The 274,744-nt window shown below is 57.8% G+C and overlaps 9 protein-coding genes and 2 long non-coding RNA genes across 27 annotated transcripts; 7 read left to right on the forward strand and 4 right to left on the reverse strand.

Annotated features, from left to right (window-relative positions):
* Nucleotides 1-3,938: 3,938 nt before the first annotated feature.
* NTSR1 (neurotensin receptor 1) lies at nt 3,939-38,067 on the forward strand. The gene is made up of 4 exons (XM_036901774.2): nt 3,939-5,102; nt 32,992-33,193; nt 34,586-34,676; nt 35,919-38,067. The coding sequence occupies exons 1-4, from the start codon at nt 4,389-4,391 to the stop codon at nt 36,166-36,168; spliced, it is 1,257 nt and encodes a 418-aa protein (XP_036757669.2). The 5' UTR covers nt 3,939-4,388; the 3' UTR covers nt 36,169-38,067.
* Nucleotides 38,068-54,404: 16,337 nt separating this feature from the next.
* Nucleotides 54,405-58,922, forward strand: MRGBP (MRG domain binding protein). Its single transcript, XM_036901773.2, has 5 exons — nt 54,405-54,792; nt 55,118-55,239; nt 57,194-57,275; nt 57,498-57,572; nt 58,180-58,922. Exons 1-5 carry the CDS (start codon nt 54,645-54,647, stop codon nt 58,365-58,367), a joined length of 615 nt encoding a protein of 204 aa, XP_036757668.2. The 5' UTR covers nt 54,405-54,644; the 3' UTR covers nt 58,368-58,922.
* A 908-nt stretch (nt 58,923-59,830) lies between these two features.
* On the reverse strand, nt 59,831-63,838 carry LOC118920604 (uncharacterized). The gene is made up of 4 exons (XR_005027989.2): nt 63,548-63,838; nt 62,050-62,116; nt 61,237-61,365; nt 59,831-59,927 (listed from the first exon to the last, which is right to left on the reverse strand). It is a non-coding gene; the product is annotated as an uncharacterized LOC118920604 (long non-coding RNA).
* OGFR (opioid growth factor receptor) lies at nt 62,801-70,154 on the forward strand. 2 transcript variants are annotated; one of them, XM_057503144.1, is made up of 7 exons: nt 62,801-63,159; nt 65,534-65,597; nt 66,146-66,224; nt 66,925-67,003; nt 67,780-67,846; nt 68,294-68,442; nt 68,928-70,154. In XM_057503144.1, exons 1-7 carry the CDS (start codon nt 62,816-62,818, stop codon nt 69,904-69,906), a joined length of 1,761 nt encoding a protein of 586 aa, XP_057359127.1. In that variant the 5' UTR covers nt 62,801-62,815; the 3' UTR covers nt 69,907-70,154. The 2 variants fall into 2 exon arrangements, with proteins under 2 accessions (XP_057359127.1, XP_036757663.2); XM_036901768.2 differs by having other exon boundaries at nt 62,995-63,159; nt 65,529-65,597.
* Nucleotides 70,155-70,412: 258 nt separating this feature from the next.
* Nucleotides 70,413-72,805, forward strand: LOC130683920 (uncharacterized). The gene is made up of 3 exons (XR_008998055.1): nt 70,413-70,875; nt 71,151-71,224; nt 71,672-72,805. It is a non-coding gene; the product is annotated as an uncharacterized LOC130683920 (long non-coding RNA).
* Nucleotides 72,806-72,876: 71 nt separating this feature from the next.
* COL9A3 (collagen type IX alpha 3 chain) lies at nt 72,877-93,976 on the forward strand. 3 transcript variants are annotated; one of them, XM_036901766.2, is made up of 32 exons: nt 72,877-72,949; nt 73,496-73,564; nt 74,828-74,863; nt 75,467-75,538; nt 76,202-76,255; nt 77,266-77,301; nt 77,572-77,595; nt 77,753-77,806; nt 78,146-78,199; nt 78,593-78,634; nt 79,782-79,838; nt 80,209-80,262; nt 80,816-80,869; nt 81,090-81,143; nt 81,513-81,566; nt 81,939-81,992; nt 82,633-82,686; nt 83,374-83,427; nt 83,522-83,575; nt 83,707-83,751; nt 83,846-83,899; nt 83,978-84,031; nt 84,447-84,500; nt 84,607-84,678; nt 84,861-84,896; nt 85,407-85,451; nt 86,540-86,572; nt 86,740-86,886; nt 87,009-87,063; nt 90,165-90,347; nt 92,291-92,368; nt 93,260-93,976. In XM_036901766.2, the coding sequence occupies exons 1-32, from the start codon at nt 72,878-72,880 to the stop codon at nt 93,448-93,450; spliced, it is 2,049 nt and encodes a 682-aa protein (XP_036757661.2). In that variant the 5' UTR covers nt 72,877; the 3' UTR covers nt 93,451-93,976. The 3 variants fall into 3 exon arrangements, with proteins under 3 accessions (XP_036757661.2, XP_057359130.1, XP_057359131.1); XM_057503147.1 differs by having other exon boundaries at nt 86,740-86,851; nt 93,260-93,416; XM_057503148.1 differs by lacking the exons at nt 86,740-86,886; nt 87,009-87,063; nt 90,165-90,347; nt 92,291-92,368; nt 93,260-93,976 and having other exon boundaries at nt 85,652-86,566.
* A 95-nt stretch (nt 93,977-94,071) lies between these two features.
* Nucleotides 94,072-110,126, reverse strand: TCFL5 (transcription factor like 5). 6 transcript variants are annotated; one of them, XM_036901770.2, is made up of 6 exons: nt 109,408-110,125; nt 108,304-108,484; nt 107,854-108,016; nt 106,228-106,471; nt 104,300-104,441; nt 94,072-94,829 (listed from the first exon to the last, which is right to left on the reverse strand). In XM_036901770.2, the coding sequence occupies exons 1-6, from the start codon at nt 110,037-110,039 to the stop codon at nt 94,707-94,709; spliced, it is 1,485 nt and encodes a 494-aa protein (XP_036757665.1). In that variant the 5' UTR covers nt 110,040-110,125; the 3' UTR covers nt 94,072-94,706. The 6 variants fall into 6 exon arrangements, with proteins under 6 accessions (XP_036757665.1, XP_036757664.1, XP_057359129.1 ...); XM_036901769.2 differs by having other exon boundaries at nt 106,228-106,474; nt 109,408-110,124; XM_057503146.1 differs by lacking the exon at nt 94,072-94,829 and adding an exon at nt 97,527-97,910 and having other exon boundaries at nt 109,408-110,126.
* Nucleotides 110,127-115,844: 5,718 nt separating this feature from the next.
* DIDO1 (death inducer-obliterator 1) lies at nt 115,845-165,428 on the reverse strand. 4 transcript variants are annotated; one of them, XM_036901756.2, is made up of 17 exons: nt 165,288-165,428; nt 147,239-147,408; nt 146,613-146,723; nt 144,868-145,698; nt 144,005-144,326; nt 142,271-142,483; nt 141,229-141,439; nt 132,321-132,786; nt 132,054-132,213; nt 131,116-131,232; nt 130,901-131,005; nt 130,538-130,670; nt 129,774-130,302; nt 129,187-129,340; nt 128,503-128,592; nt 127,532-127,727; nt 115,845-120,313 (listed from the first exon to the last, which is right to left on the reverse strand). In XM_036901756.2, the coding sequence occupies exons 4-17, from the start codon at nt 145,695-145,697 to the stop codon at nt 117,216-117,218; spliced, it is 6,624 nt and encodes a 2,207-aa protein (XP_036757651.2). In that variant the 5' UTR covers nt 145,698; nt 146,613-146,723; nt 147,239-147,408; nt 165,288-165,428; the 3' UTR covers nt 115,845-117,215. The 4 variants fall into 4 exon arrangements, with proteins under 4 accessions (XP_036757651.2, XP_036757653.2, XP_036757650.2 ...); XM_036901758.2 differs by lacking the exon at nt 165,288-165,428 and adding an exon at nt 157,655-157,769 and having other exon boundaries at nt 144,868-145,775; XM_036901755.2 differs by lacking the exon at nt 165,288-165,428 and adding an exon at nt 157,655-157,766.
* Nucleotides 165,429-165,576: 148 nt separating this feature from the next.
* GID8 (GID complex subunit 8 homolog) lies at nt 165,577-172,748 on the forward strand. Its single transcript, XM_036901760.2, has 5 exons — nt 165,577-165,746; nt 168,413-168,541; nt 169,559-169,755; nt 170,149-170,346; nt 171,103-172,748. Exons 2-5 carry the CDS (start codon nt 168,424-168,426, stop codon nt 171,274-171,276), a joined length of 687 nt encoding a protein of 228 aa, XP_036757655.1. The 5' UTR covers nt 165,577-165,746; nt 168,413-168,423; the 3' UTR covers nt 171,277-172,748.
* Nucleotides 172,749-178,775: 6,027 nt separating this feature from the next.
* SLC17A9 (solute carrier family 17 member 9) lies at nt 178,776-193,687 on the forward strand. 6 transcript variants are annotated; one of them, XM_057503150.1, is made up of 13 exons: nt 178,776-178,971; nt 184,523-184,720; nt 185,088-185,227; nt 187,085-187,184; nt 188,412-188,542; nt 188,875-188,971; nt 189,243-189,339; nt 189,995-190,082; nt 190,721-190,755; nt 191,139-191,254; nt 191,869-191,924; nt 192,072-192,101; nt 192,564-193,687. In XM_057503150.1, the coding sequence occupies exons 1-13, from the start codon at nt 178,913-178,915 to the stop codon at nt 192,797-192,799; spliced, it is 1,383 nt and encodes a 460-aa protein (XP_057359133.1). In that variant the 5' UTR covers nt 178,776-178,912; the 3' UTR covers nt 192,800-193,687. The 6 variants fall into 6 exon arrangements, with proteins under 6 accessions (XP_057359133.1, XP_036757648.2, XP_057359132.1 ...); XM_036901753.2 differs by having other exon boundaries at nt 192,636-193,687; XM_057503149.1 differs by having other exon boundaries at nt 188,412-188,522; nt 189,172-189,339.
* A 24,531-nt stretch (nt 193,688-218,218) lies between these two features.
* BHLHE23 (basic helix-loop-helix family member e23) lies at nt 218,219-218,992 on the reverse strand. Its single transcript, XM_057503239.1, has one exon. It carries the CDS (start codon nt 218,893-218,895, stop codon nt 218,224-218,226), a length of 672 nt encoding a protein of 223 aa, XP_057359222.1. The 5' UTR covers nt 218,896-218,992; the 3' UTR covers nt 218,219-218,223.
* Between the last annotated feature and the right edge of the window lie 55,752 nt (nt 218,993-274,744).

A 274,744-nucleotide genomic window follows, 5' to 3' on the forward strand; every position in this document is an offset into this window, starting at 1 on the left:
GGTGCAGCTCAAAGGAAATCCCAATGAGGGCCATTTGTGTTGTGCAGCCTGGCCTGAATGCCACAGCAAAACAACTTTTAGGGAACTGGACTGCAGTGAGCTAGAGATGATCTAACAGGGCTGTTTCCCCAGAAATACCAGCTTTCGTTCCGTGCCTCTTTGCTGAGGTCAATGACCCTAATGGGGTTCGCATTTGCTCAGCCCCACCCCCCCAAGCATAGCCCGCCCTTTCTGCCAGGAGTGCCAGGAGCTGTCATCTGTGGTGTGGTTCTGCTCAACAAATCTGGAACCGTGCCCAGCGAGACTGCTGGGGTTGGTTAGGGAAGGGGCCATGCTTCCATGGGGGGAAATGCCAACTGTGGCAGTGGCAGCCCGTGGTCTGTCCCCTCCGCTGGCCACCCCCTCCTGTCATCCTCAGAAGGTGGGGATTAATGTGGGCCTTAGGTACCAAGGGATCACTCTCGATGGAGTGGTGTTGCTGTTTGAACCAGAAGATTCTTGGTGTTTAAGCCAGCCAGGGGAGGTAAAGGGACCCTCTGCTGATCTGGGATTTGGAAAGAGAGGTAAGAAGTGGTTGCGTAGGGGGCTTGGCAGGACCAGGGACAGAAAAGTCCCCACTCTGGAGAGGGCAGAGGGCATGCCCCCACGCCATGCCACCCTCTTCTTCACCTAGGCCCTCCAGCTCACAGGATGAGCCACACACGGAAGCTGGTGTTGACCGAGCAGTGTCCTGCCCTCGGTGGGGGTCTGCACACCTGAGACATGGGGCTCACAGCAACCTGATGACATAGGGGCACGTCGCCTGCATTCCACAGACCAGGAAATGGAGGTGCAGCCGGCTTGTTTACCTTGCCCCTGAGCCCCCAGTCAGGGCACAGTGGGTCTAGAACACCCAGCCCAAACCCTCCCTGCCCTCCACCCAGCCGCCCTGCCCCTCTCTGGGCCCTCCTCATGAACTCAGCTCACACGCCTGGAGAGCTGGCCAAGGGCCAAGGGGCGGCGAGGACAATGAGGGGCAAGCACGTGATGAGCCCCACAGGCCCCAGCCAGGCCTCCGGAAGCCACCACAGCCCGGACACGCCATGTGCCCAGGCTGCAGGGAGGCATGGCCTGCCCCTCTGACTCTCACACGCGGCTGTGCTTATGTGGCCCGTGTGTTGCTCAGTATGTAACATCCACCTCAGAATGCTGTACATTCTGGAACGAGCAATTCCCACGCTGTGGTGGGAAAGTCTATAGCTCAACTCCCCAGGTCATGCATGCCACGTGCGCTCCCAACCCCAGACGAACACGCACCCACTCGCCTTGCAGGCAACCTCCTCTTCACCGTATTTGCTGTCTGAACCACTTCATTGGAGTATTTGTTATGCAGCAGTGCATTAACAGGTAACTGATACAGGCATTGTGATGAATTTATTCCTCAAAATTTCAGAAGGAGCCTTCTTACCAGCAGGGGGCCCAGTGGTGGCCTTGGGACCAGAGGAAGAAAAGGGTCTCCTAGGGACCCTGCAGCACCATCACCGTGAAGACTGAATTCTTGTCCCCAAAATAGGAAAGAGCCTTCTTCCCCTGGCTCCCCCTTCCCCTGGCCAGCCGTCCTCTTCCTGGGACGTTGACCCCTGCTCCTCCTTTGTCTGGGGCAGCACGGGAGGCCAGCCCAGAGAGGTCTACCACAGGCTTCTCGGTGACACCCTCTGCTTTGGGAGCCAGGAAACGACAGTGGGGTCATTACACAATCCCATCTCTTCCCGTCGTCTTCTCTCTCCCAGTTCCTCTGAGCACAAGCTATGCACCAGGTGGCCTTGAAAGACTTGGGACAAGTTAACAGACCAAAAAGGACCTCAGCCATGGCAGTGTCATTCAGGCATCTTCCCTCTGGCAACTCCATGGACAGGCCATTCACCCAGGGTGCAGGCAATTGGCTCGCAGGCTCCAGGGATTCAAAGGCAACTGGAGCCACCCTACAGGTTTGCTGCCCAAGAAGGGCAGGCCCCACGCTCGTGAAGCTCGGAGACGGGCGGACAGCTGCTCTCTGACATGCAGCATTTGGGGTCGGTCCGGGCAGCCAGGCCTGAGCCCCCCAGCTGACCCAGAGCAGCTCACACTGCAGAGCTCTGCTCCCCCCAGGCGGCAAAGTGCCAGGCTCTGCGTGTCGCTGAGGAGTGAGTGCCTTGCCAACACTTTCCCCAAAGGGGCCCGGCCGGGAGGGAGGCGTTCGCCTGGGGAGATCAGAAGGGAAAGGTGTAAACGTGGAGTTGGGAGGCCGGCTGCTGCCCTGCCTGGGTCCCCAGGGCAGAACCGGAAGCAGGCTATGGACAGGGCCTTCGAGTGACATTTCCTCGGTGGTTTTAAGCAAATGCCTTGTCATAATATTTGTGCTAAGTTGCCTTTTATGATTTTTTAAGCTCCTAGGCTGGCTCAAAAAGAAATCTCTGAAAAGGCAAGCTTAGCTGAAAGGTCAGGGCTTTGGAGACCAAACAGCAGGCTTGAGCGGCCGGGCAAGACATGTTTCCGCTGGTGGTGGCAGCCTGCCTGGCCGGCAAAGGGACAGGCCCCCTGGCCACTGGCTGCTGCCTCCCCTTGGGGCCCCCGACAGAGGCGGCCTGCGGTCTTGTCGTGGCAGGAGCCCAGTTACCATGTGCCCAGAGAGCGGTGAGCCCTGTGCAGCCACCACCGTTCAGCACCATCACGTCCTTCTGTGCCTCACTGATCCATGACCCGTTTGTGTGACCAGTGGACATACCTTCCAGAGAGCCAACCTGGTCTGCTCTGGTGGGGTCTTCAAGCGGTTTGTCAGCCTGGGCCCCTCGCTCTCATGCCCTCTGAAGTCACCATGCCACCTGCTCAACAGCGTCCATGCGCAGGCATTCTCAAAGCGCTCATGGGGGCCAGCGCTGGCAGCAGTGGCGGCAGCCCTGGCCCCGAGGGGCGGCCGTGCAGCTGCTAGCCCCACGTCGCAGGTGATGTGATCACCTGCTTAAATACGAAGCCGGGCCGGCTTTAAGCCCACCTGTTGACTCCAAGCCTGCTCTCTGGCTTCCAGCAAAGGGATGTCCGTGTTGCCTTTGAAGGCTAAATTTTTAAGCACAGATTTTCTGGGCTGGGACCTCTGATGAGAATATCAGGTGGGGCGGAACAGGCAGGACAAAGCCAGCAGAGAGCAGAGGAAGACGCGAACCCTTCAGCTCAGGAGCGTCAGCTTGGGGTGGCCGGGTCTGGGCAGGACTCCCTCAGCCTTACCCACCTCCCTCTAGCCTCCTGGCTCCCCTCTGCCCATGCTTCCGACTCCCAGCACACAGAGCCAGCCAGCCCGGAGCATGCAGGGGTGGGCTGGGCCCTGAGGCTGTGACCCCAGGGCCACCCCTCGCAAACCCTGCGGTGTATGGGTCGATGTGGCTTTCACACCGCAGCTGCACAAGCCTCCCGGGTGCCAGTGCAGGAGCCCAGCCTGCCTTGTTCTTATTGCCTCTCATTCACGCCCCCTTAGTTGTGCTAGAGCCCCAGACACCCAGCTCCCGGCACCCCACAGGCTCCCCACAGAAAGGCGAATGCCAGCTGCGCAGCAGCTCAGCCATCCCGGCGGGAAGCCTCCTCCCGGGACCGCCCCCCCATTTCCCCCACCCCCGAGAGCGAGCTGGCGTGAAGAAGGGCATCTCCCTTCCTGTGGGTGTGAGCAGGTGGGAGACGCGGGCAGCAGGGCGCGCTGCCTGGCGGAGGGAGCTTGCAAAGCGCCGGTCTCCCCCACACGCCCCACCGGAGGCGCAGCGCCCTAGCGCGCCCGCCCGAGCCCGGACCGCCCCTGGGAGCGCGCGGGGAAGACCTGCGCTCTGGCGGGGCGGGGACAGCGGCCGGGCCACCTCCTCCCCCCGCCGCCCACCTCGGCTGGGCGCACGGCGCCGCCGGCAGCGCAGGGGAAGCGCGGAGCCCGGAAGAGCGCGGGCGCGGCGGCCGGTGTGCGGAGCGGGGGTGCGCCGAGAGCGCGAGCCGGGCAGTGAGCGCGCGGAGGGCCGTGCGTGCGCTCCGCCGGGGCCGGAGGAGCCGCAGGGTCTGGAGCCGCAGCCCAGACGGACAGGGGAGCCCGGCAGGGAGACCGGGAGCCGCGGAGGCTGGAGACCCGGAGGAAGCGGGGCAATCGCGGGGCCCGGGGCCAGCGCAGAGCCGGAACCTGGAGCAAGAGCGGAGCCTGGAGGGAACCGCAGCCCCGGGCGAGCGCGAGCCGCAGGCGCTCCGGGGTGACTCGGTCAGAGCCAGGCTCTTCCCGGCTGGACGGCGCGACCCTCGCCCTCTCCCGCCCTCCCCTCCGGCTCCCTCTGCTCATTCTGTCACTGCCTGAGACGAGCCCACCTCGCTCGGCCTTCCAGGAGTCGCCGGGCAGAGCCGCGCCCACCATGCGCCTCAACAGCTCTGCGCCAGGTCCCCGGGGCCAGCCTGGCGCCAACTCCTTCCCGCTGCCACCGAGGGGGCTGGAAGGGGCGCTCCTGGCCCTGGGCTTCAGGAACGGCTCTGGCAACGCGTCGGAGCACCTCCAAGAGGCACCCAGCAGCGACCTGGATGTGAACACCGACATCTACTCCAAGGTGCTGGTGACCACCGTGTACCTGGCGCTCTTCGTGGTGGGCACCGTGGGCAACTCGGTGACAGCATTCACGCTGGCCCGCAAGAAGTCGCTGCAGAGCCTGCAGAGTACCGTGCACTACCACCTGGGCAGCCTGGCGCTGTCCGACCTGCTCATCCTGGTCCTAGCCATGCCCGTGGAGCTATACAACTTCATCTGGGTGCACCACCCCTGGGCCTTCGGCGACGCTGTCTGCCGTGGCTACTACTTCCTGCGGGACGCCTGCACCTATGCCACGGCCCTCAACGTGGCCAGCCTGAGTGTGGAGCGCTACCTGGCCATCTGCCACCCCTTCAAGGCCAAGACCCTCATGTCCCGGGGCCGCACCAAGAAGTTCATCAGTGCCGTCTGGCTGGCCTCCGGCCTGCTGGCCGTCCCCATGCTCTTCACCATGGGGCAGCAGAACCGCAGCGCCGACGGCCAGCACCCTGGCGGCCTGGTGTGCACGCCCGTCGTGGGCACCGCCACGATCAAGGTCATCATCCAGGTGAGCAGCCTCTTCAGGGCAGAAGGGCAGAAAGAAATGGGCTCTCTCCTGGGTCAGTGGCCCCCCTCAGGGAAGCCTCAGGCCTCGCCCCCGTCCCCAGAGCACGTCCAGGCTGTGTTCCCTCTGGGTGCAGGGCTTCGAGGCCTGTCAACAGGAAATGTTACCCCAGGCAGCTGGGGGACGATGGGGGTACTGGGGGCCTGGGGGCATCCTGACGCCTCTTCCCACCTTTCACTCCAGAGCTGCCAGGGCAGATCTCGGCCCCGCCTTCTGCCAGAGGGGGCTGGAACCTGAGCAGTGACCTCCCTGAGGTCCGCAGATGGGCCTTAGCTGCCCCAAAGCCCCCGACGTGCAAGGCTGTGTGTGCTGGCAGCGGCCTCTTTCTGGAGAGGGTCCCTCTCATCAGCTTCTCAAAGGCTTTGTGTCCCCAAAAGGCTAGGTTCCCCTCTTCTGCAGCAGACCCCCGGATGCTCCCCCAGTGCTCCTGGGTCCCCCCCTTGCTCACACTTGAGATGGAGCTGAACCGACTGCTGTCCTAGGCTGGTTCCTCAGCTTAGCCTCAGTTTTTCCAGCTGAGAAGCAGGGACTCGGAGCCCAGACCTTAGCAGGTGGAGGATTCAAAGAGAGAAGGTGTGGGCAGGGCTTGTGCAGTTCCTGGTGCCCGAAAGTGCTCGGAGGCACTGCTGGTGGAGGTGATGATGCTTCTGCTGGGAAGATCCCAGGGTGTTTGGGTGTGGTGGCAGGTGGGGGGCCTGTGAGGCGGCCAGTGCTGGAACTGGGTCTGAGCAGAGGCCCTGACAACTTGGGTGAGGCCTCGTTTTCCATTTGCTCTGCCCTGGCCTGATCTCTTCCAGGCCACTTCAGGGTTCTGGTCTGGCCCCGAGGCTGTGGCTGAGGCATGGACCAGGCAGCCTGGCAGGATTGGGGGATTCCAGCCCTGAGGAGGAGACTGTCAGGCAGGGACAGCCCAGGCAGAAGCCCTGAGGGGGTGGAAGTCTGGGCGGAAAGGCCACTTGGGATGTCATGGTGGCCCTAGGACACAGTAGCCATGGAGGAGCAGGGTGCCAAAGGGAAGGCACCCTTCCTTTTGCTGCCCTTTCACACCTGAGCCATCAGCAACCTTCCAGCAGAACTGGTGTGACTGCCTCAGAGCCGAGCAGGACGGGCATGTGGGGTGGGGAGCTGTCATGTACGTCACTCCTGGGGCTGTGGCAGACCCTAGACAGGCCACTGCCAAGGTGCACCAAGTGGGCAGAATTAAGCTCCAGGTGCCCCTCACCTCCACTAAGAACAAGGAGCTACAGGTGTTCCCGGCAGGGAGGCGCCCCAGGCAGCCGCCTGCAAGGAAATGAGCCAAGCACTGCCTCTCGGCTGCCTCTCTGCCCTCCCTGTGCTACAGAGGTGCAGGGCGTGCATGGTGAACGGGAGGGAAATTACCTTCCTGCGGCTGTCAAGGGTTCATTTTCTTTCCCAAGCTCCTGTCTTTGATCAGCTGTGCCCAGGGGCCTCTCCAGCTGGCACTGGGGGTCAGGGGCATTAACCACACCACCTGCCTTTGAAGGTATGATGTGGTGGTTCAGGTCAGTGACTCAGGGTCTACAGGGCTCACTGCCCACCAGGAGATGCCCCCACCCAGACCCCCACCCCTGGCTCCTGAGGGCATGGTGAGTCAACAGTTTGCAATTGCTGTGAACAAATAGCAGAGCATAGGGCTCAGGGCCCCCCTAAAGTGTCCTCTCTCCAACTCCTACTGACTCTATCAGTCCCACAGAATCAGACCCCAAGTGACATCACATCCCATCCCAGAGGGCCATCCTCTGAGTCCTCAAGCTCAGACGCTAGGACGTGGGTATGGCCGGGGCATGTCACAGCCATGTGTCCAGCTGGCAGCGTCCACTGAGCAGGACCATGGACGCGCCCCGCATCTGCACCCGCAGAGGCAGTGCAGCCTATATATTTACTGAATGCCTGATGGCTTCCCGACACCAGAGAGCGGGTGGCCTTGGCCAGTGCCTTGGAGAGGCTGATGGGCTGGCCACCAGAGGTGCCCTCCCACCTCGTGCTGGCAGCCCCACGTCTCAGGACCTGCTCCACACGCCTTCCAGGAGAAGCATGGCTGTGGCCTTGCGCCTTCCCCTCCCCTCTGCACCGCCCTCTGCCACCTCAGGAGCAGTTTCAGGTGGGGGACCACACTCCCCACTCCCCACCTGGGCTTCTGGTTCACTTGGCAGATCCGAGCAAATGTCCGCTTGTTAGGCAGTGCCCTCTGGCCAGGAGGGCCGGGCGCCAGCACCCCTGTGTCTCCCCACTCATCCACCACGTTGGGCAGTGAGGAGGCTCGGCCACTGCAAATGGCCCCTCTTTCCAAAGCAGGAGTGACCCCACGAGGCTCTCCAGCCCTCCTCATCTGCCAGCCCACCCAGGCACCAGCAAGCAGAAGTCACGTTCAGAAACGAGGTGGTTTGGTCGTGAGAACTCTGAGCCAGTCTCAACAGTCAGCAGGGAATATACCGCGGGGCATTCTGTGCGTGGCCTGGGCTGGGGGCAGGCAGCAGGCTGCACAAAGATTATGGAGAGAGCAGGGCCGTCCCCAGGCCAGCAAACCGCCCCAAGTCCATAGGGGTGATGGGGAGTGTGCAGAGCCCACCACACTCCTTGTGGGGTCCCTTCTCAGACCCCAGGAGGGACGAGATGCAACCCTTGCTAACAGACATGTAGTCACAGTGAAGACTTCTGGGGGGGAAGACGCTGTGCAGGCCATCGGGTGGTCTTACTGTGAGCAAGCCCCTCCGCCCTGGCTCCTGGCCTCCTTGACATGACGCCATCCCACACGTGCCCTGCCTGCCCCAAGGATTGACTTTGAGCTGTGTTGGTGCCCCCGCAGGAAGTTCAGGCCCAGCTGAGCTCTGGCCTCAGGTGTGATGTGGGTCCTGCTGTCGCGGGCTTTGTGTCCCTGGCTCCAGGTGAGGCAGCGTCTGTGTCACTCACGCAGTGAACATGCTTTCAGCGCTCACCATACAGTAGGTGCGGGAAGAGCAGCGAGCCGAGGGGCTTGTCCAGCCTCACTTCACCCTGTGGCCCCCCAGCCCTCACCCAGGACTCAGCAGTGAATGTGCCACCTGCCCCAGGGCTGTTGCTAGTGTGGCCACCAGCTCTGAGCATCAGAGGGTGTCAAGCCTGGCCTGGACACGTGCTATCCCCACATGTGTTCCCGTTTTCCCAGTTACAGAAACAGTGGGAGATGGTATCCTCCAGACAGTGTCCTAAAGCCTGGGGGACTGTGTCCACACGCATATGCAAACACACACAGTTGCCCACACAGAGACACACACAGACAGGCACACATGACAGGGAGATGCCAGACACATGGGCATGCACACGCACCTACACAGGGGCACACACATAGTACGTGTGCACACTGCAGGCTGCCCTCCAGCTCGATTAACAGAAGGGGGCCTGGAAGGCCCCATCTTTTCCCTCAAAAGCATGGAGGTGCCCAGAGCACAGGATCCAAATGCGAGGCTTGCAGGTGGTGAGTGGGGAGGTGAATCCAGGCCTGGGGCCACGGGCCAGCTTCCTGTCAGGATCAGGGTCACCTCCAGCCCTCATGCTGGTGGCTGGGAGGGGCAGAGCGCCTGCCTCAGTGGTGCTGACACAGTGATGGATGATGCGTTGCAGAGTCCCCACAGATGTGGCATCATATTGGGGAACACAGAAGATGGAGACCCCAAAGTGAGCACCCCAAAGAAGGTGTGTCGTGCGCCTTCTGCTCTGTGCATGGAAGGCAGCACCCTGCCCCAAACGCAGACCCTCCCACCAATCCCTTAGCCCCCCAGGCTGAGGGACATCGTGAAACAGGGGCCTGTGCTGACAAGGTGCCCAGGCCGTGAGAGACGGGGACGGCTGGGGAGCTGTCCTATGTTAAAGGGGACTGAGGAGGCCGCAGCTGTGCGGCGCTGGCAGGGGGAGACTCCCCCGTAAAGGAAGCCGTCGGGACAACTGCCCAAGGGATGCAGTCTGTGTTCCAGAGCGGGCGCTGCTTCAGGGTCAGGTTGTTTTCTTGATTTTGATAACTGCACCGAGGTTCTGTAGGAGCACGTCCTTGTCCAAGGAGCAGTGTGTCCGTGGCTGAGCCTGTGGCTCAGGGAGCGCGGGCAGCAAGGGGGCGGCAGCCCCGGGAGCAGGCCTCCGAGTGACGCTCCTGAGGCGCTCTCACTGCGCCTGCTCTCTGGGCCCCTGGGCACCGGCAGGACGAGGACCGGCCTTCAACTCCCCCCCGCCCTCGCCCCCTGGGAAGGTGCTTCTGGTCATGCACGGGGGCTTGTACAGGGAAAAAAGGGATCTCAAGCTTTTCTCTCCTTTTTTCTGGTGTGATAAAATGTGTATCACGTAAAACTCGCCCTTGTAGCTGTCTCTCGGTGCAGCTGTCCCACCACACATCTCCTGGGTTTCCAGCACACCCACGGGCACGCTCTGCCCCCGCTAAGCACCACCTGCCTGCCTGCCTCGTGCCTGCTCCCACTGTCTGCCCCTGACCCTGTCCTGGGGGCTCTGAATGACATCCGGAAGACAGTAACGGGACAGAGCGGTGGCTGACGGGCTGGGGGCGCCGACCTGGGGCATAAACGCTCTGCCTCTGACAGCAGGTCACTGACAGCATTTATCAGCACTCACGGCGCCGGGCCAAAGGACCGACTCAGTTACGTCTCCGTGAATCTGCCGGAAATGAATGGGAAGCTTCCCCGGCCGGCCGAGTCCTGGAAGGGCTGCTGCCGGTGGCCAGGTCCTCTCGGGTGGCCCTTTGGGCAGCCCCCAGCAGTCCCTGCACTCTGCTCCAGGGGCTGCCCTCCACTCTGTCGCTGCTGGGAACTAGGCAGGGGCTCAGCACCTGGAGGTGAAGAGGGGAGGGAGGGTTCAATCCCTGCGTGTGAGGAGGCTGGTATCACTGACCTCACAGCTGTGGGCCCCAAGGCCCCTGCTCTTCCCCAGCCACGCCCTGGTGTTCCTCCCAGCCAGGCCCAGCACCAGCGCCCATGCCCGCTGCCACTCCCACGGGGCTGTGATGGAGCCACCCACCTGCAGCCATGCCTTCCCACTCCAGGGACTTCGCACACATGCCCGGGGCTGGCTGGAGACAGTCCGTGCTCCGCTCCTCTCAGGAATGGGTGGTCTGAGGCCCACTTCTTTGTCTTGTTCTGGCATCAGGATCAGGCTGGCCTCATTGAGTGAGCTGGGAACTGTTTTCTTCTCTTCTGTTTTCTGAAAGAGATTATGTGGAATTGGTATTATTTCTTTTTTAAAGTTTGGTAGACTTCTTCGGTCAAACCATCGGGGCCAGATGGTTGTTGGAAAGTTTCTGACTCCAAATTCAACTCCTTCCATAGACGCAGGGACATTCAGATCATGCATTTCCTCCTGAGGAAGTTTTGGCAATTTGTAACTTTCAAGGAGTTGGTCCATTTTATCTAAGTTGTCACATTGGGGGAAATAGAGTTATTTGCAGTATTCCTTTATCATCCTTATAATGTCTGTGGGGTCCTGAATGATAGCTTCTTTTCCATTCCTGATATTGGTAATCTGTGTCTTCTCTTTCTTTCTTGGTCAGTATGGCTAGAAGTTTATCAATATTATTATTTTCAGAGAACCAGCTTTTGGTTTCATTGATTTCCTCTATTATATTTCTGCTTTCAGTTTTATTTATCTCTGCTCCCATCTTCACTTCTTTTTTCTACTTGGTTTGAGTTTAATTTGTTCTTATTTTTCTAGATTGCTTAATGTGGAAGCTTAGCAGATTATTGATTCAAAAACTTTAATTTTTTTCTAATGTAAACATCTAATGCTGTAAACTTTCTTCTAAATACTGTTGGTGGCATCTCAAAAGCTCTGAAATGTACTCTAGTCCAATTCAAAATATTTACTTATTTCTCTTGAGCCTTCCTCTTTAATCTTTGAGCTGTTTAGAAGTATGTTGTTTTATTTTCAAATATTTGGGGATTTTCCAGATAACATTTTGTTATCGATTCCTAATTTAATTCCATATGTTCAGAGAACATACTTGCATGATTTCAATTCTTAAGGATGTTAATGTTTGTCTCATGGGCCAGGATAATGGCCTGTGTTGATGACTAATATACATGCATACTTACAGAATATATATTCTTCTGTTGTTGGGTATATTACTCTAAAAGGGTCAGTTTGGTTGATAATGTATTATTTAGTTCTAAAATTTCCACTGGTTGTTTTAATATAGTTTCTTTTTCTCTCTTAAGAAATTTTATCTTTCCATTCATTTCAAGAGGGTTATCTGTACCTTAAGAAGCATGGTTGTAACACCTGCTTAAAAGTCTTTGGTAATTCCATCATCTAAGTCTTCTCTGGGTGGCATATATTATCTTTTCCTTGAAAGTTAGTTGTATTTTCCTGGTTCTTTCAATGTCAAGTAATTTTGGATTACTTCCTGAACATTTTGAATATTGTTGTGGTATTTGGGGTCATGTTAAAATCATGTAGGGAATGCTGATGCTTTCAGTTGGTACCTTCCAATCAGCAGTCATCCCAGTTAGAACTGCTGGTCCCACCTTACTGTTTGGTGGTGGGTCCAATGTGGGTTCTGTTTTCCAATCCTTCCTGGGCTGTTCCTGTTTTTTCTGGTGTGTGCACCATCCAGGATTTGGTGTTAGGTCTTAGAGGTGATTTGTAACACAGTTCAGTTCTCAGACTCCTTACTCTGGTTCTTCAGGTGTGTTCTGTATGTATGCAGTTCAAGGGTAACCCCAGGATTTATGTCAATACATACACAGAATCAGGGGATCCCTTTTCTAGCTTGCCTTGCTGAGCCTTCCTCCCACACCCTCCAGTTTCCAGGGTTGCTTTTCTTGGTCCTCTGGCTAGAAATCCAGAGATTCCATTTGATTTCCTTTCCTGGCATTTTTAGATATACCTCTCTGTATTTGTTCTCATAATGGCTGCTCCAGGGCTGTCAACATGCATCCTCCAGTCATCAGAGTCTGATAGGCGTTCATACTGAACCCATTCACACCTGACATGTCCCACGTTTCACTGTTCACCTGGAGGTCTGTTTTAATTGGCTGCCTTTTTTCTTATCAATGGGCCAAATATTCCTATTTTTTTGCATATGTAGGAATTTTTCATTTCTAGTGGACACTGTAGATGACACGTTGAAGAGACTCATGTTCCCGTGGAGAGTTGGTGGCCGGCTGACCGTCTTGAGCTTGCACGGGCTCGGGCTCGCCGCTTCCATGCAGCTCCATGGCAAGCCCAAGCCCTCCTGGCTCTCGAGGACTCAGATCTCAGCTCGGCCTCCACTGTGGGTTTGTCGGTTTGTGTTAGGCGTGGTCAGGGTGAGCCTATATCAGGTTTCCTCTAGGGCACGGTCCTGACTCCTACAATGTGGGTTTGCTGGCATCTCAGCAAGACACTCAGCATGTGAGGCCTCTCCCCTCCGGCTCTGCCAGAACGCCAGCCACCCTCCCATAAGCCTTTCAAAGTCTCAGTCTGTACACCAAGCCCAGCCAAAGCAAGCCCACAGGAGAGCCCCTCACGGGTTTCTGGGGACCCCATCTTGCAGGGGCCCCTCTCCAGTGCCTCACTGTGCAGGTACAAGCCTCTCCTGCAGCCCACCTCTGACCTCTGCCTCCTCAGCCGGAGTAGCCCTGCTCTGCCTAGACCCCACCGCCCACTGCTGCAATTGGGAAAGGGCAGCAGTGGGCCCGCCTGGTGAATGTCCCTGCCCTGAGCAGCCGCGGGCTTGTGCTGCGGCATGTCCGGTGTCTGGAAGCAGCCACCCAATATACTGTGTACAGTTTTATAGTTGTTTATGACAGAAGAGCTAGTCCAGTGCCCCAAGTAGAATCATCTGTAGATTTTAAACACTGCCTACTTTCAAAAATATCTGAGGCAGCTTGTGATAAAAGACTAGTTCAAAGGAATTATTAAAACAATGTTGAAAAGAATACATAACAAAGAAGCACAGTTATCCTAGACACAGAATTTTGGAGATAGCCACTGTGAGTAAATCTTACTGAACTGCAGCTTAATGAAAAAGAGTGACAGTATTTGGACTTAAACATTTTTAGCTCATTATCTGTTGAAAGGTGAATGTATTGTAAATTTCTGTAAGTCTCCCTTGACATATTTAAAGGTTAAAGCATTCTCCAGTGATTCTTGTGTGCTCTTGTAACTCAAAAATGATTCCTGTATTTTAAAAACATACCACTTCCAGCCTCCTGGAGGTCAGAGTCCTGGGACTGTTTGGGAAGGGTCCCTGTTCAGGAATTATTAAGTTGTAAGGCGTTTGGCAGGACTGCAAGCCTCTGGCCCCAGAGAGTCGGGGGGAGGGAAAGTGCGTCTGGGTCACGTCACTGGGGGGCACCGTGTGTCAGGCTGCCCAAGACATGCCGGTCTGGAGCCAAGTCAGGGACTCACTCATTTGTAAGTCAGTCTTTGGACTTCGCGCCCAACAGGATGTGGACAGTTGGAAGTGGCTGTCGGGGGTATTTACTGCCAGGGTGAGGGAGAAGCCGTCGCATCTATCCTGACCGCACCTCCCGAGATCTCCCACTCTAGGCTCACCAGCCGCTCCCGTCCCACCGGTCCCCCTGGGAGCCCTGAAAGGGAAGGAGCTCCAAGTGGGGGGCATCCTTCCAGCCCAGGGATCCTCCAGACAGGCCTCTGGAAGACCCCCCACCCTGAACTGTCCTCAGTGTGAGGAGCCCCATGACGTTGCCCCTCGTTCTCCTTGTTCTAGTGATGTGCCGGGAGGCAGGGCCACACCACAGGGCACCACCTGGACTTCTTCGAAACAAGCCTCTGCTGAGCACATGCTCTCTGGGGGCCCCAGGTGACAGCAGGTCAGGAGCACAGGCACCAGCGTCCAGGGCAGGGGGCAAGAGGACAGTCCCCACAGGCCCTGCCCAGCCCCAAGGCCTGTTTTGCAGAGGTGGACTGTCCTCTTAGGGGACTCAAGCCCCCTGGGGTCATCTCCCTGGATGGAGTTTGAGATGGGGGCGGGTGAGGGTACTGGCCACCCCAGGCCTCGGGCTTGGAGGCATGCAGGCCCTGTGGGGGTCCCTGAGGACAGTGGGGCCCATCGTACCCCCAGAAGCTCAGAAAGTTAGGGAGAAGCACCAGCCAGCCACCCAAGCCACCACACCGACACCTGAGCAGTCATCTGGGGTTGGGAAGGGCACCCCAGCCTGGGGGAGCCCCTCTGGAGCAGCGAGGCCCTCCAAGCCCCCAGCCTGGTCCCCAAGCGGCCTGCAGACCAGACGTGCAGATTGCCGCAGGGCACTCAGACGAGGTCAACCCCGTGAAACTCCCTGCAATTCATTTTCCCGACAGCTTGTTTAACAGACGCCTCAGCAGTGTATTAAAATACCTGCATTTGTGTCAGATCTGGAGAGGAGCGAGATGGCGCTCAGAGAGCTTCCAGTTAAAACCCTTGTGGGCGGACTTGTGTTTTGGAAAAGCTCTGAACCCAAGTGCCCTCTATGCTCCTGTCAGGGGCCCCAGGGAGCCCCTTGGTCTCAGGGGTGCAGGGGGCCCTGGGGAGTCCCTCAGTCTCGAGGCACAGGTGGCCCTGGGAAGCCCCTGAGTCTCAGGGGCCCCGGGGAGCCCCTCGGTCTTGGGGGCACAGGGGGGCCCTGGGGAGCCCCTTGGTCTCGGGGTGCAGGATGCCCCGGGAAGCCCCTTGGTCTCAGGGATGGAGAGGGCCCCGGGGAGCCCCTGGGTCTCAGGGACACAGGGGGGGCCCCAGGGAGGCCCTCGGTCTCAGGGGGTACAGTGGGCCACAGGGAGCCCCTTGGTCTCGGGGGCGCAGGGGTCCTGGGGAGGCCCTTGGTCTCAGGGTCACAGGGGTCCCGGGGAGGCCCTCAGTCTCGGGGGTACACTGGGGCCCTGGAGCCACGTGAGATGACAGAAACCTCCTCTCACATAGGCCCGGAGGCCAGAGGCTGAGGTCAAGGTGCCCCAGGGCTATGCTCCCTCCGCAGGCTCCGGGAAGCTCCTTCCTGCCCCTTGCTGCACCTGGGGACCCCAGGCCTTCCAGGCATGTGGCCTTCACTGCGTCTCTGCCTCTGTCTTCATGCGGCTCGTCTCCTGTCTATCTCTGTTTTGGGCTGTTGTAAGGACCCCCGTTTATAAGGATGCTCAGATAAGGCCACCCCAAGCCAGGATGACCTCCTCCTGAGATCCTTAATTGTGTCCACAAGGACCCTTTTCTAAGTGAGGTCACGGTCACAGGTTCTGGGAGTCAGGGACTGGACGAATGAGCCCCAGTAGGGCCACACTTGAAGGCAGACACAGAAAGCCTGAGCAGGGCCGCCTCTGCCTGGCAGAGAGACGGGCAGCCTTGGGCCGGGGGTCAGAGGTTCAGGGCTGGCATGGTAAGGGGGCCCTGTGATGTCTGTGGCTCCGGGGTCTGTCCTTTCTGCCCCAACCCCAGAACAGCTGTGTGGCTGCTCAGGAAGGACGCTGGGCACAGAACAGGCCTGGGCCCAGTCCCGGGACCAAACACCCAAGATGGTCCTGCTGTGCGGGGTGGGCTGGAGGGACAGGCGCAGATGCTGGAACCCCATCTGGGAGGCTGCCCTGGCCTGAGGGCAAGCTGGGAAGGGGGCAGTGGGCAGCAGGGCAGGCCTGCGCACAGGGGGATTCTGGGTGGCCCTGCCTCAAGCCCTGAGATCCTTGCTCTGTCCACCACCTGGGTTGCAGTGGCTCCCCAAGGGCCGCCCTGTCCTAGCCCCAGGGCTCGAGCCAACAGGAGCCATCCACACGGCCTGGGGCTCAGCCTGCCCAGCAGTTCCGGGATGGGGTCCCTGGCAGCCTCACCTGCTGAAGGCACAGTGTCTGCAGTTGACATTTAAAGCATCTAGAACCAGTTTCAGCCTGTTCTGGGGGACGTCCTGCTGGGTCTTAATGGAGCTCTTCCCTGACCATTTTAACTACTTCACCAAACAGATGAGGCATCCCTGGGTGGGCCCCTCAATGCTCTCCCAGTGCAGCGACCACAGTTCAAACCCAGCGCCTCCAGGGTGCCAGGAGTCAGGGGCAGACAGATCTCCAGAGGCTGTGGGGTAAGCCATGATGCCAGGGAACTCCCACTTCTGTTGCCAATAAACGAAGCTCGTTTTCATCTTGCATGCCCTGAGCCCCAGGCCGTGTGGACGGCTCCTGTGACTGTGTGACTGCTGTGGGGACGTGGAGGCAGGAGGACCGGTGCCTCCACAGAGAGGGCGGGAGGCCACAGGTGCATGCACAGCTCGCCCTGTGCCTCACGTCCCCTGCCATCTGCATGCAGGTCTGGGACTAATGGGGCTAATGGGTCCAATGCCCCGTGCAGAGCAGACCTCGAGAATACAAGGGAGCACTTTCTTTGTCATTTTACTGATTTGGGGGTCAGGCGGTGCCATTCTCCACAAATAACGTGGCCGCGTACAGCACAAAGCCAGGATGCCTCTGGTCCCTCATACTGAACGCGGCCACGATGCTGAAGGCGCCGTGACCCACAGAGGCTGAGCAGGCACTGGAGGGTCCACAGCTAGATGCCATGTGTGTCTCTGTGCCTCTGAGTCCAGCCAGGACCTTGGCCACACTGACAGGGCCAGAGGGGGGCTCCAGTGCTTGTCAGGGGCACCTGGGGGCAGGGAGAGGGTGTCAGCCTCACCCTCGTGTGTCGGTCCCGCAGGCTCCGGGTGCTCCTAGAGCCTTGGAGAGGCCATCAGTCTGATCAGGAGCAGGCCTACCCTGGGGCCCATGGAGGCCTGTCTGGGCCCGGGGTCAGGTGTGGGGCCTCTGCCTGCTCCACAGCCCCAGAGACTTGTCACCCTGGGCAACTACTGTGTATTGTGGACCGTTCCTCTGTAGCTACCTCTGTGCTCTACCCCGGCCAGCGTGGCACCCGAGCCCGCCGGCGCCGTCCCCAGTCGGTGGAGACCACAGCCAGTCCAAGCCTGGAGTCTGTGGGGAACAGGTGGGTCCCAGTGTCAGAGCAGCGAGTGTGAACAGCTTGCCTCTGCCACCAAAAATAAACCAGGCTGTCAGCACCCAGAACTGCGGCTTTCTTCCCTGGGACGGGCCAATCCAGCAGGCAGGCCTGGAGCCGGCTTCATTCACGAGGCTGCTGGCACCCAGCAGGAGTGGCTCTGACAAGTGTCCCTGCAGATGGTCACTGGGCAGTGCCTCGGAGCCCCTGGCTGGCCACAGAGCGACTGCCTTGGGCAGCCGGGCATGGATTTCCATAAGGACAAGGGTCCAGGGTAGCTGGGGGGAGAATCTTGGGCCGAAGTAGTGGCCCTGGACCAGTCAGCATCTCCACCCCAAAAGCCTTTTACAGCAAATGGCCTCTGGGCCCTGGAATCCATGCAAGCAGCCCAGGGCAGGCAGCGTCCTGCCCAGACCTCTGCAGATGCTTCCCAAGGGCCCATGTGGAGTGAGAGGGGCTGGCCGAGGGTGGGTGGGCACAGGCACCCCAGGGGCCGCCCTGAGTGTCCTCACAAGGTGCCTGGGTGCTTCCTGAGGGTCATAGGAGAGGTCCTCTTGCACTGGTCAGGTCTGGCTCCTGGGTGAAGGCCAGCAAAGCAGCCCAAGGGACAGAGCCGCTGTGTCCTGCACCCTGGACACCCCGGTGCTGCGACTGACACAGACCTAACCTGGCACCCAACTCCCACATGGCCCACCCCCTGCCATTGCCAGCAGGTGGGGCCTGGCACAGCCCTGGGATTGCCCAAAGCCCTCAGCACCAAAATGGGGCCAGTCTGGCTCTCTGAGCCCTACCAGGGCTCCCTGTGAGGACTTGGAAGGGTTACACTGACCGAGGAGCTGTGTGGGCTGGAGTAGCAGGGAGGGCTTCCTGGAGGAGGGCCTGAGTGGCGTTCAAGTCTAGGGGAGGGGATGGGTTGCTGCGGCCCTGGTTCTCCCAGCATCCAAGCCCTGATCCGTCAGGGCAGAGGTCTGGGCCCCTTGGCACTGGTTCTCTCATGCCCCTACCCCCTGCTCAGATGGGCGCTGGGGTTGCCCCCTCCACGAAGCCCTCTATCCTTGTGCTTCACTCTCTTTAGGAGTAACAAGGGCAGATCCGGGCCAGGTGGCCCTGACCCCGGGGCTCTGCACAGGGTCAGCAAACTGCCAAAGCTCAGCGGGTGGGGGGAGAAATGGACAGCCCACCCTCTGGTGAGCAAAGCGTCCATCCGCTTCCAACACCAACTTCTCTCTCATGGATTTTTACTATTTGATTTCTAAAAATGGCAGAGAGGTCATTTCTCAGCATCCCCTTCTATCTCAGTAAAAACTGAATCCTTCTGTGGCTTCATGTGCCCACCCGTCCCCAGGCCACATGTCCATGTGGGGCCGGATGAGACGTGTGCCCGGTGGAGGCTTATTTCTGCGTGAGTCCCGCTCAGAAAGAGAAAGGAAGGAAGACAGTCAGGGAGGGCGCAGACGCTGCGGGCTGTGCTTTCTCTGCCGAGCATATTGCAAGGCGGTCTTTCCTGTCGGCCAGACACCTGCTCCTCATTCCAAATGCAGGGGAGCCACCAGGCCCACCTGGGCAGCCAGCCGGGGCTCGGGCTCAGCTCTGTCAGCTGCCCCGGGGCCCTGTGGGCAGGCTCAGGAAGGAGGTGCCAGCAGGGAAGGGTCTTGGGGTGGTTCCTGTTCTGAAGGAGCCCGCAGGTGGTGAGTTGGAGAGGACCTGAGGCCCTCCGCTGACCCCACCTCACCCCTCCTGAAAACAGTCAGAGCCTGCCGAGACGAACGTGCGACCCTCTGTCCACCCACGCTTGGGCAGCTCTTGGCTGAGATGCAATTGTGCCCAGACACGGACTTGACGCCCCTTCCGCTGCCTGCTGTCCATGGATTCGCCCAAGCCAGCTTCTCTGCTGTGCCTGCAGCCCTGGGGGACCATAGGCCAGGCCAGGGCCAAGGCTGGGGCCAGGCAGAGCAGCCCCCTGGAGCGACAGGGCCTGCTTGTCAGTGCGGGCCCTGTGGCTCCCAGGCCCTTGAAAGAGGTGACATGGGGGGAGAGAGCCTGGCTCTCCCTCTGCTCCTGGGGGCTGGCAGGGCTGGGCTGTGACCCTCACCTTGGGCAACACCTGCAGCGGATCACAGCGAGGGCTGTCTGGGCCAGCTGATGCCCTCCAGTCCCCATGGCGACTTGTGCTCTGCCTGGGCCTTGGACTTCTGTCTTGGTCTCGGCCAGTACAGACCAGGGGTCAGGCCCTTCCCAAGTGCAGCCCCCTGCAGGAGCTCTCAGTGGGTCTGTGACACTTCTGAGACCAGGGTGGGGCTCCGGTGGCGAGTCAGGAGCCGGGATGGCCATGCACCCAGGGTTGGGGGCGGATGGCGATGCATCGGGTGGAGGAGACAGCTATGCTGACGTGCGGAGGACCAGCAGAGCAGCTGGCGCCAGAGGACCTGTGCGCCCCAGTCTCCCCACCCACCCTGCCCTGGTCACATGAGCACAAGGACAGTTGTGACACCTGTACCCAGGCTGCTGTGAAATGTCCGGGAGCCTCAGCCTCAGCTGCAGACACCAGCCCTCGGCCTCAGCCGGCAGCTCAGGCCTCGTCCCTCTGGCCCTTGTGTGAGGCTGCCAGGCCCACAGGGAGGGAGGCTGTAGGATTTCCATAACCGCTTAACCGGTTTCCATAACGGCTGCACCAACTCACGTTCCCACCCCCGGTGACACGGGCTCTGCCTCCCCCACGTCCTCACCACTCTTGTCATCTGTCAAGTTGCTAAGCCATCCTCACGGTGTCGGCGGTATCTTGGCGCTCAGGTTAGCATTTCCGAGGACTAGCGGCGTGGAGCATCTTTTCACAGGCTTCTTGGCCAACTGTGTCTCTTGTCTAGAGAGCTGTCTATGCAGTCCTTTGCCCATTTTTGAACTGGGTTGTGTTTGTGGTGTTGCTCCGTTTCAGTTCTCCACTCTGGACTCTGATCGCTTATCATATGTACGACGTCAGAAGGCCTGTATCACATGTGTGCTCTGCGAGCACTTCCCCGCGGGGGCCATCTGATTCTCTTAACAGTTGTTGCAGAGCCCAAGTTTTAATTCTAACACAGCGTGTCAGTTCTTTCCCCTGCAGTCATGTCTTTGTTCTACCTAAAAGCCCACCACCAGACCCAGGGTCACCCAGATTTCCTCCCGTGTTGTGATCTAGAAGTTTTACAGTTTCACATTTGACATTTAGGTCTAAGATCCACTTTGAATTAATTTTTTAAAGGTATAAGGCCCATTTTTCTACACGTGGATGTCCAGTTGTTCTGGCGCCATGTATTGAAAGACTTCCCTTTCTCCACTGAACTCATTTGCTGCTTGTGTGGGTCTGTTTCTCTGTGCCTGTTCTCTAGCCAGTGCCATGTGAGCTGAGAGCTTTGCAGTAAGCCTCGGACTCAGGGGGTATGAGAGTGTGTTCTCCAGTATTGGGCTGGCTGTTCTGGCTCTTTGCCTCCTCTCCATACAAACTTCAGAATCAGCTCGCCAGTATCCACAAGATGACCTCCTGGAATTCTCATTGAGATTGCACTGAATCTGTGGATGCAGTTGGGAAGAGCTGACATCTTGACAAAATTGTTTTCCTGTCCATGAACATGAACTGCCTCTCCATTTACTTAGATTTTTGATCATTTTTCATCAGTTTTGTGGTTTTCCTTCTACAGGTCCTGTACATATTTTGTTAGATTTATATCTAAAGTATTTCATTTTGGTGGAGCTGGGGAGGCAGCCTGGACAGGCGTGTGTCCACAAGGCGCTGGCTAGTCCCTTTGCCTGGGTGCCCCATCTGGCTTGTGGTGAGGACTGAATGCGTTGGCATCTGTAGAGCACTGTGCGCCCCACCAGGCGTGAGTAAGCTCTGTGGCGGCCTTTGGGAATACAGGCCGCTAGCTCTCTGCTCTCCATGAGAATCTCCTGACTCCTTGCCCAGAGTCTGGCTCTAGCGGTTAAACAGTTTAAGCAGGAAGTTTGCCCTGGGCCCAGCCTAACCCCTCTTGTTTTGGTTCAAAAGGAATGGTTTTAATGGACTCCCAGGTTACTGGGCCTTTGAGACACTGGAAATGCATTTTTTACCCCACAAGCAAAGGGACCGGGCCTGTTGCAGGGTGGGTCAGCCGTGACAGAGGGCGTTTCCAGGCATGGATTCCAGACCCCCCACTGTCCAGTGCGTGCTCATGGCTGCTGGGGAGAGTGTTCGATGCTCCCTGCTCTGTGTCAGATGATGGCCAAGGAGCCAGATGTGGCTTGTGTATGAGCCTCGTCCCACGCCCAGCACTGGCCACAGCTGAGGCCAGGGGAGCCCCAACACAGCCACCTCTGGTTTAAGAACAGTGCATCCGGCAGACAAGTCGTGGCAGCAAGCCTCCCCTCCCCACACCCGCTCTTGCGTGCCCCAAACCAACATCTCTCCTCCCGCCCTCCCTCGGCTCTCTCCAGGCCTATTGGGGTCACAGCGGGGTGGCCCAAGCCTGAGGATACTGCTCACATCTGGGTGGAAGGGGCCTCTGGCAGCTGGCAGCTTTCTGGTTCTGGAACGTTCTCAGGTGTAATGCTACCAAGGGTGTCAGTCGGACCTGTCACATTACTGCAGAGAGGTGTGGGACCCCAGGCAGGCGGTGGCCTCGGAGCCCCAGGAAGTTGAACTGGGTAACGCACATCATGAATATTCATGTGTGCATTGGACTTGCAAATCCAACTAATTTAAATGTCATAAACAGTGTGATGGCTTTTTGGGGGATCAGTCAGAGAAAATGAATCTTGATTAACGGGAAACAGCCTCCTCAGTCCTCGGGCTGGGCCGCCTGGCGGCTCCTCTGCACAACCATCCTTCAAAGTCACAGCTCCCGGGGGGACGAAAGCCAGTGCTAAGGAGGGTGAAGGGAAGCTGTCGGTTCCCCTGCAGAGCAGTCAGCGGCCCCACACTCGGTGGGGACAGCGTCCCCTGAGCAGGGAGATGGCTGGGGGCCCCCACGTGGAGCCAGCCGCACACCCACCCCAGCTTTCTGTCAGGAAGACAAGTTCTGGAAAGCTTGGCTGCAGTGGACGCATGGCAGGGCAGGCGGCTCAGGGAGGGCATGGCGCGGTGGCCAGCTTGGGGGGCTGTGGGGGCCACCACCCTCTGGTGGCCACTGGACCTGGGGTCTCAGCTGCTGAGGAGTGAGGTCTTCCTGCCCACCCCCGCTCTTCTAGAGGGGCTGCATTTTTAGCACAGCTTTTTTCATGGGTCATTTTAAGTGAATAACATCCCTGACCTTGTGCAGATTCTGACACATCCTGCCTTTGGGGTGACCTGGGGGCCCAGGGGCTGCTCCTCCCTCCCCTCTGTGGCCCGGCGATGGGGCCAGGGGCGGGCAAGCGCTGATGCCCGCAGCCCAGTGCTGCTTGTAAGAACTCAGGAGCTGCCTGTCCAGCACGGAGGCCGGCCCGCCCCCGAGGAGCTTCCGGCGAGAAGCCGCGCGCATGACTCCCGGGAGCCAGCAGGGAAGGGCGCACGGCACCTCATGACGCCTTCATGCTGGCTGCACACTGAAATGATAATATTTTGAATATATCAAGTTAAATAAAATAGGTTGTTGCAATTATTTTTATTTAGCTGTTTCTACTTTTTTCCAGTGTAGCTGCTAGAAAATCTTGGTTGTCATTTATGGTTGAGACTCAAATTTCCACTGGGCTGGCTGTGCTTGGGGGAAAGAACTGTGCCTGTCTGGGCACATGGCAGGCATCCAGAGCCCACCCTGCCCTCCTCCCGGTGACAGTGCCCAGGATGGGATTAACAACCTTCTAAGAAAGGCCAGAGCCGTGGCCTCTCCAGCCCTGTGAGGACACCAAAATGTGGCCAGCCATGCGTGCTGGGGGCCTCCCCGGGACCCGGTCCTCTCAGCACCCTGGTCTCAGACTCCAGCCCAGAGCTGTCGTCGGGGGACCACTGGAGCTGTGGTCCATTGTCCCAGCAGCCATACGCTCATTTGTTCACTCACAAAGGAGGGACTTGAGGGACCTGGGGTGCCAGACTTTGTCCCTGGCAGCCAGCTCTGGGGGTGGGGTGGCACCAAGCCCGGTCCACCTCACACCCAGGCGCTCTGCCCCTCTGTGCCAGAGAGCTTGGCGGTCCCCACGTGGGCCTGTGCCCACCCTCCGCTCCGCATGGTCCTGGCGCCCAGGCCAGCCCCTTTCAGTTAAGCAAGTTGCCATCACTGGCTGGGCAGAAGTGGTGCCGAGGTGCCCACACCGGGAAGCCAGGCCCTGGCAGGGGGAGACTGAATGGCTCACTCGCTTCCCTCAGAGGCTGCGTCAGTTCAGCCGGAGTGCCACTATCTGTAACAAAAACCCCAGCGTTGCAGGCTTGAAGCACTCTGAGTCTGACAAACGAACCAATTATGTCTTTGTGACAAACACATTATAGGAGGGAGATTGAATTCCTCCTGTGGGTGGGGGAATGGTGCAGAGGAAGTGTCCCGGGAGAGATGCCAGCTCCGGGGAGCAGGCAGGGGACGGCGGCCACACTCCTGGGCCTCCCCACCTGGCGGCAGGTCGAGGCTGCTCCACGCTCCTGGCAGCTGGGCTGTCGGTCAGCTCTGGCCGCTCAGCGGGCCCCACCAACTGACCACCTGCATGGGGACCGCCCGCACCGATGTGCACCCTCTGGAGGCTGGAGGCTAGGGAGCCGCCGGAGAACTGGGGTCCGGCGATTCCTGTTTCTGGTTCAAAGTCTTCTTCAAAGGGGTCTAGTCTGAATACCAAATTTGGATTCCGCATTCACGCATTCTCTTCATTACAGAAACTAATTTTCAGAGCCTAGTGATTATGGTCTAAATCTGCTAATTTTCATTCATCAGCAAAAACCAGGGTGGTGATTATGAAAGCCCAGCTATCAGCAGAGGGGCAAGTTTGGAACCTGTCCCCTCAGTGGCAGCGTGTACTGGCAGGTATGGGATCTGCTCAGAGTCTGGGCACAGAAGGACACAGTGTCTGCAGCCTCCCAGTGGCCACCTGGTAGGAGCTCAGGGTCCCCAGGCACTTTCATGTCAAAGCAACTGCCTGGTTCTGCGTGAGCAACAGCAAAAGAGGAACGAACACCGAAGCTCAGCACAAACACGTGTTCTCACACAGCAAACGCACACAGGCACCAGGGCTATGCACACACACAGACACGTGCGCAGGCACCCGGCACATAGATGCAGCACGTGGGCAGTGCACCAACGGATGCAGGGCCGAGGTTTGCCAATTCAGGGCCTGGAGGAGGACACCGCTCAGACCATCAGGCCTAGAACTCTTGAAGGACCTGGCACGTCCGCCTTACCGGGGCTTGGCTGCCCAGGGCTCACGTGGTTTGATTTCACACTCAAGTCTGATGCAGCAGCAAAGGGCTGGCTCCCCTCTTGAAAGGATCAATTGCATACTGCTGGTTTATCAAGACGGCAGACCCGCGGGTCCGATTCTCTGATGAACCACTCTTCAGGGGAAACAAACGGAAAACTGTCCCCTCTCCTCCCTACCCAGCTCTGAGGCACAGCTGGTGGGGTGAGACGCCACAGGTTAGCAGTCGAGTTACCTTTATAAGGCCATTCCCCAAATTTTCAGTAGGGTAGCCCAGCCATGCAAAATGAGTACCTGCCTGTCACCCCCACAGCTCCCCCTCCTGCCTTCTTGGGCTTCTTGTCAGCGCCTGCAAGTGTTTCTCTCCAAAGAGAAAATGGACAGTGAGAGGGGTGGCCACACCACTAAAAACTGTGCGTGCAGGGCTGTGAGAAACCATCGGCAATGTTTGAGGCCCCTCTTCCACTGGCTGTTGGTGAGTTCATGGCCCAGCCTTGCCAAAAATTGCCATAGCGACTGTGCAGACGTAGGTTGTCAACGGAAATGTGCCCACCCTCAGACGACACCCCATAGCGCCAAGGCTCTCCATGATGATTAAAAGGCCCTCAGGCCCCAGGACACGTGATGGTTGCAGGATGCAGGACTGTCGCAGTGATGTCTGTGGGCAGTCACCATTTAGCGGCATGTGGTGGCTGGTCACGGCCAGTCCAGGGACAGGGCAGACGTATGGTGGGAACCACGCACAGGTCTCATGGGAAAACAGCCCTATTAATCAGATGTCTCCTGGCCCAGGGGGTGACCTCACAGTTGTTTTTCAATCATGAACCTGGTAAACAGAAGGGAGGGAGCAGCCAGGAAGTGCTGGAAGATTCCAGCAGGAGACAGCAGAGCCTGTCCCTGCAGAAGCCTGTGGGCCGCAGGCTGGGAAGGAGCCGCAGCCCCTTGGCCCACCTCCAGGTGATAGCCAGGATGACAGGCACACCTGAGCCCCACAGCCTTGTTCCTTTAAATCGCCTCAGCTGCTACTGAGCCCCTGTAAGAGAGAAGACGGGCTGACAGCCACATGTCTCCTCTCTCATTAGAGTGAGGCTTCCCTGGAGCCAATCAGCCCCCTTCTGACTCCTAAGGGCTCAAAGTCAGCAGCACCAGAAGCCCAAGGCCTCGTCATGACCTGGGCCAGGCGGGGGCCCTGCAGGCAAGCCTTCCTCCTGCCCTCTGGGCAGGAACCCAAGCAGGAGCCAGGCTCCCATCTGCCCCATCTCATGCAGCATCCCGCCAGGCTGCCCTTGTTCCCAAGGGCAGGGCCTCCAAGGGCCCAGCACACCCCTTCCTACCAGGCAGAGAACAGGTGGATATGCTCAGGGCACTTGGCAGGACCCTGGTCCTGACCTGCCTTGCTCTTTGCTCCAAGATCAGAGACACGTGTACGGAGCACCGAGCCTCACGTCCACTGGGCCGTTCATGACATGCAAAGCCAAGCCTCTCTAGTATTGCAGAAGTCCCTGTGGCTGTAAAGGCACAAGGCAGGGCAGAGCCCATGTTGTCCTGTGGCCATGCTGAGGCCTGCCAGTCTCCTGGGGTGGAGAGAAGAATGGCCTTTAATTGAAGTGTTCGCAGGGCAGCGTTCACTCGGCCCCCTGCGCACACCCCCCTCCCCCGGTCCCCTCTTCCTCTGACGAGCGGTTTCTGTCAGATGAGAGAGCTGCAGCCGGGCTCGCCTCCGAGCAGGCCCGAGTGGGGGCTGCAGCATGGGTGCCTGTCATTCTGAGACACCCTCGCTCCTAACCACAGCCGTTCAGGGTGGAAGCCCGGCAGGAGGCATGGCTGAGGGAGCGCTGAGTGTCACTTCCTGGGGGCGAGTCCCAGCCTGCAAGGTCCCTTCCAAGCCCAGGGGCTGGTCAACTTGGGAAGAGCCCAGAGCCAAAAGCTGGCCCTGTTGGGGTGAACCCCCGTCCCCCACGGGGCCTGAGGGGACATGGGAGCCGCTCCTGGCCCTCCTCCCTCACACCCACCATCAGCTCCGGGTCCACCGTGACCACGTTCACCGAGAGCAGGGGCAGAGCACTGATCCTATTAACAGAGCCGAGACGCGGGGATGCAGCCAGATGTCCATGGGCCGCGGTGACCGCTCTGCCAGTGCACAGAAATCCAGAACTGGGAAGGGACAGGATATTTGCTGAACTGCCCACACAATTACATGGCAAAGAAATAATGAAAATCGTAGGGTGGGACTGGAGATTCAGCAGCAGTGATGTCAGGACGGCGGAGACACGGACGTCCCGGCCAGAGGACAAGCCCCCCACCCTGAGCCCGGGCTCTGTGCTGCATGAGGGCACCACTTCTCCAAACGCAATTTCTGAAACGGGCCAGGCCGGCTTGGGCTCTGGCTCCAACCATGCAACATCCCCACGTTTTCCTGGCGTGGAGCAGGGACTCTGATGGCTTGACTTCTGCCACGGGGGCATGTGCAGCCCCCAGAGCACCACGTGTGAGGTGACTTGGCACCACTTGGAATCCGTCAGTCAAGCAGTGCCCCACATGTTAGAAAAATGCAAACGCAAGGTGTAGCACACCCGATCAAATCGAGTCGTGTCTGAACGGCGGGGCAGGCAACAGCCACTTCTTACCAACTCGGGGCCACCCCGCAAGGCAGACTGTGTCACAGAAAGAAAATTGTCATCGTCATTGTGTGAGGGGCACGTGGGGAGCCGGGGCACATCAGCATGGGTGACCGCCAAAGCGCCTTCCTCACAGATTCCGGTGGGCGCAGAGGCAGGGCCGTGCCCAGGAGTCAAACCCCACCCACCCTCTCGCTACTCCGCCATCTGTCCTTGTCAAGGATCTTTAAGACCTGGTTTGTAGCCACTTAGCAGATGCCCCACCGACTTGAACGTTCTCATGGGCTTTTTTGCCAACAGATACTTAAAACACAGGAAGCGTGCCTTCAGCCCAGCCCCCACGATGGCTCTCTGCGCCATGCAGATGGCTTCCATGCCGTTTTGAGAGGTACTGGCATGAAAAGTGACTTGTCGCCCCCACCATTGTGCCCAGCACATTAAGGAGCCACTCCTCCTGTGTGCTGCCAAGGGGTCCCATCCCACCCCTCCTCGAGAATACCTCCCCCAGCACCAGTGGGGGGGCAGACGTGTCAGGAAGGCCATTTCCCTAATCCAGTCAGGGGTCTCCTGGCGGCACCCAGTGGGTGCCAGCCCCGTAGCACAGCCTGAGCAGACAGGGTGCAGCTCCCAAGAGCCTTTGTTCACCAAGTTCACGGGCTCCAGCACTCTGGGAGGGAAGATGCCCCACACACGGGCTGTGGCTGCACATGGTGGGGAGCACCTTCTGCAGGGGCTGCAGATGCCCAGCTGCCCCCATCGAAGGACAAGGGTCTAGGATGGCGTGCAGTGTTCCTGATAGCCTCTGCTCCTAGCTGGCTTGGGGTCCACACCCCAGGCCCCCGGGTCCCTCTGCCCCGTGTTCCTCCTCCCCAGGACCCCCCACCTCAGGTCCCTCCCCAAGAACCTCTCACTAGCGCAGCACCTGCAAACTCGGCGGGCACTGTCCATGGTGCTGAACCCCAAGGCTCTGGCGAGCATTCTATCACCAGAGACCCGGGTCCACCCTCTCCCAGAAACCACAAAGAAGAGCTCAGACACTAGGGTGGAGCAGACGGGAAACCAGAGAAAGGAGAGAGAAATGTGCAGAGGTTCCCTGAGAGACGGCCAAGGAGCCAGGGCCTTTGGACTAGACGTTCTCAAAAATTTGCAGTTACCCAAAAAAGTGTCCCCTCTGGAAAGTGGGGGATGGGGTACACCCAGCAAAGCTTTGCTGATGAGGATGAGGCCCCCGCAGCCTGGTCTGCTCCCAGCCACGCTTGGTGGGTGCTCGTTCTGTGCATCTGCCCTCTGCTTGCAGAGCTGCCCATGGTGTGGGAAGCGAGCCGTTGGCCGCAGTGAGCCTGGGTCTGGACTCAGCCAGGTCTGGGTTGTGCCGTCTATCGTGTGAGGGTCCCAGTGGCTCCCACCTCATTGAGCTGAAGTGCATATTGAATGAAGTGGCATGCAGGGTGCGCAACGTGGGTGTCTGGCTCATGGAAAGCACCCATTAACAGCTAGCTAAAGGCTGTGTATCAGCTGAGAAGCGGAAGTTAGAGGCAGTCAGAATGTCCTTTTTTATACGGAGCCAAAATCTGTATTAGAGCTGTGTAAGGGGGATGGCCTGCACCACAGTGGGCCGAGACTTGTGGCCAGAAACAGGCAAGCTAAGCCCCAAGCTACACACAGTCCACTGATTCCCCCTCCCCTCGGTGGCCTTCCAGACACTAACGACGACCCACGAGCCCCTCCAGGTCTCCCCTCCCCTGGTCCTCCTTGTGTCAGCTCAGAAGTGCCCGCAGTTCCAGGGAGTGCCAGGTCTCTACATCAGAGGCTCGCCCTGGACCTCTCAGAAGCTTGGGCCTTGGGCAGTGCTGACCCTTCGTGTTTTCCAGACACTCACCCATTGGGTGTCCCTACTGGGTGGCAGATCTTTGCATTCAGATCTCAGCAGCATCCAGACATCAAGATGCCCCTTAGATGAGGGATGAGCAAGGGCAGAGTTGCCCTGCACAGTGGGAACTTCTGGGCTGGGTCACTTTGAAAGCCCCTTTCTGCGCTCTGGGTGGAGGCACCCCACCTCCGAAAGGAGGACAGACCCACTGAGATCTGGACCCTTCCACCTCCAGCACTTCCCCGGTTCCTGGGTGATAAGGTAGCGCACGTGCGTTTCATGTAGCCGTGAGCGGCAACCCCAAGCCCCTGTCACAGGACACAATGGGAGAGGAAGGCCGAAGGTTTCCATTTATTCCACTCGTGGGCTCTAAATCCAAGAGGGTGTGCCAGGAACCCCCTTCTCTCCAGCTCTCTCCCTGGAACAGCCTGCTGGCTATGTTCAGTCTCTCTCCAGAGAGCCATCCTGGCGTGCCAGTGCCAGGCATAAAGCATCTCCTCATGCCACAGACATGTTAGCTGCTCTGTGCTTCTCTTTTCACTAAACTGGGATCTTGGCACACCCTGGCAGCCTCATCCCCAGCCCCACAGAGCACCCAGTATAATGGATGCATCGTATTTATTAACGGCCCAAAGGAGGGCACTGAAGTGGTTCCTGGATTTTTTCTTTCCAAGCGAGGCTGTGCTGAGTGACCGTGACACACAGCAGCTCCAGAGTGAGATGCCGTTGCTGCTGGTCCGTGGTGACTGGACGGGAGGGTGAGTTGCTGGGAGTAGCCCAGGCATTTGCTCCGCTGTATTTGCTGGGTCTGAGGAGGTTCTATTCCGTCTGTAATCTGTTCCTGAGGTTAGGAGGTTTCCCCCTGTGAGCCTGACCTGCTGATGGGGCAGGTAGGGGTCCCCGCCAGGCCAGCCAAGGCGGTCTCAGCCATCTCTACATCGGAGTTTGGACAGGAAGCCGATTCTCTCCACAACTGTTTTATGAAGCCGCTGGGTTTTGCAAACATCCTGAGAGATTTTGCACCTTCCCACTCACACCAGGCTGGTTGCTGATCCTTGAAGGGTGTGCGAGTCCGGGGGCTGTCTCTTTAAACACAATGGGATTAATTAGAGGGAAACAGGCCCTTGCACAAAACATGCACTTGTTCTTCAGAAGATGGGTAGAACAGGGCCAAGTCCATCTAAGGAGGAAGGAGAGGGTTTGTCCGTGTAGGAATCCCCAGCTGGCCGGAGCGCCCGAGGCCGAGCCAGGCCGTCCGCTTCCTGGTGGGGCACCTGTTTGCAGACATGCCGTGTGCGTTCCCGCTGGCCCTGCGGGGCAGCCCTCCCTTCCAGGCAGAGCCCTTTCAACTGCCCCTAAACACACACTTCCTTTTGTTCAACTGTCTCAGCCCACGTCCCTCCCAAAGTTACCACTGCTGGAGGGCAGAGAGCAGGCCCTGAGCCTGAATACCCCAAAGCCCCACCCGACTTGTTCCTTTTGTCCCCTGCAGAATAATCCTGGGTACCCCTGAGTATAAACCATGCTCTCAGCACTGAGGTAACACCTTTATTGCCCCCCTTTTAGAAATGAGGCCATTCTGGCATTGCCCAAGGCCATGCTAGCCAGTGGACAAGCCAGGGACCCCATATGTCTGAAGCAAAGTCCATACCCCAATCCCCAGGTGCTGACCCGCCTGGCACACAACCTCCAGGCGCCCTGTGGCTTGCCCACCTCCCACCTCCCACCTCAGAGGAGTTCAGCTCAGGCCAGAGCTGCCGAGCCTGGGGGGTGCGGGGTGGGGAGGCATCTGAATGTGTGACCCGGCACTCAGAAGACCTGTCCTCCTCCAGCCAGCCTGCTGGTGTGGTCCGAGCTCGGCCAGCAGTCAGCCCGGCCCATGGTGGGAGGCCTCAGCCGTGTCTGGGGGCAGAAGACGGACTCAGATGGAAGTGCTGGGTCAGCCTGGGAGGCCCAGGCTCCCGCCTTCAGAGCCTACGGTCCGAGTGGGGAGGGTGGCAGGGGAGCCAGGCCTGTGGCTCAGTGAGTATTTGAGAGTGAGGCGGGGTGGGAGCTTCTCCTAGGGCGGAAAGAATCAGTATGTTTCCATCACTAAACTTTCTAGCAAGATTTTACAGCAGGACTCGAACTCCTTTCCTGTTTGAAATCCCAACAGTATAATATATACAGAAAAAGTAAAATTTCCATTTCTTCCAGTTGACATGTAGCTTTTATTTTTATGTTTTAAGCTTCGTACCCTCTGGATTTTTCCAGCGTGATATCTCTGTGAGTTTAGGTACAAGTTCCAGGGACTAATTCGGGTTGTCTTAAAGGGGAAAAAGAGATATTTGTTTTGCTTAAGAAAAACCGAAAGCTCAGATGGGATGGCTGCAGGCACAGCTGGGTCCAGGGGCGCGGAGATGCCGTCCACCTTCCTTTTGCCTGTGTTGGCTTCCTTCGTAGGCAGGGCCTCCCCACCAGGTGACCACCACCACCAGTGGCCACAAGCGCAGCTCCTGGCCCAGCAGGCTGCCCACTGAAGGCATGTGTCTCTCCTGAACTGAAGGCCCGGGGCTGGCCCTGACTGGACTGGTGTGGCTGTGAAGGGATGAACAAAAGGTCTGCGCCTGTCCAGTGAGGGCTCACCCAGGCCTTTTGGAATGTGCTGATTGGCCAGGACTGGGGAGGGGGTGGGCCATCGGTGGGAGGTCGAGGGAAGGGGCAGAGACAGCAGCCCCCGAAGGCACCTCCCCGCACCCCTCGCTTTGCCGCGTGGGGCACTGGTCCGGGTCTCTCCGCTCCAGTGCGCGCTCTCCGTCCTCTGTCGATGCCAAACTAGTCTCATTAGTCTCATTTCAGTGCGTCCCAGGAGTTGGTAAGGCTGATGGCTTCCCATCCCACCTTCCTTTCCAGAACTTCCCTGGCTATTCTTTGGGGTTTTTTTTTTCTGCCATTTGAGTTTTGGATTCAGCCTGTCTATTCCCAAGTCTGTCCTGTTTTGCCGGGACAGATGCCCAGACCAGGCCAGCCGACCCGCCGCTCACACCCATCCCCGGCGTCCCTGGCGGCCCCACCGCAGGCCTCCCTCGCTCCTGTGACGGCATTTCCAACAGCCCCCAGAGACCTTGCCCACGGCTTATCAGGTGGGTTCCTCTTAGCTCGTTGTAGGGGGCTGCTCCCGGGTTCCCAGAAGTGGGGTGAAAATGCAGCAAAGAGACCCCGTTCGGGCAGTGAGCCGTGGTAAGAGAAGGTGAAGTGGAGAGTCAGGCATGCCCCCCACCACCCCCAATCCAGGTTCAGTGTGGGGCTCCCGGCCAGAGGAGTGGGGGAGCCTCTGGTCAGGGTGGGCCTACAGGCCCAGGGCCTCCACTCCTGACCCTGGGATTTCAGGATCAAGGGCCTGGACTCCTTCCAACTGGAAGACCCACTGGGGGCCTCAGACAAGACCCCACAGCCCACCAAGCTGAGCCCTGGCCCCCTGCTTGCAGCCCTGCCCAGCCCCCAGAGGTAGCTATTTTTGCTGCTGGTGCTCATCAAGGTAAGGTATTTTAAATGTTTTGATATTTAAAATCTGTGTTGGATACATTTGTTCTGTTTAAATTATACCCGGCTGCAGTGACTCACAGGGAATTGGTTCGTCTCCTGGGCTGCGCCCCAGCCTCCAGCCCTGTGGGAGCCCCCGAAACCTTCCCAGAGCTGCCCCTTGGCCCTCACCAGCCCTCGTCATCTTTCGGAAGGTGGACTCCACACAGAATGCAGCGGAGCCTAAGGAGGGGGGACGTGGCCCCAGCTCTGGACCTGCCACCTGGGCTTGGCAGATGCAGGAGAAAAGGGTGCCCAGCAGATGCAGCCCTTGGGTATCCATGTGAGCAGGTGTGCTGGGGCTGCCAGGTGGAGAAAAGGCCCCCTCCCGGGGCACTGGGCGACCCCTCTCCATCGAGTTTGTCCTCTAGTTTAGCAGAGCCTTGTTTAAATGGAGCTGGAGGTAACCTCAGGCCAGCGCCTCTCGGAAGGCCTTGAGTCCTCCCTAGTGGGGCCTGAAGCCCCGTGGAGGTGGGCACGTGGGTCTGATGGCCCCTCTCCATGTCTCCGCAGATTCACACCTTCATGTCCTTCCTGTTCCCCATGGTTGTCATCTCCATCCTGAACACCATCATTGCCAACAAGCTGACCATCATGGTTCGCCAGGCAGCTGAGCAGGGCCAGGTGTGCACGGTTGGGGACCCGCATAGCTCTTTCAGCATGTCCATCGAGCCCAGCAGGATCCAGGCCCTGCGGCATGGCGTTCGGGTCTTACGTAAGTAACTGCAGGGCCCTCTGGGAGTGGGGGATGGCCAGGGGCCAGCAAAGCCGCAGTGCTGCACCGTCAGACAGGGCCAAGTTTAAAGACCCCGGATGGAGCACAGCGGTGGCGGGGGTAATGCTCCACTGAATGGCTAGACCTTGTTTGTTTATCCATTGATTCAGGGATGGACCCTTGAGTTGCCCCACCCTTTGGCTGCTGTGAATAATCTTGCTATGATGTACAAATATCTATTTGAGTCCCTTCATTCAGTTCTTTGGGGCATAAACCCAGGAGTGGGAATTGCTGGATCGTAAGGTAATTCTAGTTTCAATTTTTTGAAGAAGTGCCATATTATTTCCGAAAGTGGCTACACCATTTTACACCCCTAACGGCAGTGCACAAAGCTTCCAATTTCTCCATATCCCTGTCAAAAATTACTGTTTCCTGGTTTAGTTTTTTTAATAGTGGCCATTCAAATGGGTGCAAGTGGCATCTCTTGGCTTTGATTTGCATTTCCCTAATTATCAGTCATGGTGTGTTTATCGACCATTTGTAAATCTTTTTGGAGAAATGTCTGTTCGGTCCTTTGCTCATTTTTGAATTAGGTTGTTTTATTTTTGTTGTTGATTTTTAGTTCTCTGTATATCCTGGATATTATTTTATTGGATCACATGATACAGGTATTTCTTCCCATTCTGTGGGCTACCTTTTCTCTCTGTTGATTGTGTCCTTTGAGGTACAGGTTTTAATTCTGATGTAGCCCAAATTGCCTATTTTTCATTTTGCTGTCTGTGTGATATCACGTCCAAGAAATCATTGCCGGGGCCAATGCTGTGAAGTCTGGGCCCTGTTTTACTCTAAAAGCTTTATACTGTTAGCTGTAATGTTTAGGTCTTTGATCTATTGGAGCTAACATCTGGTGTGAGGTGTGTGGTGTGAGGTGAGGATCCAGCTCTGTTGCTTTGCTTTGGATGTCCGGTTTCCCGGCACATTTGTTGAAAAGACAGGCTTTCTCCCTCGAACAGCCATGACACCCTTGCAGGAAATCGTCTGACCACATGCATGAGGGTTTATCTCTGGGCTCCACTCGATTCCCTTGGTCTCTGTGTCTGTGCCTGTACCAGAGCCACTCTGTTCTGGTTGCTACAGGTTTATAGTGTTAACATCAGGACATGTGAGTCCTCCAACTTTGTTCTTCCTCAAGATTGTTTTGACTCTTTAGGGTCCCTTGTGGTTCCATATGAATTTTAGGATGGGTTTTTCTATTTCTGTGAAAAATGTTGTTGGGATGTTGACGGGAATTACGCTGCATCCATAGACCACTTTGAGTAGCGTTCCTAAGCCTTCCAGTCCGTGAGCGAAGGCGCCCCCGTCCTGCAGCTGAGGCCCACGTCTGTGCTGCAGGTGCCGTGGTCGCGGCCTTCGTGGTCTGCTGGCTGCCCTACCACGTGCGGCGCCTCATGTTCTGTTACATCGCAGATGATCAGTGGACTTCGTGAGTACCCGGGGGCTGGGGTGGAGGGAACAGGGCTGGGGCTGGGTGGGGTGCTCCCCAAAAAGGCGGCCGAAGGAGGTGGGGGCACTGAGTAGAGCAGCCTAGGCAGGGGTGCAGGTCATGTGACCCCAGAAGGTCCTGGGGTGCAGCTGTGGCTGAGCCAGGGTGAGGGAGAGACACCCACCCAGGAAGCTGCTCAGTTGAAGGGCTGGTCACCAACAGAAAAGGAAAGCAGATCCTTGGACAGTCAGTGCCCAGCCTGGTTTAGAGACAGCCGAGGAGAAACGGGAGGGGCTGGCTCCGCTGGGTGCGGGAGGAGGGTGGGGGAGGCTACTGTCAGATCCCCCGGACCACCCAGGCCAGGAGGGGTCCCCTCCCTAGGAGGATGCCCAGGATTTGAAGAGTTACAGCCACACTGTGACATCCCACAGAGAAAGGACACGCAGCAAAATCAGCAAACGGAAATCACGGGATGTCAGGAGACCAGGGGCAAGCTTCCAGAACCCCCTCCCCAGGATGGCCCCCCCAACCAGACCCCCTCCCTGGGCTGACGCCCACAAAGCTGTGGTAACCGGTGAAATGCTGTCTGTCCAGAAGCTCACCAGACCCAACACCCAGGGTATTTAGTGGGCCGGTCCCTTAGGCACCGCTGCCTGCAGGCACCCAAATTCCAGGCTCCCAGAAGGAAGCAGGTGCTCAGCACGAATCATGCTGTTTGCACACAGTTTAGGCCCAGGGAGCCCCCCACAGGCAGTGGGAACCCCAGGGATCCAAGTGCCTGGTGCCAGCAGCCTTCCTGTAATGCCTGTCAAGAAGGGCTGCTGGGCCTGAGGGTCACAGGTGCTTCAAAGTGATAAACTTTTGGGGAGGACAAATCTAGAACAGATGCAGAGAAGCTGCAGGGAGCAGAGCTCCAAAGAAAGGGTTTCCAAGACTCTGGGCTGCGCTGTGGTGGAGTGGACTGTGGGGAAGGGAGGGGGATCCTGTGGATGAGGGTGAACGAGTGGGTGAGGCACACAGTGGGGGGGCTGTTCGGGGCAGGCGGGGAGCAGCAGCGCCGGCAGTCCCGGGTGCTGGGACTCCACACACAGGAGGGCAGGTGTATTGAGCAGAGGGGCGTGACCTGGTGCAAGGTGAAGCCTAAGGAGGGCCACACCCCTGGTCACTGACCAGCACCCACTGCGGCCGTCTGCGGCCTGTGTCTGGACCCAGCCAGGCTCTGAGCACCCACTCCCTGCCCAGGTTCCTCTACGACTTCTACCACTACTTCTACATGCTGACCAACACCCTCTTCTACATCAGCTCTGCCATCAACCCCATCCTCTACAACCTGGTCTCCGCCAACTTCCGCCAGATCTTCCTGTCCACCCTGGCCTGCCTCTGCCCTCTGTGGGGGCGCAGGAGGCGGCGGCCCACCCTCCCCAGGAAGGCCAACAGCGTGTCCAGCAACCACACCTTCTCCAGCCACACCACCCGGGAGACGCTGTACTAGGACCGAGGTCGGCAGGGCAGGAGGGGTGCCTGTGTGGCTCTGCGCCTGCCACCCAGCAGCAGCCCCTGGGAGCTGGGGTGGTCAGGAGAGGCCCTGAGGCTGTGCCCTGTGCCCTGGCCCCAGGGCCCATTGCTCCTGGCTTCTCCCCTCTCCACCCACCTGCCCTTCCCCGGCTCCTCTTTGAGAGCTGGAAAGAGATCGTTCCTTCCCCGATCCAGGTAGGGCCTTAATGAGGAGAAATTCGTGCTCCTTGAAAGGCAGTCTTCTTTGTTCCCAGACTGATGGGTGTTTGCAAGGATCAGAAATAAAAGGAGCAGTTGTGGCTGCCGGCTAGCATGGGGAGGCGGCTGCCCGGAGTGGGCAGTCGTGGAGCTGGCTGGCAGGGCCGTCCTGGCACCCAGGAGAGCCGGGGGCCCTTCCGCCGCCTCTGGTACAGCAGGCACCCGGGGCGCCTGCCCCTTGAAAGGCGACTCCCAGGGGCTTTGGTGTGCCGGAGGGCAAGAGGGTCTGGCCTCCCTGCACCCACCCCAGCAGCCCAGCCAGGCCAGCGCTGTCCCTCTCCCTCTGACTCCCGCTGTGCGGGCACACACTGGTAGCCCAGCCCCAAGCTGCTTCAGGGTGGGCACCCCGAGGCTGAGGGCAGTTGGCTGGGCTTCCAAGAGGTGCTGGGCCTGTGAACTCGGTGCAGGCGAGGAGGAAGAGCCTCGGGTGCAGGCAGGCCCCACCTGCAGCCACGTTGAGGCCCACGCTCTCCCCCAGCAGGCGGCAGCCTCAGCCCCAGGTGCCCAGAAAGGAGGTGCCCCCTTAGTCTCTAGGAGCTGGTCTCCAGACAGGATGGCCCGGCCCCAGCCCTGGTCCCCTGAGCAAGTGGCAAAAGGGCCTGGAGAGTAAAATACAGGCCTTTTTAAAGTAGCTCCCCTAGGCTTAGGGGCACATGTGCCCTGAAGAGATGGCCAGGCCGGCAGGAGGCCTGCTTGGGCAGCATGGACTGAGGACTTGGTGGGGACCTGGTCCTGGTCCTGGGTCACCGGGACTCACTCACCCCATTATAAAAATGGTGAGCTGGCCGCCGCAGCACCCATGGCTCCTTCAGATGTGGGTGTTCTGCTCTGAGCTGGCGTGTTGCTCGGGCCCATGAAATCCCTCCCCACCCACAGAACCCTTCGGTTCTGGCACAGGGCCAGGGACTCAGGGCCAGGCAGCCCTCCCATAACCCAGTGGCCACCTACCCAGGGGACAAGGCCAGCCCAGAGCTCCCACGCAGGCGTCTACTCCCAGCAGGAGAGCAGGGGAGTTCGGACCAGCTGGGTGGACAAGTGGGCGTCAGAGTTTGGCAAAGACTCAGGCTGGGCCCGGGCACCAGGCTTCAGAACAAGGACTGGGATTCATTCTGAGAGCCCCTCAGACCCTGCATTCCTGGACCTCTGGCACAGGGCTGAGGTCCCCAGCTGAGAAACGGGTGTGGCATGCCACCCGCGGCTCTGCCAGCGCTGGATGGGACTGGTGGACCCAGCCCAGGACACACAGAAGGGATGATGAGGTCTGTAGCTGCCACCCCAAGCCCACTGCGCTGTCCTGGCATCTGTGTTCCTGCCTTCACACCTCACATGCATAGGGCACCTGTCTGCATACCGCCAGATGGCCCTCCTGCCCAGCCGCCACCCAGCGCTGTCAGCACCTTGTGAAGCCACAAGCTGGCCCCACATACTGTGCACGTGTCTCATCGAGGGCCCAGTGTCCTGGGTGATGGGCAGACTAGGATGGAACCCCCTAGTGCCCTCTCACACGTTGCTCAAGATGACCACCCCACCCCCCACGATGTACACCATTGACAAGAATAAACCCCCTTATGTCAATAAAGGAGGCTGTGGACCCCACCACTTGGCCTCTGCTGTGGAAGGGCTAGCCTGCATGCTTCCTTCACTCGCTTGTTCACTCCACAGACATCAATGGCAGCCCTCTGCTGGGGCCTTTTTACCAAAAACACGTGGACTTGAGCAAAACAATTGGGTTTCCTGAAGGCTGCAGGCTGGGGGCCAAGATGTTCCTGCTCAGGTCCTGCCCCCCAAGGAGCTTCAGGAAGAAGCAGAGGAGGGAAGGCTTGCACAGGAGAAGCCCCCCCTGTGAGCCACGGGGTCCCCACGAGGCAGCGTCGGGGAGCCCTGGGTGCATACCAGCTGTGTGGGCACCCTGCGCCACCCCAAGCCTCAGTTTCCTGCTCCCTGGGCTAGGCACAGTGGAAGCCAATGAAGGGGGCACGGGGTGCTGTGGCCATCTGACTCCTCTCCACAGCCCCTCCAGCCAGCCCAGGGAGCTGAGGGGACACAGTCGGCTTCTCCCTCGGGGTCCGCAGGTGGGGGAAGCCCAGGACAGGTGAGAGCTCACCTTGTGCTTTTACACAGCCACCCTGTCTGGAACTTCCTGCCCGTAGGCAGCTGGGAAGACCCCCAAAGGAGATGCCTTCTGCATGGGGCACCCCCTGTTCTTGGGCTCCACCTTCATCCTAGCAAACAGGCCCCCCAGCCCACCTGCCCCAAGCAGGCAGTGCTCCCAGTGGCCAGGGGACCCGCACCTGCTTGGTGTGTGCGGCAGAGTCCCGTGCCCACTGCAGTGCGAGAGCCACCCTGCACTCCTTCCCGCCTCCCATACACTCACTCATTTGTCCATCTGCCAGCTGCTCCTGGGGGCCTGACTTCTGCAGAGCTGACTCGCTGCCCTAACCTGATTGGCATGGGGCTGAGGCGAGAGACCCCAGGTGCTCTGGTCTCTGCACTTATGAGCTGCCCACCCCTACCTCAGCGGGGACATCCCAGACTCCCATTGGCTCTGAGGCATAAGGGACTCACTGGCAAGCCCCAGTAGGTACACTGACCTATTACAACACTATCCAAAGAAACAAAACTCTCATGGTAAAATTTCAAGCCGGTCATGGAAAGAGGAATTTGGGGACAGCAGGCAGGCCGTCCTGAACCCCAAGCACACCTCAGTGTCACTGTCCTATGGGCCCGAGCTCCGGACAAGCCCCTCCCCACCTCTTGCAGGTTTTCTGAGCTCAGGTCCCTGTTTCAGCACATGGACAGGGCGTCAGGAGGACACCTCTGGCTCCAAAGCCGTTACTAGGCAACAGGAGGAGGCTTGGGAGAGAATTCCATACATTTTTAAGTGCATTTGAAGGGGGAAAAGAAAAACAGCCAGCCGCAGCTCTAAGAAGCTGGGGACAGGAAAAGCCCCCTTCCTCCATCCCTCCTGTCAGCCCCCTCCCAGCCCCAGGCAGGAGCTGCTGCACACACAGGGCCAGGCCTCGCTCACCATGCCCGCCGCAGGCCCTCTGGCCAGCAGCTAGCTCTAGAGCTGGCCCCAAGCACCGCACTGCATGGAGTCCCCTCCTCGATCCCCCAAGCAGGGCCTCACCCCTGGCTCAGGCCAGTGTTGAACAGGAGGCAACGTATCCATCTTTTATGGTAAAATGAGAAAGAACCAGCCCTGGTGACTTTTTGAGGGCCAGCCAGCCAAATAGTCAGTCTCCTACTAAAATTTGCTTATGTTTGGCAACACAGAACCTGGCCTTTAATAGGCACTCAAAAAATCTAATGAACCAACCTACAAAGCCCTCCTCCTGCACCAGTTCTTGCCTGGTGGCAGGAATCAGGTGTCCCGAGGCAGGCGTCTGCTGGTGGCTCACTATTGCAATGCCCGTGGCACTTTGCAGACACAAGGCAAACCCGTACCTGCTGTGATGACCCCTGGAATGACACCTGTGCCTTCATATCTGTGGCCACCTGCACAGCTCAGCTCAGAGCAGAGGGGGAGGGGACAGCAGAGCCATCCGTCAGCTGGCAGGACCTGGAGCCACACAAACACGCACAAGACCTTCCAGCAAGCACCCCTGTGATGAAGCCATCCTGCCAGTTAGGATGCCCGGAGCCCAAGGGGGCAGTGGTGGGCTCTGGGATCCGCGCACGGAACCACAGTCCTCCGCCCTCCATGTCTCCTCCCAGAGCCACCCCCAGCAGGGGGCATGGCCCTACTTCATCTCCACTGCCACTGCTTAGGGGACCCTGCCAGCTGGAATGAAGGCCTGTCAGTGGCCAGGTCCTCACTCTCAGGAGGGCAGGCGCAGAACACACTCCTGTAGAAACGGTCTGTTTATGGTTGGGTACCAGCTGTCTGCCCTTCAGTTTAAAGAGTTAATATTCCACCTCTTGCCCCTGATATCCGCAGACCCTCTTTAGAATCACACTGGTGATTCTGGGCTCCGCCTACTGTCACGGAGCCAGGAGGGGAGCCCCCCAGGGCGGGGACGCCTCCCCTGGCACGGTCCTCCAGCAGCCCACAGGAGTTAGGTCGGTCCCCCAGCCCCCTCCCACCGCTGGAGGGGTGGGGAGCGCTGAGGAGCAGGTGCAGCCGACTCCACAGCACGCGGTACTAACCCCTCCTGCTACTGCCCCACTCACCTCCTGGGAGGTGTCCCCGGATCACCTCCCCAGTAAATGACTAGGACTCAAACCTTGTCTCAGGGTGGTCCTGGGAAGCAGCCCCTTGGTGGGATTCCGGGACTGGGTCACAAGGGCCCCACTGCTGATCATAAGTGGGGGTCAGAGTCGGGAGCAGAGGAGAGTGACCGGAACCTGCCCACCGTGCTGCTTGTCCATCAAGGCTGAACTTGCCTCCAAATCCACTTTTCAGAGTCCTCACTCATTCCTTTCCATATTCCACCCAGAGCTTTAAGTTTTTAGCAATTCACAGGAAAGTCAGCCGTGGGCTTATTCTTTCTCAGAATAACTTGCTTGTTATGGTTCTCAAATCTTAGAAAGTGTCCTGAGTCTGTGTGGTGAGAGGCGCGCGAGCAAGTGACGGGCCTTCAGGCTGTTTCCGCCCCCGCTTTCCCTGATGAGCCTGACGAGGCCTTGCGCGCCTGAACTGCTCTCGGCACCTGTGCTCTGCTCCTGCAATGGAACACTGGCATTTCTGGGTGGAACTCGGGGCGTAGGGGGGGATATGTTTCCAGCCCAGGGCAAATAACCTTTGAAGCCAAAATCAGTCAGAGGGAGAAATAAAGTGGGAGAAACTCGTCTATTGCTTACGAGCAGCCATCTGCTTTGGCTCACCTGCGCCTCTCACCACCGGATCCCACCGCACCTCTCCGGGCCCAGGGCACACTCGCTCCCCATCCACCTCGCAATCACCTATTGCTATGGAGATGGACTGCTTCTCTCCACCCCTTGGAAACACCTGTTGATATGCAAATGCACTAAGGCCAGGTGAGAGATTCTGGAGATACTGCAATTTTACCCACACGGGGTCTCCGGGTTTGGACGTCTGTAATTTTGTCACTACTGGCAAATGCCTCCTGCAGATTTGTGCCGGAGCACATCCCCACCAGTCCCAGTGTTTGCGATGAAACTCTCTGGGCCCCTTTTGAAGGTTCTGGCAGAACACTCCATGGTGTTCTCTCTCTGCCACATCAATCACCAAGAGCTCGGAGGAAAACGTCAGCCCCACTGCGCCTTCAGCACGAGCCCTCTCCTTCAGCCTGCGAGGTGGGCCTGGCCCTCAGACCCACCTTCTGGGTGTACCCACCTCCTTCCCTCAGGCCCCTGGGTGGCGTCAGCTTCCACACCTGCACGGCCCATCACACTGGGTGGAGTATGCATGGGGGCAGCTGTCTCAGCTGGCAGAACCACTTTGGGAACAAAACGCAGGGTCTGGGTTGTAAGCGTCCCTTACCTTCATGAGCAGGGGGAGCCGGCTCCAGCCCGTCCACTCCGATCACCCCGGAACGATGCTCGCCTTCCCCCCTTGCAGGTCATTTCCTGACTTGAGCCTACAGGCTCACCTGGAGTGTCGTGGGAGAGCACACACCACATACACACACCCTACGCGTACACATACCACACACACAGTCCTCCGAGAAGCCTGACAGACACATGGAAACCCCTTCAGAATCATCTGTGTCACCTTTGATGCCTCAGGAGGTGCAGGGAGGGGGTGCCCAATAAAGCATTGAATTCCCACCCCTGGCCTCCCAGAGTCTTCCAGGGCCTCCTGCCCAGACTGGGCGCCCCCCCCCCCCCCGGGGAACAGAGCCGGCAGCTCAGCAAGGAAGTGGAGCCCCCCACCAGCTAGGCCAGGCCGGGTCTCTGGTCTGGGCAGGCTGCCTGGAGGAGGCAGGGCTGGGGCGGCCTTGGAGCTCGCCCGGAGCCTACCGAGTGGGTGGAGCTCTCCACGGGCCCCCTCACTGAGCCCCTCACGGGCAGCAGACCCAGCTGCATGGGGGCCCTGTGGTGAGCGCGGCAGGCCCTGGGGCTCCAGCTGGGGGACAGGCAGGAGTCAGGGAAACAGGAGATGGGGCAGCAGGGCGTGCACCATGGAGAGAGCGGCTGGGAGCACAGCCCCCATGGGGCTGGGGTGGGTGCCCATGAGGCCAGAGCGGGCTGTGGGGGTGGGGGTGGGGGAGGGGCTGGGCAGCAGGGCCTGGCAGGATGGCACACTGGAGGCCTTATCCCAGGCCCTGAGGAACTGTGGGAAGGGGCTGGCATTACAGGCCCCCGAGAGCCGCGCCCACCCAGGCTCTTGCCAGACCTGTGACAGACCCTGGCGTCCAACAGAGCCAGCAGCCCCGGGCCCGCCTTGCTGGCTGCACACGGCCGTCACTTCTCTGGGCCGAAACTGCCCTTCATCACCGGCCCCCCTAAGCAGCCGTCATCCATCTGCATTAGGGGCCGTGCTGCTGGCGGGGCCTGGGAGAGGCGCCAGCGAGGCCGCAGACCGGCCCTGACTGCAGGCAGAGCGGAGCCACGTCGCCTGTCCCAGGGGCCTGGCCCCTCCTGCGTGTCCCTGGCCTACATGAGGTGACCCAGGCCTGAAGGAAGCGGGGTGGGTGCTCCCCTCCAGGCCTCTGGCACCCACATGCTCCCCCACACCTGATTCCAGCCTCAAGCCAGAAAGTGGGGACAGCCTGCGGCCACAGCCACAGGAAGGGACCCTGAGCCCAGCCGGGTGAGCAGGCACTGCTTCTGCCCTGAGCCTCCTGAGGGGAGCCTGACTGGCAATCCCTCGATGCCAGCAAGGGGGACCCCGAGCAGAGGGCGGCGGGCGCTCTGACCTAGGGGGCGTGCGGCGACAAACAGTTGCTGCATGAGGTCAGTACACGGGCGGTTTGCTGCCCAGCAGCGGGGAACCCGTACAGCACCCCACCGTGGGCTACAGCACCTCCCTAGCACCCTGCTCATGCAGACTAAGCCCTTCTCAGTCTTCCGCTGCTAAGAAAGCTCCCTGGTACCTGTCCCTGCCCGCCTTCTGTGTGCACGTGTGGAGGAGGAGAAACCTGCCCGTCAGCCCTGAGCTAGGGTCCTCCTGTGGCGACCGTAAGGGCTGCGTCTACCCACGGCCACCAACCTTCAGACAGGGGCTGGCTCAGACCACAGGCACCCCCCAGGCCCTCCCGCTGGGGCCATCTGGTCTGGGGGTTCTGCGGCTGTCACCTGCCTCCCCTCAGCAGGCTGCGTCCTGGATGTGAGTTGGGTCCGGCCCGGCAGGGGCCTCGGCTCCCTGTCCAATGAATGGCCCTGAGCCCCCAAGCCAGCAAACAGCAAGGCCCTGCCCTCCATGGTGTTTGGGGCACTGCTCCGGAGAAAGACAGAAAGACAGACGTGTGGCAGGGCTGGCCTAGCACAGCACGCTCAAGGGCAGGGGCAGAGGGCGGCGCCCTGGAGCCTGGCTAGGCCTCCGCTGGGACCCCGGCCTCACCGGCCCCTTCCTGCCACTGCTTCACGCCGTGGCTGCTGGCACTCAGCTGTTCGGGGGCCACCCCGCAGTGCCTCCAGCTTTCTCGGAGGGACCTTCATGATCCCCAGGGCCAGGCTGTGACACAGGCTCTGCCCTGTGGTCACTGGAAGGTTTGTACCTGGATAAACTGAACATTCTCAGTCCATTTCTCACTCGAGCCTGGGAGAAAGAGTTTTCCCTGCAGGAAAATGCTCCAGGCAACTTCTCAACAGCATGGAGACTTCTCTGGCAGACATGCCAGGCCCCTGGGGTCCCGGGATTGAGCAGGAGGCGTCAGAGGCACAGAGGACCCGGTGTGGACCAGTGTCCTGGCGTGACTGTGTCCACCGTGCTGTGATGTGGTGCTCCTTCCCTCTCTGGGCCAGGGTTTCCTGGACTCACCCCCGAAGGCTGCTGAGCTGCCCAGTTTGGCCATGGGTGGAGCTCAGGCCCCACAGAGGCAGCCATTCCCAGCCCCACAAGGAGGTGCAGGAGAGAGAAGGCTGTGGGGGGCTCGAGTGTGGGTCTTTATTGGAAGCATTTCCCAGTGGCCAAGAGCCAGGTGGTTGGGAAACGGGCACACAGAGAGCAGAATATTGGCATATCCCCTGTGACTCTGCCGTGGGATGGGCAAATGGGGTTGACCCGGATGGTACAGCCCTGAGGGAGAGAAACAGCTCTCAGGTGTGCAGAAAGATGAGCCGTGCAACAAACTGAGGAAGGGTGCTGTGAGCACTGTGCAGCCTCAGGGCTGGGGGCTTCTTCCCCACCATGGCAGACCCCACCCGCCTCAGCCCTGCTCTGCTTTTCTCACAGTGAATGTGTTGATTTGTTCTCTGATCACAAGTCTCCCTTCTCCCAACATGAGCAACTGTGCTGCGTTCACTCCTCTGTGCCTGGCACAGAGAGAGTGGGCACCCAGCAAATGTTTGTGGGATGGATGGATGGGTGGGTGGGGGGATGGATGGGTGGAAGGGTGGAAGGGTGGGGGGTGGATGGGGGGTGAAGGTACGCAGTACACTGCTCAAAGAAGTTAGTGTTCTTGTTGATCATTTTGTCACTCTAACCGCAGAGGCAAAATGAGGAAACTTCTTGCCTGTAAAACCACAAAGGCAGCTAATAACATGGCCAATGCCTGTCAAACTTTGTTGAGGAAATCTCCATTTGGAAATGAGAGTTCTGAGGGGTTTAGTGCTTCATCGCGGGCATGGACCGCACAGCTGTGCCCACGGAGAGGACTGGACACACAGCACACACAGCACACCTCGCAACAAGAGCCTCCTGCCAGTTGCTTGGGTGGGGGCAGGACAGCGACCAGGCCCACAGCATGGAAGGGTGGAGAATCAGCCATGGACCAAGTCTGGGCCCTGTGCAGTCCACCTGACAGGGAGCCCCAAATAGAACCGGCCCGGAAGCTGGAGATTCAGGCCCTCCACTGAGCCCATCTGCCTGCTGCTTCTAGATGGTTCCTCCACAGCCCAGGGGCTTGGAGTAGGAGGGGCCTCCCTCCCAGCAGCCATCCTGATGTGGGGAGCATGCACCCCTGGAGCCCATGACAAGGGCAAGGGAGGTGTATGGCCTCCTGGGACAGGCATGCATTCCTCGGTGCATCCGGTCACTCTCGTGCACGCAAACACCGACGCTGTGCTGCTGGTTCAGTCCCCTGCATCCCATTCCCGGACTCAAGCAACAAACTGCTCCTGAGTGTGGACACCGGGCTGGTCTGCCTCCTTGAAGTCCTCACCTTGGTCAGCCCAACCCCTGTCCTGTTCCCATCTCACTCTGGACAGAAGCCCAAGTCCAGACGGTGGTCTGCAGGGCCCCCTGCTCCAATCCCCAAATAGCTCTGGGCTCACCCCTCCCGCCACCTACCCCCAGGATCACTCAGTGGGCTCCGCTACTGCCAAGGGCCATGGAAGGTCTTCAGCTGCCCCATGAAAAGGCCAGTGGGTCCTTCCCTTCCTGTCTAAAGCCAAGGGGCAGGTGTCTCTCCATGAGTGCGTTTCCTCCAGCAGAAGCTAGAGTCTGTCTCCACACAAGGACCCAGGAACCCAGAGCAGCCCCCTGGCCCCATAACTTCCATCCCCCTTCTTTGGGACTATGACAGCATCTATATGGCCCTGGCAGAGACACCCTAATGCTCAAGAAAGACTATTGGTGACACATGAGATCTTTCTAAGGGCAGAGGGGTGGGGACCAGAAAGATGGGGCAGCCCTTCACGAAAGCCCTTAAGTCCCTGAACACACGCACACAGTGATCACCACCTGCCCCCATCAATGCTGTGGGCTTACAGGAAAACTGCTTTCATTTCAAGAAGCAGGTTTGGGACTCAGTTTAAGCAGAAATGCTTGCTCTGGAGTCCCAACAGAGGCTAGGATTTGCAAATCAATCACACAAACAGCAGGAGCTACTTTAAGAAAGCCCCTGCTGTGCTGGTGCAATATAATGAGTTATAAGAAATATTTATTTGGTCATTCAGATGACCAAAATGTATTTCTCAGTTATATTTGATCTTCATCCACAGTTCCCAAAAATGGTGCAGAGCCATAAAGATGAAATGGGTGTCTGGTTATGTTAATGAGACGTGTGGACCCACCCGAGGGCGGGGCTGGCTGCTGGGGGTCCAACCACGTGATTAGAGTGGGGGAACTCTCAGGCCCCAGTACCCAGCCCCAGGAGGGGAGAGGGCAGAGGGGCTGGAGACTGAATCAGCCAATGGCCAGTATTTAGTCAGTCATGACTATGCAGTGAATCCCTCACAAAACCCCTGGGAAGACCTTTCTGCTTTCATTTGCATCCTGTCCACTCTTGGGGAACCAGACGGCTTCCACGTGCCACCGAGCCAGGTCCCAAGCTCCCCAAGAATAGAAATTCCCATTATCTGGCACCTTGCCCTATGGATCTCCAGCTGGCTGCTGACTTGTATCCTTTGAAGTGTGTTTCCTGAGTTCTGTGAGCTACCCTAGCGAATTAACTGAACCCTAGGAAGGGGGTCCTTGGAACCTCCAATCTGCAGCCAGGGGGTCAGAAGCACAGGCATCTGCCTCGGGCTGGGGGCTGGGGCTGGAGTGGGGGTGGGGGGCAGGCCTGTAGGACGGAGCCCTGACCTGGGACTTCCGTGCTGTCTCTGCGCAGAGAGCTACAGAACTGAGTCGACTTGGTGTCGTGCGCAGGGACCCCTACACACACCCACACACACCCACACACACGTGCACACAAGCACGCATTGGAGGTGGGCCTGGGAACCCAAACAGAGGTAGGCTTCCTACTTACTCATAGCTTTTTTCCTTTCAAATCTTCAGGTGTTTAAAATTTTCGTTTTGATAATTTCAAACCGAACAAAAGAGTCGCATGGCTTCCTGGAGAGCATCCGCAGGGCCGCCCGACACCAACCGCCTGCATCTTGCCACACTGTGTCCCAGTCCCTCTCTCTCCAGATCCTTTTCTGGACCACTTGAGAAAAATCCCTTTGTGTGCTTATATTTTTTAAATAAAAGTAAAAGAGTCGATGGGGCAAGCTTAGGCAGTGAAGAGGGCAGAGTGGGGAGTCACGTGGCAACAGGCTGCGTGCCTGGCTCCGTCCTGAGCAGCGGATGCCCACAGCCGCGCAGGGACACTGGTGGGTGGGCCAGGTCCCTCCTCCGCCCCTCCCCGCCCCACTCCAGGGGCTCGGTCCCCGGGTTTCCTGCTAGCTCTTCCTGAGCTCTGTTCTGAGTGTTTGGGACCCCACAAAATCCGTATGTTGAAAACCGGATGCCCAGGTGGTGGCGTCAGGAGGCAGGGCCCTTGGGAGGTGATAAGGTCATGAGCGCGGAGCCCACACCATGGAATGAGAGCCCGGAGGAAGGCACCCCACAGAGCTCCCTCCGCCTGCCCCCTACGAGGACACAGTGAGAAACTGCCCTCTAACGGGGAGGGGGGACCGGCCAGCCGGCACCCTGACCTGCAGCCTCCGAGGCTGTGAGAAGCTGATGTCTGTTTGGGGAAGCCCCCCAGTCTGTGGTCCTTTGTTTCCGCAGCCCAAGCTAAGATGTGGGGGTTCCGGCAGGATGTTCTGCTGACATCTTACTTCCTGGTTTCCAGTGTGAACACCCTCTGAGAGAAGACAAGCTGGGGCCACTCACACTCCCTCCTAACTCCACCTCCACCCCCCAGTTTTCCTTAGTTATATATTATTTTTAATCTCCTAGAGCATACCTTTAGAACTTTAAACATACAGTGCTGTGAACCCCAAGCCCTGTGGTGGGGACACTGTGACACCTGCCCACCCTGACTTCTGTTGCCCCCTCCAGTGCCAGACCTGGGATGTTCCTTCTGCTCCACGTCATAGTCAAGGCCTCCTCTTGGTTGATAGGATGGTCCTAACCAGATAACGCTGATCGCCAGCATTGAAATGTGATGATGATACAAACTTGAGAAACCGAGTGCCATGTTTGGGCCCTGGGATGGGAAATGCAGTCCTGTCGCCAAGCCAGCTTCTGCGCCGCCTTTGGTTTTTTCATTCGGCTTTTGCATCCTGCGTGGCCTCTGGGGAGCTGGCGCACCTGGGCCACCTGATGTGGGCTGCCCCGGGGCCCTGGGTACAGCCCCATCCTCGTCAATGTCGCTGGTCCAGCTGGCTGCCACTCTGGCTCTGAGTCCTTTAGGGGCACCCCGTTTGTCTCCCGAAGCCCGAGCCTCACCCCTTATCCGGGGTTCTGGGGCACCTCCAGGAGGTGGGGCCTTGCGCTTCGATCCTGCTTGTACACAGGGAGCCCGGGTGATCACCTCTTTCCCCCTCCATTTTGCCCCAGTCAGGTGCTGCTGGTGGCCTCCCCGGGCATGAGCTAAGAGCTCTCAAAGCCCCACACCTTCCCCCTCTGTGCACAGAAACCACACCCGAGCCTGACTGGGCGGCAGGCAGAAGGAAGCATATTTCACAATGACTTTTCTTGCCTATAAAAAGAACTGTTCCCTTTTACCAAGAGAACATTAGTTATCTTGCATGTTGACCCAAAGAATCATTTCCTTATGTTGTATTTGCACAAGAAAGCAGAGCTGGCCTTTGGAAGCTGAATTAATGAGAAAAAAGTCCATCTTTTAAAGTAAATCCGGCTCCTCATTAGCCCCCTTGACACTGACCTGAGAGCTGACCAGCACAGCCTCGTCAGCGTTTCGCACCTGCACATCACGGTCTTGCTGTGTTTCTGAATTGTCCCAGGGCGCTGAGAGGCCCAAGGAGCTGGAATAGCATCGGGTGGTGATGCCTGAAACTCTCTATCAGATGTCTCAGTAACAGCCTTCATCTTAAAAAAATAGAGCGGGGCGGGCTCTGCGGGGCAGGAGCGCTGGCTCTGAGTCATCTGGGGAGAAGTGGTCTTCAAAGCCACCTCGATGAACTGGGGGCTGGAGATAAGGGCCACACAGCTCGCTCAGAAGCTGAAGATAAGTCCCCATGTCTGCAGAGGGGTGGGGCATGCTGTCTGTACCCTGGCTGGCTTCCTGGCTGCTGTACCCTGGCTCTCCGCTGCCCTCGGCAGTGACAGCCCTTGAGGAAGGGGTTTCCTGCACGCTGTCCACAGGCTCCTGGGGGGACCACCGCACGAGAGGGTAGAGAGGCCGACTGGTCAGCCGGCAGGGAAAGCAAGTGCTGCTTCATGGGGCCCTGACAGGGAAGATGAGAGGGTTGAACGTAGGCCGAGTGGCAAGCCTGGCCCACAACCTGGTATAGCAATGACCCAGCTCCTCTGCCTCAGTTTCCCCGCTCGCAAAGGAGTTGATGAGGGCCACTGGCAAGGAGCAGCCAAGGGATGATCCTGGCTCCCCAGCCTGCCCAGAGGCCTTGGCAGAGGGCCCTGGGTGTGCTTCCGGCGCACCCACGTGGTGGTGCGCCCCCGCAGTGGTGCCTGTGTGGTGGAGTCTGCATTTCTGACATGTCCCTGGGGGTGTGGAGCTAGTCCTGAGGGCTGCACCAAAAGAAAAGCAGGTCTATCAGAACTTGAAACCTTCTCGTCCTGGTCCAGCCCAGAGCCCCAAGGACGTGAGGGGCACACGCAGACAGGACTCCAGGTGGCTTGGAGTCCATAGCACAGATTCACAAAGAGTTGTCCGTCAGGGCAAGAGGCAGTAAAGCCGATTTCTGTGCCCTTTCCTGGGGGGTTGCTGCACCCAGAGCATCTGCCTGGAGCCGGGGGCCTCCCCAGCGGCATAGCCCAGTGGCTCCCTCCCGCTGTAAATGCTAAAGAGCGCCCCTTGGTGACAGGCCCGCACACCCACTTCCCGGAGAGGCACACGGACACTGTGGACCTGGAAGGCCCCACACTTGGGACAAATCAAGCTGCTGGCTGGAAGGTGATTTAGACAAAACGAGTAGGGTCATCAGATAAAACATGGGGTAGCCAGTTAAGGTGACCTGAAATAAATGATTTGGGGTGTAAGTATACCCCACAGTGTATTTGGGACACACTCATTCAACAGGATTTATTCATTGTCAAGTTCAAGTGCAACTGAGCATCCTTGCTTTCAGTGTGTTAAATCTGGAAACCCCCAAAGATGCCAAACCCTGTGTCCACCAGTCAGGAGCAACCAGCCGCTGAGCCCAGCACCCCAGGGCTCCCCACCTCCCTTGGGCCCTGCTTAGCTCCACAGGTAACCCTGGGGACCAACCACAATAGTTCAGGCAGGACCCTGTAAGGATCAATGGAGCTGACGGCAGCACTGTGCCCAGCGGGTGGGCCAAGCACCCCTGGGGTCATCACAGTCCTCGTATGCCCCTCAGGAAAAACTGAACTTTGTTTTAAAAATGCTGCCACTGGCACCTTCGGGGTAGGCCGGGTGTCAAGGAACCCGGAAACATCTTCACTTGGTTCCTGCCTGCAGGTTTCTGAGACTGGAGCCTTGGTTTGGGTCTAAACAGTGTGTAGGAAACGCCCCCTAGAGGTGTGATGTGTGGGCTGCAAGCACTGGATGGGAAATCACCACCAGCTGGTGGCCCCTCAGTACCCTGGCACCTCACCTTCGAGGCTGCTCAGCCCAGTGGCAGGGATAACATAGCTGACCTCAGTGGCCCCAGGATGGCACATGGCTAAGCAAGTGGACATGGGCAAGCTGGACCCACAGCTGGCCTTCCAATCCCAAAAGCCAAGCTTTGTCCAGAGTCCTCATGTTCCTCCAAGGTCTCAGGCATGAGCTTCAGTGTGTGAGACAAGTGGCCCACAGGGCAACAAATTCCACCTCCATCCTAGAGATCATCAGGGGAGAACAGTGTGCCCAAGGGCAGGTGGCATGCAAGGCCCAGGGTGTGTTCAACCAAAGTCTCTCAAAACATTCCTTTCACTGTAACAAGCTATCATGGCCAAGAACCAGGTTCCCCTTGGGTGTGGGGGACAAGCACCATCTGGTTAGCAGCAGTCCCCACCTTCCAGAAACAACTGCTCCCAGAACAAGAAACTCCACTTGGTCAGAATCCAGAGCTGGTCTGGGGAATGATTCACACCAGCCAAACTCATGAAGACCGATTTTGTGTTCACTGACGATGGGAGAGATCCCTTTCCAGGGAGAGCCTAGTCATTTCCCACTGGGGTTCAAGACCCCCATTTCTTGGGTTAAGATCCTTGGGGGCCAAGTGCATCTTTTGAAGGAGATTTGGGTGACACAGGCATGGGTTCATCAACAAACAGCCACTGCCCACCTGTGTCCCGGGCCCTGCCTGAAAGATCAAGGCTGCAAAACCAGGCCAGCTCCCCCCGCTGGAGCCGACTGATGGGCTGGCAGAGAAGGCAGACACTGAGAGGATTGCTGCCGGTGATTTGCAATGACAGCAGGCAGTGTGGAAGCCACAGATCACTTGCTGAGCAGCAGCACTGGGGGGGACGGAGTGGGACCCTCTTGTCTAGGGGTCAGGAGAGCACCCTGGGGTGACAGCCTTGGACCCGAGAGCAGAAGGCAGGGCAAGAGAGACAAGCAAAGGGGTAGAGGAAGAGGGACTTGTGGCCTGGAGGGCTAGAGGGTGACTCACAAGGGCGAGCCCAGGTGAGGGTTCTGGGGGACAAGATCAGACCAAGCTCAGCAGGCTGGGGAGGATGGGTCACAGGCAAGCGGCTTCTGAGGCCGATTCCTGGCCCGGTGCTCGGCACCAAGGTGAGCCGTGCAGTAGCTGCCTCAGCGAGGGGGCTTTGGGGGCAAGTGTTTGATCGATGACAACAGCCTTAGGTCTCTCTGTGGGCTTGGCACCGCTTAATCTGGCCCTGAGATCCCACTGTCAGATAAAGAGGAAAGATAATACCTTTTTTTTATTGGGTGAGCTGTCCATCCCGCACCCCACCCATGGCCATGGAAGTCTAGGTGGCCCAGAATGTCCAGGGAAGCCCTAGCCTGCCCCTGCCAGCAAGCGTCCAGGCCTTCAAGGTCCCAGAGTGTGTATGTTCCGTGATGTCTGAGCCATGCCTGGTGCTGGGTGGCAGGGTTGGGGGGCCTCTACATCAGCCTCCTGCTGCAGCTGTGGCTTCTCTCTGGGGTCCCGCCACCCTTGGAACTGTCCTCATCCCCAGGGAAGCTCCCTTTTGGTCTGCCCCCCCTCCACAAGGAGAACTCACATCTTCTGTAGAGGAGTCTGACCTTAAACTACGGGCTCCTTGAGGGAGGCCCCGTGTCCAGTCCCTCCTTTGCTCCAGCCAGGCATGCAGGAGATGCTCAGTGACAGCTGCTGAAGGACACCACGTGACCACCGCCTCCCAGTCAGTGAGCGTCAGTGCCTAGACAGCACGGCGCCTGCCTTGACGGTCAGGTGGGAGAGACTGCCCTAACAGCAGCCCAAGGGCGCTTCATCCGCCTAGAGCCATCTTCCCAGACTGGCAGGCACCAGGCCACACACAGCATCTCCACCCAGCCGCAGGAGCTCTCTAACGTGTTTCCCCACCTCATTTTGAAGCTGCTCTTCCTAAATAACCACGGATGGTCAGGTCACCCAGGCAGGATCACCGGAGCAGTCAAGGGCTGGGTATTGCTCTGAAGCCTGTTCAACTCACCAAAACCAGGGGGCTGAAAGGAGTTACAGTGGGGACCCAGCATGCCCGCCCCGAAAGCCCAGCCTCTTTGGAACCAGACTCCTGAATCCGCCCAAGTCTGGCTCCAGCTGTGCTCACAGCTGCATAGAGAGTGCAGTGAGCCAGATCACCAGGTATTAGGCAAAGTCCTGGTGGCTGAGCACAGGGTCCAGCTGCATGCTGGTGCGGGCATGCAGCCCAAGGTGGAGTTTGTTCCACTAGTGCCTGGGGGAGCACAGATGTGAAGCAGTTACTGGCAGCTTCAGGAAGAAACATGCATAAGACGGTTTCCTTGTGCCCAAGTCATCCAGCCTGCCTGTGTGCACGGAGGCGGATGGCCAGATATGCATTCCAGGGTCTGGATCTTTCCTCACAAAGAGAACAAGGTGTCATGGACCACAGCCACTGGCTAAACTCGGCCCTGCAAGCACACAGCCCAGCCTTCAAAGCCTCCAGTGCAGTGGCAAAAATCAACAGGCACAGTGACCCCCAGGAATGGCAGAGGCGGCTAAGTGTCATGACGGGGCAACAGAGGGCCTACCCAGGGAGGAGGCTTTCCAGGTGGAAGAGGCAGGATAAGGTGGAGGGGCGAGCGTCCAGGGAAGTCAGGAGATTGAATGATGGAGCCTCCACCTGTTGTGCGCTTCCTGGGACAGCCTGTGTTAGGTGGCCGTGGGGGTGCTCCATCCCCGCCTTGCAGGAACCCAGAGGCGTCTCTCTTGTGGGTCAGGGTGAGGAGCACAGGCCCAGCCAGAATCAGTGGCTCCACACGACAGCTGGTGGCCCTGGACCACGGCAGAACTCCCTCTGGGCCACATCTCCCCTGTGGCAATGAGGGAGAGCCTCGCCAGCAGCCCCCTTCACAGAGATGGGGAGACTCAGACCCCAGCCGGCGGACCGTGGGTGAGGCTGACCACAGCTTTCACCGGCCAAGGGGCAGCGCCCGCCAGTGTGGCTCCAGTTGTTTACTACGAAACCCGAGCGTTTGACCGGCCTTGGGCCAAGCCCAGGTCCTGGGCACCCGAGCAGACGGCCGGCAGGGCGACCAGCGCTCATCAGTACCCCTGGGAAAGGCGCCCACCGCACCGAGGAGGAAACTGAAGCCTAAACTGGCTCTGCGCCTTGCCCGTCACAAACAGCTGGCAGGCCGCAAAGGCGAAGGGGACCCGGAAACGGGACCCGAGAGTCGACACCCGCTGAGGCGCGGAGGGCGCTTTGAGCGGCGGGTCCTCCGCAAGGCACCGCGAAGGGCACGGCCTGCAGAAGGGGGCGGGGAGAAGCCTGCGGGGCGGGGCGGGGCAGTCCCGGCGGCCTTGATTGGTCAATGCTTCAGCGAGTCGGACCAAGCTCCGCCCCCGCCCTGCCTGGCCCCGCCCCGCGTCCCGGGAGCCCTCTGTGCCGCGCTCCGGTCAGGGGTCAGCCAGGGGCAGTCAAAGCCCTTGGGCGTCTGCGCGGGCAGGCCTCGCAGTGGCCTGTTTCTGCTCAACCCCGAGAAGCTCCGCCTTTCCCCCGGAGCCGCCAGGGGGCGCCGCGGGGCCCGCTGGGATCTACCCTCTGCGCCTGCGCCCTGCCGCGCGCGCCCCCGAGCGCCTGCCCGCCAAGCGCGCGCCTGCCGCGAGTGCGTCTGCGCGGAGCCGGTGGCCGCGCCCGCTCCCGCCGGGGGCTCGTCGCTGGGCGGCCGGGCCATGGGGGAGGCCGAGGTGGGCGGTGGCGGCGGGGCGGGCGACAAGGGGCCGGGGGAGGCGGCCACCAGCCCGGCCGAAGAGACGGTGGTGTGGAGCCCTGAGGTGGAGGTGTGCCTCTTCCACGCCATGCTGGGCCACAAGCCCGTCGGTGAGCCGAGCGCCGCCCGAGGCCGCGGACCCGCGTGGGGGTGGGGAGGGCCGGGGGCGCGGGCGGGTCCTCCCACGCCCACCCGCCGCGGCCACAGCCCAGCCCCTCCGCAGACCTCCTCCTACACCTGCCGCCCACCACCCGGCCACCGACCGCCGCCCCTCCTACACCGCCCACCCACCCCTGCTGACCCCCCTACACCATGCCCACCCCTGCCCCGATCTCTGCTCCCGTCCGTAGCCCTCCCCCGCTGCCGCCCGTCTCTCTTCTCCCACTTACCTCCTTGCCCACCCGTCCCCAACAAGCAGACCCCTTCCTCCCGCAGGTGTGAACCGGCACTTCCACATGATCTGTATCCGGGACAAGTTCAGCCAGAACATCGGTCGGCAGGTCCCATCCAAGGTCATCTGGGACCACCTGAGCACCATGTACGACATGCAGGCGCTGGTGAGCTGGGCCCGGTCCTCCCCTGTCCTCCCACAGCCAGAGCCCCTCCTTCCCCCAGGTGGAGCTGGCCACCGTGCGCCCTCTATGCCTCTCCCTGGGGTCTGTGCCCTGTCCTCAGGGAGCTTGACGCCCTGTGGACATCCCACGGGGAGCCAGTGTTAAGTAAGGTGGTTCTAAGTAGTAAACACAAACCTAGCAATAGCAGCTGGTTTCCTGTGTGGGACCTACTCTAGGCTGGGTGGTCAGTGAGGGCCCTGTAGGGAGATGACCCAGGAGCCAAGGCCTGTGGAGGGGCCCTCAGGCCATGGTCAGTCTTAGGGGAGGCCCCAGAGTACTCCGGATCTGAGCCATGTTAAGTTGAATGTGGTGGCTTCTGTGAAGACTAGGCGGGGTCCCGGTCCTTATGGGCCCCCCTGCTAGCTATGTCTGAGAGTGAGCCAGTTACCTAGGCAACCAGGATGGCCAGAAGAGACAGGTGTTCTAGGCAGAGGGTTGGCAGGTACCAGAGCCCTGTGGCAGCAGAGCTGGTGAGGACATGCACCTGGAGAGAGCAGGGGCAGGGGCGGGGGTGTCAGGACAGAGGGATGGGCACCTGTGCTGGGGTTAGGGCAGGCTCTGCATCCCCTGCTGGGCTGGGTCCGCGCCAGCCCTCCCCGCTGAGGCCTGGGGGGGTGCACCGCGGAGGCAAGAGCACGTGCCCTGGCCCTGGACGCAGACCCTGCACTCCCGCCGGCCTCCTGTTTGCCTCAGGCAGGTCATTTTCGTCTCCTGGTTGTGGCATAGAAAGGGGGAAAGGTGCCTGTCCTCGAGGGCTGACTGCCCGGTCCGTGGGGAGGGCCCCGGGAACTCAGCACTGTTTCTGTGGGAAGCCACATCGAGGGCACACTGCTGAACTGAAGGAGGTCCCCCGAGGAGCAGCCTTGCCCCCGGTGAATTCCCTCGCTTGGTGCTCCAGAGATGAGTGTGGCAGGGTCTCTGTCCTCGGGGATCCCCCTGGGGAGCAGCGGGGACACAGACGGACACTGGCTCAGAGGAGCCCGCGGCTGCAACGCCCGGCACGGGGCCCATATGACACTCGGTGCTGCAGGATGTCACCCAGGGCATAAGCCCGGGACAGGCGGCCATCTCCCCTCTCGTCCGTACCCCTTATCCCAGCCTAGCGCTCATGGGGGGGCTGGGCAGGACCTTGGGAGGCCATCTCCTTAGACCCCAGTTCTTCTGTGGGGCTGATGCCGGAGATGCCGGGGGCCTTACAAATGCAAGGCCCTGGACCGCCCACAGGGTGGCCTGCGGGCCCTGGAGTCTGCGGGTTTGAAGCGTCAGGAACTGCTGATCACACTTACAGGCTGGCCGCCTGGCTCACCCATCCGAGCTGCAGAGCAGCAGCCCCATTTGCGGAGCCTCCCGGTCTATACTCTTCCCGCCGGCTCACCTTTCCCTTGGCGCAGCTGTCCTGTGTCCCTGGGGTCTTTGTGCCTTCTGGCACGCGGGGCCTGCAGGACGGTCAGAACCCTGAGGAGGAGCCTTCCACGGGCCTTGCTCTGCTGTCCGCACCTGGTTTCCATGGCGGCAGCTTCCCAGCCAACCCCCGCCACGTCTGTCCACATGGACGGGAGCCAGAGGTGCTCTAGCCTTTCCTCAGGGCTGTCACTGCCTCTGGACGCGCCCTGGTGGTGAAGGGCCAGGCCAGGCCTGCAGGCAGGGCGTCCCCGGCGCCATCAGTCCCACCAGCAGCTGCACTGTGGCGTTGCTTTCTGCGGGTCTGTCTCAGAGCCCAGTCCCTGTAGACGGTGCAAGTGGGGAGAGCACCGTGGTCCTCACCCCCTTGGGCCCCACGCAGCCCTCTGAAGCAGCTGTGTGCATTCGCTGGTCACTCCTGAATTTTTAGTGATTTGCAAAAAGTCACGTTTTTGTCTTTGTTTCTTAAAAAATGAAATGTTTTCTTTGCCAACAGCATGAGTCTGAGATTCTCCCCTTCCCAAATCCAGAGAGGAACTTTGTCCTTCCAGAAGAAATCATCCAAGAAGTCCGAGAAGGTGAGACTCAGGCAAGGTCAGACTTGGAATTGGAAAAGGCATGTCCGAGGGTGATGGTGTCAGGGTAAAGGTCATGAGCCTCCGGGAGGAGTGTGGGTCACAGGCCTGCCTGGCCTGGGGAGGCCTGGGAGGGGTGTGCATAGGGCATCCTCCACTAGAGTTCCACAGCCCCCCGGCCAGGGCTGCCCCCGCCATGTGGGTGACCTCTGCTGTGTCCCTCAGGAAAAGTGGTCATTGAAGAAGAAATGAAAGAGGAGATGAAGGAGGACGTGGACCCCCACAACGGGGCTGACGATGGTAAGCACAGAGCGTGCCCTGCACCTGCCCTGGGCCTGGGGACATAGCACGCCTCCCGGGCAGGCCTCCCTGCAGGGACCCCATACACCCCAGCCCACAGTAAGTCTGCTAGAAGCCAGGGCTGCTCCGTCTGGCTCCTGAGAAGGCAGCTTCCATCTGCTCCAGCAGGAGCCTCGATGTGCGTGAAGTCATGCACGGGGCCGGCACCCTGAAGGAGCCACAGGCGGCCTGGCACCACTGTCCAGTCAGGCGGACTAGAGCGCACAGTGCAGGGGTTCTGCTTGGAGTAAAACCCGAGCCGGCCGTCTCAGTTCAGGATACAACCCGAGCAGCAAAGACGGCGTGGGGCCGAGCCACAGGTCCTCCTGGCAGGCCAGGTGCGTGGACGGTGTGGCGGGGCCTGCCACCCAAGCATGTGGTGCCGAGGCCAGCACAGTAGCCAGTCCTCAGGGGGACCGGGCACTCTTCAGGCCACATGGGCGCCCCCAGCTCAGGAGATGCCTTTTGGGTTCAGTGCCGTGTGTAGATACAGATTTTTATGACTGAGCAGGAAGATGAAATAAAATTCTGGATATTCTGTTTTCAGCCAAATGATTTTGTCTCCCAGTTTTTTCATCTTCAGGAAGCTTGGGGAAAGCAACAGAAAAGTCCAGCAAAGACAAAGACAAGAGCTCCTCGGACTTGGGGTCCAGAGAAGGGCTGGACAAGCGGAAGCGCGGCCGTGTCACCGACAAGGTCCTGACCGCCAACAGCAACCCCTCCAGCCCCAGCGCTGCCAAGCGGCGCCGAACGTAGGGGCCCCACAGCCGCGGCCGAGGAGTGTGGGCGGGGGGGCGCCGTGGCCACCGGGCAGTGCCCCTCAGAGCCTGGGAGCTCTGGGGGCCTGGGAGGCCACGGTCGGCACTCAGCCGGAGTCATGCATCCAGGCTCTGTCCTCTGGACACCCACGGTTCCCCTGCCGTCTGATCCGCCGCCCCTCCGGTGCTCCCTGGAAGCTGCAAGGGCCTGTGGATCTGGGCTGCATGGCACAGAGTGAGGGGCTCGGCCAGCAGCCCCACAGCAGCAATAAAGCGCTGCTCTTCCTCTGCCTCCGGGGGGCGCTCACCTTCCCGGTGACTTCCCCTCCGTCCACCCGTCTGTCTGTGAGCTGCTCTTCCTAAGCTGGCTGTGATCTCAGGAGAAAGTCGGGTCACACGTGGCGCCCCCACCCGAGAAACCGAGAACTGGATGCTGGGCCTTGTTTATTTGTACTGTAATGATGTATATAATTTAGTTGGTACTTCACTATTTAATTTTTAAGAAACCTATTTTACTAGTGTTTTATATGAAAAAAATACTGCAGAAGTTAAACCTGTGTTGCATTTTTTTCTGAGCTGTTTTGTTTTAAGGTAATGACCATTGAAATCCTTTCTGCTCAGTTTTTATATGCCAGATACAGAGAATTTGTAGCAGTTATTTTTGTATTACCAGTAACTTGCAAACAGACCAAATTAGTGAGTGGAGGGGACAAATGGCTGTGGGCTGACTGGAATATCCTTGCGTTTGCAGCATTAAAGCACAGAAAAGCATCCTGGGGTGTGTGGTTTTGATACCAAAATAAGTTACCCTTTCTACAATAGGAAGTTGTTACTTTTCCAAGATTTACTAACTGAAGCTTAGGTGGCTTATTAATTGTTCACTGGATACAATGTGTATACAAGTAACAGGTCCAGAGGAGTTACTTTGTTGAGTGTGACAAGCCCCTCAAATACAGAGCAAGCAGCCCCTTGCTGGGCGGCTGGGAGCTCGGCGCCTGCCAGCCATCCCCGCCCGGCTCTTCATATTGACAAGCCGCAAGGAAACACCGCCTGTCTGCCCAGCAGAGCCCTCGCCACCATAGGGAAGCAGGAGGTCACACTCGCTGCAGCCCACAAGCCGAGGCCAGGAGCCTTGTGTGTGGAGAGGTTGCCCTGCACCAAACCCACCATCACTTCTGGGGCCTTGAGCACTGCGTCCCACGTCCCCCACAGGGCTGATGGCACTTGGCACAGAAAGAACATCTTGTGTCGAATTGGCAGCTGGTCTCCTGCCTGCCACTCTGCCCTGGAGGCTGGAGCAGACAGACGGCATGGCTAAACCAGCTGGTTGGAGCCCCACAGGGTGGGTCTCCAGCGGGAGGTCCTCACTCTCACCAGTACCCCACCCCCAGGACAAAGTCTGGGCTGCCACTTCCCTATGTGCCTGCCATCGGCGCTGCCACCACTAAGATCAAGTCCTGTGATGCATGACAACAGGAACCACGCTACACGCTCGCTTCTAAATGTGCAGGCATGCGGGATGCTCCATCACCTGCGGCAGGTGGCAGGCTCTGTGCAGCTGAGAGGGAGGGAGCAGGGGGTCTCAGCCAATGTGAGGGCCAGTGTGGAATGCACCCCTGACCTCACTAGCAGTGTCCACCAGCCCCCACTCAGTGCCAGGGCCTGTCACTGGGGTCCTGATGTGTGGCAGAGGCCTGACCCTTGAGAGTCCAGAACTGGCAGGGAACAGTGATGGGAGGGAGCTGGAGGGGCCGGGGCACACGTCACTGAGCTCTGATAAGCCCTCTTTGCAACAGCAATATCAGGGACCTCAGAACACGCTGAAAAAGCCCAGGCAGTAAATTGAACCTGCCTTGTTCAGTCATTTAACATTTTGCTGCCTTCCTGGAGGAGGAGGAGGAGGAGGGGCAGGGCAAGCCCATCACGGCAGATGAACAGGTGGCCCCTCCTCAGCCTTGGGCACCCTGCACAGGTCATGCCCCCACACCCTTGAGCCTGTGGGGCCTGCAGACCTCAGCAGGGATGAGGCCAACCTGAGCTTCCTGGGCCCTCGGGCTCAAGGGCCTCAGGTTATCTGCGGGGGTCCCAGCTCTGGGCTGTGTGCTCCACACAGGTTGAATCCACAGGCTTCTGGGGCACTTAACCTCTCCTGATAGGACTAGGATTCCAATCTGTGACTCAGGTCTTGCACATGCCGACAGGTAATGTGGACGCTGGATGGGGCCGGAGTGCAAGATGGCTGCACAGCAAAGGGAAACTCCCAGTGGGTTGCACGGTTCACACTCAGTAAGACTATTAAAACGTCGTGGGCCTGGGACTGCACCTTCAGAGGCTCTGCATTGACAGCTGGGCCCGACAGCTGCCCTGCTACTTTCTGCAAAGGCCTTCGCTGCTTGAGGGGTGTCTGTCTCTGCTCTGCCCCCGCCCCAGACCCTGGTGGGCACTCAGGGTGCAGCGGGCACCTGAGAGGCTGGGGTGGGAGTGGGCAAGCGTGGGCAGGTAACAACTGCAACTGGCTTTGCCTGAGGGAAAAAGGCAGCCCTAACCTGAACCTGCCTCTTGAACTCGTGTGGGACCCCCAGCCAGGAGCAGCGCCTCGTCCAGGCTGGCCCCTTTGCTAGCACAGGGACTGCCCACCCTGCCTGGCCGGTGGGGGCACACCCATGGGCATGGCATCCTGGGGCCATGGTGATTGCAGGTGCTCCTTGTGCTGTCTGGAGCACTGAGCCCACAGTGAGCGACCCTGCACTGCAGCACACAGGGCCCCTATTTTTCCTGCAGTAGGATTTGAGCTGCGAGGGTGAACACCCCTCTGAGATGAACCATGTGCAAATTGCACAATACCAGCTGAAGGTGCAGTTGGGTACCTGGAGTCTGTGACGCAGGAGGTAGGTGAAGCCTTGAGATGGACTCCTTGGGTGTGGAGAGCATCTGGTGTCCTAAACCTGAGAGTAGGCAGCGGGGGAGGCCATCCCATCCACGGCGGGCACACTGGGCTGGAACGGTGAGTCGACATTGTCCTGTGCTGCGTGCTTGCCTCTCTTTTCTGGGGCAGAGAGTGGAGCCCACCCACCCAAGTGCCCTCAGAGTAGCCAAACTCTCTGGCTGCCCCAGTACCCATCAGCGTGTGCATCCTCCGGGGTGTCACAGCTGGGGGCTCTAGAGCCAGCTGCCGATTGGCTAACAGGAAGTGGCCCACCTGACACCCAACAGAGGCTCACTCCCCAGGAAACCTACCCTGGCCATCGATGGCAGACAATTTACAGAACTGCTCAGAGCTCCATGCCTGTGGGTGGGGGTCACCACTGTCCTTTTAGAAAATAGGACAGCATGTGCACAGGCTCCAGCCATGTGAGACTGCACCCAGACAGTTAGTAAAGGTCGCCGCTGGGCCAGCCCCCAGGAAGGCTGCCAGCTTTGCCCACGGCCAGAATTGGAGGGTTTTGTGCAGCTCTTGGCTGTCACTGTCCACAGGCACAGGCAGCCCGAGGCCGGCGTGCAGGGTGGGGGGAAGTCAGCATCCTGGGGGGCTGGGCGTGGCCTTCTCCACCTTCATGCAGCTGTCACCACACAAGCAGCTCCCCCAGGAGCCCTCACAGCCAAATCTAAAAGCCACACTTAGGTTTTAGCTAACATTTTTGAAACAATAAAGTGGTATAGTAGCTACAGATGAATTTTACCTGCGGTGGCCGCTCTGAATTTTCATTTCCAGGCGGCGGTTCGCCAGCTTCGCCAGAGCTCCTGTGCCTACTCAGCAGAAGCGTCAAAGGCAGATGTTAGGTGGGGACCCACAGTCACCGGGAATTTGCAGCTGAAGGTGACTCTCGGGTGTTCAAAATGTGCCAATGTCAAGAGGGCAGCTATCCCAGCCTACAGGGGCCTCTAAGGGACACAGAGCTGGAGGGGCCTGGGCTGCACAGCCCAAGGCTGCCCCGGGTCATTTTTGCCTCCTGGGGTTTGGGCCTTTGTATGGCGCCTCCCCTAAGTGCAGGGGCTGGTGGGCAGGCCCACAGCGAGGCGCGTCACGGACTCAGCCACTGGCTGGGAAGAGACCCTCGCCCGGCCCTGAGGAAGCAAGCTGCCCAGCTGTGAATGGCCAGTGAAGGGCACTCAGGGGTCTCCATCCCACGGCCCCAAGAAGATGAGTTCTGCCAACGACCTGAGGGGGCCTGGACGTGGCTCACTCCCCAAAGGAGCCTCTGATGAGACCGTCGCTTCAAGCCAATGCCCGGGGGGCATCCCGGGGGATCTCCAAGGGGGCATGGGGGGACATCCTGGGGCATCCTCTGGGGAGACAATTTCCAAGGAGTACCCTCCCGAGGGCATCTCTATGGGGAACCCTCTCGGGGGGCATTTTCTCTAGGGGCGCAGTTTCTGAGGGACGTCCAGGGAAAGCACCCTTGCAGGGGGCACTGTCCTCGGGATCGAACGGGGACATCCGGGGGCATGACGCCCCGGGGCGGGCGTCCTCCGGGCACCCTCTGGCCGGGCTCGTGCAGGGCGGGCGCGCTCCGGAAGGCGCCCCGCCTCCCCTCCCGCGGGCGCGCAGCCCCGCCCCGTCCCGCCCCCGCGCTTCCTCCCGGCCCGGGAGCTTCCGCCCTGCGCGGGCCCCGCCGGCGCCCAGCATGGACGACCCCGACTGCGACTCGACCTGGGAGGAGGACGTGGAGGCGGACGGCCCGGGCCCGAGCGCCGCGGGCAGCGACGACGGCGAGGCCGGCGCCCCGGGGGACGCGGAGGACGAGGACCGAGACGCGGACGAGCGGGCGGAGCGGCCCGGCGCCCCCCAGGTGCAGCCCCGGCCCCGACCCGGGGGCCTCTCCCGGCCGCGGTGGGTGGGGGGCGAGGCCCTGCTCCGGGAAAGGTCGTCCCCGGGGGCCCGGCTCGGGCCGGGCTCCCCCAGTGCGGCTGTTGCCCTCTTCTCGACCCCCGTCCTCCCGGCGGTACCCGCGACACCCTGAGGTCGGCCCCGGCCTGCGCCCCAGCTCTGGCCCGGCCAGGGGTCCCGCAGAGGCCCCAGGACTGACCGCAACGCCCACCTCTAGGCCCTAGACTGTCTCTAAATAGATCTCCGCCCTCTGTGGGGCCCCGGGCACTGAGGGAGCACCCCACCCCGCCTCACCGCGCCCAGGCCCCCTGCCGCCCCTCAGGGGGTGCAGAGCGCCCCCCCCCACTCACCCGGGGCCGACCTCGGCCACCTGGGAGGGGCCTTGAGGTGTGCGTTTGCGTGCCGTGTCTGAGCAGAGGCTGCGGCGGTGCCCACCGGTCACTCGTTACTTGTGGTCACCGCCATGCTTCTCCTGTACCGCTGGGTACTTGTCATTAGCAGCCGTTACTTTGTTGCAGTTGATTGTAAGCAGCAGGTTGCTTTTACCAGTAACGGTTACTTGTTACCACTAGCTACTTTTCCAAGGACCAGCGGTTACTTGCTAGCATTTGCTGGGTGCCGCCTTCCACCCCGTGTGGATGCCTTGCCCCAGCTTGCTTCCCAGGGGCACGGAGGGCCCCAGGTGGCAGCCGTCACCATGTCAGCCCCTCTTGGGTGCAGGTGTCTCGGCACCATGTCTAGGAAGTCTTGAGTTCCGGCCTGTGTGGTCTCTGGAGTGGATTCTCCCCGTTGCGGATGGAGCTCCGGTGTTCAGGTGTACCTCTCGGTGTCCGGGAGTCAGCGAGAGGGGCCCCCAGGGAGGCCAGCAGCCTCAGCACCTCTGGTGTTTCAGGCGGGCACGAGTCTTCGGGAGGCAGGCCGGGCAGTGGTCTTGGTAACGGGCTGGCGTGCGGGGCAGGAGTCGGGTTCTTCGCTGTGTGGATTAGGTGAGAGGATGCTCCCCTCGCCACAGCTCCGCGGGCCACACTTCCGCAGCGGTGGGCCAGCGCCGTGACTGACCGAGATGCCTGCGACCCCTGGACCCCCTCCCCCTCTCCCTCCCGCTGTGGCTTCTGTCCTGCCGCGAAGTCCTCACCTTCCTCCCAGAACCCCGTGGCTCTCCCAGCTGCCCTGGGCTGGGGCAGATGTGCACTAGTGGGGCCGGCCCTGCCCTGAGCCGTGTGCAGGGCCCTTGTCTGGTCACGACCTGCCCTCCTGAGCCACCCTGGGGAGGCACGTGACCCCAGGAAGGAAGAGAAGTGGAAGCTCATAGAGGGGTAGGGCCAGCTTCTGTGGGTTTCCGTCTCATCTGCTGGCCACTGGCTCGTAGTCAAGAAGCAGTTGGCCCTGGTTTAGAAATCGGGCAGAGGGGCAGCCACAGATGGTGGCTGGAGCTCAGAACCATTTAGAGCATCTTGGGTGGGGATGGGGCCAGAGCCAGGGGACCCAGCAGCGGGCCTGGCCTCCTGACCCCCCCTTCCAGGGTCCCTTTGCTCCTTCCAGGATCCTGGGACCTAGGTGTGCCCCTGAGATGAGCTGTCCCCACCTGTCACACCCAGGGGCTATATCCGCCTGGGCCCTTCCTCCTCTCGGCCTTAGACCCCAGGCTGGGCTCAGCCCCACCCCTTGCCCCCGCTCTTGTAAGAAGGTGGGGCCTTCTGCATTTACCCAGCATTCTGGTCACCATCCTTCCAAGGACCCCAGGGTACTCGGCCTGCAGAGACAAAGGATGCAGAGGTTGGGGGCAGCAGCGAGCCTCTGGCATCTTGCTGAGAAGTCCCCCCCAGTGGGGCTGGAGGCCAGGGGACATGGGGTCCGGTCGATGAGTGGGTGGGATTGGGCAGGCCCGGACTGGCTCCCTGGGCCTTGGTCATTTATTCCTTAGACCCTGTGACAAGCCTCTGGGGCCCCTCGTAGGGCTGCAGGTGGTGAGGCCACTGCCCTTGGGGACACAAGCCTAGTGACAACTTAGAGCGCAACACGGAGTGCACTGGGGGAGATGAAGGTGCCGAGGGCAGGTCCTGGGGCTGCAGTCCAAGTGGGGGTCGCCACCAAACATGGAAGGAGGAAGTGAAGCAATGTGCCTGCTGGTCTGGGGTCCTGAGAGCTGGAGTGGGTGGCAGGGGCTGAGCTCCAGCCCTCCCGGTCCCTGTGGTGTGGTTGGCAGCTGGCCCGGGTTCTTGCTGCCCTCGCCAGATGGGGTCTTGCTGGGGATGGGACCTGCCTGGTAGACTGCCTCCAGGAATGGGGAGGATCTACCCAGAAGTCTCATCCCATCTCTTCTCTTCCTAGTCCAGGATGACGGGGGCCCGAAACTGGCGAGCCATGCAGGACACACGCAGGTACCGGCACCACTACCCGGTAGGTAGCTGCCTGCGGCGCCCTCACACACGGTGGCTCAGCTGGGGCAGCACCCTTACCCTCTGCCCAGGGAAGGCCAGGTGGGCAGTGTGTCCCTCTGTTTAGACAGCGTCCCTCATCCTGCCAGAAACCCTTCCTGGGCTTGCTGCTCCATCCCCTAATCACGGGGTGATGCATGCAGCCCCCAACCTCTGAACCTCAGTGTCCCTGCCTGCAAAACTCAGTACTAGTGCCAGCTGGGGTCATGTCTGTGGGAGGCTGTGCCGTGCTCACCCCCTGGGCTGCCTTTGGGGTGCGGAGGAAGGGGACCGCGGCCCTGGCCCACACTGGTGAGGAGGGTGGTGGTCAGCGGTGGCTGCTGCCCTCCAGCAGAGAGCCTGCGGAAGAGGGGCCCCAGCTGGGCACTCGGGGTCTTCGCTGGCCCTCAGGACATCTGGAGGTCTTTGGGCCAAGAGCGGCTGCTCCCGCCCCGAGGAACACTCTAGCCTGAGGGCCCCTCCGAGGTAGCCTGTTTCCAGGGGTGATCCGCCCCTCGTCTGGCTCTTCAGGACTTGGTAGAACAAGACAGCAGTGGTGACATGCCAAACCTGAGATTCTACAGAAACAAGATCCAGTTCCTGCCGAACGGTGTGTACCGCCTGCCGCCCGCAGCTCCCAGCAGAGGGGTGGCCCTGGAGTCTGTTCGGGACGCCTCCCTCAGGGGGCCTGTCGCTCAGGCAGCCCCATGGCGCCTCCTGGAGGCTGCTGAGGGCATTGAAGGCGGCGCAGGCCCTGGTCTCTGCTGCCCTGGGGGAAGCCGCACAGGTGAACTGAGGAGTGAGAATGGTTTTCCTGTTTTTAGATGGTTGGAAAAAGTTTAAGGTAGAATAATACTTTGTTTCATATGAAAATGATACAAAATTCAGATTTCAGTGTCCGTGAGGGAAGTTTCGTGGGAGCCCTGCCCCTGGTCCACGCACGCGCTGTGTGTGGCTGCCTACCTGCCACGGTGGAGTGTCAGCTGCCGCGCCGTCAGGCTCAGCAGACTGAGCAGCCACCTGCGGGAGGCAGGCCGCAGGGTGGGCCTTGCTGCAGTTCTGTTCAGCTGGCAGGCTGCCCTCCTGCGAGGACAGGTGCCGTCTGGGACCGCTGTCCTGAGGCACCCCCGGCCTCCTGCCCAGCGTGCGCTTCCGCTCGGGTCAGCAGTGGGGTCTGCAGTTGGGGGTTTGAAGTTATGAGCTGTGCACAACCCGGAGCTGCCGAGCCCTAGCTCCTCCAGGGTGGGGGTGGGGGGCAGGGGAGGGAGGGCCACCCCTGCTCCATGCTGACCTCCCCGTGGGGCTCCTAGGCTGTTTCATTGAGGATATTCTTCGCAATTGGAGGGGGGACTATGACCTCCTGGAGGACAATCACTCCTACATCCAGTGGTGAGTGGGCGGGACTGGAGGGTGGGGTGCTGGCAGGGAGCCGGAGCACCCGGGTCCTGGTGCTCACTGAGCAGGCACTTCCTTTCTGGGGGCGCACTTTGGACTCTTTGCAGGCCATGCGGGGCCCAGGTGGTTGAGGGAACACTGCTGACCCACAGTCTGTGGGTTCAGTAAACAGTGGCTGAGAGCTGAAGCTGGACGTGGGGATCAGGAAGGGCTGCAGACGTGCCAGCTTGCAGGCAGCGAGGGTGTGTCCTGTGGACCCCAAGGGCAGCTGGGGCTTGCATGTCCCTTGGAGGCCCTCTGACATGTGGGGTGGCAGTATTCTAACAGTGGCTGAGGTGACCCTCAGCAGTGACCCTTGACGTTGCCCTGCAAGCGCAGCGCTGTTGAGGCCTGCAGGGGCCCTTTCCTGGGTGCAGGGTGTAACAGGGCATAATTCAGCATTAGCGACAGGCAAGAAAACGTAAGACTAAAGAGGAGAGCCCGGGCCGCCTTGGGGAACGGCTGGCAGGCCAGCCTCGCCTCTGAGCGTGTGCACTGCACGCTCACCTGTCCTGTGCGCTGGCCTATGACATGCCCCCAGAGCTCTCCCCGGCTTGCCCCTTGGCTTTATTGACTTGGAATCCCGAGCCCAAGGCATGTGTTGGCCTGGCCGGTCCATCCTGGAGTTGAGTAGTGAGGCCAGAGAAGGCAGTGAGCTGCCCCAAGCTGCCCAGCTGGCATGTGCCCGACGCCTGCCGCTGACGGAGCCTGTGCTGTCTCTTCTCCCAAAGGCTGTTTCCTCTTCGGGAGCCAGGAGTGAACTGGCATGCCAAGCCCCTCACTCTCCAGGAGGTCGAGGTGAGCGCCAAGGCTGGGAGGGCAGGAGTAGTCATGCTCCCTCCAAACTGTCCCCACCCCTGGTGCCCCTGACAAGCTTCTAGAGAAATCCGATTTGGGGGGTTTCCCAAGCCAGGGAGTCCAGGGCAGGAGCTGTGAACAGGATCACAGTGGGGTTTTGCCTTGGTCTGGGCTAGAGTGGGGCACCCCTGGAGGAGAAGAGGCCCTGGGGGGCCGAGGAGCACCTGCAGGAGGTGTGCCTGGGACACAGCATGTGTGTCCAGCCTGGGAGAGCCCCGAGCTCCTCCCGTGGCCCTCAGCTCCCCCAGGCCTGAAGCTGCCGCCTCGGCCCGGTGAGACCCGTGTAGCCACCAGTGACAAAGCGTCTCTGCACCCCTTCACCCTGTCACCTCACCTGACGACTGTCACATGACCCCTGAGCTCCCTGTCCGTGGGGCTTTCCTCCAGGCATTTAAAAGCTCCAAGGAGGTCAGGGAGCGGCTTGTCCAGGCCTACGAGCTCATGCTGGGCTTCTACGGGATCCAGCTTGAGGACCGAGACACGGGCAAGGTGTGCCGAGCCCAGAACTACCAGAAGCGCTTCCAGAACCTCAACCGGTGAGGCCGCCCCACAGCCTCCGGCCGGGTGCTGGTCAGGACAGGTGTGGGGGGCACTTGGGCAAGTGATGGAGCCCCTCACCGGCACGGTCGGGGCCCACCTGCTGGGGCATGGGGACCTAAAGGAAGTTGTGCCGGTCGGTCTGGCGTCTTGGCTGTGGCCCCCCGGCCTGCAGGGTGTGGGTCAGCCAGCAGGGCCCAGCGGCTTTGCAGGGACCATGCCTGGTCCCTGTCCTAGAGGGTCGTCCTCTGGCCTGCCTCCAGCTATGCCTGGGAGGGTGTCCGTGCGGCCAAGGGGACAGTCACCCTTCTAGAGGAGTGCCATTGCCCCTCACCCATGCCGTCCAGGCTCGTGGGCCATTTCCTTGGGAGCTGGGGTGAGGCAGGGGTGGTGAGCAGGTGGGGATGGACGTGGGGCCTGCGTGTCCCTGCCGGTAGACTCTGGGCTCCTAGAGGCGCTCATGCAGCCGCCCCTCCGCCCACAGACGCGGCCACAACAACCTTCGCATCACGCGCATCCTCAAGTCACTGGGCGAGCTGGGCCTGGAGCACTTCCAGGTGCCGCTGGTGCGCTTCTTCCTGGAGGAGACGCTGGTGCGCCAGGAGCTGCCCGGCGTGCGGCAGAGCGCGCTGGACTACTTTGTGTTTACTGTGCGCTGCCGGCACGGGCGCCGCGAGCTGCTGCGCTTTGCCTGGGAGCACTTCCGTCCCCGGTGCAAGTTTGTGTGGGGGCCGCACGACAAGCTGCGGAGGCTCAGGCCACGCTCCCCGCCCCGTCCACCCCTGCTGGGGGGCCCCAGGCAGGCCGAGGCCGAGGAGAGAGGCGGGGACCCCCTCGTCGAGGCTGGTGCCCAGGCTCATGCCTGTGGGCCTGCCGAAGCCAGGGACAGTGCGGCCGTGGAGCCCCCAGAGGCAGGAGGCCTGAAGGACCAGGGGGAGGAGGCCTGGGGCCGCGGGGAGGAGGGGCCGGCGCCCCTGAGTCCCAAGGAGAGCAAGAAGAGGAAGCTGGAGGCGAACCGGCGGCGGCAGCAGGCCCCCGGGGAGCCCGGCCCCCAGAGCGCATCGGAGGTGGAGACGATCGCCTTGAACCTGGAGGGCTGCGCCCTCAGCCAGGGCGGCGGTGGTTCCGGGACCCAGGAAATGGGCAGCCAGGACCCAGGAGAGCCCGAGCAGCCCTGCCCCCAGCCCTCGGGGCCCAAGGGGGCGGAGGAGGTGAGGAAGCGGAGGAAGGTGGACCAGGGAGCCGAGGACGGCCCTGCGGTGTCAGCCGGCGGCAGTGCCCCGATGCCCAGCCCCGCCTCATCAGAGCGCCCCACAGCCGGAGAGGGCGAGAACGGGGCCCCGGAGGAGGCAGAAGGCCAGGTGGAGTCAGAGCAGGGGGCCCCCCGGAGCCCAGCCGCTGCAGGGCCCCCAGCAGACCGGAGGGCCGAGGCGGAGCCTTCTGCCAGACCCGAGAAGCCTTGAGAGGGGCGCCCGGGCTCTGGGAGCCAAGCCCACTGGGCTCCCTGCTGGTCACACAGCCCTGGAAAGGCAGGCCCCACCCTCAGGGACAGCCAGGACGTACCGCCCTTCCTGTGGCGACCTCGTGTCCCGCCTCCCCCTCTGTGCCATGCCCCCCTGTGAATTGGCCCTTAAGGGTCTGGGGCTGGGACGGGGGGTCCTTTTCTCAGTCTGGTGCCGAGACCTTTTCTGAATAAATTCGTTTGACTTTGGTTTGCGCGTGGATGGTGGGCTTGCAGGGTCTGGGTTCAGGGCTGTTACTGCTCCCCGGACTCCTCCCCTGGGTGCAGAGCAGCCAGGCTCCACTGTGGTTCCGCTTTGGCCATGGCAGCACCATGGGGTCGCAGCGGGGGGCAGCCCTGCCCACCCCCAGGGCACCCTGCCCACAGCGTCCCAGAGCCGCGGGCCCAGCAGTTGGTTCTGTGGCTGCCTGTGTCACCTGTTCAAGGCTGAGCCTGGGTGTGCTGGGGGGCAGGGGCTGTGTCTGGGTGCGTCCCAGTCTGGACCAGGCCTCCTGCCGTGATCTGGGGTGTGCTGATGTGTTTGGAGGAGCAAGTTCGGCAGTGCTCTGCAGCTTTGTCCTCTCTGTCCCTGCCCTGACAGCCACAGCACCCCTGGTTCACCTCTGCACTAAGGCACAGCCTTCCCAGGACCCCCTGGGCCCCTCCACCTGGTGTGGCCACAGCCTCCCTCCCACAGAAGGCCTCTCCATGGGCACAGGGCATGTTTGGCTCACAGCCTGGCTTTGTCCCCCTGGGCCAGGACCCCTCCTTCCTGACATCAGCGTTTCTCATCAGAGTCAACAGGGTGAGGAGACGGCAGAGGGCCCCATGCTTGCCTTTGAACAGATGAGTGATGGTGATCACAACTCGGGGGCGGGGAGGGCGCCGCCGTCACTGGGATCCAGGCCCACTTCCGTGGAGCACACCGAAGGTCAGCCCCTGTGCCGCGGGGAGGGCTGACGGGCCAGCTGCAGGTCCTGGAGGGAGAGACCCGGAGTTTCCTTTCTCCAGGACGGGGGGTGGGGTGGGAGGGGGGCTGTCCTTCTCTGCTGGCTCCCCTCCCCATGGCTCCCCACCCCTGGCCTGCTAGGAGTGGGACCCCGATGCCTGCACTGGGTTTCGGCCCAGTGATGGGGTTTCCACCATGGAGGGGAAACCAAGGCACTGATCTGGGTCTGGGGAATCAACACTGAGTCTCTCCCACAGGGTCCCACTGACCCCCAGTGGTCAGGGTCCTCAGCCAAGACCACCGTAGGACTCAAGTTCAGGTGAAGCCTGAAGTGAGTGGACAATCCCCTTGGCAAAGGCCTCGGGGAGGGGCCTTTGCCCAGCCGTAGGGACCTGGGGACAGGCAGGCAGCTCGGGCCCACCTGCCCCCCAGGCTCCAGGGACAGTGACAGTGAAGCAGGTGGGCACTGCTTTGGTTCTGGCCACTGACACCAGACTGCCAGGTGGGTGTGAGGCTGGCCCTGGCCCCCAAACCTGGGCTGTGGCAGCTGCTTGGGCCCAGGGGCAGTAGGGCCAGCAGCGGTCCTGACGCCAGGTGCTCCCTGCCCAGGGGAATGCCAGCTGGGCTTCCTCTGAAGTCTGGTGCAGCAGGGGCAGGTCAGCGGAGCTGGGCTGGGGGCCTGGGGGAGGCAGGAGGACCAAGGGGGAGAGCTGGCGGGGAGACGCAGGCTAGCTCCCAGGCCTGGGCTCGCCCCACAGCCCTGCCCTGCGGTCCCCAGGGACGTGCTGGGGTGACCCGGACCGCTGGAAGCCAGGAGCTCAGGGCTGCTCTCGCCCAGCCTGATGCAGTTCACAACCCCATGAGAGTGGCCGCCTGGAGGAGCCGGTCACAGCCTGACCAACAGTGACGTGAGACTCGCCCGGTTACACCGCCCCCCGCCCCCCACCGTGCCCTTCCTCCCGTGTACAAAGTCCTGAGTTCCCAGCTGCAGAAATGAAGTTCGCACAGCGCACTGACTGTAAATCCTTCAACAGCATTTCCCAGAAAGGAACACGTGCAGATAAACCGGGATTCAGATACCGGGGTGGAGCTGGGCTCCGTGCATCCACGGGGCCTGTGAGTGACCTGGACATCCGAGGGTCCTCTCGGGTGGCCATGGGGGCCTCCTGGCCCCAGCTGCCAGCCCTCCTGCCGCTCCCGTGCCCTCCCAGGTGAAGCAGAGCTTGCCCGACTGGCCACCCTGAGCTGCCCGAAGCTTGTGAGCAACGGGAGCAGCTGACGCCAGCCTCTGGGTTCAGGCCGTCCCGTGCCCTCAGGCCCCAGGGTCGTGCGGAGCTTCCTCCCGGCCAGGCCACCACTCTGCACTCTGCGGGGCTGGGGGCTGCCGAGCCGGAGAGGCCTTTGCCAGTGAGGGTTGACGCGTGGGACCCCTCAGTTTGCTGGAAGTTTAACTCGACTTCAACGGATAAGGGCAGGGCCTGCACAGGAGCGGGGGCTTGGTGGGCCCTGTGGGGGCCTGGCAAGGGGGTGCTTGCCCTTGTGGGGGTCTTTCCAGGCCCGCTCACGGCCTGGGATGGGGCTCTCAGCCTCCGCACCCTGCCTGCACGCCCACAGCTGCCCCTGCTCCCAGGGAGCCGTCCATGCGGGTTCCTCCCCTACCCACACCCTGGCTGAGGAGCAGGGGGAGAAAAGAGCGTCTTTCTTTTTTGCTAAAAGGTGTCTGTGTGCAAGTGCTCAGAGCCAGGATAATTTTAACTCAGAGGCTGGCCAAAAAATGCCACTGGGTTTCTTTTTTCCCCCTGGCCGGCTCAGCAGGGAGGCGCCGGGCGGCGCGGAAGCCCCCGCCCGCCTAGGTGGGCCCGGCTGAATGGGGGGCTTGTGCCGCCGCCGCCAGGGCGGGACCTGGCATCCACCCGCCCCCTGCCCCGCCTGCCTGCCCACCGCGCCGCTGTGCCGCGGACGCGCTCAGAGTACGACTGCAGCCATGGCCGGAGCCCCCACCCTGGCCCTGCTGCTGCTTGGGCAGCTCCTGGCCATGACGGCGACCGAGGCGCAGGTGAGCCGGGCCAGGGCGCGCTGCGTTGGCAGGGGAGGTCGGCAGCCCCGGGCAGGGGCCTGGGGCTCTGAGGTAGATATCGAGTGGCACAGCCAGGGGGCAGCAGCCCTCACCCCCAGGGCCAGGGGGTGCCTGGGAACCGCCTTGTCCCATAACCTGCCTTCCCTTGGGGTGCGGGGTGCTGATCACCGGCTGAGCCCCCGTGGAAACCAGGACACCTCGGGGACGAGCCCAGGAGGCAGCCCCGTCCCCGCCGGGCCTCGGCCCACCGCCAGCACTGCAGCGCCCACCGGGGATGCGCACAAGGTCGCCTTTGTTCCCCGCAACTCCCTGCAGGGCAGGCACAGCCCCACCTGGCCTAACTGCCTGGGCCAGAGGCTCTGGGGGTCTGGGGGATGGCATCATGAGCCCCTGTGGCAGGCCCCAGGGCTGCTCGGGACCCAGGAAGAGGGGGTGCTCTTTCCTGCTGGCCCGAGTGCCACCAGGGGGACCCACCGCATGGGAGAGGGTGGGAGGACACCGCCTAATGACATTTCTCCATTTCAGAAAGTGGGACTTCGGGGCCCCCCTGGCCCCCCGGGGCCACCTGGGAAGCCAGGCAAGGATGGCATCGATGTGAGTTGGGGCAGGAAGGGTGGGGGTTCCTGTGGGGCTCTCGTTCTGGCTCCAACCTCCCTGAGCTCCCAGACTTGATGGAGACAAAAGCTAAGTCCTACCCCCTAGGGCTGGGGTGATGTTGGGGCGATAGGCCAGCCCCTTTGTGGGGTGAGAAACAAAGACAGTTCTGTCCTGCTGGGACGCACCCCACAGAGACTGCACCCCCCCCAGAGCAGGTGGGGGGCCACATGGAGGTCTTTGGAATGGAAATGTGGGCACTGAGCTGCGTGTGTCTGGGTCCCTGGAGGTGCTTGTGACCCTGTTTCCTGGGGTCTCCAGGTGGAGGTACAGGGTCTGTCCCTCTGGGTGGGTCTTGTTGGGGGCTGCCAGAGGCTGGAGCCAGCCTTGGGGAGGGTGTTGGGGACCAGCTCTGTCCCAGAGATGGCGCCCTCCATGCGTGCCCCAGGCCAAGGGCAGCCCAAGAAGCTCGGGGAGGCCGCTGGAATCCTGTAGCCTGCCCTCCCCTGGGGACTGTCCGGGCAAACCCCCCATGCAGCCCCCACAGGCGGGCTCTCCCCACCTGTGTTGTTCCCAGGTGGAGCCCCTGCGGCCAGTCCTCAGCCTCCCTCTGAGTCCCCAAGGCCCTGCCTGGCCCTCGATGGCCTGAGCCTCCCCCAGACCAGCGGTCTCGGCAACAGCTGAGAGGGGTGGGGGGAGGCTGGAGCCAGGTGGCCACGCATGCCCCTCCCCACTCCCGGCTGGGCCCCTGGCACCCCGGGGCCCCTGTGCTGCTGGGAGCCAGGAGAAGCCAAGCAGAGCCCGTCTCTCTGGGAGAGCTACCACCTAAAGCCTGTCCTGGACGCTCCCTTAAAGGGCTTCAGGCCTCGTGGGGGTGGGGGACCTGGGGTGCCTTCCGCAGCCTCTGTGTGTTGGGGTGCTGCTGCTCTGACCAGATGGAACTAGAGGCCTCTCAGCATGAAGCCCACTTTCTGGAGATTTTCAGACCAATGGAGGGTGGGGCTTCATGATGTGTTCCCTTCATTTCTTGGGGAGGGGGGGAGTTGTCCCTGTGCCCTCAAAGTGGGCCCCAAAAGGTGTGTGGGTCTTGCAGGGCCTGAGCCCCAGTCTGCCAGCTCACCCCTCCACAGCGCCTCCTCGGCGTCTTAGAGAAGGTCCGCTGAGGGGTGGGCAGGGGGTAAGGGGCTCCTGTCTTGTGCCCTGGGGCCTTTGGGGCAGGGCGCTCGGGGATGCTTGCACATGTGGGTGTCTTCCCCTCTGCAGGGGGAAGTTGGTCCTCCGGGTCTGCCTGGGCCCCCAGTGAGTATCCCTGCCAGTCTGCAGTGGGGACGCCTGCAACAGAGGGGTCATTGACACCCCTTCCCACCATGCTTTGCCCTGGGTCACCCGAGGGGAGGCTTCAGAGGGCTTGGAGCTATGGTGCGCCAGGAAGGAGTGGGAGGGGAGTGGGTGGGGTCGGGTGTCTCTGGGCCTGGCCTGGCTTTGCACCTTCTCCGAGCCAGTGCCTGGGCACGTGGGGAGGGGTCTGTACAGCCCTGCATGGTCAGCGTGGCTTAGGCCCAGGAACTGAGGATCCTGGGGCTCACTGGGGGCCCCACCGTGGGACCTGCCAGCCCTTCACTGGGGCAGCAAGCCATCCAGGTGGATGCCCTGCAGATACATCCCAGTGAGGGGCTTGGCTGGGAAGAGCAGCCCTCCTGAGGCCAGCAGGGTGGGGGCCTAGGGGGACCCACAGGCCCAGCAGGGGCGGAGTCTGCAGGGGAGCAGGCAGGGCCGAGGCTCTGGCGAGAGGCGCCCAGCTCACTACCGGGTGGTGCCCTCCCTGGGAAGCGCTTGTTCCCTTAGGGAAGGCCAGGGCTCCATGCCAGGGCTCCGCTCATGCCTGTGCCCCCCACCCCACAGGGACTGAAAGGGGCCCCAGGGAAGCCCGGGAACCCAGGAGAGGCAGGGCTGCCTGGACTGCCTGGCGTGGACGTGAGTATGCCTGCTCCTCCCCGGGGCCCTTCAGGCCCTGCCCCCCGCTTGAGCCCCTCCCTCCCCCACCCCATGAGCCCCCAACTCCCCTGCAGGCCTGGAGGGGTTCCAGCCCGGTGCCCAGGCATCAGGTTTCATTGCTGTTCTCCAGCTGGGCCTGTCCAAGCAGGAAACCCAGTCCTAAGAGTGTCTCCGGACATCCCCCAGCAGGGTCCTTGGCCTTCCTCCCAGGCCCTTAGCATCTGGCCCTGGGGGCTGGCAGAGGACAGAGCTGGCCCCCAGAGGTGAAAGTCTCACCAGCCCTTGCTTATCTGGGAACAAACACCCATTATCCAGGCCCCACCAAACTCCAGGCTGACTGTACCCGTCCTCAGACTCAAGGCCTGGCTCCAGACGACCTGGGCTTTGTGAGGACTGGAGGGGGTCTGAGAAGTCAGCTCTCAGCTGGGTCACCAGCTGCAGCAGTGCTCCTGTTGCTGGCCTCCCCTGGCTGCCCCGGAGCCCCTGGGAACACCAAGTGGACGTGCATGGGGCCAGGAGAGGAAGGTGCACACCTGAGGGTCTTTCCGGCCTCTCAGGACTGTGTTAGTTAGGGAAGGGCCCTGGCGGGGGCACGTCCTTCTCATGTGACCCCTCAAGCCCTCCCTCTGCCTGCCTCCCCAGGGTCTAACGGGGGGGGATGGACCCCCTGGACCCAGAGGCGCCCCTGGAGAACGGGTAAGTGCCTATATCACATCCATGCCTTCAGTTTAGGGGCGAGGTACCCGGCCAGGGGTGGCCAGTCTAAGCACCCTCCATCCACAGAGTCATGGGGCTAGTGGTTCTGAGGACCCTGCCCCTGCAGTGGGTGGAGGGGGCTGGAGCTCAGGTGGGCACAGTGTGGCAAGTGGCCGGCCCACATGGTGTCCCCTATGTGTGCCTACCTGAGGGGCCCGAGGTCACCTAGGCCACCCCTCAAGTCTGGCCATCATCCACTTACACCCCCTTCCTGACTGCCCAGTGCCCCCTAAGGAGGGCTTTCTCCAAGGGCAACTCACGTGGAGAAGTGGGTCCCCGAGGCCTGGTGTGAGGGGCGGGGCCAGGTGGGGATGCGAGGACACAGCTTGCCTTTGGCAGCTTGGCCGTGGGAATGCTTGGAGTTGAGAACGGGGTGGGGTGGCTGTGGTGGCCGGCAGGCCCTCGGCAGGGGTGGAGGGCCCGCTGGCTCCGGTCTTTCTGCAGGGAGCCTCTGGCAGGGGGACAGGAGAGGGGAGGGGCCTGCAGTGCAAGGACCCTGTCTTCCGGAGGCAGGGTAGTGACAGGACTGGGCGGGGGCCAGCGGGCCCTGGCCGCCCAGGACTCTGGGCTGCCTGCTGTGGGCCGGGGTCTCAGTGGCCTCTGTCTGAGGTGAGTGCACTGAGGGCTTCCCGGAGGAGACAGGTGTGGGGCACTTCCGTGTGGCTCAGGCTGGCGCTGATGCTGGGCCTTCCTGGTGGCCCGTCTGGCCTGTGGCGTGCTTGTTCCCACAGTTGCTTCCAACAGGTCCGGCTTCTCCTCAGCAGGGCTTTTGGCAAGGGACCTGCCCCGGCCACTGGGCATCAGGGCCCCCGCCCCCGCCCCTCGCCTTCTGTAACACGGGGACCCTCCTCAGAGGGGCAGTAGGATGAACTTGGGAGGGAGGAGGGAGGGCTTGCAAACAGGCGGGGTCCTGGGTCCTGCCACCCCCGACGCCTGGTTTCCTCCTGCAGGGAAGTCTAGGCCCCGCTGGGCCGCCCGGGCTGGGGGTGAGTACCGCCTTGGCTCCCAGGGGGCGTTCAAGGAGCCAGAGGGCCTGACCAGGGCTGTACCCGGCCCTCCCTGTTGCCCTCTGTGGGGCTGGTCCCTGGGCTGGGTCCTGGGGCATATTTGAGCTGTGCCCTGTCTCCGGGGTTGGGGGGGGGTCTCATCCCCTGATGTACTTTCCCCAACAGCCCACCTGACCATCTTAGGGGGAGGGGTGGTGGGCACACCTGTCCTGTGCCCAGGAAGTTCTGACCCCATGCTTGGCTTTGTAGGGCAAAGGCCTGCCCGGACCCCCCGTGAGTACCAACAGCCCTTGCAGCCCCCACCCAGGCATGCCCGCCATGCCCAGAGCTGCCCCGGCTGCCCGAACCACAGGGCTGGGGCGGCCACAGGAGGGGGTGCTCAGAGCTCCCTGGGGGCAGACCCCCATTCCTCACTTCTTTGCCTCCCCAGGGCGAGGCAGGGGTGAGTGGCCTCCCAGGTGGAATCGGCCTCCGGGGCCCCCCGGTGAGTGGCTGCCCTAGACCTTCCCCCAAGGCTTGGAGCAGGTGCCCCACCTGCCAGGCTGCCCCCAGGTCAGCTGCCAAGAGCTTCCCCTCCACCTTTTCTCCCCCTTCCTTCTCGGTGGGCCTTGATGGAGGAAGCCCTGGCTGATACCCAGGGTCAGGCCCGACCTCAGGACACCCGGAGTCCGCTAGCTCAAAGCCAGGGCCGGGGTGTCAGTGGAGGGCGGGGGCGTTCGGACCTGGGAGAGTGCCCACAGGGCCCAGTGGAACAGGGAGGCCTCGGAAGCAGCCAGCCAGGCGGGGGCTGGACCTGCCCCATCTAAGACATCATTCTCCCCAGGGACCCTCGGGACTCCCAGGCCTTCCTGGCCCACCGGGACCTCCTGGACCCCCTGTAAGTACTGTGGGCACAGGGCTCCGGAGCTCCTTAGGGGAGGTGCCAGGCACGGATAACTGTGTGGTGGGCCTGAGTCCTGTCTCCAGGCGCCTTGTCTTCAGGGCCCCCCGCCCCAGGACCCGCGCCTGTGTGGAGATTCCTGGGCGTTCCCCGGATGCGGGCTAAGTGGGGCTGAGGCAGTGGCTGGGTCCGCTGACTTGGGCATAGGCAGGGCTCAGGACTGGCAGCTCTACCCGGTCCCAAGGGCAGGTGGCTTCTGTCATTGTTACGTGCCCTGCAGCCGAGCCAGCAGCCCTGGCCACTCTGGGGGCCGAGTCCCCTGGAGGTCCTGGAGTGGTGGGAGGGGAAGGGCAGGTGGGCAGGTCAAAGTCAGCTGTCTCTGTGTTTCAGGGTCACCCAGGGGTCCTCCCCGAAGGCGCTACTGACCTTCAGGTGGGCACTTACCGTCACTGAGAAGGGGGCTGGGGGTGCTGATCTTGGTGGGAGGGGGCTCTGGCTGATCCATCACCTCCAACCTGCGTGGGGCATGGCCGGTCCCCTCCCTGCAGGAAGGCAGGGACAGCCCTCCAGCTCCGGCCACAGCCTCCCCTGCATCCTCACTGCCCCACCTCGGCCACTGGCCTGGCCCTGCCCTGTCCCATCACCCTGACCACACGTGGCAGTGAATCTAAGTCTAGCAAAATCAAATGTTAAACAATCCAGTGTTCTTGGTGCAGCTGCATTAAGTGCTCCCGGCCACATGGTGCGCGTGCCGGCTGCCTGGCGTTCCCAGCGCAGAAGCCTCCACACTGGAGCCGGGGCTCACTTTTGTCTTAGTCTTGGCACCTATGGCTGGTATGAAAAGAAAGACAGTGACTGGGCACCACAAATGTGTCTCCCTGTCCCGTGCAGCCGTTCACAGTTTGGCTGAGCTGGCTTCCATGGGGCAGAGGTTCTGGGCTCTCAGAGACCTGGGCCCGGTCTGGCTGCTCACCCCCACCCTGTGTCCCAAGCACCTGGTCGGTGTCCCTGAGGCGAGTGGCTGGCCTCTTGAGGATGGGCCTGGCAAGGGTGGCTGGGGTGGTGGTTGATGGCTTCGGCCAGATCAGCCATGGAGTGATCTACAACCCCTGTGCCATCTCAGGCATGGGGCATCCAGCCTGTGCCTGAGGGACACACATCCCTTCCTGAAGTGCGTTCATGCCCTGAGGGACCACAGCCTGAAGTTTGCTGTCAGCAGTGGGACAGAGACGAAGGCCCCTTTGTGAAGCCAGCAGCTCCCGAGCTGAATGGCTGCCTTGAACCTGGCATCTGAACTGGGGCAGAGAAATTGGAGCCAGGCTGGGAGGGGGAGGCCCCCGGGGGCCGGGCAGCCTCAGTCTGGCTCCTGGGCAGCGGCTTGCCGCACCCTGAGGCTGGTGCTGAATGAGGCCCTGTCTGGGCCCCAGGAGGCCCAGTGTTGTCCAAGGCCCCCTTCACCCCTGCGGGAAGGCCCATATCAGGGCTCCTGCATGCTGATCTCAGGGTCCAAGTCCTGCTCAGAGCTGCCATCAGGTCGCTGTTTGTCTGGCAGGGGTCTGACCTCTCTGTTCTCCAACAGTGCCCGGCCATCTGCCCGCCAGGCCCTCCAGGGCCCCCGGGGATGCCAGGGTTCAAGGTGAGTCATGCTTGAGGAGTGACTCCAGACCTGAGCCACCTCCATGCCCTGCAGGAGGCTGCCTGGCACCCACATGAGGGAGGTGGGTGTCTGGAAAGCCTGGCCTGGTTCCAGGGTTGGTACAAGAAGAAAGGGCAAGCGGCGTCCCCTGCCCCCTTCAACACTGGTGACCAGTGGGCACTGGCCTCCAGGACTGGGAGGCATTGAGAGAGGGCAAGGGGGAGAGCTGGCACTGGGTCCCGACCCCCTTCCCTGGCCCAGCCCTGCCCTCCTTTTCGGGCCTCAGTTTTCCCGAGCTATAGGCCCTGCAGGCCTGGGTTCAGAGCTGCTTGGGAGTGGGTCTGTGACATCAGTCACCGCTGGCTTTCAGGGACCCACCGGCTACAAAGGGGAGCAAGGAGAAGTTGGCAAGGATGGCGAGAAGGTAAAGTCGGGTGGTGTGGGGCTGCGGCTCAGGCGGTGGCAGGGTGGGGGAAGGGGCGCCTTGATGAAGCAGCTGCTTTGCACACCTCCCCGGCACGGCCTGGCTGGTCCGACCAGGTGGTTTGGGGCAGGGCCTCTGGCAGACCCCCGCCCACCTGGGCTCCTGGGGAAGCCCCCTGAACTTGGGCCGGCCCCACCGGTGGCCAGAAGGGCTGGCTTCAGCCCCAAGTGAGCCCTGAAGTCCCTGCCCTCTCTCCCCATGGCCGCTGCTGGTGGGGGGTGTCTTCTGTCCTCACCCTCAGGCTGCGGGTGAGGCCAGGTGCCCTCCAGCCTGGCAGGAGTGGTCAGATTGCCATGTGGGCAGCAGAGGGGGCCCAGCCCAGCCAGAAGGAGGTGTCTAGGAAGGGCTGGGGCCTCACTGCTCTCTGGAGGAGGCCAGTACCCCCACAACCTCGGAGGTGCAGCTGTGAGTGGGGTGGACCCCACTGCACGGGAACTGGCCGGCTGGGGAAGGTTTGGGAGAGCTGACCACTGCCTCTCAACTTCCACTGTAGGGTGACCCCGGCCCCCCTGGGCCTGCCGGCATCCCAGGCACCGTGGGACTGCAGGTGAGCCAGGGGAGGGCTGGGCGTGGGTGAGGATGAGGGACCGGAGCCCCTTGAGCTGCTCAGGTCTGTGGGGGCCAGTCCACCAACACCCACAATGGGAACTGGGCCGGGGTGGTGCCTGGTAGGCTACCAGTTCTGGGGTCTTAGCCTCCGCCTGCTAGGACCCCTCAGTGCCCCCCTGGAGGGTGCAGTCCGTGTATCTCTGGCTCTCTCCCCAAAGGGTCCTCGGGGCCTACGAGGATTGCCAGGGCCACTCGGGCCCCCGGGGGACCGGGTAAGTCTGCCAGCCCCTTGGGGGATCACTCCAGGCAGTAGGGGGGTCACCTCCAGAGGCCAGATGGCCCCCTGAGTGCTGGGGCTGGGCTGTGTGACCTCAGCAGGGCTGCTTCTGGGCCTCCATTCACTCGTCAGTGAGGCCTGTGTGGCTTCGACCCAAGGGGGATGGGAAGGGTAGGTGCAGGAGAGAAAGGGGTGCTTTGGCAAATGTGGGGGCAGAGGCCTGGGCCCCACTGGGTCGCCAACTGGGGGGGATGCTTGATGGGTGCTTGAGGCAGGGCTTTCCCCAGACAGAACCGGGTCCCTGGGGATACTGGCCAGGCGTCAGACAAGAGGCCCCAGATGAACCCCCCACTCTCCTTCACAGGGTCCCATTGGATTCCGAGGGCCACCCGGGATCCCAGGAGCCCCTGGGAAAGTGGTATGTGTGTGTCTGGGGGTGGAGGGTAGCCCTGTGCAGTCCTAGACTCTCTGTCCCCTTCCCTCTTCCTCAGTCACCTGCCCAGCCCCACTGGGCTGCAGGTCCTTCCTGTGGGCACACCCCTTGGCGTGGGAGGGCACCGCTGGGCAGGTACTGGTGATGCACCCGATGAAGGTGAGTTACAAGGGTGGCCGTCGTCTGTGGGAGGTGTGGCGTCTTTCTCTTTCTGGACATAAAGTGAGGTGCTGTTAGCGCCCCTCAGCGGCATCAGGCTGCCACCCGGGCCACTCCTGGGGCTGACCCCAGCCAGCTGCCCCTCAGTCCACCTTCCCGAGTCACTGACTCTGTCCCTGCTCCCCCTTGTCGTTTCAGGGGGACAGAGGCGAGAGGGGCCCAGAGGGGTTCCGTGGCCCCAAGGGTGACCTTGTAAGTGAGAGAACCTCGATTCTCTGGGTCCTTCGGTGGGGGGGAGGGCGCGTGGACGGCACATGCCAGGGGACATGGGGTGGGGGGCGGTGAGCCACAGACACGTGCCGGGTCCGGCCTGAGGGCCCCTGGCCCAACTCCCTCAGCGGCTCTGTGTCTGACAAGCTCCTCTCCGAGCGGCCAGGAAGGGGCTGTGGCCCAGACTCCTGGGGGTGCGTCCTGGGCACTGACACACATCTGTGCAAGACCCGTCCCTTGGGCCAAGGGTGCTGTGCTGTGGTGTGGAGCAGCAGGAGACGGCTTGGTGCAGCGAGCGAGCCTCCATGAGACCGAGGAGGCCGGGCAGCCAAGGGACTGCCCCCCACAGCACTTTGCTGCGGACACCCCCAGACCGGCCTGGTCCTCCCCTGGACTGAGCCGGGGGGCCAGAGGTCTGTGAGGTGGCCTCGGATGCCACGGCGACCCCAGGACCCTAGGATGGGTCCCAGTCGGCAGGCAGTCGGGACTGGCCCCCACAGCTGCCCCAGCCCTGCACGTGTGCCCGGAGGTGGTGGGCACTGGGCCGCGGCCCACCAGGGACTGAGATGGTGTGGGAGGGGCATCCCTCACAGGCCCAGCTGCAGTTGCTTGTGTCTTTTAGGGCAGACCAGGTCCCAAAGGGGTCCCTGGGATGGCCGGGCCCAGTGGAGAGCCGGTGAGTTCCCGGGGCTCCGGGGCCCATGCGCGGACCCCAGGCCTCGCTCCCCCCGCCCCCTGCCGGGGTCGTTCTCCTTCCACCCGGGGCTCAGCGTGGGCCACACTGCCCAGCACGCAGCTCTCACTCTGTGTAGTGGCCTGTGGTTGGTCACCATCCAAAAACACAGGATGGTGGTTGAACAGCCCCGCATTTTCATTTTGCCCGGGACTGTGGGTTCTGTCACTGTTCCTACAGTGGATGGTGCAGAACCAGTGGGCACGGCTCTGGGGCACCGTCTTCTGCGTCTGTGCCCCCTCATCCACACTCAGCCCAGACCCACACTCCCTCCTGGCCCCGTGCCCCGAGTGGGGGGTCTGGAGCACACGGCAGGCCAAGGAAGGCTGGTGGGGGAAGCCGTCTGCTCCCCTGACACCTTCCTGGCGCCAGGTCTCCGTGAAGTCTGGGCAGATGGGGAGGGCAGTGCAGGGTCTGACTGGCGCGTGCCTACCCCCACTCACTGGGTGTCCTTGCCCCTCACCTGTGGTCTGAGGGCAGCTCAGGTCACCAGGTGACCACTGAGCTGTGAGGCCACCACCCCCAGGGCAGTTTAGGGGCTGCCCGCCCAGTGTGGGGGAGTGGCTTGGAGGGTGAGGGGATTGGGGAAGAGAGAGCTGCTGCCCACCAGGCCTCTGCCCCCGTCCCCAGGGCATGCCAGGCAAGGACGGCCGGGACGGCGTGCCAGGACTCGATGGCCAGAAGGTCGGTACACAGCCAGCAGCCTGCAGGGGTGGTGGGGTCTGTGGGGAGTCCAGCCTCCCAGCCTCAGTACCCCATTTCCCCCCAATCTCTGCAGGGAGAGGCCGGTCGCAGTGGTGCCCCAGGAGAGAAGGGCCCCAATGGGCTCCCGGTGAGTGCACAGGGCTTCCTGGGGGCCCCTGAGCTGGGGCTCAGCATCAAGGCCAGGGAAGCCGTCGGAGCCCCTCGCCCTGTGGGGTGCTCTCCTGTGGACTTGGCAGCTGACCCCCGACTCTGCTGCAGGGTCTCCCGGGACGAGCAGGGTCCAAGGGCGAGAGGGGAGAGCTGGTGAGTGGCTTCTTTCTCTGGGGGAGGGGAGGCCAGCGCCCGGTCCCGGGCAGAGGGACGTGGGTGGGCACCCAGAGCTCTCCTTCCCACGCAGGGCAGAGCTGGCGAGCTGGGCGAGGCTGGCCCCTCAGGAGAGCCTGGGGTCCCCGTAAGTACCCACAGCCCGCACCCCACACTCTGCCCCCTGTTGCAGAGACCCTGCTCACACCTTCCCTTCCCCGTGTAGGGAGATGTTGGCGTGCCTGGGGAGCATGGCGAGGCTGGCCACAGGGGCTCAGCGGTGAGTGGGGGGGGGCAGGGCATCAGTGGGGAATCACCCCTATGTGACCCAATTTCTGTGATGGCTGGGCTGGCATTTGGACACATCAGTGGGCTGAGCCCATGAAAGCTGGGAGATGGTGAGGGCCAGGCCCCAGCTGTCCTGTCTTGAGACCTCTGCTGAGGGGGCAGAGCCACTGTGCGTGGCAGGGGCAGCCCAACCCCAGGTGGAGCTAGTGACACCACCACAGGGCTTGGGTGGCCCTGGGTGGCCTGGCACCAGGTTTGGCTGGTGCATGGGGTCCCAGGACCTCTCTGACCCCTCAGGGACTCCCCTGCCTTGTCCCAGTGACTGGCCAGGGGGCTGGGGACCAGCTCCCGTGTCTGCCCCCCGTGGGAGGACCAACCTACCCTGGAACCTTTCTTCTGTCTTTCAGGGGGCTTTGGGCCCACAGGGCCCTCCTGGGGCTCCTGGCATCCAGGGCTTCCAGGTGGGTGAGGCTGGGGGGCAGGATTTGCACCCAGTGGGCCCCGGTGGGCAGCCTGGTGGGGGAGGGCTCCCTCGTCGGTGCTGACAAGCTGGGTCCCTGTCTGTAGGGCCGGAAGGGCAGTATGGGAGACGCCGGTGTGCCAGGCCCGCAGGGCCTCCGAGGTGGCGTGGGTGACCGGGTAAGTGGCTGTCCCAGCAGGGGCATCCTGTGCCTGTCCTGTACCTGCTGTCCACAGTCCCACAGACCTAAGGGGCGGGGCCTGGCAGCAGGGGGCGGGAGCAGGGGGTGTGCACAGGACTCCGTGCAGGTCACCTCCGTATTTCCTGAGACCCCCCTGATGCTGAGCCTTCTCTGCTGCAGGGCCTCGGAGGAGCCACAGGCCCCAAGGGAGACCAGGTGAGCGGGCACCAGCAGGTCAGGTGCAGTGCTGCCCTCAGAGCTCTGAGCAGCCCCTACCTCACTTCTCTCCCTGCTTCCACATCCCCTGGGTACCAATGGTGGGGGGCCAGTCCAGCAGCATGCGCTGGCTCCTGGGCATAACAGTAGCTGCCTCTGGTCGGCCCCCTGGGATCCTCTCAGGGAGGATGCGTTCCTTGCAGGCCCTCTGGGAGAATGACCCCAGAAAGGGGTGGGGTCCGGACCCCAGGCCTCTCTTTGCTGAGTCTCTCAGAAAGCTGGGGGTGGGGGGTCCTGTGTTGCTGTGGCTCTGCTGCCCCGATGGCCAGGCAGCACCATGCCTTGTATGTTGGCCCAGGACCGGGGTTCTGCTTGGCAGAAAAGCTTTATCATGACAACAACGGAGAGCTCGGTGGCGCCGCCGGGCCTGGTCTCCGGCGGGCTCCCACCCAGGTTTGAGAACAGCCTGAGGCTCGGATGGTCCTGTAACTTGGGGCGTGTCACTTTCAGGGCATTGCAGGTTCTGACGGTCTTCCTGGGGACAAAGGGGACCTGGTAAGTGCAACTGAGTTGGCCTCACGTTTGGTAACAGCTGAGAATGAACCAGCCACATCTGGGGGCAGGGGACCCCGCAGATCCAGGCGGAGGAACGGGAAACTCGGTCTAGGGGGTGAGTCGCAGGGTGGGGGTGCTGTCCCTGTGGGGCTCCGAGGTCTGGCTGTGCGGCTCTCTGCACTCTCCCTTTCACGGAGCAGTGCCTGCAAAGTGACCTTGTGCTGGTCGCTGCCAGGTGTTCATGGAAGAAAACTGCTTCCACAGAGCCACCCCTCAGGTTACGTTCACAGCAGAATCTCAGCTCCCCGAAAAACTCCTGGGCTCTGCCGGAGGTAACAGAAACGACCACGGAGTTCTGGGCAGAAGGGTCCCTGGCTGCCCAGTGGCCAGGGTGCTGGTCTGTCGTGGAGCCTTGCTCAGCATCTGGCAAAGAGGAGGCGGCTGCGCTTGGTCCCTTCTCCGCAGCCTTGCAGCCCTGCACGCACTGTCAGCCTCCAGCCAAGGTTACCTCGAGGGTGTGGGTGTCACGGCTGGCTGGGGATCGGCTGGAAGAAGCAGACGTCACCGTGGGGCTCCGGGTCTGTGCATCGGACGGGCGACACGCACACTGCGCCCCGTGGCCTCCTGGGGGCTCCCTTCCAGCCTCACTGAGGGCAGGCTGCTGTTTGGCCTGAGCAGTGTGGTGGCCGGCTCTCACCCAGACAGCGACGCCGATGAGTGGTCCCGGCTTCTGCTGTCCAGTCGGAACAGTGACCCGTTCACACCAGCCGGGAAGCTTCCTGAGGACACAGCTGGAGGGGGGCTTCAGGCACAGACGCTCAGCTTGCCGTTATCCATAACAACAAAAGGGGGAACAAAGTAAACCATCAGAAAAGGTGTTGTGCTGCCACTAAACATGCTCTAAGGAAGATGTCACCGAAGCCTCAGTACATAATCTCCAAACTCAGCAATATGAACAACATACTGGGAGAGTTGGGAGGATGTAACCTCTCTGATATTTCATCCCCAACCAATATGCTAGGTGATCTCTTTAGATGCAAATACCACCCAACCACGAATGAGAATTGAAATGCACTTCTCTTTTGCAGGGTCCCCGTGGCCCCGTAGGACCCAAAGGAGAGGTGAGGGCTGAAAAACCCAAAGGAGCCCGTGGGCTTCCTGGCCCCCAGGCTGCCGGCGGAGCCCTGCGGGTCGGCAGACCCCAGCCCCTCTGCTCAGGGGGCGCGTGTGGGCTGGCAAGCCCCCGGGTGGCCTGCCTGTGACCGGCCTTGTCCTGCTCTCTCTCCAGCCTGGCAATCGAGGGGAGCTGGGCCCAAAAGGCATCCAGGGTCCCAATGGCACCAGCGGTGTGGAGGGCGTCCCGGGCTCCCCCGGCCCCATTGGCGTCCAGGGCATACAAGGTGTGCCTGGTGTGACAGGGATACCTGGTGTCCCGGTACGTGGTTTCTGCCCTTCCCTGAGTCCCTGCCCATCAGCACTGGCCAGTTGCTTTTCAGAGTGAGGTAGTGGGGGTGCCAGCGTGCCCATCTGCTGACCCACTTGTGGGGTGACTTTCAGGGGCAAGAAGCCAGCGAGCAGCACATCAGGGAGCTGTGTGGGGCTATGATCAGCGGTGAGTGGGCTCCTCCCGGGCTCTTCGGTTCCGGGGCCCTGCCTTCCCCTGGCCCCTCCACCACTCTCCAGCTAAGCTGTGGGCAGGCTGGCCACCCGCCTGTGGCCCTGGGGGTCCAGTGGGTGCATCTGCACTGAGTGGAAGAGGCTCCCTGCAGGATTTACTGCAGGACTGGCACACGGTGGTTGTTCTGCAGGTCTGCTCAATGAAACAGGGACAAGGGACAAATAAGTGTACCTTGTTGGCTTGGATAGACCAAGTGGACATCTTTTGGCCACTTGGATTTGTGGGATTTTTTTTTTTTTGGTATCATTAATCTACAATTACATGAAGAACATTATGTTTACTAGACTCCCCCCTTCATCAAGTCCCCCCACAAACCCCATTACAGTCACTGTCCATCAGCATAGTAAGATGCTGTAGAGTCACTACTTGTCTTCTCTGTGTTGCTCAGCCCTCCCTGTGCCCCCGCCACACTATACATGCTAATCATAAGGCCCCCTTTCTTTTTCCCCCCCCTTATCCCTCCCTTCCCACCCATGCTCCCCAGTCCCTTTCCCTTTGGTAACTGTTAGTCCATTCTTGGGTTCTGTGATTCTGCTGCTGTTTTGTTCCTTCAGTTTTTCTTTGTTCTCATACTCCACATATGAGTGAAATCATTTGGTACTTGTCTTTCTCCGCCTGGCTTATTTCACTGAGCATAATACCCTCCAGCTCCATCCATGTTGTTGCAAATGGTAGGATCTGTTTTCTTCTTATGGCTGAATAATATTCCATTGTGTATATGTACCACCTCTTCTTTATCCATTCATCTGCTGATGGACACTTAGGTTGCTTCCATTTCTTGGCTATTGTAAACAGTGCAACGATAAACATAGGGGTGCATCTGTCTTTTTCAAACTGGGCTGCTGCATTCTTAGGGTAAATTCCTAGGAGTGGCATTCCTGGGTCAAATGGTATTTCTATTTTGAGCTTTCTGAGGAACCTCCATATTGCTTTCCACAATGGTTGAACCAATTTGCATTCCCACCAGCAGTGTAGGAGGCTTCCTGTTTCTCCACAACCGCACCAACATTTGTTGTTGTTTGTCTTTTGGATGGTGGTGATCCTTACTGGTGTGAGGAGATATCTCATTGTGGTTTTAATTTGCATTTCTCTGATGATTAGGGATGTGGGGCATCTTTTCATGTGTCTGTTGGCCATCTGAATTTCTTCTGTGGAGAAGTGTCTATTCAGCTCCTCTGCCCATTTTTTAATTGGATTATTTGCCTTTTGTTTGTTGAGGTGTGTGAGCTCTTTATATATTTTGGACGTCAACCCTTTATCGGATGTGTCATTTATGAATATATTCTCCCATACTGTAGGGTACCTTCTTGTTCTATTGATGGTGTCCTTTGCTGTACAGAAGCTTTTCAGCTTGATTTGTCCCACTTGTTCATTTTTGTTTTTGTTTCCCTTGCCCGGGGAGATAAGTTCATGAAGAAGTCGCTCATGTTTATGTCTAAGAGATTTTTGCCTATGTTTTTTTCCAAGAGTTTTATGGTTTCATGACTTACATTCAGGTCTTTGACCCATTTCGAATTTACTTTTGTTTATGGGGTTAGACAATGGTCCAGTTTCACTCTCTTACATGTAGCTGTCCAGTTTTGCCAACACCAGCCGTAGAAGAGGCTGTCATTTCCCCATTGTATGTCCATGGCTCCTTTATCGTATATTAATTGACCATATATGTTTGGGTTACTATCTGGACTCTCTATTCTGTTCCACTGGTCTGTGACTCTGTTCTTCTGCTAGTACCAAAATGTCTTGATTATTGTGGCTTTGTAGTAGAGCTTGAAGTTGGGGAGCAAGATCCCCCCCAATTTATTCTTCCTTCTCAGGATTGCTTTGGCTATTTGGGGTCTTTGGTGTTTCCATATGAATTTTTTAACTATTTGTTCCAGTTTGTTGAAGAGTGCTGTCGGTATTTTGATAAGGATTGCATTGAATCTGTAGATTGCTTTGGGCAGGATGGCCATTTTGACAATATTAATTCTTCCTAGCCAGGAGCATGGGATGAGTTTCCATTTGCTAGTGTCCTATTTAATTTCTCTTAAGAGTGTCTTATAGTTTTCAGGGTATAGGTCTTTCACTTCCTTGGTTAGGTTTATTCCTAGGTATTTTATTCTTTTTGATGCAATTGTGAATGGAATTGTTTTCCTGATTTCTCTTTCTGTTAGTTCATTGTTAGTGTACAGGAAAGCCTCAGATTTCTGTGTATTAATTTTGTATCCTACAACTTTGCTGAATTCCAATGTTAGTTCTAGTAGTTTTGGGGTGGAGTCTTTAGGGTTTTTTATGTACAATATCATGTCATCTGCAAATAGTGACAGTTTGACTTCTTCTTTACGAATCTGGATTCCTTGTATTTCTTTGTTTTGTCTGATTGCCGTGGCTAGGACCTCCAGTACTATGTTGGATAACAGTGGGGAGAGTGGGCATCCCTGTCTAGTTCCCGATCTCAGTGGAAATGCTTTCAGCTTCTCGCTGTTCAATATAATGTTGGCTGTGGGTTTATCATAGATGGCCTTTATTATGTTGAGGTACTTGCCCTCTATTCCCATTTTGTTGAGCGTTTTTATCATGGATGGATGTTGAATTTTGTCAAATGCTTTTTCAGCATCTATGGAGATGATCATGTGGTTTTTGTCTTTCTTTTTGTTGATGTGGTGGATGATGTTGATGGACTTTCTAATGTTGTACCATCCTTGCATCCCTGGGATGAATCCCACTTGGTCATGGTGTATGATCCTCTTGATGTATTTTTGAATTCGGTTTGCTAATATTTTGTTAAGTATTTTTGCATCTTTGTTCATCAGGGATATTGGTGGATTTGTGGGATTTTTAAGGAGCTCCAAAAAAATGAGAATCTCCTTTCTAGGCTTGTGATTCTCTCTTGGGTGTGCTGAGGAAATCGAACAGCACTGATTCTGTACCCCAAAGCAGTTAAAACCAATAAACAAAACTTCCTTCTCAAAAGCAGTATAGTTATTTTATGCTTTACATAAATTACCTTTGATAACCCTCTTTGAATAAATGCTTGCATCTTTGTTTTCCAAAAGAACAAATCGCCCAATTAGCTGCTCACCTGAGGAAGCCTTTAGCACCAGGATCCATGGGTCGGCCTGGTCCAGCTGGACCTCCGGGACCTCCGGGGTCCCCAGGCTCCATCGGCCACCCGGGTGCTCGAGGGCCCCCTGGATATCGTGGTCCCACTGGAGAGCTGGGGGATCCTGGACCCAGAGGTGGGTACACCAGTGGGCTTCTGGCCTTGCCTGGCCTTGCCAAGACCCGTGTCTCACACACACACATCTGAACTGCCTCGGTGTCCCTGGCTCATGTCAGACGCTGCCAAGGTGCTGAAGGGCAGAGCCACTGCCAGAGCCCATCTGGCGGGAAGCCCCTTGGGCCTCGGGGCCCGGCCGCTGACTCCTCATTAACCCCACAGGGACTGTAACATGTTTTATAGATGGCATGCTTTTCTCCAATGCCATCAGAACAACATTCAGGGGAGGAGGGGTAGATGAGAACATGAAGAAGAACAAACAGGAACCCCATTTACAAGTACTAGCGCCTACATTAATGAAAACTGGCATATATGAACGTTTCTGCTGCAAAAGGTAAAAAAGATAAGATTCAAAGATCCGTTTTAAGAACTTTAAAGAACTAGGAAATAATTCAGAAATGCAGTGAAATCACAGACGCTTTAGGCTGCCGTGCTGACCCCACGCGGTGGCCCCTTGTTCACAGTGACCACGCTGACACTGTGGGGATCTCACGAGCTGCTAGACGTTTGTTCACTTCATGTCGAGACCCTGACGGTGCGCCGCCGCCCACCGGCACCCTCAGGCCCGGACTGAGGGTCTAAAGCCCATGATTCCCGTTCATTCAACTTCCTGACCAGAGAAGTTTCTGTTCAGAGTCTCCAGGAGAAAGTTGGCTCTGTGAGTTCCTTTCTTCCTCCGTGAGGCTAGACTCAGTCCAGCAGGTGGAAGCACCCCGCAGGCACCAGGCCGCCTACTCTGAAGACACCCAGAGGTGGGGCTGAGCAGCTTCAGCAGCAGACGCGTCCCGGCGCCTTCTCATCCCGCCGACGTGACCACCTCATAGCTCCATGTCTTCTCGGCGGCTCTAACTTCTGGCACCGGGACTGCGTTTTCCAACCAAAGACCAAAACAGCGTTTTTTTCAAACAGGGATCTGAATGCCTGCAAAACTTTTGAAAATAAAATTCAAAAACAGCTTTGCTGCTGTTCAAGTGGAGCCCCCACATAGACGAGCTGGTCGATGCCCCTCCTCTGAGGGCGCTGCTCCTGTGTGGCGGTGGAAGGCAGGCCTTTCCCGGCGGGAGGCTGGCAGACAGCTTCGCCTCCCAGGGCCGCCGTCCCTTCCTCAGTAAAGCAGACTTCCGGACAGCCACTGCAGGTCTTCAGGCACCAGCCACCGTTCCCTCTGAGCTTCTGTCTCCCCTGCGACACAGCAGGTCAGGGGCACTTCCCCAGAACCAACTTTAGCCAGCAAGTCACAGCGGCTGGGCCCTGCTGCCCTGGGCCTCAGGGCCACCAAGGCCCACCTTCCACTCAGCGGCAGGAATACGCACTGACGTACCAGCCTGCACACAGCTGGTGTTGCTGCCGTTGACACCAGCGCGCCAACAGCAGGCTGACTGCCTGCAAAATGCTCCTGTCGAGTGTCGCTGTCCCCACGGAAGGCTGATTTGCCAGAAACCCAACTGCACAGTAACTTGTGCACGTCTCCTGTTGCACAGCACACGGGCTTCAGCACGCCTCAGTGCCCAGGGCCAGGAGGAGTGGAAGGCTGAAGTGACACAGAGGGACCGTCCCAAACACCCTTAGGTGACGTGTGGGTCAAACTCATGATAGTAGGAGTATAAAATAGGTACGCAGCTGCTCGACAGAAATATTTTAAACAAAACTAAAATACCATCAAAAGTGGCCACTCTGACGCTGGGTAGTCACACAGTGGGTTCATTCAGTCTGTCGCCTTCACACCCAATGTGTGGTGGGTACTTCCCTAAATGTGTTTTACTTCAGCAGAAAGCTTAAAAAGTGGGCACCCTATTTGTAAAAGGGTGGGACCACGGGTGGTGTGGTTTGCAACACACCAGAGGGCTTTCCTTAAACTTGCACCAGGTGTTCTAAACGTGCTTCTGTTAATACCTACGACAGGCCACCAGGGAGACAGAGGAGACAAGGGCTCGGCTGGCGTGGGTCTGGACGGGCCTCATGGAGACCAGGGGCTCCAAGGTATGGGGCGCTGCCACTAAATCTCCTGTTGGGGCACCTTCCCTACATTTGTACACAGAGCAGGGCCAGGGTGGCAGGCGGGACACGTTTTCTCTCACGGGAACGATTTCTCTCCTGGCCAAGCATTCTCAGAGCTGAGCTGAGGAATAGTTTAAGCTTCTACACAGGAGAGTGGCCATTAATCAATAAACAGGCCCTCCTGTGTCTACTTGTTAAGTAGATTCTAACAGAATTTTCTTCCTTGGCCCCAACATACCCTGAATGTTTAGATTCTTAGTATCCAACATAAATGCTTTGTCACGGGGTGGGGGCGGGTTGAGCTGCTCACCAGTGGGGACACCCCAGCCTCTCCGAGACGCTTCTGGAATCCTTGCCACCTACACACACATCCTGGTAGTCAGCTCCAGCTCTTGAGCCCCTTCCATGCCACGGGCCCTGCTGCACCCCAACACCTGAATGCTCTTCTCCTGGCCCTTGAGGCTGCAACTCACCCCCTGGTCTCCACTTTGCTGACCTCCTCTGCCTCCGCCCACCGTGCACCTGGGCAGGTGCCACCGCCAGGTAGATTTCCCCTTCTGTTCACCCACACCCATCCCCATGGCTGCCACCAGCGTCACTCAAAGGCCACTCCTGTGCGGACCCTCTTGCCCGCTCTGCACCCACTCTCCATGCAGCTCCAAAGATCTCTTCTCAACCCTGACGTGCGCACCTCACTGCGCCTGCCACATCTTCCCCCACTTAGGGCCTCTGCCCTTGCTCACCCTGTGGCCGGCACTCCTACCCAGGGCTTCTCCCAGAGTTAGGGAGTAAGCTAGTGAGACAGAAGGGCGGGCTGGGCTGAGCGATGTAGTTTCTGGCCGCGTGCACACTCACCTTCCCACTCTGTCTCAGGACCGCAAGGTGTGCCTGGCGTTAGCAAAGACGGCCGCGACGGGGCCCACGGGGAGCCCGGGCTTCCTGGAGATCCTGGCCTTCCTGGCGCTGCTGGGGCCCAGGGGCCCCCTGGCATCTGCGACACCTCTGCCTGCCAAGGAGCCGTGATGGGAGGCGGCGGGGAAAAATCGGGTGCTAGACGCTCCTAAAACATAACCTCAGAAGGTGAGAGAAGTGGCGAGCCCCGAGGGCCACGCCTGGGCGGCTGTGCCGTTGCTCAGGAGTGTCGCACGCTGTGCTGCCATGCCGTCAGGCGAGGCCTTCCTGGCTGCCCCTCCACGTCCTCAACGGCAGCAGCTGGACACTTGGTTTCAGGGGAAACCATGCCCGTCCCTGAGTTGTCGTCAAGCGCTCCGTCTCCGCGAGTATTTACGGTGGTCCATTTCGGCTGTGACATCATACCTCAGACACAGACCCTATGTAATAAAATTGTAAACCCAGCATTTGAGAAGGAGAGAGTGTGTACATACACGAAGTTTTGTACGATTCCAACATAATATTCAGCGACTTGTTTACATAGCATTTGTTTAAAGTCTAGATATAATCTCAATAAAGTGATGTTATATCTTCAGATTGACTATCCACAGTGTAACAAAAAATTTACTTAATGTATGGGTCCCTTTGGCACAAAGCTCTCACCTGAGTCAGCTCCTGCTTCTGTGGACAAACTTTATCTCCAACAAACGGTATTTATTGAAGGTGACTTTGTATCACACTAAAGTCTACTGGTATGATCTGTTGTAATAAATAAAGCCACTCATCTGAAAAACTCCATTCCAAACACTACAGTTTATTACATAGCAAGCATGACCCTCCAGGTGAAAGCAAAGGCCCCGAAGCCACCCGCCGTGACAATGTTTCACGTGGACAAAAGGGGCCTTCCGGGAAGTCTGGTGGGCGCCCCGCGGAAGGGTAGGGACAGGACTGCCTTTTGTGACATGCACCTTTCCACTGGGACCATTACAAGGGGGAGTGAGAAACAAATGAGATAAAATCTCAAACTACTTCTAGTTAAGAACTATTTAACTTGTTCTAGTTGCTAAGAGGGCATATTTAAAATGTAAATAAAATAAGTAAAAAGCAATGTACCTTTTAAGACTAAAGAAATTACAAAGGATGTTAATTTTTTTAAGTTATCATGTTAAGAAAACATGATGAAATCAGACAGATAATTTAAAAATTACTAATTGTCAAGGTGTCTTCATCCCCAAATGGTCTAAGAGGACATTTGTAAAGTAATTTGTTCTAGATATTCTTAAAAATCTGCTTTCAGAGTCCCACCGGAGCCCCTCAACTCCAGCCATGTCCCTTTCAAGGCAGACTATCAGCGCAGAGTTCGGGGATGCGCAGATGTTTGTGGTCGCAAAGGAATGGCCGGTTTCTCCAGGACCTGGCATTCGGCTCCTTACTTAACATCCACGGCAGGGGTGCTCTGCGGACCCTCTTGCACAGGGCACGTCGCCAAGGAGTCTGGTCTGGTCAACTTGAGTCTTCTGCCAGTTTTACCACAAAATACACTTTCAAATTCCTGAAGTCAAGAAATGATCACTTACATACAGAATTTGTCAACATCAAAGACATTTAAGACATAAAAACTACTATGTTTAGAAACACAAAAGGTTGAAATGAAGAGCTGTACTTCAAAATATATAGTTAGATTAAGGTGTCATTCACAAACTTAGGTCACATCTTGTAAGGGGGTATATAAAATAAAAATAGAAATTCAAACATTTTTCTCAAATGCAGTTGACTGCTGACCAACATGGGTTTGAACCATGGGGGTGCACTTCTATGTGGATTTTTTTCAATAAATACAGTAGAAAGTTATTTGGAGATTTGTGAAAATTTTAAAGAACATTTTCTCTATCTCACTTTATTGTAAGAATACAGTATACAATACATGTAACACACAAAATGTGCTAATGCTTATGTCACAAAAAATGTGTGACTGTTCATGTTACTGGTAAGGCTTCTAATCCAAATAGGCTATTAGTAGTTACATTTTTTGGAAGTCAAAAGCTATATGCAGATATTCCACTGCATGGGCGGCTTAGCCCACCAACTCCCACCTGGTTCAAGGCTCAGCTGTAGTTACACTTAACTCTATTTTTATTTGGTTTTCCAAGAGATTCTCAAAATGCCGTACCATGTTATGAAGCCACCTTCTATTTAAAAACAGCCATATCTGTATGTTATTTTTATTGTGGTAAAATATACATTTTACCATTTTATTTGTGAATATTCAATTCAGTTGCATTAAGTACAAACTACAGCGCAGCTATCAGCACCATCCAGTTCCAGAACTTTCCACCACCCCACCCACACACTCTGGACCCATTACATCCTCAGCCCTGAGCATGTGTGTTTTCCACGCACAGAGGTGGGGGCTCTGTGGCAGGCATGGCGTTGGGGCAGTCTCTGTACCCACAGAGAGAGCCCTGCTGGTTTTGGCCTTGTTCATGGGGCTTGGCCCCTATGTCTCTTTAAAGGGCCAGGATCAGACCGACCAGTCCTGAGCACACAGGTCAGCCTCAACCTCCCCAGAGGAGACAAGTGCGTGCAGGTAGCAGGAATCTCATCAGCCTCTGGGCAACAAAGGATGCCAGACATGCAAAACAATGAAGGTGGGACACCAGAGACGCTTCTGTCTCTGATAATAACTGGCAAGGAAAGAGGACACAGGAGCCATTACAGATTAAAGACGTTTCGGTTAGCTACGTTTGGATCCTGGTTCATGTCAAGTGCAGGAAGACAGCCATGAGCCAATCAGAGAGATCTAGATGGGGATGGTCCCTGGAACGATACGATGTGTGATCACACTTTTAAACAGCCCTCTCCTTTCTAGAGAGACGACGAGGAGTCTGGAGCCGCTGTAAAATGAGCGAGTGAAGGTGGCAGGGTGGGAAGGTGCAGCTGGAACAAACTGTGCCTGAAGCTGTTACGAGGACTGCTTCTGTTCTCACGCTTTTGTGTACGCATGAATTTCCCTAAGTCTTTTTAAAAGTAAAAAAGCATAGCACTCTTACACAATTAGATCTAAGTTAATGTTTTTATTGTAGTAAAATATATACAATGTAAGATCCATTTTAACCATTTCTACCTGAAGTATAGCATCCGGCACATTCACCCCGCTGTGTGGCCATCGCCACCTTCATCTCCAGACACACCGTCCCCATTCAACACTTGCTCCGCATAGGCCACCCAGCCCCTGGCGCCCACCTCCCACTTCCTGCCTCTACGGATCTGGCTGTTCTAGTACCTCCTGTAAGTGGAGGCTCACAGAGTCTGTCCAGTTGTGTCTGGCTTACCCTACTCAGCGTCAGGCCCTTATGGCCCATTCGTGCTGCCGGAGGGTGAGGGTGTCCTCGTGTTTCTGAGGATCCCTCCGTGGTATGGAGGGACCCCACTTTGCTCGCCCATTCATCTGCTGGACACCCAGTTGGTTCCACCTTTTGCCGCTGGGATTGATGCCGCATGAACACTCACCTACAAGCATCCATTTGGGCCCTTGTTTTCGATTTGTTTGGGGTCCACCCAACATGAACTTGCTGGTCACGTGGTAACTGTTTACCCTTCTGAAGAACCACCAGACTGTTTTCCATGGCGGATGCACCATTTACATCCCACCAGCAATCCCAAGGTGTCCAGTCCCCTTATCCTCTCCAGGACTTGTTATTTTCTGGGTTTTGATGATAGCCATGTTTCATGGATGTCACGTGATATCACTGTGGTTCGATTCGCGTTTCCCTGATGATCAGTGATGCGCAGCACCTTTTGTGTGCTTGCTGGCTATTTGCTTAACTTTCATGGAGAAATGTCTATTCGAGTCCTTTGCCCATTTTTGAACTACACTTTCTGTTGCTGGGCTGTAGGTTTATATTTAATTCACAGGAAGGGAAGTTACTGCCGCTGGTTTAACCTCCGAGTCTTGGGACCGGCTGGCACTCTGTCGCCTGGTACTATAGGCACACCTCAGAGATGTTGCAGGCCAGGCTCGAGACTGCTGCAGTGAAGCCAGTGCAATGAAGTTTTAGTTTTCCAGTGTGTATCCAAGTTATGTTCACACTATACTGTAGTTTTTAAAGTATGCGACAGTACCATGTCTAAAAAAAGTACACACCTTTTAGAAAAAATACTTTATTGCTAAAATATGCTGACCATCTGAGCTTTCAGCGACTTGTAATCTTTTTGCTGGCAGAGGGTCTCAACTAGCTGATCGGGGGGGTGGTTGCTGAAGTTGGGGCGGCCACAGCGAGCTCTAAACCCAGAACTCAGAGAAGTCGCTGCACCAGCTGCCTCCTCCTTTACTGTGCTGCCTCTGGAGCTGTGATGCTGTTTGGTAGCATTTTACCCACAGAACTTCTTTTCAAAAATGCAGTCAACCCCCTGCTGCTGCTTTATCACCTGGTTTCACCTCACATTCCAAATCCTTACTATTCCGACGGCTTCCACAGCATCTTCAGCAGGAGCGGATTCCACCTCAAAGCACCTCCCTCTGCTCGCCGTGAGCAGCTTGTCGTCTGTTCCGGCTTTGCCGTGAGACGCGGCAGTGCGGTCCTGCCCTCGGGCCCCACGTCCGACTCCAGTTCTCTTGCTGTTTCCACCAGACCTGCGGTGACATTCCCTACTGGTCTCAAGCCTCTAATTTGTAAGAAACATAATGTCTGCACGGTGCATTAAAGCGATAAAACAGGCTATGCCCACAACACCTATGCTCTGAAGCCGCAGCTGTGCATCAATATACCTGTATTTTCTTACCAAACTTTCAAAGGTTTTAGGATCTCAGTGCAACATAAGATAAACCACATTTTGGTAATTTCCTATATTCTGACACCCAAAGCCCAAATATGAAGTATTTGTCTACAGCTGAGAAGGTAGAATTTAGCTTTGAGAATAACTAAAGGGAAGTCAGAAACAAGAAAACAATCATTTCTCAGATATAACAAAGTACTTGGAGAGATTTTCTTCACACACACACGAGGTTGGCCGGGTGTCCGTCTTTATTCCGAGTGGTTCGGCCAGAAGGGCTGAGCAGTGGCTCTGGGCTCTCGCAGGGTCCCTGGAACGGCTGCGAAGAGTGAGACCGCAGACCTCCAGTGCCTGCACCCCAGCCGGAGGTAAGCTTGCAACTGCTGGCCCACTCTCAGCAGCATCCATTTTCAACAAAACGTAAGAGAAATAACTAAGGCTTAAGGATACTTACAACACCCTGAGATGATGTCTGGCCAAAACTCATGGTCACATTAGATTTGTAAAGCTGAGAATGCCAATAACAAAAATAGTATTTCTTAATAGGAAAAAGATAGATGGTTCCAATCACACGTCAGGACATTATACCAGGAAGTCATGAAGAGGAAGACAGCTGGGGCTGTCGGTACGGAGGTAAGAGGGGTGGAAGGCAAAGGGTTAAAAGAAACAGACACAAACAGGCAGGATGCTGGGAACAAGGGCACCCGCACAGGGGGCAAATCTGAGACAAAAGAGCAGGTCTGATCACAGCGAATGATCTCAAGCTGACATAAACAATTTGCCAACAGGGAATGTATATTTTTTCCAGACACAGACTCTAAGAAAATTGACCACACAAGAGGTCACAGTGGAAGTCTCAACACACTGAAAGACTGCTTTTTTATACAGATCATCTTCACTGATCACAGTGTGGTAAGTGTGAGAAACAGACATAAAGCTGTTCTTAAAGACAGAAACCCCTACGCAGATGGAAAAGAACCAATTCCTAGAGAATTCTTATGTTGAAGAGGCAAACAAATGAAACTGTAAGATATTTAGAGACAATGAAAACCTTTGAAGACATCTATTTAGATGTTTAGAGATAAATAAATAAAATGCTTAGAAACACCCTAACCTGTGGGAGTTTTCAAAAGATCACTACAACAGAAATCTGCTTTAAATGCACAGATCACCTTATACCATACACAAAAACAAACTTAAATGGGTTATAGACCTAAATATAAGACATGAAATCATAAAATTCCTAGAAAACATAGGCAGTAAACTCTTGAACACTGGCATTAGTAATTTTTTTAGGACATGTCTCCCCGGGCAAGGGAAATAAAAGCAAAAATAAGTAAGTAGGACAACATCAAACTAAAAAGTTCTGAACAGCAAAGGACACCAACAAAATACAAAGGCAACCTAGGGAATGGGAGAAGATATTAGTAATGATACATCTGGTATCAATATCCAAAATATATAAAGAACTCATATGACTCAATACTAAAAAATAAACAACCTGATTAAAAAAGGGTTAGAGGACCTGAGCAGACATTTTTCCAAAGAAGACATACAGATGGCCAACAGGCATGTAAAAAGATGCTCCACATGGCTAATCAGGGAAATGCAAATCAAAACCATAATGAGGTATCACCTCACACCAGTCAGAAGGGCCACTATCCCAAAGGCAGAAAATAACAAATGCTGGCAAGGATGTGGAGAAATGGGAACCCTCTTAGATTGCTGGTGGGAATGTAGATTGGTACAGCCACTGTGGAAAGCAGGAAGGAAGTTCCTCAAAAAACTAAAAATATAAATACCACTGGACCCAGTAATTCCACTTCTGCGAATTTCCCCGAAGAAAACAAAATCACTAATTCGAAAGGATTATACACCCCTATGTTTATTGCAGCATTATTTACAATAGCCAAGATATGGAGGCAACCAGAGTGTCCACCAATACATAGATAAAGAAGAGGTGGTACATATACACCGTGAAATATTACTAAGCCATAAAAAAGGAAATATTGCCATTTGCAACAACATGGATGGACCTAGAGGAAGACAAATACCTTATGATTTCACTTATATATGGAATCTAAAAAAACAAAAACAAAAACAAATGAACAAACTGAAACAGACTCAGACACAGAGAACAGACTGGTGGTTGCCATGAGGGGGGATGGGCAAAACAGGTAAAAGGGGAAAAAATTAGTGAGGATGTTTGACACCTGATCTGGGTGATGGCTACATGAATGCATACACGTGTCAAAATACATGGACCTGAACACTAAGATTTGTGCATTTTATTGTATGTACCTCAATAAAGCAAACAAAAACAAAAGGAACATATACCATTGATAATTTTTAGACAGCAATTAAATGCCCAAATGACAGTATTTTGGATTTATTGCATTAAACAAAAAGATATCATTAAAATTTTTAAAAAGAGCTTTAGAAAATTAGGAAAATGAAAATAAATGAACTTTTAACTCAAGCCACCAGAAAAAATAAAACTTAAACAAAAAAAGAATGAGGCTTTAAAATAATTAACATAAAAGCAAATTATGACAGAAAAAGCACAACCACTGTCCCCACTGCCCCCCCAAAGACAGCAGAGCAAAACAAGCCCAGAAGCCGGTTCTTATGCCCAGGGCAGCCAAGGGTGTCAGAGATTGGGGTACAGACAAGGATCTAGGGATGACACAGGGCAAGGGGGCATGTGGTTGGACAGAGAGCTGCAGAGTAGAAGCCCTGGTGCCAGAGGCTGGCCCAGAATGCCACCAGGAGCTGGCAGGCAGCCCCAGCTGGAAGCCAAAGCCCGGATCCCACCCAGAAGGGTGGAGGAGGCACCCCCGGATGCCCACAGTGAGACCCCTGGCTCCTTCAGCACCCAGCTCCAGGACTGGCGTGCATGGACGGGGGCAGGGAGGCTGGGGGTGGGTCAGCACCGCTGCCCCCTACACCCGTCACTGGCTAACAGGGATGTGGCCGTCAACGGCTATGGGAGAAAGGAGAGAGATGATTCCTTTGCACTTTGCAGCTAAGAGAGCAAGGAAACGGGTGGCTGCCGGCAGGGTGAGGGGACCCAGAGTTCCTGCATGCAGGACAGCAGTGGGGACGCGACGGCACGTGTGCACCTAATAACCTGGTCCTGCAGGAAAAGCAGGCAGTGGCGGGGCAGGGCAGGCCTGCTTCAGACGGGGCGGGAGGGGAGGCCCAGTCCCCAGAGCCTTGCTGAGGCTCACACTCATGACTCCAAACGTCATCTCACAACCACATTACCCTGGATCATATCCTGACTGGGAAAAAAGCTGCACAGGATATAACTGGGGCAACAGGCAGAATCTGAACACTAGCCTTGAATCAGATAATAGTATTACAATGATGCCGAATTTCCTGATTTTTGAGCCTTGTACTCTGGTTATGTAAGATCGTGTACTTATTCTTTAAAAATAAACACGTAAATACTGGTAAAGGGACATGGTGTCTGCAATTTAATATCAAATGGTTCAAGAAGATATATAAGGAGGGAGATGGAGTGAGAGCAAATAGGGCAAAATGTCAGCCCCGGCTGCTGGGACAAACAGGGTGGGCATACATGGAGCTCTCACTACTTGCAATTTTTTGTAAATTTGAAATTATATCAAAAAATTTAAGTCACTGTAAGTAAAGGCCATCATCTGAATTCAGAATTCTGCAGACATCTGGCCTGATCACTTCAAAATCTTAATGCCATAAGTGACCGTGGGTAGAGCAGGATTGTTGTGGCTTAGAGAGACTTAAAACTATGATTAAATGCACTGCCTAATCCATGGATGGATGCTGATTGTGGGGAAAATATCAAACAGCTATAAACATCATTTTTAAAACACTTTGGGTTATGTGAGTGTGGCCAGGTACTCGATGACGAAGGAGAAAGACAATGAGTTGGATGGAGCTGGACCCTGACCCTCGAGGCAGGACAGGGCTCTAGGTTTTAGGAGGCAACCTCACGGTGTCTGTCTGAGCTCACAGGGCACTGGGTACATGAGGAAGCGCTACTGGGTGGGGCACAGGTGTTCGCGGCACTGGTCCATTAGAAAATACAGAGTGAGCCATCCATTTGCAGACAACACAGAGCCCTGCAGACTCACTGACCAGCCTACTGGCCCCGAATGCCCGGCTGGGAGCAGCCGTGGCTCACCGCCCACTCTGCCCTCCCCAGCCTCGCCCCACCTCCTGGCCCCAGACTGAGTGGGTCCAGCCCCGCTCCACGCACCCTGCTCTCAGCGGCCCAGTGACCTCTGTGACATGCCATGCCAGCAGGAGCGAGCCACACAGCACGAGCACCGGGGAGCCAGAGGCCTGAAGGGGTGCCTGGCTGCCAGGAGACCGTGGCCAGGGAGGCCGTCGTGGGGCCTCTCCCCTTAAGGGACTCAAGAGCCCCTCCTGGCCTCTCAACCACGTCATCCTCCTCTGAACTGCTGGTGGGCCGACCCTGTTTCCTCTGAATGCCCAGAGCGACCTTCCCTCTGCGTCTTCCGTGCACCCGTGGCTGCCTAGCTTGCTTCCTAAGTGCAATTCCCCTGCTGTTGCCAAATAAACTCATTCTGCCATAAAATAACTGGCTGTTTAATTTTTACGGTTGGCCTGTGGCTCCTGCCTGAACCCCCCCACCCCCAGGGCGCCCTGGACAGGGACCCAGGAGGCCCCTCTGCAGGAGGCCCACATGCGCCAGCTCCCTCCACGGGGTCTGCCTCATTCAGAGTACCCCCAAGCTTCTTGAACAGAAGCCTGGCAAGAGTAGATGCCTGGAATGAAATGTGTTTTAAAGTCATTTAAGAAAATCACTTGAGACTCTCATGACTGTGTCTTTAAGAGAACAGCATTCGCGCAGGCAGAGGGGAGGTTACAGGGCAGGTGGCTCCCGAGCAGCCTGCCTGGCGTCAATACTGCCTGTTTCTTGATGGGCCTTAGAACCTGACCCAGAAACAACTTACAAGTCCAATGTCATTAAATTTCAGAAACACCCAGGAGGCTTAATGTATACATAATATGGTATCTCTAATTAACCTATTTAATCGGCATAGATACTCGATTTTCTGTTGTGAGCACCTTCATCATATTTGAATGAATTACATCAACAATACCACTAGGTACACAGAAGCAAACATTAAGCCATTTTTAAAATATAAAAGCTTTATTAAACCAATAGTCTACCTCTAACAAATGATATTGAAGAGTAACTGCATTATAAACAACTATAATGATCCAATTAGAAGAAATCTGATAAAGTGTTGCTCTAAGACGCAGCCAAACATGCGTTGGAAGCAAGGAAGTCGATGGAGTCACGTGACTCACAGGGCGTGAACGCCATGTGGACACAGACAAGGGACACCCAGAGGACAGAGTCTGAGCGCACAGTGCAAGCAGGCTGACCGCGGCGCTCCCGGGCCTCCCAGGGGCCAGACTTGGAAGGCTCTTCGCAGAGATTCTGCGCCCACTGTGCCAGCCCCCACTCAGCCTCCCGTCAGCCTCCCTGCAGTCTGTGCAGCGGCGTGACAGCGAGGGCAGGGGACAAAACTAGGGCACTAGGCTCACTTCACCAGGGCCTCGCCACGCATCCTGGGCATCAGAATTCTGGGCCAGCACCTGGAACCAAGGTCCCCCAAGGCAGAGCACAGGACCCAATAAACGCCACAGCACACCTTTTACCTGAACCCCCAGAAAGGGTTTCACCCACACCAGGCATTCGGCCCGCGGGAGCCAAGCTTGCCCCTGGAGCCTGAGAGACAGGGCCAAGGCTGTGCGGGCTTACTGAGGACCAGGCGCCCAGCCGGAGCCCCCAGAGGTCCCCAGGCACCACGCCCGCAAGAGCGTCGCTTCTCTGCCTTCTTAAAACGGCTGACGTCCAGGCTACTAACTGGGCGTTTGTCTGCCCCTATTTTCTTTTGCTCTTTTTACTTCATCCCTTTCCCAGAGTTTCCTGAAGGCAAAGGCATCTTCCAGGCCTCTGAGACCAAGAAGCCCTGACACAGACCACTGCCCGGAGCAGGTGCTCAAGCTGCTCTCTGGTGACACTCAGTCACTCCTCTGTCACTCTGTGGACAAACCTGGGCTGCCGTTACCACTGCGGCAAGGACGGGCCATGCTGCTCACAGGCAGGCTTTGTTCCTGCTGGACTCAGCATCTGACCCAGAGTCCGAGGGACAACGCAGCTCAGGGGATGCGTGTGTAAGAGCGCTGAGGGCTGCGGCACTCTGACATGCCGGCCCACTCACTCACCTTTTTGAGAGCATCCCCATGTCTCTCCTGAATGTATTTCAGGAACGCCGTCGTCCACTGCAGAGTTGTTGCCTTATCAGTCTCAGCGTTGCAGAACGGGACTAAAAGGTTCAGCTCATCACAGCAGATGCGGATTCTGCGCCTACAATCAAAGTCCAGGGGAGCCACATAGGGCGGCGGCAGCGGGAGGGCAAACCAGGGGCCCAAGGGCGCACAGTGCGCAGCCACACAGACCTGCCGCCCCGGGAGCTTTCCCTGCCCACTTCTCACTGCCAGGAGACAGGGACAGGCTCAAGTCTGGACCAAGGACAGACTTGGTCACTTTTCTGGGCAGGTCACTGTTTCACCCAACACACTGAGCTGCCCTGATACAATCCTAAGGAACGAACTCACACCAAAGAGGCACAGCTTTGATTCTCCAAGGGGCCCTGGTTCAAAAAGGGCCACAGACCAGAGCCTTTTAATATCCCAAACCTGGTCTTTCAAGAGAGAGGAAGACTCAAGTCGTGATTTAAATTATTAAACCACTTTTGACTTTTACACGTTCCATTCGGTAGCATGTCACGTCCTATACAAGCTGACACTGAGCTACTCTCAATGTGGCTCTTGTTCTCATCTTCCCAACTGCACACTTAGAACTTTATGTAGAAACTTGCAAGGGAGAAACAACAGCCGGCACCTCCCAAATACTCCCTAACTTCTAGGCACTGGGCCAGAGGCTCCTTACACAGCAGCCTCTTTACCCCTCATCTCAAGTCTATTTGGCAGATAGTATCTCTATTTTAGAGGAGAAATTCCAGACTGGAGGCGAAGCGTTTGCTGAAGGTCGTTAAACTAGGAAATGGCAGAACCGGAATTCAAACTTTCACTGTCAACAGATAAGGGTTTTCACACAGTATGTATTTAGTAAATGTTTATTAATGTCAGAGTAGGAAAAACGTCCTTTATAGTTTACAGTGAGTTAGTGAAGTCCTTCAGTTAGAGTGTGTGTACATGTTTAAGGTAATTGGCGAGCCAGCTAGCTTTAATACATCCCTTTGAAAAGAAATAAATTGCTTTACTTTGGCACTGGGGCTCACAGACTAAAGATGTCTTGCTCTGCTGTATTTCCTGAGTCTAAAACGGGAACTGGTACAAAGTACTCAATAAATGACCAAGTTAATCAATTTCATATTAGGGGAACACGATGAAAAAACCCAGCTACAACAGAAAGAAATTAAGTACCTTCTGATTCTACAACAGTACAAATAAACTCTATAGATAAACAAGCTGAAGTTTTAACCTCCTCTTTCCTCAACATTCTTTAAAAAAAACAGCAAGACTCAGCGGTCCGCTGTGAGCAGTGCTCCCGTGGCAGACCCCCGTCCTCGGGAAGGCCCGCTCGTGAGGCTGGTCCCTGACTGGCATCTGGGAACTCAGATTCTGGGAGGGTCCCCCCTCCATTCGTTAGGAGGGGCTCCCTGCTTGTGCAGACAGTAAGGCTCTTGTTGAACACCGGCCTGCCTTCCACTCTCCTTCCAGAGGTGCGGAGCCTGGCTGCGTGCCAGGCAGGGAATGCCTGCATGGCTGCTCTGTAAGGTCTCAGGGCACAGAGCCTCCAGGTTCCCTGGCTGGCGCTGGCAGAGGCAGGCACGTGGGGGTGACCGCGCTGGCGGCCTGTGTCTGGGCCCCCCGATTCCTCCCTGCTTGCCTCTGCTGAGCTGTTCCTCTAATGAATCAACACTATGAGTCCCCCCACTGCATCATCTAACTTGGGAGGTATCTTGGGGACCCCGACCTACCTAGCAAAACAAAGGCAGTGTTTATTCTTGCCAACTTTCCTTCCCTTTGAACACAGAGATGGCTAAGCTACTGCACGCAGTAGCCATCTGCCGTCAGTAGTAACTGCGACAGGCTTGGTGGCCCGGTCCTTACGCCACAGCCATTACCTTCTGTCTCTCTCCATGCGGTTGTGCCGCTCCCTGCGCTGAGACCGCCCTCCTGGCGGCCCACTCTGCGCCTGCTCCCCGAGGCTCGCCTGTGAGGACTCCACCGACTGCCAGGCATCCTGTGTGGCAGCAGAACCCTCGCCCACATTCTGGATCTCTCCCAGGGCCCTTCGCTGTACATCCATATCTGGCTGGTGGATTCTGCTCCGACTCCTCTTATTGACCGCTTGCTTACATAGCGCTTCTTCTTTGCAAAGACGACAAAAGGGCATTTAAATTTTTTCCTTGTTAACTTATCCCCACAAATGCATTTTCAATCCAAGATGTAAATCTGGGAGGGGCACCCAGAACTGAGGGAAGGGCCAGGCTGCACGATTCCACAGGAGCAGGTCGTGCCAACCTCCAGGCCACAAAACTGAACCTAAATCTATGGCTACACTGAAACATTCCCAATACTGTGTAATCAAAATGACCTAGTCAAAGTCCCCGTTTTTTGTCAACAGGTGTTAACTGTCACCTATATTAGAGAAATCCAGCACTTTTTGATGCTTCTCATATTCAGAAAGGAAACAAAAGCTAAAAATACTTCTCCAAAATATTTTCTTTATATACAATCATTCTGACAACTCATGTCCTAACTGCAATACTCAGAAGAGGACAAAATCCAAGTGGCTTAAGATCAATTACGCCTACAAGCAATTCTTCTCCCCGTAAGTGACGTAGTCTCATCATAGCTTTTATTTATGCTACAGAAATATGTCAAATTTCCATCAAGCAGAGAACAGCAGGCTTCTGAGTAGTGCGTGTGGTGATGCACACTGCCCAGATGCCACACAAGGCCACAGCCTCTACAGAGAAAGGATCACTTAACACAGCTGCAGAATGGTGATAATTTTTCAAGGGAGATACAGAGAAGTATCACCAGGATCGGTAACAGGAATTACTCCTTAAGATGAGTACTCAGCACAGGTACTATTTTAACATTAGTCTTTATGCCTTACAAATGTTAACATAAACCTTTGCATAAAATGTCACCGTCACAAGGAAACACAGGGAGAGCAGTAAATGCTCCATCGCTGTCCTGCGTCCCTCAGCTCTTGACAAGCTTAGTGTGAGCTGTGCTATTTTGTTGGGTAACTTGAGAAACCATGTGTTTCCAGGGAAAAGGGATTGAGAGTTCATTTTTGAGGCGAGCAAACTGCCTTCAGCAGTTTATTTCTGAAACTCCACGTCACCCCGTGACCTCTTGCTCCCCTCACTGCTCTGCCCAACTGCAGATTGTCTTCTAAAGCTTTTAGCAGGTTTCAGACTCCTGCCTCACTCACGAGGTATAAATAAGGGGAAAACCTATTGTGTGCTTCCAGTAACTTGAAGTGTAAATTTTTCTGTTTACTGACATTACCATTAAGAAAAAGCAGCCTTCAAATTCATTTTTCCCATACTCAGTACAAATATGCAATAGAATGTTCACAGTGAAGTGCCTGGGGAAAGGGGTGGGAAAAGGACCCCTATGATGCACACACACTGTCCTGAAGTGCCTCTCCCTCCCGGATCCAAGGTCACAGTGACATGAGGTACAAGGCTCCAGCAGGACGGGGAGCCCCGGCACCTTCTGCCTCATCTTACCTCCCACTTTAATCCAAACCTGCTCAGGTAAACCTTTGTTTCTACCACCCAAAGTCTGTTTCGTGGATTCAGTTTCTTGCTGATAACAGAAAGAAAATGCTCTAGGCAATCCAATATCCTGGTGCTTGGCAGCTTCAAGTATAGCACATGAGTTACCAGAACTCTGCAGAAAAAGGAAGCAACAGGAACTTTATCAGCAGAAGACTTAATCTCCTCCTTAATACACAAATAGACGCACTTCTAACAAATAATGTCACATCTGGTTTGTATGAAATTCCAAGCTAAGGTGCACACAAGCATTTAAAAATATTCCCAAACCACATAAACACTCGATTTTAAGAGTTTATTAAGCTCCAAGAAAGAAAAAAAAAAATCCGTGGGAGTCAACTAAGATAAAACTTACCCATTCAATAAGGAAAAGAGCAAAGCTTCACAAACCAGTTTCCCTACCTGTGTCTGTGGAAGACTAGCGTTCCCACCAGCAGAACAGGCATTTGCAGTGAACAGAGGGTACGTCAACTGCAAGGCAGCTGCAGCCGCGGTTTTATTTTTCACGGTTGTGCATTTGTTTTGTTGCTGATGAAGAGGAACATTCACTAAGTCGGATGGACGTCGAATAAGAGTTACCAAACTGCCGAGACAAAAGAAACACGGAAACAACGTGTTTAGAGCACGTGGCAGGGAAGTTTCCAGAAACACTTCAACTGCTCACTACCACACCGCAACGTTAGATTTTCCAGATAGGAGCTGGGACCTGTTAGGAAGTCTCCATGACTGTCCCTGAGTGGGGCATGGACAAGTTCAAATCGCCTCCGTCACAGAGGTCAGTGGCACTGGGTGTCGTCTTACTTATTCCTTCTTTCCCACCACACCTCCTCTTCTCTCTCTCTCTCTCTCTCTCTCTCTCTCTCTCTCTCTCTCTCTCTCTCTCGGCCATCCTTCCAAATCTGATGGCTGAGGGCAAAAACCACAGGGTGGGGACGGAAAGCGTCCCTGGGCGCGCACGAAGGGCTGGCAGTCTGGCTGCAGGGTGAAGCTGAACCTCATATTCAAAGCTTCACAATATGCACTCGGCTTCCACAGGGTTGCACCTCCGCCCAAACCCCGGGCAACATAGGGGGAAGCAGAGACGTCTTCCGACATTTGGGCAGGTAATTTGGGGAAAACCTTTAGTCTTCAGGAGCATCTGTACACTTCTCTCTCCTCCATGTGGACACCACCCTCAAGAGTGCACACAAGAGGTAACACTTCAGGGGGGCACTTACTACTCGGAAGTACCTGCTTGCTGGCATTGCACAGACCGCACGACCTGTCAGGTCAGCCCCCAGGCCCACTGAGGTCTGCTCCCTGTTAAGATGCCAACCAGGAGGCTGGTGGCTTTATACGGGGATCCCCTGCACCTACACCCAGACCCAGCACGGCCTGCTCCCTGCTGAGACCGGCGGCGGCCAGCCCGGGGCCCCGGCTACGCTCCTGCCTACCAGCAGGGAGAGGCTGGCGGGCGCCTGGTCTACACCCCTTCCACGACCCGCCCGCCCGCGCCCCGGCACCCACTTGTTGAGCGCCACGCCCGACTCGGGGGGCTCGGCGCTGCGCGGGGCGGGCGGGGGCTCGGCGGGGGCGCTGTTGAAGCGGTCCTCCAGGCGGACGCGCACGGCCGACTTGGCCCGCGCTTCGGGAGCGCCCTCGGCCCCCGCGTTCTCCTTGCCGTCGGCCTTGGGGCGGGCGACGCCCGGGCCGTTGGCGCCTGGCGTTTTCTCGGCCGCGGGGGGCGCGCCCGCCTCGCTCAGCAGCATCATGCGCAGCTCCTGGAAGTCGACGTGGCCCAGGCAGGGCGCCGCGCCCGCGAAGCCGCCGTCGGCCAGCGCGGGCGGGCACAGCACCGGGTACACGGGCGCCGCACCGCCCGCCGCCGCGCCGCCCGCCGCGAAGCCGCCCGGCGCTGCCGCGCTCGGCGCCGCCGCCAGGAAGGCCGAGCCGAGGCGCGCGTCGAGCTCGCCGTCGGCCGCGTCCATGTGCGAGCAGAGGATGTGCTGCAGCTGCGTGTACTCCACCTCCGTCATCTCCACCAGGCTCAGGTCGGTGGGCGCGAAGCTCAGCCCCGCCTCGCCCGGCGCAGCGTCCGCGCTCTCGGGGCCCGCCGGCCCGCCCGCCTGCGGCGGCTCCCGCGGCCCGGGGCCCGACATGCCGGCGCCAACGGCGGCGCGCGCGCAGGCGGGCCGGCGGACGGGCCGGGAGGCCTGCGGCGACGTTGGGGGCGCGAAACCGCTGGGCCCGCAGCGCGCCCGCGCAGCCCCGCCCCCAACGGTAACCCCACCCCCTGGCTGCCCCGCCCCGCCAACCGCCCGCAGCCAGCTGGGCCCCACCCTGTCCAGGCCCCGCCCCCGTTAGGCCCCGCCCCCGCGCCTCGGCCCCGTGCCTCCCCACAGGCCGCGCGCGTGCGCGAGGACCGCGGCGGGGCTGAAGGCAGCAAGGGCCCGCTGTCCGCAGGGTCCAGGCGGTCAGTGTTCACGGGACCCAGACCACCGCTGACTAGTCCGAATTTCCACAAGTCCCAGATGCCCGGCCTGCTGGGTAGTGGAGAACATTCAAGAGGCATCTACCCCAGTAAGGCTCCATGGGGAGTTGACAGCGCCGTGGGTGACGTGAGGTCCCCCTTCCCAGCATGCAAGGGGCACGTCTGTGACCCTGACTAGGCAGACGAGACAGCTTCCCCAGCACAGGTGTGACCAGGCGGTCTGCAGCTAGGTGCAAACGACCACACCTGGTATTCTGGAGTTCACCCTAGAACAGCGGAACGTGGGTGCCATCAAGTACCGGCCAATGAATTAGATTTTTAACAGCTTTCCTGAGATGTATTGCATATACCACAGGTTCTCCCCTTAAAGTGTCCTGTCGGCTGTTGCTATTGTGTCACACGGCAGCACAGCCAATTTTAGAACGTTCCATCACTCTGAAAGAGGGTCCCCAGAGTTATTAGCACTCCCCAGCCCCCCACCCTCAGGCAACCCCTCATCTCCTTTCTGTCTCCATGGGTCTGCCTGTTCTGGGCATTTCATATAAATGGCATCATGCAATATATGGTCTTTGAAAGAAATATTTTTGCAGGTTCAAAATAATTATTGTACCCGCCTCTCAACCCTTGTCCCATCTCAGCCCACAGGATGCCCAGGAACCAGGACATTCATATTTGGGATGCTATTCATTTCTCCTGCAGGGCCTTTTCTTTGAACAAATATAAGATCATATTATGCATGCGATTTCATAATTTGCCTTTCTTTTCCCCCCTTAATGTGTTCCCCGTAGGGAAAAGATGGAGTACTCAGCAAAAGATAACAGGAGAGCTCATCAATCATTAAGAAAAAATTCACTTAGAACACTTCTTTTTACACACGAAACACAAAAATTAGTTACAGATGTCTGAAATACCTAAACTTAAAAAGCAAAGTTATAGAAGCACTAAATATATAGAATCACATCAATAAAAATCTTAGACGATTCTAAGCATGGCACTAACACAGACCGTGATGTGCACAGAATCACTGGGGTCTCGTTACAAAGCAGGTTGCAAGTCAGCAGGGTGGGGTGGGCCCTGGAATCCTGCCTTTTGAGGAGCCCAGCTGACATGTGCTCTGCCAGGCAGAGGATCCCACTCTGAAGAACAATATCACAGAAGATGATGCAATTTATGGTGTTTAAAAGAGAAAATAAAATCAAGATTATATTCAATTTGGCATTTCACTTATTGGAAATGAAGACCACTGGCAGCTACAATGTTTTTGTTTCTTAGTTGAGGTGGAGTCCTTGCAGATAGCCCTCTGTTATTTAGACATGAAGGAAAGAGGAGTCTGGCTTTCCTGGGCTTATGTTCTAAACAAAATGTGCAGAGAATACCAAAAATGCTTTTCCAAGCTCTCAGCACAGCTCCAGGTGGCCCTGACCTCCCCCTCGGAGGCCTTAGCTGAGAACCCTGGCTGAGGATTCAAGCCAGTCCAAGTGAGCAGGTAGGCAGTGAGAAGGACCCCGCTGTGCCAATCTGCTCAGAAGCTGGGCTCCTCGGCAGGATGCCCCGTCGCCAGGGCTGGGGGCACTCAGGGAGGGCCGTCTGTACTCCTGGCTTCCTGCTGGGCCTCTCTGCCCCCTTCCCTCTGCCCATCCTGCTCCAGCAGACTCTGAGCTCCTGCCTCACAGCCACCACCTGTCCGATCTCCTTGCGGTCCTGGACCCAGATAAGGGCAGATGGTGGGGAAGCAGGTGTGGCTGGAGTGTCAGGGGCCAGCGGTCAGGAAGCCCCGAGATGTGCATCTTGCATTCGCTGCGAGTTGTGTCCTTCGCCCTCCAGAGGGAACAAATATTGGGAGAATCTGATGAACCTGTGTCATAGATGTGATTTCAGTTAGCTGCTTTGGGGAATTTGATTAAATACTCTGTAACTGATACCTAAATATTTGGAGATTTTAACTTTGTTAAATATTTAATTTGGTATGTGTCTGATTTGCGGTATTTAAATACTTAAAGAAATATTGTTTAGTAGATTTAAAGAAGTAAGAAATGGGACAGTGAGGGTTTTCCGCTTGCCCCAGAGCTCCTCAGCCACTAATGTGTTAAGCGCACGGTTCTGGCCAACTTCTTTGAGCTTCCAGGTAAATTAAAGTGCGCGTGAGCGTGAGCTCGTAGAAGCAAGATGGGTTCCGTGATGGGAGTGACAGGAGCCAGGAGCTGAGGGAGGGTGGGCAGGCTCTGCAGTGAACGCTCGCTAAGTGGCCACGGGAGGAAGCCGGCAGGTGGCAGGCCCAGCGTGGAAGGAAATCCCGAGGGAAGGCCGGCAGCTTGGCCCTCACTGGATCTGGGGCCCAGGCCAGAGCTGGACAGCCTCATCTGCTGCATTCCTGCACCCACTTTGGCTTCTTAAACCAAAGGGAAGTGTTCAGTTATTACTGTGTAATGACAGATGTGCACGAGGACCTTTTCTGAAATTAAAGAACCAGCCTCTGCAGAGCAAAAGGATTTGTCCTATCCTAGGAGAATAAAGATGACTCTGTGGACCCTTCTGGAAGTTGAACTTTCCTTTTTCCTCCTGCTGTGTGGGTGCCGGTGTACGTGCTGGCGCGGGGTAGGACTCGCCTCTGGTAGCTGCCAGCCAACACCCCACTTGTGTCTGGATTGCTGGGATGTCGCATGCCGGCACACTCCATGCTAATGGCTGCACAGCCACCGCTGCCACAATCAGATGGCTCCCTGGGGTGTCCCCTGGAGGCCACCTGCCCTTCACGCTGGCACCCAGCCTGCTGTCCACCTGAGCCTTACCCAGCAGGCACTGGTAGAGGCCTCCAGCTGGTGGCCTTGGGTCCGGCCTCTCCCCCTCCATGGAGCTGCCACTGTGGGCAGGGCCTCAGGGTCCCTGCATTGACTGAAGGGCATGTAGGTAGTTCCTGGTTTGGGCAGTTATGAGTAAGTCACCATGTTTGCTTACAGATTTTTGTGTGAGCACAAGCCTTTATTTGTTCAGGGCCATTTCTCAACCTTTTTAAAAAAGTTTTCCCCAAGAAGCCTCTTTAGACTTCCTTTCCTTAACTGGCCTCCTCCACCACAAGGTCTTAGTGCCACAGATATGCAGCGTGCCTGCCCCTTAGGGGTGTTAGGTCCCCATTGGTAATGCGCACTGTTGGAGTAAACGTCCCCAGGGGACTGCTGGGCTGTGTGGGATGTACCTGGAGAAGGCCAAGGGGACTGACCCCGGCCCTCAGGGGCACCTCCTCTCCCACTGCAGCCTGGCTACATCAGAGCTGCAACGGGCGGCTTTCTGATGTGCAGCACATCACACACATTGGTGGGATCTGCCATGGCTGAACCCCTCTTCTTTTACTAGCAGAGCCTGACTGACACCCTGTGTGACACAGCCTGGCCAGTAAAGAATAATGTTTTAAAAGGAGACACGAATGTGGAGACATAAGCCCTGAGCAACGTGAAAACGTGACTTGACATGCCCTGCCAAGCGGTCTCCTCCACGGGCAGCCTCCTAGAACAGCGAAGGGATAATGTGATGCCCTGGCAAGGGAGCCTTCTTGCAACCATGAGGGCAAGAATTACAAGTTGAGGACAGCAGAGCAGGGGACCCTCAGTTACACGGCCAGCCACATGGGGGCTGCTGGCCCCAGGCTTCTGTGAAGCATGCCTACCCAGAACAGTTCATGCCTGATCACTGCACTTTACAGTCTGCACAGGGAAACCCATTTCCTTGGTGACACACTGGCAAAGGGGGCCAGGAACACCCTCAGCAGCGCCTGCTTCTGGAGGCACCACTTGGCAGCCTGGAATCTTGGAGCACCTACATTCACCCTATGTTCTCCACAGCGGCACCTCACAGAGCTACAGGGGGGCTTGGCTTCTCTCAGGAAACATAAGCCCTCTGAGTAACGTGAAAATGTGACTCACGCGTTTGATGGACACTTGGTGCTTTGGGATGTGTCCAGGATAGAGCGAGTGAAAAAACCACGAGTGGTATAAAACCCTGATTTGGTAAAAGAACAGAGGAGAGAGCAGAGTAAGGGGAAATGTTTGAAGCTGCAGTTACCGCCGGGTGTCCTCATGGGGCCGTAACACGCAGGGACCACACGGGACAGCCATTCACAGCCTGAGGCCAGCAGCTTCCAGCGCCCAGGTGGCTGACTAGGCGCACACATGGGCGCTGCCTGTCCCCAGTCCTGCCCAGGCCCCAGCACAGTCTCCACAGCTGGCCCCACCCTGGGCACTGCCTCTCCACCTGTGCCCGCACTTGTGTGGGGCGGAGGCACCCATGCCTTGGAGCGTTCTGGGCAAAGGCTCAGTCTGTCTTCCCTCATAGCTGCCTCTGCAAAGAGACACTGAGGGGAGGAAGTCCCCACGGAGCAGTTGCAGCCGGGCACTGGGCTCTCTTGTCCAGGGGCCTCTCCAAGGGGCAAGCTGGCTGCTGGCTGGCCATTCAAGTTGGACGGCTCCCTAGTCAGGTTTCTGGAGAGCCAGTCCCAGGGGCATGAGGGTGATGGGAGACAAAGTGATGGGAGGGATGGGTGATGGGATTGATGCAGGGGACATAGGGGACTGCGGTGGGACACGGATGAGATGGACAACTCTGGTGCCCTGGGAGGGTTTGGAGGAGCGCAGAAGGCCAGGCTCTGGAGTGGATGCAGAGGAGGCCAGGTGAACCCGAAGACTGGGTGTCAGCACAGTGGTCCCCTCCTTTGGGGTGCTGCTCTGACCACAGCTGTGGGCAGGGACCCTGTGCTCTGGAGCCGCCCTGACAGTGCACCTAGGCACCTGTCCTGCAGAATCCAGACTTCTCTATGTGGCCGACTTGCTAGGCGCCTATCTGCGCACCTGAGGCATGGGTCACCCCACTGCACTCGCGGTGGAGCCCCCCGGCTTTCTATGGCCCGGCTGGGAACCGGGCTCACATTGTAGAGGGCTGTGGGGGCACATGTGGTTGCAAAGCTCAGTTCTGGCACCTGGATCAGGAGATCCAGGCCAAATCGAGCGGCCAGCAACTACTGCCCCCGGTGCCTGCGTCCACACTACCAGCCCCACTCCTGCAGCTCCCTAACCAGCCCGCTCACACCGGACGCTCCTCTAAGCCCCAAGGCAGCGGTGGGGACTGAGGTGGACGCTGGGGAGGCCTCCTGCCACTTGTGCTGCCCACCCTGCTTGGGACTCGCACTGCCTGCCTGCCCCACGGCACCTGCCACCTTCTAAGCCCACACTCCCCATCACTTTCTGTGGCAGCCTCAGGCTTCTGCTTCTCATGATCCCAGACCCCCAGGTGCAGCCGTAGGTGAGGGCCCCCGACTCAAGGGTGGGGGCTAGATGCACCAGCAGTGAGCTTGGGGAAGGGCACTGGGCCAAAGGGCACCCTTGCCCATGCCATGTCACCTGGCTGAGGGTGCGGATGCCAGACGTGGGTGTCCCACTTCAACTTCCCAACAGGAAAGAGGCAAGTGATGACCCAGGAGAGAGAAAACCTTCTGTAGTTGTTTATTCTACTTCAAGTAACAAAATCTATGAAGTTCCATGTGTTAATGTACAGTGATATAATACTTTGCAATATAAAATACAATTTACAGAAATTTCTATCAAGTAAACCTAAAGAAACACACTTGATTTTTACATTTGTGTATTTAAATTAGAAAAATTTGTTTTACATGTAAAAAAACCCTCACATCGTATTAGACTTTGGAACTTGACACCATGAATGTAATGTAACCCGCTGACGCCTGGTTTGTAATCATCACCCCACCCAGATCGCTAAACTCTCAAGGTTTTCCGAACTTGAATGTTTGTGCTAGAAAGTGAACAACATGTAGTGATGCGCCATGGAATAACAGACTCCAAAGAACAAATGAAATTCTCTAATTTTATACTTGCAAAAGTAAATTTATGAAAATATAAAAAAATTATCAAAGTGTATTTGTACAATTAAATAAATTAGCCAGGCTCTATTTCACACTTCAGAAGTACTTGGAAAAACACATGACTGAGCAGTTACTGTGTTTCACAGTGAAAGCTTTCTAGTCTGTAGTTCTTGAACTTCTAGTATCACTATTCCCCATCTCAGACTTTATACAAATATTGTTCCATTTTCAATGACAAACTCTAAAATACATCACCCCACAAATGGAAATCTGGGGCTGCTGCACTTTTCCTGGGATGCGTCGCTTGCAGATGCTGCCCCCCTTTAGGTACACCTGCTGGGTTTATTTTCTCCATTTCTGTAGGCTGGTAAAATATAAACATTTTTCAATGAATTGTTATTTAAAATGCAACGGTTTATACTCAGATGTTGCCTTTAATCGTCTTTGGAAAAAAATGTATTGAGGTGACATATAAAAACTGAGCAAAACTAAGAAATATTTCCTGGTTGAAATTTGCAATTCAAATGTCTGACAAAAGAAGAACGCATTGCGAGCTTCGGGTTCTGGGTGAACACTGCCCGTGGCCCTCGCGGGGAGCCCGCTGAGCCTGTGGGAAAGGCTCTCGGCGCGGGAACGCAGATGAGATGTCCGTAGAATTATGGCTCTAAGGTCCACTGAGATTCCCTTAAAACTTACTACGGTCAAGTTACTGGAAAAGATAACTTTATAATCTGAAAAAGCAATATGCTTTTGTAGACATTTTCCCATTTCGGTAATTTCAAATGGAAATGCTGAGTTCTTAGTTTTTCTTTAAAAAAGTATCAGAGTTGTAAAGACGTGAAATTCTGTAAGAAACCGTTATACACGAAATTACAGTAACGTTTGCGGCCCCGCGCGTTCCACGGGGCATCTGCGTCCGGCCAGCGCGGGCTCCCCGGTGCGCACGCCTGACCCGGCTCCGCAGCGCCGGCCGGGCCGCTAGGTCTGGGCGGCGGGGTCCGCCCGCGGGGCCTCGGCCTTCGGGTCTCGGGCGCTCTCCCCGCTCCTGCTGCGGTCCCTGCGGTCCCTGCGCTCGCGGGCCTTGTCGCGGTCCCGGTCTCGGCTCCGAGACCGCTCCCGCCGCCGCTCCCGGTTCCGGCTGCGCTCCCGGCTCCGGCCCCACTCCGCGCCGCGCTCCCGGCCGCGCTCCCACTCGCGGCCGGCGTCCCGCTCCCGGTGCCGGCCGCGCTCCCAGTCCCGCTCCCGGCTCCACTGGCGGCCGCGCTCCCGCTCCCGCCGCCGGTCCTCCAGCGCCCGGCCCTGCCGGCTGTCCGGCGGCGCGGCCACGGGCTCCTCCAGCGGCTTGTCCTTGGGCCCGGCCTCGAAGCGCTCGCGCGGCCTGCCCTCGAAGGGCTGGGCCCTGTGCTCGTGGCCTCTGCCCTCCCGGAAGTCGGCCTCGGGGCCCTGCGCGGGCGCGCCGGCCTCGTCCCAGCGGTCCTGCCTGTGCTGCGGCGGGTGGCTGGGCAGCTCGAGCAGGGGACGGGGCCCGGGCTTCAGCACCGGGGTGGCCTGGCCCTGGAAGTGGAACCGGGAGGGCGCCGGCTCACTCTTCTCAGGGAAAGGCGCAGACCCCCGGGGCCCAGCAAACTGCAGGGGGGCAGGCGCCCTTTGGTTTGCAAATCTCGGTGGGGAATTTACCCTTTGCTCTTCGAACTGCTGGGGCTGGATTCCCCTGGGTCCTTGCATGAATCCAGGTGCTTGGCCTCTGGGCCCTTCAAACTGACCAGGATGGGGACCCCGGGCAGTTTCAAACTGACCGGGATGCGGCCCCCTTGGGCCCCCAAAATGGCCAGGGGGTGGGCCTCTCTGACCTCCAAACTGGGAGGGATGCGGGCCTCCCCGGGGTCCTTTAAACTGAGACAGCAGAGGCCTCCTTTGGCCTCCAAACTGGAAAGGCGCAGTGCCTCTATTTCCCATGAACTGGGCTTGTTCTGGTCCTTCAAACTGGGCGGCCGAGCCAGCCAGCTCGCTATACGGCGCCTCCTGGGCCTCCCTTTTCTCCCCATGCGGGTCCTTGCGTTCTTCAAACTGGGGCAGGGTTGCTGCCCTGGGCCCAGGAAGGTGAGAGGGGGAGGGCCCCCTGCTGTCCCCATAGGGAGTTGGCCCATGTGGCCCTGAGAATAGGGAAGGGATGGGCCCCTTCTGTGTCCCGAATCTGGCCGGTGGAGGCCCGCGCGGCCCGTCGTTATTGGAAACGATATTCTCTTCTGAAAATGAGGGGACTGGCCCCCTTGGTCCTGGGAAACTGGGGCCATGAGGCCCGGACAACCCAAAAGTGCGCGGTGCAGGCTCGCGCTGGCCCTGACATGGGGGCGGAGGGCCCCCTCCTTTCTGTCCAGGCAGGGGGGGCACGGCGGCCCCCTCACAAGGCCTACACTGTGGCTCTCTGTCTCCCTCGGTTTCAATGGCTGGATGGTCACTATTTTCAGCAAACTGGGCATTTCGTGGGTCCTCATACTGGGAGGAGCCGAGAGACTTTTCCTGAGGTGTGAAGACTGGACTCGAGAGAGGACCTCTTCCTCCAGCATTAAAATTCTGCCCCTCCTGCAGAGGGAAATCTGGCTGGAAGGAGGTGCTGGGGGGCGTGGGCAGCAGGACCTTACGGGCAGGCCTGCAGGCGCTGTCCCTGCTGGCCAAGGGGGCGGCGCTGTCCGGGAGCTGCTGGCCATCCTGTGAGTGCTCACACCGGGGGCCATCCTGCTGGGCCGGCAGGGGGGCCTCCTCCCCAGCCGCCCACAGCCGAGGGGCTGACTCCTCCTCCTTGGCCGGTGCAGGTGCCTCTCTGGTTGGCGGGGCGCTGCGCGGGCTGCTGCCAGGGGGCTGGGGGCCCGCCTCACTCTCAGTCTCTGCAGCCAGACGCCGGGCCTGCCGCGGGTCCCGGCTCTGGCGTAGGTCAGGGCTTGGGCCGGCCCCCTGGCTGGCAGTGGGGAGCACGGCGGGCTGGCTGGCTCCCGGCTGCTCTTGCAGGAACAGCTCAGCCTTAGGCCCTGATGACTTTGGCGGGGGTGACATGAGGGCGTCTGACACAGAGAAGTGGGCCATGGAGGCCCCAGCAGCGGCTCGCTGTTGCCGCAAGGCTGCTTCCTGCTCCTCCACTTGTCTCCTCTGCTCCTCGATCTGTTTGTTGAGCTCCTCTATCATTTTCTGCTGCTCTACCAGTGAGGCGGGGGTGACAGCAGCGGCATATTCGGGCCTCTCCGCGGAGCTGCCTCGGACATCCGCACACATTCTGTTGGGCAGGTCATCAACTGTAACCTTGGCTTCTTCTAAGATGGTCTCGTCCTCCGGGTCATAGGCCACGTCCTCCCGCTCAGCTGACTCCGAGGCCTGTTCTGAGTCGCGGTTCTTCCCTCCCTCGCCGAGCTGAGTGTCAAAGGCTCGCTCAGGACCGTACTCCTCCTCGGGGTCATATGGCCTGTCATCCTCCTCATCCTCCAAGGCTCTGTCCTTTGCAAACTGGCCAAACTGCTGGACGATCGGGTCCAGTAACGGCGCTGCAGGCAGTGCGTTGTCAGCCTCAGGGTCTCGGGCGGCTGGGGCAACTCCCACAGGCTCTTTGGTGGGGGGATCAAACGACTTCTTCTTCCCAAAGAGAGTCTGCAGGATGTGCTCCAGGGGCGAAGCTGTTTTTGAGCTGGAGGAAGTGATGGAGGAAGCGGCTGCAGTAACTGTGGCTGACGTGGTTGATGCTGTGACGGTGTTTGTGGCTCCTGGTTTGAGGGATGACAGTATTTTTAACACTGATGAAGCAGCTGGTGCCACTGGAGGCTCTGGAAGAGGGGGCGGTGGTGGTGGAGACCCGGGGGGCGTGGCACCCATAGCTGTGTCCCCGGCACAGGGCTGGTATTTGGGGGGCTTCCTCTCGGGCTGTGGGGCTGTGGGCATTTTGGGGTGTGCCAAGACATCCGCCTCTTCTTGGGTCTGCAGGCGGGCCCGCTTCTCCTCCACCTTGTCTAGCTCTCCAGCATTTGAGGGACGCTTTATTTTCTGACAGATGACTAACCCAAGGATTATGTTTGGACGTGGTGATTCAAGACCTGAAAAACAAAATCGTTGTGCAAATTTCAGAGTTGATTCAGCCTTTGTCCTTCAGAGGCAAACCTTAATAAGAATGGTAGTGGATAATTTAATAGGCGGAAGGAGAGATTCTGTAGCAAAATAAAACAGGTGTTTGAAGAGCTTGCAAAGACTGAACATATCGCACCCGACTGGGCTGTTAACAGGGAGCAATGAACTGCCGAGTCACAAACCACAGAACCAGACTCCCGATTTGTGAGGGAATTCATCCCAGTTGTCAGAATTTGTGTTATAGATTTAAAATTGTAAAATGCCAAAGCAATAGTGTGGTAGAGGAGGTGGAGCAGGGCCACTGCAAATACCCAACACGGGCTACCTACAGGGAGCAAAGCACGTGGCACTAGGATGTTTTTACACAAAATCTCAGCCAGGCTTTCATCTGGCTCTTGCTACACAGCAGGAAGGTAACACTCCTTTCTGTCTTTAACTTATGAATTGCAGCACAAAAATTAAGCTAAATACACTAATATTAAAGGTGGATTAGGGACCATTGTGCAGTCAATTATAAATGATCAATACACACACGCCATGAGGTAAGCTCATTAGTTGCTGGTATCAAAATTACAATGAATATAAAAAAATCATGCTGACTGAAATGGCTAAAATAAATGTTCTTTTAGGTTGAGAAAGAAATCCAGTGAGTATTAACTTATCACAAGCTACCTAATGCTCGAGTCTTTGTAAATATAAGACATGGTGCTGATGCAAAGCACTGGGGCATTCAGAAAACTGGTAGTAAGAACAGACCACATGGGAAACACAGTGGGACTGCAGGGCACAGCACAGTTCTTAGATGATTTCTTTAAAAACTGTTATTTCAAACATTCTTAGACTGCGGTACATTATTTTAGGAACACTAATATGTCACTAATGATCCCCCACTCCCTCCCTCACCAAAGGGGGAACAAAAAACCCATCACCAAACAGTAGTTTAGGGAGAAACAATATACAAAGACAGAGAGCTGGTTTCAATAGAAGGTATTTAAATTAATCAAACTGTGTGAATTCAGCTTATAGATAATTCAACATTATTGTGGTATATGAAGATATACATGCCATATATTGTTTTCAAGTTACAGAGAAAAGAAAGCCAGCACTGTTTTCCCCATTCTTCCTCTGGTTTTAAAAACGATCACAAATCACTCATTTTTGGACACCGTTACGTAGCTGTAGGATGTCTGCTCATCCTCCTGAACTCTTAACAGACATGGGTGGACAGCCTGAGCACGAGGGCAGTAGAACCCCATTTCCCACCCGAGGACAATGACGCATGCCAAAGGGAGCCAGAGAGCCCCAGCAGTGTGGATCGCCGAGTCCGCTACCCGCCCTCCAGTGGCATCCGAAGGCCTCTGGCTTCACAGGCTTAAGACACTCCCACTCAGGACACCCAGGACTTCACCACCACCTTCACTGAGAACAGCTTCCAGGACGTCCTGTCCCTGCCTTTCTGACCAGTCGTGCACCAGGGAAGGAAGAGCTGGGCAAGAGAGGAATGGACAGAAGGCCGGCCGGGCAGCACGAAGGATCACGCCCGAGTGTCCGACTCAGCATATGTGAAGGCTCTTCTATCAGGATAATTTTCTAATTAATACGAATTAAGGGTATTTTAGTTTGAAATAATACTTCTCTCACTGCAACAACTGAATATAGCTTATTCAAATCCAGTTTCTGGGTATCGTCTGTTAAAGCAACTACTACAGCCTCTCTGGCCCCCGTGTCTGTTGAGAATGGTCACAAAGCTTGCAGAACAGGCTTGTGGGAGCGGCACCGGTCAAACAGAGCCGTGAGCTGGAACTCTATGGGGCAGTCTGCAAGCCTCACTCTCCCTACAGAACCCGATGACCTGGGCAGAAGTGGGTGGATGTGCTAGGCCACGTGGGGAGCAGGTGTGAGCAAGGGCCAGAGAGCTTTGGTGTGGGCAAGCCCCCCCCACAGCCTGGCTCCTAAGGCCTGTTCTCAGAGCAGAAGGGCTGTGTGCTTCAAGGTGAACAGCTGGTTCTAAAGGGCCGACATTAGGGCTGGTGGCGAGAATCGAGTTCCAGTGTGTGATGGGGGGACTCCAGTCCTTGTGAAGCAAAGCACTCCAACTACAACTGTCAATGGCCTAATATGCTTCCTAAGAAAATGACTGATACAGCCCAGCCTTGGCAAAACTCTTCAGATTTGAACCTTTGTTGTCTTATCCACCAGAGGTAAGCAGCCAGTACTTCTAAATGCTTTCAACTCTTGCTGACTTGCTCTGCACACATCCTTAAGTGATGTAATAAGGCTCCAGAGCTGGAGCCATTCATTTTGAATTTCCCCACAATTTTAACTTTAAACTGGGCTGTCTCAACACACGTATCCCTACTTAGTAGTAGTCAGATCTTATCTGGCTCATATGTTCATGCTATGGATGCGTTAATGTCTGAAAGCAAGCACCTTGGGAGTAAGCTACATTCATGGAAGAAACAATTCACTAATCTGTCTTGGGCCTCAGAAGCCTGTTTTACTGAGATGAGGCATGTCCCCAGATTCAGTCAGGCGCTACACTGCCATGCAGCAGGTATCTGGCAAGGCGATACTGGATGTGGTGATCAGAAGGCCACCTGTGTGTGGGCAGGTGGTGGAGGGCTGGCCCTCCTTCAGCGTGTCCACTCCCAGCCCAGGCCCTCTGCTGGCCCGCCCACTGTCGAGTGTTATCCCAAGGAGCGGGTACCTCAAGAAGGTGCAGAATCGATGAGCACTGAGCTGCTGTGCAGAGACCGAGGGCTCCAGCCCAGGACACAGGGTGCTGCCCCGAGTCTGCAAGATTCCTCTCTCTCCAGTTAGAAGCAGAGGTCCCTTGCCTGCCTGCCTCCCTTCTAAGGGCATGTGAGGGTGCAGTTTGCGTAGATGGAGAGCAGCGACTCTGTGGGTGGATACTGGAACACCGCTGCAGCTAAGTGTGCCAGCCTCCATTTCCAGACAGGGAGTGTGGGTCAGATGCAGAGCACTGTCATTACCGCCCATTCCCCAGCACCCTGCTGCCCAGCATGGCATCCTCAGGATATCCTGTGTGGATCAAACAGGCCTGTCTAGCTGCATGCCAGCACCCCGTGAGTTTTCACAGTAGAAGGTGCTAGCCTCGGTCTCTCTGTGGTTAGAATCAGACTGCCCGTACAGAAAGCAAGTGGATACCCAGGGACAAGGGAACATCTCAACAGTCATGTGCCAACAGACCTCCTGAGCCAAGACCGAACCTGAGATCTACCTCCAGGGGCATGCACAGCAGGGTGGAAGGAAGGTGAGGTGGTCCTCCGGGCCTCCCCATGCACCTGAGGCCACAAGTCTGTGTGACAGAGCTTAGTTTAATAAACTATCAAAAAGTTGACTCCTTAACCCCTGAACTATCCAAATAATGCTTTCACCCCTAAATCTACCTGGTGTGCTCCACTATGCATTATTGAAAATGAAAACCATTTTATGGTCTGAATCCATCACAACAGAATTTTTACATTTGCTCCACAGAAACTATGGGAGCCAATAGGCAAATGGCTGTTTGTGTGACTTGGAGAAAAAGATGTGGCAAATAAAGGGGAAAAACGCCCCCATCCCACCGCATGCACACGTGCACACCTCTTCCTCTTTCCGATCCTGGGCCCCCAAGACCTGTGCGAGCCCCCAGGCTCAGTGCGAGCTTCCTGTAGGGGAGAGCGCTGTCTTCATCCAGGCACCCAGGGTGGCGCCGGCCTGTGTGCCCTCCCTCTGCTGGGTGGCACTGCCGGAGGTGTGTCACGATGGCTAATGAAAGCGAAGGTGGACACCACAGTTCACTGCGGGGGACCTGTGACAGGGGCCAAGAGCTACCAAATGGTTCAATTCAAGCAAACAGTGGCCAGTTTCCATGAAATATTTTTATTGATTTCAAAGGAAAAAGAGTGGTACATTCCATTCAGTAGTGTATTTGACTGTGGTTACAATGTCTGTGCACAGCTAGTGACACACACACACACACACACCACACACACACACTCAGAGACGGGGCACTGCCCTGACAAGTGTTTCGACTCAGAGGACTGTTCATCTAATTCAGAAGGCTGTTAAAAGTGAATACAGAAAAAGACACCGTGGATTTAGGAAACTGGCTCCCCTGTCACAACTCCTAAGGCACCTGCCCTCCATGTGGGGCATGCCTACATCTTAGAAACATGCTCTGCTGATGCACTTGGGAGTGCCGGGGAACCCCTGCTCAGGGTCAGTCCTGTTGGGCTCATACAGGGGACCGCACAGGTTGAGTGTCCGGTCTTCCTTTCTCAAGCAAGGTCCCAAGCCATGCAGATGCCAGGGAAGCCCTGTCAGTTTAGTGGGCATCGAGCTAATACCCAAAGTGGTAGACAGTCAGTGGGTTAGAGCAACAGGCTTTCCAGCTGTCCTGTGAAATCATGCTGCTGGGTTGTTCAAACACATCACTGTGTGACAGAACAGGCAACCTGGCATGTCTGTGGGCAAGGCTTAAGCAGAGGCACAAAGGCCCCTGGGGACACTGAGCTGCCGCATGGGAGCCCGGGGCTGTGCGAGCACAGGGGACATAGCCCGGCACTGGCAAGGGCAGCCCAGGTGGGCTTCCCCAGGTGAGCATCAGGAACTGGGGAGAATCCCATGCTGCCAGAACCTCCCGGGCTCCTGAGCTCAGGTTGTAGGGGCATCCACAGTTCCCTGCAGCACCTGCCCCATGCAGACCACCTGTGGGACTGTGCCTTAGGCGAGTGACCACGAAGTGCATGGGCTGCTGCCAGGGAGAAGGGGACAAAGGCTCCCTGGTTCAGGGCTGCAGTGGGAGGCAAGGCGCTTGGTCAGTCTGTGGGTGGTGCTGGCCACGCAGCTGCTCTGCTCAGGGGCAGCCACTGCCCTCCCACGGGGCCTGCGCCTTTGAGGGTGCCATGCAGACAGCCTCGTGAGGATGGGAACAGCATCCCCATGAGCAGCCTTCCAAATACGTGCACACACGAGATGCGTGTACACACACATGCCCCACAAAGTCAGGACACAAGCATTTGTATCCAGAAAGTGCCAAGTCATATTATAAGTATGAGAAGGTCAGGTAGATAACCTGGCCTGGGGTCAAGGCTGTGTGGCTGATGTCAAGGGTAAAAAAATATTGCAATAGATATTCATGTCAAAAAGATAATAGACTAAATTAAATAGGCTTTGATTTAGAAGCAGCCCTTAAATTAAAACAAATCTTTAAATGCTTGTGACAAAATTTCATCACTTACTATGCCTCCATAAGCCTCCCTACTATGTTAACAACACATCCATCCTTTACTGCAGGTCAAAGTCTGTGGCTCCCGGGGCATCCCCTTCAGAAGTGTCAGCCTCAGAACGCAGGTAGACAAGTGATGTCCGCTCGCCATCACTGAGTGCGTCCGGGCAGCCGGCACCCATCGTGCTGGCAGTCGAGCTGAGAGCCCCCGCAAGCCCGCCCTCCTTGTCCCCACGTCACTCTGGCTGGAAGTGCTTAGGGTGGTCCTCCCTTCTCTCTCTCTGCCAGCTGACCCTGGCTCCCACCATGGGTCCTATGGGGGGTTTCCTCTGGTGGCTTCCTGACTGCTCCTGTCCACCACAGGGAACTGACCCCTGCCTGAGGGCTGAGCCTAACTCCATCCATCGCTGCTCACAGCAGCCCCTTGTGAGGCCCTGCACCTGGCAGATACTGTGGGGTTCGCTCAACATATCCGACAACCCTGCTCATTGGACCAGATGTGACCGGAAGGTCTCAGGGCCCATGCCGCTGAGTTGCAGAAAGTCACAACAAACACGAGGGAGGGGGCAGAGTGCTCTGACTCTTTACAGGGGCAGGCTTGGCATTCCCAGACTCACACCCCTTCCCATGCGCTCTGTCTCTGAGAGCGGTGTGCCTGCCTTACCCTGCTTATACCAGCCCTGCACAGCAGCTGTGCGCTGGGCACTGACCGGGTCCTCATGGGGTCTGAGGTCAGCTTCATCTTCACTTCAGGAGCACGGGGCGCTTCCCTTCGCGTTGTCTGGGGAACCCGGTCAGCACTCCCCAGAGTTGCTCACCCAGAGCCCCCCGCAAGGCTCTTCCTGCCGCCTGTCGGATGGCCTTTCCCCCCAGGAGTACAAGATGACACCCTCAAGTACTTGGGCCTTCAAGATGCATCCACCATTAAGAAAACTGAATTTATCATGCTAGTAAACGTTTAACCCTTGATCACTGACACCAATCCATACCCTTGTGGGCAGAGCCCTAGAAGGCCTACCTGAGCATGAGCATTGCACCATTGGGGCCTGAGGGCCTGTGACGGTGGTGGCCAGCGGCACTGCCGCAGGGCCAGGCACTGGAGCAGCTGTGCGGGGGCCCAGCTGGCTGAGGGTGTGGCTGGGGCAGGAGCACTTGCCAAGGACTGGTGGCAGGGGTCACGGGCACAGAGGTGCCAGGGTCTAGGCAGCACCAGAGATAGCTCAGACTGCCCAGTCACCAAAGATAGTAAAGCACTGTGTGCTGGATACGCCATCTTGTAGGAATTATCGGCCCTTTGGGGATTCCATGCCAGGGAGACACTTCAATTTAGGTATTTTTTGCCAGTGGCACAGCCTGAGTCACATCAGCTTCTCACGGTTAAGGGCTAGACCTTGCAGACCCCGCCCCTGTCAATCACTGCAACCAGACAAGTCTGAACCTGGTTAATGTGGCAAGTAATCCTCAGGGGGCAGCACTTCCTACAAAATGAGCTAATACCAAGCAGCCTTCTTGTATCCCCTGGAAATTAAGCCGTAGAGAAGGAAAGAAGCCGTGCAGGCACTGTTCCCCTCGGAGCTGCATGTCATGAAGTGAGCTCAGTGGCCTGGACAGGCCAGCATCAGGGGCTGCCCCTCAGGCTCACCTGGCCACTCCACAGACCCAAGGCCACGTATGTTGGTCGGAGCCTGCGGGGTCTTCCCCTTTTCCTAAAGCCTTTCTAAGCCAATTCATGCTATAATAAGGGTACCTGCAGTGCCCCCTCCAAAGTCCCAGAGGCCAAGCCCCACAGCTAGAGCTGCTTTGCCCACACCCCAACTCCCGCTCCTGGGGGGTCACGGACCGGGTGGGCAGTAAATGCACCTCCTTGTGACCACCTCAGCAGGACTTGGTGTTGGTGGGAGAGGCTGTGTGGGGTGAGAGGTGCCTGATCATCACCCACAAAGCTGGCGCTTACCTGGTCCCTCGAAGGGCAGGAGTCTGGAGGGAACAGGGTCCTTTCCACTCAGCGGGATCAAGTATAGGTCCTTGACGTGCCTGCTGTTATTGGCGACGACGCCGAAGCGGCCACGGCTGCTAAAATAGGAGTAGAGAGAGATATAGGCCACCTCCTCCTCCTCCGTCGCGGGGTGGAAGCGGATCAGACACAGCTCCTGTGGCACAAACAGAGAAGAGGGGAAGGCGTGACCTGTGGCTGCGGAGCAGACCCCGCTTCCGTTCTGCAGCGAAGCCTCAAGGGCAGTCGCAAAGGAGAAGTGAGCAACTTCCTGACTGGCTGCCGGAGTCCTGCTGCCCCACAGGTGGAAGTAAGAGGCAGTGAGGAGCACAGGCCAGCGTCAGGCTGCCGGTTCGCCCTGGAGTCGGCAGGACACCCTCGTTACTGCTGCACGTGGCCCAGGTCCTCCTGGGGCTCTCACACCGAGGCGGCACAGGCCCAGGGTGCCCTCACTAAGCAGGTGGTGTCTGCAATCACCATCAACTGGCCATACGATCTCCGAGATGCCTGCAGCTCTAGGATGGGACCGTCTAAACCCTCCTGCAAACCTGACAAACTGCAGCCCTTTCCCATGAGCACTGCACATGGGCCACTCAGCTGCATGAAATCTCAGCCCTTCACAGATCCCAAGCCTGCCCAGAGCCCAGGTCACCTCCCAGGCACCATCTCTGCAGCTGGGGTCACAGAAACAAGGGGGCAAAGTGCCTAATGCTGAGCCACATAAATAATGACTCAATCAGATGGTGGATGAAACCACTATTCGTTTCTCAAACACTCTCTCACACAGTTATCCAGCTACAGACTTAAATGTTCAACATTCTTTTGGAAACACATAATCGACTACAGGCTGACATTTCAGGTATTAATCCATCAAGATGAGGAGGGAAAAGCACTTCTTCCACGGGCGCTGAGATTAGACTGTGAGCAGGTACCTTAGACACAGAAGATTTGAGTTTGCCAACGTAATCCCAAACTGTCCTCGGCGCAATCCGTCCACCAATGTGAATCGTGTCGGGCAGGTCCTAAACAAAATGCACTTTGAGTAAATAACCAGAAGCATTCAGATATGATGTCGCGATTTCAAAGCAGCAAGCTCCCTGAGATCCAAGAAGCCACAACTACTCCCAAGCAAACCGTCACAGGAACGGCTGCTCAATGCCCTAGCATGTGTCTGAGTTACTAACCCAGCAGCTCTGCCACACTGGACCCACATAACATGCACGTGTGCTCGTGGCTCAGACGCCACCCACACTGGCTGACTCACGCCCCCTGGCTAAAGGCTTGGGCTGTTCTCAGTAGTTCCAGAAAGCCGGAGCTATCAAGTCACTCTAGACCAAGGTAGGCCACATGCCTGGCCATGTGTATGGCAGGTGCCCACACACACTGGGTCAACGCCTCGCCCAGTGGAGGGGGAACACGGGCTTCGGCTTTCTCACGTGAATCAGGAGGCCCAGCGCCCAGCCTGCTGTACTGGCCGGTTCAGAGCAGCAAGCTCTACCAGCCACCGAGTGCCCGTGAACCCAGATGCTCAGCAAGGACTACACATCAGACTCAGGGACGGGACCAGAGCTCCCAGGAAGCCCACGTGTGCACACTCACACACACTTGATTCTGACCTCACTGAGATAATCAAAGCATCCAGAGACGGGATATGCCTTAGTGACAAATTTGGCTACACTCTGCATGTTAATAAATCCTTTCCAAATGGTGTTGAGTCGAGACAGAAAGAGGGTTGTATCTCCTTCTGGAGGGGAACGTGACTCTGAGACGCTGTAAAACAAAACCACAGAAAACAGGTAAATCTTTCTCTCTGAACAAGGAATTTCCAAAGTATGAAGATTTTATACATTTATAAAACAAAAGTAAATTCCTGCAAGTTTTGGGAGCTCTCTCTCTCAAGTTAACTACTTTAGTCATAATGATACCCTTAGATATTCTGGTTAAAAAAGAATGAACCTAAATAGGCAACAAAACCGGATGGCTGTAAATTTAAATTTCAGTTTTTAAGATCTGTACTTCCAAAATAATAATTAGGCATCCTAAAACCAGGCCTTTAAAAATGCCCTATGAGACATTAACGCTGTGTTCCACTGCCGGGTAGATCACCGAGATGAATGTGCTGCATCACTCATTACGACGCCATGCATTAATCTAGTGGCAGAGAACGTGTTTGGTTTGTTCCAACTGTAAGTGGGGACCGCACCTGATGCTTGGAGACGGCGGCACTGACAGGAGGTATCTAGGCTCAGGGGACAAGGATGGCTTAGCTAGTATGGACTTGGGTGTGGTCACAGAAGTGGCAGCAGGCTTCACGATGTCTTGCCGGGGTTCTGCTTGCTGGGAGTCGTCCACGCGGGCTGCAGCAGGGGCCACAACTGTGCACGACCCACTTGATGCGGTCCGTGGGTCTCGGCCGGACACCGTGACTGTGGTGAGCAACCCGCCCCCACAGGAGGCCGGGCAAGAGGGGCCTTCCAGTGGGGAGGGCTCAGGGTGGCCATCTCCCGGAGGCACGGGGAAAAACTTTCTTTCCAAGTGTGCGTGAGAAGCACTTTCCAAGTCTGGCTCGGAGGCATTTTCAGGCAGTGTTTCTAGTATGATTTCGTCAGCTGAGCTAAGAACTGGCTCAGAGGCAGACGCGTCGTACTTGGGTTTTGACTCTTCCTTCTTAGCGTAAGCTGACAACTTTTGTTTTTTTGGAGCTGCCTCATCTTCTGATGAAGGAACCTGACCTGAAGAGCAAGAAGGTCACTGTGAGAAATCGGGCGCGTTCACAGCACGGCTCACCCTGCAGGCCATTTCTTAAGAGAATTAAAGAAAGCAATGCTACCAAGGTAGGGGCCAACTTCAAAAGCTTCAGAAAGCCACTCTAGACTTCTCATCTTTAAGCTGGGTCACACACAGCTACCATTACAAGGGCTGGTGCCTTTACACAGAAGCGAGCCTCAACCCCCAAGTTTGGCTCACCCGTACAAATTTTACAGTTTAGGTCAAAAAGATGCGCCCGGTGCTGACTCGTCGTGTCCTTCAACATACTGCTGAAGACGTCGAGGAGGGGCGCTGTGCTCTCTGGGACAGCTCGCACCGATTCCTGCTGCTCCTGGGGGCAAAAGACACAAGCCACGTCAGTCCTCATCCAGCCCATCTACAGAAGAACAGCATAAGCGATAAACACCCCTGGGGGCAGGGAAGGGCCTTGGGGTGCCTGCACTTGAAGACAACCACGTGCACTTGTCCGGAGCTCAGTGTCCCGCCAACAGCTCAGGCTCCTGAGAACGATGGGAGGGGCCTGCCCCCAGCCTTCGTGACCCTGGAGGCCCCAGTGCTTACATCTGAGTCTGACACTGGTGGAGAGTCTTCCAAGTCGGGAATGGCTTCCTGTTTAACGGCCATCTTCTTGTTCTCACTGTGCAGTTTAGTCCTGACCTCCATGACCTACGATGAGACAGACCCGTGGCCGAGGAGCACCAGCTCGCGCCACGTCCACCCCTCGGCTCAGAGAAGGGCTAAGCACCTAGGGCCCTGGGAGCCCGCCCTACACTCACTGGCTTGGCTGGCCTCTCCCTCCATGTGGAGAGCTCACGGGACACGAGTTCTTCTGGCTTCATTCTCACCAGCTTTGCCAAAGAGATTTCTTCCCGCAGAACACGATGGAAGAGCCCCTATAAACAAACACATTTGAGTGTCTGTTTCCAAGATGCTACAGAGGACCCAAAAAACAAGGTGGTACAAGAAGCCCCTGCCCAGAGGCTGGGGATGGTGGGATGCAGGCCTGAGCACCGGACCAGGCAGCAGGGCCCGAATCTCACCAGAGGGCAACAGCCAGGCCACCCCAGGGTAGAGCAAAGGGGCCCAGAAGACAACTGCAGAGGTTGAAGGGCAAACCTCAAGGCCCAAGCTGCACTGATGCTGCTAAAAAGATCTGTGAGGAAAAAAATCCATTCAAAAAGGCACAATGCTAGGAGTGAAGGAAGGGGTCAACACGTGAGGTGGGGTGTCAGAGCACTTGACTGCTTCTAAACACAGGGGGAGCTTGAGGCCAGAGGATGGGAGAGCAGCAGCAGGCCAGCACCTTCGCTCCTGTGGGGTTCTGCGGCAACAGCAGTGCCCACCCACAGCTGCAGAGGACTGAATGCCCCGTGCCCCCAGTGGGAACAGCACAGTGTCATCGGGAGCATGGTGTGTTCACCACTGGCTATTCCCTAAAGAAACCCCAACTCAGCTGATGGGCAATAAGGCAGAACAGGGTTTCTGGGGCCCAAATACGATAAGAAATACTCCAGTCAATGAAATGGGGGCAATGTGACTTCACAGCCTTGTTTGGATTAGGTGGTTAAACTCTCTGTCAGCAGCATGTGGCCTGGGGCAAGTGTCAAAGGGACAGACACCTGTCTAGCATTTGCTGAAAGGATGCAAGCATTCAAGATGCAGGTCCGGCGTGTCACTGCGAGGCAGCAAGCCTCCTTCCACACCAGGCACACACCTGATTCTTGGGGTCTTTGAGGTTGAACATGATGCTGCGGTATTTACTCTTGTAGCGATTGTCCGTGACTTGGAACAAGTTAAACATCTCCTTCTCAATATGGAGCGCAACTTTCCCCACCTCATTTTCTGTCATGATCAAGTCATCACTGTCACTGACCCTGGAAGGAGTAAGAGCTGTGTGAACCAGGCAGCCACACATCTTTTAAGACCCTAGGCACTTGTAAAACGACCACTGTAACAGCTAAGACTAAAGTACATGACCCACCTTTTCCACAAAATCTCCTTTAAGGAGCGCCTTATATTTTGCCGGATTTGCGAATTTGGCTGTGATGGGGTGGGGCCCGATGCTCCCAAATGCCCTGAGGCTGGGGAGGCCAAGGGGCCGGAGGCTGCTGCTGGCTTCCGGATGGCCCCCACAGAGGCAGCGGAGCCCAGTGACCTCTTGGGGGCAGACGTGGCAGTGACAGGCGCTAGCCCTGCCCGCTTGGCAGTGGAAACACTACCCGAGGGGGTGGCTGAGAGCCATGGCCTCCTGGGTATGGTGCCCTTGAAGCCTGAGGGTGACATTTTGATGGCCGGTTTCACTGCAGCTACATTTGAGAAAGGAGGAGATTTCTTTGGGACGAGATTTCTGGGCAAAGGGTGTTTGCTGCCTAAGGAGCCTGGAGGAGCCGCTTTCTTCGGTGCAGCCACCGCCACCTTCTCCTCGGCACGTCTGTCCTCCTTCAGGGCTGCAAAGAAGACAGGATGCTTAGCAGGCCAGGTCCCTTGAAAAGCACACTTACCTACATGCTGGACAAAGCTCAGCAGGCATGACTGTGTGATGTAGAATTAGACAAAAGGGCTTTAAAAGTCATTATCACACTCAGAAAAAAGAGTGCAGATTAGGGCTGCCCGCAGTTATTTGCTAGTGGCCGTCCCACAGATAAATGCTTTATTGTGTTAGACCTCATTTCAGTCAACAGACTCTAGTTATGACACTAATCTAAATTTTACACTATCAGAAAAAGGCAGATTTACAACAGCATGCTAAAAATTCAAGTACAGTTTTATAAGTATGAATTTAAAAAATCTTTTCAGAATGCCTCAAATTCTCTGTAAACATATTCAACTGCCCCTCTAACCTGGTGCCCTTGGGGCTTTGGAAGGACTAGTGACAGTCCACTCTCGGGGCGCTGGGGTGGGGCACCCACAGATGATCACTATTCTTTTGGACAAAAAATCAGGGAACAGGACATTAATAAAATATGCTGACAGAAATCTTCAACATGGCAACATTGATCATTTTCATACACAGTGTTAGATGACAAGCATACATATGCTGTTCCACAAATGTTCTCACTTACAGCCCCTCTAGTTGTGTTCGATTCTTGGTAAGATGATAAATTAGCACTTTATCCAAACAATGATTTTGGTCAAAGCTAAAAATAATGGCCTCGATTTGCACAAAAATCTTTGTATGATGTCAGTGTTTTTAAGGAAGAACACTAAAGGACGGATACCCAGACTCCTGTATCTCAGGGTCAGAGTCAAGGTCTCAGGTAAGCAAGGAAGATGGTGCCAGGGACGTATGGCCGCCCAGAGCCTAGTCGGGAGCTGGGACCCGAGTGCGGCACTTGGCTGATGGCCCCTGCTCGACCACACTGAACGGCAGCAATTCAGAGCAACAAAATCCTGAATAGGTGGGCCCAGCGAGTGAGCCGGGACACCATGTGGGTATTGCCTAGAGCAAGTGGTCAAGCCAGGCAAGGGACCAATGTAGAAACCAACTCTCCAGGTGCCTGCTTTTCTCAAGACAGCCAGGCAGCAGTGAGCCTCAAAAACTCCCTGACACCCCAATGGGGGACTCTAACAGATGTTCTTTCAATCTTCCAATCTTCCACTTTTACAAAGGGATTAAAAATCAACCAATCAGCCACCGGTGCTTTTTTAACCATCCCCGTGAGCTGCAGTCAGGAGGAAAAGGCGAAACCCCACCCACCAGTAAGGCCCGGCTCCACAAACAGCCCTCCTGTGGCGCTCACAACCCCCAGACCCCAGCACAGCCTCCTGCCCGGCCATCTGGGCGGAGGGCCAGAACCAATCCCCTTCCTGCAGTTCAGCAACCGGACATCACCAACCACTCTGTCCAGTTCAGAAACAAGTGCTAACAGCCCAAGGACTTTGAGCCTTTTCTGCTTTTTAAGTGAAATGACCTAATTCAACAAAATCTGGAACAGCCCTGCACAAATCCAGACTTAGCTGTGTGCTGCAAGTGCTTCATTACTGAGCATCCATTCCGACTGTAAATCCAGTGTGCTCGCTCCACAGAGCCTCCAGCCTCCAGCCCTGCCCAAGGTGGCCCGGCCACCGAGTCCCTGTGCTCACCGGCTCCCCAAGCAGGCCCAAGCTGCTGGGTTTCCCAAGGCCACTACACAATGTGAGTGGTTGACTTGCAGGTCAAAACCCACCCCACCCCACCAGCAGCCACACCTCCAAAGGCTCATTCCCTGGGGGCCAGGTTTCTGAACACTACCGGGTAAGGACCACGTCTAACAAAGTCAAGAACAGAAATGTGATAGAGACAAAGCTAAGAGGCACATTTCTACACGTTATTTCACTGGATCCAATTTATATATGGAGTCGCCATACCTCAGTACTTAGACATTTATTTTTACCAACGCAGATTTGGCTAATGAGGGCTGCAGCATCTAACCTGTGGGGCTGCTAGAGTTTAGGTTAAATAAAATGGACAGTGGCCCCCTTTGTTGGGCACAGAGGGCAGGCAAGGGAAGGGGAGGAAAGAGGCTTGGAGTACGGCAAGAATTCTCAACATGGCACTGATGACAAGGCCTAAGGCTCCTGGCCCTGGGCAGAAGGAGGTGGTGGGCTGTCATGGAGGGAGGAACCAGCCAGGACCTGAAATCAAGATCTGGAGCCATCCATCCATAAGATGCCTAATTTTAAAAGACAGGAAATGCGTGATGGGGCCTGATTGCAGGTTCATGTTGATTTCAAGAATGTTGGATCCAGGTCCCCACATCAGAACCGAAGACCATCATGCCCGACCAGTGCTCCCACTAGTCCAGGGAAAACCCAAGGAATTATTTTTAGGACATGCCCCATACATGTGATTAGGATGGTCTATTATCCAAGAGTAGTAACAATAAATGAATGTAATCTATCAAATAGGCGGGTATTGGCTTTCCTTAATCACTATGCTATAAAATTAGTTGTTTTTTTAAAAGGTCAACTTCTGTTGTTCCTTACCTGTGCCTCAGAGTATATAAACAGGTATAATTAGGTGAATTAACTACCAGTAAAATGCTCTGAAACTGGAAACAAGTTGGCCATGCCTATTTTCCCCTTTGAAAGGAAGTGTTTAAAACATGCAAAAAAATTCTACCCAGCAACTGCTTACAGATGTTGGTACCTTTGACCCCACTGTCACCTGGACCCGACAGCTGCTCTGGCGGTGCCAAGGCTGGTGCTGTTGGTGAGAAACACCATTTTGATTAGAGCTAAAATCAAACTTGCAAATTCCTTATCCAAATGCACTGTTGTGTATAAATTTACAGAAGGGCAAGGAATAACTGTAGCCACCCAGAAAAAACCTACTCTGGAAAACATAAGCATCCTCCCCCCTCCCCCACCTCAAGGGTGGCTGCAGGGGACAGCAGATCCTCCCAGCGCCCTGAGGGCTGCCAAATTCCTGGAGGCCAGTCACAGCACTGCCCCTGGGGAGGGTGCCCTAGGTCACACAACACCTCCATTACCTTCCCCATGCTGGGAGCCTGCTTGTGTGCCTCAAGCTCCAGGCTGGGTGCTGGACTTAGGGAGCTAGCTGAAGCCTTAGTAACTCTAAGAGGGAAAGCTGCCCATTGCTTCAGATGAAGTTTTCTGTGGAGTCCAGCCAGATCTGTGCAATGACAGGGAGCTGTCTGGGGTGAAGCCTGGTGAACTGGGCAGGACAGCGTGCAGGGACTGGTAGCTCACTCTAATTGGCTACTTTCCCAGTAAGCATGAAAAATGGGGCTTTGTCACACTGCAGGGTGGCGGGGATGCTACAGCACCATTGGCCACTAGGGGGCACTGGCGAGCCTCAGCAGAGGCCAGGAGGATGCAGGTCTCCAAGAGCAGCATGTAGGCATGTGGGTCGCTCTCCTCTGGGAAGCAGCTGTGCACCTGCCCACACGGAGGCACAGCAGGGCAGGAAGTAAACATGGGACCCACACCCCGCCAGCGCAGCCTGATACCCAGTCCAGTGTCAGCCCTCGCAGGCCAGCTCCTCACCGGTACCAGGGGGCTGAAGCGCCCTCAGGGAAACTGCAAATTGCTCTTTTGTCCTGCCCAAGCCATGTACCTACCCCCCCAGAGGGGGGACTTTCAGTCACACTGATGTCTGGGGTGGGCCCACTGTTGAAGGATCACTGACTGTGCAGACTGAGAAATCAAATGAGAAGTGAGCTTCCAGGACACTGGCGAGTCCCAAGCCACTGCCCCAGGGATGCACTGCAGGCAGGTGGGTCCCCGCTGACCCAGGAACGAGGCCCCAAGTCCGTTCTGCAGCGAGGCCATGTCAGCCCCTGCTGTGAGGGCTCTACCAGCTGAGCCGTGAGCTCAGGCCACAAGGGAGCAGCATAGCATTGATTCTTCACTGACATTGGTTGTATTTCCTGCTCAGCATGACATGTGTAAAATGAAGTTTCCCTGGATTTCAACTTTTGTTTCTTGACAAGATTTTTCCTAGTGTGAAAAACCAACAGTAGCAAGAGAAAACCACTGAACGCTCGGGAGCTTGTGTGTACTTGATTAAATCCTCTGAAGTGAATTAACTCCAGACGTACAAGGTACTGATTTGTATTTACTAGCAAACTAACACCCAAAGAACACTTGGGAAGGTACGAGCTACGTCCCCATAGGTGCTCTTCATACAGGCTCCCAGCTGCACCCTCCTGGCTGGGCCACGCTAAGCTCTTCCAGTGGGCGCTGCACCTGAGCTACTCCAGACACACCTGTGGAAAACCAACCGTGCCTGGAGGCTGGCTAACTGCTGTTCTGTTTCCCATGGCAGAAAATTAACTCAAAACCTGACTCACACTGGGTTGGTAACAGAGAAATGGAGTGGTCAGATTTATCACACAGCCCGAACCACGAGAATGAACCATGGTCAGACTTCATCTACTCAAAGGGAACCCCAAGTCTGGAGCTCCACTGGGGCCTCACTGATGCCCTTCCTTTCCCAAGACGCCCCCCCAACCCAGCTAACAGGCATGACTCACTTGAACGAGTCGACACTTAGCCAACATCGCTTGTGCCCCAGATGTTACTGCATATGAGGAGCTGGGGAGCGTGTTGAATCCGTCTACCCGTCTCTGCAAGCCGCAGGCCGGCGCTGAGCAGGCCACAGGCAGGCTTTGCAGGGGTGCCTTTACACGCTCTTCTCCTGAGCTCCTCCAGGCTTGTGGCAATCAGTCGCCCCAACCTTCATTTAAGTGAAAGCAGCCAAGTTTCTTATCTTCCAACTTCACGTCTTTAGTTTTTAGAAGCTAAGAATGTAACTACGTGCACGGTGACGTGTAACAGGACACCAACAGAAGGCATTCTATAGCTTCACACACACCCCTGAACTTGGGCACCGGGGGAGCTACAGCTCCAACCGCAGGGCCCCCCGAACCCCGACTCTGGCTATCAGAGTAGATGCGTGGCTCCAGAGGGTTGTGACGTGGGGCCGGCCCTGCCGGGACACCCAGCGGCCTCCTCCTCCAGGGGGCGCCCAAGACCAAGACCCAGGGGCAGGTAGGTGCCATGGGCTTCATCTCGGTGTTAAAGTTTATGCACACGTGAAACCTTTCCCTGACCCAATTTTAACTGTTTGTATTTTTTAAGCTTATAAAAAGTAAAATTGAAATACCCAAAGGATGTTACTGAAATCCAAGAAAATTTCAGCTATATGTATAATATTAAAAACAGCTGTCAAGCTACGTCCTTTTATCAGTACAAGTTCTGGGTTTTCCTCTTAACGGGGGAGGAAATTGGCTCAGATGTAGTCTCAGTTGTCCCCCAACCACATTTTATGGCCACTGGCAATTCTGGAAGAGACAGATACGAAGTGGCTCACACAACTGGTAAAGCACATGAGCCTCCCTCCCCGTGCCAACCCCCTGCCACGGCTTTCAACTTGTGCCACCTGTTCTTGGGTTCTAGTCCCCTGTATGCTCTGCATTATGGGAGACTTGTTTCACCTCTTAGAATTTGTGAGATGTACTTCTGGAGCCCATGCCACTAGTTATCCTTCCGAAAACCTGTGTTCTCCTTCATTTCACCACAGGATGTGGACGATTTGTGGTATGGACCTGAGTTATGGGGGAAATGCTTATGTGTGGGTAAGATGCTTAACAAACCATCCAGACTTGGGTGTACAGGCTGTTAGGTTTCCCATTTTCTCAAAGCTAGATGAAATTGTATAAAAACCTCATTTTCCAGCCAAAATTTGTTCAAATCCCCAATGTTTTAAGTCACCTAATGAACCATTTAGGAAGTCCAAGATACTAAGACTTGTGCCTATGAATATGACTATCAGAATTCTACCAGGGACATTTTAGAAAAAAATTTCAGCCCTCTTCACACCTTGACAATAAGAAGGTGAACCAGCAGTGGAAGTGGAACACACAAGAATAAAACTATAAAAACACAAAGAAATATTATTTTGGGGAGACGTAAATAAAATGGCAATTGTTGCCTTAAGATAAACTGTACAGAAATCCTCAAAAACAGTTTAAAAAATAACCAGAGGAACAAGTGCATGTTGATCATGTCAGCCTGAGAACACCAAGGGCCTGCTGGGTATCTCACGGGGAGAAGCAGGAGCCAGCGTCCGTGCACAGCAAGGTGTCCCCCATGTTCAGAAGCCACCCTGGCATCCACAACCCAAGCCAGCCCTCCAGGACCAGCTGAGCATCGGCTCTCTAAACGACGGGCACCGTGGGCCAGGCTGGGTTTACCCAGGCTCCACATGACCCAGACTGGCATGGAAAATGCCTCCTGAGGACTTCCCACTGTCAGCTGCCCTGGAATCTCACCACCCCACCTGGAAACACTCTCGGCAGCCAGCCTGGGAGGCAAGGTGTGTGGGGTCCTCGTGGGAACGCAGGGTTCTGCCGCTTTTGTGTCCCGTCCCCTGCTCCCACCACTGCGAAGGGATTGTGTGGCAGAGGCAGAAAGAGCTGCTACTCACCAAGGTGACGTCAGGCATTTTACCGACGACCTTTTTTACTCTCCTCTCAATCATCTTTTGGGAAGATGACGTTTTTGGGATAGCAAAAAATGATCAGAAGCAACTAGCTCAAAACCACGTCCCTTAGGCAAGCTATAAAAATTTTGGATACCTGTTAATTTTAACTGAGATGTAGTGTGTTGGGATGCGTGGTCACCACCCATCAGCACCACGCTTCCACCAGGAGCTGGGGTGGAGGAGGGCAAGGTGGAAAGGGGACCCGACCTGTGAGCAGAGAAACCTCCCCGCCTCTCTGCACCAGGCCTCTGCCCACAAACCCAGAGTGAGGAGGGAGTCCTATCCTCTCCCCACCTTCCCGCCAATTTCCCTGCCCCTGCTGTGTACCCTCCGGCTCCCCACTGGGTCTCACGGCAGTTCTGCAGTTCTGGCCAAGAGCCCGAGCAGTGTAGCTAACTGCTGCAACCACCAAGGCTCATGTCCCCAACCCGTCCCCACTCCCTACTATCATACGTGCCCACGGCCAATACAGAGCTTCCAGAGCACTTATTCCAAGGCAACTGCCCCTTCCCCACTCACACACGGGAGATGCTTCTTTTTAGGCATGTTCATGGCTTCTGTAAAAGTGCTGCCCTGTAGAGGCGCCATCATGATGAAAATCTGAGACAAGCTGTTATATGGAATTCTTAGCTCCAACCACCTAAGGTGTATTGAGACTCATTTAATATAGCAACTGGGTAACTCTGCATTTAATGACTCCTTCCTAATTTCACCCTGCCCCTCCCTCTATGCCTTTGCAATTTACTTTCCACTCCATGTCTTGGGTCTCTAGCTGTTTACACTCTCACAATAAGCAGTCGGTGACACGTGTTCTAAGCACACTAGGCCCAGCACTCACCTACACGAGTACCCCTCTGGTGAGTGGATAAAAGGCTGGCTGATAGGAGAATGCAGCACCCCTCTGCCACCTGGGCAGTTACGGTTATTTAAGCTTGTGGTGCTTTTAAAAAAGGCATAAATACTGTATAAAAAATAAGGTACTATATAAAAAGTATAAAAGCATTAAATACTGACTAAAAATTAACTTTAGAAGAATGTGTCCCATTGATCAATTTAAATTTCCAAAATCTACTTCTGGAAAGTAGGCTGAGAAACATGAACAAATAGGAAAGATTCAAGTCACATGATCCCATTTGGAAATTCAGATCTATTTGAAATATTTTGCTTTCATTCCATCTGCATATGGGGCAGGGATGACCAAACTGCCCAAACGTTCAGAGAAAGGTTGGGAAGCCAGTCCCTCCGGGCCTGGTAAGAGCGCCGATCAGAGCAAGCACATCACACACACTTACCTTGGAGCACAGGAAGCAGTGGTTAAGTGGCCTTCAAGACTGGAGTGTGTGCTTGTGTGGTGTGTAGTATGTGAATTTGGTATGAAAAAATTCCTGTATGGTCAAAAATAACTTCTGAAAATCACAGCTAAATTAAATGATCAGATGAACAGTAAATCTGCAGGAACAGATTCCCGCAACACATGAGAAGCGAGGTCAGGAGCCGAAAGCCAAATGGTGAAACTCCTGAAGCTAACGGGCTATCACCAAGCCTCGCGGGCGTGTGGACAGTGACGGCCTCCACTCCTTGGGCAGCCCTACTCACCCAGACTGTTGAAAGAACACAGATACTTACCACAGCCTGGCAATGAAAACAGAGGTTAGAGACATCAACTGTCAGAGCAAACATTCAGCAATGAGGATTGTACAGCTTTCTGGAAAACACTGAAAGAAGTCCCAACAAACTAAGGGTGAGGACTCGGGCTTGGCAGGCATGTCCGGCCTCGGGCCTTGGCTTCCATCTCTGGAGGTGCAGCGTAAGCAGGGCTACAGCTCCCAGCTCTGGACAGGCCCAAGTGGACGGCCATGCAGAAAGCCCAGATGGGTCCAGAGCCCCAGGTGATACATACATTTATACAACAGTGGCGGCCAGGGGGCAGCTGTCCTTTCTGGCTTTACTGCATTGTAATTGTGGTCACTAGCCCAGGACGGTGTGCTCTCACAGGCCGCTTCCTTGGTGAGGGCCTCGCTTCGGCAGGCAGCCACCACCACCTTCTTCACGGGGTTCTCCTTCTTGTCTGGAGCTGGTCTCTTGTGCACAGAGGAGATTCTAATGCCTGCCTGGACAATCAGTAAGACCCCAATCATTAAGCAGGCCAGAGACTAACCTTCATTCACCTCACTTCGCAGTGAAGGTCACAATACACTCCACTGCTGGGCTCACTTGGAGCCCCTGGGCTCAGGTGCCACCTCTGCTCAGCAGGTCTGGGTATGCTGCACACCCAGCAGACCTTCAGTCTTTGCAGGTGCCGCCCACGGGGACAGTAAGTGAGCAGTGGGAGGTCCCTGAAAGAACAGCCTGTCATCCCTGAAGCTGCCAGGAGCGCAGAACAGCCCCATGAGCCAGCACTGAAACAAGGCAAGAGCCGTGTGGAAGGGCTGCAGTGTGAGAATGTGCGGGTAGCCACTGCAGGATGAGGGGGTGGTGCCTGCAGAAGGCAGGACACAACCAATCTGCACATCCCTGCAGCCAGGCTCAATGCTCCCATGTTCCTGCGGCACAGAGCAGCCCCTGCTTCTGCGGCAGTTCTGATTCAAAGTCACCAGCCTTAGTGATGACGCCATCTAAAGGGTAAGCAGACATTTCTGTACCAAGGAAACTCACAGGAGAGCACAAATAATGCTGTACTTGTCACAGGTGTAATAGAGGCCATGTCAACCTGAGCTAAAACTGCAGGAAGGGTCTCTGAGTGTAAAACAAGTGCCTGTGATTTCCAAACACCCTGGAGTCCTGCCACATCACACATACAAGCATCCGAACGTGAGCTTATTTGTACCCGACACCACCAGCCGCACACACTGTTCGCCACACCTGTGGATCAATCCCACAGACTGCTTACATTCGTCTGCATTTTGATTCACCAGCTCCAATAGTGGTCTCACTCGACTTACCTGAACGCTACATTTTGGAAGAATGAGCTTTTCTGGCTTCATCTTGGTCTTTTCCTTAGGTTTTGGTTTTTGTTCTTTACCTGAACTTAGAAATTTCATAGTAGCTGCAGCATGTTTTAGAATACAGTCATTGCTGCAGTAAACTGAGTCAGGCTGAGCCACATTAGTGCACCCAGGACCAATACATCTGGAGGCACCAGGAGCTTCTACAACCTGCAGAATAAAATATGTGACTTCAAACAATGTAGTTACCGATTTTAGCAGTTACTACTTTGTAAAATCTCTATAGGTCATGTTTTGAGACTGATAAAATCAATTAAAAGGGTATCTGTTTATTCAAAGCACACAAATCTATTTCCCCTGTTTAGATTCTTAACTGCCCTTCATGCTACCCATGGTGGGCAGAACTCTAAAGGGACACTAGGACTCTGCCCCTGGTACACAGGCTCTGCGCACCTGACACAGTGGGATCTCGTGCCCACGAGTTGGCTGTTACAGGGCAAACAGGCAGGGACTTTTGCAGATGTCATTCAGGTCCCAGTTTGGGGTGATTCTGAGTTGATCAAATGGGTCTGGCTTAATAAGATAAAACCCTTAGAAGAGGGAGGGCTGCCCTTCCTGGACAGAGAAGACACACTGCCCATTCTGAAGAGCCAGCTGCCTCATGGGAGGCCCTGCTAGCCTCTGATGGATGGTAAGGCTGACAGGTAAAGTCCGGGACACCTGATTAAATGTGAATCTCAGATGAACATGCACCACCTTAGTCTAAGTATGCCACAAAAACTGCACAGGACAGACTTACATATAAACCGTGGGACCTTCTGGAGTGGGTTTTTCCCCAACCGACCCTCTAATGAGACTCCAGACCTCACCAACACATGGGATACAGTCCTAAAAGACCCTGACAGGGCTCAGCTAAGCCAGGCCCAGTTCCTGACCCACAGAAACTGGTTTCATAAACTATGTTTTAATTGAGGTTATAGGTGCTGCTCTAAGCTGTGAAGTGTGTGGTGATGAGTCATGCAGCGATAGGAATCCTGCACACTACAAGAGCTAAACCTGGCTGCTGCTGTTTGTAATTACTCAAGTATGTTTTGACCCCTCAAATGTACCTGAACAAAATCTCACATTTAAAATTAAGTATTGCTTTTCCTCCACAGAATTGAAGTTAAACTCAGAATAAAATTTAAGCTTTTGTAGGCTCAAATACATTGACAATAAAGACACAAAGGTGATTTTTCCCATTATTTTACATTTCTGATAGTATTTCTTAGTAACTAAACACGGTTGTTTAGCAGGCTGGCCCCCGCTGAGGCTGCCTACCACCTACCACCCTCAGTGTCTCCTGGTGAGGTGGGTGCCAGAGCACTGACTCAGGGTGGTGTCAGGTAACACAGGTGGACATTTACTTCAATTAAAAAATAATTTTGTTAATATATGCACATCCAGCTCAAGATTTCATTACTAAGAACACTTATGACTAACTTTACAAAGCAAGTCCGGGTAGGAAAATGTTACATGAGTGATAATGATCTAGGTCGTCCCCAAAGGTCCTGCAGGAGCACGGAGGGCTCTCCTGGCAAAGTGTGGGACTGTTCCCACCAGAGCTCAGTCCACACCAGCCCCAGCCTGGCTGCAGGAGAACCTAACTTCCTCCAAAGACAGCCACACTCTTGTCGCCAGAAGTCCGAGGCCCCTCAACCCCATCACCAGCCTTGGGAGGTGGGTACTTACCGGCTGGAATATCTTGAGCTTTTTCTTGCCGCTCGGGTTTGCTGCTTTCTCAATTCTGCCCTTTATTCCTTGGTCCTCACTAGATCTTTGCTCTATCGTCCCTATACTGGTGAAGTCTGTGCCATCAGCGTCTGCAGGCCTAGCCTTCGGGTCGTGCTGGCCTATGGTGTCTGCGTCAGTCTCGTCCTGCACTTGCAGAATAGTGCAGTTCGGGCAGATATAATCCTCCCCGTTTCTCTCCAAGAGCCTCCCCCGAGCCTCAGAAATGCCCACACAATCACCGTGAAACCATTCTTCACAGCGGTCACAGCAAATCATGAACCTGGAATTGTAAGACAGTGGTTTTAGGAAATGAAAAACGAGACACACACTCAGCATTACATGTACTAGTAAGCCAAGCCAGTTCCAGCATTCTATTAGGAAAAGAATGCAAACATACAGAAAAGCAGGGAGATCAATACATAAGGCACTCTCACACGCCCTCCTCTCAGCTTTGTGAGGGTGTAGCTACACTCGCTTCACCGTTTCTCAAGTGGAGCGTGTCCAGATTGAGCTACAGGATTCCCGGGCTCCCCCCCCACCTCAGCACCTCTCCACAGAGCAGCAGCGAGCCTGGGAGCCACCTAGCAAGCCCAGCAGGGTGCCCCAGGACCACCCAGAACCCAACCACAGCCGGAGGGCTGAGCTACCCCAGTGTCCCAACTGCCACCCTTTTTCTTTTTGACCATGACTTGTTCATCTTTCAACTGAACAAGTTTGTCAGCCCAGCTCTGGAACTCTTATTAGAACGGCGAACCTGCCGCTCTCGTCACTGGGACTTCTCGGAAAGCAGGGAGCCAACGTTCACCTCTCCTGCGCCCTACCTGTTGTTGTGAGGCTGACGACATATGCAGTACAGGGCGTTGGGGTCGTACACTTCACACTCGGGCTTGTGTCTGCCCGAGTCTCCAGGCTCCAGCCCTTTGGGTCCCTGAGCCACTGGCCCTTCCAGCTTGCTGTTTCCATCATCGCTCGTGGCCTGGGACCCAGCTTCCTGGCCAGCCTCAGGCTCCTGCCTGCCAGGCGGTGGGCCCTCCGCAGCACTGCCTGCCTCCACATCCGCAGCCTCCGCGGGGTCCTGCTCCCGGCGTGCTCTCCTCAGGCGGCTCTGGAGGCCTTTCGGGGGCCTGCTGGCTGCTTCCTGCTCCCGCTTCCTGCGCAGGCGATTCTGGAGTTCCTTCAACGTCAACCCATCGCTGTCACTGTCCGAGGTGCCATCCTCGTCCCCTCCTCTGGCCTCTGTGGAGGGAGCTGGCCGCCCCTCACCGCGCGGGGAGCCAGCCTTGGAGCCACTCTTCGCCTCAGAGGCGCTCTCCACGCTCCCTTCAGAGGCACTCTCCACATCCGTCGCAGGACCGGACGCGAGCTCACTGGGGTCCTCGAGGGAGACGGGGGCACTCTTCCGTCCTCGGCGGCGGACTGTCGTGAGAAATTCCTCCACTCTCTCCGTGCGCTTCGGCTGCCTCCCACTGCGCCGCAAGGACAGGCTCTGGGGCTGTGGCTGTGGTTCCAGGGAGTCTGACTCAGTGTCCCCAGCGCCCTCTCGCTTGGCAATGGTGGTTCTTCGAAAACCCCACGTTTTCCTGAACTCTTTACTGGTGGGCTTGATGGCCTTGGGCACTTCCTCATTGCTTGGGTCACCTTTCTCATCCATCCTGACGGTGAAATGCAACCAAAGCACAGCCAGTGTTAGCGAGGGCACATTTGTGGCGAATGACTAGTAACCACGGAGCTAGAAGAGAACCACCTTTAATCACACACAAGAGGGAGCAGCACCCATGGACGGAAGCTCGGACACTATCAAAGACAACGACTTTCACCTACGAAGAGCGAAGGCATCCACTAAAACTAAAGTGTGGTGAGTGAGACGATTCCAGGTGGTTCTTGAAAATCTTAATACTTAAGTATCTAAGACTTAGTAGAAAAATGCAGCAAGCAAATCGAATCCATAATTTCATCATTTACCTGCTCCGGACAAGGCTTTTACAAAGCAGCAGTAGGGAAAACAGCAGACACATAACGGTGCCCGTGGTGCAAGGATAGGGCCAGAGTGCCACGGGCCATGTCGCCCAGCGGTGGCTGCAGGTGTCCGGCACTCCCACGTGGAGACGTGGGCTTCTCACATAGGCCACGGTCAGACGCTGTGCCAGGTCTGGGTCTAGTATGCAGGAGGACTGGCTGCCCCAACCCGGGCTCTGTGGCTCTGAATGTCCTTTAAATAGTCCTGCCACCCTGCGGGGGACCCTGTGGAGAGGGTACTGTCCTAGACCTTGCACCCAGTCCTGTTTTGGGCCTTGTGCAGACAAGGATCACCCAGCTGAGCCCTGTTCAAGCTCCTGAGCCACAACTCCAGACACAAAGTGAGCGCTGCTGGAGTCTGTTGAGTTTTGGGGCTCAGCTGTTATGCAGCCACAGATAATTGGGACACTTTGCAAATATTGACCAAGGCCATAGCTTTATTGTGTATTTCTTTTCTCTGTTCTTTCTCACTTTCTACTATTAAAAGACCATATTTATGAAAATCTTACTCTTGTTTAAAATGATAAAACCTGAAAGAGACAGAATATACCTTGAGAATTTTCCCCCAGCTGTTCAGGCTTCAATCACATGTAAATGCTAATGACGACTCAGCTATTATGCCATGTTCCATCCCAGGGAAGAACTGGTATAGAATGAAAACCTTCAAAACATAAAATACACAGAATTCAAATATCATACGCAACCCAATTATCTTTTTGCTCCCACTGAGTGCTGTCATTACCCATTTCCTGTCCAGCCCATAGGCCTGCCACCCCATCGCCTGGCCTGATGCTTGCAGGCCACTCAGGTGTGGCGGTGACACAAGCACATGCACCACCAGCGTCTACAACACTTTCCTGGGCTCCTGAGGTTTTCTGCAGGAAGAACTGCTGCACAGGTAACAGTTCTCATCAAAGAGGAAATTATACAGTATCAATGTGGAGGCACTAACAAAATAATGAGCCGAATTATAAAGGAATGCTCTGAATTAAATAACTAAAACATCATTTCAACATTCATCTAAAAACCATGGGCTAAAATTTAGACTGTTTCAAATGCAAATGTTACATTTTATCAGTTTCTGTACATTTAATGCCACTTTAGAAACAAACAAAAATTTTCAGACCTATTTAGTTAAAATGTTGTTACTGACATTTAACACTACTGATACTTTACCTGCCCCAACACCAAAGCATGGACACCTTTTCCAGATGTCCTAAACAGAAGAAACCTGGCGGATGCAAGCGGCAGTCCAAGTAATCGCCTGGTCTCAAAACACTGCTACCGTCAGTAACTGTTCAATGATAACGCAGATTATCTCAAGACTGCTCTCACAGAGTAAGCTCCTAAAAGAAAGTAAGAAAACAGTTTAACCATAGATCTTAAGTAACTGCCAAATAATCTACTGAGTGGGCGTTATGTGACAAAGATATTCAGGGAACGCCCCCACACACACAAAAAACAGCACAAAACTGGGTCCCCTTCCTTAAGGACTTGTAAAGAAGGGCAGACACTTGACAAGGCTCTAAAAAGGGGCCCTGCCAGGCTGCAGAGGCCACATCCCTGCATAAACACTGAGGAGGCAGGGAGGCTGTGGTAAGATGTGGAGGCCTCAGGGGATGATGGCTTCAACAGCAGCAATTGGGGTATCGGCTATTTCCAATTGACCCAGCTCAATAAAACCCAACACAGAGAAACATGAAAAGGCCGAACAACAAAATTATATGTGAATGAACTTATTAAAAGTTCCTGGTACTATAGCTGTGCCATCATTTTAAAAACCTAAAAAGACGGTAGAAGACGAATGTTTGCCCTAACCACATGCACATCAGCGGAGAAGCTCCAAGAGCCACACCCAGTTTACACCTCAAACCAGCCTCTGCTCCCCGATAAGCCTCCCCTGGACCTTGTCAATACCTCCCTGCCAGCCCCTGCCCTGCTCCGCCCTGCCCCTCACCTCTCCCAGCCTCACTCCAACTGCCTTTTGGTCACTGTGGTCTTTGACCACAGAACAAAGGCCCACATTCCGCCGCACCGCCTTTTAAAGAGATAGGCCATTTCACTCTGATTAGCCAAATCCATCATCATGGACACCAAGTCTTTCTAAGGTGGAAATCAATCTCCAAATGAAGTTTCAATGGTTCAGAGTGACTTTCCAGAAACTGAAAATAAAGTTTTATATTTCACAACACCGAGAATTTATAAAAGCCAAGAAATCAAGATGTTCTCAGGAATGAAAAGAAAATTTTAATTTGTTAATCTGAAAAATAAACATGTTTCTAGATCTGAGTTCTGAGTAATCAGAAAAAGAAAATCTAATTGTTTCTGTGAAGTGGAATGAGATTAAGTACATATTCAGAATAGATCATATCATCTAGATAATTTGGTTCGTTTATCCTGACTTCATATTTGCAAAATTGCTTTTCATAATTTCAACAAATTCTAATATAAAATTTCAATTTGTGAAACAAAATCATATATATCAAAAGAAAAAACACCCACAAAAAAAGACAGAAGAAAAATTGTGTTACGGTCCTAATGCAACTTAGATTTAGTGTGTAATTTTCCATATGACAGCACTTTACACGAGGACTATGGTCAGAAACTGCAATGATATCATCTTAATTCTTCCCCAGAAAGGAAACAGAAGGTGGCATCTCCGGAACAAGAAAGCAAAAGATCCATAGGTGAACAACGAATGTGCTGAAATAATTTATCTTTCTACATTTCTAAGTGCAAATTTGTTCTCAGCTGAGAGCCGCTCCATTTCCTCCCAAGGGAAGTAGGAGTGATGCTATGAAATTCCAAGGTTAAAAAAATATGTGTGTATATACACACACACGCGCGCATCAACATTTCTCAGCTGCTGTTAATGGAGTCTGGGAGGTGACCAACACAGGACCAACTGGGGGCCAAGAGATCCCAGAGCAGGACACACAGCCCCCCTTCCAAGGTTCTTGAAAGGCAGCAGCTCTCCAACCTGTTCTCAGGCTCCCTTTATACTCCTAAAAAAAAATCAAGGACCCCAAAGAGCTTGTGTTTATGTGGAATATACTGGTATTTCCAAAATTAAAACTAAAAAAGATTTTCAGGTACTTGTGGATGTTATCTGGTACCATGCCAGACCTTACCAAAGTGGTAAATATAAAAACTGGTTGCAACAAGGAACCAGAAACCTGACCAATGGCTTTGCCTACATCCTACACCCACTGGCTGGTCTTACACTCTGAATGTATCTCTGACCTGTGCATGTGCTGGTCAGGTAGACACATTTCTTTAGGCCACGCTGAAGACACACATTTGTCAACACCCAACTCCTCGAATGTCTTTAGTTATTGGGAAGCCATCAAGCTCACAATGACAGACACAATCTTTTCAAATTTCTAGTTTTTACTTGAACATTCAAAATTTATCATTACCAATAAATACTGTCAGTTGCTTGCCTTGAGATTCACAAGCATTTTAAGAAAATGCCTGCCAAACACTGAGTCTGAAAAGCCAACCTATCAGTCCTTTCAAGCAGAACAGCACCCTTGAAGAGGTGGCTGGTGTGGCTCCTGGCTAAGGCCATGGGGGCTCTCTCCCTGGGGACGGCACCATTTCGGGGTGCATGAGCACTTTGTGCACACTTGCCGTATCAACTTGGGATGCTGAGAAGGTGCATTCTGGGGGGCTGAGCTCTAATAAGAGAGTCTTCACTGCATCACCAGGGCCAGGCTGCAGGGTCACTATTGGTGGTGGGCAGCACACCACACAGTGTGATGCCTGTTCACCACTCATGCAAAGGCTGACTCAGCGGAGGAGGCCCAACTACCACTGTGCAAAGAGTTCTGACCTCTTAGCCCCCAAAAGAGTTTGAGGGCCCCCAAGGACCATAAAAGACAAATTGAGAACTTCAGGTCGTTTCTACCTATTTAAGCCCACACTGGCGATGAGCAAATAACCCCCCTGTGTGCCTCAGTCTCAGAGGAGACTAAACACTTCCTTCAACAAAACTGTTCTCAACCAACTGCTAATTTCCCTACAGATTCTCCAACCCTTCATCAGTGTTAAGCTGCCAAAAGTGAACTTGTCAAAAACGCCAGAACGCCTTTCCAAAATGTTCTATGTTAAGTAAGTTTAAAAAAAACACCATGAATGTTAGCAATGTCTCCTCTGCCAGCACTGTGACGGGAGGCTTGACCACTACATGACACTCGGCTTTAGAGACCTAGAGACCCATTTCTCTAAGAATTTTAATCATGACAATCACAATGCCCTTCCTATTCTCAGGGCAGGGCAATGCTGAGAAGACACGCAGGCTCCACACAGCAGTGCCCACCTGCTGGTCCTGGGGCACAAGGGCCTCCCTGCAAGCCTCACAGCCCCCAAAAGAATATCCAAACTAACAGTTTTAATTCTGAAGTAGAAATTATATCCAAGGCTACAGCACAGCCTCATTATTTTGGACTCTGCTAACTCAGAATTTTGAATTTTGATAGGTTAGGCTGATGTTTCAGGTATTGTATTTTGTGTTAAGGGTCATCATCTCACAACTAATCCCTTGCTGTGGATGAGGAATAATGAGAAGATGCTAGTGGAAAGTTCTTTAACCACTAAAAAGGAGAGAAAAAAAGAAAGGGGGGAGAGGAAAGGAACAGTTTCTCAATGAAAGACTCTTTCACCACTGTTTTTACTGAGAACATGCCAGAAATGCCAGATGACTCGGTATATTCCCAAAGCAGACACTCCAGCTGAGGGCAGGTAGGCAGGTAGCTCCCAGGGCTTGTCCACTGAACAACAGAACAAGAGGTTTGGCATACAACTAAACTAGGAAATTTGCTATTTGACCATCTCCATAGAACCTCACTAAGTTGTAAAAATTACCTTTAAGTCTTCTAAATCATTGATTCAGAGGTCTCCCACTTACCAAATAAAAGTTATTGTAATGAAGTGATGGTACCCACAAGAGTTTCTCAAGAGGTTAAGTAGAGAAATTTAGAAACAAACCTGTTGAAAGGTCCTTATGTATTTTTGCTTTACGTATATGCAGAGATATTAAGCACCTGTTGGCTGGGCTCTGGTGTAAAGCCAGGCCTCCAGCTCCCTCCTTATGGGTGTGCAAATGGCACTCTGATTTCTCCCTATCCAAAACCACAAGCAAAACACTGGCTTGTGTCCTCTGTCCGCAACTCTAAATGAGTACCAGGAACCTGCACAGCCACACTGAACGCATCAAGGTGAAGGTGAAGGAAGAGAGGCCTTCCCTGCTCTCTAATGTAGGGGCGGCCACGCTCTCCTCAACTACAGCTGTAGAGGGGCGCCTTTAAACCGTGCACATTTGTGTTCCCCCAGAATTCAGTGTCCAAGGGGATGGAGCTAGGTGGAGCCTCTGGGAGGTAGCTTAGGGCATGAGGTCAGAGCCATTGCAAATGGGATCAGGGCCCTTAAAAAGAGGCCCCCGAGAGCTCTCTTGCCCCGTGAATGGGCCTCCCCAGGACGGGCCATGATACCACCTTGACCCCAGGCCTCCAGGGCTGTAAGAAGCATACATATGTTTGGAGGAGCCCCCAAATCTGTGGTCTTTTGTTACTGCAGCCCAAGCCACCTCCCTTCTTTTCTTGTCTCTCAGTGGACAAAAACATGGTTTCAAACACCGCACAAGGGACCATCTGAACGCTACATCCTGGGGATCGGTGCTCTGAAGACAAGGCCACTGTCTGGATCTTAGCAATTCTTCTAACTGTACAGGTTCTTGTCCTCATTAAGAAATCCATCACATGGGACAAGTATGGCTATGGCTCAATGCCCAAGGACAACAGTGGGATGGGCTCCAGAACAGGAGCCTCCCCGCCGTTCCATGACAGAGCAAGAGAAGAGAAGAGTATGGACAAGTGCACTCTCAGAGGGGCCAGGTGCTTTGAGTCACTTCCCAGGACAGTACTTCAGAGGCCGCTGCCCCTCAGAGCCAACAGGTCCTGTAGCTGTTGGTCAGGAATCCTGATCTTCCAGGGCCCCTCTGCCCAGCTGGCTACCCTGCCGCCTTTATAGCCACATGGGTCTGTTTGGGTTCTGGTGTATCTGTGCGGGCCACTCAACCTGGCACCTCCAGGGGCACTGCTGCAAGATCCCTGAGCCCTACACCATCCACAGCCCCCATGCTACTCTCAACCTGCTTCACTCTGGCAAGAGTTGTTAGCACCCAGTGAGAGGCAGTACAGGGAAAGCCTACACCCTACCTCAAAACACCACTTGTGCACAGAATGGCCTGCCTACCTCAGGTGCCTTAGTCAGAAGGCCGACACCCTGTAGCCTAAAGGAGCCCTGGGGCAGCACGCCTGCAGGTGCTCCACCCCCTGTGGGCCTCATTTCTGACAGTCCATTTTGAGCGGGAGGTGTGCAGTGAACCATCTTCACCTGCAAGGACAAACCACCTTATACCATGCTTGTCCCAAAAGGCAAGTATTTGGTTAAGCCCATTAAAAAGTTCAAAGCTATTACATATATTCCTAAAGTAACCCATTTTCCCAGGTGTTAAAGTTTAGAGTCAACTGTTTTTGAAAATTCTCATTTCTCAACAAAGGAGCATCTCTAATCACCAGCTAGAGCAAGGTTCTCAGTGGGGTCCTCAGGTGTGCTCAGGAGGTCCCCAAGGGCAGATTAACTGCACTGAGGTGTCTTTCCCATGGGCCACTCTCTTGCAAGTCCCTGGTTGTTTCAAAGCTGGATGCCAGGGATAGTGAAACAGCATCTGCAGAAGCAGAAGTGAGAACCCAGCTGTTGTCAGCTAAGCCAGATGGTAAAGAGATTTGCAAAAATGTAAAACAATGCCAACCTTTCTCATTACGTGTTTTTGCAGTGGAAGATGGTTTCCATAAGGTGTTTTCATGGTAACCGGCAAGGGCTTATTACTATTTAAAAATGAGTAAGTAAATTTAAATGTTTCGTTTTAAATGCCAAACAACAGATATAATATGAATAAACAAAAGCTCTTCAGGGTCTTCATAACTGCAGTGTGGAGGACAGTTTGAGAACTGTTGACCTGGCACAGGCGTCACGGCAGGGGAACCGCTTAAAGGGCTTCTCTCCTGGGACACCACCTGGGATGCACCCCCAAGCCAGCGCTCCAGCACTGCTCCTCCTCCATCCCAGACCCACGTGCTTACTGGGAAGCGCCGACTTCCAGTTCCAAATTTGCAGCCCTCATACTGACTGCCACCTGCGTTCAAAGAGAACATGCTTGGAGAAAAAACAAAGGCCTTTCCTCACAAGCATCTGCTTCCTGATAAGGAAACCTGGGAACTCAAAAAAGACCTAACTGTGTGCTTTAGCCAGAAATCTCCTTCCCCGAGACTGGCAGCAGCCAATGCCCCATTTGTTTTGGGGATAGTGAGAAAGGTCTGAGCTTAAATAAAGGAGTTACAGAATAAATGACAGGACTTTGTATCCTTTCTTAGACTATTATGCATAGCTGAATTTGACAGACAAGCCTGAGTACAATATAGGCTTACACTGCTACATGGGGAGGGAGGAGCACAGAGATGTCATTGCTGAATACATGCTGTGAAAGGGAAAATACTTTATGATCTAACAAACCCAGAGTCCACAGCTTGCATTCACCTAGCTCTGTATCCCCTCGGGGCCCAGTGGCATCTCAGGGGGACGACTCCTCTTTGAGTGGGCTCAGCACTCCCGATCCTGACCAAGGCAGCCAGCAGTGCCCTCCCCAGTGACATCCCCAACCCCCATTACAAGTGGGGTAAGTCCTCTGATAAGGAGGCTGGGGGTTGGGAGGCTCAGGGGCAATACCACTTAAGATTGCAGGCTCTATGTCAGGCGTCCCTGCCTCTACTCCAGGGGCAAACCTAAGAGCTGGGCATGTTGAGGAAGTGCATCTCCCTCAGGGCTGTACTTTTCCTGCATGGGAAATGGGGACAATTGTGACTTCACAGTTTCCTTAAAGGACATATATCTGAAATTACAGTGTCATGGGCTGGGCGGTGCTGGCACACAGCAAGCGTGTGCAGTAAGCAGCAGATACCATCTATTAAAGTGACAACGTGCCCGTGAATGGGGAAGGAGGCCCTCTTAGAATCTATTTCACAAATATTTACCTAGAGTCCCTTCTGTGCTCAGTAGGGGGACAGTGCAGGCAACATTCCTGTTCCCATGGACCAGTGGGCATGTTTCCCTCTGACCTGGCAGAGGTAACTGGGTATGGGTAGGTGCATTTATGAAGGTGCTCCCAGGAACACATTTTCACAAAGGGACAAACCAATGCCCATCTCCAGGAGACTGGTGTGAAAAAAAAAAATCAATGAACACCCACAAAGGAATCTTTAAGGCTGTGATTAAGGGGTGATGAACCCCATGGCCACTGCCATGGAAAGGGCTCCAGGCATGTGAGGGACAGGCAGTTACAAGCCAGCCTTGCACAGTGAGAGTATTTCCCACAAACAGCCCACCACACCCACCCAAGGGAACAGCTGTAATGTATAGGCTTCTGATTTCTGCTTTCTTCTTTGTATTTTTAATACTGTCTTAATTTCCTATATATGCATTTATCATTATAACTCAAAACACAGTAAAGCTATCATCTATTGGGGGAAAAAACTCATTTACCTTCTTATAAAGGTGTACTAAGGGCCATCTACACATCTGCATGAGTATATGAAGAACAGAAGCACAGCATCTATGTCTGAAACGCAAAAAGAAACACCTCCGCAAACTACAAGATAATCACCACTACAGATTGTTTCATGATCACGACAAGTATTAAAATACGTACACAACTACGTATTAAACTTCACATAACAACTTATCCTCAAAACTACTGCTCAAAAAATATAATGAAGTCTAAGCAAGAGAGACTGCTCCCAGTAAGTGTGGGTACTCAGACCATGTGAGCTCCATTCAGACTGCTTCTGAACCTCTTTCCTGATGAGTATGTTTCCATTAGTTGCTAATCACAGACCTTTTATGATGAAATTAACACACATCATTTGCTACTGGTCATAAGAGAGTACTATCAGACATACACTGTAAGGGACCCTACTACTTACAAAGGAAGAAATGCAAAAAAGGGAGCCTCAGTTTACAGAAACCTTTCTTACTGGATTTCCTGAGGCCACCAGGCATATGAGAAATAAGACTTCTATTGGACAGTGCCACACTGCAGGGACCCAAGGACAACAGTGAGCTGGCCCATAAATACATCCAATCTTTGCTCTCCAAGAGCCAAATGGAAATCACTTGGTATCAGCAGATTAAAAGGTGTATTAGAAAAGGTAAAATGAATCACTTTAATGGAAAGAAAACACTCAGGACCTGGAAACCTGGCAAACACACACTAAAAAGGAACTAGCCCCTGGGCTTCTCCGAATGGTCCCTAGTTAACGGAGGCACCCAATGATTCTGAAGACTTACAGTGTCAACAGCAGGACCCACACACTCCATCCACCGCCAGAAGAAGAACGGGCGCCAATGTCCCCACTCCAACTCCTCCCCTTCCCACGTGAAAACAAACTCCGTCCAGCTCAAGACCCACCTGCAGCATGACACTCCACCCCTGAGCCCCAGTGACAATTTCTTCAACAAACTGTTGTGATGCTCACACATACACACCCTGAGCATCACCGTGTGGAGGGTAGCAACTGGTAACCATGGGTACTGACAATAATGAGCAGGGGAGCAGCCAATCACACAACCTTTGATTTGTGCCCTTTCTTCTTATCAGAAGAAAACTCACTCTTCTTGAAGTAGCCTGAATTTAATCGAACATTAATCATAAGCAAATTAAAGATACACATTATTTCTAAACTCATTATTAAAATAAGTCTCCAAGAACACAGGCAAGTAGGGAACAGAGTGTCTCAAAGTGCTTTAGGCAAAAGTTTCACAACAGTGCGGGGGCTTTCCAGGTGCCACTTCTGAGATGTCTCCACTGTTTAAAATGGGCAGAGCAGACAAGTCAGAGTCACATACACATATCAACCCCAAGTGCCCTAAGAGTTCTAAGCTCCAAGTGCATGGCTGGCAACCTGGATTTCACAGAAGGAACCGGGATGTCCCAACAAGTCTCCACTACACTAACACTAGGACTGGGAAGGCCACCTTTCTGGTCTCTGAGACAACCAGGTTGTTTTAACACATAGGTTGCAATACATATTTGCCAAATAAATTGAGGAATCGTTCTAAAGATCATGAAATTTATCTTTAAAATGCATGGCTTATGCACCCTTCTTGCAAGCAGGGCTTATGTGGATTTGGGGGAAATCACAGAACATTTGTGGGTGGGGGTGCCTACAGCTCAGTTAGAAGCCGGCTCGAAGATCTTGGGCAAGTTCCTTCCCTGTACTTCAGTTTCCTGAGGTTGGAATGCAAACAAAAGCACCCTCCTTCACTGAGGTAGCGCTGGAGGCCTGCTCCGAGCGGGGCCACGTGGAGCAGTGCCCGCTGTGAGCTGTTAGTGGTGCTGAACAGAGGCTCAACTTACCCCGGTACAAAGTTACGTGACTATACGGAAAAGATCTTAAAATCTGTTTCTCCTGCAAGATGTTCCCGTACATTAGGCTCAAATCTCATTCTCCCAGTGTGCAAATGATGTGGATACTGGAATCTACGGCCAAGGCACGAATTAGTGTCTCCAACTTAACTCACGTGCTTAATTAACTCCCGTGCTCATTTCTAAGCCCCACCCAATTCTAACTCATTTACTGAGGTGCTAGATTCAGCAGAAAACCTGACCCCAACCTTTTGGGTCTCACAACCTGGCTGGGGAGCTAGACACGGGAACAGAGGGAGGAGAAAGCAAACGAGGATCTGAGTGTCAGGTGAGAAAGGACCAGAAAGGCACAGCTCCCGCGGAAGGCCAAAGCCGCCCCCTTCTACTTGCAGCATGACCGGAGAGTGAAATGGGACAGAAATACAGCCAGTGTACATCAAATTGACAAGTCCGCAATAAAAACTGAAAATCAGTATTTTAGGCTATATACATACTTTACGAAAGTGAAACCGATTTTCTGAAAGCCTTCTTTGCTTCCTACTTCGCCAAATATCACACAACTGTCCCTAAAGCTGTCCTTCACAACAGTAGCCGCCTGGAAGTCGGCCCAACCAGTTACAGGTAAGCGCCTACAATGAACTTCCAATCCCTCCAGGGTCTAGAGGAACTAACCGGGTTAAAAACCGGCCCCAGCCAGTCACCTGACGAGGAATTTCTGCCGCAAGCCGGCCCGCCGGGAACTTCCGGGAAAAGCGCTTCCCCGCCCCTCGCCCCGCAGGGCTGGGCCCGCCCGCCGCCGCCGCCGCCGCCAGCCGCCGCAGCGTCCGCCACCGCCCCTCGGGAGCCCTCAGACCGGCCGTCCGGACGCCAGCGCCCCCGGGCTGCTCCGGGGCGACCCGGGCCGCGCCGCGCGGCGGAGGGGCCGCCGGCCAGAAGCCCTCGCCCCTCCCCCGCCATCCCCGCTGCCGCCATCTTCTCCGTCCGGCGGAGCGCGACTCGCGCTGACCTCGCGGCTCCTGGCTGCCAGGCTAGGGCGCTGCCGCCACCGCCTCACCCCCGAGCACTGCTCGCGTCGCCGTCCCCCGCATGGCGGCCCGGACGCCACTTACCGCGGGCCGAGGCCTCTGGGCTCTTGCAGCCATTTCCTCCGAGCGCCGCGAAGCGTGCAGGGCGGGCAGGCGGGGGTCGGCGCCACCACCGAGACGCGGGGCTAGAGAGGCCGCCCGCGCTCAGACCAGCGCCCCCGCACGGCTGGCGGAGGGAGGAGGCCGAGTCTCGCCCCGGCTGAGCGCATGCGCCCCTGGGAACGGGCCGCTCGGGGAGCGCGCTGCGGCAGGAGGGCCGGGACGAGCACCAAGAACCCGGCGCAGCGCTACGTACCTCGTGGACTCGAGCCCGCGCCGCCGGGCCGGGGAGCGCCCCAAGCCAGCGCGTCCGCCCAACCGCTCGGGCACATCTGTCCACAGGGGCTACAGGGAAAGGTGAGACAACTCCTGTCCATAAAGGGAAAGGGGGTCTGGCAGATACCCACCGCCCACCTGGATTTTCTTCGCTCCAACTCTAACCTAGATACTCCGCCAAGCGGACTTCACAGGGAAAACACTTGCCTCCCTGGCGCACCGTGGACGTTAGACGCTTGCCCTGAGCGCAGTAACGCCTTGGCTGAGGGCCCTTGCCTCCAGAGAGCGCTGCTCCAACGTTCCTTAGGAGAAGGGACCTCTTGGCCCGTTTTAACCCTTGACAGAAACGGAAAGGTACCCTGCGTGCAGAACTGCACCTGTGACCCCACAGAAGCATCCCTGATAAACCAGGGGCCTCACGTGCCCCCCGTGGGGGCAGGTGTGTTTTAACGAACATCTCCAAAGCTTGCAAGGCCTGCCAGTTTCTGAGAGAGACTCAGTTTTCCTCCAGGGAATACAAGGAAGCTTGTTTCTGCTGGTGTGATTCCACTAGGGCAACCTCGAATCTCTCAGGGAGGGGCTCCACACACGTCCACCGTAATTGTGTCTTAAGGTTTGCCCCCAGACGTGTACTGGAGTTTAGAGACGAGACTGTTAACCGGGCCTGAACCTGAACAGCTGTGTCATCCTGGGCAAGTTGTCACGTGGGACTTGCGCTCTGGGGTGAGGGGGACAAAGGGCTGCCTCCCTAACCAGTAGTTGGAATGGGGAACCCAACCTGCCTCTTCAACTGAGGATCTTTACACGACACAAAGCCAGCAGCAATGTCTTCTTAAAGGTGATATTTTCACTCTCAGGCACCAAGGACAGGGCCAGTGGTGGAAGGGGGGAATGACGCATGAGGAAGCTCAGAGTGAAGGACAAGCGCACAGAAGGGAAACATGGAGTGACAGTTTCAGCCACCCTCGGGTGCCTCTTCAGCAGCAGCAAGAAAGGGGACAATTCAGGGCTCCCTGGACTGGGCCTCCCCTTCCAACCCCAACCGCAGGAGCTGGCTCTGGCTGGCTGGGCCTCTGCTGAGGGGCACCCACCGTCCTTGGGCAGCCAGGCCCTCCCCCATCAGACATCTTCAAGTAATTCCAATCTGCTGTCGCTCCTTGTGGAGGTGCTCCTCCCTGGCGAAAAAGCAGCTCAACAGGCTTCCAGGCCCAGTAGGCAGCATGTGGCCCATTAGGCCGGAGGGCTACAAGCTACTCGCAAGGCTTCCAGTCTTGCAGGCATCCATGAGGCTACAGGAGGGAAGGTCCAGAGGCCTGGGCCCCCTCATTCACAACTTGCAGTCTCATTTTGCCTCTCACACTGTTCTGGGCCCCAGGGTGCCTGGCAGCCAGAGGCTGTGCTCTTAACCATTTGTGAATGAAAGGTTATTTCAAAATACAATACCCTGCTTCCCTGGGGATCAAATGTACAGTCCTAGGAACAAATACATTTAGTATTGTTTTTTATTACTAACAAAAGCTTCAACCACTGTTTTATTGTGGGTTTGTTTGTTTTTGAGAAACTGATGAAATTCCCATCACCTTTACATTGTATAAAGCCAGGGAACTTTAACAGTTAACTTTAGATAAGTCCACTTGCATGGTCCCACCATCTCATCATTGCTAAAAGGTTTCACAATCAAACTGGCTATTACCTCCGCCCAAAGCAAACACTACAGCACTAGGCTTTGGCTACCCTTTAAGGAACACAGCAGGTGACCCTTCTAATCAGACCTCAGTTTGCCCCCCAGTGGGGCTGATCCTACATTTGTGCATCACCATTGGAAAAGGCAACTTCGCAGCCCCTATGTGGTTAGAATTTGGGAGGGAAGTGTTCTCAGGTGGCCAACTGTCTCACAAGCAGAGTACTGCGGTGGTGCGGAGGGTGGTGGATAAAGCAAGAACTGGTAGGATGGCACAGGAAACAAAAGCAAAAAAAAAAGTTAGGACTAGGAGTTAAACTTTGCATCCAACCCTTCAGACCTGTAGACAGCTGGCTGAAAATCGTGATAGAACTACATCGTCAAAGTCAAGGAGAATTCTACCAACCTATCTTTTAGGCAAAAGAATAAACAAACATGAAAGTACAGGAAAGGGAAGTAAAGTGAAAGGAGAACCCCCATTAACGCTCTGCCAAATAATTTCCACACCGTGTATAGCCGCTGTCAGTCCTCTCAACAGTGCCAGCAACTGCTGCTGCGATCAACTGAATTGAAAAGCGCTGGCTCTTTGGCCACTTCAGCCTCTGGAAGTGACTCAAGACAAGTGGCTCTGGGCTGAGGACAGCATCTGAAGCAAGGTGGAAAGACCTGAGCAGAAGATGCCAGTCTGGATGTGCTCTTAGCTCTACCCTCCTCAGAGGTGCCTGGCCAGGAAAAGTCACCGCCGTGTTTTCACCTCCCCAGCTGCAATGAAGTCCTAGCTTTGTTACCGAAACAAGAGTAAACATATTCAGTAGAACAATGCTGTGACTCCTCAGAATAGACCCTGTTGCTCTGAGACATCTAGTCATAATAGTCAACCTCAGAAGAAACTCATACTTTAATTAGGCGTAAGAACTATTTCCTTTCTGGCTGGTTTCACCTCCCAACAGTCTCTAAAGGAATATACAAGTCAGAAAGCCAGAAAAATCAATGCAATTTACAGATTTTCAGAGTAAAGCAGTTGTGCCCAAACAGGCCTTAGAGGCTTACGATAGCACAAAGTATGTAACAGAGAAAAGGGGAAAAAAACAAACCCACAGATCTTCACTAAATTCCCGAATCCTCAGGGGAGCTTGACAGAAAGCTGTAGGGGCCCCCAAGGTAAGAGACGGCATCAAAAGGAGACCCTTGGCCGGGTAGAGGCCTCAGGGTAAAGATGTGGCTACAACTGTACAGGTGACAATTTAAGAGTTTGGTTTTTTTCCAAAATGAAAATACTTAAAAAGCAGAAGAGACTAAAGTCAGGTCTAACAGTGGCTTTCTGGGTTTGTCCACAATAGAAATACTGCATACACAGATTCCCATTCCTACCGGGCTCACCAATGGTGAGGGTGGGAAAGAGTGTAACTGCATGAATACCAACAAGAATAGTGGGGGTGGAGTAATCAGGACTCCAAAAGGACACCCCAAGCTTTTATTCTGAACAAAATCAATACTCATAAATCATCCTTCCAAACCAGAATATTTTCGAGTTCCAAAATGAACCAACTGCTTCTAAAATTTAGGAATCCAAGGAGAAATGAAATCTCCCTATCTGTCCACAGAAGGTGGGAGACCAAGAATGTTTGCCTTTTATGGTAATTCAGAGAAATGAAAAATCTCTGTAGTCAGAGCCACAAAGTTCCTTTGGCTTCAATGGAAAGTGAGCATTTAAAAAGTAAACTGAAGATTTTAGTGAACAAAGCAAAAAACAAAGAAAAAACGTGGATACCAGCTAAAAAGATGTCTTGTCTCCAGTCAGTGCTGTGCCTTCCTCCCAGCCAGACATCTGATCCTAAGAGCTGGGCTCATGCCAAAACCCCCTCAAAGTAGACAAGATGTAGCCATGCACATGTGTATTACATAAGTGTTTATGTATGTGTGTGTCTGTATCTACATATAAACTTTTATTTAATTTTTTAAAAAAAGGTCAAACCTTAAGCAATATGTGTATATAAAATCCTTGAGCAGCCAGGTCTGAAGGGCAGAGTCAGATTCAGCATGAAATGTGTATGATGGTGTCTTGGGCAAACTAAAAGCCATCAGCACACTGGCTGTTGCCGTCCTGCAGGTCTGCAGTGGCAAGACTGTGGCCCCCGCCCCATCCCATGTGTTTCAGGTGGCACTGGACTGGACACAGTGTATGTTACAAGCTCAGCAAGAAAAGTATTACTTTTGCTTTTACACATCCAAAGAAACTGAGGACATACCCGGTGCTTTAGGATTTAGTGGTGTAATGTAGGAAGGGAAATAACAATCAGATGAGGAGGGATAGGGTGGACCACATCAGACAATCCCTATTAAACCTGCTTTGCTGGGTCTCTCAGTTCAGCTAAGACTGTGACATCTGAATATCTGTAGCAGAACTAAGTAGTAGTAAAATCCTCCCTTACTCCTTTCAACATCTTCATGAAGAAATCTGAAAGGATTGTGAAAAGCTAATGCTGTGGGAATTGACTGGTGTTTACTGCCTACTTGTAATAATTCTGAGCATCAAGAACCAATCAGTTTATTTATCCTGAAAAATCAGGTTTCTTTTGCCAAATCATTTTGAAAGCAGGGGCTCCAGTGTATATGGGTTTGATTTTATGCTTTTGGGTTGTAAGAGTAAGACGAAAACATCCATGGAAATATGGTTCTGTAAAATGTGGCTGATATCCTGGTTGTTAAAATCTAGGACTGGAGTAAAGAAAACAGTGTATTTTATTCTCAAAATACCTTACCCTTTTAAAAAGTTCTTTAATGCTTTTTTAAGATCAGCAAATCTTTAAAATATCTCTCTCTAAAGAACTCTGATCTGTCAAAATGAAACTTTCCGCCTAGGCTTGCAGAACAGTGGTCACTCTGGTCACCTCTTCCCTCTCAAGAGCCACAGCCAGTTAATGATCCCATGGGCCTGAAATAGTGGTCAACCTGGTCACCACCCCCAGATGGTGATCAATGGCACTGCACCCTCCTCTGTCCCTGAGCCCATCCTCTTTCATGCTCCCCCATACCCCTGGAGCCCTTCCTGCTCACTGCTGTCTTCAGGGCTCTGGCCAGGCTGGCCTCTATCTTCACTCCATACACTCTCCATAGGGGACCTCATGCACACGTGTCTGTGCGTGCTTTTACCTCCATCCATATCCTGGTCCACCCACTCACCTGCTCCCCTAACATCTCCACTTGATGCATCAAATGTACCTCAAAACCTAATGAATGCAAAAGGAGCTCATAAATTTCTGAGCCACCACCTCACCAACCCAGGCCCCCCTTCGGTGTCTTCATTCAGTGATGGTCCCACTTCAATAAACCCAAATGCACAAGCCAGAAGCCTGGAGATTCTTGACCCACCAGCCTCCCACTCAACCACCCAGGAACACCGTTGCTTTTGTACTTAAGGCATGAGTCCACCTGCTCCCCTCTCCACACCTGCTACATGGCCCAGATCACTCCTCAAGATGTTAAACCCACCAGCTGTCTTCACCTTACCCCATTCACACCTCAGTTCACTGCAATATAATGGTTTCCATTCCCACCATGTCACACACAGAACTTGCTCTGTCACCAATAACTGTCACGTGAACAGTTTTTGGGGAATGTCATACTGGACTGCCCTGCTGCATTTGACACTAATCACATTAGAAACTCCTAGAAACACACATCGTTTCAGGAGAGCCTACTAAACCCCCGATCATCAAAACTGTCCCCTTGACAGGCACCTTCTTTCAGGTATGACAGCTACCCATGCCCCTCCTGATCCTGGACTCGATGCGCTCCTCTTCTCTGTGACCTTCTCTGAGTATGTTTATCAACTCTCACTTGTGTCCCAACAAAAGCTTCCCCTCCAGCCCTCACCTTTCCCTTAAGCTTCACGTGTGTGCCATGGGGGCCTCAAACTCAAGGCCCACACCGAGCCATCCTCCCCTCCCCTCCTCCCATCTCACTCTTCATGATGGCTGTTACCCACCTGGTGCCACCACCAGAACCTCATCAAGCAGGCTACACATCTGAGCACCATTCCGACTCCTCACCCAGGTCCACAAACTGCCAACCACTAAGGACTGCTGATTTTCCCTCCTCAGAATGCTTCCCTTCATCGTCTCTGCTGAAACTGCTTCCAGTTAAGGTCATCACTCGTTCCTTTGTGTTCCCAACAAGTACCTACGTAACTCCCACGTGTACTAGATGTTTTGGCTCTTGTGCAGCTCAGGTTTGCGGTAAATCTTGACTTACCATCAGGCATCAGTGACACAGAACAGCGTGCCAAATGCTACACAGGGATGGTCTGTGACACTGCGTGAGCACAAACTAGAGGCACTACACAGGCTTTGTTTACAGAAGCCTACTCGTGAGAGCCCAGAGCCAGCAGCCTGGTGAGTCTAGAGAAAAACCACCAGGTGGGGAGCGGTGTTGAGAGGGAAGGGGTGGTAGTTGAGAGGCATTCAACTGTGCTCAGTCTGCTCAGGCAACTGGGAAGCCACTGAGGGTGCGAAGAGAACAGGGATGAGGAGAGATCACCCTGCCTTCTGTGCGGGTTTCACAAAGGAGCCTGCAGGACCCCTGAGGAGCAGAGAGGGTGGCCGCCAGGTTCTGGGGAAGAGGCTGGGCACCAGAGAGCAGCCAGTCTCAGAATTACAGAGGCGAAATCTGCAGGACTCGGAGAGGGGGGCGGCATTAACCTGTGACCCAGAGAGAAGGCACAGCTGAAGCCTCTTTGGACCGGAATATTCTATCTCCTCAGGACACTAGCATTCAAGCTCTTGGCTTGTGTACCCTTGAAAATAATTTAAAAATCTGTACACCCTCACACACTATGAAATTGACATCTAGAATTGCTTATACGATTAAGTATTTACAAAGGTTGTAATCAAAAACAAGAATTACATTCAAGTTTTAAATAGATTTGTGTCAAAACATGCAGATTTAGCTCGTTCGACTAACAGAAAATGTCCACAACCAGTCGTCATTGTCAAACCTATTTGCCGAATCGGAAGTACTTTCTGCGAGAAGTCCCACACCACTTTCACTTTATTCCGTTCACTTTAGAGCAATCACACGATACCATCTAATCCCGAGTTCTACTTCAGGAGGACAGCACATGCAATGCCCCTCAATTTCCTTCCCGAAGCTCTTAAGTCTTTGCAGCAACGGGAAAACGAGACCTGCTCCGACGGAGTCTGCACTCCGCTCGAACAGACCCACAACAGCAAGCAAATAAACGCGCAAATACGCATTTGTGCGCCTCGCGTCCACCAGGTCCCGGCCAAGGGACCTTGAGGACTCGGTCGCACAGGCCTGCAGCTTCTGCCCAAGGTGAGCGCGGCCTAGGGCACCGCGGGTCCCGAGAGGGAGACCCCAGCCGCAGAGACCCGCAGGCCCGGCCCCGGCAGCGGAGGCTACCCGAGGAAGGCCCGATTCTGGTGACCCATCGGCGTGCGAGCGAGTGCGGCTCACCGACACGCCGGGAAGCCCCGGGGCCCGCCTCAACAGAAAGGACGGGCGCTCCGTCGGGACGCGCGCTGGCGGCTCCGCCGGCCTGGACGGGGGCAAGCGCCTGGGCGGGAGGGACCCCGCCTGGGGCCGCCCAGGGCCCCGGCACCTGTCCTCCACCCCCGCCCCATGCCCTCCGGGCTCACACACATGACGGAAAGGAACGTGAGACCTTCGCCTCCGACTCAGTCTAGACGTCGCTGTCCGGGCACGAAGTTCCTTACAACGACGCCTTGACGGCGGCCATCATTCCCAGAGACGGCCGACGCCTTTTGACTCTCGCGCCAACCCGTAGTGCGAGGGAACAGCGCGAGGGCACCTTTGCGCAAGGACGGAAGGTGGAATCCCGCGCTTCCGGACGGCCGCCGCACCCGCCCCCTCGCGGAAACACCTGATTGGCAGCCAACTCGCGCCCTCCTCATCTCGCGGGAAGTGCTGAGGGGGCGTCCGCCGGTGCGTCTGCCCTCCGGTTCCCCGCCCCCGCCTCCGTCGCAGGCCCGGCCTCCGCCTCCGCCTCCCCCTCCCCCTCCCCGGCTTCTCGCCACCCCTCCCGGGCCGGCCTCCGAACGGCCGCGCAGACCTCGCAGCGCGGGAGGCGGGATCCTCACGGTAAGATGGCCGCGGCGGGCCCGGGCCGCCGGGCCCAGCGTCTCTGCGGGAGCGCGGCGGGGCGGGGCGGAGGCCGGGCGCTGGAGGGGCCGGGAGAAGAGAGGTGGGGAGGGGTCCGGGAGGGGCGGCGGTGGGGGGCGCCCGCCTGGCCGGACCCGCGCTGGGGGTACGGGGCCCAAGGTCTGAGCAGGTGTCAGAATCGGGCAAGTTCTTGCGCAGGCCGCGCCCCGTGGATCTGTGCACGTCAAACTGCCCTGTTCCTCGGCGCCCATGTAGGCTCCTGCCTCCTCGGTGCCTGGGCGGTGTACCTGGGTGTTTATGCTGCAAGGGAGGGACGTTCCAAGCGAAGACTCCAGCGTTCAGAAGCGGCCACCAGCTAGAACAGTGGTAGTTACTAGAAGTGTTGCGCTGTGTTTCTGTGAAGAGACGAGTTAATAATAGAACCGCTTAGGGAAAAAACTGAGCTGGTGAGGCCGTAAATGCCTGCTTGGAAAGCAGGCATTCCTGGTCTTCAAAATTGGCTTGTTTAATTAGGTCTGTTGAATATTTAACTGCACAAAACACAACGGGTAGTTCCCCAGAGTTGTTGCCAAGGAGTGGTTCTGGTAAGATTGCCAATCACCTAGTGGAACTAAGAGAAGGCTGCCTTATTTGTCCTAGGTTCCATGAGCTGTCTAGGAATAAGAATTTGATGTGAGTGCGGGTTGTGCAGTTGGTATGATGGGTGTTGTATGAGGGCCGACATCTCTTGCTTTTGTCTCACGTGCAAGTTTTCTTCTGCTGGCCTCCCCTTCTGCTGCTCTCTCAGTTCCCATACTCCTTCTCAGCAATCTTTCCCCAACTCTTGACTTTTGAGGCCATTTTTTTGGGCAGATGTTTCCCTAATTAATATTTCCAACTCTGAGCTCGGGACCTATAATCCAGGTGCCTTCTGGACTTCGCCAGCTGCAGTTCTGGTAGTCAGCTCAGACTTGCCCTGCTCCTCAAACCTGTTCGTCTCCCGGGCTTTCCTGCTCAGTTGTGGCCTCCTCCTAAGATCTCAGACTTGACGCCTCCAGCCGAACCACAGTCTCCTTATTCTTTCTCTCTTCCACACTCAGTCGCAAAGCAGCGCCACTGGCTCCAGCCCCCAGAATCTCGGTCTGCTGTGCCCATCCAGCCCTCTGCCGCGCCTCTCCTGTTTGGGTGGCTCCTTGTGGGTCTCCTCAGCTCTCAGTGCCCCACATTTGCCATCTTTTAATTTATTTATTGAAGAAATTTAGCAAATGCTTTGATAGAGTAGTATTCTTGGAGTATTTTATAAAGTGTATGGAGCAGTATCCAGAATATATAGTTATGAATGTCAGTTATGAAGACTAAAATGAAGTGGACAGTGGTGGGCCCACACCGTTCTCCCGAGTGCACTGGTCCAGTCAGGACTGGCTCCTCCAGCCCATGGTATCCACATGAGGTTCACGTTTTATGCTCTCCTGTAAAACAGCAATGACAACAAAACAATTTGCCACCACGTCTGTATTTATTGCTGAAGCACATATTACGTAAGTTGTCTTGTTTCTTTACAAACTTGCCTGTCCACACTTGGGCCTTGCTGCAGCTTGCTTTACTCAGCCTGATGGCTTCTAGGCGTCATCCTTGTGGCTGTGCTCACGTATTTACTGCTGTAGGAAATATTTGTGTGTGAGTACACGGCCGCAGCCCCTTCTCAGCATTCTTTAAATTCATATAGCTCTGAAAACCAAACGTTTTTGTTTATAACCTATTTGATGGCAAAACCTGACCTGGTAAAGGCTTTTAGCAGCCTCTATTCTGCTCATACACAGCACCGAAGAAATCATATTGGCCTATGGGGTGCTTCCCCGGCCCAGTGAAGATGTCACATAATATATGGTAAACTGTGCGATATGTCTTTGAACAATCTGTAAAATTCTGAATTGTGAAACATGCCTGCCTGAGGGTTTTGGGTCTGGGATTGTTCTGTGCATCACTGTCTGTGCTGCTGTTGAAGGACATTTGGGGAGGTGGCTTCCATATCGTTGTCACTTTGAATAGTGTTTCTGTGAACAGCCTTTTCTGGGCTTGGTGTGCGGTCATGAGTGTTTGAGGCTCTCAGTCTTGTGGGAGTGGAGTTGCTGTATGTGCTCAGCTCCACGGGAGTGCCGCATTCTGACAGTCATGTGAAGGAGTTCAGGACAGCCCTGGGTCTTTGCTGACACTTGGTATTGTCAGACTCTTTCGTTTTTGTCAGTCTGGTGGGTGTAAGTTGCACACAGAATTGCGTGCGTCTTTTGAGCACATGCATCATAGCATGTTGTTTTCAGCTCAGACCTTTTGTGGCTGCCCTGTGGGCTTAGGTCACCCTGTCTCACCTTCTTTGTCAGACTGTAAGGCCCTACTCCCATATGAGCCCAGCCAAATCTGTGACTGCTCAGTTCTAAGACCCTTGACTCTTTTTTGCACTCATCCTCCCTACCTGCTGAACACCCAGCCTTCTTTCTAGTCCCTAAACCCATGTTTGGGTCTCAGGCCCTTTGCACTTCCTGTGTTCCAGATTTAAATTATCTTCCCACTCTCCCTTTTACTTCTTACCACATTGCCATGTTTATTTCTGAAATGATCACAATTGTCATCAAATTCCTCAGCAATTCTTAACATTTTTTTTGTTATAGAATAAATCAGAATGAGTTATACAGAAAAACCCGATGAAATCACGAAAGATGAGTGGATGGAAAAGCTCAATAACTTACATGTCCAGCGAGCAGACATGAATCGCCTCATCATGAACTACCTGGTTACAGGTAATGAGTGGCTTGCCACCAGGACGTGGGCCTCCCTTTTTGCACACACTGTCAGAACCTTACCACCAAAGTACCATGGCAAAGTTATAAAAATGCTGCTAACTTAAAAATTTGTGAGTTGTCATGTTAAAGGTTTCTGGAGATGAGATCATTATTCCAGGTCTCTGAGACCTAAGTCAAAAACCTGTTTCTTGGCCTTTGGAATTTTTAGTTAATCAAGATAATTAAGAATATTCTGAAGTACATGTGAAGTCCAGTTGATCTCTTGTGGCCAGTCTGCTAAGTTATCTTGGGCAGTTTGTAGAAGGTGTGTTCCAGTCGGAAGAGGAAAGGGAGAGGGCAGAAGCATACAGAAGGAAGCAGTAGTGGTCTGTAGCTAACACTTGACGTCAGAAAGGAAAAGGGTGATTTTGTGCATGGTAAGAAAAACCAGATGCTTTCAAAAGGTATAAGTTTCCTCATCAGTTCCTAGCCCTGCCCCCTCCCCACCAAATTAGTCTCTGTTAAGATATTTTTAAAGGTGATGAGGAAATGTCTACCCATAGCTGTGTGTGTGCACAGCTGTGTGTGGAGAGAAAGGCACATGCTGCTGTCATATTGAAGAGAATTACAGACTCACTAAAGGTGGAGTGGCCAGGTCCCTGCAGACTGTGAGGAGTGTCTGCTGTGCCTTGTCTCACCTGGACCAGAGCTGCAGTGTCTCTGGGTCTGGTTCTGGAATCACAGCCTTCTTCAGGGTGCGCCAACCACCACGGTGGCTTGGTAGCATTCATTATCACCTCTGTTGGTAGGTTAGAGTTTGTCTGGATGGTGTGGGTAGAGTGAAGCACACTTTTTCAATTTCTGTGTTGCAAGGACATAACTGGTAAATCACAAAGATATTAATTCCAACTCCTAAGAAAAGTGGTTCAGATCAGAGGTCGTTTACTCAAGACAGTTGTGCTCTCCAGAGATAAAAAGCCTTTGTGTTAAGGTCTTGATGCCTTTCTGAGCAGTGAAGATGGTTTTCATTTTCAGAGGGCTTTAAGGAAGCAGCAGAGAAGTTTCGAATGGAATCTGGGATCGAACCTAGTGTGGATCTAGAAACACTTGACGAGCGAATCAAAATACGTGAGATGATTCTGAAGGGCCAGATTCAGGAGGCTATTGCCTTGATCAACAGCCTCCACCCAGAACTCCTAGACACAAACCGGTATCTGTACTTCCACCTGCAAGTGAGTTTTGGTTGGGAGGCATCTGCTTTGTGGATACTCCATTTCTTAAGGTTATGCGTGGTGATTCAGAAGTAACGGATAATTTGCATTAGTAGAATACTGTTTTATTCTATGTGGGGAAGGGGTTTGAGTTAGCTGTTGTATTAAGTGTTCCAGAAGCTATTTCTTGCTTTAAAAGTGCATGCTAGATTGAGTCCCCTATACAGAATTTTATTGTTGTTAACAACCATTTGATCAATAAATATGAGAGATGCCCTCTCAAAAAAAAAAAAAGTGCATGCTAGAAAATAGTCCTTTGAGATGTCCTTTTGACTAGAAACAAGTGCCATACTGCTGGGTGTTGCTTGCCTGGGGGTGTGGTGTGTAACTCTGTCTGCTTTTGCTGACGACCAGCAACAGCACCTGATTGAGCTGATCCGCCAGCGAGAGACAGAGGCGGCGCTGGAGTTCGCCCAGACCCAGCTGGCAGAGCAGGGTGAGGAGAGCCGGGAGTGCCTGACGGAGATGGAGCGCACCCTGGCCCTCCTGGCCTTCGACAACCCCGAGGAGTCGCCCTTTGGAGACCTCCTTAATATGATGCAGAGGCAGAAGGTAAAGATCAGTGGCAGGAAAGTCTTCCTGTTTTTCCCTCAGTAGATGTTCAGGGTGGGATTGCAAAGGCGTGTGGCAAACTACGTGCGGAGAGTTTGTGGTGCAGGAGGGAGCCCCGAGACTGCTGGGCGTGGGCGCCGTGGCATGACAGCAGTTCCTCTCGGTTTTTAGTGCTTCCCTGCGTGATGCTGGGACATCAATGTTGTGACATGACTGCATGACAGTCAAGCTTCTTGCCAGTTTTCGCGTTTGTCTTAAATTTCTTCCTGTTCATTTGGGGGCTCATTAGAAGTAGGTGTCCTAAGTATTTTTTACTTAAGATCCTATCTGCTTGTGCAACTCTTCCTCTCCTCACCATTCTGTCTGCATTCAGCCACTTCCCCAGACACAGCTCCCTGACTCCTGGTGCCCCCCGAGGACGGGAAGCAGTGCCATCCTCCAGGGCCCCCTTGGTGTCCTCAAGGCTGAAGCAGTGAGACTTGTGTCAGCCCCCACCTCGTCTTTCCTCTTTCCCAGCCCCTTTGACCTGCCATCCAGGCCAGATTTGTGGCATTTGCTAAGCAGACCTCAAGCTCCTTCTAGTCAAGGAGAAGTTTACCGTCCTTCTCAGGGTCACGGGCTTTAGGTCATTTAGATAAATCACAAGATTTTCGTGCCGAGGTGGCTTCCCAGAAGCATAAAGTACACACTACAGTAGAGTCTCCGGGCTGGTGCTCTGCAGGTGTGGTGGCTTTTGTCGGACTATTTATTTTCCAGGTGTGGAGTGAAGTTAACCAAGCTGTCCTGGACTATGAAAATCGCGAGTCAACACCCAAGCTGGCAAAATTGCTGAAACTGCTCCTTTGGGCTCAGAATGAGCTGGACCAGAAGAAAGTAAAATACCCCAAAATGACAGACCTCAGCAAAGGTGTGATCGAGGAGCCCAAGTAGTCTGTGTGGTGGACCCGTGCCTTACCGGCACTGGACTTGCCGGAGTGTCCGTCCCTGACTGAAGGAATTTACTGCAGTAGACACCCCCCGTACTCTTTTCTGACCTGGCATCTCTTTAAAGGGAAAATGGCCCTTTGGAGCGCTGGGAAACCCACAGTGAGAGGCGCTGTGTCTGAGGGTGCGGCCGCACCGGGGTGTGGGCTACGGAGGAGTCGGCGGCTAGCGTGTGTGGTTCGTGGTTCAGGAAGCTGGCTCCACAAAGGCCGCCACGTGGTCCACACGGCAGCTCTGAAGCCAACCTCAGCGTGGGCTCTTTTCTTTACCACCCCCGCCCCCGGTTTTGTTTTTTCATAGAAAAGACTATATAAATTTGTAAATCCTAATTCAAAGATTTCTTTTGTGTGAGGGTATTGAGTTGATTTGTTTTCCCTTTTGGTCTGGGTTGTGTGGCTTTGGGGAGATGTGTGTGTGTGTGATGGGTGGGCTGTGTGTTTTTTAATTTTTTAAATATATATTTTGGTGCTGTATGTGGTGAGACACCTTCCTAGTGGACCGATGAACCATCTCTTCTAGGCAGTTTTGTTGAAAATAAAGGTTTCTCGATGATTTCAAGAATGACCAAAATGGCCTCTAAAAAGTTTTAATCATCTCAGATCTTTTGTTTGGGGCTGACTTCCCCGTGGTGAGGGCAGCTATGGGGCATCTAGCAGGTGCAGCAGGAGGGGTGAGTTATGTGCTTGGGAGTGGCCTGGGGGCAGGCACAGCTGGGCTGGACGTAGGTGCGTCATAGGCCGCATCTGCCTACCGTTTCCCGGGGCGCCCGTTCTGTGTGGGTCCTGACCCTGTGCGCTCGCCAGTGTCCCTGCCCAGTGGGGAGCTCACAGGTGGTGGTCAGTGGCCTTGGGAAGATGCGAGTGCCTGGGAGCGGGGTGGCAGATGCTGTGCCTGGTGCTGCTGGGAGCTGGCGCGACAGTCGGCTTGGTGGGTCCCCACGGGGCTCCTGCCCCCGGGGCGGGTCCTCTGCGGTGACAGCGCCCACAGAGCCTCTTTTGTTGCTGTGGCTCCTGCGTGTGCTCTGGAGGGAGTCCCTGCTGCTGGAGTGGCGGGGACTTGGTTCTCCTTCGCTGGACTCCAGGACTGAGAGAAATGCCATGAGCAGCTGAATTTGGGGGAGTCTGTTTGCCCTGACAAGCAAGCTGAGGCAGCTTTGTGGGTATTTGGGTGGGTCGGGGGTCCGCCTTTGATTGCAAGGACCACCCTCATCACATTCCTGCATACCTGGAGTATTTATCATTAACTGTCTAGTGCCAGCAGTTGTCTACCCTGAATATTCACACTGTGCTATGACTTGGAGTCTTGTGAGGTCGTCGTCCGGTGGGTAGGCGCTCTGGGCAGGGTTTATTTCCCTAGATGGTTTGTGTGATTCAATCAGAGGCAATGGTGAAAGTGTTGCATTTCCACTGTACACTGACCCCCCTGGTTTGGCAAGAATGAGGGTGTCCCCCACCCCTAGAAGGGAGGTGTTTCTGCTCTGACGGTCTCCATAATTATCTTCAGATCTGATCTTATCATCATTTCCTCAGAGGTTTAACACTACAAATAAGTTGGAAGGAAAAGGGATTAAATTCTCAGGTAATTAACAGTTAAATATAGTAGAAGCTGGAAGAGAAATACTGGGAGAGAGGAAGAGATAAAACCATACGTTTTGAAAAGCATCTCATAATTCAGTGTATACCTAATCCTTTTATTCGCATTGCATCACTCATCTATAATCAATCTGACACGTCCTTCAAACTGAGCTGTATAGTCATGTTAAGTCCTGTGTCCATAAACTGCTGGGGCCTGAAGGGGGGTCTGTCCAGGCATGAAAGGTCAGACTGCCTTTTGCTTTGCCGTCCGGTTGGCGAGCATCTCCCGAGCCGATGCTGCAGACCCACAGGAGCTCGTGCTCACACGGGACTCCTGTTCGCTCATCGTCGTGCACCAGGCTTGCTTTCCTGGGATCCCTTAGTGGACTGGAAATCCCCAACTTTTCCTGTTTGCCGCCTTTCTGCAGTGTTTCTTCAGCAATAAACTAAATTAAGTCATCTTGACGTAATGAACGCCAAGTGTAATTTGATGCTTCTATTTTGTTTCATTTGGTTCTCACCGTTGTTTTTATTAAAATGTAATGTTTTAGAGGTAGTTATTTCTTTTTTTTAATGCTTTCTTATGGAAAGTGCCTTGAAATAAATAAAATTTGAGAATACTCTGGTAGTCTATGTTCCTGACATCATGAAGCCCTGTGAGCAATAACACCTAGTTTGGAATATATTTGAAGCATAGGATGATTACAAAGCAAATGAGAACTACTATATTTTACCATTTGAATTAAGGTTTCCAGGTTCTAGAAAAGGCAGGTATTTTGGGGACTGGTATTTGAGCTGAAAGCTTCCCTGGCCTGTTGACTGAAGACCCTGTTTGCGGAGCCTTGAAGATGGAGGTGGTTCACAATGTCTTTACCTTCTTGTTGCTGTGCTGTTAGTCTGGGGGGGAGGGGCAGGACCAGGGGTTTTAGAAAGAACTGGGCGCATTTCACACTGAAGACTGACATGCTGGGGGTGACAGAGCAGGGCTCTCCTGGGCTGTTTCCAGGGTCCAAGCAGCACTGTTGGGGTGAGGCTGTGTCCTCACCAGCCCGGGTGACCTGCAGCATTTGACACCTTTTATCTGACTTTCGCGAGTCATTCTTTGCAAGTACTTTTTGTTTCAGAGCAATGACGTGCTTTTTCAAATCCCGAGGAAGTGGCCCAGTCAGCGTGGGTCTGCTGCCTCCCATGTGAACCCTCAGCTGCTGCGGAGCCTGCACACCTTGGAGTCTGCAGCCCCGTCGTTCCCCAAGGGCCGAAGTGCGGCCCCAGCGGCCCATGAAAAATGTGGAATAGGTTACTTGTGCTACCTGTTCTAGTTTCATAACAAAAGTTCCCACATGTCTCGGGGTGGTCATTCAAAAGCTCTCTTTTCTTGCATAAGGATATTCTAATAATTAAATGCCGACCCTTCTATCGGAAGTTGGTCAGTTAGAATGGGAAGGGTGGGGGGAGGCAGTCATTCCGTGTGCCTTAGGCTTTGTGTCTGTTCTGTCCCCATGTTCGTGTGCATCTGTGTGCGGGTGTGTTTAGGGTGACATCTATCCTGTCCTCTAGAGTGTGGCACTTTCCATTTTTGTGAAGGAAATACAACTGTCTGGGCTGCCCCAGCCTGGTTTTGAGGTGGGTCAGAATGTCCCAGGGAGTTTCTTTCATGCGTGACTACTTCCAAACACCCACAGCAGCAGCCTGCATGGCGAGCCTGGGGCTCTTGTCTTGGTGGCTCCTGTGCTCCAGGAGGCCGGAGGACACGTGACAGAGCGACAGTGTCCTGGTGCCTGCCAGTGAAGTGCAGAAGCGAGGACTCCAGGTGCTGGCATGGTGACGTGGGGGAGTGCAGATTCCAGGGGTTTGCAGGGCCATTGGGGGCAGAAAACAGGAGGAAGCCACTCCCACCACTGCTGCCATGTGCAGTGACGCCTCATGCCGGCCTCACGCCCCCACTGCCCTCCTTGCCTTGAGTGGGTGGCCCGCTGGGTCCTGGTGAGGCACCCAAGCGGAGCAGTGGGGCACGGCTCCCTGGAATGCTGCGGTTGCGCTCCCGATGGGTGAGCTATTTGGCAGGGGCCACGGTCCTGGCATGTGGGACCTGCCTGCTTGGGTGTTGTGCCTTAATTCACAGTTGCAGTTGAGGCAGTGCTGCTTTCCTCACTGTGATCTGACTCAGACAGAGAACATGGGTCAAAGGGACCTTGGACGTGACTGGCCGTGGGGACTCGTCTGTGAGTGGAGCGTCCTGTGCTGTTGGCCTTTGCAGGTTCCCCATGCTCTGGCCCAGCCGCAGCCCAGGCTCAGCCTGGCACTGAGGGCCTTGGTGTGGGGAGGAGGCAGTCTGAGGGACTGGCTGTAATAGCCCTGCCTCTGCAGGGTGTGTGTTGGGGGGTGGGAGGGGTGGGGAGGTTAAATAGCAGGTGGGGCTGAGATTCACCTGCAGTGTTCGCAGGTCTGCCAGCTGGAAGGGCAGGTCAGGGTCCAGTGTGGCTGCCCCACAGGACAAAGTCCACCAAACTCCTGTGTACCCAGCTCTCACCAGAGGGTCAGCCCGAGGAGTGGCCCTGAAGATGAGGGCCTTTGTGCTCTGCACTTTCCTGGAAGGCTGCCAGTCATGTGGGTGTGCAGCCCTCTGGTGGGCTCCCCGCTTTAGGAGGCCCGACGGCACTAGGAGCCCGGGAGGATGCCCCTGCCCACTGTGCCGCGTGCCCGCGGACTTGATTCAGAAGCGCCGTGTTGGGTGGAGTGGGCGCTGTGATCCGGAGCCGAGCGGCTGCCCTCCGCGGGGCCTGGACTCTAGGGACTCTGCTCACAGCAGGGTTGCCTGCCCCCCCTTTGTGGTGTCTTACAGTCACATGATGTTCCCAGCAGCTTCTGGAAGTAAAGTAAGCTGAACCCAGTGAGGGTCTGGGAGGGAGGTGGTGGGCGGCCAGTGGGCAGTGCAGAGGGCTGTTGACACGCTGATCCAGGTGAGGGGCAGGTGCCAGCCTGCCTGGGCAGTCTTTGGCCTCAGCATTCCGGTTGTGCCCTTAGTGTGGCACAGAAGTGTTGTAAGACTCACAAACACTTTGACTAGGAGGGACTGTTCCAGAACAAAGAGTCAGTCCCACATGTGGAACTGATTGCGCTGAATCCTAATGCGGGGGGCCCACCAGAGGGCCGCACACCCACACGACCAGCAGCCTTCCAGAAAAAGAATCCATTTGGTGTCGTCAAGTTCGTCTTTCTGGTTTCCAGAAAAATCGTGTACAGTGCTTCTCTTCTACCACTGAACGTAGGAGCTCAGGCCGAAAGGTGGACGCCTCCCTCTGTTCGTGCACATCGTGTGCAGGGCTGAGATCGCCAGTGACAGCAGATGGACATGAAACCCGTCTGTGTCACTTCTGGGCTCCTCATCTTCAAGGGGAGGTAATTGGATTTTGGGGGCTGCACATGGAGCAGAGGAGACAGTGACTAGGGGGACGCCAGGCCTGGGTCTGGTGGGTCTGCACTTTGCAAAAGCAGCCAGGTGTGCTGGCTGGGCCTGGGCTTTGGGCTCGGCTGCAGTAGGCGTGGCTCTGGAGGCTGAGGAAGGAGGGGCCACAGCGTAAGCAGCAAGGTGTGAATCACCTCTGGAAACCTCTGTGCTGGGGGTAAAGTGACATCAGGCAGGCAGGCAGGCTGCAAACGAGAAGGTGGTACCGACATCCTGTCACCAGTGAGCATGGCTGTGACACCGCTGTCACCACCAGCAGCTCTCCATCTCTTGAGAACCAGGCGTTAAACCGTCTACTGTCATTCTCTACACTGCCCCCCAGTCATTTTCCACCTTGTTCCTCGAGGACAGTGTGTTAGTTGGGTATTGGGTAGCTCATGGAATCGACTAGAAGTCTGGGGAGCATGTGTCCACCCTGGCCACTGCCAGCACCAAGTGTTGGTAGCCTGCCTTCAAAATGTAACATTTTGTCTAGCAGGCCTGGCTGGTACCCGGGCCTTCTGCCTTTGGGGGGACCTGCTGAGCTCGGGACCTCAGGAGGTTGTCCCATCTCAGCCTTGAGCCCTCTCAGGTCACACCACACCTGTGCCTGTCGGCCCTTCTCACAACCTGTGCATTCAGCACCTCTCGGCCCCCCTGTGTCCCCCTGGCCGAGTGCCCCCACCTCAGGCCTGGAGTAACATACTGGCCTGGTCCTCTCTGCCTCTGTGCTGGCTGCCCCCAGCTGTCCGCAGTGCAGCCAGGGGCTCCTGTGGTGACTGGCGGCTCCCAGCCTCAGAGCCCTGCCTGGTCTCCCCCTGGCCTCCAAAGCCTCTGGGGCCTGTACCCCACCCCCTGTCAGTCCTTGACCGTGCGTTCAGGCTGTGCCCCTGAGCTGCTGGCCCACTCCTGCCCAGTCTGCACCACTGGCTCCTTCACTGGCTTCCCTCTCACGCCTTCTCAGGGACACCTCCCAGCCCGCCTCTTTACAGAAATGTCCCCCCCTCCGCCCCTTCTTTGTGCTTTGCTACCACCCGGAACATCAGCTCCAGGGGGAAAGGTACTTGGGTAGTCAAAGGACAAATGGCCACTACAGTGTGATTCTGTGAGTCACATAAAATTGTCAGAGCCTCAGCAGTGGGTGAGCGTGAACTGCGGGGCGCATGGCTGGTGGTGTAGGTAACAGTGACTCAGTTCCCAACTGTTCTTGACTGAGGACTAGGGCTCCTTGGGGAATAAACCCCTCCCCACCCATTGAACATCAGGTTGGACAGAAGAATAGCAATTCGTTCAGCAAGTGTGTGCGGAGCTAGGCAGGCAAAACCCTGGGCGGAAACTGTAAAGGCCCTGAGGTGGGCTTGTTTGTTCACTCCACAGAGAGAAGGCTGGGGGTAGAGACGCAGGGCCCCTGCTGTAGGGAAATCAGGCTTTGTTCTAAGAGTGTAAGAAGCCTTCCAGAGGTCCCCCGTGGTGCGATGCAGCCCAGCGAGGGTGTGTGAGGCGGCGGCAGCGGGGAGAGGCAGAGTGCAGCCAGAAATCCAGTACTTGCCACCGTATCCCAGCCCACGCCTTTCCTGGGCGTGAGACTGCAGCAGCCGGCTTCCCAAGTCTACACATGGAGCCCCGGAGAGTGAGGGCCCAGCGCTGACCTGACCCGCAGTCCACGCTCAGAGCACGTGAGGAGCCTGGCTTCTCCAGCAAGCACCTGCTCTGGGGGCCCTGACGGCACTGAGCCCCTGGTCACAGAGCTGAAGCCCACCGCCAAGGCCTATTTTAAAAATTGGTTACCCGGGAGTCTTACCGTCCCTGCACTATCCCTAACTTTCACTTGATACGTGGTGGGTAAAATTGTAGTATTTCCTGAGTATTTTCCAGAATATCTTGCTGGGCTTTAGTACATCTGCATATCGATAGGCGATCAGAGGTGAAAAGAAGTGTGGCTTTAGTGCATTTGCATCGTCCTCAGGGGTGGAGAGAAGTTCATCTCCATGTCAATGGGCAATTACCTGGGCCCGAGGGCTTACCTGTACCTGAGAGGGGAGGGCAGGGCAGGTTTTGCTGCTGCCTGGGTAGGAGAGGGCCGGCCTGGGACTGCAGTTTGTGAGCAGTAAACGGATTTTAAACTTTGTTCTCCCTTTGCCTGATTTCGGTTTTTAGAAGTATTTTGCCCCGGGATTTCCTCTCCCCGGACTTACAGCCCTGTGAGGTGGGGACGACCCTGATCCCCAGGTTTTTGGGCGGCTTGCAGGCCCCCCGGCTCAGCAGCTGTTCGAGGCCTCCAGGGCTCCATCCAGCCTGCTCCTCCTGCAGGGAAGCCCCTCGCCTTCCCCGGAGCCGCGGGTCTGGAGTGCGGGAGACCCGGCCTCCCTGACGGACGTCCGCGGGGCGGGGACCGGGTGTCGTGCCCCGCCCACCGCGGTGGCCGTCTGGGGGCGACGCGTCCTGGGAGCGCCGGACGGAAGCGCCGCTGGGACTGACACGTGGACTCGGGCGGCGCTGCCCGCGTGGGTCGGCCCACCTGGAGCCGGGGTCCGGACACTGCGCCCGCGGCCATCTGCGCCCAATGCAGCAGCCCATGGACGAGGGTCGCCGGGATGCGGCCCAAGACGCCCAGTGGTCCAGGTGGGGCGGGCGTGCAGCGTGGCAGCCGCTGGGGGAGGGGGCGTCCGGCACGGAGACTCAGACGGGCTGGGGGCGCGCCCGCCTGGGCAGTCCCCGTCCGCAGGGAGGAAGGAGCCTGGCGGGGACCCCGCTCCCACCCAGTCCCAGGGCCAGGGTGGCTGAGCCCCCCAACCCCCAACCCCTCCCCCCCGACCCTCTCCAGGCCAGTGTGGGTCCTGGGAGGCCTGCCTGGGGCGGGGGCGAGGTCCTTCATGGCGAGGAGGGGTTCTCACCACAGCCCAGCCCCTGGAACCGACCTGACCCTGCCTGGAAAGACCACACACGTTTGTAGTTGTAGTCGCAGCCGCTTGGGTGACCACGTACCCTGTGGGCCATGAGCCGTGCAGGGTCACCTGACGGGGGCCAGGAGGGGGACACAGGCTGGAGCCTTCAGGCAGATGGCTGCCACCACATGCCAGCCCTGTGATGGGGCAAGGTCCCCGGGGGGGTTGGCGGTGAGGGCAGAGGGCCCAGGCACTCCTCCCACCCGTCCACACTGTTCCCGCTGTCCACTGTCACATGCGGGGGGCCCCTCGTGAGTGTGTCACACAGCAACGAGGAATATCCCGGAGCCCCCAGACCACCCTCACCGGTTCTGTGGGCCGCGGCCCCTCAGCAAAGCGGCTGGGCCCTGGACCCCAGGACCCCCTCAGTTCCAGGGCAGTCCACCCGGGCTCTGAGTCTCTGGGGAGCCTGCTTTCCAGGGCCTGCCCTGCGGCCTGCACGGTGGTAGCACTTGCTTGCAGCTGCCTCCAGCACAAGGTTTCAGGAAGGCCCTAAGGACAGCCCCTCAATGCTGGGGCCAGGATGCAGCAAAGCAGGGCGGAAGGTGGAGAGACAGTATAAAGAGGCCCTCAGAGGCCAGCAGGCTCCTAAGGGGCCGGGCCCGGGGGGGCAGGCAGAGAAGGGCTGCCCCAAAGCCCAGACCTTGTCCCTGGCCCAGTCTGCCTGCCTGTTGCCCATTAGAGCAGAAGGGCTACACGCTGGGGGGTGCCCGGATCTGGGAGTGCCCTGGGGCTTGCCTCTCTCTCACTTCCTCCCCACCCCTCCGTTACTGAATCGAAGCCTGGCTCTGAGCCATACCCAGGTGGCAGGCCAGGCTTCACAGCCAGCTGGGCAGAAGGCTGTGTGTGGCCCAGGGCTTAGAATGTTCTGCAAACTTCCCTGTTTGGTTGTGTTTCAATGGCTCTGGCTGGCTTTGATGGATGGCCATGTGCCTGCTGCCAGTGGCCCAGGAGGGAGGACCATCCCTCACACATCCCAGGTACCATGGGGGTGGCCCCAGACCTGGGCCCTCATGTTCTCTCCTGTGTGTTGCTCTCCTGGCTTGAGGCACTGGCACGTTTCCCTTTTGTGAGTGGAGGGGCAGCGTGACCATGTGCTTGCTCAACCGTGGATGCTTTTCATGCACAGGAGCCGTTAGCAGGAAGCAGAAGGCTCTAGAAGGTTCTAGCCAGCGTTCGGATGCTCTCGGGGCATGGACCTGAAGCTCAGGGTCCGTCTCTGTGGGCAGGATGTTGCTTTCCCAGCCTTTCGTGCCATAGCGTCAGTGTTCCTAACTGGCCCACCTAAAGGGCTAAGGATTCTGGGTCTGGTGTCCTACTCAGCTCCAGGCAGCTGGCCACGTCTGGGACGCCCCTCCAGCTGGACTTCCTTGTTCTGTGTCCCCAGCAGCTGTGGAGGATGCCCCTTTGCCCACCTAGTGGGCACTGCCCTCCAGCTCAGGATGAGGCTGCTGGGGCCTCCAGGGCCCATGGACGAAGCAGACCGTGCCCCCCACAGCTCCCAGGGGAGCACCCATGCCGGCACCTTATGCTCAGAACAGATGGTTTACCTGGAAACTGATAGGCTTTTCTTGATCTCTAGTGGCTGTAAGGAGGCCAAGGGGCACCATGGTGTTCTCAGTGCCTGACCTGTCTTCCACCCTCCAACTGGGCTTCCCTCCCAGAAAGCAAAGGAGCCAGGCCCCCTGGGTGGCAGGAGAGGTGTGCCTGCGGGAGGGGCAGGTGTGCTGGAAGCGAGGTCCTGTCTGGATGCAGCTGACCCTTCTCTGCTTTGCCCACATAAAGGAATAAAGCCCCCTTAGAAGTCGCCTCTTGAGTGTGGCTGTTCGTGGGAAGGTAAAAGCCTTTCGTCCACGCCCCTGCTGCCTCCCTTGTGCACTCAGGAGTGGGAACAAAACTGCACACATGTGCTTGCAGAGGGCTCACGTGCAGGGGCGCAGGACGCTGTGGGCCATGGGGCGCTCAGGGCAGAGTGGGGCAGGCATGCCCATGAGGCGCTCTGCTGGCTCTGGCCCGCTGGGCTGGACCATGGCCCTGCTCTTCCCTAGTAAGCCCAGTGGGAGTGTTTGCTCAGAGGGCAACGTCCCCAGCAGGCTGCAGCCATGGGATGGAAACTGGGGGTAGGAGTGGCCTGGTGCACGGTTCTCGTAGGCAAGCTAGTCCATGTCCGAGGGGTGAGAGGTTGGCGCCCTGGAGGAGACAGGTGCTTGAGCAGCAGCCTCAACCCTGGGGTCCCTTGTCGAGGAGTTCATGCGCACTGAGCACACGCCCTGGGGGCTTGTCAGGCTTGAAGAGGCCTGCCCCACACCTCACAGTCTTTGGCCCTGTGGTGGAAACTGGCACTTGGGGCCCCCAGGCCCTGAGGGGGCATGGGTGAGCCGCCCTCTGGGGTTCTACCCCTCCATGGAGGCCTGTCTTCCCCCAACTGTGCGGGGACTCCTGTCTTGGCTTCTAAGTGATGCCTGCCACATTTTAAGGACCACGAAGTGGGGTGGGCAAGGTCACAGCGTCCCTCCCCAGCAGTCACTAGGCATAGGAAGTCCCAGCAATACAGCAGAGAGCAGCAGAGGGGTGACCGGAACCCTACCCATGGCACCCCTCTGAGCACCCAGAGACCCTGCCTGAAACCCATGGTCCAGGGCAGCCCCCCACACACACTGTGCACACGGGGAGCAGGCTTCCTCCAGGCCAGGGCCCTCAGTGCCCAAGGCCATGCATTTCATCAGGAGCTAGCTAGCACTTGGAAACTGGGATTCCCAAACTTCAAACAAAGGTAGATCTGTTTGGGAACCATAGTCTGGGCTGTTTGGAACTTAGACTTATTTACCTCATACCCACGAGTGATGGCCTTGAACCTTGAATCACCTGTCTCTATCTGGTGGGCTTCCAGGACCCTGCAGCCTCTTTGGGGGCTGCAGCCAGGGAGGTGTGGCCCCAGGGTACCCACAGTGAGATTCCTTGGCAGGCCTGAGACAGAGGAGGGTGGGAAAGTACACTGTGGTTTGCCAAGGGGGAGGGTGCATGCGGAGATGCCAACACTGTTGCCGTGCCTTCCTCCAGCCCAGCCACAAGGGCTCCTTGTTGGGACACCAGGAACTTGCAAGTCACTCTGCTGTTTGCTGACCCATGAAGGAGGCAGGTGTCGAGGGCAGGAGCCCCTCTTCATAGCAGAAAGTGAGGCTCCAGGAGGCCAGGCGACTTGTCCCACGTGTCCCACAGGCAGGCGTGAACTCGCCGCAGCCTCTGCAGTTGCCTGGTGTGACAGTAGGCCAGGAGTGGCGGGTACGAAACTGCTCCCCTGCAAAGTCCCTGGGCCAGCCACCCCTTCTCGCCCAGCAGTTTTCTAGCCGTAGTGGCTAGGGTCCATCCTGGGAGGAGGGCGCTGGGTGGTGAGGGCAGCCCCACCTGCTGCCGGCTGGCGCTTCTCCATCCAGACAGCACCGCCCCAGGTTGGGGCCTGCCCTTGAGAAAGCACACATCCTGCCACGCCCATTTATCAGACTCCAGGCAGGTGTGCTGCCGGCTGGCTCCCAGCCTGCTGGCAATGCCTTCAAGCATGAAGCTGCACTCAGGGCTTTGGCGCTCTCTTATCCTCTGGAGGCATCCAGACGGGCTCCAGCCCTCCCAGAAGCTGTCCTGGGCTCTCCCTGGACTGCGCCCCCCACCCCCCAAAACAAGATGCACTGCCCTGAGCCTCTGCACGTCCTCCGGCAGCACCCCCGCCCGGCCCCGACAGCAGCCTGGGCAGCCCCCCACCAGGTCCAGACAGAGGTCCAGACTAGGGCTTGGAGAGCAGGGTGCGACTCTGAGGTCCGGCCTCTGTCATCCTTCCCTCTCTGATCTGGAAACCGCTCTGAGGGTCCTACCGGCCTCATCCTCCTAGAAACTCCCCCCGTCCTGTCTCTGGGTCCTCCCATTTTCCTGGGTGACTTTGATACCCACCTGGGCTCCGTCTGGCCTTTCACCCTTGACCTGCTCTTCCCAGCGACCGCCCCCCGGGCTTTGCAGTGCTAACACCTCTGCTGCCTCAGCCAGCCTGGCTAGGTTGGGGCCCCCAGACTTGGAGCCTTTGCAAGCCTGCGCCTCCTCCGTGCACGCTCACACGCCCAGGGAGCACAGCGGCTGGGAGCCCGTCTAAGGGCAGGCGGGGCCCCTAAGCCCCCCTTCCAGGCACTTCCACTCCCCTGCCCACGCCCCTACTCCCGGGAGGCCCCGCCCACACTGTGAAGCCGCCGTCACCCCTCCCGCAGGCCGTGCTGCACCCCGCCATCCCCAGGGACCTCCACCCTGCGGACCTCCAATCACATGAACGGTGCTGGGGCCCCCAGTCCCTCTTTCATATTTTAATAATAAACTTTGCCTTGTGGAGCAATCGGGGTCACAGACCCACTGCGAGGGCAGCCTGGAGCTCCTGGCGCCCATCTCTGCCGCCGCCCCTTACCTTAGCATCCTGCGTTTGTTTATCCATGAGCCCTATCAGCACGGCTCTCAGGTCAGCCCTGGGCATCCCCGATGCCCAGGACTCCATCCAGGGCCCCACTTGCACAGAGCCCTCAAGTCCCCTGGGCGCCTTCTGGCTGCGGCAGTTTCTGACTTCTGGATTTGGTGACCACCCCTCGAGGTGTGCTGGCATCTGCCTGGTGACCTTCCCAGGAGCCAGGGCTGCCGCACCCCCGCCTGTATTCCTCTGTGGGACCACTGCCCCCACAGCACTGTGTTCCCTTGGTTCTGCCAGCCACCCAGCACCATCGGCCCAGCATCATCTACTGGGCACACCCAGCTTTCCTGGGCCCGCTGCCAGGGCCGCTGCCGTGCTCCCACCGCGGGGGCGGTGCTGCTCCGGCTGTGCGACCCTCCCTCTCTGCCTCAGCCGGGGTCCTCTTGCCCAGCCTGCTGCCCTCTCAGAGGGCTACGAGGTGTCAGTGCCTGTCTGGCTGCCTCCCTGGACCCTTTGTTCCCAGGGAAACCGAATGCTTGTCCTCTGGCCACAGTCCTGAGAGCAGCTTCCCACCTCCCGGGCTCTATTTGACTTGCCCTCCGGCCAGCCGGCCAGGCCATCCCAGCCTCTGCTGTGGTGAGCGGCATTGTGCGTTTCTGGTATCTGCCTGTGACCCCCTGGCAGCCGACAGGCTGCAGTTAGACGTTGGAGAGGAGGCTTAGCTGCCCCCTTCTGAGGCATATGGAGGATGCCACCCCCTCCCAGGCTTGACCCACCCCCCTTCCTGCAGGCCCGAGTGCCAGGCGTGGACGGGGACGCTGCTGCTGGGCACGGGTCTGCTGTACTGTGCGCGCGCCAGCATGCCCGTCTGCACTGCCTCCATGAGCCAGGACTTCGGCTGGAACAGGAAGGAGGCCGGCGTCGTGCTCAGCAGCTTCTTCTGGGGCTACTGCCTGACTCAGGTTGTGGGCGGACACCTGGGGGACCGGTAACCACCCCATCCCCAGACAGGGCCCAGGCTGCTCTCGGTGGTGGGTGGGCCGGGCAGCTGTGCCGGGAGGGGGCTGCTGGGAGTGAACGTGGGCAGGGCACCTGGCCAAGAGCACGTGGGCTGGAGAGCGAGGTCCTCACAGGAGGTGGCCAGGGTCGGCATCCAACTGAGGCAGCTCTGGGGGCTTCTGAGGACAGATGGACGGGCTGGACTCCACTCTCTCCCACCCTGGGCCTCCTCTCCAGAGGGCTGTTCTGAGTGAGGCACGGTGCCGGTCCCCACCTGTCCCTCTGTGGCAGGGCCTCCCGGCCAGCCCAGCAGCCAGGTGCAGGAGCCCCCATCACTGTCCTCCATTCCCCTCCAGGATTGGGGGCGAGAAGGTCATCCTGCTGTCAGCCTCTGCCTGGGGTCTTATCACTGCCGCCACCCCTCTGCTCGCCCGCCTCGGCAGTGCCCACCTGGTGGTCATGACCTCCGCTCGCGTCCTCACGGGCTTGCTCCAAGGTAGGGCCTCGGGCAGCCTCCCTCACGCAGCCAGCATGCGACTCTGTGGCCCCGGGAGTGGTGGGGCAGGGGGCTTGTGAACGCATGGGTGTTCCCGTGTGTGCACGTCTATCTGTGGCTGTGTGCCTGTGTGTATGTGTGCGGACGTGTCTGTGTGCCTCTGCATGTGGCGTGCCCTAACTGCCTAAAGTCGGGGCACACGTGTCGACCCCTCCATGCTGTTGCTGATCTGCTCCGGCCCTGCCGCCGGTGGGTAGCGGCTGTCGTCCCGGGCAGCTGGGCTCCCGGCAGGGCGGCTTGGGGACGGCCCGCTGGCAGCTGCTGATCGCTGCGCTCCTCTGTGCCAGCCTGTTTGTGCTGATGCCTTGGCGCCCGGGGCGCTTCCTGCTTTCAAGAAACACTTTAAAGTCTGGCACGTCCTAAACATCAGAGTCCTGTTCTGCCAAAAGCTGCTCCAGGTACCCGGGAGGCAGCCGGCTGGCCACGTGATAACAGTCAGTGCCACTGGGCCACACGGTGGGGTCCTGCCGTTTCCGCGTGTTGCTGGACAGAGGCCACACCCTTCACTGGCAAGGCCAGCAGGCCGAGGGGACACCAGATTCCCATGATCTCTGGCTCCCATGCTTTGGGGGCACTAGACTTCTGGAGAGAGCCCCCCACAGATGCCTGTGGCACACAGCCAGCCTGGAGCTCCTTTACCGCCAGTGTGGTGTCTCGCAGCGTCTCTCACCTGGATGTGATCCCAAGTGGGTGGGTCTGGGCCCCTTCCTCAGCACATCCCCCCAGCTTCTCTGGAAGGGATCCCCGGTACCACCTCCAGAATCTGGGGCCTCCCCAGGCCCCCAGATCTCCTAGAATTGGCCCCTGCCAATTCTTGACCAGCTCCACAGGTCAGCGGTCCTGGTGGCCTGACTCCTGCAATCCTACAGACTCACTGCAGGTGCCCCATCCAACAGATGAGGGTCCCAGGGCTGGGCTGACAGATGCCTCACGGGGCTTCCTGGGCAGAGGGCCGGTGCTCTCAGTGCCCAGCCGGGTGGCCCTCGGCTCTGGCTGTTTCGGGAGGCAAAGGACTTCATGTGGCCAGTCTGTGGCCCTGTGCAGGGACAGGCAGGGGCTCGGGGCAGCTGTCAGCCTGGGTGACTGGCACTTGTTGTGGGCAGGGGCTCTGGACCCTGATGGGAAGGCAGGGACCAAGTCCTGTTCAGTCCCCAGCCCCTCAGCTTCCCCTGGGTACTTTGGAGAAATGCAGGGTGACAGGCAAGCATGGCAGTCCTCAGGGCAGGTTTCTCAAACCTAGATTTTGAAATGATTATAGCGTCAGAGGAAGTTGCAAGAACCATACAGGGAGGTCCCAGCTGCTCCCCGCGATTTCATCCCACCAGCTAAAGGGCAGCGTCACACCCAGACCCAGCCTCACTGGTTGTACACACACTGTGTCTGAAGTGTGTGTGCTAGAGTGACCAGTCTGCATGTGCGAGTGTGTGCGGGAGTGTGCTAGCGTGAGCAGTCTGTGTGCGTGAGCATGCACGTGCCTGCCAGTGCCAGGCCTCTGGAGCTGCCAGGTAGGGGTGGTGGACCATGGTGGGAGTGCCAACGTGGACCCAGAAGCCCTTCCCACAGCCATCCTGTCTGCAGGACCTTGACGTCTCTCCCCCCCACTGTGTCAGCCAAGAAGGGCCAAAAGCCCTGCTGGTCCCTTGGGGGTCAGGTGGGCAAGAAGGACTCCCCAAGCTTCAGCAGTCATCTCTGGGCAGGGGTTTTCCCTGCCGCTGTTGTCCCCACCACCCTCCCTGGCCCCACATGGCCTGGCAGCTGGGACCAGCTCGCAGCCTCTGCTTTCTCTGCCTGCTGCAGGGGTTTACTTCCCTGCACTGACCAGCCTGCTGTCACAGAAGGTGCGGGCGAGCGAGCGAGCCTTTGTCTACAGCACCGTGGGGGCCGGCACCCAGTTTGGGTAAGTCCTGGCAGGGGGGCTGGGGAGGCAGACGGCGTGCCCCTGTGGGCCTGGGCGGGGAGAGGCCACACGGGCATCTGTGGCTCAGGGGATGCAGGCGCGCAGAGGTGCTGGTGCACACGAGGCCCTGCCACCAGGGCGGGTGCAGGCCACTCCCTTGCTTCCTTTTATGTGTGGAGCAGGGTGGGCACCTGCCCGACAGAGAGGCAGCCTGGGCTTGGCCTGGAGGGAGTCTGGTCCAGATGCAGAAACCCAGTGCCCCCCTCCCAACACCATCCCCTGGAGCACCAGGCCCTTGGGGTGGGCATCACTGGGGATGGAGGAGAGTGTGAGTGTCCTAACGGGGCTTCACGACCCCCAGGCTCAGGACCCCCACTTCACTGCTGCTGAGCCTAGGCAAGAATTCAGAGGGCGGGGGTCCCTGGGGTGGGCTGGGAGCAGCCAGATGAAAGCCCAATGTGCCAGGAAGTGTGAATTCGGAAAAGCAGTATGGGACATACACAAAGACAGATCCGAGGTTTGTGTGAAGTCCCATTCACCTGGGTGTCCTGGGTGCACACGTGAGGCAGGGGCATGGGGGAGAGCTGCGTCCACCCCACAGGTGGGCAGATGGAGGCTTGGCAAGGAAGGCGAGCCCCCGCAGGCCTGCTGCCCAGCTCTTTCCCCTCTTTGTCCTCCTTTATCTGTGTCCTGGCCTATCCTCAGCAGACGGGAGGGCAGCAGGGGAGCAGGCACTGACCAGCCAGGTGTAGGGAGCGGCCCATGGGCTTCCGGGACGGCACGGTGTGTGCGAGGTGCTGGGTTGGGCCGCTGTTGTTTCGCATTCGAAATCTTTTTGAAGTTTCACGCTCTTTGACATGTGAAGCTAAGAGCCACCTGCGTTTCATTCCAGCGCGTTCCCATCACCATTTTCTTCTTGTGCCTTTTTGAGTTGTAAAGGCTTCACACCACAGCTGTAGGCAGCATGAAAGCCTAGAGCAAGAAGTGAAAGCCACGCAGGGCTCCTGTGCCACGTGCAGCTGCAGGGTTGTGCCCCTGTCCACCTGGCCCTGTGGCGTCTGGATGTCTCTCCTGAAAGCTTGCAGCCCTTAACAAACTGCGCCCAGACTGGGTTCTAGGCTGCTCTGCAGGTGGCCAGTCGCGCAGGGTTCTTGGACTGTTCTCGGAGGCGGCTCCCGGCCCCACTGAAGCCGAGGGTCATGACTGCACTGCTGTCTGTCCTTCCAGGACACTGTTGACAGGGGCCGCGGGCTCCCTGCTCCTGGACTGGTATGGCTGGCCAAGTGTCTTCTACTTCTCTGGCGGGCTCACCCTGCTGTGGGCGTGTTACGTGTACAGGTACCTGCTGAGTGAAAAAGGTAACCGTGGCCAGATGGGCCAGGGCCGCGAATGCAGCTGCCTGGGAAGCAGCAGGGGCCTGGTGCCGCTTACCCTCCTGTGGCCGCTGAATGTCCACAGAGCAGCGCCGGCTCAGTGGGACCCCAGGGCTGCGGCTTTGCCCATGTGGGAAAGAACCCTCTAGACCAGAGCCTCAGAAAGAAGCACCCTCCCTGAGTTCCCAGGCCTGGCCGCAGCCAAGTCCAACCCTGAGAGTCCCGCTGGGGCAGGGGGCATGCTGGTCTGTTGCCAGCGGGCACTGTCTGGCCTGGCTCTGAGTGGCGCTCACAGGGGCCCACTTTGCCCCCCTCAGATCTCATCCTGGCCTTGGGTGTTTTGGTGCAAGGCCTGCCGGTGTCCAGACACACCAAAGTTCCCTGGAGACAGCTTTTCCAGAAGGCTTCTGTCTGGTGAGCCAGGCTGCCTTGGGGTGGCAGGGTGGGGTGGGTGGTGGGGTGGGGATCGGGGCCCTTGGACCTCAAGCGTCCCTGGCACTGGCTGCCTACAGGGTGGGTGCAGCCTGGGCTTCTCACTGCCTGTGGGCCATCAGCTCTGGGCTCCCGAGTCCCACGCCCCCAAGCCCAGGTTCCCAGGGGCCTCTCCTCTTTAGCCTCTGCCCCCCACCCCGGAGTCTGGGCAGGGGCTCAGGTGCAGGATGCTGAGCCCAGCCACGGCCCGCAGGGCAGCCATAGCCTCCCAGCTGTCCTCAGCCTGCTCCTTCTTCATCCTCCTGTCCTGGCTGCCCACCTTCTTTAAGGAGACTTTCCCCAGCTCCAAGGTAGGTGGGCCTGGCAGCTCGTGTGGGCCAGGGAGCGGTGCAGGGCTGGGCGGCAGTGGGGGCACTGGGATGCTCCACAGAGGCAGCACCCAATGCACAGATGGGCCCCTGGCTCTGCCTGGCCTCTGGCAGTCCTGACCATGCAGGCTCATGGCTCTGAGGTGGCCTCACCTCTGGTTTGGGGCATGTTGCAAAGGCACAGCCGCATGCTCCCCACGGCCATTGGCCTCCCACCCCGGCAGGGCCCCCACCCTAGGGCCTGGCAGACCAGTCTGCGGGTGGTCATTCCTCAGGAGGGGCCAAGGGGCCATGATGTGAACTGGAAGTCACCTGCCAGTCAGCTGGTGTGCCCCCCAGGCCATCTGGCCACCCTCCTGCTTTTGGTGACCAGGACCCTGCTGCCTCACAGGCTTCTGGGGTGGGGGTTGCAAACCTCCAGCTCAGCTGCTGCATTTGGCGGAGCCGTGAGGGGGACTCGGTGGTCTGCAGGGGGCACCTGCTAGTGGGCCCAGCACTGGCCAGGGTGGGGGGTGGGTTAGTCTTGGGGAGGGCCCCGCAGGAGGCCCAGGTGTGGGTGGGGAAAGCCTTCCTGGGCGATGCTGGCCCTGTGCCCCTGCCCTGGCTGCCTCTGAGGCCCCTCCCCACCTCCCTGCAGGGCTGGGTCTTCAACGTGGTGCCCTGGCTGGTGGCCATTCCCGCCAGCGTGCTCAGCGGGTTTCTCTCCGATTGGCTCATCAATCAGGGTGAGCGTGGGGGCAGGGCTTGGCCAGGAGCCATACCTGGGCTTAACCTCTCTTCTGGGGGGCAGGCAGGCACTCCTTCTGGGGTGCAGCTGCGTCCATGGGGAGAGGCCACCTTCCCAGAGGGCCAGCTGTGAGTGGAGCCCTGCTGGCCTGACAGCTGACTCAGCCTCGGTGTCCCTGTTGGGGGTTTGGAGGACCCAAGCCCAGCTGTGGCTGTGGAGCAGCTCTTTGGAGGAGAAGAGTACCCGGCAGGGCCAGAGGTCACAGGTCCGTGGTGGGCTGTGTGTCAGTGCAAGCCCAGGCCCCAGTGTACATGCACTCTCACTGACACACATTCCCCACGTTCTGCACACATATGCTCACACTTGAATGCTAGTCTTTCCTGGTTGCAGAAGTCCCACACACCCATCCTACCCATAAGAAAGCTCCCTGAGGCCTTCCTCCTGCTGTCTGCCAGCCTTGGCCTTGGACCCCTCTACGTGCATATGCACGCTTGTGTGCACACAGCTCACCCATGGCACTGGACACCCCATTTTGAGCCGGGGGCCAGCCCTCCTCCCCCCAGCAGAGAGGGTGGGACCTAGGGTGCTATGGGGTCAGCGCAATCAGCCGACATCTGCGGGTCTCCCTCTGTTCAGGTTATAGGACCATCACCGTGCGGAAGTTCATGCAGGTAGGGAGGCTGTGGAGCCACGTTCTCTGGATGCCCTTGTTTTGTTCCTGGGACCTGAGGGTTGTGTTCCTAAGTCACCAGACTCAGAAGGTGGCCAGAGGGTGCCTGGGTCGGTGCTGAGGAGGTTTGTCCGCCCCGAAGCCCTTCTCCGAGCTGTGTGTGCGGGCTATCTGTGCCCCGAGCCCGGCATCCACTTCTGGGTCTCACCCTTTAGCTCCTGCGGTGGGGCTGGCTCATCAGGGAGCCTTGACCCATGCGTCCCCTGGGTGGGCTGTGGCCTGGGAGGGGTCTTCCACAATGACCCTTGCTCAGCGCACCCCAGGTGGCTCCAGGGAGGGCCCCTGTTGGTGGCACAGCCCCTCCACCGGCCATCAATCCCGCAGGTCATGGGCCTTGGCCTGTCCAGCATTTTTGCCCTGTGTTTGGGTCACACTTCAAGCTTTTGTAAGTCTGTGGTCTTTGCATCAGCCTCCATCGGCCTCCAGACCTTCAACCACAGGTAAGGGCTGCACACTCCATCCACAGGAGCTGCCCCTGCTGGTGCCCCAGCACCACGTGCCCTGCGGACTGCCTGGCTCAGGGCCACGGGGAGTGGGTGTGTGGCAGGTCCCCACGGGTGAGCTGCAGAGGCCAAGGGCTGTCTGGGTTCTGAGCCAGCATGCACCTGGGCCATTTGGAAAAACAAACACTGTGCCTGGAGGGGCTGGGAGAGATGCCCCCCTCCACATGGCCTCTTTCGTACCAAACATGGATGGAGGAGGGGGCTTGTTCATCTCTCCTCTTGGCCTGTGGGCCTCCGATGAGCCCAGCAACAGGTGTTTAACTAGGAAATCTTCACAGGAAGCTGTTTTGGGAATTGGCACTTTTATGTCATTTTTGAAATTCGTGGGCAGTGATGAGCATGCACTGGCATTGCCCTTTTCGTCCTGAGCATGAGCTATGTCCCTACTGAGATGGTGGCTGAGACTGTGGTGTGGCGGGCGGGCACAGCCAGGCTGGGTCCTGAGCCCCCTGTGTGGTCTCCAGGCTCTGGGAGCTCAGAGGACCGGCAGCTGGCTTAGTGGAGTGGCAGCCCCCACGGGGTGCGTCACAGCCTCCTCCTCTTTCCTGCAGTGGCATTTCTGTCAACATCCAGGACCTGGCCCCCTCCTGCGCTGGCTTTCTGTTTGGTGAGGACCTGCTTGAATAGGAACAGCTGCCCCCAGCCTGGGTGTTGCTCACCCCAGGGCCCCCGGGGTCTGCCCTAGGCCTCGGGGCCCCAGGTAGCCACAGGCGGCCTCTCTGACCTGTCCTTGCCCACTCTGTCTTGTTCACAGGCGTGGCCAACACAGCCGGGGCCTTGGCAGGTGAGAGGTGGGCTGGGGTCTCCCGCCTGAGGGGTTCAAGCCCTGAGGCCCAAGGGTGTCTCCTGTCCTTCCCCATCCTGTGCCCTTCCCCACCTCTGGCCACTCCAGCCCCGCAGGTTGGGCATGGCGCCCTCCAGGGGGTCCCACAGTGTCAGACCAGTGTGTTGGGGGGGCACAGACCCTAGAGCGGATCCGGGGCAAGGACAGAGTGAGGCCTTCTGTGGTCACTTCTCTGACAGCATGCAGCCCTGACCCGACCCACACATGCGTCAGGTTCCTGTGGCCTGGGGTCCCCATGGGGCCAGCACTCAGGTGGCAGTGACAGGCTCATTCCCTTGGGGAGGACATGGGGGATGCACGGGCAACTTCCTGGGTGGCCCTCGACATCACTGTCCCTCCGAGGCTGAAGCCGGCTTCCTGGGCATGGCAGCTCAGCCCCCTGGGTTCGCTTCTGCCCCTCAGGTCTGCCCCGTCCCTGCACTGCCCTCAGGCCTGCCCGGAGCCCTCAGCCTGCCTGCCCCCTCTCCGGTGCAGGTGTCGTGGGTGTGTGCCTGGGTGGCTACCTCACTGAGACCGCAGGCTCCTGGACGCCCGTGTTCAACCTGGTGGCTGTCGTCAGCAGCCTGGGGCTGGGTGCCTTCCTGGTGTTTGGAGAAGCCCAGCGGGTGGACCTGAGCCCTGCCCGCCAGGACCTCTAGCTACCCAGCCACCCCTGGAGACCTGAGTGTCCCCCAGGACCCAAGAGTCCCCTGGGGATCTGACCATCCCCCAGGGACTCGGCCGTCCCCCAAGGGCTCAGTGCCATCAGCCTCAGGGCCCCGGGTCAGTTTAAGAGCCTCCCACCCCTGACTGGGCTGTGTGAGTGCGGACATGGGCAACCTGGCCAGGCCTCAGCTTCCCCTGCTGGGTGAGCAGGGTTGGTACTTTCAGTAGCAGCAGCTCCATCACGGACACAGTCTGCCTGTTGCCCCTCTGCAGAAGGGCCTACCTGTCACTGCAGGGCCGGTCACTGCCGGGCCAGTCGCTGGACTCGAGTCCGACCCCCAAAACCTGCTTCACTTTGTTTCTCGGTGCTTGACGCTCGATCGTGACCTTCAGTGGGGCTGTCTGTGCACCAGATGAAGGCCGTTGGGGGTCCGTGTGCTTCTGCTCCTCCAGGCAGCCAGGCTGAGACCCCAGTTAAGGGGTGGGTAGCAGGCTGGATGCCCATGCCCACTTCTGGGGACCCCTGCCCCCAGTACCCCCAGCCTGTGTGGGATTGCCCAGCCCTAGCGATGCATTCTGTGTCCTGGCACCTGGTGACCCACCTGTGAGGGGAGCCTGGGCACCCCCTCCTGCCCAAGAAGCTCCCTGGAACCAGGCCAACTGCGCCGTCTCTCACCCTCCCCTTTATGACGGAGAAACAGGTCGCCTCACGAAGTAATAGTAGATTTTGCGAGATGTTGATGTAGAGAAAAGAAACTAAACATACAGAAAATCACACCAAAGATGTATTTCATAGATGACTGTTAAACGATTTAAAAGGAAGACTTACTTTAATAACACCTTGTTTTAAAAGAATAAACACCTGTTGACATCTTACTGAACTCATTCCTGAGGAAGCCAGCAGTGTTCTAGCCAGGGCGAGGGGGCTCCAGAGCAGACCCGGTTCCAGGCAGGGAGGCCTGGGCGCCCTGGGGCCGAGGCCGGTGTCGCAGCCGCACCAAAGCACCGCTTGCTGGTCTGCAGGTGAGACCTCCGCTCTCCACAGCTCCTGCTGCGCCGGACCCGAACAGCCCAGAGCATTTGCAAGGACAATGCGGGATTTTCCCTTTAAGCACCCATTTTCCCCTCCAGTCTTCCCACTTTTGATCAGAAAGAATCTGAAGGAAACACCCTGGATTACAAAAGGAGTGTGGCCTCGGCAGACTTGCCTGGTGGTCTGCAGAGGCGCCCTGGAATGTTGGTTCCCCAAAAAGGCTCTCACCTGCACGCCCTGGAGGTCCTCCGGAGGAACCGCCAGACACTTGGCAGGTGCTGGCCTGAGGCCGGGGCTGGCCCGGGAGGGCACCTGTGCACCACTGCGACCTCCTCGGCACACAGTCCGCCACGGCAGCCACTGCCGGTGTGCGGCTCGGGGCACTGGCACCTCACTGCCGGGCGGCCATCCCCGTCTTTCCCATCCTCCCAAACAGCTCTGTCCCCACTGAACACCTCCCGCTCCCCTCCCCCTGGCGCTCCCACTTACCATCTGTCCTGTGAGTTTGACCACTCGATGTGCCCCAAGTCTGTGGCATCACAGCGTCTGTTGTGTGGTGCTCACCACTTGGCGTCATGTCCTCGAGGGCCAGCTGTGTCGTGTCACGTGGCACCATGCACCTCCCTCCTAAGGCTGCGTGGTGTTCTGCCTTAAAAATTCATATGCGTACAACGCATCCATCTGAGGGCAGACGTTTGGGTCATTCCTGCCTCGCGGCTGCTGTGAACATGCAGGTGACACCACCTTTGTTTCTGACCCACAGTAAATTCAGGGAATGTGAGGGAGGGGACAGCCCTTCATGGGCACATTGCCCAGGGTGGGTGTCTAGCGCCCCCAGGGGATGTGGGGCCCAGGAGGGATGGTGGGCTCTACTCAGAAGGGGGACCTAAGCCAGGCGTGCAAACCATGCCCCAGGGCCCCTTGGCTCCACGCCTGGTCGTCCCTCATCACCTCCTCCCAGAAGGCAGGCGGGAGAGGGAGAGGGGAGGCAGGCGTGCGGATCTAGGGATGCCCGCTGGTGCGCCTCACGTGGGTCTTGCCCCCTCCCGGCACTGCCCTGCCCGCCGTCAAGGTCACCCTGGAGCTGGCTGCCCTCTCCCTGACCCTTTTCAAGGCAGAGAGCTGCAAGGAGTCTGGGGGAAATACTAGCCAGCAGGGAAGATGCTGGTAGCAAAGGGGGGTGCCCTGCAGGCAGGGTGTTCCCACGCCAGGGGTCTGGCTCAACCCATCTGGTGTGGTCAGGCTCAGGCACATCCCCACCCCGGGGCAGCCCTACTGGGAGCCCAGCACCCAACAGGGATCCTGAGGTCAGACAGGAGGCAATGGGGGGCAGAGGCAGGCAGCATGGCTGAGAGTGGAGCAGGCATCCGGCTCAACCTGCCTCTTCACCCAACACCAAACCGCTGCCCCGTCACTCCTGAGAGGGGCGCTCCGGCCACCTGGGGCCGCACACCGGCCTGCTTAGCCGGACCCGGGGGTCCCCCGCTGGGGGCCAGGCCACTGCCGCCCCTCTGCCGGCCGACAGAGGGCGCCGTCCACCAGGCTGTGCCCACGTGAGCCCCCGGAGCAGCTGTCAGGTCCTCTGCAGCTGCGGGTCAGGCGCCCATCAGTGATGTTTGTGCCCTGGCCTCTGACAAAGGGAACAGGTGCAGGGACGGTCTGGGCCCTGGGGAGTGCACAGCGACGTTTGGACGGAGGGTGTGAGGCTCTCCCGCAGGACCAGAGGGGCTGGGCCTGGGGTGCCTCTCACACCCATGGATTTTCTTCTTTGCCTCTAAGGGGGCAGAGAAGGCTGCAGCCGGGACCTTGCAGGTGGGCTCCATCACAGCGGCTGTGGGGAGGAGCTGGACCCACCCTCTTCTCCTCCCTGGCGTGGCTGACCGTGGCTCGACAGGGGTGCTGGGGGTAGTGGGGCTGCAGCAGGAGCTCAGACGTCACGAGGAGGGTGGCCCTGCTCAGAGCCACGCCCAGGAGCTACTTCCAGCCGGCCTCCGCCAGCGTCCAGGCCACCCCGGCAGCCGGTGTGCAGACCCCGAGAGCCCCATGGGGCTCCCCGGTGCCCTCCCCATCTCCTGCCCACACATGGAATCGCTCCTTTTTCTGTCATTTCTTTAATGGTCACTTAATATTCATAACTAGCATGTTAACACCCCTCCACCCTCCAAGCCCCATTTCTGTCTTTCCCCAGGACTGCAGGGCCCTGGGGCTCCCCACCTGCCCCTCGGGGACTCCTGGACATCTCTCCCCCTGGGTGGGTCGTCCCTGAAGCTGGTGGGATGTGCAGGGCACCCCGGGCAGGGATGCCCTTGGGCACCTCCCAGGATCACCGGCCACATTCTGTATGACCGTCTGCAGGGGAGCCAGTCTGTCCCTCTGCTGGTCCCGAGGAAGGGGAGGTGGGCTGCATATTGGAGATACACTTTTGACAGGATTTACTTTATTATGTTTAATTGAAAAGCGCTGAAGTCACATGAATATTCAGTGCCCTGACTACGGGCATGGGAGCTGGTGTCTGGTTCTGGGATGTGCCCCCAGCAGGGGGCCTGTCAAAGGGGGAGCGAGGTGGGGAAGCTATTAATTGAAATAGCTTCATTAATTAGTAATTAACAGCAGGGAAATGACGGTGCCACACGTCGTATTTCACTGGATGCCCTTCATGTGTTATGGGGCCTTTAATTAAAGGACGTGCATTTTAATTAAAGGCAAGCTTGGCCCTTTGGCCTTTGGAATACTGGCGCAGTTCACAGGGGAGTGGGCTGCCAGGGCACAATGGGCTGGCCGCATCCTCCAGCCCCTCGTGGGGCAGGGGGTCCTGGCTGCTCCTCCTTGGTGCCTAGCTGACGGCCTCCGTGGTGCAGAGGCACCGGTCTCATGGTTTCACAGGCCAGGCCAGCCCAGCCCAGCGTCTGCCCTGACCCGGCACCACAATGCCCCAACAGCCCTACTAGCCCTGGGTCCTCTGAGCAGGGGCTAGAAGGCAGACAGGCGACCCTACAGGGCTGGTGCTGCCACCTGCCCACCACTCCACTGGGCTTCATGCCCCTGCAGCAGGTAGGCAAGAGATGATGCCCAGCAGTGGGGGACCCTTGCCTGTTGCTAACACCCTGCAGGTGGTCTTCTCTTCATTCCACCTTCAGGGTGAAGGGCCTGGGGACACTCAAAAGTGACCAAAGCCCAGTAGGTGGACCCCCGAGCCCGTGGACTACTGGCAGCCGTGTGCCCCCTTGCAGAGACCTCAGGGTGCCCTCCCTGCCACCCCCGCCTCCTATGCCACAAAGCAGCAGCTTTGGGTCATGTGTCCCCTCCAGCTCACTCTCTCCTGTCTCTGCCTCTCCCCTGGGGACCCTGTGCCCTCCACCCCAGCCATCTACTGAGATGACACTGGAGTTGCAGAGAGGACAAAACCTGCTGTCTGCCAGCCTCACTGGGCCTGACCCAAGGCCCCGCGGCCTCCCTGCCTCCAGCCAGGCGCTGAGGTTGCTGGGATGTGCCCGTCTCTGCCCTTCCCTCTGCATCTTCCTGCCTCGAGACCTTAGCCTGAACTCTGTCTCTACCCGGACACACGCTCTGCTCTGTCACATGCTCGTGCTCACAGGGTGCTGGTGTTTGGGGAACCCCTGGAACCAGAGCTCCTGGCCCCGCATGCCCTGGCCCCTCCCCAGAAACACCCAGCATCAGGAGGAACTGGGACCCTGTGCCCCACACTGAGAACGGAAATCCTGGGGACCCTGCAGCTTTGTGCCATCTTGGAGAAGGCAGGCTCAGGGGAGGGAGACCCACCCTGGCCTGAGAAACACATTGGACATCAAAATCTGGCTTCCAAATTCTGTCTGCCCTCAAATCTGGGCAAGCTCTGACTATTCCAAGGCCACGTCGCGGCTTCCGGACCAGGTTAGAAAAGGGCCCCACCTGGCTCTCCTGCACGCTGGCTCCTGGGACCCCCCCACCACTCGGGGAAGCACAGTCGAGCCTCGAGGGAGAAACGGGGGGCCTGGGACACACAGGAGAGGGGAGGCCCCTGGCTAGCTGCAGGTGACCCCTCGCGACAGCGTGGCCCAGGGGGGCCCACCCCACAGAGACCCACGGGGAGAACGCAGTGACGTGGGTCGGATAATCACACAGGCTTCAGGGGAGGGGGACGCCCACCCAGGTGGGCACGGGAGCAGGGGTGTTTAAGCTGGGCCTGGGATGGGCTGGTGGGAGGAGGGGGTTTTTCAGTTGGGGGGAACTGCAGGAGGGCTCCTCGGTGGTAGGGGCACTTGGCACGGAGTGCGAGGTGGTGGGGATGCCTGCACCCTGGCCTAAGCACCCAGCTCCTGGTAGTGGCCGCCTTTGGAGGGTCCCCACCCCTCGGGGACTGTCCAGTCCTTGCTCATACAGAATCTGACTGACTTGACTGACGACGACTGCCTGCTCCCTCCCAAGGGCAGCACCTGCCTTTGCCCAGGTGGGCAGCAGGCCTGTGGGCTGCTTAGGAAAGAGCCGGGAGGCCTCCGTGCAAGGACAGAACACTGGAGATGCCACTAAAAATGCCAGGGACGTGCAGCATGAAATACAGCCTGTCCATTAAATAATTGAATGTTAGTGTAACTGCCTTCCTGCAAATATGCAAGTGACTCCCTTTCTCCCCCTTCCCCTCAGCCAGCACCAGGCTGGAACGTGGTGTCTCCTGCTCGCTGTGAAGAGGAGGTGGGGGCTGAGGGTGGGGGGGCAGGAACTGCCTGAGGGCTGTGCTGCCCCCACCCAACACCTGCCGCACCCAGCAAGGGCAGTCTGTATTTTGGGGCCCGCTTCTCCCTGTCTTGCGTCTTTGTGCCTGCCTGTTGCACTTTTTTATCAACAGAATTAGGCGTGTCCACGTGGACCAGGCCTGCGCCATCAGGATGGGCCTGGTGGTGGCCTGTTAGCATCCCCGAGCTGCCAGAACAAAGTGCTGCTTAAGCCAAATGGGCCCAAGCAACAGAAATAGAGCCTCTCGGCTCTGGGGGCGGGACACCCGAGGTCCAGGCGTGGGCAGGGCTGGCTCTCCGGGCTCCCTCCCAGGCGTGTGGACCGCGTCTCCTCCCTGTGTCCTCACGTGGCCACGCCTCTGTGTCTGTCTGTGACCTGACCTCCTAAGGACCCTCCTTGGGATCGGTTAGGGCCCACCCTCTTTACCTTTGCATTTTACCTTGATCGCCTCTGGCAAGACCCCATGTTCAAATACAGTCACATTCTGAGGTCCTGGGGGTTGGAACTTAAACATATGAATTTTGGAGGGGGACACAATTCTGCCCGTAATAGTGTGACTCCCCTGTTTCCACCTGCTCTGAATCAAGGGCCACAGGAGCCAGGTGGCACTGACCAGGAGACTGACGGATGCATGCAGCCCACTTAGGGATGGGGTGGGGGCTGCTGGCAGCTGGCGGGTGAGTCACTCCCCCAGGGTGGAGCCTTTAGGGTCACTCTGCATCTGATGACTTGTCAGCCCCGTGAGGACAGGTGGTAGTGGGGGGAACCCAAAGGCCCTGTCCCACCCTCAGCTGGGACAGCCCTTAAGGTCTTCACAGCTCCAGGGCCGCTGTGGGCCTTGGGAGCCTCTATTGTGGCTGCAGTGCACCCAAGCTTGGCCCCCTGCACCGTCCCGCCCCCCACATGGTAGTGCCACGACACCAGGACTTCCTGCCGCAGATCTCCCTCTGAGGCAAGGCCTGCTTCCCAGGCTGGGGGCTCCCGCGGCCTCTCCTCCTTGGGAGAGGCCATTTCTCCATCTAAGACTCCCTATGCCGCACAGGAAGTGCCACAGCAGTTCAGAGGCCACAGTGTCTGGACCAAGGCTCACAGTGCCCCAGCGAGCAGCATTCAGTCAGTGGCCACGCGGCTAGCCCAGCTCACCAGAGGAGGCCAGCAGACACGCACCCCAGATGGGCATGGCAGCCCACTGGAGGATGCATGGCATTGTCCTACCCCGAAGGGCACACCAGACCAGGGCTGCCGCTGGGCAGCTGGAGCCAGACAGGCCAGAGCAAGCGCCGGCCAGGCTGTGGGGAAAGTCAGCACCCGCACGGCTGTGGGGGACCATCTGGCAGTTCCTCCAAAGGTGCCCGTGAAATGGCTGTGTGGCCCAGCAAGTCTGCTCCCAGGTGCACACCGAGGGGTGAGCAAAGCAGGTCCAGTCGGACTTACACGCAAGGTCCTGGCAACGCGACTCACAGCGGCCAGAGGCGGGAGCGGTGCCACATCCGTGGACAGACGAGCGGCCACTCAAAACGTGGCCTACCCAACGATCGAGCATCACCCGGTCATGAAAAGGACTGAAGCCCCGATTCACACCACAACACGGATGCCCTTGGAAACACCAGGTGGAGTGAGAGCCGCCACGAAGGGCCACAGGTCAGGGGGTGCCGCGGGCAGGACACAGCAGCGCAGGCAGAGCCGGGGCCGTGGGCAGTGGCAGGGGCTGGGGGCGCTGGGCGGCAGGCTGACTCCTGCCCAGTATGGCCTCCGTTTGGGAGATGGAAAGCTCTGCCGTCAGAGACTGGTGGTGGTCAGGCGACACTGGATGTGCTAAGTGCCCTGGACCGTTCACTTCACTGTGGCTAATTTTATGTCATGTGCGTTTTGCCGCCATTAATGTCGGGGACACAGGTTGTGTTCAGGAACCTGAGCCAGGAGGTGTGTTGACAGCCTTTCTTTTCCGCTCAGCACACAGGCATGTGGCCTGGCACAAGTGCCTCTCCTCAGGTCAGGAGGGGCCCAGGCTGTGGGAGGGTCATGGAGCCCATCTGGCATCTGAGAGCAGCTAAGACTCCTTGGAAGGTGGGGAGAGAGGACCCAGCCCCTGCAAGAGAGGTGCCAGGCCACCACTGCAGTCCCCAGGCCCCTGCCTGGTTGGCACACCCCAGCAGAGGCAGAGGATGCGGGCCGGGGCAGTCGGTGGACATGCTGGTGGCTCATAGGCAGCGTGGGTGTGGGCACTGCACCCCTGCACTCCTGGACCCAGCGCTTGCTTCTCCCCTTTGCACGGTCTGAGGACGCGCCCTCCACAGGTGCTCACCAGTGCGGGAATCGGTGCCCCGGGAGGCTGCTAACATTCGGTACTGTGCCTGAGCTGTTGTGCGGTGGGGTCCCTCTGATCCTCTGCCTGGAGACTGAGTCCCTGACGGAGCTGTGTGGTCCTGGTCCAGGGTTTGCCAGGGTCCCTCACGGGCACCTCCCTCCATGATTCTCGTCTGGCATGGTGACTGGTATTAGAGGACATGATAGGTCCAAAAGCCTTTCCTAAGGGTGATTTGGGAAGTTTGGGGCTGAGACGTCCCCTCCCCAGTCCCCTCAGCACAGGGACAGGGTCAGGAAGACCCAGCCCTCCACGTCTCCCACTGTTGCTCCATTCCGCAGGGATGACCCCGGGGGACTCCTCTGTGCCCGGCGTCCCCTGTCCCTGCAGCTGACCTGGTGTGAGGAGTCCGGGCAAGTCCCCAGCGGTGCCAGCCCTCCCTGACGGGACCTGTCCTGCCTGGGCGCTGCCCGCCTCTTCTTGTCCTTGTTCTGTGGGGACAAGCTTGGCAGGCCCCCAGAGCGCCTGCATGTGCCAGCTCGCGGGGGCTCCGGAGCTGCAGACCCCGCCCCCTGATGGGCCCAGGGCAGCCCCCATCCCGACACCAGCTGAGCCCCATCGTCGCTCCGTGTGGCGGCACCGTCTCCCACGCCCCGTGCCCGCGTTGCCTCCTCTCTGGTGGTTCTCACTGGGCTCGACTCTTCTACGTGGAAAGTGGACAGCGAGGCCTGCTCCTTGGTTCGTCAGATCCTGGTCCCCCGCGGGGTCTGTGTCCACCTTGTCCAGTTGTCCTGGGCAGGTCTGAAGGCAAGCTGTTGGCAAGTGGAGTCTTTTCTTCTATCAGGCCTTAGCTGAGCCCCATAGCACTGTGCAGGCCCCTGGCAGAGATGGGCCAAAAATCTGGGGCAAGAACAGCATTCTTTGGGCCAAAACAGCTGGTCCGAAGTCCCTGCGTCCCCTGATTCCTCACTGCGGCCGCCTGGGCCCAGCCCAAGTTTGATACCCCAGCCCGTCCTTCCTCTCCCGTCCATGGAGCCGAGGCCATGTGGCTTTGCCTGTAGAGGGGCTTCCTGCCCTGCTGCCCCCATGCAAACCCCTCACCTGTCTTCAGTGTTTGGCCACATTGAGTCAAGCCTGGGCAGCGACAGCCTCGGGGCTGTTTCCGTCTCAGGGACCGTCTGCTGTTTGGAGTGGTGGGGCTTGGAATGCGGGCAGCCCGCCTGTGTGGGGACCTCCTCGGAGGCAGCCGGGCCCTGCTCCGGTTGCCTAATTAGCAGCCTCCCCACCCTGCCTGCCGCTCTGGCGCAGTCCTGGGCCCATGGGTTCCCATCACAGAGCCATCTCCAGAATCAGCCCTAATTGGCTGCTTCTTGGCCTGCAGATGCCCTCCTCGTGGGCAGAGGGCTGCCCTTATCCATGGTCAGTGTGGAGACGGGCAGGGGGCTGGCCCAGCCCCTGGGCAGATCTCGGCACGGGCCACTGCAGACTCAGTGAGAGCATTGAGTTTATCTGCGAGAAATGAAGAGCAGGGGGTTCTGGGGAAGCTGTGGTCCCAGGGCGGGTCAGCTGTGCAGCCTGCTGCCCCCGAGGAGGGACAGGGTCCTGGCTGGGGCCCCGGGGGGTGCGTTTCCTCCCCGAGGCCTCACTGTCCCCGTGGCCCCTCTGGGGGACTCGCCGCCTGTCCACACACTTACATCTCTGTCCCGGGCAGAAACGGCTCAGTCTGGCGCTCACCGGCAAGATTAAAGGGGTTTGAAGAATGAATGTTTTTCCAAGTTTTAGCTGACATTCAATTTTAATGACTTTTTAAACAAAGTAACTATTAATGTGTGCCGTTTTACGGTCTCCTGGTGTCTGACAGGTGTTTTTGCCTGTGTGGGAAGCAGATGCTAACAGGCTCTCCCTAACAGCTCATAATACAAGCCCTTGGCGTTTCCCTTTGTATGCCGCACTGCCAATGGCCAATTTGTTCTTCAGAAGTGGCCACGTTGGCCTGTCAATCAGCTCTTGCCGTAGGCGATTTTTGGTGATTAGAAGCCCCTTAGAGAGCAAGAACTCCAAATTAGTTTTAAATAAAAAATAAGAATATTCATGCTATTGAACATCTAAAGGTAAGAGAAACAACAGAATCCAAGCTGGCCAGCTTGGGTCCTGGTGTTGCTGGAGGAGGGGGCCGTGGGGTGCAGGCCCACGATGGGAGAGGGTGCAGGTGACCCGGGGTCAGCCTGAGGACTCAGTGCCTTTGCTGGGACATGAAAGCTGATCTCGAGGGGTGGGGAGAGGAGCCAGTCTCCTTGAGGGGAACAAACATCCCCTCTGAAGGGGCTGATGAAGGACAGCATCTTGGGCAGATGGTGGCATGGGCATGCCTGGGCATAAGGCTGGCCGGGCTCCCCTCCTCCTGCCTCCCCTGACTCTCCCACTGGGCCCGTCTGAGCAGGTTCAGCCCCTGCTGCCATCCTTCTCCATGGGTAAGTCATGTGTTGCCCATGCCCTCTGGGTGCTGTGATGGTGACCGAGTGAGCCCTGTCCAGTGTCCTTGCTGGGAGCCGTGGCCCAGGCCCTGTGCCAGGTACTGACTTGAGGAGTTGAGGACTGAGTCCTGCCCAGCTCAGGAAACAGGCCTGGGTCCCTTGTGGGACAGGGACATGGAGCCGGCCTGTGCCGGGGGAAGGCAGTGTGGTTTCCTTGAGGACGTGGCATCTGGCTGGGATCTGGTGGCAAGCTGGGAAAGCGATGGCAGAGACACCTGGGGCTCGGAGAATAGGCGAGCAGAAGCCCAAGGGTGCTGAGGGCTGCAGGTCAATCCCAGAGGTTTGGGGTCTGCAGGCTGCCTCTGCACGGAAGCCTCTGGAATCCCCTGACCCCTACTCATCCGGCTGCCCAGAAAGTGCCAATGCAAGGGTTCGGACAGATACAGGGTGCAGAGGTACCCTGGCCAACCTGCTGCGGGGCTGAGTGGGAGCCGCCTCCATTGTCTCCCAGCCAGAGCCTGTGCAGTGGGTGCAGGTGGGTGGCCAGGAGAGCAGGTGGGCCGAGTCAGGGCAGGGTGCCCTGTGACTGGCTGGGGACAGTGATTGCATGGAGCAGGGGGACAGCAGAGCGCCCTGGGCGACAAGAGGTGGGGCCAGGCCAGGGCCAGGGGCAGCGGCCTGGGCACAGGGGCCCTGCTGTCTGACCTCCAGCCTCTCTGGGGACAGGATGCGTGACCTTCAGCAGCCCAAACCATCTCTCCAGAATGTGCACATTTTGCAGGTGGTGCCCCCCACTCTGAACCTGGGCTTCCTCACCCGGACCTCAGGGTCCTCAGCTGGGCAGGTAGGGAGCCCGTGTGAGGCTTAGACGAGGCCATTGTGGGAAGGTCTCCAGTAGGCATGTGGAAGGGCTCAGGGAAGCCACTTGGTCCTCGGCCTGCAAGCTGCCCGCAAAGCCTTCGTCTGCAGCAGTGACCCACCTCCCGAGGCAGAGACCAGCCTCCCTCTGCAGGTCCTCCCCTGGCCTGCGCTCGGCGGGGTGCCTGGCTCCGCCCTCCCGATCTCAGCGCCCCCCACCCAGGTCAGCCTCCTCTCATCCCTGAGGGCTCTACCGCTGCCTCAGGGCCTCCGCACCTGCTGTTCCCCTGCCTGGACCTCCTCCCCCATTCTCCCAAGCTCATCCTAATGTCACCTCCTCCAAGAAGGCTTCCTTCACCTCAGGCTAACTTACCTGATTCCCGTCTGTGCCTGTTCTTGACTGTAGATTCTGCCAGGGCCACGGAGAGCTGTTCTTGCTCACGGTGTCCTCAGCAGACGCCATGACAGGAACACAGGGGACCTCGATCATTAATGATCTTTGATAAGCAATCAGGGCGAAGGTCCTTATGATCAATCCCAGCAGCATCTCATCTTGGTCTTTACGAGTTTACCATCTTGACCTTCTTTAATGTGGTGCCTCATCACCTCTGTTGAGTTCCAAAACTTTTTGTCACCCAGAAAAGACACCATCCCCATTGGTCCCCACGCCCCTGAGTTCTGGCAACCACCGATCTCCTTCCTACCTGAATTTGCCTGTTCTGGATGCTTCATGCAGGTGGGTTCACACACGGTGGCCCCTTCTGGCTGCTTCTCTCCCTGAGCATCACATCTTCCCAGTTCATTCGTGTTGTAGTGAGTCGGTGCTCCGCCCCTTTTCATGGCTGAGTTATATTCCGTTGTCTAGGGGGACCACGTTTTGTGTATCCATCCATCAATGGATGGGCACTTGGGTCGATTCCATCTTCTGGCTACTCTCCGTGTCAAGCAGCACTGAAGGGTGCCCTGTGGACCCTTGCGTGCAAGGACTGGGCTGAGGGTCTGTTTGTGGTTGCAACGGCCTTTTGAGGTCACACAGTCCCCTGTGGCCTTGGGCTGCTCACGGTGTAGAGGTGGTAGCGTGGCGTTCACCAGCCGGAACCAAGCCGATCCTAACTTCTCAGCGCCAAGGGTGGGAAGAGCACCTTGTGCCAGGCCAGTGCCCGGTGACTCCCAGTGCCCAGCCGCAGGCCTCTGCCGGGGTGGCTGCATATCCATGCACACCATGGCAGCCCGAGTCCCCAGCCAAACCCCAGCCATGCTATTAAATATTTTAGCAAATAAAAATTCTTAAATGTGTGGCCAGATGCCCACATTGACGAAGTGCTTAAGGCGTTTGATGAAAATCCCAGGCTTGGCAAGTGGGGTGGAAAACAGGCCCCAAGGCAGGTATGTGACATTAAAAGCATCCTGGGCTCCTTTGTGCCCGGCTCTAGTGCACAGGGGCGTGAAGGCCAGCGTCCATCTGTCGCCGCCACGCGTCCTGACACTCAGCAAAGCCGGATGGATCTCAGAGCGGCAGCCGCACTGCAGCCAGCGCCCGGTGGGACGCTCCACACAAAGGACGCGCCATCAATATTCATGGCTGGGCCTGCTGGTGGCCTCGGAGCAGTGTAGACAGGATGGCAGCAGGCATGGGCAGGCGCCCCTCTGTGGCCCTGGCTCTCCACTTTGGTTGACCAAGGTAACTGCTTCCTGGCCATTGCTGCCTCCCGAGTCTGTGGAAGCTTCCAAGAGACAGACGTGGACCCTCAGAGGCAGAGGGAAAGGTCAACCAAGCCCCTCATGAAGGCAGACCTCTCCCCACCCTGAGGGGAAGAGAGGGAGAGAGGAGGCCCAGGGGGATGGGGGGCCGAGGGGCATGGCAGGCCCAGGGGGATGGGGGGAGGTGGGGGGTGGGGGGACACAGCCTGAGGACAATCAGGCAGAACGCCTTTCAAACTTAACAGGAAGTCTGAGCTCAGTTGTTCCTTAAGAATCCAAGGGGTTGATTTCCAGCATCGTCTGAGGGCTACTGTTGCGTCCGGAAGGGCGGCAGTGGTGTCTGCGCCATGGCACAGGAACGATGCCTGTTCTGTGAGCTGCCTGACTGTCTGTCCAGTCTCTTTTCACCACTGATTTGCTGATTTGACCCTGAGTGTAGTAAAAGTGGTGGTGAGTGCAGGCTGTGGGTCCTCGCATTGGCACACCCCACTCAGCTCACTGTCCCCTCAGGCGTCAAGGTCTGGAGGGTCCCCACTGCAGAGGACGGCCCTGCATGCAGGGGACAGACTCCTGCAGGCCCTGGTCTGGACTCCTGGCCCTGGCTTCCCCACCCGGTCTTCAGGCGCTCAGGGGAGGTGCCTGCATCTGAAAAACGGGGCTGCCTTTCTTCCCCATGAAGGCAGCAAGGACGCCCCGGGGCCTGGTAACCAAGTGAGGGTGGGGAGAAAAAGTGTCCCATCCCCCAAACAGCACCACTTCTAGGAAGGATGCACAGGGGTTCTGGGGTCCCGAGCCTTCACACGCTGCCCAGGGACCCTGAGTGGGTCCTGTGTGAGAGGGCAGTATACCTGCTAGGCGTCAGCAGTCCCAGGCATGCACATCCCCCACCTAGCGGAGTCTCTACACCCACTTCACAGGCCAGGACACCGAGGCCCGGGGTGGTCCTTGGCTCGTCCAGGCCCTGTGCTGCCCTGTCATGGATGCCCCAGCCTCCGGATCACAGGCCTGCCTCCACACTGGGAGAGACGGCTGTGTGGCTGCAGAGAGCCTGAGGGCACGCTTCCAGTCCTGGGACCTGAGTGCACTGCGGCTCCAGCGAGGAGCATGGCTCCGATGCCCCACATCCCCTCCAGCTCGGCCTCTCCCTCATTTCACAACAGTGGAAACTTAACAAAAGTGCTGCAAAGGAGATTTTATTATTGTGGTTTTTATATAGGACCCAGAATGGCCCCTTTGATACAAAGTCATTACTGTGGTTAAACCCATCCTGGTAATTGGCACAGGCGTTTATTATTGCCTGTAAAAAATCATTTCAGGGGACTGATAGAGCCAGTGCATCCGCAAGTCCCTGGCCGGAGCTCTGGCCCCCACGGGACAGTCACGACTGACTGCAGGGCCCACAGGCACCATGCTTCCCCAAAGAAAGGTGGTCCAGACCCTGTGGCGCGTGTGGGAACATTTTTATGTGCAGGAGGGTGATTTTCTTTCATCCTCTCCAGTGAACTATCCTGGTGTGGCGGCCTTAAAAATCCACCCCCATCCTCTGAAGCCTCCCCCAAAGAAGGTGTGATTCCCTCTGTTTGAGTGGGAGTCAGACCTAGTGACATGCTTCTAATGGAGGTGGAGGGGTGGTCGGTGATTTCCAAGACCAGGTGACAAGACATGGCTCTCCCGGGGGACAGCCGCCACGTGGTGAGGCCTCACTGAGGCCCTGTGGAGGGGCACGTGGCGAGCTGGCGTGGAACAGGAGCCTCCCGCCCCCAGCCAGCCTCCGCCTTTGGAGAACCAGGGTGAGAACTGTCCAGCGGAGCCCCTCCTGAATTCCTGATCCTAGAAGCTGGAGGTAATGGCGTCCGGCGTCCGTGGCTGTTGAGGATGCTGATTTTCTGGCTGCCTTGCTGAGCAGCGACAGACCCCCTGCAGGGGAACTGCATGCGCGCTGCCAGGCGAGGAGCCCCGAGCAGCAGTTCCTTTTGTCCCTCTGGGAGAAGGACGTCACCAGGAAGGCGTGAACACGCCCCGAGGGGAAGCAGGGATCAGCAGGAGAGGCATGGGGCACTGTGACGCTCGGCGCTGTCAGCTCCGTGGCGGTGGTGCCAGAACCAGGGCCAAACCAGCAGACACTTTCTCTCCCTGTCAGGAGGCGGAAGTCTGAGGGCCAGGTGCCCCGTTCTCTGGGGAGGCTCGGGGGTATCGCTGCATCGACCCCGCTGCTGGCGGCCGCGGATCTGTGACCACCTCTCTCCTCTCCGTGGTCCCCTGCCTTCCCCTCCCCGTGGGCCTGTCCCCAAAGCCCATCTGCCTCCTCTAGTAGGGGTGCTCAGGATGGCCTCCAGGACCCACCCAGACAGGGCAGCAGAGCTGCTCTTCTCAGCACCCCAACTTAATCACACATTTTTCCATGGATAGCATCTCAGGATCAGGATGTGACACACCCTCTTGGGGCTCCTGCTTCGCCCACGACTCCATGACTGCTGCCTTCCAGTTTCAGTTAGAGATATTCAGGCGCTGGGAAGACCAGTGAGTTGAGAAGCCCCTGTCGGGAGTCCCGCCTGCTGGGCCCCCAGGGGCTGAGCCATCTCTCCAGAGAGAGTCTGAATCTGCAAATTTCCCTGCCGCCGAAGCAGGGATCGTAGCTGTGTAGACTCAGCTTCTTGTTACCTTTTTACTTGGTAGGACTTGGAAACTGTCCACAAGGAGATTGCTCATTCCTGGCGGTGGCCATGCACATTCCACCGCACAGGCGTCCAGGTTGCATTTAATATAAAAGATGTAAAGTGCAGGGAAGCAGGTCAAGGCTTCAGATTAGTGCCGATCACAGAATGAGGGCAGCGGCCGCCCATCTGGGTGTCCAGCCCACAGGCCTCGCCCGTGACGTCTGCTGGTCTCCATTTAATGAGTGATTCTGGATTAAAATGGGGGCCGACAACAGACACAGATCTGTATTAAATCTCTGCAAAATGAAAATTGCAAAGACTTATTTACGGAGGGTTGTTACGAGGAAGTGTAATCACTGGTTCATTTGGCTGCCCCCTCGCCACCTGGCAGACCCCGAGCTGCTGTGCGGGGTTTTGAATGCCTCTGCCTCGTGTGTGAAGGTGGCTTCCCACTGACGTCCGTGGCCTGGGCACTTGGTGCCGCCAGAAACAGTGCGCTCAGTGGCATCTGGGGTGGCGCCCAGGGCACCCAGATCCTGGGGGCCGTACGCTGGGGACAGCAGTGACTCACCCCCAGACAGCCTTTAAACTCACTTTACTTATTAAAGACTTTCCCATATTTTTCTCTATCAAAAAGTACAACAGAACAAAAAGGTTGAGGCAAGATTCCAGTAGGAACCCCATGGCCGCTGGGACGCATCTCCTGGGGGCCCCGGGGCATCTCACCAGCTCCCACCAGGCTGCATGGGGGGCAAGTCTGGGCCCTTTCTCACTGTGAGCATTTCCTGTTCCCTCGCGCGACCCTCAGACGGCTCTCCAGGTTCCCGCCAGCCGACAAGCAGCTTAGCCGAAGCCCCAGTGCCGAGCCTGTGGGGAGGTGATACCAGGGGGGCCCCTTGCCACCCGCTGCCCCCCGAGCCCCTCGCTGGCTGGCACGGCTGTTGTCTAATCAAGGCTCAAAGGTGCACACTGCCCACCACACCCAGGCCCTTCAAGAGAGCAGACCTTGGGCCCCAGCTGAACCCTCCTTCTGCGGCTCCTTGCCCAAACTCTCACCGTTACAGAAAACCCCAGTGGCAGCCAGGGCGCCACTCTGCAGTTTTGACCCAGGGGACATGCTTTCAGAAAGGGGCAGTCAGGCCGACTCAGAGGGCAGGTGACCTGGTGACACCTCGGACTCGTTGCCTCGTGACGGTCTGCCCGGGCCCGCTTCATCCCCAAAGGTCTCTTTCACCTCTTTCATCTCTCAGAGGCCCACACAGCATTCCTTCTGCAAACATCAAGGTGGCCCCTAACTGTCCAAACCACGTTGGCCTCCATGGGGGCAGCAGAATGACAGTGACTGGGGGGCAAAGCCCTGTGAGGACAGGCACCTGCCAGGGTTTGTGGAAACATCTCAGCTCTCCCGAAACCTTACATGCTACTGAGATTATTGCCCCACTTGACAGATTGTAAGACTGAGGCACCACGAGGGGACTCCAGTGGACCCCAAATGCTTTGCGCTGAGCAAGAGGCCAAGCAACTGCACCCCAGGAGTCCACATAGAAGGTGTTTTGGAGATGGCAGGGCCGGAGAGCAGGTCGGTGGCCTCGAGGCTAGGCGAGCCCGAGTGGGCTTTCTGGGGGTGGCAGGGTCGCCTGCGGCTGGCGTGGCTGTGCCATGTGCTTACCAGTATCCATGGCTCTGCACCGGGTGCAGGTGTGTTTCTCTCTGCACCACACCTCGCACCACACCTCAAGCTGCCCGATTTAACAGCTGTGGGCCACGGCGGTTCTAAGCAGAGGGCCGTGAGGGCCGTACAACAGAGCGGAAGTGCCTAATGCTGCTGAATCATACGCTACTGAGGGGTTAAAACAGTAAGTTTTATTTTACGTTTTCCCACAATAAACAGAAAGGAAACAGCCACCCTGCAAGAGGCTCCTGCGTTCCCCCTCCCCGCGGCTCCTCAGGAGGCCCTGGGCGCAGCTGTGATCCCCACAAACTGCCACGGAGGCTGTTGCCTGACTGATGACCTGCCTGGCCGGCAGGGTAGCCGTCCTGGAGGCGGATCCGCAGGCCTGGAGCAGGCAAAGCGGTGTGTGTGGTCCTTAGGGCAGTGCCTGCGGGTCCGCCATCACTGCCCCTCGCCAGCGGAGGAAACGGGGCGCAGACCCCTAGACCCCCTGACCTGCTTCCCGCTGTGCCCAGGGGGCTCTCTGCCGTCCTGGCCCAGGGTGCCTTCCTGGAGGGCCGCGGGCCTGGTCTGTTCGTGTGTTCTTACTCTGGAAACGTTCTTTGTCCACGCCTGTGGTTGAAAGCGGCTGAAAGCCGAGAATTTCCTTTCAAATGACACGCTTAGTGGGTCCGCGGCTGTAATGAGGCCGCTTAATGAAGTCAGTGCCCTTGAAAGTTCATCCGTGACTCCCACGGCTCAGCACAGGTGCTTTTGTGTTAATTAACCAGCATAGCCCCGTGGTCCCGGAGACAGGTTTTGGGGAGGCACGGCTCCTCAAAATTACTTTTTAAACCAGCCTTACTGAGCAGGAAAATTAGAGCGGGATCTCTCAGCAACGTCTGGTTAGGAGCCGTCCTTGTCTCTCCCGCCTGTTGGAGCCCGCCCTCTCCCACCAGCTCCCACCTTTTGGGACATGCGTCCTGCAGGGAGGAGCTCTTGTCTGCCGCTCCTAGAATCAGGACAGGCTCTGGGGCCGTGGGGGGGCATGGGGCTGGGGCTGGCCAGGCTGGAGGAGGCATCCGGAGAGCGCCCCTGCCCCCCTCTAGCTCAGCGGTGCTCTGCACAGAGCTCCTGACTATGGCCCCACTCCCTGTAGCTCTCCCCGGGGGGGACGTGCCCAAGACCAGTGGAAACCACCTCTCAGGTTCTGCCTGTGGTCCACACAAGTGCCCACCTTCTGGAGTAGCCGGGCGGGCAGCAGTGTGCCCCCCACCCTGTGCTGACTCTCGGTCCTCCAGGCACCATCTGGCCTCAGAACGCAGTGGGGGGAGCTCCTGGAGAGGCCGAGGACCCCTGCAGGAGGGTTGGGAGCAGGGAGGAGGCCCCACTGGTGTTTTTGTTTATACTGCTTGCCCTCTGTTGTTTGCAGAGAGGGTTTGAGGTGACCCTGGGTGGCTGACCCAGCCATTTGCCCAGGACTTTCCAGGGTTTAGTGGAAGTCTGTGTCCCAGGAAACCTCCCAGTCTCAGCAATCAGGCACAGTGGTTACCCTGCGAGGCCCAGTAAAACACACAGGCAGACTGGGGTCAGAAACGGAAGGGGTTTCAAATACGTCCCAGAGTGAGGTGGGGGTGGGGAGGAAAGGGCCATCAGGGGAGCTTCTGGTGGTGCCCAACTGGCCAAGGATCCAGGACCCACGGAATAAAACAGCACAGCAGGACACACGCATGCGCCCAGCGTAGTCTTCCTGATGTCCACCCTGCTCCAGGTGGGCAGAAGGTGGTGGGTCAGCTGCTCTCCGGACTAGTGTCTGCTTTCCAGACCAGCACAGAGACCCCAAAATACATGTGGAGGAGTTTAGGGAGCTTGTGCGATAATCAGGGGAGCAGGGCCACCCGGAAGGACAGGGGAGCTGCAGATGCTGCAGGAGAGCGAGGGAGACAGACGGACGAGCAGCCGGGGGGAGCCAGGGGTGTGCTGGGGGGGTGGCGGTGCGTCTGTTCCCCAGGCACAGCCCTTGGACTTTGGGGCACGGCTTTCCATCCTGTCTGGGACCCCAAAGTTGCTTGGTGGGGGAAGCTGACGGGAAGCTCTGGCGGGTCTACTTCTGAACGTCACTATTGACCCCTCGACCCAGAGGACAGATTCAAGGTGATGAAGAGCCCTTATCCTCAAGTCCTGCTAGTAGGTAAAAGGCTTTTAATTTATTTTGGAAACCTAGATTCCTGAATACAAAGTAAATAGCTATTTGCCTGCGGGTTAAAATGAAGGTGCCACCCTCACAGAGGGCTTGGCCAGCTGAGAGCTGGGCAGGAGCTGGCTGGCAGTGGGGCTGGTCCTCTAACGTGTTTGTTGGATGCAGGCCCGTAAGACCCAGAGAGGCTTGTTCAGGCCGTTTCGCCCATCACAGTCCGGTTGCCGTCGACACAGAGGGGCGGAACTCCAGCTGCTTCTGTGTGGTGTGTCCACTCCTGAGCCCAGAGTTGGTCCCCTACCAGTCTGCATTCAGTGAACAGTGTCCCCCTGACCCACACAGAAGCCTCCAGGACCTGGAGGGGATCACGACCAAGGGGACCTGGCTCTTGCCTACACCAGGACAACCAGCTGGGCCTCTGCTTGCCTCAGATCCCTGGTGGAACCCCCTGGGCTCATGCTGCCCCTGTGTTCTCTGGGGCCATAAAAGAAGGCCCAGCCCCAGGCCTGAGACCTAGAGACAGCTGGCCCAGGGATTTTGTGACTTCATTTCCCATGTGGTCAAAAAGTAGGGGCTGCTGAGCATTCTGGGTGCCCAGAGCTGGCCAGGCTGAGAGAGAGGACGGCAGCAAAATGCATCCTGGCAGATGCCAGTGGCCACTGGGGAGGGTCTCAGGCCCTGTTTGTGTCTTGGACTTGTGGCCAGTTCCCAGCCTGGCAGTGGCCTCATAGCACAGCACGAGCCACCCACATGGACTGGGGACCCTGGGCTCCGGTCAGGCCGCATCAGGGCCCCAGAGAGCTGCTGACCGTGGGATCATTGCTTCAGACAAACAGAAGCCTGGAGGGGAAGTGGGCTGGCGGAGAAGACTCAGCCGCTCTAACACGAAGGCGAGTTGCTCCTGTGAGGCCTGCACATTCAGGTGCTGCTCCTGCCCTGGGTGGCACCAGCTATGGGTCATGATGGCCCCAGGAGGGCTGGAGCGTCCTGGGGCATGGACGCCATTGGCCAAGCCTGTGCTCAGCTCTGAGTCACATTCCAATGGCTGTGCCTCAAATGGAACCGTGAAACAGCTTCCCTTTGCATCCAACCCTTCAACATCTGAGTGACCCCCCAGAGCCGACCACAGAAGGGCAGAAAGGTGGTCCATCCGGAGACCCCCTTCCACGTGCACATCTCACAAGTGCCACCACCTGAGTTAACTTCCTGAACGATCCTGACTGTCTTCCCACTGAGGGAGCCTCACTCAAAACGGCTTTTACACGTTCACATGAACATGTGTGTGTCAGGCTCTTCAGGCTGGGAAAAACCAGCGTAAATCACTTTCTGAAACAGAAAATGCTGGCATTCAAGGTAACTTTGTAATTATTTGAGCCTTTCTGCATTTATGGCAACATGGGCTCTGCTCCTTTGGGGTTAAATGGCAAATGTGTACTGACTTTCTAATTTGATGGAACTGACTTCTGCGGCAGTGCAGAGCCTAGCATAGAGTTATGACCCAAAGATGTGACTGTCGGATAAATGATTTAATACACTGTAAATCCTTCTGTTTCCATCCCTTCACGTGGGACGCCAAAAGCAATTAGAGGCTAAGACATGTCCCGCGCACGTCCGTGTGGTGAGATCACTGTAACACTCTGCCAGCTCCGCCAGCGCTCAGGGGCCTCTGTGCAGGGGTTCCCGCCGGAATTCCATCAGGTGGCCGCAGGTGACACAGGGCTGGCTGTGCAGGTCTGTGTGTGTCCCCATCCTTTCAGGAAAGCAGTATTTGTCCTTTATGAGAACGTGCTTCTTTTAATGTCCCTAACCTGCAAGGGAAACTGACAGGCGTATTCAGCAAAGCAAGTGTTCGCCCCAGATGCTCGTCAGCTTACAGTAAGGCAGACAGGGCACCCGCGGGTTCCAGTTGCTGGTGCACAAGTGAAGACAAGAACCCGTTCTTGGAATGAAATCAACCCAATACGAGAGCTGGAAGCCCCGTGCCTGCTGCACAAGGGTCTGTGGGTGAACCTGGGTGGCTGGGCAGCCGTCCCTGGCCCACGTCCCTGGGAGCACAGCCAGGTTTGGGGGTAGTTCTGCCCTCAGCTGCTGCATGCCAATACCACTCTGGAAAACCAGGGAGGCTGCTCTAGGTGAACAAATTTCCTAACGAGGGGAAAGCAAGGAATTTGGGGCACCATCATAACCAAAATGCATGGGGACCAAGTAGATGGAAAAATACCAAATAGCGTGGTTCTGTGCAGGCAAAAGGGCAGGTTGAGGGGCAGTTCTGGTTACACTGACCCCTGGGCATTGAAACACCCAAAGGCCAGAGAGAAATACGTCTGCTGCTGCTTATTTTAAAGAAAGGAAGAAAGGGAGGTTGTTTCTGTCCCATCACCAGCTTAGCCGTCAGAACCCCCCACTTTCGTTTTCCGACCCAAGCAACCTCTATTTCCACTTGGCAAGCTAGGGGTGGAATGTCGCCGCCTGTGGACGTGCCAGGCAGTGAACAAAGTTGGGGGCAGAACCCTGGTGGGCAACCTGCCTCCCCTGACCCTGGCAAGGGACCCCTAGGGAGACCCCGGGCTCAAAGAGGCCTGCCCCAAGCTCCCAAAAACCTGGCTTCCTGGGCTCACACCTGAGCCAGATGAGTCTTGGTCTCTGAGGTGCTCAAGCAGTAGCCAGCATGGCTGAGCCCTCGCTTGTGTGGCTAGTAGAGGAAGAAGGCAGCGCTGGCCCAGATGAGCCCTCCGCTGCAGAGTGGAGGGCCCCTGGTCGTCACCCTGCTGGGTCCCAAGCACGGGTACACGGCCGGCCAGTGTGATGCTGGGTGGCACATGGAAGGACCTCCTCTCAGGAGAAAACTGACCATGGCTCTTCTTGCCACCTGCCCCAGCCTCAGCTGGACTTGGTGCACCAGGACTGAGAGGCATAGGATTATTGGTCTAGCTTTGGAATTTATTCCTTGAGTCAATGGACATTTCCTGCTTATTATTAAAGTGAAGGTGACACTCACTTCATATGCTTTGCATTTTTACAATCCACGAAACACACATGGCCACTCAGCACTTGAAACAGGGCTGGTCTGAACAGAGGGGGCTCCAAGGGCAAGACACAGGGGGTTTTGAAGACTCAGTACAAAAGAATGTAAAGTATCTCCCTAATAATTTTAAAATATTGTGTATTGAAATGATAATATTTTGCATTTGTTGGGATAAGTAAAAATAATCATTAAAATTGATTTCATCTGCTTCTATTTATTCTTTTTATGTGACCGCTAGAAAACGCAACATTTCCCATGTGGCCTGCGTTCTGTCTGCACGGGACAGTGCTGGCTTACAGGGACACTTGCTCACCCCTTATCACAGCAGATGCATCTTCCTTACCTGAGATGGACCTAAAATCCAGCATTTTCTAGAGGCTGCTTCAAATCTGAATTATGTGCAAAGCTCTTTTCCTATTTAATTCCTTCTCCGGTGCTAGAGGAATGCTAACTCTGGGTGGTTAGATGCGTGGCAATGCATTCTTTTGAGCTGAGCCACAGAAATCCTGGGCACCCCTGCAGGAGTTCAAACCCCAGGATAAAACCACCAGATCCTCCATCAGACATGTCTAGAAGACAGTAGCGGGCTTTCAAATGGGCAATGACAATGGTTGGCTGTAGGCTGGGCACACGGGCTGAGGAGGGACTGCTGCTTGCTTGGCCTTAGAATGGTGACTTTGCGGTGCCGACCTGTAAGCAGCCAAATGACACCTATTTTGATAGAACGCGATGCTTTGTTAGTGGCCCCAGTTGAGAGGCCTGCCTGATTTCACTTTGAATTCCACTCGACCCCAGTAAGAAAGCAATGCCGACACGGGAGAACGGGAGATAAACAGCCTTGCAATTTAGAAAATTGTTTAAATTTAATTTACCTTTTATTTAAGCCAAGTCATTAGAAGAATTTACTCTCAGTGAAATGGTTCTCTTAAAAAATTGTTCTTCACCCAAGAGTTGGGCAGAGAGATTTTTGTCTTGTGATTCCACGTATTCGCCGAGTGGCTGCTTACAGATCAATGGGCTGCCTCTCAGAGACCTCCTGGACTCTGACTTAGAAACGTGGCCCAGACTGACAAAATCATGAAAGTTGAAATTACGCGTTCAGTCACAAATGAACACTATTTAACTTGATATTACAATGGAATCATATTAAAAAAATAAGTTGAAATAAAATACTTTATTCTGAATATAAATGATATACTAAACATGTCTGGTTTTTAATATATAATAACAGAATAAGTGACTGTTTCTGATTATGTAAGTATAAAGTTGATTTAGGAAATGACCCGAGATGTAAATGACATCGGACAGTTGTCCTATTCTCAGCCACCAAAAGGGATTTGAAACAGTTCCCATACTCAGCTTTTCAAATGTTCAAAATTGATACAGTAGTCTGTTAGGAGGGGAAAAAGACAATGAAGAAATAAATACGGAAATTAGAAAAAACCAGTATTAAGCATATGTCTTTATGAGTAAGACTTAATCACACAGTTCATTTTGCAAATACAAAAGGGCCTTTGAAATGTATTAATTAAAGTTAAATGCTATAGACAGGCAGCTTTCTCCGCAGCGGCCAGTCTCCATTAACATAGCATTAACGACAGCCGAAGAAATTGGGTTAATAAAGCTGGATATTGTAGAAGAGCCACCGGGTGCCACCAGCTCAGACAGCTCCATCCCCAGGGCAGTGGGCGGCACCTGGGCGGGGGTGGGGGTGGGGGTGGCAGATCTCTGAGCTGTGCAGGGACATAAAAGAACCAGAGCCCATCCTGGTTTGCACGGGTCAAGGTGCAGCGCCCTGCAGTGTACTCACCGGTGGCCCAGCCTCCTCCCACGGCAAAGTGTGGGAGCTGGCGAAGTGGGGAAGGGGCTCTGCCGGGCACCAGAGCTGGACTGGGCCCTTCTCTGACACCCCAGCTTCAAGTGGGGCTGCGGGTTGTGAGGACCCCTCCACCACGCAGCTGCCTGTGAGCAGAGGGTGCGCTGTCGACTCCACCCAGCTCCACGCAGGCGGCCTGGGTGGGGACTCTCCCGCGAGACAGCGTGGCTGGGGAGTCCAGAGGCTGTTTAGAGCAAATCCCGCAGGCTTGGAGGCAGCCGCTGTTGGCGTGCGCTCACCTCCAGAGGTTCGCACCGCCAGGCAGGCAAAACAAACTCGGGCTTGGGAAAGCCAAAGGCCACTGGTCCTGGGGCTTCTGCCGTCCCCAGTCCGGCTCCCTCCCCGGCTGGGTCCGGGCACATCCACCAGCTTGGATGAGGGGCAAGGGGGCGGTGGAGCCAGAAGAGGTAGACGTGCCAGGAGCTGCGCCCCTGGGGCAAACGCCCCCACCCCCCAGAGCGCGGCCCTGCCGGTTTCGCCAGAGCAGCAGACGGGGGTGAAGGACGCGCCCCAACAGGAGTGCCACGACCTGCCGGGCCCAACAACGCCCTTCCCCGGGCCCTGTCGCTGCTCCCTTTGGGGCCCTGGTTTTCTTTCTGAGGCTGAGCAGCGGTGCTCAGATAAGTAGGGCTGGTCACCCCCGTCCCGTCCCCAGTCTCGACGGCCGCGGGTGTTGGGCGGGGTCCCAGCGGGCGCTGTAGGCCGCTGGTGTGGATCCCAGACCCCGCTCTCCGGCTCAGTCCTGCGCCCACACAGGCTTTGCGCCTCCTGCACCTCGCACTGTTCTGCGCACGGGCTGGACGCGAGGTGGGCGGCCTCCTCCCCGCGGGCGGGGTCCTGTCGCGGCAGGTGAGAGTCCTGGGGCATGCAGAATGGAGCGCGCTGCGGAAGGAGGGGCGGCCTGGGGCCTCACGGCTTCTCGTTACAGTGTTTGCAAAGAGCCGAGGGCGTCCCGGAGAAGGCGGCGCCCTTGTCCGGGCAGGGCAGCGCGGCGCCCGCAGAGAAAGGGCACACAGCAGCCTGGCCGAAGGGCGTCAAGGGCGCGGGGGCCACGGGCGCCGCCAGGCCCTGGCCCTGGTTGAGGCAGGCCACCAGGCGCCGCATCTCGTCCAGGGCCTGCGCCTGCATGAGGATGTAGTTCCTGGCGAGCAGCAGCGTGGCGATCTTGGAGAGCTTGCGCACCGACGGACCGTGCGCGTAGGGGATGACGGCGCGCAGCCCGTCCAGCGCGTCGTTCAGGTCGTGCATGCGCCGCCGCTCGCGCGCGTTGATGCTCAGCCGCAGCGAGCGCTGCTCCCGGGGCCGCCGCCGCGCGTCCGCCGCGCCCCCGGGCCCGCGCCGCCGCCGCCGCCGCCGCTCGAAGGCGTCGTCCTCGTCGCCGCTCTGCTCGCCGCTGCTCTCGGCCGCCGCCGGGGCGCGGGGCGCGGGCGCCGCGGGGAGGTCTCCGCCCGGGCCCGGCGCGCCGTAGCCGCGGACCGCCTCGGACCCCCGGGCCGCCCCGTAGGCGAGGCCCGCGGCCGCCGCGTAGCTGTGTCTCAGCGCCAGGAACGCGTCCCCCGACAGCGGCTTGAGCTCGGCCATGGCCCGAGGGCTGGCCGAGCGGGCGGGCGCTCCAGCGGTGCCGCTCCGGGCTCGCGCGTGCGTCCGGCGGTGTGTGGGCCCCGCGCCTCCGCGCCGGGCCGGTCTGGCCGCCTGGGCCCCGCCTCCGGGTCGTGGGCTCCTCCCTCCGCCCCTCCCCCTCTCGCCCTACGCCCGTTTGAAGGTGCGGAGGCGCCCGCGACGACTTCGCGTCTAACCGGTCAGGGGGGACCGGTGGCCCCCTCTTCCCGGAGCCCGGCTGCACCAGCAGCGCAGACCGACGCCGGGATGGGGGAGCCGCGGGGGTGCAGGGAGCCGGACGCCTGCATGGAGATGGTGGAGACGGCGGGACCTGGAGCCCCGTACCTGCCTCCCAGCGTCCCCTCTACTCACCCGCTGCCACCACGGAACGCTCGCGTGCCCCCTGGGCGCTCGCTTCAGGCCTTCTCTTCCTCGGTCCCCCGTAGGAGCCGCCCTGGCGCGGCGCAGGGGTCTGGCACGGAGGGCGCCGCCCAGCCGCAGCCCCTGGTCCTGAGCGCCCTGCGTCTTGGCGGGACTGCGAGGCGTCTGCAGGGACGCCCCCAGCAGCCCTTTCTGGGCCTGCAGACCCGCAAGTTTTCCAGAAGTACGTCCTAGGTGTATCCGCGAACCCGGAATTTGTGATTTGGGGTAGGGACTGGAATTTGAGGACAAAATCTCTCGTTTAGGGTAAACCCGGTGTTTCAAAAAATTATCTGTATTTCAGGTGAAAGGCTTTTCCCGGGCTTGTCCTGCAGTAGAGGCCCCCCCACCGGAGGTGGGGGTGACTGCGCTCTGCTGGAGGGAAGCTGTGGGGCTGCTGGTCACCCTGGGAGCTGGTGCGACTGGGCTGGGCTGGGTCATATGTTCTGGTCTGAGTCTCAGCCAAGAAACCCCTGCAGGGATACTGGGGTGGTGCTCCCAGGTGGGTATCAGACCATAGGTGTTGTCCAAGCACCTTTGGGTGCAGCCTGATGCGTGAGGCCAATTCTGCAGCCTAGAATGGAGGACTGGGGAATGCCAGTCAGTGAGCACGACCTTCCTCAGGGTGAAAGGTCCACCAGGCAGGGAGTGGCCAGCCAGGAAAGTCCCAGCGGCTGGGGAATGGGGCTGGGGACTGATGCCAGCCTGTGCGTAGGTTTGCGAGGGGCGGAGTAAGGGCGGGGTTTCTCGCAGGAAGTTCAAACGGGGAGGGCGGGAAGCCGCACCAGCCTGGCCCCCTCCTCGGACCTGTTTCAGGAACACGCAGAGGAAATGGGTGATATGCCTGGGCACCACCAGGCAGCTGCTAACTTTTGTCCGAGTTCCTCAGCCGAAACCCCATGCCGTGAGCATACTGTGCTTTGCACAGCTTTTCCTGGAGTTGCCAGAGGCACCGTCGCCATGTGGATCTGGCCCCACCAGATGCTGCCTTTCCAGTCCTTCCAAGAGTGGGTGAAGGCTAGGACCCCAAGCTTTCTCCCAGGTGGCAAGCTGCCTGGAGGCCCCGGAGTTGGTGAGGGATGTTGCGCCTCACTTAGTAGGGGACAGGTGTCGGGCCTGCAGTGCAAGGCCTCCTGGAGTCACTGACATCTCTGCTTACCAGGTCCCACCAGGGAGAGGAGTGCTGCCTGAGTGCTGGGGAGGGGGGCAGGTGCCCTGCACTTCAGCAGTGTGAATGGCTAGGAGCCAGGTGCTCTCTGGAAGGTTCTGGAAATCCAGCAATGGCTGGGGTCCTGGCTCTCCAAGGCCTCCACGCTGGGTGCCATTGTTCAGGAATAAGACACAAACACACCGGCAAACAGTCACGGGAAGCAGCAGCCCCTCCATGCTCCGGGCCCTGCAGAGAAGTGCATGGAGAGGCCCGCAGGCTGGTGCCTCTGCCTGTCACGCAGTGGGGGCACCAGTGTGTCCTGGCTTGGAGTAAAGGGGGCATGAGAAGGGTCTGGGCGAGGTCCCTGTCTAAGAGGGTGCCCTGGACTGCCCCCGGGGCTGAGGAAGAGCAGCGGCCACGGGATGTGCTCCAGGAAGAGTTTGCAGGAGGACCATGTGGCCCTCGGGGTCAGGGCGCTTGGGGACACTTCCCCTGGGGTGTCTCTCTGAGCCTGGCAGAGCTGTCAGGGTGAAAGGGGACACAGAGGGGTGTGGTCCACCTCCACAACACTGGGGGCAGCACAAGGGGCTAATGGGGTGGGCGCTGGATGACCTGGGATGTGGGACTGGTGGGGGCACTTGGGAGCACTGGGGAGGGTGTGCTGTGGATACACTGAGTATAGGGGCATTTGACCTACCCAGGGGCATCTGGCAGGCACTTGTGGGGTCATGGAAACGCCAGGTGGGGTCAGTGGAGTGATTATTGGAGTCACGGCTTTCAGAGCGTGGGTGAGTTTGGCTTTCAGAGCGTGGCCTGGAGTAGAGTCCCAGCAGTGGCCTCAGGTCAACCCCACTCGGGGAGATTACATTAAAGCCAGCCTTTGCGTCCCCCTGGGGTTCTGATGGCCGTCTGGGCCTGGCCACTGGGATGTCCAAACTCGGGGCCAGGGAGCAAGGGTTCTGGGTAATTGCTGAATGGCAGGGTAACCCAGGACCTTCAACAGCTCAGAGAAGGGCTGGAGGAGGCAGGTCTGCACTTGGAGTCCAGGACCTCGAAACGCCTGGAGGGGAAGGCCCTCCCCAGGGTGACGCCCCGCGTAGGAAAACCACCCACGGTCCTGGCAAAGGGCCGGGACAGCATCGTTTTATTGTCAGCTGCTGCCCCCTGCTGGCCGCCTGCGGGGCTGCGTTCTGCCCGCAGCGCCCTGAGCGTTCTCAGTTCAAATGTACGTTCCCGGCCCGCGCTGGGCTCCTAGGGCAGCTTCTCAGGTGCCTGGTGCCTGCGTGGTGGGGACTGAAGAAACCTAATGTGCTCCTCCCGGTGCACACGGGCCTCACTGGGTGCTCTGGCCGATAAACCAGATACGGGCTTTGGTCTGACTGTCCCCACCACCGGCCCCTCTTCTCGCGCAGGCGGGAGTAGGGCGTGAGGGGGAGCTGCGGATGCGGTCGGCTGGGCCTGTTTGCGTGTAAAGCAGGAGTCACTGCACATGCAGCCTGATGGCGGCCCCCAGGGGCAGGCTGGCCACGGCGGGCTTACTCTAACCAGCGGTTCCCTTGCCCTCCCGGTAGCTACTCCGCCATGCGGCGTGGTCCCTGCGCGTGGCCTGGCCCTCTGCCATGGTCTGGCCTGTGACAGTCAGGTGCCGTAGCCCACGTGGGCACCTGTGGACATCACCAGCTGCCCCCACTGCTGGGCTGTGGTGGCTGGGTCTCTGCACTTTTTGAGTCTAAAACCTGTTTACTGTATCTAACCTAAGTACCACAGCTTAGCTGAACCCCGCTTAACCGTGCTCAGAACACTTACGTGAGTCTGCACTTGGGCGAAACCATCTAACACAAAGCCTATTTTATAATAAAGTGCTGACTATCTCATGTAATGTACTGAGCGCTGCTCTGAGAGTGAGAAACAGGACGACTGTCAGTGTGCTGGTTGTTCACCCCTGTGACCACGTGGCTGGCTGGCCTCTGCCGCCCAGCATCATGAGAACATGAGAGTGTCGTACCACGGAGTCTGGTCCACGGAAAGCTCTGGGGTGTGTCTGTCGAATGTGTGTTGCTTTCAGACCATAGTAAAATCAGGGTTTGTCTGTACAGAAAACCCTAAAGACTCCACCAAAAAGCTGTTAGAGTAAGTGATTTCAGGAAAGTTACAGGATACAAAATTGATATGCAAAAAATGTGTTGCATTTCTATACAATAACTACAAACTGCAGGAAGAGAAATTAAAATGACAATCCCATATAGAATTGCATCAAAAAAATAAAATATCTAGGAATAAATTTAACCAAGGAGGTGAAAGACCTGTACTCGGAGAACTGTAACACTGATGACATGAATTGAAGATGACACAAATAAATGGAAAGGCATTCCATGCTCATGGGCTGGAAGAACTAGTGACTTTGCCATGTCCATTCCCACTACTCAAAGCCAATGGAATCCCTATCAAAATTCCTATGGCATTTTTCACATAAATAGAAAAGCCATCCTAAAATGTGTAAGGAACCCCCAAGGACCCAGAAAAGCCAAAACAATCTTGAGAAAGAACCAAGCTGGAGACATAACACTTCCCCACTTCAAAGTACATTACAAAGCTATAACAATCAGAACAGTATGGCACTGGCATAAAAACAAACATACAGACCAGTGGTGCCAAATGGAGCCCAGAAATAACCCCACACACATTAACCCACAACAAAGGAGCCAAGGATATACAATGGGGAAAGGGCAGTCCCCTCAGTGGATGGTGCTGGGAAAAGTGGGCAGCCCCATGCAAGAGCACGACCCTGGACACTGTGTGCCCCACTCCCAAAAACTGACTCCAAGTGGATTAAAGATTTGAGCATAAGACCTGAAACCATAAAACTCAGAAGAAAATAGGGGGTAATCCCCTTGACATTAGTCTTAGAATGATTTTTAGGGGGTTTTGGTACCAAAACAAAGGCAACAAAAGCAAAAATAGACAAGTGGGACTATACCAAATTGAAAAGCTTTGCACAGTAGAAGAAACCATCCACCAGATGAAAGGGGAACCACAGAATAGAAGATATTTGCAAATCATATATTGGATAAAGGGTTAAGATTACAAATACATGAAAAGCTCACACAGCTCCAGAGGCCAAAATACACTGATTAAAACATGGGCAGAGCCCCAGCCCTGGACTCTGGGTGAGGCGGGAGCCGGCCTGCGCTGCCCACTCGGGGGCTCGGGGAGGGGTGGGGGCCTGTTCGGGTCCCTCCCACCCGTTAGCTGCCCTGGAGTTGCCTGAGCTGGCGAGGAAGGCTGGCAGGACGTGGGGCTGGCGGGACAGTCCTGGCGGCAGAGTCAGAGGCGCTTCCCTTTGCCGGGATGGGCCCCAGCCTCCAGGCAGGGAGACTGTGTCACGACGGTGACAGATGGTCATGCTCCTCGTCTCCGGCACCTTCCTGTCCCCATCAGCAGTGGTGAGGAAGGGGTATCCTGAGACGTCACCCAATTTCCCGCCTTTCCCTTTGGTGGGGGGCAGTTACGCTGGAGCTGGGGGGTCCAGGCTGCCCCGGGCGGAGTCACCTGGGCCCTCCCCGTGCTCCCGGATGGGCCTCATTCCTTCCTGCTGCAAAGGCCGAAATTTGGGATCCCCCTGACACCTTTCTGTGCTCCCCACTGCCCACACCCCGGCCAGCTCCGGCGGGGCCTGCTCCCTGATCCCTGCACAGGCCTGCAGGGCCACCAAGGGGGCTGAGTCCTTCTGGGGCTGATGGGGTCCCCAGCCTTTGAGCTCTTGTTCCCTTTTGACTCTGGTCCAGAGGTCCTGTGGGAGAGGCCATGTGGAGGGTGCCCCAGGGTGTGTGGGGCCAGGGACGACTCCTGGGTGTTAGTGGCCGTTAGTGGCCTTTCGCGGACCCACCCAGCCCAGAGACGGGCTGTCCCTGTGGACCCGGCTCCAGTCCCCAACCCGCGAAATCCCCAGCGCGTTCCTGTGCTCTCTCCCCTGCCGTTCACTCGCCCAGATGAGGAGGCGTCCTCTCCAAACACTTGTCAAGCCGTGTCCCTTCTTTGGCCATCCCACCCTCTCTGCCTCTGCTCAGAGCTGGGGACCTGGGGACGGGGGGCAGCCTCTGCCCTGACCCATCCCCGGGCTCCTCGGAGCCTGGCCCACTTTGTCCTTTGCCCCTGGACTCCTTGGCCACCTGCAGGCGTTTCCTGCCAGCCCTGCCCACGCCCAGCGCCCCTCCAGAGCCTCTAGCTCTCTTCCTACCCCCAGCCCCTGCCCCCAGTACTCCTTGCCCCCTGCCCCTCCCCTTGGTGTAGATCGGGGGCGACTTCACAGCACTCGCTGAGGTCTCCTGAGGTCGAGGCCCCTGGGCCCCTGCTGAACACCTTGTAGGTGCAGGTGAGTGGGGGTTCTCTGCGTGGGCAGGGGTCCCAGGGGAGGGGTCGTGGCCAGCTGTCCGTGGCATTAGTTGGGGAACAGTCTGGCTGTCCAGGGCCTCCTGACACCTTTCTGGGCTACCTGCCTCCCACTCCCACCCCCATCTCAAGGCTCCTTGCCTAGGGCTGGCGAGGCAGGTGGGGTAGCGGGGTTGGGGATGGGAGGCTGGTTGAGGGCAGTTCCCATTCTGGCCTCCGGGGGCAGTAAGCCCCTGGGTGTGTGGGGCCAGCGGTGGCTCTGGGTGAGGTTTGGGGTGGCGGGGTGGAGTCTGAGGGGCCCTGGGCTGCTCTTGGTCCAGAACACCGGCCGTGAACCCTCTGGAGTAACTGGGACCCAGCCAGAAGGGCGGCAGGTGCTGGCTTTGCAGGGCGGGCCAGAGGAGGAGGGGCGTGCCACCTGGGTGGGGTCCCAGCCCCACTGGATGCTGCGGACCCTCCTGCCCCTCTGCAGCCCTCTGAGCTCCAGCGGAGGACAGGCGCCTGCATCGGGTGTGGGGGCGGGGGCAAGGTGCCCAGAGGGCGGCAGGTCTGGCCTCGGGAGCACCTGGGCCCCGGGGCCCTGAGAGGGCATCTGCACGTGAAGGACAGGCCGAGCAGGACAGTTGTCGGGGCCCAGGTCCCCGAGCAAGGCTGCTGGCAGCACACACAGGAACCCACTGGGTAAACTGAGGCCCAGCGGGTGCTGTGCCCCAGGCAGGTGTGGAGACAGGACCCTGTGTGTGCCATGCGCCCATGCAAGGCATGGTCACCCCTGCTAAGATGGCCACAGTGTGGACCCAGGTGCCCTGCTCTCCCTGGGCCCTGCTGGGTGTTGCCTGGGAAAGTCTGCAGTGATGACCATTTCCCCCTCTCTGAACGGGGCAGCCAGGCTGAGGGTCACCTGGGCAGACAATGGAGACGGCTCCCCCACGCTGGGTGCCCCTCCCCTTGGTCCCTCAGCCTGGCCTCACCAGTCTGGACTTTGGTCTGAGCCCTGCCACCGTGTGCTGTCCCGGGGAGGCCCCGGTGCTGGGCCAGCAGGCATGGAGGCCCTGGGCTCGCACGATCTGGCTGCACAGGAGTGCAGGGAGGCTGGGCCCGCCCGCGTGCCCACCCCAGACAGGGGCTCCCGAGGCCGACGGGACGCACGGCCCAGGGTCACAGGCCAGCCTGAGCTCCCGCTCCTGGGCTGTGCTGGACAGCCCCGCTGCGTGCAGATGCCTGGCCCGGTGCCTGGCCGGCTCCTTGGCACCCCGTCTGGCCTCCGCTGGCCCCCTGCTTGGTGAGTCACGCCTGTGCAGCTCGGGCGTCAGCCCCGTTGTCTGCTCTCGGCCCGAGGAGGTTGGCAGGCGTCACCTCATCCCCCTCTGAGGATGAGGCAGAGTTCTTCCTGGTAAGAGTGTGGGTCGGTGGGAGCCAGCCTGACGCCTCACCCTGCTCCTGGCACGGCCCTGGTGGAGCTCGGCATCAGCGTGCGGGGGCCCTGTTTCCCTCCGCCCTGGCCTCGGGTCCAGAAGGCCCCTCCCCACAGCTATTTGTCCTGCTTCTTCTGGCGCATTTTCCTCTTTCCTGCATCGTTTTGGATTGAGCTTCTTAAGTGATGCTATTGTATCAATATTCCCCTGTGGTCGCTCTGTGTCGGCTGGCGGTCGAGGACACGGCTGTCTGACTCTACTCATGTGCCTCCATGTGCTGCGCCTGCAGATCCCCATGGGCACCCAGCCCTGGGTCTACTGGGGTCCACCCTTTAATGCATCTGTAAATGATATAAGCCCCATGCTGCATTCTTAAAGTTTTTTTGCTTTAAACAGTTAATTATCTTTCAACAAATAAAAGCCATGTTTTATACTTACCTACATATTTTCCCAATCCACCCAACTCTATTTCTTCTGTGCAGCCCTCACCATAGACCTCATTTCCCTTCCACCCGAGTTCAGAGTTTTCTGTCACATTGTGTCTTGAAGCCTCTTACTTTGTTTTGTCTGTAAAAATGTCCTTGGTGAATGTGTTTTTGCTGGATGGAGAGTTTCAGCCAGGCAGACGGTCCCTTTCTCCCAGCATTTCGTGTCTGCACCGCCCTGCGTGGAGGTCCGCCGAGAAGCGGCTCTGTTCCCGATCTCTGTCCCTCTACGCGAATGTCTGTTTTCTTTGCATAAGTTTTTTCCTTGTCTCTGGTTTCCAGAATTCTATTGGGACCACACTGTCCTTTCTTTGTGTTTATTTTGCTCGGGGTTCATTGAGCTCCTTCAGTCTATGGATTTTCAACAGATTTGGGAAACTGGACCACAATTTCCTTAGGTGTAGTTCTCTCTCTCCACCACCTTCAGGATCGGCGGACGTGCTGCCAGCACCTGCTCTTTCTTTCAGTCTTTCTCTTTCTTTTTCCTTGGGCTTCCTTCGGACGTTCCTAGTGCTGTGGCTCCAAATGCACTTTTTTCCTTCGCGCTGTCTGATCTGCAGGTGAGCCTGTCCACGCTGTTTTCTTCTTTAGGGACCTTCTATTACTTCCTGCCCAACGTGTACGGTCTCCAACATGCCTGCGAGGAGCATGGGGCGTGTGTGCCTCAGCTCTCAGGGTGCCTGCTGCTCGCTCAGCCCCTCCGCGGCTCTGGGTTTGCCTCTGTTGGGTCACTTCCCTCCTGGCTGTGGGCCCTACTTCCCTCGCTGGCATCCTGCTGGACTTCATAGCGGTCCCTTGGGAGCACCGGTCTGTCATGCAGGTAAACCACCTGGCATTGGACCTGTCCTTTGCAGGCTTGCCTCTCTTTCCATCTTGATGGGGCGGCCCTGGAGCCCTCTGTGGTGCTGGAGGCTGGCCTGGACGCTGCCCCGAGCCCCTGCAGCTGCCCCGGGCTACATAGCCCCCAAGCAGCCCTTCACCCAGGCAGCCTGCATGTCTGAGAAGGCGTGACTGCACGGACGGGGGACCCTTGAGACAAATGGAGAGCAGATGTGGAGCTGAGCCTTCTTCCCGTGGCTCCCATGTTGCTGCACAAATGATTTTGTACTTGGTTAAAGATTAAATATCAATACATGGGAAATTTAAACAGGAGATAATCTGGGCCCCTGAACAGTTGCTTCTGGCACAACTAAAAAGCAAATGAAGAATATTTGTTTGGAGCAACTTGTTGGCTGGAGTCTTGGGGGTCGGGGGAGGCACCCCTGCAGGGGGCAGGGGACTGTACGGCCCGTTTGGCCCTTGAGTGGGCTCTTGCTGTTGACCAAGGTGAGATGAGTGAGGATCGTCTCCTGCTCCTGCCAGACCCACAGACGTGGGGACTGGCCTCTGTCACCACCCACCGCCCCTCTCCGTTCTGCAGCGTGGGGAGGGGGTCCAAGCAGCAGAGTGTGAGTGGGGTCGGTGCAGAGATCTGTGTGCTGGGCAATGACTCAGTGGTCTCCTCTGCCCCCTGTGCTGACTCTATGCCTATCTGACTTCTCTTTGAGCTTTGTCCTGAGGGTCAGGTCAGCACAGACCTTACTCTGAGCTGAGATCCAGTCATTTGCGAGTGAAGGAGTCCCAGATCAATTTAGTTTGAGAAGAAAAGGGACCTCTGGAGTTTTCGGTTATGTGAATGAATGATGGCTTCAGGCACAGCTGGATCTAGGTGCCCCGATGCTGGCACAAGGACTCTCCCTGTCTCTCGGTTCTGCTCCATTTTGTGCTGACTCTCCTCTCAGGCAGGTGCCACCCCCAGAGTGGCAGGAAAAGCATCTCGGGAAAGCAGGCAGCCGGTTCCCTTCCAGCATCTGCTCTCTTGGCCGGGAAGAGCCTCATTCCCTGCCCTCAGTGCTTGTGCTTGGGTGGCTGACCCCCGACTCCCACTCCAGGGCTGGGCACCCAGCCATCAGAACCTCTCCCATGTCCCATGTGATACCCACCTGGTCCCATCTGGTGAGCTTGCTCCTGGGCCTGCACCCGGGCCGGTCCCTAGAGCTGCCCCCAGTCTAGGTTGATCGTCTGCCCATGGGTCCCTGCCTCCCTCCTTTGGACCCTGCAGACCCCTCCAGCCCATCTGGAAGGCAGCCCCCCTGGAGGGTGGCGAGTCACTCAGCTGCGCTAGGAAGGCTTCCTGGATGGGGCTGTGCTGGATGGTGTCCTCTTTGTGTGGAGGGCTGTCGTCTTACTGGGGACTGGCCCACACTGATGCTGGGAGCTGCCAGCCCTCTCTTTCCCGTCACTGACCCTTCCCTGCTCCCCGGGGGCCAGACCTGGACGATTCTCCCCTATTTCCTGGCCTGACCTGGTGAAGCTGGTGATGCTGGCCTTCAGCTAGGCTGGCACAGGGGCTCCACCCAGCCCTGGAACTCGGGGGAAAGCAGGCTACTCCCCCCGCCCCACTGCCCTCGCTGCTGTCGCTTGCCTTGTCTGGAGGGGTGGGCTCAGCTCAGCGCCGTTCCCTGTGGCCCAGTCTGACAGCACCTGGGACTTTCCCTTGCAACAGCCCCTTCCTGCGCCCCCCCTAGCGAGGGGGCCAGAGCCCACCAGACAAACGCTTATGCTAACCCCAGTTCTTTTGAATTAGGAGGGGAGGGTGGCAGTGATGGAGCCAAGAGGGCCATGTGTGCCCAACGCAGGACAACTGCTGAGCGGCCACTGTCCTGGGCACCCACTCAGCAGACAAGGCCAGTGCCCTGCCAGGCTGTCTCAGCTGGTGACTGCCCACCACCTCCATGCCCCAAGGCCAGAGCCGCTCATGCATGGCACCACCTGATGGGCATGCAGCACAGTTACAGCCCACTGTGCCTGGAGTTTCCAAATTAGTCCGACTGAGCAACTTTTAAAAATGCGTGGCAGATCAGATTTCATACTTTCCCCATGAGGAGAGACTCCAGAATGAGGAGCAAGTTAGTGTAGCATAAAGATGCTAATCAGCATGAAATGCTGCCACACTCCACACATGTGACCTCACACGCAGCATCTCCTACAAGAGATATGGCTTTGGACTGTCAACGTGTGTCTGCTGGTTCCTGGGGACCGGGGCCTGCAGCTGTGGTGTCCCCTCGCTGCTGGAGCACCAGCCAGTGCCAGCCACGGTGCTGTCAGCCAACAGGGCCCCTCTGGGGTCAATGGGAAACAAACCCCCATTTCCGTGGAGCTAGTTCAGCAAATAGATCGTTGTTAATGGGTGCCTTCCTTGGGGTGTCCGTGTGCTACATCACCCACGTGAGATGTTCGACTTGGCGCACCCAGTACCAGGCCCCCTTGCTATCGCCCAGTGGATGTTCAATTAAACACATGATTGCAAAGTTCTAGTTTCTTCTGTGCCCCTCCCCCTTGCTGTTCTCCGAGGGGCACTATAAGCCAAGACCCCCTGGGCATCATGGCCTCCGTGAGCCTCTTTGTGGCCCTGTTGCTTCAGAACAAGGAGCGTGTTCCACCTTTCTGCCCCTGGCAAACCCTCCCTGTGCCCTTCCTGGCCAGGGCATGGTCCTCGCCCTGTGGTTTCTCTCGCCCGGTGTTGGGCATATGGCTCTGATGGTGGTCATATCAGGCACCACCTGTCACACTAGGCAGGTGCCCCAGGGCTGGGAGCAGGAGGCCGAGCTGCAGGGGGTGAAGGATCTTGCCCAGAGGGGCACATGAGCTGGCATGGTGAGCTGACGTCCTGGCGGGTTGCGACTCTGTCCCCTTTGCTTTTGGGGGTCCCCCCTTAACTCCCAGCAGTGCCTCTGCTCCCAGAGGAGCCTTTGGTAGTGTGGGGTGCTGTGATTTCTTAGGTCAGGTTATGGATGGGAAGGCCAGGTGGGGCATGGGGGTGGCAGTCACCCCATTCTCACCACCCCACAGCTTTCTTTCCCATTGAGAACCTGAGCATAGTGCAAAGTGACCTTGGAAAAAATTTTGTTTTTTAGATAAGTAAAAATCCCGAGTAACCAGTTGAAATGTTTTGACTGTGAAAGTACTCAGTACCGGGGACACGTGGGGTTCCTGAGAGCCTGGCTCTCGTGCTGACAAATCGGATCACCCCACGGCACCGGGAGTCCCACCGGGCCCACTGGCCCTGAGGGAGGGGCTGCAAGCGTCCCCACTCTGCAGGCTCACAGGCCAGGGAAGCAGGTCCCAGTCCTCTCTGGAGATCACACCACTCCAGCCCTTCAAAGTGGGGCAGGGCATCTAATCTCAAGGCCCAGGGTGGGAGCGGCTTGTCCCCAGTGCTCCTTGTCTGTGGAGAGGGCCTGTCGCGGCAGCGCGCGCCTCCCCCACCCTCAAGGCTGTCATTCCCCAGCCTCAAGAGCCCGCGCATCTTCACACCGTGGGTGCCGGGCCTTGCCTTCTGCTCTCTGTGTTTGCCACGTGATTGCAGAACTCTCACAGCAGCGCTCTGTGGCTCTGCCGGGAACGTTCTGGAGCCCACGGGCACTGGGCGTGCTGGGCAAGGCTCGCTGGGAGCCACGGGTATGTGTGCGGGAAGCCGCGCCTCTCCAGCTGGTGGTCCCAGCAGCCACTCCCCCCGGATCTCAGCCCCACAGCAGCACCAGCGATGCCAAGACAGCGGCCACCCCAGGTAGGCTGTGGCACACGGAAGCGGCTCCTGGGCCAGCGTTAGGGGACACATAGCACTGGTGCGATCTGTCTGTGCAGGGACACGTCACCCAGGACCACCAGAGGGGCCAAGTAGAGGGGTGTCCGGGGGCCACTTGATGAGGCTTGTGAACTGGGGCCCTGGGCAGCAGCAGGTCACTGTGTCCTGGAGGAAGCGTGAGCAGGGCTGCTCCTTCCCAGGGAGGACCCCCCGCACCCGCCTCCCCCAGCTTCTGCTGGGCAGCCCTCAGCTCGTGGCAGCATCACCCCATCTGTGCCCCCATCCTCACACAACCTCCCTGTGAGTGTGTCTGTGTCCCACTTGTCCTGTTGGGTCAGGGCCCACTGGGCTCCACGAGACCGCATCGTAGCTCACTCCGTCTGCAGGGACCCTATTTCCAAATCAGGTCCCTTCTGAGGTCCTGGGAGTTAGGACTTCAACCAGTGCATTTTTGGGGGACACAGTTCAGCTCATAATGGGGAGGCCTGGGCTGTGATGGGCATGGGGGTACCCCGCTGCTCTGACTGCCCTTCCCTCCCAGCTGGCTTCTCTGCCATCCCTCCTGCCATCATTCAGCACCCTCTGTCCCCCTTAAACCGACGGCACCAGCTCCTTGCTGGTCATTGGGGCTCAGGTGGCTGACAGTGGCGGGTGGCACCTGAGGTTTTAAGATTGGTTGCCTCAGAATAAGCGGGGACCACTACAGACACAGGGGGACAGGGCAACGGCTCCCCAAAAGTCCCTGAGCCTTTGGCCTCTTGTTCTGCAGCTCAGCCCCCACACGTCTCCCATCCCCTGGGCTGCATGCATTTAAACTCCACCCCAAACCCTCCTCTGGGCACAGTGCCCCAAGGGCAGCGTCTGAGAGCTTTTCCTGGGGCTGCCAGCCTGGAGGCAGGGCTGAGGCCCCTGCCTCCCTCAGCGATCTCCCTGCAGCCTCCCTCAGAGATCTCCCTGCAGGTCTGCTGGGGCTGTGCTGACCTCCCTCCAGTTTAGGTCATTGACTAACCATCTTCTTCTCTTCGTTGTTGTTTGTTGTTGTTTGTCCCAAGGGGGAGCTGGCCTGAGGCTGTTGAGCACAGAGGCTCAGTGAGGAAAGATAAGTATCTCCTGGTGTGGCCCCAAGAGGGAAGAAAATAAATAGCTACCTCCTAATGAAGTGCAGGCTTTCCCCCAAGGGCAGCCAGCCCCCCTTCCATTTCCCTCACCCTGTTGAGGCCAACTGGCAAGTGGCCCAGCGTAGGGCCGTGATGGGAGCAGGCCGGGGCGGGCAGAACCCGGAGGGGGATGGACAACCAGGCCCTGCCAGGGCCCCTCCGAGGAGTGGGGGCTGCGTGGCTGGTGGAGGGAACGGAGGGCTGGAGGGAGGGTCTGGGCTGCTGTCCCTGGGCTGCCATTACCCTGGGCCTGGGGACCCCAGGAGGCTGTGCACCTTCGAGCATTCACCTAGGGCCCAGCTGCCCGCAGCTGCATGGCATCTGCTGGTGTTTCATTCTGGGGCCAGGCGCCTGGCGCCCAGGGGCCTCCCCCAGTCAGGATGAGCCCTCAGCGGCTCCTGCACCTGGAGGCAGGGGCTCCTTGCCCGGTCGCCCCTCTTGTGGCACAACCCCCTGCTGACTGAGTCATGCGACCCTGTCTGAGCTCTAAAAGTTCAGGCAAGGCCCTGCCCCCTGTCAGGTGATGAACACCATGTATTTATCGGGGTTTTCACCCCACATCTGCCACCCAGGCACCCCACCCCCAGAGTCAGAGCCCCCAGTGACCAGCAAGATTCCTCCCAGGACCAGGGGCAGGTCCGCAGTGCCCGCAGTGCTGGGAGAAGCTGGGTGGCCGCAGGGGGCCAAGGGCTCCCCCAGGAGGTGGCCCTTGAACTGGATGTCAGAGGTCAGTGAGGGCTAACTGGCTTCAAGGGAGGGAAAGCCCACACCCTCCAGCGCCAGGAGCCGAGCCTGGGCCCTCCAGCTCTGTGCCCGCAGGGGCAGGTGACAGCCCTGCTGAGCTCCGAGCCTCCTGTCTTCACAGCGGCTCCACGGGCTTGATCTGAGGAATAGGCCCCTCAGCACCGGCCGGCTCCTGCTGGACGCCCAGTGCGCGCAAGTTCCACATGTCACTGGTCATTGTCGAGACTTGAGGATGAGGGGCAGGGGTGAGCCTGAGGCCCCCTCTCAGTAAACCGCACTTGGAGCTCCCCAGGTGGGCTGCTCAGCGGGGCTGTCAGGCAGCAGGGCCGTGCAGGCCCAGGCAGGGTGGGGCACAGGACTGCCGGGCGTCCGGGTTTGTTGCTGGGGCAGCTGGTCGGGTGGAGTGGCCCTCCTGCGCTGGACCACGGGGAGACCCGAGTGCTGCCAGCCCCTCCCGGCTGGACTTACGGGGTCCTCGCCTCAGGGAAGAGGCAGCCCTGTTCTCTCCTGGGGAAGGTGGGGTGTGTAAGGAGGGGCTGGCCTTTCAAAAGGCTGGGCGACAAGGACCTCAGTGACTTCCTGTGGACATTTGTGACTTGTAAGATGATTTGGTGAGGCAGTGAGTCACCTGAGCACGTGTGCTCGTGCATGCATGTGTGCACGCAGGTGTGTGTGCCCATGTGCATGCGTGCGTATGCATGTGTGTGTCATGTGTGTGTAGAGGTGCTGTGTGTGTGCACATGTGTGAGTGCATGTTCTGAGGCTCCTCACGTCCCTGCACAGCTGGCCTCTGGGCTTGGCATGCATCCTCTCTGTTCGGTAAGAACAAAATGCACTCACATGTACCAGCAGCAAAGCCAATGGTGTGGCCTTGTGATTCTGCACAGAAGTGAATGCTCTGCACCTGCATTTAAATCTGGTATTGTGTGCTGTGACGATGAACGGTGAAATTCATGTTAACCAGCTGGGATTTTAATTTTTACTTAGAACAACATTAAACAGAAAACAGGTCAAGAGGCTCAAGAGAGGGTGACGTGTTCTAGTGCCTCTCCAGGCATTTCTTCCTGCTTCTGGGACGGGCCCTACCTACATTTTCCTCTGCGCTGCGCAGATCCACCCGAGCTGCAGCTCTGGGTAAGGCGCCTGGGGCTTCACTTCCAGACCCTCCTCCCAGACTGCCAGCGGCTGCCCCTGCCCACCAGTGCACATCGGTTGGTGTGGCCAGCTGGGTGTCTGAGGGAGCCAGCTCTGGGCTGGCAGACGCTGGGATCTGCAGCGAGGCTCTCCCTGGGGGCAAGAGTCCCTGAACTGTGGCCAGTAAGGCCATCATGCTTCCTGTGGCCTCACTGCTTCCCTGTCAAGCTGGCAGGAATTGGGGAGGGGAGCGGCGGGTGGGGCAGTGCATGCACAGAGCAGGCAGGCACCATGGACTCTGGAATGTTCTTTGGTGTCTGGAGGGCTGGTCCATCCTGATGAGTTCTGCTCACGATGCATGCTCCCTACTTCCTCTCCAAGGAGGGGTACCCGACGGGGACTGTCACCTCCGGGGGTCAGCTGCTGGCAGGGTTGGGGTGTGGGGAGCCACAGCTGGGGCATGGGTGGGGCGGTGGCCCGGGGCTGGGAAGGGGCTGGTCTCAGATGGCAGGTGACAGGCTGCGCCCACCACCTCCCAGACTCTGGCAGGTTGTGAGGAAGAGCTGGGAGGCCGCAGGCTCCTGAGAACAACGTGGCTGGGGGCTCCTAGCTCCAGCTGAGTGGAGAGGAGGTCCCTGGCCCCGTAACCTGGGAGTGGGGTGGGCTTCCTCCCCTTCCCCTCCAGCTCTTCTGCTCCGGGAGCCGGTGCCCCTGAGCATCACCGGGGCGATGCTCTGTTCTCCTGCTGGGCCCTGACTGATGCGGGCATCTCTCCCCTTGCGGCCCCAGCCCTCACTGCCTGCCACCATGTTCAAGGGGCATTCTGGGGCTTCCTTTGGAAATGGGTTAAAAGGTCTGGGTGCCTCGGTCCTCAGGTCCTTCCTGGCGAGGGGGGCCCTCTGCCCCCTCCCTCCTCTTGGCAGGCCTCCCCAGTGGGTCCTTGTCACCTAAGTGTTCGTGGACAGAGTGTTTTGCGGCCACAGGAAAGAAGGATCCGCCAGGGATTGCATCGTGTGGCCGCGTCCATCCAAGCTCCGGAAGGGCTGGCAGTGGGTTGAGGGGTCCCCGAGGAGGAAGAGGAGGTGGAGCGCAGCTCGGCTGTGTCCCCAGCTGTGGCGGCTGCACCAGCCTGGTCCCATGCAGCCACTCTGGTGGCCTCTGCTGTCCTCGGGTTCTCAGTGGCTTGGGGCCCTTTTACCCCCTGCAGAGGAACTTCAGGCCCCTGCCTCCCCCAGACACGGGGTGCAGAACGCTCCTGGGTGAAGACGCACACATGTAAGTGAGGAGCTGTGTGGAAGCACAGCCTGGCTGGAGTGCCTTTGCTCTGAGCCTGCTGGGTATGGCCAGGGCAGGAACTGTGGAAGTGAGTCATAGGCCCACATGCACCTCCAGAAAGGGGAGGACATGGTGCTGCTCAGTGAGGCCTCCCCTGCTGACATCCAGCCTCCTCGGGGAGCTCGCCTGGACAGGAATGAGACCGCAGAGGAGAATGCTCCACAGGTACTCCTTTCTGGAACTCTCTGGTCCTAAATACTCGTCTGTGCTGCATTACCTAGAAACCCAATGCCGCCAGGAATAGCCACAAAGTCCAGCACAGTCCCCCGCACAGCTGTCATTTGGCGCTTGGAGCCGCTGCACCTCCAGGAGCAGAGGAGGAGGAGGAGGCATAGGAAGCAGCTCCAAGGGGAAGGCATCTTGCCCGAAACTGCTCTTTGGTTCTGTCGCACTCCGAGCCACAGAGGGACAGTGCCCCTGTTGGCCACGTGGACAGCTCTGTGCAGGCACGTGTCTGCTCTAAACACCAGTACTGCACTGCTGCCCCAGCCACGCCTCTGGAAAGGTGCAGAGGCCCAGGAGCCTGGTTCACATCAGGCTCTGCTCTGTCCAGGCCACACGTGGAGAGATGCCCAGGCCCTGATGCCAGACAAGGATGGGGCTGGCGGGTGATTCCAGGGATGACGGCTCCAGAGGGCGGGCAGCAGGCGGGGGCTGGGATGCTGGGCAGGCGCCGTGTGGGGCAGGCTCTTCGGTGGCATACGTGTGCTCCCTGCAGCAACTGCCATGCAGGCGTCTCCAGCTGGGCATGTCAGAGGGAAGGGGATGTTGTTTGCTCGTTCGTCATCTTATAGCTAATTATTTAATCACCCCAATTTCAAGTTTTACCAAATTTAGCATCGAAACACAAAAATCTGTGATTGCAGCATCAGAAAGTAATAATATAATTAACTTATTTAGGGGTAACATATTAACTCAGTTGATTGCCAGGATCCCGGAGGGAAACCCGCCTGAGAGGTGTGTGGGTGCAGGAGGGAGACTTGGGGGCCTGGCAGCAGGTGGGCAGCCCCAGCTCCCGGGCTGCAAGCGGGCAGCTCACCAGGCCCAAAGGCTGTGGCCGAGGCTGCCCTCGGCCCCCTGAGTGCTGTGCTGGGCGGAGGCTGCTCCTAGGCCGTGCACATGGGCACCCACGCCAACCGGGAGCAGGACTGAGGGCCAGGCTGCCAAACCCTGAGTTCCTCTCAGAACTCCAGGAATCTATTGCAGTTTCATTTGCAAAGACAATTCTCAAACCCTGCTTTTGTCTCCAAACACCCTGAGCGCACGGCTGTCCGTCTTTCTTGTTCCTCCTCCTCCGTGTGCCTCTGGGATCCCCCGCGGGGCGGCGGGGAAGCACCGATTTCCTCACCAACCGCATGTGGACACGCAGGGGCCGCTCAGGGAAGCTCCGGAGCCCTGTGTCCTGGGCCCTGCTGGGCTTGGCCGTGCAGGTGCGGAGCGGAGGGGAGGAAGAGGCGGCCCTGAAAGAAGGCAGCAGTGGGTGGCCGCATTGGCGGGGACTTGGCTGAGAGGATGGTCCTGGGGCGAGGGCGCACGGAGGGGACAGAGGCAGGGCAGCAGCGTAGGGCGGAGAGGGCCGCGGAATCTGGTGTCCGGGTGTCTGCGAGGACACGCACACCTGAGTGACGTCATCATGTTTGGGAATGGTTACCAAGCCTGTGGATCAGCGAGTGGCGTGTGCGTGCGCAGGAGGGACAGCTGGGCTGGCCAGGCCACCTCTCTTGAGCATCTGGGCAGCTGGAGCTCATGTTGGCCGAGCCCCGCAGTCTCTTCTGGGCCGACCTGCGGCTGCTCAGGTGCTGCACCACCCAGCAGTCCCACACCCGCCTGCGCTGCTGAGTCAATGTGGTCCGTGTGGCGCGGAGGTGCAGCCAGGGTGTGGGGGTTGTCCGTCCTGGGCACAGAGCAGGCGGGAGAAGGGCTTGGGGCCTGGGGCACGGCTCGCGTGCTTTCTCGTGGTGCGGACAGTGATCCAGGCTCTTGTCTGTGACGGATTTCAGCAGAGGGTGGGGTCTGAGGGTGCCCGATCCCACGCACTGTGAATTGCTTTCGATAATGAAGTAAGATGCAAATAAGCAGAAAGGTGAGCAGGCTGGTTTACTGACACAGCCACTGCCCTCGCTGGGGTCACCTGGACAGGAGCCTGGCCTCCTCACCTCCGTTGTGGGTCCAGAGGCAGAGTCACGGGAGGCGGGTCTGCCAGCCTCTTCACGGGCTTCCCCCGTCTGCTCTGTGGTGCCCACAGCAGCCACTCCCGGGACATCTGTGCTGCCGCCCACCCACCGGCGCTACCCCCTGCCCCTGTCCCCTGCTGTCCCTCCCAGACCTTGTCTGGGTCCCCTTGGTCTGCCTATGTGAACGTCCCCCTTGAAATGGAATTCCCACAGGTCCCTCCCCTGCAGGCAGCCTGCTTGGGTTCTCATCTTGCTCAGACTAAGGGGCCATAGCCCGTAGCCAGCTCCTTTGGCCCCATGTCCCCCACTCTTATGCTCCCCTCTGCCTGGGCCCTCCACTTCCTCGGGGCCTCCAAGTGCTACCTTCTCAGGCTGTCCCCAGACAGCACCCACCCCTTGCTCGCCCCTCCTCCTCTGGCACCGAGGGGGCCCAGGTGTGCATATCTGCCAGCCCTGCAGATGCCCTGCACCCAGTAGCTTCTCTGTGGCTTTATCCTCTGCTGGTCACTAGAGCTTAAACACTGGCCGACACCCAGCAGGGCTTGAACAATATGACAGAGAAGTTCATGAAGGATCCAGGAGACGGGGTGGCCTTGGTGGACCAGGGGAGGCACGTGCACAGGGCCCAAGACAAGGGGGCAGGTGAGGCACGGCTGCCCAGTGTGCACAGGTGGGAACCCCTCAGGCAGTGGGTCCCTGGGCTTACAAGGCCCCTGAGGGAAGAGGAAGGGCTCGACCACCAGCACAGAGACCTACAGGAGGGCTGGAAATGAACACGCCTGAAAAACGAAATGAAATAAAATAAAATAATAAAATAAAATATAAAATAGAATAGAATAGAATAAAATAAAATAATGAAAGAAAAGAAAACCTGAATGGCCCTGTGGCCAGACGTACCCGGAAGCCAGAGAGGTGGGCCTCCCGGGACCCCCAGGCCGGGGCACCTGGGTCCTGCTGTGACCCCTGCGCCAGCCCAGGCCGTTTCCCTCGGGGCTTAGTGGAGCTGGGCAGCGAGTCAGTCACACTGGCTTCTGTCCACGCCTGGCCCTGGACAGGCAGGGACGCGGGGAGGCCGTGCGGTCGCTCCCACAGGAGGCGGCTGTCCCCTCACCACGAGGGGCTCACCCTGGGGCTGTGCCTCCTTCCGTCCTGACGCTGGGCCTGGTCGGCTCTCTGAGGGCCGTCAGGGCTTCCTCTGTGCGTCAGTCTGAACGGCCGCAGGTCGGCTGGGGAACAGGGAGGGGAGGCCAGGCAGCATGGGAGCCGCTGCAGCAAAGAGGCATGCGGGCCCCTCGGGCGCTGGGAAAATCAGGGCACTCGGTGCAAGAACGCCTGGCTCATTAGATTTCCTCCAGGTCCACAGGGAGCTGCTGAGGCAGCGCCTTGTCCGATGTGTTGGCAGCTTCGCACCTGGGCGCTGGCAGCAGGTGGCCTGGGCATGGGCTCCAGGGTGCCCGGCGCGCATCCTCCCTCCCTCCGTGACCCTGGGGTGGAGGAAAGCCAGGTCCCTGGGGGGCAGAGCTGGAGGGGCCAGGGGCCTTGGCCTCACCACAGGAATGCTGGACACCTGGCTCTCAGGACCTGCAATAATATATAGGCTGCTACAAAGACGGGGTGGTTAGGTCTTTTCCAAATAATGGCTTTAATTGCCCCCAAACGCATGACGGGAGTGGAGCCTGGGAGGGAAGGAAGGGCTGCTCACTGTGGCTCTGGATTCTTCAAGCCCAGCAGGGGGCACGGCCGCCCCAGGACACCCACCCTGACTGGACAGCGCCTCAGGGCCTCTGCCTGGGGGCAGCTGCTGCACGCGGCTCAAAGGGCAGCTGTCTGTCTGCACCCTGCTTTGTGTGTTTGTGGAGTTCTTGGGTGTCAGCGTACCCCCATGGGGCCAGGCACATAGCAGGCTGTTGGTGGGGGGACAGACCTGGGAGAGAGCCCTGCCAGGAGGGTCGGGGGCTCTCTGAGAGCATGGGCTTCTAGCTGAGCCCTGACAGGCCCTGCTCCTCGGGGTCGGGTCCGTGGGAGGCGCCTGCTGCCTGGGGTCTGGGCGGCTGGAAAAGCTTGGTGCGTGGGGTCTTCTCTCTGGCCAGGTGTGGCTGCAGCAGAGTCAAGGGAGGTCCAAGAGCTTCTGGGGCAGCTCCCTAGAAGCAGACCTGGACGGCAGCTTGGGGATGGAGGTTGTTGGGACCTGCTCCGAGGGCCCCTCTAGAGGAAGGGGAGTGGGGGACGGTCCCAGGGAAGTGTGGCCTCAGCCGGATCCCAGGTGGGCTCTTGGGCATGAGCTGCACCAGCCTTGTCGTGCCTTGGGGTGGGCCCCACACCCCCATCTCTGGCAGCCTGCCCCCCACAGCACGGGGCGACTCCATCAGTCCAGGCTGCCCCGAGTCAGCCAGGGCAGCACCTACCCCACCCTGCCTGCCCCGCCTGAACTCAGAGGGGCCCTAGCGCCTGCCGCCTGTCGCCTGGCCCCCCGGCCCTGACTGTCCCCCTCCTTCCGTGTCACTGCTGCCCGCCTCCACGTGCCAGTGGACAGCACGTCCGGCACTGGCAGCAGTCAGGGATTTCGGGCGGCCAGAGCTCCGAGGGACATTGTCGATGTTGCACGCGTTTGTTTCCACTGTGTATCTGGCTAAGTTAAGCTACCAAGTCCAGCCCGTGATTTCACGATATTTGGGCTCAGAAGCTATAAGAAAGGCTGCACGGGAATTCATTCGATCAGCGTGAAAGCCCGTGACTGGCTGAGGCTGGGCCCCCTGCGGGCGGGACCGAGGCTGCTGGGAGGGGTGTTAGGCCCCTACAACGCGTGGCTTCAGTCTGGGAGGCTTGACAACAGAGAGGCAGAAAACTGGACACCAGGAGGCCGCTGGGTCCTCCGGCTCTGACGGCCGCTGCCCCGGCCGCCCTCCCAGCTCCTGCTGACGCTCGCAGGCAACCCCTGGCCTTGCTTGGCTCGTAGACACGTCCCCGTCCCTGCCCCCTTCCCTTCTGTCTTAGAGCCCGTCACTGGATTAGACCCCACCCGAGTCCAGGATGGCCTCTTCTGGAGACCCTTACCTTAATTATACCTGAGAAGACCCTTGCCCCAAACAAGGCATCGCTCTGAAGATCTGAGTGGGCTCCATTCAGCCCACCACAGGCGGACAAGCTGGTTATTTTGAAGGTGACCCCTGGAGCGCCAGAAGGCCAGGGGGATAAGACAGCGAGACCAGTGAAGAGCGAGGCCTTCTGCAGGGGGCACGTGGCATGGAACATGCCCAGAGGGGTCTCACTGGCAGGCCTGGCTGCAGCTGCCCCCAGGGCCTGCACTCCCAGGAAAGCAGGGCACCAGGAGCCTGGCGGGCATGGACAGTCCTGCCTCAGAGGTGCTGATGTGGACGCACAGCATGTGCTAGCAGGCTGGCCTGGTGGCCTGGGGGACCTGGAGTTAAAATGGACAGTGGTCTCAGCCACTGGGGACAGCAGGGGAGGAGAGGCAACACAGGGGTGGGCAGCTGGGGCTCAGCCCCCCGTGAATCCCTGAGAGTCTCAGACCTCCCGGAAGGGTGAGAAGCCTGGGCCCTTGTATCCCCATAAACCCAGGGTTGGGGTGCAGCTGGGCTGGGGTGTTGGCCGACCAGGGCCTGTGGGACGAAGGGCTTCAGTGTCCCAGCACTGGGCCTTCTGCGACCTCAGGCAGGCCCCTCCCGTTGGCCAGAGCAGGATTCCCACGGCGGCCTGACTTTCCAGCTGGACTCCAGGCTCTGCAGGGGGTGGGAGCTTGCTTCTCTCCTCTTCCATCTGCACACCCTCCTGCGGGGGGCCACCCCTCCATCAGCCTGGCCTCGGTTCTGGGGTGGCAGTGAGGGCACTGCTGTGGCCCCTCCCCCAGGGGGGTCTCACCTCCAGGGAGCTCTCCCCACCTCCACATCCTTGCAAAACGAAGGGGGATCTATTTTGTTTGTAAAAAGCTGATTATCATAGATAAATGTATCTAATTAGTCTCATTTGCTGACACATGAGCCTTTAATTGCGAGTTGAATAATTAGACATATCTGCATATGCAAATGAACATAGTTACACCCTATGTCGGTCCTTAACATGATTCCTCCAGAGACAAATGATTCTATTTCGGGGGAGAATATGATATATTAATTTACATAGACAAATAACTTGATTTAGAACCAGCAACTCTTGTTTGTTTTCATGAAGTAATAGCCAGACAACTAGAAGAATTTCATGTTGGAGAAACATCACTGGGTGTCACCCCAAGGTCAGGGCACCCAGCCCAGCTGCCTGCCCCCTGCCAGGTGGCAGGTGATGGGGTGGGTATGACGCCAGGGCTGCCCCCAAAGGCCGCGGCCCGGCCCAGGGCTGTGGGCTGCACGCCAGTGCGGCTGCAGGCTGGGGTCCTGCCTTCAGGGAGCACAGGGGCTGCTCCTCACGGTCAGCCCCACGCTCCCTGCAGGGTGCTCCCACAGCCGCCTCAGGAAGAGGTGCGGGCACAGGAGGCCTCGCGTCCCCGCTCCACCTCGGGCCTCCCCAACTTCTGCTTTTGGGTGAGCCCGGCTCCTCTGTGAGCCAGGCAGGGGAGCCCCAGTGACTGGCCCCTAGTGACGGCCTCTCAGGACCACCCGGGTGTCCTCTGGATCCATCTAGAGGGGACGTGGCTGGGGGTGCAGCCCAGCAAGGAGAAAGGGCTGTTTGCTGACCTCGTCCCAAGCAGGGTCAGGCTGTGGTGCCCAGGGCCCAGGCCCAGCCCCCTCCCCGCACCGGCCCCGTCCCGGGCTGCGTGGCTGCAAGGGCTTGCTGGGGAGGCAGGGTGTGAGGATTTGCCCGCGGAAGGAGGAGGCACATTCCCAGCCTTCCAGAAGGCCCTGGCAGCAGCCCCTCACTCCACCCTCCCATCGCCATGGCAACTGGCTCCTGACGCCGACTGGAGCTGACACGTCCCAGTTCGCCTGAGGTCCCCTCCCTCTCCCCGCCCCCGGCCCGGAGCGCAGCGGGTGGCGTGGCCAGCAGAGGGCAGCGGTGGACCAGCTGCTCAGCTTAAGGGGCACCTCGCTGGAGACCCCTACATTTTGGGGTCTTTGAGTCTCCATTTTCCCCCCGGAAGGCCGGAGACTGGAGCCCTGTGCAGAGCGGCAGCTGGGCGGCAGCCATCAGCTGGCAAGTCTACACGGGCGAGCCCATCCTACGTGGGCCAGGGCCAGCGGCCCTTTGTCTCTAACGCAGCTGCAGGGTGGGGTCTCCCTCCACCCCAGCCCAGTGCCAGGTGCCACAGCCCAGGAGACCACAGGACCTTGTGACCATGGCCCACAGGGGGCCACGGGACCCAGCAGGCAGCCCCACGGGACCCGGTGTCGCTCACCCGTGCACACTCCTGCGCATTCACTCACACGGGGGAGCAGCGAGCCTCCCCCTGCCCAGACCTCGGGCAGCAGCACCTGCCTGCTGGTCAACAGTGGGACAGTGGCCAGAGGTGGCAGGTGCCCAGTGTCCCCTCGCTCTCTCAGCCGGGGACGCTGGCCTAACCTTCTTGTCATTTCTTTTGTGAAGTTACCCTCCCCTGCGGAGGCTCTGACATTGTAACCACAGAGAGACAAAATATTCCCGTGACCTTCTTTCCCATTCAAGGAGCCCTTCTGGTGAAGAGAGAAGAACACGCAGGAAAGGAGGAAACGTCGTCTTTCCACACTGGATGTTGCTGATGAGGAGCCATGAGCCGAAACCCCTCACTGGCTGCGACCCAGTCTGGGAGGAATCTCCTGTAAGGCTTTGTTAAGACCCGCAAACCCAGCTAAGGCCCAGGGCTGGGGGACAAAGGGCCAGCTTGGGGGCACCCCCACTCCGTGCCCAGGGCAGCTGGTGGCCAGAGGGAAGCCGACTTAGACATGGCTTCAGAGAGGGGCTCTGCCCAGGAGATGGCCACCACCAACCACCACCTCCATGTGTGCATGTGTGTGCGAGGTGCAGGGGGTGTGCGTGCATGCACCTGTATGCTCTGTGTGTGCTCGCCTGTATGGATATGCACACATGCACATTTGTGATTTGTGTTTTTGTTCTGTATGTGCACACACAAGTGCGTGTACATGTCGGTACATAGGCACACAAGTGCACACGTGTGTGTTCTCATGTTTGTGCATGTGCATGCTCGGCATGTGTGGTTACATATAAGGGGCTATGCACATGTATATGTATGCCTGTGTTTGTACGTGTCTGTGAGTGTGCTCAGACACACTGAAGGTGCTCACGCCATATCCTCAGCACAGAACCCCCTTTCTGAGCCAACAGTGACTGAGCTGGGGTCAGCGTGGCTGGTTGGGGGCGCCTCCCCTGGTTGGCCGAATATAAACGCCTCCCCACCTCTCCACCTCAGGGTCACCACACCATCACCCCTTCCCCTGAGTGGCAGGCTCTGCAGCTTGACCTGCTCTGGTGGTGACAGGCTTGCAGAGATGGAGATGCAGAACTACACTGGCCACCCGCCTCTTGGTCCAGCTCTGTCCTGTTGAGGTCACAGAAGCCCCTTCAGCTCAGGTCAGCTGGGGCAGGAGGGCAGCCAGCAGCAGTTGGCATGGGTGTGCTGGGCGCCCACTGCAGAGAAGGGCCACTCCACGTGGGAAGGGTACTGTTCTCCTCTGGGGGTGAATCCACGTGCTGGGCGGGCGTGGGCACGTGGGCAGTCGCATGCACCCGGACGGAGCCTGGCCCTCCCTCCTCGGTCTTTCTGACCCTCTCTGGGGTCCCTGCTCTGGGCGGCACTGACGTCAGTACGTCCCACCCTGACTGGTGTCCATCGCCGGGTTCCAAGGGGGGCTGCTGGACAGGCCGCCGGGGCGGGCTCAGTAGAGCCCCTGAATGTCCTTGACTTGATGGTGGACCGGCCGGGATGACAGCGATCGCCAAGTGCCTCTGGGGTATGTGCCCTCAGCTGCAGCCTTCGCCCAAACCCGTGGGGGCTCCCACAGGGCCAGACAGGTCCTGGGCAGTCCCACCTTCCGTGTGGGATTCCTGCGGCCAGGGCCAGGTGGGCTGGGTGTGGGGCGGGTGATGCCACCCACACGCCACGTATGTCAGAACTCACTCGCGTGTGCCCTCTGCTCCCGCTTTGGTCTCGTTAACAGTGATTATGAGAATTGGTTTTAGATTCTTACTTTCATGTGGCTTCCCCAGAACCTAAGGCGTTTCACCATCAGGTCCTGTCCAGAAGCAGTTTCTGGGTCAGATTTGGTTTTAAAAGCTGACCTCACCGCCCTCCTGACCTGCTCCGCATGCCTGTGGCACTCACCCTGATGAAGCCGGACCCCGTGGCTGGTGGTTGCTGGGGGAGGCAGAAGCAATTTGAGAGAACTAAAATAGTCATTTAGAAAGAATGCTTCGAGGTGTGCACAGTGTGGCTGATTCAGTGAGAAGGGGTTCCTACCGGCGCCCAGACACTGAGGATCTGCAGAAGCAGGAAAGGTCCCCCACAGGCTCCCTGCTCAGCTGGACCCTCGGGGCTGGCGGGAGGAGGTGGGCAGCTGTGGACCCCAAGCCCTGTTTCAGCTGACCTTGCACACTGGCACCTCTCCCGGCCACCGTGAGCGCGTCCACCCATGCTTGCAGGTGGATCCCTGCCCCCTGGTCGGGAGCGGCTGACGGCAGGTGTGGCCGGGGCCCTGGGCCCAGCCTCTGGGAGGTGGCCCTGCCCGGCCTGGCCTCTGCTCCAGCCTAGGGGCACCACAGGTGTCTGAGGAGGGCTGTCTGTCTCTGTCGTCCAGGACCAGCTGAGGCTGGTGCCAGCTTGACGAGAAGATGGAAAACGAGAACCTTACGTCTCCTGCCAAGCAGTTAATTCTTCCCCAAACTGTCAGGACTGAAATAATTTTAGAAGCTATTGTTCATCGCAAGCTTCGTTTTCCTTGGTTAAAAACAAGTCCGGAACAGTCATCACAGATGCTAAAATAACATCACCACCCGGGCGGACGCTGGGGAATGGACACAAATAGAGGCCCAGCACAGCAGCTCCTCCCTGCGGAGGCAGCTCCGAGGGGACGGCCGCCCACTGCCTCACCCAGCAGCTCTGTGCCTCCTGTGTTTCGTTTTGGGTTTTCTCTGGGCCTGGCGGCTAGTGAAGGTTGCAAGCCCACTGGGCTCTTGGCTGGTAGGCTGGGTGCCGTGGTCCTAGCTGTGCACACGGCGGGCAGCCGAGGGGTCTCCTGCACACCAGGATGTGAGCACGAGGCCAGCTGCTCCTGCTGTGAGACGCTCAGCTCCGTCCGGTCCTCTCACTGCTGGGGCTGTGCGGCTGCATCCCTGCTCCTGGTCTTCTGCGTCTGAGCTCCTCATTCTGGATGGGTTCTTGTCTGGGATGGTGTGTGCCACTGGTGGTGGCTTGGTTCTCTGGGGAGGGCGCATAGGCCCAGACCCTCCCGGGGCTGAGAACGCCCCGTCCTCACAGCTCACGGGCTCTCCCAGCCTTTGGTGCCGAAGCAGCCCCCTGGGGGCCCCATGTGATGAGCCACAGGAACCCCTGGGGGAGCCGGGAGCAGCTGCTGGCCAGGGCGCTGCTCTGGTATCTAGGCGCACAATGTCTGCCGGGCCCTATGACAGTTTTCAGTAATTTTTTGCTCTGGTTGGATAATGCTCCACGCTAAGGTGTTGAGCTAGAGGTCACGTCGCCACAGGAGTCGCGCTCTGTGCTGCTGGTCAGGGAAACGTTCCCCAGGCTCCTTTGTCCAGCACTGCCGGGGCCAAGGCCCTTCTGTTAAGGTGCAGGTGAAGGTGAGGACCTGGGTACACGGTGGGTGCCTGGGGGGAGGGGAGGGGGCGTGCTGCTCCGGGCAAGGGACAGCGTCAGCCCTCCACAGCTCCTGGCCCCAGGCTCCAATCTAGAAAGATCCAGTGAAGGTGCAGACGGCCCCTCTTTTATCCACTTACTCCTTGAACAAGCTAGCCAGGCATTTGGCTGAGTTCCTCAGCCAAACCGGAGCCTGTGCAGGAGGCCCTGTGAGCGGGAGGCGTTTGCAGAGCCCAGGGCAGCCATGGGGCCGGCAAGGTCTTTGTGTACCTCTCCTTCTCTGCGTCTGTTTCCCGGCCGCCCCTCCCTTCCCCCCTCCCACACAGCCACCCCCACCCCCCGCTCCCCTGCCTGCCTGGTGGTGAGGCCAAAGAGGGGAGATGGCAGCAGGCGCCCGCCTGCAGCAGCTAGGGCAGGAGGCAGAAGCCTGGCCCTGGGCCCTGGGCCCCACTTCTGCCCCACTGAAACCACCTGCTCCCTGGGGCTAGAAACGCTGAGGCCTCCTGGGGTGGGCAGCATGGGGAAGAAGGCAAAACAGGGCATTTGCACAGACACTGCGGGCCAGGGCGGGCAGTGCTCAGACCCTTACCGTTCCCTACCCCAAAGGGTCTGCACACCTCTGCCCTCCCAGGGGGTCACTAATGGACTTCCCCAGAGAAGAGGGAGTTTTGTAGAGGTCAGAGGTAAGGACCACCATCTGGGGTGGGAGAGGGATTCTAAAGACAGGCGTTTGCACAGTGAGGACAAACGGTGCGCCTTCTGGTGCTGGGAGCTGGCCGCACAGGCAGCCCGGAGTGGGTCCGGGGGGCCCGGGACATGCGGACACGGTCCCCCTCTCTCTGGGGGGCGCTGGTGTCTGAGCTGAGCAGGGAGGGAAGACCTCCCCAGGCAGAGGCTCCCCGATGCCTGGGCCAAGACTCCTGGGCTGTCTCCTTGAATCCAACCTTTCGTGACCAGGCGCCTGCTTTGGCCTGGCGCTGGAATGGGGAATGGACAGAGAAGCCAGCCCGATGGTCCCTCAGTGCCAGACGCACGCATGTGGAGCACCGGTGAAGGTCCTGGTGAAGAAGAGAGAGGCTTGCAAATCCGAGACAGGAGGAGCTGAGGAGCTTTGTCCCCAGGCCTCCGTGTGAGGCCTGGGGTGGGCCAAGCCATGTTTGGACAAAACTGCTGGGATTCATAAAACATAAAGGTCAGGACCTCAGCTGTCCTGCCGTGAGCAATGGTGGGCATAGAAACCACAGCAGTAAAGTATGGAGGCAGCCTCTGCACGCAGGCACACCACACGGGCATCGCTTCCTCTGGCATGCAGGGCACGGAGCCAACATCACCCAGGGGGAATGGTGTGGGGCTGGGACGGAGGGCCCCGCCCCTTTCCACCCAGTGGAGCCGCCCCTTGCTGTGAGTCGCAGCCCCTGGGGGCATGAGAGCCGGGCTCCTGCATCTACCCCTGCTTCTCAGGGAAGCTGGGCCTGCGCCCCTTCAGAAGCTGTAGGCGTTAAGAGACCTCTGGCTAGAGGCCAATTAGAATGCCTGGCCTGCAGAGGCTCCTGCCCCACCGAGGGAGCTGAGCTGTCGCCGCGCATCGGGGCATGTGCCAGAAGCCCCCTGGAGGACAGCCAGCTCTTGGGAGGCACGAGGCATGTCCTTGCCTGGCTGTTGGCAAAGCTGACTGCTGCGGTCCTGCCTCATCTCCTGCCTGCAGAGGGCCAGCCGGCCTGGCCTGCTGTCCACGGTGCTGGGGTCCCGTCAGCTCACAGAGCTGGGCCTGGGGTGCTCTCCAAGGTTCTGAAGGCCCAGTGTTCCAGCCGCAGAGACCTGCAAGTGGCTCGGACAAACGCCAGCTCAAGCGGGCCTCACTGTCACACCACGAGCGAGGAGTCGGCCGCACGCCTTTGGACACCTGTCTTCTTATTAACCTCAGTCAGACCCTGAGCCACATTCCTTGGCCAGTCCTTCCCTCCCACTTCCCTGCTCTTCTCTCGCTCTTACCCTCCCTTCCTTCCTCCCCAAAGAAATTCCACAAAGGGACAGCGGAGGACACCCTTCCCCTGCTTGGTCTCCTGAGAAAATTATTTGGAAATATCTGAGTTTCTCCTAATGCTGAGCTGGGGTTCAGGCAGGTGGGCAGAGCAGATGTACACTGGGCACCTCTCCATTTAATCCCAAACTCTACAGACCCAGGAGGAGGCCTGCGTTGTCTAGCCCGGTGACCAGTCGCGACGCCAAGGTCATGCTGAATGAGGGGCTCCCTCCGCTCCCCATCCCACTCACTGAAACAGAAGATTTCACTGAACAAACATTTGCACATTGTCTGAAACCAACGCAAGACCATTTGCATGTACCCAGAACTCTCCTGTGGCTGGAAGCAGATACAAGCCCGCGCTCATCAGCGTGGCCCTGTCACATGGCATTTAGTGCCACATTTGACAAGCACGTGCAGGCACCCAGCACCTATCAGTCACAGAACTCCTTCCTGGTCCTTGTTGCTGTGTGGGACACGTGCACTGCAGGGAGGTGGGGAGCAGGGCCCAGGTCTGTGTGTCTGCTGGGGATGGAGGCAACCTGAAGTGGGGCATGTTGCTGTTCAGGCACTGCACGGGCAGACGGGGCGCTGAGGGTGCGACCCTGGGGAGCCAGGAGGGTAAGTCCCATATTTCTGAGCCATTATTCATTTCTCAGTTTCCCCATCTGTACAACAGTTTCAGGGACCCACTGTCGTACACTGGTCCCTGGGCCAGAGCTCAGGGTCCCCCTCCATGGGCAGCATGCATCAGGAGCCCCATGATGGCCTGGGCTGGTGAGAGGCATGGGCCCCAGTGGCCAGCTCAGGGCTGCAACTGCCAACTCATCTCCCTTCTCTGCAGCTCTGTCTGGGGTTCCCACTGCAAATCTCACTGACATCTCCCCAGGAAGGGCCCCTCAGTCCCTCCCCCAGCAGCAGTCCCATGCAGGGGGAGGGTGGGTGGGAGTCACAGCTCCCTTTGAGGGAAGGGTCAGATTCCATCAGGAAAACAGGGACTGGCCTGTCATCTTCCAGGGGCAGGTGGGGAAGCTAGTGGACGGGAAGGAGGGATGGGGCAGAGAGGTCCTGGTGGCATTTTCTGAGGGGCCGGGGGCTGCGCATCTGGAAGTCTTTGGGCCAGAATGTCACAGATGAGCCCCAGAATTCAGGCAAGTCTGTCCTGGCAGCCCCCAGGGAGGCAACAATGAGAGAATACAGGACGCGCACAAGTCCCCTCCGGCAGCGTGCCCTCAGCCAGCACTCAGGACAGGAGGTGGAAATGCAAGCAGAGCGGACCCTGGGGGTCTAGGATCTGGAAGCGATACCAACTGGCCCATTGCAAAGAGGGGTCTGCAACCAGCACAGAGGCCGTCCGCTCCTGGGCTCAGTGCAAATGCCCGAAGCCCATATTTTCATAAAGCGGTGCTCTGGGCATGTTGGAATGTGAGTGCTTGCGTACTGTGGCCGCAGCACACAGATGCCCGCAGTAGGTGCCAAGCCCTGGGGCGGGCGCCTGGAGAACCCCCGGGAGGCGCCAGGAGGGTACCCCTGCGTGGGCTCGGCGGCCCGCTCCCCACCCCCCCTCCCGCGTTCCCTGCCCCTCCCCCACCCTCCTTCCCAGGCCTCTCCCATCTTGGCCGCAGGTGGGCAGGGGGCTCTCCAGGACCCACCCCTGCCTGCTTGCTCGGGTTCCCATGACCCCCAGCCCACCTTCCCCCCTTGCCGCTGTCCTCCGGCGCTGCGGGGGTGGACAGGCACCAGAGAGGCAGGACGCTGCGTCACAGCCGGTGGCGCTTGGGCGGACAGCGATCGGCCCCCAAGTCCTGCTTCCCTGAGGGGTGATCCCGAGAAGGCGCCCTTTCTGCTGTTGGGCGGGACCCAAGAGCGCAGGTCCCGGCAGGTGTCGGCGAGGAACTAGCGCCCCACGTGCTCCTCTCCGCCGAGGCCCCGCCCCTCCCGGCCCCGCCCACACACCTGGCCCCGCCCCGCGCCGCCCTCCTGGAGGGCTGGTCTCCGCAGTCCCGCGGGCCCCCTGACTGTGTATGTAGGGGGGTGTCTCACCGTCGCTGGCCCACACAGACCCCCGGGCCCTTCCGTTCGCTGCCAGCTGTGTCCCCTCTGCCGCCCTGGGCAGTCGTCCAGTCGTTCCAGTTCATCCCTGGGGCGTTTCCTCAGAGCTGCAAGGGGCTGACGGACACTTCTCCAAGGAGGCTCAGGTTGGAGGCCGGTCCCGGACCCTCGGAGCGCGGCCACCTTGCCCACTGGCCCTGCTGGGGCTGGCCTCATGCCCACCGACACCCCCCTCTCCCCCACGGGCACTGCCTACTGGGACAGATGCGGCCTAGGGTGGCTTGGAGTGGAAAGCTCTGCCCAAGACGGGTGGGTTGCCCGTGAATGTCTTCTGCCCTTCCCAGCGCTGGGTCCCATGGGGGGGAGAGGGGGGTGCATGGTCAGCAGGGAGCAGAGGCCCTGGAGCAAGGTGGGGACCCGGCCTGGGCGAGCGAGCCGGAGCAGGGCCTGCAGGGGCCGGGGAGAGGGACACGCGTGGGGGTTGAGGTCCATAGTCAACATGAGCTTGGTTTAAGGGAACTAGCAGGGTTCCTGGCCACCCCACTGCTCTGGCTTTGCAGGAGGAAAGCTGGGGTTCGTCCTGTACCCCCAAATGCACCTGCTTATCAGCAGAGAGGGCCCCAAACACCCAGACCCCACACTGGGCAGGGCAGTCTGCAGGAAGTGCTTGACCCTGCCATCCTTTCTACAAACTTATAAATTAGAGAGGAATTAATTCAGATGCTGCAATTTCTCTGATAAACGTCAAAATATGTAAATATCTAGCCCTTTCCCTTCAGCCACTAAAACAAATGGAAGCACATTTATTAGCATAGAGATGAGTTTAATCAAATCAGCCTGAGTACAAATTAGCTGCAGGAAATGCAGTGAGCTGGAATGACTTAGCGGGTCGGTGCTCTGGCTGCCTGCTGCTCACCTCGCAGCCGCCCTGCTCTCCTGGCCGTGGGCTCCCAGCGGCTGATCCTTCCCTGTGCAAGAGGCTCCAGGTGGGGGCCCTTGTCCCCTCAGCCCCCTGAAGCTGGTCGGGGAGGCTGCTGCAGACAGGGGAGCAGGTGCCTCCCCGGGGGCAGGCCCACAAGGTCTGGGGGGACAGGCCTGCTCCCCCTGGCCGCTCAGGGTTTCCTGTCTAGGGCACTTCGGGGTGGGGCCCAGGATGGGACTATGAGACCCTCAGATAGCATGGGGCACAGGGGCTTGAGGGATGTTCAAGAAGGGTCCCCCAGGGAAGTCATCCTAGAAATTGCTGAGCGGGCCTGGCTCTAGGGTGGCCCAGACAGGGGCTGCCCTGACCCAGGGGGCTCTCTCTGGAGAGGCAGCTCTGGGTCCCACCTGAACTGGGGCAGGGAGGGTCTTAAGGTCCCAAATGCCTCTAGTTCATTTAAAGCCTGAGGGGAAGCCCCAGACCCCTGGCTTCCTGCATGGGAGGCCCTGAAATCTGCCACATGGTTCCAGCAGGACAGAACGGCAGCATCCCAGGACCAGTTCCTGGGGTGGTGACTGGCGTCTGACAACACCCACCTCAAACCGAAATGAAACAACTGCATTCAACCCCTTTCAAAAGCCAGGCCAGAGAGACTGAGCGGCCCAAGCAGACTCCAGGGTTTTCACTTGTACATTTTAGGCAAAGAAATTAGGGACAAGGAGAAAAACATGCACCTTGTGATAATCCCAAATAAGACAGGGATCCCATCGTTTTTAAGGAAGCACAAAACTTTGAGGCCACCACAGCTCATTCTCAAAGCCAAAGAGATGATTCAAGGCCCTTTGTTCTCAATGTCCATGTGTTGAGTTTCAGAGCCCTGGTATTTGGGTGCTTGGATCTCTGGACATTGATAACATCTGCCAAACCAACATCTTTAATGCTGCTGTTGAAGATAATGGTCATCATAACAGCTAACGTGTGCACCGGGGCTGGGAACTGTCCCAGGCACCCCCCAGGTGTTTCAATTATCTGCTGATGTGTAACAACCACCCCAAACATAATGGCTCAAGAAATGATAATTGATTGTAATGGGGAATCTGCAGTTTGGGCGTGGTGGGGAGCCGGCCTCTCTCCACGGTGTAGCTGGCAGCTGGCCTCAGTCGGGGGCACCCACTTCTCAGGAGCCGGCCCCAGGGCTTCCCCTCCACTCGGGCCTCTCTGTGGGAAGTTGGCTTCTGCACAGATGGTGGCTGCATTCCCCGGTGAGCGTCCCTGGGTACAGGAAGCGGGACTGCCGGTTTCCTAAGGCCTGGGCCCGGAGACAGGCTCGTGCCCTTCCACCAGAGTCCGTTGACCCACCAGTCAAGAGCCCAGGCTCTGTATGAGGAGGACACCTCAGGTCTTAGTGGGAGGAGTTTCAGATAATCTTTAAAGACCATCAGGCCAGAGATTATTCACACTCCTCCCACCTGCAAGAGTTCTCCATCCCCTGCAGGCACCCCAGGGGTCAGGCAGTCAGGGCATCGGGCTGGAGCTGGGGCCCAGGACCTTGTCAGCAAAGTGAGTCTGGGTGGGACTCCGCCCTGGCACAGCTCTCCAAGTGCAGCCCCGTGACCTGAGTCGAATTGACAGCCACCTGCCCCTGGTCCAGAGGTGGGACAGGCCTGGGCTCACTGCTGGGGACACCACTGACACAGGGGCACATGGGGGCCCCCTCGCCCACTGCCCTCTGCCTAGGGCCGCGGCTCTGCCCTTGACCCACCTCCCTCCATCTCATCTACGCTCTGCCTTGTTAGTCCGCACCGGCAATGGCTCCTCCAGGAACAAGTTCTGTGAATCACGTGAGTCATCTACAGGCACCACCGGGTTCCTTCCACAAGACAGAAGCTCCACCTGCAAACCTGTCTGAGATAGGCCCCTCTGCCCGGGGGCCCTGCGGCCCTGGGGGACATGCCCCGCGTCCCGCTGTGAGGACAGGATCGGCTGCTGGCCTGTCAGATGCGTGGGGGTGCCCTGTCAACAGCGCCACCTCACACATTGCTGGGGCCTTAGCAGGCCTCACTGTCTCCTCCAGATTTGCTTTGAGCCCTGAAGCCACTCCTCCCACCGGAGGGTCCCCGAGTCCCTGGGACTGAGGGAGTTTTACTTCTGCATCCAGCCCTCGGAGCCATCACGGGTGCCCCGCCGCGACACCTACTCCGGGTTGAGGGCCTACTCCCTGGCTCCACTCTCCTCGGTGTTTATCAGCCAGAGGAAGGCCGTGGCGCTGCCTGGGGGTCTTAGCTGGGCCACTGCATCCACGGCCCTGAATCTGCCTTTCTCACCACTTCCCAGGCTCCCCGCTGCCAGCCCATGGCCTCACCCTGTGCCGAGCACTCACCTCCGAGGTCCAGAGGCCCTGTCGGGTGGCCGGGGACACAGCACTGACAGGTGCCTCCTCTCGTGGTTCAGGAAACCCGGCCCCGGTCGCCTCCCCACAGTCCAGGGAACCACGGTTGGGAGACACTCTGCAGTCCTGTCATACCAGAGCAAGGCCTGTGGCTCAGCTATGGTGTCCCCCACTTCAACGGCCTGGGGGTCCCTCCTACCGGGGGGCCCAGGGGTGCAAAGGAGGTCCATGAGTTCCCAGGTGGAGGGGCCGCTGGGCACAAGGGGAAATGAATGGCACAGGTGAGCTCTGTTCCTCACCAAGCAACAGAGATGGGGAAAACCTGGTGCCCCAGGCCGGCTCCCATGCCACGGGTGTCTGGATTTATGAGCTCTTTGGGGCGTGGGGAGGGACTGGGGACACTAAGGCTGCTGCAAGGCCCTCCCCAGAGAGCAGACCCATGTGAGTGCGGGACAGACCTGACGGCTGCTCCCCTGCCGGGAGGGAAACACACGAGGCCTGCCACTTCCCATGAGCCCCCATCTAACGTCTGCTCTTTCACCAGAGGGCAGAAGAGGAAGCTTTTTGATCAAAGTGTAAAATGCACATTTGCCTGGAGTCTGGTCCCATCCTGCCTGCATCCGTGCCTCTGTGTCCTGCTGAATCACCCTCACGTGGAGGTGTCCAGTTAGCAATGGCTGCCCTGCCCCCTGCGGTGGGGCTGGCCCCCCTGGGTGGACCGTTTTCCCGAGGGTTCACCTGGGGGCTGACCCGGAGGACTGACCTGAGTGAGGGAGCACGGGGCACCAGTGAGTGGACTGGTTGGGTGCGTCCACACCGCCAAGCGTGCAGAGCCAGGGGCAGGGCTGGGCACTCCTGGGCACTGCAGGCCCCCCAGGCTGCCCGGCAGAGCGCAGATGCCTGTTCCCTATGCATGGCCCGCACGAGGTCTGCACCAGATTTTCTCAATTTACGAGTCAGAACAAGAGTCTTCCAGGTGTCAGCGCTGCCGGGCGGCCGGGCTGCTAGGCACCAGAATGCGCTCTGCCGCTTGCGTGGGTCGTCTCCAGCATCGGGGGAGGGCGGCCGGGAGGCCTGTGGCTCTGTGCTGCCCCGGGGCCGTTGGCAAACCCCGTGGGCACGACTCAGCCCAAAGGCAGCAGGCTGGTCTGTAACAGGGAGCGAGTTGTTCCCAGTGGCTCCAAGCCCCAGGTTCACAGGTGAGGAGGAACGGTCTTGGGAGAAGCAGGGGCCCCTTCCCAGGGCAGGGGTGGTGCTTGGGGAAGCTACCCTCTTCTCCGTGGGCCCCAGAGGGCAGAACCTGCTCTTCTGGGCACAAAGCAGACCCAGCTGCTGCCCAGGTGCTCATGTTACTGGGAAAGACAAGCAGGTGGATGTGAGCACACACTCAAGGCAGAGAGCAGGGAGGGGCAGCATGTGCAAAGGACCTGAGGCAGCAGGACCAGGAGGAGATGAGGGGACAGTGGCAGGAGATGGGGCCGGGGAGGTGACATGGCCAGTCACAGAGCCATGTGGAACTTGCTCAAATCGACGGGAGCCCCCTGGAGGCCTCTGAGCAGTAACACGGCCCGGCTGAGCATGGGGTTTGAGCAGCAGGAAGGTATGGAGAGAGGGGACTGTGAAGACGGCGGGGCCCCAGGGTTCTCAGGGCCTGGCTGTGACGGGCGGTGCTGGAGATGCCGTCCAAGGCCCAGGAGCTCACGGGGCTCCCTGGAAGCCCCTGTGTGGGCAGCTCACAGGCTGAGGCCCACCCCGGGCCATCCAGAAGCCTGGAGGCAGGTGGTTTGAGGATCGAGCCTGAGGCGCCCCAGGTTTGCAGGTCAGGCCGGGGAAGAATGTGCCCTGGAGACTGGGGAGGCTGGGAGAGGCCCGGAGAGGAGGGGTCTGCTGAAGGCTCACAGACGCACCCCTTTCCCAGGGTTGAGCCCTCAGGATCGGCCTGCGTCCTGTCACTCATCAGCACAGGTGTGGGGGGGGGCGGGAGGTGGGGAAGAAGACTGTGCCCTCAACTGGGGGGACCCTGAAGGCCGTCGTGGCTCCAGAGCTCCCTGCAGGGTCTCGGAGGCCCTGCTGTGGCTGTGGTGCACCCCAGCTTCCCTGAGCCACCCTGACCCCCACAGGACAGTGCCAAGAAACCCCATGTACTGGGCCAAACAGTGCCCCCAGATCAAAGTCCCTTCCAGGACTGCAGAATGTAACCTTTATGGAAATAGGGTTCCAGCAGCTGTGACTGTTAGGATGAAGCCTCATGGGGGTGGGGTGCACCCTAATCCAGCGACCAGCATCCTTGGGAGCAAAGGAGACACACAGACACGCAGTGAGGAGAAGGCCGTGTGAGGGCGGAGGCAGAGACAGGCGTCCACGTGCCTAGGAGCACCGAGCAGTGCCAGCAGTGTCCGGAGCCGGGGACAGACCCTCCCCCAGTGCCCCAGAGGGACTGACCCTGAGACACCTGCACCGCGGGTTTCTGGGCTCTGGAACCGGAGGAGCAAAGCTCTGCCGATTGAGCTCCCCCAGCAGGCCAGGGCTCTCCCAGGAGCAAACCCCGTCTCAGCACCTGTGGCTGAAGGGGGCGGGGCGGGGCAGCAGCCAGAGCAGTGTGGGGCCGGCTGCTCTCTGGGCGGCACAGCACAGCTGCACCCCGAGGGCTGGCACAGTGGAGCAGGTGACCGCCCCTCAAGCACAGGGCTCAGACCAGGTGCCCCTGACCTCTGCACCCCAGTGCCCCCAAATCCCAAGACATCTCAAGATGACCCTTGGCAGAAGGCAGGAGAGGAATGAGTGAAGAGCCTGGCTGGAAGCATGCTCACTTTTAGGAAATGGTCCTCCCTATATAAAGTTCCAATTCCCCATGAAAATGCAGCAAAACGTCCACTCAGCAGCTCTTCTCTCTCTGCTTTGCAAACTGAAAACTCATCCTGTCTGAAGAGAATCCCTTTATTTGGTCTGGGCTGGGGACAACCTGATGCCCAACCTTGGCCTCTCCTGGGCAGAGCTGAGGCCTGGCCTCTGAGCTGCCTGACCTCAGGAACAGCTCAGGGAGGTGGCTCGAGGTGGGGGCTGGTCTCAGGCCACGATCCGGGCTTGCAGCTGCTCACCCACGGAGCCGATTCTGTTCATGTTAAACAGGTGACGGCACACAGCCTCCTTTACAGGAGGCGCAGAGGCAGGCCTGAGTGGGCAGCTGAAAAGGGAGAGGCTGATGTCCAGAGACCAAAAGAGGGCACAAGCCCTGCTGTGCCCGGGGTGGCGAGGCACGCAGGGACCATGGTGGGTGGAGGGGCGTGGCGCCTGGGACGCGCTGTCAGGTACACTGAGCGTCTATCTCGTCTCACTGATGGGTCGGACGGGAAGAGGTGCTGAGATGTCAGGGTGCTCAGGTGTGGCAGGAACAGAGCCCTGCTCAGGGAGGGTCCCCAGCGCCTGTGGCCCACCCACCTCTTACCAGGAGGAGGCCGCACTGGCCTTCAGGCTGAGCTAAAGCAGGACCCAGGGGCCTGCACATCCTGATGGGTAGGTGTCTGCTCAGTATCAAGGCCTGTGTCCACAGGAGACACGGTTCTGAGTGTGCAGGTGGGTCACATGTGTCTGCACATGTGCACACACCATATGAAGCGCGTGTGTGGCCCATTCCAAAACTCACCACACAGTGAGTGTGGGGGTCTTTCTGGAGGGGCCCCCTCTCTGCACTGTGCTTTCATTAACACCCTTTCTTCTGGTGGAGGGGCCAGGCCAGCACCCCTGTTTCTCCACCTCCCCAGCAATTTGCTGATAGTCCTGCCCCACCTGCCCCTGAAGCAGTGAAAGGGGACCCCACAACGTGCCCCATCTGGGGCTCAGCTTCCTCACCTACACACAGTACCCAGTCCTTCACACAGGTCCTGGTGAGGATGTAAATGCAGCAGGAAAGCTCTTGGACCAGTGCCCGGCACAGAGCGGGCTCCAGGCAGGGGCTGCCTCTACTGGATTGCGTGTTTCAGAGTCCTGGGCTCCAGGTGTGAGTTTAACAGGTGGCAGGACAGGAGGCTGGCTCCGGGCCCCATGACCAGGGGTTGCTGAGGGAGGCTGGCAGTGACGGGCTGCAGCAGGGCCGGATGCTCGTCCAGCCTGGAGCACCCCGACTGCCAGCCGGGCACCCCAACAGGCACGTGTCAGGGCATGTACATGGGCAAACGCTGGTCTGTGAGCTCCGCACAGTAATTGATTAGTGGTGCCCTGTGATCGCAGGGTGACTCCGCTCCCCTTTGCTTTGCAAATTAAAGCGTTACTGTGAGATTGAACAATTATGCAGGGTAATTACACACCCATTCACATGCTAACTCCGGGTAAAATGTTCCTGTGACCCGTAGGATGCGCAGGTACTGGGCAGCCTGAGTTGTTACTGCCTCGTATTCATGCGTCAGCAGGAGCGGCTGGTCTTGCATGCTGTGCTTCTGGGCGTCCAGTCCCAGAACCTCCTTACCTCCCCTGCACTCAGCCAGACCCTGGGAGCGGCGCTGTTTGCCTGGGGAGGTGTGGGAGAGCCAGACCCTGCTGGGTGGGGCCAGTTTTCCAAGAAAGTCATTCTCTTCCTGATACCCTGGGACAGCGGCAGAACTGGCCACTGGCCAGAGGACGGGGCACAGCCTCTCCTCACTGGGAGCTCCCAGGCCTTCACCCACCTGTGGCAGTGGCCTGATGGCCGAGAAGGTACCTGTCTGTGTTCACTGTCCCCCCCAGTGCCTGGACAGTGAGGGGCTCTCGGCAGGCAGATGTTCACACAACCACCTGTCCACTCACCCAGGCACTAACACCCCTCCTGCCCTGGGACCCCACACTAGGGTGGGGCAGTGCAGGACCCCAGGCATAGTGGCCAGCGAGAGGCTTTGCATGTGCTGAGTGTCCCCAAATTCATATGGTGACGCCCTAATGCGATGGCACTAGGAGGTGGGCCTATGGAGGGATTGGGTCATGAGTGTGAGGCCCCCATGATGGGATCAGTGTCCTTATAAGAGGAGGCGGACACGGGATCCTCTCTCTGCCATGTGTGGACACAGCAGAATCCCCTCGTCTGTGGACCAGGGACTGCCCGTGTGTCTGTGACCACGTGGGCACCTGACTCGGACCCCCGGCCTCCAGCCTGTACTCTACCCTCCCTGCTGGTGGCTGGGTTTTTTGTCACTGTGGCCCAAGCAGACTGAGACGGACTTGGAGCGATGTGCCCGAGGCCCCCTCTGTGACCTGCCGGCTCCTGGACCCCTGTCGTCATCTCTCCCCAGACGTGGGACTCTCTGCCAGGGTTTCTCAGCCTTGGCACACAGTTCTCTGTGGGCATCCTGGGTGCTGTGGATTTTAGCAGCACCCCTGCCCTCCATCCCTAGACTCCAGTGGCACCCTCTCCATGATATGTGTAGTTACAACCAGAGATACTGCAGACATTGCAAATTACCTGGGTGAGAACCACCAGACATCACCATCAGGCCGTACTTGCTCAATGCCTGCTTTTATAAATAAAGTTTTATCGGCATCCCATCACGTGCATATTGTCCACAGCTCCTGCAGCCAAGACTGTGTGAAACACATACTGTCTGGCCTCTCACAGAAACAGTGGCAGGCCCTGCTCTAGAGGGGGGCCTGTTGACTACAGCCACCAGTGTAGGGAATTGAAGATGGACCGTGAGTGACCCCGGTATGGGAACACCCACTAAGCTCCTTCTCATACACCCGGGACATGTGAACTGCATTGAACGTATTCCGTGCCAAGGGGCGGAGTGCTCCTCTGAGCCACCTGTGAGTGACCGGGCCACACAGGCTGTCCCAGGAGCCCTGAGGACGTGGCTGCTGGGGAAGCAGGAGATGACTGGCATGTCAGGTGGCCCCCAGGGGCTGCTCGTGGGCTCACCCTGAAGGCTGGACTTAGGCTGCCCGGGGGGGCTATGTACCCTTCTGGAGCCACCCTCTGCGGCCTCTGGTAAACAGAGGCAGATGTCCCTCCAGGCCGGTCCTCCCTCTGTGAGCTCATGTCCCCACCGGAGACCCCATGTCCAGTCTTGTCTCTCCTCCATGCCTGCGGTTAATTAAGCTCAGAGCAGGAAGGCGAGGTGGGCTGGCCCCTAGGGTCACCTGGCCACTCAGCAGTGGCAGGTGCATGCCAGAGCCACCCTCGATCAGCCAATGAGGAGGGTGGGGAGGGAGGCCGACGCTGCTCTAAATTAGACTGGCCACCTCTTTTATGTCGGGGACACGCCAGTGGCTCTGGGACTGGGGATTTAGTCAGAAAAAAGGCCAGGCATCCCCCCCGCACCATGGGGAATAAAAACAGGTAGGGATTTGGGGAAGTCACGCCTGCAGGCCATGGATTCTGGGTCTCTGGTACAAATCAGCCTACTTGGAGGCATTATAAACCCCACAGCAAGGCCTGGGGTCACCCCCGTGCAGGAGCTGTGGGGTGGGGGGGCGTCTGGGAGGAGAGGTTTGGGGACTGCGGGCTCCGTGCGGGGGTGAAAATGCGATGAGCCAAGAGATGTGGGGCCGGGGAACTCCGGCCCCTGGGGCTGCCGTGTGTGCTGGGGGAGGCCAAGGGCTGCCTCCGGGAAGGCGGTCAGGGGGAGCAGGTGGGACCCGGACCACCAGCGAGGCCAGGGGCCCATCCTGGCACCACGCTCCAGTGTCGGCACCTGCTCTGAGGCCCGCGCACACCCCTGCCCAGAGCCGGACTCCGAGGCCCAGCAGACACAGCGGAGGGGAAGGAGGGGCCCACCTGGCCTGCCCCCAGTGAGGAGAGGGCCGGACCCTAGAGATTTCCCATCAGCAGAGGCGCCCCCGCCTCCTCCTGGGGGACCCGCAGCACACAGACTCTTTGAAAGCTTTTTAGTTACATGCAGCATATTGCACATGATTAGATTTTAATTTCAATACACTTTGTTAAAAATAGATTGGCTCTCACCAAGAGCAGGGCCGCAGGAAGGGGCTTTAAACGGCTCCTCTTTGGAATATTAATAGCATGGAAAATGTTATTAGAATAATTTTTCATCATGAATAATAAATTGATAGAGTAATTTGGCAGCACCATGTGACACCTGGTAAGGGTGGTCTTTGTTTTAGCAGAGTGGGGGGTCTTTGGGCAGCAGGCATAGAACAGAGCTGGGTGGGGAGGGTGTTAATGGGGGAGGTGTCTGCAGAAATGTGAGACCCCAGGCACACCTTGGGTGGGACGCAGGGCCTGGGATCCAACCCTGTTAAGCTTTCCAGCTGAATGGGTGAGGGCGCTCCGGGCTGGGGAGTGGCGGGCACCCTGCTAGAGAGAGGGGCGTTGCATTAGTCTCCACCCACCGCCTGTTTCCCTAATGCGTTTTTCTCCTTGTCAAACATCGCCAAAAGGCCTGGAAAAATTGAGTGCAGGAAGTTACTTAAAGAGTGAGGAGACGCCACAGGCACCCAGGGGCAGGGCCCAGGGTCTCCTCTGCACTCTGTGCTCAGGACACCCTGCAGGCCAGACCCCTGCTTCACCTGCCTGTGGTGGTAACTGCCCACAGGTCACAGGTAGGAGATGGGCCATCCTAGCCCAGGAAGGTGTCCTGACCTGGCCAAGGCAGGTGTTGAGTGGGGCTGACCTTGAAGGTGGAGGAACCGCCTGCACGTAGGGGTGGCCAGGCATAGTCTTGTTTGTTTCTTAGCTAACTCGGCAGTGTGAGTGAGACCCCTGGGACCCCTGAGGAGGTTTCGGGTGTAGCACAGGCCTGCAGGAAGGGCCAGAGGACAGGGGCTGCTGGTCCTGCCAGGGGGGTGGGCGAGCCCTGAGCACCAGGCTGCATTTTCCACAAGGGCTGACTCGCAGGAAGAGCTTAGGCCCGTGGGCCTGGGAGGCAGCCCCTGGCCCGGCAGCGCTGTGGGAGTGGGAGTCAGGGTGCGGCTCCACGGGGTGGGTGGGAGGCGGGGCTGTGACCCCCTGTCCACTGTTTCCACGGATGCCCCTCCCCCACCGCCGCTGTCCTCACATGCCGGGGTGTCTCAGGCTGGATGCTAATTTATTTTGCACACACACACACCCCAACCCCAGTGAGTGAGTATGTGTGCACACAAGTGTCTCAGGCCTCAGCCACCTGGGCTCACAACACTGCTCCGTCAGGCTGCGGGCCAGGGCGAAGGGGCCTGGCAGTGCGTCTCCACCGGAGCCCAGACGTCCACGCTCACCTGTGGGCCGCACGACTGCCCTGCGCAGGCGCCACACGCTGGCCTGGGCATTGTTCTACCTGGTCTTTTCTGTAGTCTCTTACCATGCAACTGACAGTTAATGTTTGAAAGAACATGAAATGGAGGAATTTACAGCAATGTATCAACTGAAATTATAGGTGTAGACACATGTCAGCAGTGGAAACAGTTTCTATCAAAATCAAAGTATTTAGAGATTTTCTTTAAATTTCAAATTACGCAAATCCTGTTTTCCACTGTTCTGATTGCAGGATTACCCAGAAGCACCACACGGGGCAGCTGTGACTCGAGCGCCCCTCCTGTGGCCGCTGCCTTGGCTGTCCAGCTCACGACCAGCACAGACCAGGCACAGTCCCTAGGCAGGCCCGTCCCGTGAGGACCCTCATGCGCAGAGATCGACAGAACTGCACAAACAGGCTGACAGAGCGCCACGTGGTTATAGCCCCGGCCTCTGCAAGGGGGGCAGCCCTGGGGCTGGGGTGGGGTCACGGGTAGGAGGTGGGCCTGCAAGCAGAGTTCTCTCCGTGAGGCCAGCCCCTGGGGCAGGCCTCCCCCAACTCTGCGTGCCCGGGAGCGCCTGGAGCCCCCTGGGGGGTACAGCTTCCGAGGCAGAAGGCTTGTTTCCCGTGGGCTCCCAGGTGGTGTGCCAGGAACCTGCGGGCCAGGACTGGGACTCCCCCTGCCCACCCATGTGACCCACTGCCAGCTGGGACCCCAGCCAGCGGCCGCCTCGGGGACTGGGGCCAGGACTGGCCTAGGCCCTGTGTCCTGCCATCAGGCGGCGCCCGCCTGGGAGGGGGCCCTGCGGTCTGGCCTCTGGCCGTTAACTCTGGGAGGCGGACGTGGCTCAAAGCTCCGTCCACAGGCCACCACAACTGTCATTTAATTTCACTGTAACTGATATTGAGTTGGCTACCCAGGCCCCCTGTGAAATGCCTAATGAGTTCATGGTGATTAATGGAACTCCAAGCCCAGGACGGTGGCCAGTCAGAGTCGCCACTCCCAACAAAGGTCAAGCAGGCCAGGGATGTGCAGAACAAGATGGTCTGCGGAGGAGTGTTTGGCAGGCGCCAGCCCCACATCTTGGCAGCCCCCAACCCACAGACCTTGGGACTGAGCTGCATTCCACCACAACCAGGTCAAGGAGGAGAGGGGGCAGGTTTCCAGTGAGTGAGGGGCTGACAGGGGGCTGGGGCCTGGCTCCTGAGTCTTGGGCTCTGAGTGTTGTGCTAAGGCCCTGAAATCTTCTAAGGTAGAAGATTCCTGGCCTTGGGCTGCGAGGACAGGGCCTCCCAGGGGCTGACCTGGTCGCACACTGGCTCCACCTGGTCAGACCCTTGGCCATAGAAAACACCGAGGTGGTGTTGGCGGGAGTTTCCCCTGGTCCTGGCCTCTCGGGTGCAACCTCCTTGCACATGCCCACTTCCAGGAAGTCGGGGCGGGACCCTCGGAATACGTTCTGGCGTGGCCAGACCCTGGTGTGTCCTGTTCTAAGAAACCACCCTATGAAAATCTGACTGACATCTCCCTTACCCACATGCCCACTGGATGACACCTGTTTTAAGGGGCTTCTCTCCCCAACCTCTGGGGAGGTGTGCTGTCAGGTGGCTACTGCCTGTTCAGAGGCCAGCTCGGCTCCCTGGGCGTCTGGCCCGCTGGCTTGCTGGCGGTGTCCTGTATACATGCTGCACAACCCCTTTGTCGGGTCTGTGCTGCAGACGACTTTGGAACACACGGTTTTAAATGTAAGGCTTTCCACCCTTTCCTTAGCCCTCTGTCCTGTTTAAGGGAACGTTTCCTTCTGTGTTTGAGTCTAGAAGCTCTGCTGTTTTTGCTTTTCTCATTGAGATCAGCAAGTGATCTAGAATAAATTTCCGTGTATGTTGTGAGGGGTTCATTTCTCCAGCCCCTTCGCGACATCAGGAGGGCAGTGGACAGAGAGTGGGCGTCCACGACTGTTCAGGACTGGCCTCTCTCTTCCTCACCTGTTCCCCCCGTCCTACACTGCTCTCTCTGGAGCGCTCAGAGGCAGTAAGGAAGCCCACGGGTGCCGCCCGTTGTCGCTCCCCTGTCCCCGGGGCTCCAGGCAGGGCTGTCTTCCTCCTGTGTTCGAATTCAGCTGGAGTTTGTCCTAAAGAAGGACGGCGCCTGGTGACAGAAGCACAGTGAGCCCTCCCTGAGCGAGCCGCGGGTGCGTGGAGCTGGGAGCCGCCCTCCGAGGGACCTGCCTGCCCCCAGCCCCAGCTCCAGCCAGGATGGAGTCACGGGGCAGCTGGAGGCACCTCTGGGCCCCGTGCAGGGAGAGGCCCGGGGCACAGGGAGAGGTGGGCACCCAGCCCCCACCCAGCCAGGCCTCCACAGCACACCTGGGCTCCTCCGGCTCCCCGTGGAGGGGGCTGGGGACACAGAGGCACCTGGGCGAGGGGCACAGGCAGGCGGCCTCTGTCGGGGCACCATGCTTTGCAGCTGCACACCCACACACAGTCACTTTACAGGTGGCAGCCAGGACGCCCCATGGCCCACTCGGGACGCTCTCAGCACGGCCTTTCTGGAATTGCCTTAACAAGGAACGCCTCCTGGCCTGCGAAGTCGGCCACACTAGCTGACTTTCCATCACCTCACGTCGTACCAGGCATATTGCTTCCCAGATGGGCTGCTGGACACCGGGAAGCAGGAAGTGTGCCGTCTCCTTGACGGGTCCTGTTGCAAGGTTCCTGTGGGGTTCCTGACAGCATGGATAATGACGAGGTACAGCAGGAGCGCAGGTACAGGCCAAGACCACTGCTCGGGACTCCAGGCGTGGGGTTGGGTGGGCAGAGTGGGGAACACCCCGGGCCTATTCCAGTGCAGCACCTGGCCCGGAAGGGGGCTCCAGGACCCGACCACCCCAGGGAGGCAGGGCAGCTTCCAAAAGCCTGTCCTGGTCCTGGACAAAGCTCGTCTGCAGAGGAGGCCCCGCGTGGTGGAGAGACGCCACTGGGGCGTGAGGCACCCCAGCCCCTGCTGCATGGGGGTGGGTGGAGCCGCCCCGGGCTACCCCAGGGCTGCTGCGGGCTAAGCAGGATGGGGGGGAAAGGGGAGCTCTGGGGGCTCTGGAGGCTCGGGGGCCCAGGGGCCATGGAGGATGTTTCGGGGGTGATGATGGACCGTGGCGGACGTCTTCATATACTGGGCACCCTAGTGTCCTGCCCTGCTGCTGGGCCCTCATCAGCTGGCCCTTGGATGGGGGTGGCTGCAGCCCTCTGCCCTGCTGGACTGCCATCTCTGGGGAGATGGGAGGGTGGGACTCAGAGTCACGGGGTGGGGAGCGGGATTGCACCCCCTTAACCACCTGTAAATGGTCTTGGCTCTGAGGGGTTCAGAGACTGGTCCTCAGCCCCTGCCCTTGCCTACCAGCCATGGGTCTGTGCAGGAAGGCCAGCACCCACTGTGAGCAGGTACCAGGCTCTCAGGACTGCTTTTCAGAGTTGGGGGGAACCCAGTTTGGATTGGGGTTCCAACTTACTCTCAGGGATGAGATCCCACAAATGGAGAGCAGGTGGCTCCAGTGGGTACGAGCGAGGGAGCCGGGTGCAGGCTGGAGAGCCCCTTACACACCCTCCCGAGGCGAGCAGAGGGCCATCCACGCCCTGTGAGGTGGAGATGGCAGCACATGCGCCACTCGGCCCGGCAGGGGATGCCAGTCAGGGAGGGCTTCCCAGAAGAGGGAACCCAAGCTGAGACCTGAGCAGCCCATGGGCAAGGAACCCCAGAGGCCCCTGTGACTCTTGTCTGGGAGCCCAGCCTGGCGTGGGCAGGACTCAGTGGGGGGCTTCTGACCACTGGGGGTGCCGGGTGGATGCAGGAGGACTCCTCAGGCCAGCGTGCGGTGGGTCAGGCACACAGCTTCTCAGGGTCTCTCTCCTCACCCAGGGCGGGGATAAAGACTCCTGTTCTGCCCACCCCCAAGGCCAGGCCGCCGCCCCTGCTGGCCAAGCCGCCTGGGAGGGCTTCCCCCACGTCCCAGAGAGGGAGCAGTTGCAGTGGGCGCCTGAGGCCACACAGCTGGGAAGCTCAGGGTCTGTTAGAGTCTGTGCCCACCTGACCCCAGGCACCTTACCCCACCAGCCCATGCACGGTGATCTCTGCCTTTCACCCCCACTCGAGGGTGGCTTACCCCACACCTGTTACACCTGCTGGGAGGGATACCCTGGTGTCAGGGTGCTGGGCCAGGTCCCCGGCTGCTTCCCATTGGATGTACCCCACATGCCTGCACACATGCACACATACACACACATTCACGCACAAACACACATGCATGCCCTCCATACCGAGCAGCAGCCCCATCTGAGGCACCAGCCTTTGAGCAGAGCTGTGCAGTGGAAACCAGCAAAGCCAGGATCCCAGAGAACAGTGCTGTGGAGGTGCCCCCAGCCCCAGCTCACACGCACAGCCTGCTCCACCAGCCAGGAGGGGCTGCGCACACCCAGGGCAGAAGAGGCGACGCAGCGCACCTCAGAACCCCCGTGGCCCTTCTGTGGGCCAAGGTTGGCCGTGGTGCCTTCTTCCGCGGGCCGGCCCTGCCTCTGCTGCAGTTCCACGTTCCGGCTTTAGTACCCTCCATAAATCTCTCAGAGGAAAACAGTCAATAAGCCACAGAGCCCAGCGCACAACTGCAAAGCCGCTCCGTAAGTAAGTCTGTAATTGCTGGGAATTAATTTGCTAATTGCATGCAACTAATCTGCATCCTTTTTGTTTTATATCAATTAACATAGTAATTAAAAAAAGGCAATCTCCCTGGTTGCCCTCCTGGCAGATCAGCCGCAGAGCTGTCAGGCCCGGCCACCCGCTCACCACACTCATTAGTGGCTCTGCTCTTCGGTGGTGCTTTCTGCAACGTTCCTGGGCGGGAGGAGGCGCGGAGGGCCCTGGGGTCCCGTCACAGCCCTGGTGCTGCCCGACGGCGCACGCACCCTGGCGGGTAGGGGGTGCCGGTCTACACCACCCACCACCCGGGTGGCTCCAGCCCACGCCCGCCAGTGGCCCTCGCTGCCCTCTACTCCTGGATGCAGGGAGAGTGCGAACAACCCGCGCAGCCAGCCTGCTGCCCAGTGGCCCGGCGACCGCCAGGACCCAGCGAGGTCAGCCTGGAAAGCTGCCGTCTTGCCTTCATCCTCCACGCGTCCCGGGGGACACCCACAGGCTTCCTTGTGCCGTGGCGGCAAGTTTGTGGGCATGAGAGCCGCCAACCAGATAGGACTCCCCAGAACAAAGCCGCTGGGCACCGTGGACGTCACGCACAGGAGGCCCCAAGTGACCTGCCTTGTCTGTCCTCCACGGGTCCCCCACCCTGCCCTTTGCTGACACCCAGAGCCTGAGCTTCGCTGGGACTTGCCTCACGTGTTGCCTGCAGCATCTTTGCAGTGAACTCTTGATGGCTGCTGGCCTTCTTCCTGCAGAGAACCAGCTCAGAGAGGTTGCTCAGCAACCTTGAGTAGGCTTTGGACCCAGCTGTCCTATGGTCTGTGCTCCTGACCACTCGACCACACTGCCCGCTGCTCTGTCCTGCCCTGCCGTCCACATACTCCCACCTGCTCTGCACCCAACAGCCTCAAGCTGATGGGGGCTGCACCTGCCTCTCATAGCACACCCCCCACCCTACCTTCACGTCACCTCTGGCGGTCTCCCAGCAAGGCCCTGCCCATTGCCTGTCACCCAGCCCCATGCAGCCTCCAGCCTCACTCAAAATCCCCGAGATTCCAATTCTAAATATCCACCCAGATGACCTTCTCACACTCTGACCCCAGTGGCCATGCCCTGGCTGGGCTCACCAAGCCCCCCCTCTCATTCCAGTTCTGGCGTCTGGCTTCACCCATCCTCAGTGCCCTGACGCTGCTCTGGGCAGACCTCAGTTGCCAGGTGGCCTGTGGCCTGAGGGTGCCAGGTACTGCCCTCCCTGGCCTGCATGCCCCATGCTTCTCTCACGCTGGTGGCCCTACCTGTGCTGTCCCCCAGGCTGCCAGCAGTCAGGGGAAGGTCCCAGCCCCATGAGCCACTGCCCTGGCTGAGGGAGGGTGTCCTCACCCCCAAGTCCTCTGCTCACCTCTGAAGGACCCCCACCTGCCCTCACACCCCTCTGGAGAACCAGAAAAAACCTGTGGACACAGTTGCCACTGGCCTTGCTGAGGCTCACTTGTTGGGGTGTCAGGGCTCAGGGGCCAACTCACCTGGGCGGTCTCAGTGGCACATCTTTATTTCTTGGCACAATGTCCCCCATGTGAGCTTCATGAGTCTCTGGGAAACTGCCCCCACCCTACCGGGAGTCTGCACCTCCTTTGCCCACAGTGTGCCCATCTGCAGCAGAGGCATGGGTATCCCACATCTGCCCTGGGTGGGGGGCTGTGGGCAGGGGGGTGGCACTGCCTTGGGCTTCCAGTAGCTGGGGCAGGACCAGAGTGGAGCGGCAGCCCACTCTGAACAGAGAAACCCCCTCATCCCAAGTTGGGCACCAAGAGTTCCTCAAAGGGCAGGGGCAACCCTGAACGGACAGGCCCTTGGGCCTTCAGGCCAGTCCAGGTTCCCACTGGCAGCTCCAGGGCCACCCTCGCCCCTGAGGACAGTCTGCGTGCTCACTCCTGACTGTGGCCCATGCTGACCTCTGAGGCAACTGCGCCTGGTGTCCGAAGACAGAGGCTGGGCTGCACATCAGCAGGGGCCTCGGGAGGCCCGGGGGCCACAGGACCTGCTGCTCAGGGCTCTTCTGTCACAAGGCGGCTTCCCACGGTGCCCTGTGGGCAGGACGGGGTTGTGCCCTCCTTGCTTCTGCAAACTAGATGGGAGCAACCACTGGGGGCGCCTTCCCGGGGACCCTGCCGTCTGGTGGCCCTGTTTGCTGTGACTCAGGCATCGCATCGTCTCCTTCAGGAGCCCCTCCTCTCGCCAAAGGCTCACAGGTGTGCACACACGCACATAGGTTCACTTGCCATGTGTTTGCCTGCACACCCAGACATGTGCACACGCAGAGCCCAGAGAGAGGGCTTTGCCCCTCAGGTCCCATTTGGCTGAGGAGCTGCTGCGGCTTGATGCTGCAGGGCGGGGGTCCTGCTCAGGGAAAGGCCCTGAGTCTGAAGTGGCTTCGGTGCTGGCTGGTGTGCAGGAAGGGCACTGCCACCGCCGAACCTCTCCTGACAGGCAGGGTGTGGGGGCAGGGGGCCCCTACCCCCAGTGCTGATGAGAGCCGGGCCAGCCTGTGTGCCCACTCCGCCCCAGTAACGGGTCCAAAAGCAACGACCTGAACGATTTCAGGCCCAGAATCCTGATGAAACACCCAAATTACACAGATTCCATTCTAGTGAAACCGCTGCCTCTTAACTGATCACGGACGCCTTCAGCACCTTGGTGGACCATCCTCACACACGGCGGAGCCGCTCACAGCTCCGGGCCTGGCGCTAATGCTTCCTCACTGTGAGCTGCAGGCAGGACCGAACAACCGTTCAGGGCTGGGGTGTTACAAACATGTTTGTTTGACAGTATTTTGACTGCAACCCTCAGTCAGATGCTCATTATGTGTAAGGAGGTGCCGGCTGGACTTAAACACCTCTGGAAGCCTGTGCGTATGTACACGTGTAGTGTGTGCATCTGTGTGCACAGCGCATGTGTGTGTGCTCCACTGTGTGTGCATGTTGGTATGCACATACACATACATACGGGCACCTGTGTGTGCAGCACCCGTGAGCCCTGTGAGCTCACAGGTGTGTTTAAAGCCATTGGGAGAGGGAGGCCCCACTTCAGTAACAGGGGATCCAGGGCTGTGATGTTTATGGACTGGGGTGACGTGGAAGCCGGTGAAAACCTGGCCCAGATTTACATCCCACCATTTCCCTCCTTAATCAGTGAGTGCTGCAGAGTTAATGACAGAAACAGATGCAGGCAGGCGGGCCTGTCAGCCAAAAACGTGCAAGTCATCCATCAGCCTGAGCAGCCCTCTCAGCTCTCTTGGTGAACTGGGGAGGCAGGGGTCCTGGGGAGGCTGCTGTGATGAGTCCCCACAAGCCCAGGGTTGCCACCAGACGTGCCCGTTGCTTTGGTTTGGAGCCCACCTGCCAGGGTGGGCTGGGGGCTCTGTCTGCAGCCCAGCCAGCCCACAAGCTGGCCCGACCCCTGATCCCTGTAGGCCCCAGAGAATCATGCCCTCCAGCTGCCTGAGGCCACGCTCAGGCTCACGGCACCGTCCCTGGGTCCAGCCTCTGCTCCATCCTCTGACCTCCTGCCCCTGTGACCACATCTGGCCACCTGGATAATCCAGGGTCGTATCCCATCTCAAGGTCCTAATCACCCCTGCCAGGTCCCTTCTGCCACATGAGGTCACACAGTTGTGTGTGTAAGGTCAGGATGAGGATATCGGTGCTCTGCCACACTGTGTGCCCCAACTGTATGCAGACACACGCTCAGCGAACAGGAAGGGGGAGAACTCACCAGCGTGGCATCTCTTCTGCCACCCACACGGAGACAACGGGTCCGGCTGTCTGGCCTTGTGCACACAATCCATGCACACACAGCATGCAGCCCAGAAGGTTCCCGGCTCACCAGCAGAGTCCGGGGCCCCACCCATGGCCATGGGCCCAGCTTGGAGCCTGACCCTGGGGGTAAACTCAGATACAGGCTAACTGGCCTTTTCCTACATCGCATCAGCCAGATGTAGTGCATGAAAATGTGGGTTGTCCAGATCAGTTTGAATTCCCCCAAAAAACCAAACAGTGTTTGGTAGCGGGTACCCAAATGTTGCACTAGGCATCCTACCCCTAAAAACATGCCTAATGTTTCTCTGAAATCCAGCCTAGCGGGGACCTGTCCTTGAGCAGCTGCCCAGGGCTCGGCTGGCAGCCTTCGCCAGCAGAAGTCACACCTCTGCCCAGAAACTCAGAGATGAAATCAGAGCATTTTGGTCAGACCGCGCCCGCTCCTTGCCGCCTCCTGCCCCTCCCCCCTCCTGGCATTTTGGCTTCACACTAAGCAATTCCACACTTGTTTATGGTGGTGGCCGTCCCCAGCCAAGGTCCCGTCACGAGCCCTTTGGTCGGGGTGCTCAGAGCCCACACGTGAGCCACGTGGGGATGAGCCACGGCCCCCCCACAGGGAGTCCGGCAGGCTGGCCAACATCTCTCGGCCAAAAGAGGGAGGCAGAGCCCCCCGCTGACTCTCCCAGGCGCAAGTACACAGTGCGTGGACGCGGCCAGGACACCATGCCACAGATGGACAGTCAGATGGCACACGGCCCTGCCTGTGGCCCTCCCAGCCAAGGGCCTCCCCTGCCAGGGTGGGCTGGGGGTTCTGTCTGCAGCCCAGCCAGCCCCTAACCCAAGGCAAGCCCCGCTCAGCACAGCTGGGTCCCCTTCCCAGGGTGGCCTCACCCCCACATGTCGTGTCTCTGGTTCAGGGTGCTCTCAGCAGGCGAGGATGTGCCGTATCACCCTCGTCCCTGCCCGACACGTGGAATCGCGCCTGGGACAGATGCCCCCTGACTTCCCCTTCCCAGTCCCCGCCCCCACATTCTAAGGAAGGGGCTCCAGGGCCCCCACTGGCTCGGTCTTTCCCATCTGCTCGTCCAGGCTAACCTCCTCTCCCCATCCTCAAGACACTGTCCAGCCTCAGCCACTGCCAGCCACATGCCCCTCCCTGCTCCAGCACCACCCGCTGTTGGTGGGCACCATGTGGCACTGGGGGGAGGTGGTCCAGGGGTCAGGGAGCTTTCAGGGTCAGCCTGGACTGGAGCCATCGGTGTGCGCAGCCTGCTGAGCAAAGAGGTGGACGTGCAGGGGGGCAGTGCCAGGACTGTGGCTGGCAGGCAGCGCTGCTCCCACCATGCCTGATCCCTGGGCAGGGCCAGCCCCTCAGACAGGCCGAGGGATGGAGGGATGGATGACCACATGCTCCAGTGACCTGGGTGTGTGGGGGAGCTTGTCCATGCACACTCACACACCCTCACCTCCATATTCACAAGTTCATCTCCATAGTCACAATCTCCACGTCCATATTCAAAAGCCCCATCTCCATGGCCACGAATATTCACACACCTTCATCTCCACATTCAGGAGTCCTGGCTCTGCATTCAGGAGTCCCTACCTCCACAGTCACAAGTTCCTTCTCCATATTCATGAGCACCATCTCCATAGTCACGCATCCTCACCTGCGAAGTCATGCACCCTCCTCTCCGGGGCAGAGCCAGGCCCCACCCCACCTGCAGAGTCCGGCTGGGGCACCCAGGCTGCACCCGGGCCCTGCAGGGGATTTGGGGGCACGTGGACCCGCCCCCGCACCCCCACCCCACTATTGGGTCCTGGTGGGACACAATCGAGCTGTTTACACGCACAAACCTCCCCCTCATTTACCCAGCACCTTGGGACCCGTGGTGCGCAGCGACTCCCTCGCCTTCATGAAAGCCTTCTGCGTGCGACCACATCCCCGGGCATCTCCCAAAGGTGGGATGTGGCTTCGGGCATGGTGACGGGACGGGGGGGGGGCATCCTGGCTTTCCGGCAGGACAGAGCCTCGGCGTGACGGTGGCCTCAGAGGCGCAGCCTCAGGGGTCCAGGCTCTTCGGCTTTCTGCGGGGTGCTCCCTGGCACCCGGGGCTCTCCAGGGGCCCCTTCCCACCCCAGGGCCTCTGCACCGGCTGCTCCCTCCAGCTAGGACGCTCTCCCTCCCCGCCTTGGGAGCTGCCCGGATCCACCACCCCTTCAGCGCACATGCCTCTGCCGCCAGAGAGCCTTCCTTGATTACCCCCGGCGCTCTGCTGCACACCTGCCTGTACCTGTCAGGCCCCAAGCGGCGATGGACGGGCGTCTAATCGGGGGCCGTGTCCAAAGCAGCTCAGAGGGCAGGAGGGATGAGCAAACAGCGGGGCGACTGGAGGCTTGAGCACCTGGGGTGCAGGGGGGGGAGGAGAGCTCTGGGCAGGCGAGGGAGGGGCGGGGAGGAGCTGGTCGGGGGCGGGGCGGCTGGGGCGCACGCGGGGCGCAGTCCGGGTGTTCCTTGGCCACGGGGCGTGACCAGCATAAAGCCGTGGCGCATCAGGGAGTCCGTCCCGGAAGGGGAGGCCCAGCCTGCCCGTGGGGTGGGGCGGGGTCTCACACAGGCGGGGGCCGCGCGGGCGGCAGGGCGCTGGGCAGGGGGCCTGGCCGAGTCCTTAGGTTTGGGGAGGGGCGTGCGCATTCCCTCAGCGGCTGCCCCCCAGACTTCCAGCCCCCGCCCTGCCAGCGGGCTCCCTCCTGCCCTTTAAGTGCAGGGACCCCAGGCCGCCGAGCCTCCCGCAGCGCCGTCTTGCCCCGCGGAGCGCTCAGGACCGGCGGCGAGGCGCCCCCCAGGCCCCGCCTCTCCCGTCTGCGGCCGCAGACCTGGGGGGGGGGTCCGGCCCGGCTCCCACGGGCGGTCCCCCGGGTCCGCTGTGCCCATCTGGCCCCGTGGCCTCGTCCCAGCCGCCCGGGGGTCTGCAAGCCCAGCGGACTTTCTGCTCAGCCTCCCCGGGCAAGACCCGCCTTCTCCCTCCCCTCCTCCCCCAGGTCTTCGCCGGCGGGAAGGTGGCTTTGCATCTAATGGGTGCGGCCTCCGTGTGATGAGGATGCGACTCCGGGTAACAACTGAGAGGCTGGCAGAGGAGGGACCTTCACAGGTCTGGGGAGGAGTTCACTTATTGGCCTTTCTAAATACATAGTAATGAGGTCAGGCGGGAAGAGCCCGGCTCTGCTGGGAGCAGGGCCGGTTTGCGGCCTGCAGCCCTGCCCCTCACCCGCAGCCCTGACCCCTCACCTGCCCCTCACCTGCAGCCCTGCCCCTCACCCGCAGCCCTGACCCCTCACCTGCCCCTCACCTGCAGCCCTGACCCCTCACCTGCCCCTCACCTGCAGCCCTGCCCCTCACCCGCAGCCCTGACCCCTCACTTGCCCCTCACCCGCAGCCCTGACCCCTCACCTGCCCCTCACCTGCAGCCCTGCCCCACACCTGCCCCTCATCTGCAGCCCTGACGCCTCACCTGCCCTTACCTGCAGCCCTGCCCCTCACCCGCAGCCCTGACCCCTCACCTGCCCCTCACCTGCAGCCCTGACCCCTCACCTGCCCCTCACCTGCAGCCCTGCCCCTCACCCGCAGCCCTGACCCCTCACTTGCCCCTCACCCGCAGCCCTGACCCCTCACCTGCCCCTCACCTGCAGCCCTGCCCCTCACCCGCAGCCCTGACCCCTCACTTGCCCCTCACCCGCAGCCCTGACCCCTCACCTGCCCCTCACCTGCAGCCCTGCCCCACACCTGCCCCTCATCTGCAGCCCTGACCCCTCACCTGCCCTTACCTGCAGCCCTGCCCCTCACCCGCAGCCCCACGGGGTGCAGCCCTGGGCTTGCGCACAATCCTGGGGAAACTAAGCAGGTGCCCCAAAAACTGGCACTGTGGACAGATACTCGAAGCTCTTTAGATCCTGATGCCAGGGTACCCCAAC

The sequence above is a fragment of the Manis pentadactyla genome, chromosome 5 (assembly GCF_030020395.1).
Source record: "Manis pentadactyla isolate mManPen7 chromosome 5, mManPen7.hap1, whole genome shotgun sequence".
NCBI classification, from domain to species: Eukaryota; Metazoa; Chordata; class Mammalia; order Pholidota; family Manidae; genus Manis; species Manis pentadactyla.

What these genes read in the sequence shown, in the direction of transcription:
- NTSR1 (XM_036901774.2), top strand. Translation starts at nt 4,389, where the DNA reads ATGCGCCTCAACAGCTCTGCGCCAGGTCCCCGGGGCCAGCCTGGCGCC. An exon ending in CGATCAAGGTCATCATCCAG is followed by an intron (nt 5,103 to 32,991) that starts GTGAGCAGCCTC and finishes ATGTCTCCGCAG; the next exon opens with ATTCACACCTTCATGTCCTT. An exon ending in GCAGATGATCAGTGGACTTC is followed by an intron (nt 34,677 to 35,918) that starts GTGAGTACCCGG and finishes CTCCCTGCCCAG; the next exon opens with GTTCCTCTACGACTTCTACC.
- MRGBP (XM_036901773.2), top strand. Translation starts at nt 54,645, where the DNA reads ATGGGGGAGGCCGAGGTGGGCGGTGGCGGCGGGGCGGGCGACAAGGGG. An exon ending in TGTACGACATGCAGGCGCTG is followed by an intron (nt 55,240 to 57,193) that starts GTGAGCTGGGCC and finishes CTTTGCCAACAG; the next exon opens with CATGAGTCTGAGATTCTCCC. An exon ending in CCACAACGGGGCTGACGATG is followed by an intron (nt 57,573 to 58,179) that starts GTAAGCACAGAG and finishes TTTGTCTCCCAG; the next exon opens with TTTTTTCATCTTCAGGAAGC.
- BHLHE23 (XM_057503239.1), bottom strand. Translation starts at nt 218,895, where the DNA reads ATGGCCGAGCTCAAGCCGCTGTCGGGGGACGCGTTCCTGGCGCTGAGA.
- GID8 (XM_036901760.2), top strand. Translation starts at nt 168,424, where the DNA reads ATGAGTTATACAGAAAAACCCGATGAAATCACGAAAGATGAGTGGATG. An exon ending in ATCTGTACTTCCACCTGCAA is followed by an intron (nt 169,756 to 170,148) that starts GTGAGTTTTGGT and finishes GCTGACGACCAG; the next exon opens with CAACAGCACCTGATTGAGCT. An exon ending in ATATGATGCAGAGGCAGAAG is followed by an intron (nt 170,347 to 171,102) that starts GTAAAGATCAGT and finishes TTTATTTTCCAG; the next exon opens with GTGTGGAGTGAAGTTAACCA.
- OGFR (XM_057503144.1), top strand. Translation starts at nt 62,816, where the DNA reads ATGACGCCCCGGGGCGGGCGTCCTCCGGGCACCCTCTGGCCGGGCTCG. An exon ending in TCACTCTCCAGGAGGTCGAG is followed by an intron (nt 67,847 to 68,293) that starts GTGAGCGCCAAG and finishes GCTTTCCTCCAG; the next exon opens with GCATTTAAAAGCTCCAAGGA. An exon ending in CGCTTCCAGAACCTCAACCG is followed by an intron (nt 68,443 to 68,927) that starts GTGAGGCCGCCC and finishes CTCCGCCCACAG; the next exon opens with ACGCGGCCACAACAACCTTC.
- SLC17A9 (XM_057503149.1), top strand. Translation starts at nt 178,913, where the DNA reads ATGCAGCAGCCCATGGACGAGGGTCGCCGGGATGCGGCCCAAGACGCC. An exon ending in TTCCAGAAGGCTTCTGTCTG is followed by an intron (nt 188,972 to 189,171) that starts GTGAGCCAGGCT and finishes TCTCCTCTTTAG; the next exon opens with CCTCTGCCCCCCACCCCGGA. An exon ending in CTGCGCTGGCTTTCTGTTTG is followed by an intron (nt 191,925 to 192,071) that starts GTGAGGACCTGC and finishes TCTTGTTCACAG; the next exon opens with GCGTGGCCAACACAGCCGGG.
- COL9A3 (XM_036901766.2), top strand. Translation starts at nt 72,878, where the DNA reads ATGGCCGGAGCCCCCACCCTGGCCCTGCTGCTGCTTGGGCAGCTCCTG. An exon ending in AAGGCCTGCCCGGACCCCCC is followed by an intron (nt 77,596 to 77,752) that starts GTGAGTACCAAC and finishes TTGCCTCCCCAG; the next exon opens with GGCGAGGCAGGGGTGAGTGG. An exon ending in CAGGAGCCCCTGGGAAAGTG is followed by an intron (nt 81,567 to 81,938) that starts GTATGTGTGTGT and finishes TTGTCGTTTCAG; the next exon opens with GGGGACAGAGGCGAGAGGGG.
- TCFL5 (XM_057503145.1), bottom strand. Translation starts at nt 110,039, where the DNA reads ATGTCGGGCCCCGGGCCGCGGGAGCCGCCGCAGGCGGGCGGGCCGGCG. An exon ending in TCGGGCGTGGCGCTCAACAA is followed by an intron (nt 108,485 to 109,407) that starts GTGGGTGCCGGG and finishes TTGTCTCGGCAG; the next exon opens with TTTGGTAACTCTTATTCGAC. An exon ending in ATGGGGATGCTCTCAAAAAG is followed by an intron (nt 97,911 to 104,299) that starts GTGAGTGAGTGG and finishes ATGTCACCGCAG; the next exon opens with GTCTGGTGGAAACAGCAAGA.
- DIDO1 (XM_036901756.2), bottom strand. Translation starts at nt 145,697, where the DNA reads ATGGATGAGAAAGGTGACCCAAGCAATGAGGAAGTGCCCAAGGCCATC. An exon ending in AAGGAGATTTTGTGGAAAAG is followed by an intron (nt 132,214 to 132,320) that starts GTGGGTCATGTA and finishes TACTCCTTCCAG; the next exon opens with GGTCAGTGACAGTGATGACT. An exon ending in TCAAATCTTCTGTGTCTAAG is followed by an intron (nt 127,728 to 128,502) that starts GTACCTGCTCAC and finishes TTTGTGCCACAG; the next exon opens with GAGCTGTGTCTGATCCGCTT.